General features: G+C 33.6%; 6 protein-coding genes, 2 long non-coding RNA genes and 3 pseudogenes across 17 annotated transcripts; 6 read left to right on the plus strand and 5 right to left on the minus strand.

Moving 5' to 3' along the window:
• Window positions 1-3,686: 3,686 nt before the first annotated feature.
• On the plus strand, window positions 3,687-5,135 carry LOC147907938 (uncharacterized). Its single transcript, XR_015546872.1, has 2 exons — window positions 3,687-4,139; window positions 4,984-5,135. It is a non-coding gene; the product is annotated as an uncharacterized LOC147907938 (long non-coding RNA).
• Window positions 5,136-17,385: 12,250 nt separating this feature from the next.
• LOC105143424 (SPRY domain-containing protein 7) lies at window positions 17,386-51,099 on the plus strand. Its single transcript, XM_011051750.2, has 4 exons — window positions 17,386-17,650; window positions 49,816-50,093; window positions 50,230-50,332; window positions 50,776-51,099. Exons 1-4 carry the CDS (start codon window positions 17,386-17,388, stop codon window positions 50,871-50,873), a joined length of 744 nt encoding a protein of 247 aa, XP_011050052.1. The 3' UTR covers window positions 50,874-51,099.
• On the minus strand, window positions 23,971-186,389 carry Hs6st (heparan sulfate 6-O-sulfotransferase). 10 transcript variants are annotated; one of them, XR_845733.2, is made up of 10 exons: window positions 185,494-186,389; window positions 145,321-145,724; window positions 133,213-133,392; window positions 121,176-121,496; window positions 89,298-89,477; window positions 71,888-71,993; window positions 54,905-55,091; window positions 54,491-54,573; window positions 27,264-27,344; window positions 23,971-24,388 (listed from the first exon to the last, which is right to left on the minus strand). XR_845733.2 is itself a non-coding variant. In XM_087411874.1 (5 exons), the coding sequence occupies exons 1-4, from the start codon at window positions 186,005-186,007 to the stop codon at window positions 121,179-121,181; spliced, it is 1,416 nt and encodes a 471-aa protein (XP_087268000.1). In that variant the 5' UTR covers window positions 186,008-186,389; the 3' UTR covers window positions 109,495-110,393; window positions 121,176-121,178. The 10 variants fall into 10 exon arrangements, 2 of the variants coding, with proteins under 2 accessions (XP_087268000.1, XP_011050051.1); XR_845732.2 differs by lacking the exon at window positions 27,264-27,344; XR_015546929.1 differs by lacking the exons at window positions 23,971-24,388; window positions 27,264-27,344; window positions 54,491-54,573 and adding exons at window positions 55,218-55,343; window positions 63,179-63,251 and having other exon boundaries at window positions 54,918-55,091.
• LOC147907939 (uncharacterized) lies at window positions 97,543-99,000 on the plus strand (annotated as a pseudogene).
• Window positions 103,498-108,582, plus strand: LOC147907940 (uncharacterized). Its single transcript, XM_087411875.1, has 3 exons — window positions 103,498-103,792; window positions 105,477-105,536; window positions 106,173-108,582. The coding sequence occupies exons 1-3, from the start codon at window positions 103,585-103,587 to the stop codon at window positions 106,316-106,318; spliced, it is 414 nt and encodes a 137-aa protein (XP_087268001.1). The 5' UTR covers window positions 103,498-103,584; the 3' UTR covers window positions 106,319-108,582.
• On the minus strand, window positions 109,495-111,423 carry LOC147907941 (uncharacterized; annotated as a pseudogene).
• On the plus strand, window positions 111,446-112,022 carry LOC147907942 (histone-lysine N-methyltransferase SETMAR-like). The gene is made up of 2 exons (XM_087411676.1): window positions 111,446-111,469; window positions 111,681-112,022. Exons 1-2 carry the CDS (start codon window positions 111,446-111,448, stop codon window positions 112,020-112,022), a joined length of 366 nt encoding a protein of 121 aa, XP_087267802.1.
• LOC147907943 (uncharacterized) lies at window positions 133,821-145,314 on the minus strand. Its single transcript, XR_015546933.1, has 2 exons — window positions 136,749-145,314; window positions 133,821-136,540 (listed from the first exon to the last, which is right to left on the minus strand). It is a non-coding gene; the product is annotated as an uncharacterized LOC147907943 (long non-coding RNA).
• Window positions 165,381-169,821, plus strand: LOC147907944 (uncharacterized; annotated as a pseudogene).
• On the minus strand, window positions 170,520-174,321 carry LOC105143422 (uncharacterized). Its single transcript, XM_011051746.2, is given in 2 exon segments — window positions 170,520-171,242; window positions 171,389-174,321. Coding segments are annotated over 2 exon segments (693 nt in total). The 5' UTR covers window positions 171,499-174,321; the 3' UTR covers window positions 170,520-170,659.
• Window positions 186,390-207,838: 21,449 nt separating the features above from the next.
• LOC147907945 (histone-lysine N-methyltransferase SETMAR-like) lies at window positions 207,839-211,666 on the minus strand. The gene is made up of 2 exons (XM_087411925.1): window positions 211,446-211,666; window positions 207,839-211,143 (listed from the first exon to the last, which is right to left on the minus strand). Exon 2 carries the CDS (start codon window positions 209,940-209,942, stop codon window positions 209,349-209,351), a length of 594 nt encoding a protein of 197 aa, XP_087268051.1. The 5' UTR covers window positions 209,943-211,143; window positions 211,446-211,666; the 3' UTR covers window positions 207,839-209,348.
• Between the last annotated feature and the right edge of the window lie 1,202 nt (window positions 211,667-212,868).

Genomic DNA, 212,868 nt, shown 5'->3' on the forward strand with positions numbered 1-212,868 from the left:
GACTTCCCATTTGAACGTTTTCAAGTATGTCTTGACCACTTTCGCAACATGAGGTCGAGTATTGTCATGCTGCAAAATCACTTTATCATGTCTCTCGTTGTATTGCGGCCGTTTGTCTTTTAATACTCGGCTCAAACGCATCAATTGCGTTCGATACTGATCGCCTGTGATTGTTTCAGTCGGTTTTCATAACAGCTCATAATACACTATCCTGAGCTAGTACGCTACGTCCCACCAAATACAGAGCATGACCTTGGAGCCGTGAATATTCGGTTTGGCCGTCGACGTGGAAGCATAGTCGGGAACTCCCCATGATTTTCTGCGTTTGGGTTATCGTAATGAACTCATTTTTCATCCCCAGTCACAATGCGATGCAGAAATCCTTTCCGTCTTTGCCTTTCAAGTAGCTATTCACAAGCAAACAAACGCCATTCAACATCTCTCGACTTCAACTCGTACGGCACCCAATTTCCTTGCTTCTGAATCATTCCCATGACTTTGAGGCGTTTTGAAATGGCTTGTTGAGTCACTCCCAATGATCGTGCCAATTCTTCTTGATTTTGACACGAGTCTTGATCAAGTAATGCCTCCAATTCTGCATTTTCGAAAACCTTCTCTCTTCCACCGCTATGCCGGTCTTCGACGTCAAAATCATTCTTGAAGCGTTGAAATCACTCACGACACATTCTTTCACTAATAGCGGTCTCACCATAAGTATTCGATGAGCCTCAGATTTCTTCATATTGAAGCAGAAAATCAAAACCTCCCGCAAATGACGAGAATTTGGCTCGTAAACTGACATTTTCAATCGAGAATAACTTTATGATGCAGACACAAATCGATTAATGTTTCTATGGGGTTATGTTGACAGATGCCCAAGTTTATTGTATGACGTCTATGATCTATTTATTTCAACCACCACTTACCGCTAAAGCCATCTATAGGAAAACGGCGGAAGCAAAGTTGTACACCTAATAAAATCGATGATTTAGGTCAGAAAATCTATCATAACAGTTCACTAGTGCTTTAAAAACATAAATTTTTTACTAAAATAGTGAATTTGTATTTTAAAAGCAGTGAATTTGTGTTTTTAATGCAGTGGACCACTGCTGTGACAAATTTCCTAACCCGAATAGTCATTGACTTTAAAGATTAATCTCGGTTTGCGGAGCAGAGCGACACTTTTTTTGTCAAATCTTTATTTTTACGCGAAAATGCATCAATTCAGTATTTCTATCAAAATTTGACCGGGCACATCTTAATTAATATTTATCTTTATCATTCATGGAGTAATAAGAAGATCGAACTCGAGATCTGAAAAGGAGCGGTTCACTTTCACACAATTGCCGACTGCCAATCATAGCGACTTCTGCGTAGAGAGTTTTTTTTATATTTTTTTGAGCGCTGTGATTGGCTTGTGTACAATTGGCTTTTGTGCAATTGCTATATACTCTGTCTGAAAGTTGAACTTTAAATTCCATAATAAATAACACAGTGGTTTAGTTTCCACCGAGGATTCAAACCAGATCAGAATGTAAGAACTAACCAACAACAGTCGAGTATTCCCCTGTTACAGTCCTGTTACGACAGGAGAATACTCGACTGTAGTTGATTGGTTCTGATCTGGTTTAAACTCTCAGTGGAAACTAGGCCAATGATACATGACAGAAATCTATTGTCTTCTCGTTATATCATCTAAAAAGTATCCGCGGTACTTTGTCACTAGATATATGACCATCAACACACATCTAGTGACAAAAAACCGCGGATACTTTTTAGATGACCCAATAGATTACAAAGATTAGATTCGATATTTCTTGACATTAGAAAACGAGCGTTGAAAAGGCATCTTTATCAAAGTAAGTTTACCGTCAAGAGGCACGCGCAGAGAAGCTTGCTCCGATATTTTACCTCTCGTATTATTCTGGCAAATCGACATATAAAGGGTGCTTTCCATTTCATGACACAAGTCGACATAAGAGTCATTCTATCTTTGTCACTCTCTGAATGTTAACAAGAGTAAAATGATGCTTGTGTCGACTTGTGTCGTCAAATGGAAAGCATCCATTATGGATCACCAATGGCAGTGACGGGGGTAGAAACATGAGTAGAGTGAGAGGTAGATATTGGGAATACAAATTAGTTTGGTCTGTTTTTTTGTGTTCAAAAATGCATTTATTTCAAAACAAAATGAATGAACAGATTAATTAAAGTATTGTCCATCGCTGGCTACTACTTTTTCCCATCTCTCAGGCAATTTTCGAATTCCATCTCGAAAAAATGACTCGTCTTTGGAGGCGATCCAATTTTGGAGCCAATTTTCGATTTCTGCGAAAGAAGTGAACCGGTGACTTGCCAAATCGTGCTGCATCCTTCGGAACAACCAGTAATCAGAAGGAGCAATGTCCGAAGAATACGGCAGGTGCGGTAAAACATCCCATTTGAGCGTTTCCAAATATTTTTTTACGACTTTTGCGACACGAGGCCGAGCGTTGTCATGAAGAAAAATAACTTTATCATGTCTTTGCTCGTATTCCGGCCGTTTTTCCCGCAATGCACGGCTCAAACGAATCAATTGTAACTGATACCGATCGCCCGTAATGGAATCGCCAGATTTCAGCAGTTCATAGTAAACAACACCTTTTTGGTCCCAGATACAGAGCATGATCTTCGAATCATGAATGTTCGGCTTTGGTGTTGATGTTGAGGTCGATGACAATGATTGACCGGGCTTAGCATAGTATTTTTTCTTCTTGGGGTTGTCGTAGAATATCCACTTCTCATCTCCAGTCACAATCCGATGCAAAAAACCTTTTCTTTGTTGTCTTTGAATCAGCTGTTCGAAAAATCGCCTTTCAACGTCTCTCGGTTTCAGTTCATAAGGCACCCAATTTCCTTGTTTTTTAATTATTCCCATAGCTCTCAATCGTGCAAAAACCGCTTGTTGAGTTACTCCCAATGATTCTGCAAGCTCCTCTTGCGTTCTCTGATCTTCTTCGAGTAATGCCTCTAATTCTTTGTCTTCGAATTTTTTTGGCTGTCCAGAGGCTTGTCTTCAATGCTAAAAATCTCCATCCTTGAAATGTCGAAACCATTCTCTACATGATTTATTAGTTGGAGCAGTGTCATCATAAACTTCGACAAGCATTCGATGGGCTTCAGCTGCACTTTTCTTCCAATTAAAGCAGAAAATTAGAACCTCCCGCAAATGCTGCTTGGTTAACACAAAATTCGACATTTCAAACACAGTAAAAGTCAAGGTTTTTGTATGAAACTCAAAGCGATATAAACTGAATATTATTAGCAGATGTCTAACCTCTCTGAAAACGCCGAAATCAGCTGTCACTATGAACCATTCACAACAGCCGGAACCATCTTTAGGAAAACGGACCGAACTAATTTGTACTCCCAAAATGGATGACTTTCTTTCTCTGTTTACCTGATTGATTGGAGCGTGCTGCTAGATCAACAATAACCAATCAGGCTTAATAAATAGAGAAAGAACGTTCATTCATTTATTTACCTCTCACTCTATTCGTGTTTCTACCCTCACCATCGTCATTGATAATCTATTCTATACATCAATGGACAAAAATAAAAATTGACCAATCACAGTCGTCAATTTTTATTGGGTCATCTAAAAAGTATCCGCGGTACTTTGTCACTAGATATATGACCATCAATACACATCTAGTGACAAAAAACCGCGGATACTTTTTAGATGACCCAATAGTTTCTGACTTCCGATTTATAACTAATGGCTTATTGTAGAAGTCCCATAAGCCTTAAGTCGTAAGAAATTAACCAACTACTCCGGATCTACAATAGATTTTTAAGCCTTAAGCAGTAAGGAATGGACGAATCACAATCAATTATTCTCCTTCCATTCAACTGTAGTTGGTCAATTTTATACGGCTTAAGGCTTAAAACATCTATTGTAGAACCCGACCTACAGTCGAATGCGAGGAGAATAAAGATACAATTTCATAGTGTCGCTTGTCGCAGCGATAAATGATCATGTGACTGAATTCTCTCTCAATTTGCCCACTTTTTTGTCGCCAATGACACCGTTGAAAAATTAGATTAAACTTTTAGTGACATCGCTCTTATGGAAAGATTTAAACATGGAACAGCAAGATGTAAGTATAATAAGGGTATTTACTTAAATTATATTTCTAAACATCCTTTCCGAGGAAAATTTTACTCGAAATATATATAAAACATGTATATTACAGTATTTCGAGTAAAATTTTCCTCTGAAAAGACGTTTCGGAATGTAGCCATAGAATATAGATGTCATCGCAAAACTTGATAAAAATATATTCATTTGATACGTTTCCATTCGAAATGAGAGAATGTAGTAGAATTAAGTAGAAAAATGTGACAGCTTTATGAAGAGATTATTCAGGTTACGAGAGATTGTTAGGAAAACGAATTTTCTTTATCTGAATAGTTATTAAAGCTGTGTAATGTAAACGTCATCCGAGTGTCCTCGTGTATTATCTTATTATCTAATGTTAAACACAAAGATAAAATGATGTGTGGGAGTATTTGGATAATATTTCCGAACGTAGCCCAACTCTAACATTTAATAATTCGCTTCGTGAAGCATACCATTATATTTTTCTGCCAGATTCTTTCATTTTGAGTGAAAACGTGTCGAATAAATACATTTTTATAAAATTTTGTAGTGATGCCCATATTCTAAATAATTATCACAATAAATAAATAAGTAAATACAAATTTCTTATCAATAAAAAATTTGTTCTATGCGATTTTACGTCATTTATTTTCTGATTATTTTTATTTTTATTTCCAATTTTATTTATGTCGACTTTTCTTTATGATCGCTCAATACATTATATCAATTTAATTATTGTATTATTAAATTATTATTATTTATTATTATTATTAAATTATTATATTATTATTTAATTATTGTATTATTTGTTATTATTTGCGATAATTTCATAAAATTTTCAGATGGCTTGTATATACTTATGGCATATATGAAATGATCATCGACGAAAAGAGCATTTTGACTCATGAGTATGCAAGCAACACTTTCTTCGTTGATAATTTTTTAATAATTTTGTTTTAATCCATGTTAACGTCATCTTTCAAGTAAAGATCAACTTAAAACCTCCTTTTTTATATTTCCTTTTTAAATTTATTCATTCTTTACATTTATTAATGCATACAGATGCTATTAGTCCATTTTGTAGTTTCGCTTTATTTTTGTTGTGCACAATTGCATTAACTTGACAGATAATCGTAATACTATTTTTGATATAACATTTTGGATTTGACAGCACTTTACAACACAATATAATTACCGTCAAAAATTTATCGCTGCTAGCTTATTTATATGAGTGATATTCGAGGTTAGCATATAAAATTACGTGATTCATTTATCGCTGAATATGTCGATGAGCGACACTATGAACATTTACCTTAATAAGTGATTTGTCCATTTCCTTATGGCTCCTGCCTTGTCATGTTGGAATCATGACGTCGGAAGCGAAAAATGATACGTTAATTTATGTTGCGTGCCATTTTTAAATAAATATGATTTGGATGAAACGAAATGATGAGATCATTTTAAAACATTTGTAAAAATCGATGAAAGTTATTTTTTCCTCCCTTGATAATCAGTAAATGGTCATAAAAGGCACGTAAAGTGAGCCTATATTTGGGCAAAAACACACGGTCCGACAGCTGTTGAAACGAGTAAAATATACGCTTTTACATATAAAATTCCAAGATGACTTTAGTTTTCATCGATAATTACAATTTTGATAAGTACGAGACAAGTCACATTTTCACAATTAAGCAAATAATGATGAAATGGCACTCAACATAAATTTCGTCGTCAAAACGTTACTTTTCCACACCTATAAAAGTTCGTCCATTTATTGCGGTGCGGCGCTGTAACACAACAAGCATCCATGTGCTCGTCTGCGGCGCGCCAAAAGTGAACGAGACAGCGAGCTCCTTCTCACACTAGTCACTTGTTTTAAGCGATCGAAAATGCTTTCTCGACAATCTCGGCCGCTCGACGGCTCTAGGCATCAATAAGAGGCAGGGGATATCATAAATAACATATAAGTTTTAATAAATTGTAGCAATAGTGTACCCTTCACATTAATCCAGAATGGTACAAAACATGTTAAAACGCAACCATTTAATTATTAGATATTTAATTAGAGATATTTAATTATTTACAATTTTTTATGCACGTTATATAGTGTATACCTCTCCTTCATAAACTCGAGTAGCAAGAATAGTTCAGCAAAAGTAGAATTTAAAAAAAAAATTATAAACCAGCATTTCTCTTCACGAAAGTCTCGGAAGGCCATCAAAAAAGAAATGCGTATGTTTGAGACTCGAGATTTGTGAAGAAAGTATGCGAAAAAATAATCGAATAGTTACAAAAAGCACGTTTTTCGCTTATAAAACGAAAGATATTTATTATATGGAAAAAAATTCGGTATAAAAAATGTAGGTATTCGAAATACCTACAAAATGAGATATGGAATATTAAAATCTATTAGTTCAGTAGAAAAAAATAAAAAACACCTTTTGATGAAAAAATCCTTTTTTTCACTCGCTCTCTATTCATTGAGATTTAAACGCAAAGCTTTGAAGAATTGCGTACATTTAATAATCACGTACACTTAATAACAAAACGATTTTTTGCAGTTAAACTATTATAAAACGACTTCAAAAAGTGGATATCTTCAAAAAAATGGAAATAATTTCGTTAATATACATCATATCAAAGCCATGTGAAATATTCGAAATCTGACATTTTTCTGACGAATTTAAAAAAAAAGATTACTCTCCGATTATTAGGAGTCGACATAACAATTTTTTTTCAAAAAATCATTGTGGCTCTAGTTTTTAAGATTGAGTTCCGTTTGACACCAATTTATCAAGGAAAAATAATTGAATTGTTAAAAAAATCTCGAATCTTAACCATGAAATTGTTAGTTTAGAAAATTTCTTTTTTCTTGAATATTTTCAGTTTATTACTAAAAAATCACGCTTGAGTATGGAACGCATGTCTGATTAACAAATTTAAGTCACATTAACTATGTTTCTTTATTTAATATGCTGTAAAAAGTATCTAATTAAACAATTAAATATATGGAATTATCAGTATAAAAAACTAAAAATTTCATGGTTACAATTATTTTGCGAAACATTTGATTAAGCTATTTGTTTATATCTCGCCGAACTACCCAGATTTAAAAAAAATCAGGTTTCCAAGTCAATTTATTGCTAAGAAAATGTAAATTTAGCAAATTTTAATGCACAAAATCAAATACGCGCGAATCGCCGAGCAGACCGATCTTCCCCACTCGACTGCGCGCTGAATTTCCTCCAATGTTGTTTTGTTTAAAATTTTTTTTTAAACAAATTTTTAAAACATGTTTTAAATATCAGATTAAATTAAACATGCTTTTTTTTAAACAATTTAAAACAAATGTTTTAAACATTATTTTTTAAAATTATTTATGTTTTTAATACTATTTAATAGAGAAGAAGATAATACTCCAGTTACATTTTACGATAACTTGGTTTACTTGATTAATAATAAATATTTAAGTAAAACTTGACAATTACATTCGTTAAAATATTGAATCGATTCTGGACTCAAAATTACGAAATATTTATTACTTAGGACATTATTAATAAAAATGTGGCAGCATTGCATAATAGCGAATCGAAGAGAAACATGGATGATAATGTAGCCTTCCGTAAAAAAAATAGTCTTAAAAAGTTTTGTTTAGAAAACAGTAGTTTGGTTATAAAATTAACAAAATAGTAGAGTGTATTGTAGAATATATGCATGTATACAAATGTATATACATACACATGAATACATATAATTTTATGTATACAGGATATTTGGGAAATAATGATAAATTTTTCGCATAGGGGCAGAATGGAGTAAATTGAAAAGAAAAGACCATCATTTTGTAATTTTCGCAGTAATTAATAAGATATTAGTTGCTAAAAATTGTTGAAAATTGGTCTTTAATAATTTTTTACTCGAATACTATCAACTTTACAAAAAAAAAACTGCAAGAGACAATTGTTAATTTTCTTTTCATAGAGCTCTAAGAATTTTTAAGAATTTTTAAGAATTTTTTAATACCGTATTTTCTTATATTGATAAAAATGAAATGATGCAGTACTAAAAAGTTGATAAAAAATTCTGAAAAAATTCGTAAAGTTCTATGAAAAGAAAATAAACAATTTTTGTCTTTTGCAGTTTTTCTGTAAAGTTGATAATATTCGAATACAACTAACTGAAAATCAATTTTCGTCAATTTTTAGTAATTAATATCTTGTTAACTATAATATTACGAAAATTGCAAAATAAAGTACTTTTCTTCTCAGTTTAATCCATTCTGCCTTTATGCGAAAGATTTATCATTATTTTCCAAACACCCTGTATATAAGCAGCTTAGCAGCCTACAAAAATCTATAGTAATGTAAATTATAGATTAATATTAGAACTACAATTAGTTCGTGGAATAATTATTTTGAAATAAAAATCTCAAAAAAGAAGCCGTGAGTAATTAATACGCATAAAGGACTACATTAGCAAAATGCCATATTATTGTTCAAATTTGCATAACTTAAGATATACAGTCCAATAAAATGTTAAATAACAAACAACACATTCAAATATACATATATTTATGTGATAATACGCTCAAATTTAAGAAAAATGAAATAAGTAGATGTAATTAAATGCTAAAATGTATCTCAGAAACGTTTCAAAATACTTGAAAAAAAAAATACGTTAATAAAAATACGTAATGAAATATAATAAATATAAGTTTAAAATGTGTTTTTTTTGTTTTAAACATGATTTTTTTCTAAAGCTGTTCGAAATATATATAAAACATGTTTTAAACAAAAAAGACTGAATGTTTTTTTTTCAAACAAGTATTTTATCAACCCTGCTTCCCTCACTTCGCCCGGCGTACCACCTCGCTCGCGTTCTTCAACTTTCCAATAGTTTTGAGCATTTTTTAGCATGAATTCAAAATTTAGAAAATAATGCGTTTAAAAAACTGAAGGGAATGGATATAAAACATAGCGGACCAATCACGAATGATACCCGTAAGGCGTCACTCTGATTATAGGCTCTCTACTTGTTAATGCCTTGGGTCGCCGAGCGGCCAAGATTATCGAGAAAGCATTTTCGGTCGCTTGAAATAAGTAATTAATGTGAGAAGGAGCTTGCTGTCTCGTCCACTCTCGGCGCGCCGCAGGCGAGCACACGGACATAAGCTCATGCTTAAGAGGATCCTAAAGCGAAGCTCGAACTTCGACGACGTTACCAGAGGTCGCGCCACGCGCCACACACACGTCAACATGTTTTTATATACTACCGCATCAATATCTCACGCAATCTATACGCAGTCGCACATTCGTGTCAATTTTCGTATAACAAATCATCGCGGTAAAGCGTCTAAGTCTAATTCTAAGAACTCGACTTATTTGTTCGTGTAAACTAGGGAACTACTATTTCGTATGTACAGGCTGAAGCATTCATTTCAAGCAAATGTCACAACTTGACAGCTGAGACTCTACATTTCACTAAGAAATGGTAAAATAATATTGGGTCATCTAAAAAGTATCCGTTTTTTGTCACTAGATATGTGTTGATGGTCATATATCTAGTGATAAAGTATCCGCGGTACTTTGTCACTAGATATATGACCATCAACACACATCTAGTGACAAAAAACCGCGGATACTTTTTAGATGACCCAATATATCAATTTTGAAATTTTTGATCATTCTAGGGATAGATTTCACTTCCCACACACATATTAATGCATATACTTTACTCTTGGAAAAAGATTTTCGAATCGGTAAATGAGAAAAAAAGCATTTGTTATATAAAAATTATATTTTTTAATCGGTAAAACAGGAGGCTTTAGGTGTGGCTACCGGTTTCGTCAGACCGTCGTCTGACGAAACCGGTAGCCACACAGTCTGATTCTGTGTCGCCACCGTCAACGCAGAGTTTTTTGGCTGAGTAGTCAGGAGCGAAATCACTTAGGATGAAATCACACGGTATGTGAATCAACTTGCGGGACAGAGGATGTGTGATTCGAATAGCCAATCGTGGGAAAGACATGGGATAGAAAAATGCGGAAGAACACTGATTGGCTGTTCGAATCACGCATCCTTTGTCCCGCATACTTATTCCCATATTGTGTGATTTCATCCTTAAGACTTAAAAATCTATTGTAGATCCAGGATTATTTGTCTATGGACTCAACAGTTCAGTAGATTCAAGTTGAGTGAGCGCTCGCTCTATTGATGTATTTTTCCAGATCTAAAATGCTGATTGGATGATCTAAAAGAATACACCAATAACAGCGAGCGCTCACTCAACTGTTGAGTCCGCTGAATGACACGACCGCTCACTAAGCGCTTAGTGAGCGATCGTGTTTTTGAATACACTTATTATTTAAGGCGATTTGAAATAAGGAATGTTTTCTATTTGATGACACAAGTTGACAAGGGTCATTCTATTCTTCTTGATATTCAGAGAATGACAAAGATAGAATGACACCTATGTCGACTTGTGGCATCAAATCATCAACATTTAGAATGGATTAGAAAGAATCAAGGGAGAGTGGAGTGGATAGTGTTCTCTTCTCAGATTGGTTCCGCCATTTATAGTGCAATTTCCGCAAATGTGTATGTGTGCATGCACGTATATGTACATATACACAAACTAATGCGGTACAATATTAGTATGTGCATCACCGTATGTTCTATTAGGCTGCTTTCACATGCAGTGTAACTTGCATAAGCGTAATTCAAGTCAATCAATCAAATCGTATTAAATTGTATCAACTATTACGTATTATTCTAATTGAGATGATTTGGTTGATACAAATTACGTTTACGCTTCTACCATATCTTCTACTCATTCTACTTACTCTAATCATTCCAATGAACGGCAGTTTTCACGGCTGAATCCTCTCCACTCTTCCTTGTGTAAGAAATTCATTAGATATATACACAACAGAGATACCAACAGCGTCAGGGCTGTGTGGTTCAGTGATAGAACGAAAATCTATCAACGGAGGAGAGAACAGGCCTGGGATCGAGATGAAGAACGCCCTGATATTTTTCTCTATGTCGTCAATTGTTTACACTTGATTCTTTCTGGAATGGACTATCGACGGCAGTGATAGGTAGATAAACGAGCAGTGTGAGAGGCAGATAAATGAATGAATATTCTTTTTCTATTTACTAAAGTCTGATTGGTTGCTGTTGACCCAGCTGTATCTACTAACCAAGGCTTCAGTAAACAGAGAAAGAAGTTCATTTATTCAGAAAGAATCAGGAGAGAGTGGAGTAAACTCATCCCAAAAATCGCCATATTTAGAGTGCCGTTGAAGTGAGTAGGAGATATGATAGGAGCGTGATGGAACTATTGTATCGCACTAGTATTGTGTGTATGACATATGTACAATGTAGTGCATTTAATTTACTGGGTCATAGTAGCGGCCTGACTTACCGAAAATAAGAAAATGCAATACTAAAAAGTTGATAAAAAATTCTGAAAAAATTCTTAGAATTCTATGAAAAGAAAATAAATGATTTTTGTCTCTTGCAGTTTTTCTGTAAAGTTGATAGTATTTGAGTAAAAAATAAACGTCGATAAGTCGGGCCGCTACTATGACTCAGTGAATTAATGCACTGCAGTTTACACGCATCGGCAGGAATGGTGTCCCTTGGCGCTTAGTGCGTGGCGCTACACATCGTATCGAAGCGCACACGTACGTGTTATTGGAAACGCGGTGACAGTGAGGAGCGAGAAAGTGGGGGGCGCTTCGATATTCTGTCCTTAACGCAAGGCGATAAGAGATTGAGAGAGAAAGCGTAATTGGACGTGATGTTGGCTCGCTATGTCCTTTCGCTGTTTCACACATATGTTACTAGTATGAGTGAGATACTCCTGTGTCTCTCGTTCGCCAATATTCATAATAATACTTTTATTATGCACAAAATGTTATATAATAATTATGTATAAAAATTTTTAATACAGTTTTTGTGCATAATTACAACATTACGTGTAATTTTAAGACTCCTTGTAATAGCTTTGCATGCATTTATAAATTTGCAGTGTGTAAATGAATATTTTATATCGCAAGATTGCAAAATTAAATTTACAGTTAAATATAAGGACATATAATAAAATAAATAAAAAAAATATGATATAATGTAATGCCGCGCGCCGAACGCTAAGGGACACCATTCTTGCCGGTGCCGTCCCATAGTGCGGAAATTGACAACGGAACGGATCTCGCAGAATCAACACGACGAATCACAGTTGTTCTGCTATTTTCGCTATAATTTCACCATTATAATTTGCGGAATGAACGAAGTTCATGAATGAATGAATGAAGAAAGTTGCTCATAACTTTAATATTATATGCCGATGTATATTACATATTCGGTCATTTAAAAAGTATCCGCGGTTTTTGTCACTAGATGGTGTTGATGGTCAACACCATCTAGTGACAAAAAACCGCGGATACTTTTTAGATGACCCAATACATTGGTTACATTCTATTTTTTGTTTTCTTCATTAATATGGACACAATAGCAGAATATTACTAATGATTCGATAATTACAGTAAATATGAATGTAAATATTAATCAGCAGTCTACGATTCCATTTATTTTCTTTTTCTTATGTCCCATTGAGCGGTAAATGGAATCAAATCAATCATGAGATAGTTAGTTTATGATTATGTTGATAATATTTTATTGCTAAAGAAGTTCTAGTGTTTATTAGTTTGTTATATACATTGTTATATTTACATTAAAATAATATTTTTATTATTACAAGTATTGTAAATAACATAAAAAATATATAATTTTATTGGGTCATCTAAAAAGTATCCGCGGTACTTTGTCACTAGATATATGACTATCAACACACATCTAGTGACAAAAAACCGCGGACACTTTTTAGATGACCCAATATATTATTCCGCGTGTTCCGTTTATTCCGCTTAATGGGACATAAAGGATTTAGGAAAAGCATTAAAGGATTAAGAAAAAAATAAGCTGTGATTTGTAGTGTTGATTTCGCGAGTTCCGTTTGGTTGCCAATTTCCGCTCTATGGGACGGCACCCTAATGGCTCCTGCACACAGAATGCGATAATGCTTGCTGCGTTGCGGAAATTGTTGCACTAGCCTATAATTCTATGTTGTCGGCCCCACTTTGCAAAACTTCTAGAAATGATGTAATATTGGGTCATCTAAAAAGTATCCGCGGTACTTTGTCACTATATGACCATCAACACACATCTAGTGACAAAAAACCGCGGATATTTTTTAGATGACCCAATACTTCGCCGCGCGGCAAAAGTTGGATTAAGTTCAACTTTTGTCGCGCGGTGGAAATTATATATCTATTACTTCCGAGTAAGCGAGATGTTGATTGGCAATTTCCGCTGCACTGCAAGCGTTGCCGCGTTCCGCGTGCAAAAGCCATAAATTATACAGAAAGCTATAATGGTAGGAAGAAGAGGGTAAAAGAGGATAAGATTAATGGCGGGAATCCATCCTCACGAACGTGCCGATATGGCGACGGGACGACAAAACCTGTGAGAGGGAACGGGAAGGGATCAAACACTCAAGGATATATTGTAGCATTTGTCAGAAACCGGATTAGGACGGATTACAGCATTGCACGAGATGCACAACAACAACACGAGCTTTAGAGAACACTACTGTATTCCCGTTATGCGTCTTCTTACTTGGGTGGCTCGGATAACAATAACAATTTTAGTGAGATACTCGTTTCCCCCTTCTCATGCTTAGACTAGGTGTCACAGACGAACAACCAATAGGACGCTGGCTATAGGAGAAAGCCAATAACGTATCACGGTGTAAGACCTGTTCTACAATACGTCATACAATATGTTGGCGTCGGATGTCGAACGCATGCGTATTCGATTGTCGGCTGTCGCATGGAAAGAAATAATCGACCATGGTTGATTAATTTCTTACGGCACGACATACAACAACGTCTCCCGACTGATTGTAGACTAAGCACATAAGAGGGTCACTCAAACAAGATAATTCATGGCTGCCAACTGAGCAATTACAGTATAACTAAAATTGCAAACGCGCATAAATGCTTATTTCTTACACTATAAATGGCGGAACCAATCAGAGGAGAGAAACACTATCCGCTGCACTCTCCCTTGATTCTCTCTACATCTATCTCTTCTCACTCTACTCGTCTTTCTACTTCCATCACTGCCATCGATAGTCCATTCTATATGTCAATGCATCTAATATCCCTAAAATACAAAGTCCGGCGATCTCGTAGACCTCTTTTTATTGAATCAGAAGTCAGATCATCTAAAAATGACGGAACCAATCACCACACAAGTCTTTCACAATTTTTGGGAAGATAATGCATTGTATTACCTGTCTTCCATGAATTGGAACATTTTATTACGCAACTGTATGGCATTGTATCCTGTAAATATAGAAAATAATTGTCATAGTACTTTAATTTATACTCATAAATACTACTATTTATGCTACTATTCTACTTCCTATATTTATAACACATTAATTTTTTTTTTAAATGTGAATACATATTTTATATTTTCCTCACCATATAATTTCGGTATTTATTACAATTTTGTATTTATTACAATACTATAGTACTTTGCTTTCTTTACTTTTGAGGGCAAGTCAATAAGTTTTTAGAAAAACATAGTAGAACACATTTTTTTTGATCGATTCATTTTTATTTCTCAATATAGTCTCCTTTCAGCTCGGTACACTTGATCGAACGATTCTTCAACTTTTTCAAGCCAAATAATATGATTTGTCCAACTCTTCAAAATCTGTTTCAGCGATTCTCCGAGCTGTTCTCTGGTGTTGAATTTCTTTCCTCCGAACTATTTTTTCAGGAAACAGGAAATAGTTGCAGGGGGCTAAATCTGGCGAATATGCTGGATGGGGAAGCAATTCGTAGCGGAATTCGTTGAATTTAGCCATCGGTGCCGGATACGTGTGAACCCATACATTGTCTTGATGGAAGAACATTTTCTTCTTCGTCAAGTGGAGGACGTTTTTTCTTTAAAATGTTGTTGAAACGATCTAATAAGGCTGCGATCTAATAATTGATCATTTGCTTCAACGGAAGGTAATCGATATGAATTATACCGCGTGCATCCCAAAAAACTGTGGCCATCTTCACCACCTTTCTGGCCGACTTCACGGTCTTCGCCTTCTTCGAAGCTGGTTCACTCGATGAAGTCCATTGTTTTGACTGTTTCTTCGTCTCGGGTGTGAAGTAATGGATCCATGATTCGTCCAGTAATGAATCGACGCAGAAATTCATCTGGATTACGTTGAAATATCTCCAAACATTGTTTTGAAATCGTCACACGATCGCGTTTATGGTCCATAGTGAGCAAACGCGGCATCCATCTTGCCGATAGCTTTTTCATACCCAATTGTTCGTACAAAATTGAAATTGATCACTGTGCCATGTGATATGCCTATAGCCTCAACAAGCTCGCGCATTTTCACTCGTCAAAACAATATCATGGACTTTATCGAAGATTTTTGGCGTAGCAGCCTCAATTGGATCTCCCGAACGAGGTGCATCATATGTGGATGTACGACCGTTTAAATTCATTCACCTAATTGTATACAGTCGCAAACGCTGGTGCAGATGTGCTATGAACATTATTCAACTCGGCTTTGATTTCTTTCGGCGTTAAACCTTTCATATGTAGATGTTTGATCACTGCACGAAACTCGTTTTTTTTCCATTTTACAAAAAATACAAAGGTTGTTCGCTTTAATAGTCTGCAGAAATGAAACCACGCGATGAATTTCGCTCAAAATTTGACAGTAATCAGCTGAATGATGCTATTGGGTCATCTAAAAAGTATCCGCGGTTTTTAGATGACCCAATATTTGTCAAAAAGTAATGTGACATGACACTGCGAGTACCTTCTGACAGATTTTCAGAGAACTTATTGACTTGCCCTCGTATTTATGCTTCTTATAACTATATATGCTTCTGTGCAAGACTTATTTTCTCTCTTTTTGTTGCAAAAATGCGGCAGAAACGCGCAAATGTGTCTATCATTTTTAGGGACTTGCCGAACTCTGTATTCTATGGATACTAGAAGCATCAAATGGAAAGCATCTAGTTTTTCGTATGCGATACTTCCCAACAATAGAGGCTCTGGTCTGGGTCTTAAGTCTTGAAAAATATCACATACATAAAATTTAAATACTATAGTATATGTTATGTACACTATAGCATTTCCCTAGTTTTTTGTACGCGATATTTTTCAAGAATAGGGCCGCTATAGCCGACATAACCAATTAGAAGCAATCTGTTGCTGTGGTTTCGGATTTTATTGATTGCTGATTGATTACACGGTTACGCAATGCGCGGCAATTAGTCCTTCATAGGACTCCAGCATAAAGGTGTCATTATATGCAAGCATCAAGCGTCGAGCATCTGCGCAAAACATTATTGCGCAGAAGTTTGAATCTCTAAACTCCTGCGCAATAATCTTCTGCATAGCTTCTTGATGTAAAGGCTGTAGTCAAAGTCTCGCTACAAATGCTTTGAAGCGTTTGATGGACCAATTAGAAGAAAGAATTTTACAAACTGATCAATTAAAAAACGCTTCAAAGTGTTTGCAACATTGTGTTGATCATACCCAAAATGGTAAATTATGAGAGGTTATGTTCTGATATACACTACTATCCTAACATATTGGGTCATCTAAAAAGTATCCGCGGTTTTTTGTCACTAGATGATGTTGATGGTCAACACCATCTAGTGACAAAAAACCGCGGATACTTTTTAGATGACCCAATATAATGCTGAAAATTTATATTTATTTACATTATACAGTGTAAACTATAAGATTCTATTAATGTATCTTGTACATTAAATTCAATTTTAAATTATTAAACATATTACTGCTCGTGCTCTGACGCTAGATGCTTGACGCTGCCATGTAAAAGCACCTTAAAAGTTAAATATTCTTACGCGTGCATTTTGGGCATTTATCGCCATGTATGTACGCAGCCTAATATATCTAACCTGATCTAACTTCAGAATGTGGATTTTATGTCAAGTTATGAAACTTACGAGCATTTTGAAAAACTATTTTTACCGTTAAACGTGAAGATGGTTAGAAGAACCGCAAAATAAATACCACACATTGAAGGCTGGTTGTGATCTTTCGAGTGGAAGCCATTTTAATGTAGCCTGTTTATACGTAGATTTGAATAGTGTTTCGCATTAATGCGCAGTGAGTTTACGAATGAATTCTGTGTATATATCATCAAATAATAGAAATATTGGATCGATCCAAATTGAAAGGAAAAAAAAGAGGAAAAGAAAAGCTTTTCTCTCGGCTTACGATGTCGTGTACGCCGCATTTTTAAGTGACTCTGTGAACGTGAAACTTCAACGATTGCGAACGATGTTCTGCTGTTTAAGAAACTGTTTCCACGGCCTTAGCTTTGCCACGACTCGGACACCGAAACGGGAACGAAACCCCATCGCCTTGGATACGACTCACATGGGTAACTGTTAGTGATAACAAAAGGTGCGTTTGGGGAGACGCTATTAGGCTATTTATGTCATTCTATTCTTGTTTTATCATAAAGATAAAATGACACAAATAGCACTCATAGACATAATAAGAATAGACAGAGCGTGAGATTCGAAACGTGAAGATCAGTAGGCCTATTCTCTAACTCTCAACGCAAATTTCGTTATCATTATAACGCTGCTACGCAGCTCTTTTCTTTGGTAAAAAAGCTGCGCAGGGGCGTTATAACGAAATTTGCGTTAAAAATTATAGAATAGGTCTTCAGAGCTCCTATTATCGAAAAGTATCGTATACGAAAAATTAGGAAAATACTATAGTATGCGTTATATATATTATAGCACTTTCAAAGTTTTCCATATGTGATACTTTTCGAAAATTGGACCCACATAGAAAGAAACGGACGATAGGTGCCGTATAGCTTTGTTTTTCTAGGAGAAAGTGCGATGTGAGAAAAAAATAGAGAAATAGTTGAGTGTGGCAGAGTCTGGTAAGCTTATAAGATTAATGGCTGAGTAAGATTATAAGAAAATTAGTATTTTAAAATAATGCATCACAAAATGTTGCATTTGCATTGTGGAGAATGTTTTAATCAAGAGGTTTGTCACTGAAGTAATTTTTGTACAAGGGCTTGATAATTTTTGATAAATTTAAATAATTTTTAGTGTTTTTAGGTAATCTTGCATAATCTAATAGAAAATCCTAAGTAATCTGAGGGTAATATCAAGTAATCTGTAGGTAATTGTAGATATTCTTAAAGCAATCTCAGATAATCATTTGATCTAAGGTAATCTTCGAGTTTTTGAAGTTAGTGAACATCAAATGACAAGCATTTTGTACTTTTTTATAATACTATACTAGTCAAATGTTTAAAATATAATAAAATTTCTGTTCCAACATTTAAAAGTTTTTAAGTGACTGCGAAAAGATGATATTCAAGAAATTGAGAATAGATATATATTTTATGGCTTTATTAATATGCAAGATGACTAATCCTTTAACTATTTCTCAATCTGATGGAAACTGATTATAAAACAATTTAAAAAATTAAAAAAAACATTTTTGTTATGTCAGGACTTTAATAATGTTAAAGTACATACATATAAGAATTTTCAGAGATTTATTTCACAAATGTCCCTTTTTATTTATATCTAACTTGATTAGTCACAAAATTTTTAAATTAACACTAAGTTGATGTTTGTATTGTTTAACAAAGAGTGTGTTATCATTGATGTTTTTTTAAAAATATTTATTATTTTATAAAATACTTTAATTAATATTTATATTCAATTGGATATTGTTTTGTTAATATTAATCTTTAGAGGGCCGGCATTGCTTTGAAATTTTGAAATTTTTTAAATGTAAAATTCATGTATATATTGAATGTTTATGTCACGAGGAATCCACGAGGCCAGTCTGGCCTTCTAAAGGTTAAAAAATCTTAAGTATGATCGAATTTGTTACTATCTATACATATAATACATATTCTATTTACGAAATTTTTATATTTTGTGTTTCTGTATATAATAAATATTTGTTTTGCAAAATTGCGTTTTTTTTAAGCAGTGAAAATCTAAAATCAATGTTCTCGAAGATACTAATCATAATGATCTATACAGATATTCTAGGGTAATCTGAAGAAATAATACTTTATGTACTTCGTATAAGGTAAATCTTAGTAAAGTAAAGGAAAAATCTTGAGTAATCTCAGAAAATATAACGTAATTTTAAATACTCTAACGATAAGATAATCTTGGATAATATGAGATAGTGTTCGACTAATTTGGAATAATTTGAAGTATTATTAGGTAAGCTTAATCCGAGGTAATTTAAAGATAATTCGTATCAAGGGTAATTTTTAATACTTCTTCTACTTTTTAGTACTTTTGCGATACTGACATAAGTCGATCGCGCTTCTCTTATAAATATAGGATTCTATCAAATGTATAAGACACTTTTAAGATTATAAGTCAATTTTTCTGCTAAGCCCGGATCTACAATAGGTTTTTAAGCCTTAAGCCATAAGAAATGAACAAATCATAATTAATTATTCATAGTTAATTATTTGAATAATTGGAGATTGAATATTTCAATTCTTATGGCAATTCTTACAGCTTAAGGCTTAAAACACCTATTGTAGATCCAGACTAAGATCCTTACTAAGATTTAAGACATAAGTCATAAAACATTGACTTATAGCCATTCTACAATAAGCCATTAGTAATAAATCATAAGTCAGAAGCTAAACATTGATCAATCACAATCGAATATAAGAAGAATAATTGACTATGATTGATCAATTTCTAGCTTTTGACTTCCGTTTTATTACTAATGGTTTATTGTAGAGTGCTAAGATTATAAATCAGCCTTTCTGTTGAGCCTTTTTGTCCTACCTTAGCAGAAAGCTGACTTATAATCTTATTAGACAATGTCTTATGTCTTAAAGGCATAGTAACACACAAGAACTATTTTATGACTTATGTCTTAAAGGCACTTCGTATTTATACACCTTTAAGACATAAGTCATAAGTTTTTGTATTGGGAATACAAATTAGTTCGGTCCGTTTTCCAAAAGATGGCTCCGGCTATTCATTGCTCCAGCATTGGGAATGGTTCATAGTGACAGCTGATTTTGGCGTTTTCAGAGAGGTTAGACATCTGCTAATAATATTCAGTTTATATCGCTTTGAGTTTCATACAAAAACCTTGATTTTTACTGTGTTTGAAATGTCGAATTTTGTGTTAACCAAGCAGCATTTGCGGGAGGTTCTAATTTTCTGCTTTAATTGGAAGAAAAGTGCAGCTGAAGCCCATCGAATGTCGAAGTTTATGATGACACTGCTCCAACTAATAAATCATGTATAAAATGGTTTCGACATTTCAAGGATGGAGATTTTTAGCATTGAAGACAAGCCTCACTCTGGACAGCCAAAAAAATTCGAAGATAAAGAATTAGAGACATTACTCGAAGAAGATCAGAGTCAAACGCAAGAGGATCTTGCAGAATCATTGGGAGTAACTCAACAAGCCGTTTCTGCACGATTGAGAGCCATGGGAATAATTAAAAAACAAGGAAATTGGATGCCTTATGAACTGAAACCGAGAAACGTTGAAAGGCGATTTTTCACTTGCGAACAGCTGATACAAAGACAAGATTTTTTGCATCGGATTGTGACTGGAGATGAGAAGTGGATATTCTACGACAATCCCAAGAAGAAAAAATACTACACTAAACCCGGTCAATCGTTGCCATCAACCTTAACATCAACACCAAAGCCGAACATCCATGGTTCGAAGATCATACTCTGTATCTGATGGGACCAAAAGGATGTTGTTTACTATGAGCTGCTGAAACCTGGCGATTCCATTACGGGCGATCGGTATCGGCTACAATTGATTCGTTTGAGCCATACATTGCGAAAAAAACGCTCGGTCTCATGTCACAAAAGTCGTAAAAAAATATTTAGAAACGCTCAAATGAGATGTTTTACCGCACCCGCCATATTCTCCGGACATTACTCCTTCTGATTACTGATTGTTCCGAAGGATGCAGCACGATTTGGCAAGTCACCGGTTCACTTCTCCAAAATTGGATCGCCTCCAAAGACGAGTCATTTTTTCGAGATGGAATTCGAAAATTGCCTGAGAGATGGGAAAAAGTAGTAGCCAGCGATGGACAATAATCTTTAATTAATCTGTTTATTCATTTTGTTTTGAAATAAATGCATTTTTGAACACAAAAAAACGGACCGAACTAATTTGTACTCCCAATACGTTAGAGCTATGGCAGAGAATGCGATGTAACGAGACGTAACGAGACATAGCGACGTAGGGTAAGATTTTAGAGCATGTACTAATGGAACAAGCATCGTCTATGTTTTACATAATGAACTGGCGAGTAAGTAAGCCGAGCCGGTAAGTAAGACAAAAAAGGAGATATTTAGTAATGATCTCTCTCTTTTCCTTAATTTGTTATTGTCTCGTCAGGTCCCATCCCTGTTCAGTGACAGTAGGAAAATACGATTCCTGCTGATCCCTGTCTGACATCATAAAGTATTACAAAATGTCAGCCTTTTGTTTGATTCCCACGTGTAAAGCGACAGACGATAATAAATTATATTGGGACATATCATTTCACAGGTAAATTAACGAAAAGTATAAAACAAATATTTACTCTAATTTGTTAATAACAAAATCCCTATTCGTTACGAACACTCCTGACAATGACAGAAAAAACACCACAATCAAATATTCCCCTTTCTGTCTTACTTGCTTGCATTACTATTCAGCATAGTTTGCTCGTTCCATTAGTGTATGCTCTAAGAGTAAGACACACAGACAAAAATGTGAAAGTCGCAGTTGTGACTAGTCGGGAAAGTGTTTTGGTCTCTGATTTTTGACAATTTTTTTGGAAAAAGTAATGAAATACAAGGGCAAGTCAATAAGTTTTTAGAAAAACGTAGTAAAACATTTTTTTTGATCGATTCATTTTTATTTTTCAACATAGTCTCCTTTCAGCTCGATACACTTGATCCAACGAAATTCTCCAACTTTTTCAAGCCGTCCGAATAATATGATTTGTCCAACCCTTTAAAATAAGCTACTATTTCGGCGATGAGCTGCTCTCTGGTGGTGAATTTCTTTCCTCTAAACCATTTCTTCAGGAAACAGGAAATAGTCGCAAGGGGCTAAATCTGGCGAATATGCTGGATGGGGAAGCATTTCGTAGCGGAATTCGTTGAATTTGGCTATTGGGCACGTGTGAACCCGTTGTCTTGATGGAAGAACACTTCTTCGCCTAATGGGGACGTTTTTTCTTTAAAATGTTATTGAAACGATCCAATAAGGTTGCATAATCGCCATTAATCATTTGCTTCGATGGAAGGTAATCGATATGAATTATACCGCGTGCATCTCAAAAAACTGTGGCCGTCACCTTTCCGGCCGATTTTACGGTCTTCGCCTTCTTCGGAGCTGATTTATTCGGTGTCCATTGTTTTGACTGTTCCTTCGTCTCGGATGTGAAGTAATAGTTCCATTTCATTCATCGTAATAAATCGACGCAGAAATTCATCTGGATTACATTAAAACATTGTTTTGAAATCGTCACACGGTCGCGCTTATGGTCCACAGTGAGCAAACGCGGCATTCATCTTGCCGATAGCTTTTTCGTATCTAATTGTTCGTGCAAAATTATAATCACTGTGCTATGTGATATGCCTGTGGCTTCAACAAGCTCGCACACTTTCACTCGTCGATCAGTCAAAACAATATCGTGAACCTTATCGATTTCTGACGTAGCCTCAATTGGATGTCCCGAACGAGGTGCATCACATGTGGATGTACGACCACGTTTAAATTCATTCACCCAATTATATACAGTCGCAACGCTGGTACAGATGTGCTATGAACATTATCCAATTCGGCTTTGATTTCTTTCGGTCTTCTTCTTTAAACCTTTCATATGTAGATGTTTGATCACTGCACGAAACTCGTGCAGTGATTTTTTTCTATTTTGCAAAAAATACAAAGGTTGTTCGCTTTAATCGTCTGAATATATGAATCATTATTATTACATTGAACATCTTGTGCAGGCTCACATTGGCAAATTTCCTTAAGTTTTTATTAGTTTTTATTATTACGGAAACTTGTTACTTTTTTTATTTGGTAACTTGTTACTTTTAAAAAATAACTTTTCACTTCTTGATAAATACGAGATGCCTTATACACGTCTTGCGGTGTAACATTTTAAATTATATATGAAAATTGAAATTATGTGATGTCTGCTGCGTCACTGCCGAGTAGAGAGCGGATAGATAAGCGGTACGGCACGACGCGTGGGTGTGATGGGGTTGGAAGAGTGGTGAATTGTTTATTAGAGGGAGAGGTACGATTAGAGTGGTGGCAAGTCTCAGGCCGAGCGGCAACCCGTGAGACTGCAAGTGCCGGTGTATGCTACAGGATTCTTAAAGATTATTTAATTGAGTAAAATTACTGAGAATTAATATTAATCATTTGAACCCTTTAATATTGAGATTTGATATCTTTGAGAATCAAGATGATGTCTTAACACAATTAGTTATTCTATTTTATCAGAATGTAGTGTTCGACTCGACTTTTAGCGTTCGTATTTCTGAGATAGGAAACATTCAATTGATTCAAGTAAATTACGTTCTTTGGACAAGAAAATTTATAATTGATCCGAATAATTCAAGCCCTTTCATCATTTCGTATATTTCAGTAGGGAAAGGACAGAGGAGCGGATTGAGAGAAAAAAATAAATAGAACGCTAAATATTTCTACACTTTTATTCACTACATATTTTGCTGGTACGTGGGTTACCGTCCAATTATTGACGGGGATATTAGACACGACTTGAGGGGGTCGTCGCGAGATTTTGAGGGCCTTCGGGACTTGACAAGAAACGGCCGTAGAGGCGCGTGGCTCGGCGGCAAGGACCGGAGAAGTTGGCCTTCGTGATGCTGTTTGGCGTTTAATTCCTTGCAGATCGCGGTTCTTCAGTAGTGATCTTAGAATCGTGAAGGGGCAAGAGATGCTCCAACGGAGGGAGCCGTGAGTTGCTGGGCCATGGCGTGATTCCGGAGGGATCCCGAGGAAAACGGAGGAGTCAAACTTCTCAGAAGCTATCAATCTTTTGTATAGCTTCGTTACCTGCATCCGCCTACCTGCGCGGTTACCTCTCTTTGTCATTCTATGGAAAAGCAAAATTTATTTACCGACACCGTTTGCAATTATTTTAATTACTCTTTAAATCTTATAGAGTGAAATTTTATTTGAAGAGACTGAAAATTTAACCTGTCTTGAAAAAAGAGTGAAAATATGATCACTCTTGTTCAGGAGTGGCAGTTTTCCCTCTTTTTAGAGTAATATTTACTCTTTTGAAATGAGATTCACTCCAAAAGAGTAAATCTCACTTTAAAAAGAGTGAAAATCTACCACTCTTGAAGAATAGCCATATTGTCACTCTTTTTTCAAAACTGGCTAAATTTTCAGTCTCTTCGAGTGAGATTTCATTTCGCGAGACTTAGAGAGTAGAAATCAATGTAAGTTAACTGGATAATGTGTGAAAGGAAGAATTGAGCAGCTTCTAAATACAAGCGCGTCAGCCCTTGAGAAGGGAAGAACTGAGCAGCTCTTACGAGCGCAGCCCTGGAGAAGAACGCGGTCATCCCCTTTAAGGTAGGAGAAAAAGCAGAGCGAAAGAGAACAGACGTGCATACTTTTTCAAAATTCTTATATTGTTTGTGATATTATAAGCTCTTTCTTGTTTCTGGCTCGACGTGTCCCGCTCCGTATATATAATAGATTAGGACTGAATCAATATAATCGATCTGCTCGATTTTTGTCGCTCATATATAGGCGCAAGTTGGTGGTACTCGCAAGTCGGGAGGAAAGGGGGGTTCGATTTTCTTCGAAGAAGAATTCGCAATACGTTGTCAAATTTGGATATTGAATTTCCCATAGAAATATCAGTCGTACCAAGCTGAAATTTGGCACGGAAGCAACTAATTTTATGCAAATTCGAAAAATTGAATCGATTTCTTGTTATTTTATAAAGTTTCAAGGTTATTAACTAGTTTATTTCTCTTGTTTTGGCCCGTTCTTTTTCAAGATCTTAACTGGTCGGCGCACGTCAGGCGCTTCGCGCGAAACACGATTAATTCGCATTTGCTTATCTCAGGCTTGTATAAAGTAATTATAATGATAAAAACAAAAACAATGAACTGAATAGAAACGTAAAAAATATGATACAGAACTACAAAATAATAAACGTTCTTAGCCTGTACAACTGAAATATCGTAAATATAGGAATTCGAGCGATGAGCGACACGCGCGTGGGCCGTGATTGGTGCGCGACAATCGACGCTTATTTCGAGTGATTACAAGGATTGAAATCAAATACCTGTAAATTCTTGCTGATTTTTATATAGAATAACAAATAAAGACCTTGGCTCATAGGAACAATTTCCTCATCTCCGGACGGAATTATCCCTTCCGGGAATTTCGTTGTTCGATATCGACACGCGGCACGCGCCTCGCGAGTAATTCGATTGTGTTAGCCAACGCACGCGTAATAGAGAGCAATACGACTTATTCGAATAAGTTTTCACATGGAATATTCACGTAAATGCTTGAACTACTAAAATATTTTATAGATGTAAACCAAGTAATCAAAGAAAATATAGCGAGAGGAAAAAAAGAAAATTCTGTTTATACAGATGACAGGACACCGATGTGAATCTGGCGCCCAACTTTATTAAAAATAAAAATTAATACCGCATAGCGCGTTTATTTTTTGTTTGTATCGATCATTATTTCGTTTGTACCTCAAACAGTTAAATATTATAAAAAGTGAAAAATAAAAAATGTCCAAGCGCAACTTCAAGATTTTCTGATTTCATTTATGCCATTCGAAAAAGAATCGTTTGTATCTGTTTGTATCTCTTTTATTTTTGTTTATATCTCAAAGGGCTCGGAGATACAGCACTTTTCAATTTTTGCGCAATCGCCACATTGGAAAATTAGCCTTTTTAGGCTGTGGTCAAAGTCTTGCTACAAATGCTTTGAAGCATTTATAGCATCACATTGACCATATCCTTTAAAGATATTGAGATGCGACCAGCGGAATTCGAAAGAGAATCGTTACGATTTGTACCCATTTGTACCTTTTATTTTCATTTGTACCTCAAAGAGCTCGGCGATACAGCGCTTTTCAATTTTTGCGCAACTATCACATTGGGAAATTAGCTATTTTAAAAGATATCAAAATGCGACAAAACGGCATTCGAAACAGAATTGTTTTTACCTCTTTTATTTTCGTTTGTACCTCAAAGGGCTTGGAGATACAACGTTCTAAAGTTTCGGAAATGCACCAAGAGATTAGGTCGGCCTATTTCCGAGTCCTGTGAGGTAAAAACGAAAATAAAAGAGGTACAAACGGGTATAAACAATTCTCTTTCGAATACCGTTGGTCTCATATCTTTTAAAATGACCGACTTCTTCTCTTAGCGCATTTCCGAAATTTTGAAAAACACTGTTTTCTGAATCGTTTGATGTACAAATGAAAAATAAAAAAGGTACAAAGGGGTACAAACGATTCCCTTTCGAATGCCATTGGTCTTGTTTTGATAGCTTTTAGAATGGCTGACTTCCTCTCTTGGCACATTTCCGAAATTTTGAAAAACGCTGTATCTCTGAATATTTCCTTTGAAGTACAAACGAAGTACAAACACGCTACGGTATTAATTTTTATTTTTGACAAAGCGCCAGGTTCACATTGGTTTTTTTTGGCAGGACGTAATACTACCTTTAAGAAATTAGTCGTAAGACAGTTCTTGTGTTACTAAAGACATAAGACTTAAGTCATAAGATACTGTTTTAAGATTATAAGTTAAGGTCCTATGTACGTGTATATATACGTGATTATATGTCATTGTGCACGCACAAACAGAGAGAGAGAATATTACACATCTATTTTCTGTTCTTTTCTACCTAATCTTCATGTCAAAGTAGAGAACATGCTCGGTCTATTCTTACTACGTTTAGATAATACTTAAAATTTTTACCTTTCTCAATTTTGATGAAATTAGGCTCGACGCGTTCTTGAATGAAATGAACGAATTTGGCAAAAAAAGTGTTGTTTTGCCCTGTGGATCGAGAGTAATATATTAACATATTAAAGCCCATAACAATTGAAGAGCTGGCTCTTTAATGCTTAAATAATTCAATGTGAATTATACATATATACTACACTGCTCAAAAAAATTGTGGCATACAGAAATTGTAAAAAATTGGGAAAAAAATTGGTCAACTTTGATTAACAATAATTTTGCGAAAAACTTGTAGGATAACATTTTTTTTTAAATTAAAGCTTGAAATCTCTACTTTAAAACGTTGCCAGATTTTAAGTTTGATGCATCCCTATCACTGTAACTCTGAAAATATGAAGATGTGTGTTTGTCATATTGTTTAAAAATTAAAAAGTTTCACTGAATATATAATTAAAATACACTTTGTAAAATTTTTTGGGGGAGTGCTATTTGCAATGGCGTAAAGTTCAAACTTTCTCTTTTAATTTAAAAAAAAGAATTGCTACGATTTTTTTTGCAAAGTTACAGCACTTTAAAATTATTCTTGAATTTCTTACATATATTACCGACATTATCTGCATTACTGGATATGTACCACGACGAGGATAGATTTTGCACATTGTTTCTGCGTGTAAATTTCAGTAACGCGTGTTGCTTCCGCGTTGCTCGATTACTGCTTGCAGTCGATTCCTCATATTAATGCAGGCCCTACTTTCTTCCTACAGAATATCATTCTAGATTTGTATTAGAGCTTGTGATAAGTCTCTGAGATTTACAGATTGTCTTGCCAAATCTCTTAATCTATGACCCATTACAATATCTAATACAAATCTGGAATGACATTCCGCAGGAAGAAATTAGAACCTGCATTAATATGAGGAATCGACTAGCAGTCGAGCGGAGGCAACATGCGTTACTGAAATTTACACGCAAAAACATGATGTGCAAAATCTACACACACGCAGAAATACGATGTACAAAATCCATTCAGCAATCTCATCGTGGAGCATATCCAGTAATGCAGAACCCCTATTAACTTGGATCACCCATCAGTGCAAAGTTGGGACAGTAAAACATTTAGTCAAAAATTTTGCTAATTTGTTGCTCCAGAGGATTTTGTTGCTTCAACTGTTTAACAGCAAAAAATGGGAGGGGGGGGGGGATTCAGGTTAATAGCAAGCTGACCTCCCTGTCCCTATAAAAAATATATGTAAAGCTGCGATATAAAAAAAAATACATCAGATTTTGTTGCTTTTTTGTTGCTCCAAGATAGTGCAAAAACATATCGAAAAAATTATATTATTAAACAAATATCTATAAGTAATTAGAATTGCACCGTTATGTGTCTCAGCGTTACGACAAAAAGTACATATACAAAATTTGTTGCTCGCATGTATTTGGTACCAAAATGTTCCTTGTAACATGTATTATCAAAATATACCCATTTCCAATTTTGTTGTTAATTCTGACACATAAAAAATAATTAGTTTATCCTGATCAGGGCTCGCGCTGAGTTCTAAGTTATCTTAAACATTGTTTAAAGAATTTGTTACTCGCACAATTTGTATTTGGAGTGTATTCCGATATGCACTGTCAATGCTGAAACTATACAGTATACATTACGTGCGCTATAGATTTTCAGTACTGACAGTGAATATCGGAAAAAATATATACTCTTGGTAGATATATTTCGATAGAATATGTTACAAAGAACATCTGATATCAAAAACATGCAGCAACAAATTCTTCGAGCAACAAATTCTTTAAATAATGTTTAAGGGAATTTTGAGTTCGGCGCAAGCGCTGATCCCGATAAATTAATTGTTTTTCATGTGTCAGAGTTAGCGACAAAATCGGAAATGGATATATTTTGATAATATGTTACAAGGAACATTTTGATACTAAAAACATGCGAGCAACAAATTTTGTACGTGTAACTTTTAGTCACGACATTGGAAATGTGCAACGATGCAGTTTTAATTATTTATAGATATCTGTTTAACAATGTAATGTCATTACCTCTCTCAGTGTTGATTCGTCATAGTGAATATACATTTTAGTTTATGATTAATTGACACATTTTCCATATTTGCGATTTATCAGAATGTATATATTATGGCTTAATTTTTTATATACGTCTGCTGGCCCCTCCACTTAACCAAATTTTAACGAAAAAATTATGAAATAATGCGCTATTTATGCGCTATTCATATCCACAAACAAAAAATTTTGTGGGGACTGAGTAGGCAGTCAGTCAGCCCCCCCCCCCCACCCGTTAAAAACAATCAATTTGAAAAATCAAATACACAAGATTTATGCGCTATTTATGTGCTATTACTTTAAAGTATTTTCGATTTTTGCGCTGCAACCCTTAAGGCACTTCCCTCTTGGAGCGAACAGTCATATTTATCCCTAAATCGTTTAAAATTGCAAAATTAAATATTTTAAATATTTTGTAATTATTATATACTGAAAATAGCCTAATGTAAGGCTGAAACGTTTATGTATTGAATTATGTGAAATTAGATTATAATGTTGTGTAATCAAATATAATTGTTAACGATTTCTGAAGTTTGTGATTTATGTTTTTATCTTTTCGTTTTTAAATTTCGACCACGTAATGACATTTATTGTTTAATAAAAATAATTCCATACTGAAAATTACATATTGAAAATTAGAACTTAATGTATGGCTATATAGTTTGCGAAACAAAATGCTTCACAGACATTGTAATAACTTTCATAAACTTATAATAGAACAAACATAAGGTGCATGAATAATTAAGGAATCATTTTTTTTTTATATGAAATTTACTAGACGCACACATGCAGTATTTTTTTTATTATTATAAGAAGTAATGAAAATAAGGCGTAATGTATGACTATATGTTTTGCAAAATGAAATGCTTAATAGAAATTGTAGTATTTTCATCAAGAAGAAAGCGCATAGATAATATTTAAGGAGAAATTTTTTTTTTATAAAACACTCAGAAGTTACGCATTTATTTTTTTTTATTCTTTTATTATAAAACGCACAGAAGCTAAATAAAATTATTTAGTGAGAATTAAACTTAATTTTAGTGTAATGTATATTTTTTTACGCGCAATAATGTTTTTAATATAATTATATTATATAAAACTATAAGAATATTTGAATTAAAGTAGTATATGTATTTAAAATAAAATATTTGCATGCTTTATATTTAATTCTATCTGACGATAATATTACGTGTGGCCTAATCTCTTCCAGACAGTTTGCTATTTCACGCTTTTTATTTAAATCGTTATATTTATACCATCGTGTTAACGCGAAGGCAATATAATACCCATTATTTCGATCTCCATATTGCGAATAATGAAAGATACCTGTTAAAATATATTTAATATTACCTAAAGTGATAGTTTTTGTGATTGCTATTTAGTGTATGCTTCAGATCTATACGTCGGTTACTGTAACGATAATCTGTAAAAATAGATGAATCAATTATTATATGATTTCCATAAATATTCCAATATGTTTTTGAAGTACCACATGTAGGATACATTGAATTTTTCACGTTTGTAACATCATTGATAGCACGTTGCATACAGTGCAAACTTTCCTGCAAAAAAATATCGACATTGACATTCAATGTTATTGTTCGACGTGATTCTTTAACGCCACAAGCACAAGTTATTGTACTTGTAGTTGTACAACTAGGCTCATTTTGAAAAAGATAATCTGCTAAGTGTGCAGCATTATATAAATTAGCATTAAGTCGCTTAATGCTTCGTATATAAAACTTAATCAAATTACGAAAAAGTGATAGGTTTTGCAAAATCGAAGCTCGTTCATAATATAATAATATTTTGAAAATATTTTATCATCCTTTGGAAGGGATTTTGCCAATCAAAATATATCATCTGATGATTGAATTAAATTTCTGTATGCTGCATGTATTGCGATTCCACTTGCAACAAGTTGCAAAAGAGAATCGAATGCGCACGTTTCTTGTATAGTCATCATTGATTATCCTTTTTTTATTGGTTTACATTTATTGCCATTCATGATAAGAGAGGCAAATTGAAAGGTTTTATATTTTTTAAATAATCCCATTCGAGGCATATCTAAATAAGACGGCTTAGCTCTTTTTTTAAATAGGAGTTTCTTGTTCGATGGTTGAACCTACCAAGCCATGTCAATTTTCAGAAACATTCCACAGGCAATCGATTTTATTAGTATCCCCTGTATCATTTGAATTTTCTTTGACAGAAGAATGTATCATTCGAATCGCATTCGATTATATTTTTGCTAGTATTATTCACGGCAGCATGAGAAACATTTTGGATATTATGAATAGTAGTTGCAGAAGAATTTATAGACATGGATATCTCATGATTTTCATTGGTCATAGACTTTTTATAAACTTTATATTTTACTTTTTTATAGAAATGTCTGAATTTGTGAGATTGTCTGAGGTATCGACTTTTATTGCGTTATCTTCATAAGGTGACATATTTTGTATAAGATCATTCCGTCACGATGGTATATTGTTGGTCTCAGTAATGTCATTTTCATTAGAAGCCAGCGTTATTTTAGTATTTAAGAAAAGTAAGTTTAAGTGCTGGATGACGAATTTATCTCTCATAGGAAGTTGATCTTTAAAGCAACGATTTTTTAAATCTTTGCTTCGGCGGAAGAAGATGCAACGATTTCATCAGATCTTTTAAAGAATGGATGCATTATACCCGTTCATATAGGTAAATAGTAAATGTTTTTTAATTTGTTCGGTAAAATCGGGATTGTAACAAGCGTTGATAATGTTACCATCTTTCGAATCTTACACAATTTTTTTGAACGAATTCAGAACAGAAATGCTCCATTTTACCCAATCGGTGTTATTGTCTGCTTCATATTTGGAAAAATCGTCAGAAAAAGTTTCACTCTCTGAATTTTCATTGTTATTTTCAATAGAGTCTAATATGTCTTTGTAATTTTTGCTATCTTTAATTATATTATTTAAATACTGCATGTGTATTTCGGACATTAACATATTACCGTTCGTTGTGCAACCAATACTCTTACTTAACGCTACACTCAATAACCCATTCCAAAATATTTTAATTCTTTGAAAGAATCCATGAGATAAACTTGACTAATACAACGAATATAAAATGCTCGTATTAAGATCTTATATTTCCCTTTTAAACATTTTCATTTGGACACCATAGAAGTAAGATGATAAATATCCAATCTGTAACAAAATGGAATCATATCAATATTTCCCAAAACGATTGCAGCAAAACATTTATTTAAGTAATCGTGAAAATTAATACATTTCGCGGAAACGACAATTAAAATAGCCCATCCAAAATCACTCACGATGTGAAATAGATACATCTGCAGGAGTAATATTCCGTAAAAAGAAAGCAATCATTAATGCCCTATGATCGGTTGAGATCATCTGAAATACAGGTGTATTGCCATCCTTACTAACAAGGACGTATTGGTACAAAAATATTGGTTTTTGCGACGATTCGCGCTTTATTATATCACCCGTGGCATCAATTGTTAAAAAAGCTTCATCACTCTTTTACATCTTTTTTCATACAACATTTTTTGCTCGGGAGTCCAATATGCAGTAAAATAATAATAAACCGATACTAATAATCTCGTATGATTACTGCATTTTGCGCTGTTTAATAAATTTTAAACTGGATTGCTAAATATTAATCCATGCTGTATGAATCCTTCTTCTTTTGTCTTGCGTAGGACTGCAGAGGAAGGAAACATCGGAGGAGCTTTGTCTCCAAATATTTTTAAGCGTTTTGATTCTTCTCGACGGAAAGTAACAGCATCTTTACGTTCTTGTATTATTTTATCTACTACTGTTACGACGAATACCTTTTAAATGTCTTTTTTTAGTAGTGTGTTTTGTATAACATATATCTCTAACTGTACATGTAAAAATGACGTCCGTATTCTCACTTGGTATTTTAAACAGCATGCATTTAATAATTGCAGCACATTTTACACAACTATCTCGAAAAAATATATAACAACGCGCTTTGTTGCTAAGATGGATACGATGCTTTTTAAATTTAAATATGCAATCAAGTTTTTGTTGTTGCTATATCTTTTCTGTTATAATATCGGTCCATCCAGGCAATATTCAATAAACTCGATTATATAATTTTTTTATAGGCTTCATCGTTAACCATTTATCCGCAGATACAATTAAATCAAATGTTTTAGAATGTAACGCAATGGATGCATCAGATGCATTAATACTTTCGAAATTGCAACTACTATCAAATTTTTCTTCCTCACGCGACTTGATTCCTAAATGTTTTAATAATATATCTTTATATCCATTGCGATTCTCGCGTATGATTACATAGACACGTTTCGGAGTGATTTTAGAATCACATTCCTGCATTTTTTAAGAGACAATGACATACTCTGGTGCAGTTGATGGATAAGGTTTGCCATCGTTATCAATAGTATGACATGTATCGTCTAATAGAATTTCTAAAAGATTCTTTTTGTCATACATTGTTACAAGAATCAGAGAAAATAGCAAAATTAGCGAATCTGTAACTTGTTCGAAGAGAACAGATTTTGTGCACTGCACAATCCCGTTTATAGCTGCGTGCTTTCGCTGGTCGACAATCTTATAGCAGTACAGCCACATGAAACATTCGCTTGCCGTACCGAAGGTGTTGGTTTCCGAGCGTGCTGGTTTCTGAGTGGAGATACTATCGTCATTCGTCTCAGCGCGCAGCAGCCTTTAGTGACAAGGAGGGGATACGGCTTGACGATTGAGCTAAATGGAGACAGGGAAGCGGAGGCCCAATGTTAAGACACGTGACACGGAGATCTCCTCTGCGCAGTTGACGAATGACGATATGTCTCCACTCAGAAACCAGCGCCGCTCAGAAACAAACACTTTCGGTACGGCAAGCGAATGTTTCATGTGGCTGTACTGTTATAAGAATGTCGACCAAGCCAGCGAAAGCACGCAGCTATAAGCGGGATTGTGCGGCGCACAAAATCTGTTTTCTTCGAACAAATTATAGATTCGCTAATTTTGCTATTTTCTCTGATTCTTGTAACAATTTAATATCAATAACATATCTAATTGTCGGTCATTTCTCGCTGGGCCTTCGTTCCAATTTAAACTAAGTATAACGAATGAAATCCAAACGCTACATTGCGAGATGTGGCTTTCAGTTAGAAGATGATGGAATGTTGTATCAATGAAAAATATTAATTTTTAAACTTACGTATTTTTTCTGAGAAATCGTGTGTAATTTTTGGAGAAACTTTTGGGAAGAATATGTTCTGTGTCTCACGAAACGTGAGTGCTGGATTGCATGAGGTTGCATTAGAGAACTGAACTGAGACTGAATGGCGTGAAACATTTCGTCGTATGGATAAATCTTGAAACATTTTTGAATACATATTCTCCATGTTTGTTTATAAAGAATTATCACGTTACGATTCCATAATAATCTAGAATTTTATTAATATTTATACACACCAAGATTGCATTCCTATATTCCTATATTGCCAGTACTGAAAATTTATGATACACGTAATGTGTACTATAGATTTGAAGTATTCACAATGAATATCGGAACGTAATCCAAACACATACATTAAGTTTAGCAGAGAATAAGAGACTAATGTGAAATATCTTACCGATCCATTGCATGAAAAATCATGTTATAAAAACTTACAATTAAAGAAAAGTAAATCAAACAAAAAAAAAACTAAAAAGAAAAAAAGGTACCCAAGAAATAAGTACATACTGTTAAAAAAGGAATATTAACCGCTATCAAGCAGCAAAGCTGTAAGCCTCTCTGAAGTTAAAATAATTTTTTTAACTCTATGCTGTAAGATAATATAATTTAGAAATTAATTAAAAAAATGAAATCAATTAATTTGACTATTGAGAGATTTAGTTACAAATCCGAGGACGTAAAGGGATATTCATCAGCACCAAACAAATGCAAAAAACATGTATTTTCTCTTGCGTTTGTTTTATACAAGTTCTCGAACATGAGAATTAAATGTTGAGCATCAATTTATTATGGTTCGAGCCGTTTCTCCTCTTGCCCTCAAAATTGATTTGAATACGCATAAAGATTAAACATTACTCGGAGGAAGTTTATTACGTTTCTTGGTTTTTATGGCTGTCAGCATGGAAAACATTCTTTCGGCATCAGCATTAGAATTTGGAAGAGATCGAATTGCATTAATTTATTTAAAACGGGATATCTAGTTGCCATTATTGTTTTCCATGCTTCATCAAAATGTAAATTAATTATTATCGCTTTCTGCTCTGATGTGAAATCCTTTTTTATACATTACCATTCTTTTTTTAAATCTCCTCATCAAATCTGCCGAATCGTTGGGCAACAAAAAAAACATCCTAAACGGAATTGTTCGGGCTGTTTTTTTCATCTTCTTGCTGCAGAGCAAATTTTGGTTCAAAGATCCTCAATTTATTAAGAAATTCGTCCTTGACAAAAACTTTGTTATGAATTTATTTCGCAGCGATGTCATAGAATGCCAAACAATTGTCGTATATTGATTTGACAATCTCACCCTGACGTTCTTGATTCAATCGATCAAGAAGATCTTGGCAAGCTTCTCCAATCATAATTTGATCAGGAGATAGACGATTACACGCAAGCAAAGGATTAATTATACTCATCGAAACGAAATTTAATAATAGTGCTTTTACATCATTTTTATGAACGGTTTTCAAAAGATTTTTCGCAGCTGACTGAAGTAAATGAACTTTTGTTTCTCCAATTTGAAAAGACGCATTAAACTTGTTAAATGCATGCAGAATATACTCAAGAAACAGAAGTACACTGTATTTCTTGATTTTGATTTCTCGCTCAATTGCTTTTCTTGCAAAAATTTTAACAGCCCATCCCAATTTTCATTCTTCAGTCTAGCCATGCATGACGTAAAAGCCGTTTCACAAGAGACCATCTCGGTTTGCACAACAAGTTAGTGAAAATCCTTGATATCAGTGAAAGTTGATAACATAAGATGTAAATTAAGAGAAATGGCGTAAATGATCGTAAAGATTTTTCAACAGCTAGTCAGAACAGAAATTATTAAAAAATATCAAGTTAAAAAAATATTCATATCCATATATATGGATATGAATATTTTTTGATAATTATTAAAAATTTTTTTAATGGACCATCTCTGAAAGTTTTATACCGATAGCACGAAAAGCTGGTAAAAAAAAACAGCATATTCCATTCTGTTAGAAAATACGAAAAGGAAAGAACTCGTAAACAGGCTTTACTTTATTTTGCTTTCTAAAACTCTGATATATGCTCGTTCCTCGATCGCGCTTAATACGTCATTTTACATCGTCACTCTCTCGTTGTTGACGCGCTTCCCCCACACATCGCGTAGTTCTGCGCGGTGACGCTCATCGTTGCAGGGCTCGTTTTCATGAGTTCGATTCTAATTGCTCTCTACATTCCTCACATTCCGCCATTCTAAAGTTCGTGTCTGTCCCCGGATACCTTGAGTCGTTTGACATTCGTCCCTCTGTCATCGGCGGCATTCTCTCTCTCTCTCTCTCTCTCTCTCTCTCTCTCTCTCTCAATTTTAATTTTATATATGTCGAATCAGGATCCACTTCAGTTGGGAACCTGTTAGTGACTTACATGTGACGGAAGGTTCAATGATTTAAGATTTGAGATTGCTGAAGAGGACAAAGAGAGCCGAAACGTTCAAAATAAAGAAGATTCCACATAATCGATTAATGGTATAGATTTTAATCGTTGGCACCTTCACCAGCCTGTAACTCTTATTGACCTTGTATAGATTGTTTATTTTTAATCTTAAACGTAATGGCATTCAATTTACGATAGTCTATATACAGTCGATAGTCATTACATTGTTTTTCTTTCTTACCAACAAGATCGGAGTCACGTATGGTGACTTCGACTCGCGGATAATATTGTTATCTAACAGTTCTTGGACCATTTTCCTTACAACAACATGCTTTTCAGATTCGCTAATTGGTAGAGATGGTACAATCGGTACCTCGATAGTGCAACGAATACTCAGTGACGTCAAGTCTTTCCTAAGCTATGTATCGATGACGAGATACAACCGCCGAATTCCGAAATAAGTTCGCTGCACGGCTGTTGCGCCTTTCCATCGATGTTTATCTTATTATTACCCACCGCGACTGCATGCAGAAACCCGATAACAACGCCGTCGTCGGTCACATCGTCGACAACGTTCTAAACGATAATACATTGTCTTTCTTGATTGTCACTATGTGTTCTTGCTCTAAAAAGTCTCGATCGATAATTACGTTATAAATAAGATAGCAATCCGATATGACTATTGCAGTCACCTGAGCCGATGTCTCCATAATTTGAATATCAATTAGCGCCAATCTCTCATTGGTTATACTCTGTCCTGCAAAACCCCTCAATATCACACTTGACGTCGATGTGGTTGCTGTGTTATACTTGTCTACAACCGATTCTCGCAGTAACATATAACCGTTGTGTCTATTAACCCTTTAATTTTATGCCAATTATCGTGCGCTCGTATAGGTTGATCTTGTCGCTTAACCTTTCTCTCACGTTGACATCTTTACGAAGAGGGCATTTCTCGTTGAGATATCCCAATCGGTTGCACCGATCGCACTCTACTCGCGGTTTTCGACACTTCCTCGCGATGTGGCCTGACTTATCGCAATTGAAATTCGATTTGCGGCTTGTTATTTTCCGAGTCGTCGTTAGTTTTTTCATCTGTCGACGTGCTCGGTTCTGCACGTGTTTCTTCTGCGACCCATCCGCGGATCCACCTTTGCGTTCATTTTTACAAGTAAATGCAAACGTCTTACCTCTCTCGCTTTTTAACGGCATATTTCCTAATGTCGTCATAAACGCGTACAATGAATTAGGATTCGTATGCCGTGCGGCCCGTACCGTCCTCGCGGCATGCGCATCCGTGATTCCACCAATCACCGCGTCAACAAGATATTTATCCGCAACACTAATATCTAACTTACGTAACTTGTTTAATTTTTGGAGTGATCTCCTAACGATTGTCCAGGCTTTCGTACAGCGCGGCCTCTCGAAATAACCTACTAAAAGGTATCTCCTTGCGGAACTATTTTCGCAATAGATCCTTTGTTTCGATCCATGTAACCGCCAATCGTTGTGTCGTACCATAGCCGCGCATATCCCTTCAAGCGCGATCAACCTCATGATGGCTTTACCCCAATCGTATTGTACAGCTAATTCATCTACGTGCTCGATCCACTTCTCTATAACTAAGTCATCCTTCGATGGATCGAACGGAGGTATTATAAGTTCGTCCTTTGTGGATGCATGAACTCCGTGTATGAGATCGTCTATCTAAGCTCCACGATGCGTTCTAGCCTATCGAAGCGTTCGTCCTAGCGTTCTTCTCTCCTGATGTCGAATGAGATGAACATCGTCTTTTCCATTTTGGGTCATCATATTCGGCATCATTCCGCGACCTACGATGAACGCCGTCTTTTCTGTTTCGGATTCGGCATCACGCCGTGACGTTCTATTCCGTCATTACTTCTCGTCGTATTATCAAGATCCGTGATTCTGTGTCACTAAACCCACTTCTGATATGTTAGAAAATACGAACAGAAAAAAACTCGTACCGTATTAAACTTTACTTTATTTACTTTATTTTGCCTTCTAAAAACTCTAATATATGCTCGCTTCTGGATTGTGCTTAATACGCCATTTTTACATCGTCACTCGCTTGTTGCTGCAGAGTTTTTATGAGTTCGATTCCGGCTGCCCTCTACATTCTTCACAATTCCACCTCAAAACACCTTAAAAAGATTTATAAAAAGAGGAAAAGATGAATTAGATTCAAAGATGTATCACAACGTAATTTATAAGATAACTTATCATGATTGTGATGCATCTTATATAAGTCAAACTAAAAGACAGTTTGATACTAGAGCAAAAGAACACATTTCGGACATCAATAAAATAGTGGATCTTCTGTCGTTTCTAGCCATAGAAATTACAGTACAACCATGAATTTAATTGGAATGACGTTAAAATATTATATAATGAAACATGGATTGGATAATGAAACATCATGTATAAAAAGATCAAAGAGAGAGTTTCAGAGATGATCTACATAAAAAAACAATATGGCTTAAATAAATAAAGCAATACCAAATTACTCTCAGATTCATATTTATCATTTTTTATTCATATCGATCCTTGATTTATTTTCCCCTTTCTGATTTTAATCCTTCCATTTTCTTTTTTTCCCTTTCAAACTAATCCATCCCCTCCCTCCTCTTGTGAGGATTCTCCTTATTGCCCTTAGCGATTCACATCAGTCATTTTCATTTGAAATGTATCTGTCAAAATGTCTACTTGTGATTTATTTCTTTGATTTATTTCAAGCGGTATGCTTGTTTCCTAGTCTCAGGTATGTACTTTATTGTTAATATTGTAAAATTATTGGTTTAAGAACTTTTATATTATTGCAATATCGATTTTTGTAATAGACATTAATTAACTGTTGAGTCAATTGGGGAGAGAATACAGCAAAATGGATACGTAGTTCGTTCACACTAGCCACGAAAATCTAAGATCATGATTTAATGCGTCTACACTGAAGATGACTCGATGTGAATCGAAACGTTCGTAATTTGAAGAATATTTTAGTTTTTTCGCAATGAATTTCTTATTTTCTTTCTTTCTTTCTAATTTAATTTAGGAGGGATTATTAGTGTTCGAAATGATTGTGTTGAAACTGAATGTTATTGGCTCGCAATTATATCTGGAATACATTGATTTAATAAAAAGAATATATAATGTGTTATTTGTAACAAAATTTGATCCATCTTGGGTTTCTTTATCATATTTGAATTCACATATACAGTCGTGCTTAAAATTCTTAATATATTTTAATGTTAAATTTATAACACGACAATCCTGCTTGGCTCGTAGTCCTTTTGAATTATTTCGTTTTTAAATTTTTGAGTCTATAATATATCTATTGATTTCTTTTAATTTTTTTTAGTGAAATTGTATTAATACTTTCATTTTCATCACACGAATCTACTTCTATGTAAACGATATAGGACGCCATTTCTATTTTACACTAGAACGTTTTTTATTTCTTGCCTATACGCTTACACTCGTCAGTTCTGGATTGCACTAGTTCAATTCAGTTCAGTTTTAGTGCAGGAACAGAAAACAAACCTATAGTCTATTGAATAAAGTTTTGTAAGAAATTTAGATTATTATCATAGCTAGATAGTCGTTAATATGACAGATCAGAGTGTCATGCGCAGCCGCGATCTGCCAAACATACGATGACGTGCACCAATCAGAGCTCATCAAAATGAAAGAGGGGCGAAGTTCGGAGTAAAGTCATTCGATTTATAAAGTACCGCAATCGTCCGCCATGTTAAGTCCAATATAGTGACAATTTCAAACTAATGTATTAGGATAGATTTATTGTGTGAATGACGAAAAGCATTGAAGTGTTAATCAGTTGTATTTATTTATAACGATAAACATTGCTTATAAATACAATTGATTAACATTTCAATTCCGTCATTCACACAATAAATTCATCAGTTTGAAATTGCCGCTGTATTGGACTCAATATGGCGGACGGTTGCGATACTTTATAAATCTAATGACATTGATGATTATTGATGATCAATTGACGTGGAAAAATTATTCTCGATTTACAATATTATTAAGCGAAATAGATAGGTTTATTTTATCATACTGAGGAAGAAACGTGAGTCAAAACGTCTATTCTTTTTAATGATATGTTAAATTATAATAATTTTAAGATTTTAATAAAACATCTTGTTGCTCGTATATTTGGTCGTTGATATTTAAATTGTTTTGTTATAAAATTCTTTAATATGATTGGTTTTGCTGTTAGTTTCACTGAATCTAAATGTATAAACCAATCATATTTAAGAATTTTTTTTAAGCAGTAAAGCTGCTTTTTCTGCTGAACACAGCCTTTAGTTTAGAGTACGAGCGAGCGACGAACTCCATTATCGAATTTCGATCAATCACCATATCATTTCATTTTGCGTTTTCGAACGACTAATTGCACTTTTCATGTCTATTGAAGTGAGACGAAGTGCGATGTAATCAGAATAACAGTAAGACATTGTTAATCTTCCTGATAAATTTATAAAGTCTTCTTTATGATATTTGAACAATATAAACATTTAATTTTATTTCTTTACACAATCCGTCCGATTCAACACAGTGCTCGAGCTTTGGGGTCCACGCGTTCAATACGTAGCAACTCTAATCGTTTTTATAAAATACCTTAGTTTTTTATAAAATACCAGTTCAGTATGAGGACATACCTTGCTACGCGAGTGACACGAATCGTGATTTCGATTGTCAATTATTGAAAGCTGAAACAATACGCTACGATCCGAATGCTTCTAGCAGTTTCAGTCTCGAGCCCGAATCAGATTACCGACAATAGATAATACTTTGCCAGCTTGCACAGTCGGTAATTTGATCAAGTTTCATTCTTTCAATATGGACTTAAGTAATTCGGAACATGATTTTTTAATTCTGGAGAAATAATAATTTTCCGAGAAATGCGAAATTTGAATTTATTGTTTTTTTTTCGTGATTTTCTTGAAAAAGAATTCTACATTAGTTATTAATAACATCACTGATAATATCGAAAATTATTTTTACCCATGAAATTATCATGTTACTTGATACATGACATCGCTAGTTTACGAATTATTATTGTACAAAACTGCAATATGTCTTATTCTTGTTCTCAAAGATATCTTAAAAAGATATGGTAGTATAAAAGAAAGGCAAAGAGCCAATAACGTATAAAAGAATTTTAATTTAAATAAGCAAAATTAATACAAAACAATTAAAATAAAATAAAACAAACGTTTCAACTCTAATCGAGTCATTTTCAATGCAATCTTACAATAATATAAACATCTAAATTAAACGTTCTAAATTAAAAATTCGTACATAATCTTACAATATTCTTACAATTCCTTAATACAAAATTTTTTCTTTCTGTGTAATACGTTGCGAGTCATTTTTATCAAGAATTAACAAAGTCATAAGAAAATTCTGGAAAAGTAACCGTAAACAAAAAGAATTAATATTAATCACATAAAAATTAGTAATATGATAATATACCTTAGTAAATCTGTTAAGAGTCCAATAATACACAACGAGAAAAAAAAATGTAAAATGTAATCCATTTCGTGATACAATAAAATAGTCTTTTTATTTTATAAGTTATTATAAGCAAATTCGCAAAGGTAACAAGCATCTGACTTACATGATGTCAAAAAACGAAATGTCAAGCAGAAAAACATTATCGAGAACGGAAAAATAGGGGGAAAAAGAAAGAAGACGTTAGAAAGGAGAAAGAGAATGTATAATGTCAAAATACACAAATCCGGCAAAGACTCCGTGTCATTTTGTCTATTAATCCCATACTTCTGTTTTTTAATATGGACCATTTCAGATATCAACCTTTTATTATATGAAGGCTCTACATCTAATATTTCCACTTTATTCCATTTAAAATTATGGTTCTATTGAGAACCATAACTTTAAATGATGGGATAAAGTGGAAATATTAGATGTAGAGCCTTCATATAATAAAAAGATTGATATCTGAAATGGTCCATATTAAAAAACAGAAGCATGGGATTAATAGACAAAATGACACGGAGTCTTTGCCGGATTTGTATTCTGACATTATACATTCTCTTTCTCCTTTCTAGCATCTTTTTTCTTTTTCCCCCTATTTTTCCATTTTCCATTCTCGATAATGTTTTTCTGCTTGACATTTCGTTTTTTGACATCGTGTAAGTCAGATGCTTGTTATTTTTGCGAATTTGCTTATAATAACTTATAAAATAAAAAGACTATTTTATTGTACCACGAAATGGACTACATTTTACATTTTTTTTTCTCGTTGTGTATTATTGGACTCTTAACAGATTTACTAAGGTACATTATCATATTATTAATTTTTATGTGATTAATATTAATTCTTTTTGTTTACGGTTACTTTTCCAGAATTTTCTTATGACTTGTTAATTCTTGATAAAAATGACTCGCAACGTATTACACAGAAAGAAAAAATTTTGTACTAAGGAATTGTAAGAATATTGTAAGATTATGTACGAATTTTTAATTTAGAACGATGTTTATATTATTGTAAGATTGCATTGAAAATGACTCGATTAGAGTTGAAACGTTTGTTTTATTTTATTTTAATTGTTTTGTATTAATTTTGCTTATTTAAATTAAAATTCTTTTATACGTTATTGGCTCTTTGCCCTTCTTTTATACTACCTTTTGTTTATAAGTACAGAGCCTTTTTACTATTTTTAATTAAAAAGATATGTCCAAAAGATGACTTTATAGGATATGATTAAAAAACGTCTTCAAGACGTCTATTAGACAAGTTTTAAAGACGTCTTAAAAATGACGTTTTTAAAACTTGCCTAAAAGTCATCTAAAAGACATTTTTTAGATAAGTCTTAAAGATATCTCTTTTGAGACGTCTTTCGGATTGTCTTTTAGACATGCCACCATTTATATGATAGACAGTATACATCATACTAAATAAAAAAAAACCTTAGTGAACATATAGATCGAAAATAATCATTTTTGAGAAAATAAACATTTTTATATATTAGCATCATGAATGACTTACTGGTTCTATTTACAGATGTTCCAGTGTCTTCCTTCCATTTCCGTACGTGCTCGGCATCTTCTTTTTACAGAGTTGTGAATTCTCTTGAAAATTCAAATCTCCGTCGAATTATTTGATATTATTTGATAAGTATTGTTGCATTTGGTAATTCTTCTATGCCATTGGCGAAGAATATATTCTGCTTTTCAAATATCCCCATAAAAAAAGTCCAAGGGATTTAAATCAGGAGATCGAAAGAGCCATGTAACATACAACATCCAATCTATTTTTGACCGAACAGTATTTACAGTGGGTAGCCGCTGTGAACTTTCTATTCTTGCTTGATGATGGAGTGAGTGTTTGCACTCGTTGGATATGATACTGTTAGACTGCTCATGAAAGGATCTCCAGATAATCTTAGTGCCGATTCCTACTATGATGTAAGAATACAAGTAGTCACAATATACAATATACAGTATACAGTAGCGTAACTCTCTGTCGGCATCTTTGATGTTAGCGTTGACCAAAATGGAGTGCACATGCGCGAAATAAGTAAGTTCCCTAGTAACGCTATCTAAATTTCTTTCTTAGTTGCACTTTATTTTTCCGCGCGCGCGCGCTCTCTCTCCCCCTCCCCCATCCCATCCCATCCCATCTCATCCCATCCCATCCCATCCTCTCCTCCTCTTCCTCGCCCCCTCCCCCCTCTCTCTAGGTCGTACGTACATCAAATTATATATAATTTAAATGTAATAAAACTAAAAGAAATATATTCATAATTGTAATGCCAAACAAAAAAATACAAAAATAAGGAAATATACAATTATATAAATGTTGTATAATACAAATATTATACTATAAAAATATTTTAATTAACGACTGCAACACGCGATGCTTGTTTTCCTGCTAGATCGCTTGCGTTTTGGTAAATTATTTTAGTAAATTATTAGAATTGCACTACATAGTACGCAGATTTTTTTAGCTAAAACGAAAGCAATCCAGCAATTATTTCCTTATCACTCACAATATTTAAACGAGACTGATGAAATTAGTGCCTTTGCAGAGGTGTGTGTGTGTGTGGGGGGGGGGGGCGGATGCGCGCGCGCATAAATGTATGTGTGTGATTTTAGTTAATGATAAATGGTTTACCTCTCATTGTATTGTTGTCTTTTCTAATTCTGTTGCTAGTGGGCTTTGTAACAACAATTTTGTTGACGCCTAACCATTTGCAAGCTACTATTATATTGTATTTTATTTTATGCATATTATAGTTTAGTACAGTGCTCGGAATTAGTTGCCCATTTTGAGCAGATTCCTGAGGCGATCCCCTCTACCACTCAAGACTCGGCGGCCGAGCCCAAGTGACGCTGTGCCCCAGGAGCGTCGCGATACAAAAAATATGCTGGGAGCATATCTTCCGGCAAATATTATTAAAATATTTTCTTTCCTACATGATTTTTATTTTAATATTAAAATTTTTTATTATTAATATATCATTAATATATAGTATTTATATATTCTACAATAATATAATAAGCAACAATATAGTAATTACGATGTAATTACAGTATTATAATAATTGCTTACTATATTATTGCTTATTATATTATTGTAGAATATATACATAATATGGTACTCCCCCCCAGTGTGACAACGAATCCGGCACTTAGGTCTACCTTATAAAATATATACAACGTGTCATACAAAATATCTTAAAAGTGTCTGACTAAAGTTAATTACATTTTGGGAAGATTTATTAAAATTATAAGGCGAAAGTCACCTTCCTCTTCGGGCGCGCATACGTTCTCAAAGTTGGTCGCTCGTTGCTAGACGAATTGGCTGCTTGCCCTGCTTTTAGAATCGCACTATACAAATCATCGCGTATTGTCATACGCTGGCTTCAAATTCTCGACTGATACACCATTAACTTCAATATCGAAAACTCGATCCGAAACACGATTTATAATCTTGTGAGGGCCGGTGAAGGGACGCTCTAATGCTCTCTTGGTACCGCCCACCCGTAGAAAAACATGGGAACATGAATATAAATTTTTAAATACGAATGCGCGTTTCTTATGCTCTATTGAGATTGGCTTAACTTTGCGCATATGCTCGCGGAATTCCTCTATGAAAATTTGCGGACTAGGAGTGAAGTCGTCCGGCAGTATAAATTCTCTGGGGACGCGCAGTGTCGTTCCATAGACAAATTCCGCAGGCGATGCGCCGGTGTCAAGGCGGACATGAGTACGCAGACCTAATAATACGGTCGAAAGTACTCGTGACCAACCTTCATTAGCATGATACATAATAGCAGCTTTTAAGCTTCTATGCCACTGCTCGATCATATCGTTCGAAGCGGGATGATACGCCGTAGTACGAATTCGTTGACAGCCGATCAGCTGAAGAAGTGTCGTAAAAAGTTGCGCTTCAAACTGGCTACCTTGATCAGTAGTTATCGTTTTGGGTGCTCCAAAATTTGCTACCCAGTTGTCGTAAAACGCGCGTGCCACTGTAATGGCTTCAATGTCTTTCACAGGTATTGCTATTGGCCAACGCGAAAATCTATCAATCATCGTCACACAATATCTGTACTCGTCCGACTCAGGCAAGGGATCTATTAGATCCATATGAACGTGCTCGAAATGCCCGTCGGGTGCGACAAATTTTTCAGGATGTAATTGAACGTGTCGGGTTATTTTTGACTGCTGACAGTCAAGACAATTCTTACGCCATTTTATAATATCATGCATGTTAGGTCACACATATCGTTGACGGATTACCCGATCAGTGACTTTAGGGCCCGGATGAGCCGCGTCATGGAACAAATGAAAAACGCGATCTCGTAAAGATGCCGGTATATAGGGACGGATTGCCTCACCGGTCATTTCGCAGTAAAGTGTAGTATGCGTCAGCCCCTATTGAATTCGCTTCATAGAAAACAGAAAATCAGGAGATTCGCGAATAGACCGTAGCTCCTCGTCTTGTTTCTGTGCAAGCTCATTAAGTTCGATCTCGGCAGGTAAACGAATGGCTTCGATACGGGAAAGGGAATCCGCCACAATATTATCTTTGCCCGATAGGTATTCGATACGCGTAGTGAACTGCGAGATGAACGAAAGTTGTGATGCTTTTTCGGAACGTTGCATAAACGCGTAAATAAGAGGCTTGATCGGTCACAATCTTGAAATTTCGCCCTTCGAGGAAATAACGAAAATATTTGATTGCCTCGGCGATCGCCGTAAGCTCCCGATCGTACGCGCTGTAGTCCTGTTGTGCCGAATTTAATTTGCGCGAAAAGAATGCGAGCGGTTTCCACGAGTCATCTAAACATTGTTCGAGGGCGGCCCCGACGGCGAAATCTGACGCGTCACAAACGAGGCGCGTCTCGGTTGCGTCGGAGGGGTGAGAGTATAATCGCGTTGGCCAGACTCTCCTTGCACTCATTGAACGCTTCTTCAGCCACCGGCGTCCATATGATTGGCCGTTTGTCATTTTTGCGTGAATCGCGAAGGTACTCATTTAATGGTGCCTGAACGATAGCTGCATTATGTAATAATTTACGATAAAAGTTGACAAGCCCAAGAAAACGACGCAATTCGACTATAGTGTTAGGTCTTGGAAACTCGCGAATAGCCTGAATTTTATTGAGTGTTGGTTTACACCCTTCGCTGTTAATCGTAAAGCCGAGGAATTCTAATTCCTGCTTGCCGAACTCGCATTTATTTACATTGAGTCGTAAATAAAATTTTTTTAATCGCTGTAACACTATGCGTAAGTGAGCTTCGTGCTCTTCAAGAGACGTCGACGCTATGAGTATGTCGTCGATGAATGCAAACACAAATTCCAGGTCGCCTAGAGCGCGGAAGATTTGACGCTGAAATGTTTGACTCGCGTTTCTAAGACCGAATGTCATGAATTTATATTCGAACAGTCCGAAGGGCGTAATGATAGCCATTTTCGGAATATCTTCCCGCCACTGGAATTTAATTGTATGCCTGATACAGATCTAGCTTAGAGAAAATGACTTTCCCACGCAGATTGGAGGAGCAATCGTGCAAATGTGGTACGGGAAATTTATCCGGCACGATAATTGCGTTAAGACGACGGTAATCGCCGCAGATCCTCCATGATCCGTCTTTTTTCGGTACCATGTGAATGGGACTTGACCATGGACTACTGGACGGACGGCAAATACCGGCTTTGACTAGCCGTTGAAATTCAGCCTTTGCCGCTTTTAATTTTTCCGGACTTAACCGCCTGGGGCGCTCAGCTACCGGCGGGCCCGTGGTAATGATATGATGACGAACATCGCTACTGCAATTCGGAGTTACCTGTTCTAAACCGGTGACCTCCGGAAATTCAGATAAGATACTCGCGAATTTCGTACTGGGTTTGACCGTGCTAATGGCAAGCTGTGGTACCGATTTGACAATGCCCGACACGTACACATTATTTTGTGAATCGATGAGTCTACGACCTTTAAGGTCCGCAAAGAGACCGTAATGTGCAATCAGGTCGGCCTTTCGTATCACGACGGCCTTTCGTATAACATCACGTCGGGGTCACCAATGTGGGAATAAGTGACTCAATGGATAAGTCAGATTCTCTAGACAAGCCCACGCTTGTCATGTGATGTGATATAGGAAATAATGATCGAGACTTTATTTATAACTGGTAATAATAATCTTTATTTCACGAGCACAATTTATGACCGTACAGGATGAACGCCTTTATTGATGTTGTTATAATTTTTCTTTTTTTATTATTTTTACGCTGCTAGGCAACTCGCTACCTACATAATCCTTAAGCTTTCTACACTCGCTGCGCTAGTGAGGTATTAAGAATTCCCCACATTACTTATTTCACGCATGCGCACTCCATTTTGGCCAACATAAAATTAGGAGAATTGCGCTACTGTATATACTGTTGTGTGGTGTAACATTGTGCATAATGACAATAGTAATACTATTTTATATTGGAAACAATCAATCAAATTTTACTTAATATGCGCTTCCCTGTGTATATAATAGCGCTGAAGTACTGGAACTGCTAATCAAAATTTGCCCAAAATTCACTCTTTTATTGCGCAATCACGGGAATGTTTCACTTGCATTCTTACATCATGATTTCTATGGTATTAGATATCCTTCTTACACTGATTTCGGAATTTTCTTCTATTATCCTTAAAAATGCAATTCTTCATATTTGACGTCGATACAGATCTAAGCCCATCAAAGTCTCGATGGCGAATTCTAGACGATCTGATTCACAAAGTGGGTGAAGATTTTAAAACAGTGTACAAGAGATTCTTCGATTAGAAAATTTTTCGGTGTAAAAACATCGTATAATAGAGACACTTCCATTAGCACGAACATTAAAAAATGCATATCTGCTATTTCTTTATTAGAGTAATACGCTGATATTTTTAGCACGACTTGTATAATCATCCGCAATCACCGATTGATGACGCTTGACTGATTGCCTGTAATTATCTTCTGTTATGAAGTATGTATGGAAATTGAATGAGGACATACAGAATGTGATTTATAAACATTGAGGTAAACATCGCATATGACATCAAAATCATTCATGATGCTACATACAAAAATATTTGTATCTCAGAAACGTTGAGTTTTCGATCTATATTTGCGAAGGTTTTTTTTTTATTCAATATAATGTATGCTATCTATCATATAAATGCTGAATGGTTTTTTGAAAATAGCCGTATATATACATATATATTCTATGTGTACAAAGATGATATGATGAAGATATAAATTGCCATGCTATTTTATACAGGAAACGAGGTAGTAATAGTAAAAAATGGTCTAAGAATATGCGGAAGTGGTGGTGCCTTAACGAATGCCCCTCTTCTTCAGAGTAAAAGTTATTTTGAAGTGAAGATACAGCAGGGTGGTATATGGGGCATTGGATTAGCTAGAAGAGATACGGATCTCAATATCGCTGTAGGAGGTAAAGACTCAGAAAGTTGGGCGCTTGATTCTGATGGTATCATAAGGCACAACGAACAAGAACTTCACAAGATTCAAAATCCTGTCCAGGAAGGAGATGTCATCGTATGTACTGCTATTTAGTTTGATATATTTTGAAGAAATAATTAATTAAACTTGAAAAATCGAAGAAATGCTTCTGATTTTTTAAAAGATTATTACAATCAATATTTTGTTTGAATAATTAAAAACTTTTTTTCAGGGAGTATCCTACGATCATGTAGAATTGAATTTTTATTTAAATGGAGAATCCATGAATGCTCCAGTTATAGGTGTAAAAGGACGGATTTATCCAGTATTATATGGTATTTATTTATTGTAATGAACAATTCACAACGAGAATTGATTAAAATGGATTTAAATTTTAATCATTTGAATTCACCTGAATACTTTAGTACAACATTCATGATCTTTACTCTTTTAGATACAATTGGATGAAAAAACTTCTTTTAGAAATTTAATTGGATTGAAAAATTGCATTTCCTATTCAGAATTTTGAACTGAAAAGTATTTACGATGCACTTAAAGAATTGAATTTTTTTTAGGTTGAGAGGCATAGAAATGTGCTTCATGTGCAATTCTTATAAATGAACAAAAATGCATTGAGATTAAAAAAGATTCATTTCAATGCGAATGTATACTTCTGAAAATCTGAATCCATTTCAATCCATTTTCGTTTACTGGGAATTAACATGTGTATGATGATTGATATATTTTTATATATAATTTATATTATTTTAACTTTCAGTGGATGATGGAGCCATTCTGGATCTATTTCTAGAAAATTTTAATTATACTCCACCAATGGGCTTTGAGAAAATAATGCTGGAACAATCGTTGCTCTAGCAGGATGATAAGAACAAAAATAACATGTATTGTTAAAATTGACATTCCTCGTTCGAGTTTCGTTAAACATTAAGAGTTGAAATTAAATGTTAAATTAAAATAAATTGTAAACAGGGAGTTACAACATAGTATAAAAATATAACATGGTATTAAAAAACAATGTAACAAATACAATTGCATGATAATATATTTTATTGAGGAGCTTGGAATAAACGATTTGCCTAAAGATGAGAATCTATTTTTTGATGTATTCTCTACGGAATGAAGATGCATAATAACTAGATTTTATATAACTAATTGAGAGAAAATTCTTGAGATTTATTAAAACAAAAAGAGATTTACAACGTTAAATGTTTGAATGAGTCAATTTAGTTCTATTTCAATCCGATGTTTATGTTACGATAATTACACATATCTTTGTATAATTGTATAATAATAGATATAATCATAAATATGTGTGTACAATTTGAGTATTATATAATATATATATATATATATATATATATATATATATATGCATATGTATGCATTGTATACATAATGATTCATTAAACCTTAAACGACTAATGGTATAGTATGTACATTGGCTTATATAAGGTACCGACGGCTTTAGGCCTATTGTTCGCTTTATTAGGCTTAGTGTCATGGCATCTTGTTAATTCTCTCTCTTTCTCTCTCGCTCTCTCTCCCCTCTACACACATGCGCGCGCATATTCTCTCTCTCTCTCGCTCCCTCCCCCCCCCCTCTCTCTCTCCATAGTTATTTTCCTTTTCACTAATATTGTATTAAATAGTAAAGCTAATTAAACAAGAAAAATCTTATATTTGGTCAAAGCGAATCTTGGTATTTAAATATTTCTAGGTGAATTTATGTATGTGTCTGATTTTGCAAATCGCGACCGAAATCTTTTTCGGTCTTGAAATGCAATCGTAAGCAGAATCAAAGTAGTAATGTCACTTATTAAATTGATAAGCAATTTAATAATTTTTGATGATAATAAGCAATTTTATAAGAGTATTCATAATCCAGATGTTAACGAAAATCGTAAATCTGTGAAAAATATAGCCTCAATCAGGATTCGAATCTGGAAAGATTTCGGTTTGCGATTTGGAGAATTAGATATGTACATAAATTCACACAAAAAATTACACAGAAGCATTAAAATCCGTTTTGATCGAATCTATCTTTTGTTTAATTAGATCTATTTTCATCGGTTCAAATTCATATCATAATTAAAGCTAATGTTTCAACCTTAACATATCGAAAACTTGCATTTTTATATTATCAGTCGTACAAATGTTAGAACAATTCAATTATTGTAAATAAATATATTTTTCAAATTCATACATACTGAGATCATGCATATATATTCGACTTATAAAATTTTATCGCATTTCAAAATAAACTGCACACTACCGCATATAATATAATTAAATACATATTCTCAATCGTTTCCTTTATCTGGTATAAAAATCGATCACAGTAAGACAAGCGCCTTTAATTATAATATACAAATAATAACTAAAAAAAACTTGAAGTAACTGCTGGCGCTTATCATCGACATTATGAACTTTTCATCTAACGACGTGTCTAAAAGTTTCTTACAATTGTTTGTGTTGCAAGCTTTCTCAATACTTGCTGAAACATATCAAATCTTTGGTCCTTAATATTAGTTCTATATAAACAATATCAATAGTGTCACACACGCTTAACATTACGCATTTATGTTATATAAATAGGTCATTCGATTGAAACAATGTAATTTTTAAATTACCTGATATTATTTGCCATAACAAAATCTTATTAAATGTAACATAACCGTCTATCTTTAGCGGTTAATATTTAAATATAAGAATTTCATGGCACTCTTTTTTCCTACATAACTTACTCTCTAAATACATATGATTTGTATTCATTCGAAAGACCTTTATTATATTTTCTAGAGAGTTTTTGTAATCTATTAAGTAATTATTAGCAACTCTAAACTACTACAACTTTTATATTTATTTTATGACTGGATGATATGAAATATTTATAATGGTAACCCATCGCAGTCGCCTTATTGCACTTTCATTGCATCTGAAATTTCAGTACTAATCCTGTTAAAGTAGCATGATTAATTTTAATATACAAATGATCATCATCCAATGCCTTATATACTATCGTTTAATTAAACTATATAGGCCTGTGATAAAATAATTTAAATAATTTTATGAAATATATAAGGGAGACTTTCGATATTATAATTATGGTGTAATTATTTGAATATTGAACTCTGCTTACAGCAAAATAATGTTATAAATAATGAACAGTATAGTTTTCAACATTATACAAATTAATTGAATGTAGGACCGTTAATGATCACTCACGAGCAATATGCAAAGCAACGATGAAAAATGGATATCATTTTCTTCCATTTTCAGATATTTCCATCGGAAACATACATCGGTTAATATATGGCTTACCATATTTGTTTCATCATTTGAACAATACAAAACACTTCCGTAAATGTAAATTTGTTTCAATTACACTGCAAATAATTTCTTTAAAAAATATATACTTTCAGATATATTTACAAAAGTATAATTCGATATCTACATATCTGTTAATTATAAAAAATGTGCTTATATAAAGAATTGTATACAAAGAATACATAAAATATATCAAATGTTGAAAAATTGTTATTGCCCGTGTTTTTTCTAAATAATAATAGTATCAATGACAACTTGAGATCTTGCGCATTCTTTTTATCTTTTAAGTAAAGCTTGACCTTTTTAATAACATAGCTAGAATATTTGTGCTTTAATTAGCAGTATTTGTTATATATATTTGTATTTGGATACACGCATTATAAATAAAATTTAACACATAAAAAAAATCATTAACATCATAATTATTCAATGTTTTTATATGTAAAAAATTTGATTCTCTTCATTTGTGTATTTTTTAAGAATGAGAAATCTGTTATTTATACTTAATATTTTATTTATAAAATTAAAATCAAGCTCATATATTCTAAAATAGGATTTCAAATAGGTCAAGTAATCGAGCAAAAAAAAGATGAACTAAATAATATTTGATTCGTAAATTTCAAATATGTAACGAACAGAACGTTTCAATCTCGTTTTAATTCCTCATCCGTACATGATCGCATTATAATTTAAGATGAATTTAAAAGAAAAAATTATAAATAAAATAAAGATAAAAATAAAAGCAACAAAAAGCGTTGAATAATTGAACAAGTAAAAAGCCACATCAATGATAACATGAATAACAGTATATTAGAAAATTAAGAGATATGGAAATAATAAAAACGCTTTCCTTATTACAGATCGAATCGCAAGCTAATGATGTTCAATAATAAGATGTGATATTCGTAACACCTCTTCGTTGAAAGGCGAGAAAGAGTTGAGTCCACACACAGCAAAGTAAAAATACGTAAAAGTCAAGGAGTATAATGTATAATGTACAGCTTTTCCATTTTGTTTAACAAACAAAATGAAAATGTTATAAATTATGAACAATGGAAAAGGGTAATATCAAATCATTTATTAAAAAAGAAAGAATTTATATAGTATATGAGTGTGAGAAATATTAAATATTGTGAGAAACTTACACAAGTTAGATGTCTGCATCACGAAGTTCTTCTTTACAGTAAGTGTACAGCAAATCAAAAGTAACATATCTTAAAAATTTGATCTAAAAAAAAAATCATTGATTAAAAGTTGATATTTATTCATGGGGAAGATAATCATTATTAAATTTTAGAAATTATTCGAAAAATGTATTTTTATAAAATATCAATTTTTATGTATTTTGATTACGAATAACATTATCGATATCAGAAATTGTTTTTGATTACGAATAATCATGGATGACGGATATTGTTTTTAGTAAAGAATAATAACCATTATCAATGACCAGAATATTATATTATGAATAACCATTACCGATGATAGTGTTCACAGTTTATAGAACTCATAAATGTATTTGAATAGTCATATGAATATTATTAAGCATTAAGACTCACTTTGACAATGATATTCTTCTCTTATTTGTATTTGAACATTTCTCGGTCAATTTTCACTTAAATTATTGATTAAATTTTTCCTGTAATCATAGATTGTTATGATGGATTTTGACTGCTGTTATTCTTATGTTTCTTGTTTGTAGTTGTCTGTTGTTTTATCTGCTCCACATATGAGGCATCGCAGTCTCTGCAATTAATTATAAATTACATTGTTATTCGAAAGAAATTCAGTTTTATTCTTATATATTTTGACTAAATGAATGAATTTATTTATCTAAATCCAACATTAATTTCGATCTATTTACACACTTACAACTGTTTTTAATATTTCATAAGAAAGTATCATATTTTTTTAATGTATCCCCGCCTCAATTTGTCCCATTATTAAACACAATCCACAATCCATCACTAAATATTTTTTTGATTCTCAAATTAACTCCTATAAAAATTAGATTAAGAATTGTCACTAACAATTGTAAGTATTTTTATACAGTACTTAAGATTCTTTTACTGAAAGTTAGGCTAAAATAATAATAATCCACGAGATTGTAAATCGCTTTTATTTTATGATATAGTAGATGGTTGGAAAGAAAAGAATAGAAAATATCCTTTTGGAATCAATAAAGATCTCCACCGTTTTTTATATTCAGCAAAAAATCACGAAAGTTTATATTTCGGTTTTCCTCATATTCAAAGGTAAACTATAAATGATAGTGGAAACTACTGAAAGTATTTAAGATATTTGCAATGTGATGTCTGAACCCTGCTAAAATTATGTTGTTTATTTCAATTATGTCGATATCTATAATAGAAAAATATAATAAAAAATAAGTCAATTGTATTTAAAACTCTTTTTTCCAAAGCTTGTAAAATAATGTCGACCACAATAGAAGATAGAGGTAATCCACAGGCGTACCAATTGACTGCATATAATATTATTGAAAGTAAAAAATAAGGAATAATGGAATTTAATACAAACTTAATAATTGCGATAAAATCCTCATACGAAATGGAATATTTTTCTTACAAGCTGGTAGAAAAAGCATATCGGAAATAATTTCATATAAAAACATGGTTAAAGGATACAGGACAATGTTAATGAATGATACTGAAAAGAATTCTAAAAAGAAAATTGATCTTAAGTAAAATTAAAATTATAAGAAAACAGCTCAAATGATTAAAATTCAATACATATAAGAAAGGAACTACGAGCCAATATAATGTATTTGTTACAATATTCAAGATAAAAATTATAAACAAACGTAGAAAAATTGCTGACAAAATTTAATTGCAAAAATATAACAAAAAAAGTTTCGACTTACCTACATGAGGTCACCTTCAAGTTAACAAAAATTAAAATATGCGCGAAATTATTTTAAAAACGCAAAGGCAGAAAGAAGTTGTTTGTAGTAATTACGATATGTAGATGTGATTCGGCGGCAACTCATTATATCGGCGTTGTAACGTAATGTTCCAAGAAAGTGATAGACGTTACTTTAATGTCATGTACTCGCATTTCGGAAGATACATCCAAGAATCGTTATAGTTTAACTGTTATAATTGATAGATAATATTATACAGAGAAGTTAAAAATTAAAATTAGATTCGCCAAGAAAAGAATACAAATAGTAATGTGTCTATGAATAGAATATAATAGAAAGAAAATAAGAAGTATCTTAGCTATATGTTAAAAATGTAAAAAATTAAGAATAGATAGGAATTAAAAAGATATAATATATATCTACCTTAATTCGAGTGCACACCATAATTGTTCCCTATAAAGAGCAGCGTATCTGAGCGCGCAGCTTCGTAAAAAATAGCTTTCATTTAGTAGAGCAGCTTAATGGAAGTAGTTTTGATTCGAATTTGCAACTAGCGTCTTTGGACGTTGTTTCTTTATTTACTAATGTTCCGACTGAATTGGCGATCAGTAGTATAAAAAAAAAAGATGAGTTTTTATATCTAAAAATATCAAGTTGATGAAAGATGCATTTCTGATCGCTATTCGTTTTGTTTTGGAATCTATCTACTTCATGTTTGATGTCTTCTATAAACAAGTTTTTGGAAAGCCAATGGGCTCTCCTCTTTCTCTCATTATCGCCAACATTGTTATGGAGAACTTAGAAGAATTGGCTTTACAACAATTCCATGCCAAATCCTTTTCTATTGTATTATATATATGAATGATATTTTATTAGCCGCGCCTCCTGAATTTCTGAATTCCATTACTAATTATTTTAATTTTACATGAATGATTAAAGTTTACCATGGAAGTTAGCAGCAAGATTTAACTTTCTAGACGTGACTATCATCGTTCATAATGATATTATTATTTTTGATAACTATAATAAATCCATATGTTCTGGTAGATTTGAATTTCCATTCACATCATCCGTGTCACGAAGAACGGCGTAGTAATTAATCTTGTTGATCGCATTCTAATTTATCTCATTTACAATTTCATTAAATAAATCTTACAGAGACATACGCATCTTAACAATTGTTATCCTCTCTCTCTCATTTTTTTAACAATTAATAACAGATTGAAATCATTCTCACAATTCGATACAACATAAATTTCCATCCCATATGTTAAATCGATATCAGAATCCTTTGTTCCTGTCGCTTCGTTTACATAAAACACTATTCCTAACATTCTTAATAAAATTATTGATCGCAGTAAAGACAAATTAAATCACATGTTACAATAAAGAGTAGTATATAAGATCTCTTGCCACGATTGTGTGAAGCTACGTAGGACAGACAAAAAGAAAATTACAAACTCGAGTTTTATAACACCATTCTGATATTAATAAAAAATCAGAATCACCTTCGGTCATCTCAAATCACCACATTACTCACAATCACGATTTTGATTAAAGTAATGTGAGAATTTTGGATTTTGGACATTCTTATAATAACAGGATGATATCTGAAATGGTGCATATAAAGAAACAGCAGAATTGATTAAATTTACAGAACGACACGGAAATTCTTTTCCTGATATTTATCTTCCCATATTAGAATTCTTCCCTCCTTCTAGAATCCTCACTTCTCCCCCCTCCTTTTATCATTCCTCCATCCATATTTTCCCCTCCCTATTTCTATTAAAGTACGTTTGAATTTGCCTATTTCAAATCAATGAACATTTTCGATCTATATGTAAAGGAATTCATTTTTTGAAATTTAATTACTCTCTAAGAACAATTATAATCAGAGTACTATTATAACGAACAATTATGATGTGCACTCGAACTAAGGTAGATATACATCTTTTTAATTCCTATTTATTCTTAATTTTTTGCATTTTTAACATATGACTAAGATACTTTCTTCTTTTTTTCTTTTCATTATATTCTATTCATAGACACATTACTATTTGTATTCTCTTCTTGACGAATCTAATTTTAATTTCTAACTTCTCTGTATAATATTATCTATCAATTATAACAGTTAAACTTCTTAGATATAACAGTATAACTTCTTAGATGTACCTTCCGAAATGTGAGTGCATTTCATTATAAGTAACATCTATCACTTTTTTTGGAACACTACGTTACAATGCCGACATGATGAGTTGCCGCCGAATTGCATCTACGTACCGTAATTACCATAAATAACTTCTTTCTGCATTTGCGTTTTTAAAATAATTTCATACATATTTTAATTTTTATGTTAACAGCTTGAATTTGACCTCATGGTAAGTCGAAATATTTTGTTATATTTTTTCATTCACATCATCCCCCGTATCATAAGAACGGCGTAGTAATTAATCTTGTTGATCGCATTCTAATTTTATCTCATTTACAATTTCATCAAATAAATCTTACAGAGGCAATACGAGGCACCTTAATTAAATTTTGTCAGCAATTTTTCTACGTTTTTTATAATTTTTATCTTGAATATTATAATAAATATGTTATATTGGCTCGTAGCTCCTTTTTTATATGTATTGAATTTTGATATTATGTATTTTTTCACATCTTTTGGTAAATCAGAGCCACTGAATATCAAAAAAATAAAAAACATTTGCTTAGTAATATTCTTTTAATATTCTTTTAATATTCTTTTTGATCATTTTTATATCAAATGTTTTTTCCGATATTGTTGATGAGATTTTTTTTCATCGTATTGTATTTCCATTCTGTAACAAATTTTTTATTTTTTTCTATGCACTTTTTTTCAAGAGCAATCGTAACATGTTGCCCTTATCTCGACACGAATAAAAATAATATTCGTTTATTTCTATGAAAGGGTTTGTTGCCCTATCCATCAACAAATCACTTTCTATTTTATTATGTGAACTCAACTTTTTCTATAAAAACTAATAAAAATAAAAGATAATTATTCCTAATTTTGACTAAATTTGTTACATCTATTTTGACTAAATTTGTTACGTCTATTATAAGTTAATTTTAAAGATCTTTTATAAATTTGTGGATAAAATACTTTTCATTTACGTCTATGGAAAAGCAAAAAATTATCTCTCATTTGTAAAGGTCAGAAATAATGGAGGAAATTAAAAAGTTAGATTAATAAACTATTAATCATTAGTATGAGATAAAGAATTATTGTCCTCAACAAGTTTTATGGGACTAATAGAAACGTCAACTATGGAGTCATTAATATTTTTAATGACTTTATTTTCGATATTATGCCTTCATCGAGTCCATGTTGTATGAAGATCAATAATTAATTTATCAATTTCGGAAATTCATTATTATTAATGTACTTGACTTCAATGGAAGTAAATTGTTTTCACGAATTTAAATTTGGTTGACAATTTATGACACAATTGCATGACATTACATTGACATTAGCATTAACATCTGCAGAGGAAAAGGGGATAAAATAACTTTAAGGTTTGTCGATCTTTTCTAATTTCTGTCATGAGGTAAGAAAATGATGTAATTTTTTTTAGATTTACTACAATCTTGGTTATCATTCGTAAAAATTCGTGAAAAGTTGTTAAATAAATTAGAATTTTTCAAAATTTATATTTTTTAAGAGCATATCAATTTCATCTTGCTCTCATATGCATATAAGATGATTTTCAATAGTGAGTAAGATTACAAAAAGACAAAAATGCACTTTTTATGAATAAAAAGATTTCTTTTATTGTAATAAATACTTCTTATATTATTTTTGTTATAATATGAAGAATGCAATTAAAGAAAAATGAAGAACAGAGAAATATAAGAAAAATTAATGAATTGCATATGATGAGATTTATTTACAGAATCGAACTAAGAGATAAATAAGGTAAATGTACTATTAGATAATCGATACTAAATAATAAATTTATAGTACTTAGTCATATTTATATAATGCATATTAATAAATATGATCTACATGTACGAATCTCATCTTATCTATTATTGAAAGTCATCTTACTCGCAATCATTGAGTTTACTTATTCAGTTAATAAAAAGTATTACAATATTAAAAATGAAGAATATTAGTACGTTATTTTATACGTTTTTAACTATACTATACTGTAGAGTCCGATCGAAATTTCGATTTTAGTCAGTTTCGGCAAAAAATCAAGATTTCGGTTTGATTTCGATTTCGGTTGAAATTAAGAGAAAATTTCAGGTAAACCAAAAAGTGTACAAGTTGCAACGTAAGCTGCCGGTGAGCGTTCAAAAAACAACTGTTCAATTTTAATTATTAACTCGTTGATTAAGCTTAAGACAAAATATAAATTAATTCCTAAAGACTCCTTAATGATACAAAATGGTTATAACAGGGCAATAGGAGTCAAGCACGATAATTCTTATGCAAATCAATACGGTTAACAAAACAACTTTATTAATCCGCTTACATGTTTTGTAACAGGAAGACAGCTGACGATGAGAATAGCTGAGCACAGGAATCATATTCGAAACACAATCACACATTCGGTCATAACAGATCACCGATGGATTGGAAGAGACCTACGAATTCGATTGGGGAAATATTGCAATTTTTGGGTGAGGAACTCCAGTATAGAAAGAGATTAGTATCAGAGATGCTACACATCAGAAGACAGACACGTGACCTCAACCTGCAGACAAATCTGCAGACAAAGTAGACCTTGGAGGGGCCTTTCCCAAGGCCTACTTTCCAATTATAGACGAACTATAAATATCGAAGCGTTGATATTGCCAGCTAATCAGTGTACATTCTTTGTTACATTAATATTAAATTATTAAAGATTCAGTTTTGGTTTTAATGTCCATCTGGATTATAATTAATATCAGAGTTTTTTCCTTTTTTTCCTTTTCTTTGCAATTAACGTTTTAGATGTATTCATTCGTTTTAAAAGTTATTCATTAATTTCAACATAATTGACGTTGAATGATCAAAGATTGTTTTTGACTAAACCAATAGAATTTAAGTATTTGCGATATGATAAATTTTTGTTTTAGTAAGCTACCTTCTATTATTTACAATACATCATTTTTGTTTTCAATAAATTTATCTTTTAATAATTTTAATACATTTTAGATTGTTATTAGAGTTCGATTTTATATTATAGTTTCCGTTAATAGGTGGAGGTGGCTCATTGAGATGAATTAGTTTGTAAAAAATTTTTTGTAATTACAACATCATATTGTCTCTGAAGATGGCTCAAAAGTGAGCCGAAATGGATTAATTGTAAGCGGATTAATTATTAATAAAGTTGTTTTGTTAACAGTATTGGTTTGCACAAAAATTACCGTGCTTGACTCCTAATTGTCCTGTTATATCCAACTATTTCGTAAGTTTAAGACAATTTGAGTACAAACTTTGATGTAATCCTAATAACAACTGTGATTTAATTTCTTTAAAAGTTGAGAATGCAATATTATATTATTATAGTTAGATGTTTTAATAAAATCTTGTTTTTTAAAAAGTGCATAAATTTGTCATGATTTCTAAAAATCATGTAGTCTCTGTAGAATTAATCCAAAAATGTCGATTTCGACTGACCAAAAAAAATGTGACTTCGTTAGCTTTTTTTACTGTGATCTTATAGAGAAAATGAAAGTATTTAACTATAATTATGTTATTTTTTTATAAATTAACATAAAATAATTACATATGAATGCATCTAAAACATATTTCTTCTTATATTATTCACTTTTATGGCCAACGAAATCAAATTACAAATGACGATTTGTTATTATCTAAAGCCTTTGTATGAATTTAATATCGGCTCGTCATCTGTTATTAATTTGGAAAAATTAACAATTCATTATTTTATCCGCTTCGTCATTTCTTATTCCGCTTTCCCCTATAATTCACAAAAACTATAAGAACTCTTTCTATAAGTGTTTGTTCTATAATAGTTATTTTTTTTTGTGTGTTCCAATGACAAATCTATAAATTCCTTTTTTTTTTGCTATGAATTAACTAAAATGTCAAATATTTATATTTTGGATGACTATAACTTAGTTTCTTTGAATGTAGTCTCCCTGTTCACAGATGTCACAGAATTTGATCGAATTATTAAAAGATAGTTGGCATTTTATTAAAAAATACACTATAATACCGGAAGAGGAAGAGAAATTTATGGATGCAGTCAGTTTTGAGTTCTACGTATTTTCTGTTCAATAATAATATTTATAAACAGACTTATGGAACATCCATGAGTTTCACCTATTGTGGCAGATTTAGTCTTACAAGTGTTGGAATTACAAGTTCTCAATAATTTATCTTTCAAACCATTTTTCTTTGTCCGATACGTATGTAGATGATATATAGCGTTAACTCTTAATATCTGTTTGGATGGCCCAAATAATAATTCGTAGGAGCTCATATTGCGTATCATATCGTGCACACAAAATGAATGTCACTCTGCACGACGTGATGGGGCATGCATGCGAGCGTATTATGCAATCACGCCGAGCGTATTAAAATATGTGTTCATCGCTCATATTCAGCGACAAATGAGTCACGTGATTTCATATGTCGCTCATATAAATGGGGAGCAGCGATTTTTGACGGTAATTATATTAATTGTGTTGTGTAAAGTGCTGTAAAATCTAAAATGTCATCAAAAACGATATTACGATTGGAGCTGTCAAGTTAATGCGATTGTGCACAACAAGAAGCGGAATTACGGAAAAATAGACTAATAGCAGTTGTACGCATTAATGAATGTACAAATTTAAAAAGAAAATATAAAAAAACAGATTTTGGATTTGGGTCCTTTATTTGAAAGGTAATCCTTTATTTGATGACGTAAACATGGATTTAAAAAAATTGTTATTAAAAAATTATCAATGAATAACTAGTATACTTCCATACATTCATGAGTCGAAAAGCTCTTTTCGTCTATGATCATTTCACTTAGCCACAAGTATATATGTACAACAGCCATCTGAAAATTTCATGAAATTATCGCAAATAATAACAAATAATACAATAATTAAATAATAATAAATAATAATAACAATTTAATATAATAATTAAATTATTATAATGTATTGAGCGATCATAAAGAAAAGTCGATATAAATAAAATTGGAAATAAAAATAAAAATAATCAGAGTTAAATGAGATAAAAAATTTTTTACGCACGCAACAAATTTTTTATTGCTAAGAAATTTATATTTATTTATTTATTTATTTATTTAGTATGAATAATTATTTAGAATACGGGTCACGAAACTTAATAAAAACATATTTATTCGATACGTTTTCATTCAAAATGAAAGAATCTGAAAAACGGTGATATGCTTCACGAAGCGAATTATTAATCCTCCGTTAGTGAGGTTGGAATAAATATGTTTGCTCCACGATTCGTTTATTTTATATTGCACTGTTTATTTTATGGTTATGTGGTCTTGGCTAACTTTACTAAAAGCTTTTTTCAACTCGTTCACTAAATTTCTTAGCGGTCGAAATCATTTAGATAAGTGACATATCCTTCTAATTTTCATTTATGAGTCAGAGCTTGCTTATGCTCACGCTGCTTTCATGATATAAATTTAGATAAATTTTATATTTTATAATATTTTATGATATTTACTATTTTGAGATTAAGACAATAAGCTAAAGACTTTTTTATGACCATATCGGCACGCAATTATAATTTCTGAAATTAATTCATTTAAATGAATATATATAATAGTTCAATATCTTAACATTTAGACCATAGTGGCGCTTCGTATTAAAGTAATGTATTTAACATAAATGGTCTTATTTCCAATCTTATTATTTTTTATGAGTGTTGTGCAATGTCTTTCTCTCTCTCTCTTTCTCTCTAGTTATTTTAATTATATATAAAATATTTCGAGACTGAAGCAATTTATTTATGTAATACTAATTAAAGCATTTTTGTTTAATTTAAAGTATAAATGAATAAAACTATATTTTTATCTATAAATAAATAGATAGTTTCATGTCATTATTTATTTCTTTCACTTATTTTGTATAATAATTAGATGAAAAATGAGCAAGAAGTCGGATCGACTCCATCTTACTAGACATATTCTGAAAGTCCTTACTAACGGAGGGCTAAATGTTAAGAATTGGGCTACGTTCGGAAACATTAGCCGAGTGCTCTCATATATTGTTTTATCCTTGTGTTTATCCAATGTTAAACAGTAATAAAATAAAATACGAGGACACTCGGGTGATATTTAGGTTACACAACTTTAATAACTATTCAGATAAAAAAAACTCATTCCTAACGATCACGAAGTAATAAGAAGGAGACTAAATTTAAATCCTGAAAATGGGTTTGAAACACGGTGTCGGAAAATCCATAGGGTCTGAGCACAAGAATTGTTATAACACTTACTTAAAGACTTAAATTATAAGTAATGCACAAGCTTTCGCGTATGACGTACGATTTATTGCCGTCTCTTGGAGACACGGCAATAAATTGTACGTCATACGTGAAAGCTTGTGCGTTACTTACGTCTACAATTTAAGTCTAAGGGGCTCCGCACAATAAAAGGAACAGGGAACAGAGAACAGAGAATAAGAATTTCAACCTATCAGAAATCATGTATTATACACAGTTTCTGATAGGTTGAAATTCTTATTCTCTGTTCCCTGTTCCTTTTATTGTGCGGAGCTCCTAAGTAAGTGTTACGACAATTCTTGTGCTCAGACCCATAGAAAGTCGGACCGATGTGATTTTAGTGCCATCACGCCTTATGGAAAAGTTGGAAGTATTAACTGTCACGTGGACGCAGGTCACACGTATGTAGAACAAAAATGAACTTGTACCTCTGTAATATATGCATACGTTGGCAGCGCGCTCATCTACACCAATGTATGTATGTATTGATTCTCGTGCGAGCTCTCGTATTGAACGGATGTTCCCTATCCTTCCGAGATTGCGCTTGTGTGTTGTGTGTTGCATCATATAGTGCTTCGCATATTCTTTTATGATTTTATAATTATGCTTTTTTCCGTCACTTCATTCTTTCCCCTACATATTTTGGTGGCTTTTGTTTCTGTGCATCGGGATTTGTATGCGTACGGACGAAAACCCCCATCCCTCCGATCCTGAGGGCACGGGGAATCCCCCTTGTCGTTCTTCAGTGTCGCTTTCTGATCTAACAGCGTTTTTTGATCGCATTCTAACGGACTCTAATACAGTGGACACTATTTCTAATGATGTCAGTGAAGGATCTGTGGATCAAATTGAGTATACTGTTACTGTCAGTGACATTGTTCCCGTCCTGGATTTAGGTATAGTTTAAGCAAGAATAAAGGTAAGAAGAACAAGTCTTCTCCTTATTTGTGTCACCGCTCGCTATTACATGCGAATACGTGTGTAAATAACGGCTCGGCCGCTTCGAATGCTTACAAAGACGTAGCTTTATTCCGATCGCGTTCCCTAGAATCTCTTTGCATGGAAGACAAACGCCTCGGGGCGCTCGTCGACAAAGCATCTCTCTGCATCCTCCGGCTATTACACCTACTAATCGCTTCACTGTGTTAGCCGATAAATCCTCTTTCGATCCGTCACGTCCTTCTCCTCATATGGAAATTATGGAAATCGATGTCCCATTCGACAAGATCAATATCTCGGATCCTAGCGGTTCCAAAAAATCTTTTAAGAGACGTGCTGATAAGGAAGCCCCTAATGCTTCCGCTAAGAAAATGCAGGCCCCCTCTCTTCCCTCTTACGGCACTTCGAGCAGCTTCCCTGTCAAATATCAACATATCGATTCATCTTACGTTGTTCATTTCTGCCGCGCTTCGGAGATCCCGAGCGAAAGAATCAATGCACTAAATGTTAGTCGCGTTTTACATAAAGCTTTCAACCATGAGATCTTAAAAATTAAGAGCCATGGGCGGCGCACTGTTGTAGCATCTTTTAAAAAAGCAGAATCAGCTAACGCGATTATCACCCATCCTATCTTGAAAGAAAATAATCTTACAGCATTTATTCCTGCATTCCGGGTCATGAGAACGGGCCTGATTAAGATTACGTCCTCGCGGATATTTCCGACGAAGAGATTCTGAATAACTTTGAATCGCCATATAAAATTATTTCTGCTAAACGATTTAATCGAAGAATCAAAGAGGGGACGAAACTAGGAATGTACCTTCTCGCACTATCCTGGTTAAATTCACTGGTCAAAGTTTACCTCACTCGGTATCATTTTTGCATGTCCGTTTCCCAGTCCTCCCCTATATTCCGCGAGTTCGACTTTGTTTTACTTGCCTTAGATACGGACATATTAGTGCGGATTGTAAGAGCGCCCCTCACTGCCCTCGTTGCGGAAACATACAGCATGAATCCTCTAAGGATTGCTCCTGTGCTAATCTACCTCCGATAGATTACCTGTTGTAACTGCCATCAGGAATACTTTCCCTCTTCTCCGTTCTGTCCCCTTTATTAAGCAAAAACAGATCTACGCTATGGCCGCAATCGAGAATATTTCTTACGCGGACGTCCGTTTTAAACTAGGCTACGCCGGGCCTTCGGATTCTTCATATCTTCCCTTAAACTCATCATCTCCCAATGCTTTTCCTTCCCTCTCTCATCGCTTCCGCCTTTCGGTTCAGACATTGACCCCAGAGCGGGGATCCATATGTACCCGTCCTTTTTCGATAACAATCCTTACTGCTCCTACGCTGCTCAGCCGATTACCGGATGACGAACCCACATCCTCTCCCTCTCTCCCCCCTAGCTCCTATTCAATAGTCGTACAGTCTTCCAACTGAGCTTCTGCGGTCTCTTCAATACCCATCCCAAAACGGGTAACAATTTACCTCGGCAGCGAACCGCCACTGACCGGATTACGCCCCCCCCCCTCTTGGAACGAAATTTGCATAACTCATTCCTCTTCGCCTCCAATGGAAGACCTGTTTCCATCTCGACTGATGAAAGTCCCCATGACCCTTTCACAACTTCTGATCTCTCCCCTCCCCCCAGACTCCCTTCACTTCTTCCTATTACCCACTCTATTCCCTATCTCCTCCCCCTATTCTTATAAACTAGTCTTCCCTTACATCTCACCCACCCCCAACCCCCACTACAATTCATTCCCCCCCTCTATTACTCTCTCTCAACCTCACTTAATTGACTCGCAATCGGACGAGACCACTTTTCTCAACGCACTAGCCTCTCCCATTAACCACCTTTCTGGCATAATTCCCCCATCGTAAGAGACATAAATTCAAGCAGGCATACACATCCTCCGAAGCGCTTCAGGATCTTCCAACCAATTTTAACCACAATGACCAACACAACCTCAATTAATAACACTGTCTCTAGAGGACTACGCGTCGTTCATTAGAATTGTAGAGGTGCTCTAAGTAATAAAGGAGATATTGAGAAATTAGGTACCAATTACCCAATTAATAAATTAGGCAGGAGCCATAAATAAAGAAAAAGAAGAAGTATGTATGTATTACACCAAAGTACAAGCTCATTTTTGCTCCTCATTGTACATACACATATGTAAATACTGGGTGTTTCAGAGCACCCGTACCACCCTTTTAAAAGGTAGGGATGTGTTTGTACAAAAAAATGGTTCAGACAAAATTTGCAGGATTTCGGGAGATCTATCTGATGGTGACCTTGAATTTGACCTTGAGGTCGACCTTGGGCATAACTCAAGGTCAAAGTACAAATGTAAACCCTTATTCATGACATCACAAATGAAAATAGCGGAAAATTTTACGTCCGAATACGTTATCAAGCCTAGGTCAAAATTACCCTTAGAGGTCATGTGGAGGTCAAGTTACTTTTAGAGCACCCGTACCAACCTTCTAAAAGATATGGATGTGTTTGTACAAAAAATAGTTCAAACAATACTAGGTATTTACATAGCTATGATGCATCCATCTGCTGGTGAATTTGAATTCTATCTTTAGATTCATTTGTAGTCGTGTACATCGATTTTTAAAGATTCCTAATTATTAAGATCTTGAACAGTCGATGCCGCCTGTGTCAGCGCCTGTGTTACCCAAGATGTACCACGTGGAGGTCACAAGGTCGGACTTACACCTCGTCGGGGTGCTTTTTTAAGGTGGTTCCCCTTGCCGTCACCTTTGTTCGTACGCATGTGTTCAGTCTAGATTTTCGAAGTGTCCTCCACGTGCATGTATGCAGGCTGTTATTCTTCGTTGAAAATCATCCGTCACCCGACGAATTTCGACAGGATCTAGAGACTGAATGGCTTCTCGAATTCTGTTCTTCATGTCTTCTGAAATCGTAGGTCGTTCGCGGTATACGAGGTCTTTTATTCTTTCCCACAAATAAAAATCCAAAATTGTAAGATCCGGTGATCGTGGTGGCCAGTTATGTGGACCATATTTACCTATCCATTGGCCGCGAAATATGCGGTTCAGTTGTTGACGAGCAATGCCAGACGCGTGGGCTGGACATCCATCCTGTTGAAACCACATATTTAGACGTAGTTGAAGTGGAATATCTTCAAGTAAACGTGGGAGTTCGTTTTCGAGTAAATCGACATACAGAAAACGGTTTAGATTCTCTTCAAAGAAAAATGGTCCGACGATATGCGTATCAACAATTCCGCACCAAACATTGACTTTCCAGATACGTTGATGATCGATTTCTCGATACTAATGTGGATTCTCTTGCACCCAATAACGGAGATTATGTGTGTTCACTTCGCCGTCACTTTTGAAGGTGCACTCATCAGAAAACAAGATACTTCTATGGAAAGTAGGTAATTGTTGAGTAATCCAATTACAGAATATCAGTCTTTGTCTATGATCGTCCAATGTCATGGTCTGGTGAAGTGACATTCGATATGGATGAAATGAATTTTCTCGCAAAATTCTACTGATAGTGCTTCTACTTATTCCACTATCTCTTTCTCGTCTTCTTAAAGAATCGGTAGGATTTACAAGAGCAGAAGCAATTATATCAGGTGCCCGTACTGCACGAAGCGGACGATGAATTTGCATTCCTTTATTATAATCCGATTGGACGATACCTTTTTGAATTATCCGCCGTTGCAAACGACTGAAAACATTGCGCGAATGCGGTGTACGATCGGGATATTCATTTCGCCACATTCTTTCAGCTTCGCGAAAACTTCCAGCCCTACTCAAAACCGACAACATTAACGCAGCTTCTTCGCTTGAGTAAGACATATCTACCTATAAATGAATAATAATCCCCGAATATTGAAGTACCTAAGTACCTACCTACCTAGGTATAAAACGCACCTAAAAAAAAAACCGACAGTTTATAAAACTCTTAAGCGAGCAAAGGGAGAAAAGCAAAACAAACAAGTAAGTTTAGTTCAGTTCAGTTTAGTTGAGTTCAGTTCAGTTCAGTTCAGTTCAGTTCAGTTTAGTTTAGTTTAGTGTAGTTTAATTCAGTTTAGTCGATTTACTCGAAAACGAACTCCCACGTTTACTTGAAGATATTCCACTTCAACTACGTCTAAATATGTGGTTTCAACAGGATGGATGTCCAGCCCACACGTCTGTCATTGCTCGTCAACAACTGAACCGCATATTTCGCGGCCAATGGATAGGTAAATATGGTCCACATAACTGGCCACCACGATCACCGGATCTTACAATTTTGGATTTTTATTTGTGGGAAAGAATAAAAGACCTCGTATACCGCGAACGACCTACGATTTCAGAAGACATGAAGAACAGAATTCGAGAAGCCATTCAGTCTCTAGATCCTGTCGAAATTCGTCGGGTGACGGATGATTTTCAACGAAGAATAACAGCCTGCATACATGCACGTGGAGGACACTTCGAAAATCTAGACTGAACACATGCGTACGAACAAAGGTGACGGCAAGGGGAACCACCTTAAAAAAGCACCCCGACGAGGTGTAAGTCCGACCTTGTGACCTCCACGTGGTACATCTTGGGTAACACAGGCGCTGACACAGGCGGCATCGACTGTTCAAGATCTTAATAATTAGGAATCTTTAAAAATCGATGTACACGACTACAAATGAATCTAAAGATAGAATTCAAATTCACCAGCAGATGGATGCATCATAGCTATGTAAATACCTAGTATTGTTTGAACTATTTTTTGTACAAACACATCCATATCTTTTAGAAGGTTGGTACGGGTGCTCTAAAAGTAACTTGACCTCCACATGACCTCTAAGGGTAATTTTGACCTAGGCTTGATAACGTATTCGGACGTAAAATTTTCCGCTATTTTCATTTGTGATGTCATGAATAAGGGTTTACATTTGTAAAACGGTACTTTGACCTTGAGTTATGCCAGTAGCAGTAACAGTAGCAGTAGCAGTAGCAGTAGCAGTAGCAGTAGCAGTAGTAGTAGTAGTAATAATAGTAACGTTAAATGCTCCTTCTTATCTCTCCCCCCTCCTCCTTCGCTTATGATGCAGATAATACATTGGGTGTATACTATAACCACTCACTGAGCGCTCTGTGAGCTCTTGTATCTGTTTGATCTATATTTTTAGATCTAACGGATTATGCCAATCAAATGTAAGAGCTCACTGAGCGCTCAGTGAGCAATTGTGGTACTGAATGCACTCATTGGCTACGGTTCACTTGATGCTACAAATACTTCGAAGCACTTTTTGATTGGTCAATTAGTAAAATTCTTTCTTTCGATTGGTCAATCAGAAACTTTGAAGCATTTGTAGCGCCAAACTGCATCCATAGCCGCTAAGTCGCTACCGCTACAATGCAGGTAAGTTTGTATCTGGTAAGTTTTGATAAAGTGCTCGTGAGCAGGTAGAGCGGACTGAAAGTTAAGTTCTGTACCATTTTGCAATTTTCGCACACGTGCGAGTAATATAAATCTCATATGAAACATATGTGTAATGACATGCCATGCGGATTATTCGCACAGCGTGTGCGGACCATGATATCACTATGCGAGCATTTTATTATTTGGGGAGCTAATTACTAAATTTAATAATTTACATTATACAGAGTGTCTCACCTCGAGCATTTGAAATATCTCGCTTAGTTTTTAAGATAGGAAAAAATGTTTCAAATGAAAGTGGAACGGTTTCAAAGGGAATATATTTCGGTCATGTTTTTCTTCTATATGGAAGCGCCAAAAAGATATAATTACCTTCACTTTTTTTAATGGATTTGTATTTTTTACACTATATGATTCCTCTGATTATTCTGTATAAAAAATATATAAAAGTATTCAAATAAAAATATCAAAAAACCAAAGTTTATGAAATATTTTATACTTTATTCTGGCACGCCTGAATACTTTTATATGTAGAATAATTAGAAGAACCTATTGTGTAAAAAAATCATATAATTTCATTTAAAAAAGTGATCTTCATATCTTTTTGACCTCCATCTAGAAGAAAAATAACATAACCGAAATATCTTCCCATTGAAACCGTTCCATTTTTTCATTTGAAATACTTTTTCCTATTATAAAAACCAAACGAGATATTTTAGATGCTCGAGTTAGATGGGACACCCTGTAGACTCAAATTTACTATGGAGATAGGGTTTAGAGATACATTAAATTTTTTAAAATTAATTTTGATTAAAAAAATGATTTTATTTTTGATTGATTCCATAAACCTACCTTTTCGAGCAGACTTCTTAATTTTCATTCACAATATCCGATTTCCCACAGGAACACAAAAGGAACTGTTATTGGATTAACTAACACAGTTTTATGTTTATCGCATCTGGAATTTCAGGAAAAAATTTACATCATTAATATTTTATTAGACAACAGGTACCCGTTGTATTTTATTTTTTTAATATTAAAAAACGTCTTTTCTCTCTAAATTTACAAAATAAAAAAGAATTCTTAATAAAAAAGAAAAACTTTCTTATAAGCCTGAAAAACATAAGAAAAATAATACGTACATAGCTATCATAGCTGAGAAATTTATCGAACATTTTAAATTCTTAATTTCATCTTAGCATTTTCAAGGTTAATAGACCAAGTTAATTTATTGAAGTTATAAAGATTCTTTATTGGTCTATCTTGTTCAAAGTTTATAAGATTAATAATCTAAATTGCGAAGCTATACATGTGAACTAGACACGTAGATTACTCAGGAGCAGGATTGAGGAGCCTAATAATATAAAAAAATGTGCACGGAAGTCTATTATTACAGAACACAGACTTGAATTCATGATTTGGATTGGGTCAATGTGGAGATATTGGATGAAATTTTTCTTAATAAGAGATTAATCTCTGAAATGATAGGTACATATATAAAGAAAGTAGAAAGTTTTAAATTCACAAAGACATAGATTTATTGGATTCCATCTATTTTGATTTGATTAGTTGTATATTATGTGTTCTCTAATTGTTTTTCTTTCTGGCACTTCCCTTTGCACTGTAAAGGACAAGAATATCATATTTCCTGTCGGTTGTTTTATTGTCACATGTCATATTCGAAGTTTTCGCAATAAAAATTAATTAATTAGATTTCGCTCGTTTTTTGCAATGCAAAGTAAAAAATGACAGTCTAAATTGAGCGATAATAAAGTTCTTTAATATAAATTGATTTAGTCGAATATAATGTTAGTATGACAATAGAATATAAGAATATAAAACAAAATATGGTAAATCGAACATTTCGGAACTCATACAATATGCGAAAAGCACATATGTTACATAGTTATTGTAACATTTGCGCTTAAACAAAGCCATTGTTACAAAGTGATTGTAACATTTGCGTTCAAACGTATCAGAAGGTTGTAAAGATGCTCCTGTTTTCGTACTACACAATTCACATAAAAACAGGAGAATCAATTCTTCAAAACAATTATAATATACTATGTCCCGTTGACCATAAGATCATTCATCTCTATGACTATGTAACATCCTTCAAGTATCGCTGAAGAAGGACCCGTGAGTTCCGAAATGTTCGATTTACCATATTTTGTTTTATATTCCTATATTGTCATACTAACATTATATTCAATTAAATCAATTTATATTAAAGAACTTTATTACCGCTTGACTTAAAAATTAATTATTTACAGATTTTAATATATTATTCAGCATTATTGAGATCATAACGATTAAAACGGACTATCTATATTTAAAGTAATAATAATAAATAAATTTCAAGGCTAACGAGAGTCAACGCGGAAGAGATTGCGCACAGTTATTGATAAGTAAAATTACTTCTTCACAACATTGATGTCTTCTTTATTTCAAAATATTGAACGTTTCGACTCGCTTTGTAATCATCCTCACCAATATAACAATTGAATTTCATTAAATTCAATCTAAAATGTTAAGCGGTTCGTCCAGAATGAGTCACTCTCAAATTCGAGAATGTCTCGATTGCGCACATTATCGGTCGGACACGGTAGTATTTCCCAATCGGACACAGATTCGATTGCACACGAATCCGATTGCATACAAATCCGATTACGCACCGACCCGATTGCGCACCGTCTCGATTACGCATGGATCCGATTGCGCACAACCCGATTGAACACAGACTGTCTTCATACTTCACTGTCTTTGGGTTATAAACTTTATGGGTTCCAAGCGGACACTGTCTACGCTGCATCTTCTAAGCGGTTAGGCCTCAAGTGGGTAGAATACATTATCCTTTTTTTGTTCATGGCGGCGTAGCTGCTCCGAATCAATAAGTACTAGTACACTCCAATGTCTACATGGCAGATTTTCTAATCTCACCAACAGTACAATTATAGAAATTGTGCGTCCCTTTGCAGGGTGGGGGAGGGGGGGGGAGAAGGTGAGAGCTCTGCGTGGATATATAAACACTTATTTATGTTTTTTCATCATCTAATATTTTCCCTGTTTTTTCAATCGTTATTGCATCTGATTAAATCTGTGTGTAATCGGATCGTGCGCAATCGGATCGGTGCGCAATTGGGTTGATGCGCAATCGGTCCGTGTCTTAATGCAAAGCTGTGTGTCCGATCGAGTCCGTGTGCGATCGGATCCGTGTCCAATCGAGTCTGTGTCCGATCGCGTCCGTGTCCAATCGGGTCCGTGTCCGATTTGGAAATACTGCCGTGTACGATCGATAATGTGCGCAATCGAGCTTCACTCTCAAATTCTCAAAACTGTAATAGATTCTCGAACAGAGCATTCAACACATTTAAATACGTCTTTAAGATGTATATGACACACGGAACCATGTATTGAAATTGTTTTCGTTATAGATGTTCGTGACACGTGTCATTATTTAATCAAAGTGAATTATCGCATAAGGAAATCCAAAATTTTTCAAAGCTTCTTACTTAATATGTTGAGTGTTCTGTTTGAGAATCCACTACAGTTTCGGGAATTTGAGAGTGACTTATTCTGGACGGACTGCTTAATGTTTTAGACCGAATTCAATGGAATTCAATTGTTATATTGCTGAAGATGACTACAAAGCGAGTCGAAACGTTCAAGATTTTAAAATAAAGAAGACATTAATATTATGAAGAAGTAATGTTACTTGTCAATAACTGTGCGCAACCCCTTCCGCGTTGATTCTCATAACTTTGAAATTTATTTATTATGATTTATGTTATTAAGATCGTTCTAAGACGCATAAGAACATCGAATTATTAAATTACTAGTCAATTTAACTCGTGATATTATTGCGGTAGTTCAGTGGAGTTTGCGTTTCAAGACTGAAAAATTCTTTCGGCGCGCAGTTAAGGGCTCCTACAGACGAGCGACGACTTAGTGCCACAATTGAAAGTGCCGACCCGTTCGTACAGAGCTATTCTGTGGCGCTATAGAATTTCGCGACATTTTTGTGTAGCCAAAATCGCTCGTCTTAGAATCCCTATATCAGAAGTCTGGTCACTGAGATCTAGTGAAGAATTAAATGGCGTCTACTGACTCGTGTGTCATATTATGTCATAAACGTATGATTAAAAATATTACGGTTAGTATTGTGACACTTTTATTTTATTAATTATAAGATACATTCTTGCGTAAGTGCAATTATTATATCGAGTCTTGCTTTAATTGGCAATATATAACTGTAAGAACAATTTCAGTAAATTAAGTTAAAAGTAATACAGTAATATGCAATTTATGTTTAGATTCTGTTGGATGTAAAAGTTATACACGTATAAAATATTCAAGATTGATTCAATGTTTAAAATATTTAAAAAAAAACCTTATTGTTTGTTAACGAACAAGTTTTTGAATATATTTGAAATATATTGGAAATGGAAATAATTATTCGCAATTATTCTCCCATATTTAAGAAATAGTAAATGTAACTTTAGTAATCTCTTTTTTAAAAAAATGCAAACCATTAATTGTGAAACAATAAAAGCGAATTGTGCGCAATACGAAGTACCCAGGGAAGTGAGTGATATGGATACCCGTTTCGATGTGAGTATCCACTATATGCTATAAATATTTGCGTGTAAGGAGGATGTTAAAGAAGTCCGATTTTTGAGTCTCCGGTGGAATCTTGATTAACCAAAAAAATGATTATTTGGGATCTATATGAAACAATAAAAATAGTTTTATTATATATCCCAGAAATGGGAAAAGTAGATTTTCTTAATGTTAGTATCTCCTTTTGTAAGTCGCGAATTTTCGTATACCACACTAGAACTTATTCACGATCACGAATCGGATATATTGCAAAAGTTTTTCATGATAATTAACACTTATGTTAGAGATATTAAGGGTCGCTTATCATTATTCTGTTTTTAAAAATAGCAAATTATGGATATAAGGAATCTAAAAGCGTCCTTGCCATTCAGTTTTATACATAGAGTTGCGGGTAAGCAAATTTTTTATCAAAATGGATCTAAGAGTGCTTTGTAAGATAAGTTAACTATGAATCTATTAATTAAATGAAAATATCAATGATAGCAAATTCAAAATGACCGATCTATTATAGTTTTCTTGGTTTTTCCTATTATTGGATACACTGAAGTTTCTTTTTTGAACTGCGTTCGGAAATATCACTCGAATGTCCGTGTATCGTTTTATTCTTGTTGTTTACCCAATGTTAAACAAGGATAAGATGATACACGGGAGCACCCAGATGATATTTCCGAACGCAGCTTATGTGGATTAAATATTTTATTGTTTTGTAGTATTGATGATCTTTAGTACCAATTATTATGAAAAACTGCAATATATCCAATTCATGATAGTTCTAGCGTGGTATTCGAAAATTTAACTTACAAAAGGAGATATAATATGTAAGTTAAATTTTCGAATACCACATATAATATCAAAAAAATCTATTTTCCCCGCATGTCTGGGATATAAAACTATTTTTACTATCTCATGTGATCCCAAACAATTTTTTGTGATTAACTAAGATTTTGCAAGGGCCCAAAAATTGAACTTTTTTAACATCCTCCTTTGTTAATTTTAAAGGTATGTGTTATAAAATCATTTGTGATGATTCTCATTCAATTTGCAATTAAATATTGTAAATAAACACATTTCCAAATTTAATTTGCTTTGTAGGGACTGTACGATCAGTACATCCTTAATTCAAACTATTTAACTATAAACAAAATGGAAATTAGTATAAACAATTCTAAAACGCTTTTAAAACTGACAAAATTACACGTAGATATCTGTAACATATAGCGGATATCCACACTGAAACGGATACCCGCATCGCAGACGGTTCAATGGGTACTCGCATCATACACATACGATTTTGCGGGTATCTGAATTAGTGAGTACCAGAACTCCAGAGTCGTATGCACGGGTAACGGATCTCGGGCGGATACCCGAATTTTATGTTATCCAGTTCCCTTTCCGAGCTCTATTTTTTATTTGTCGCTCGTTATTCGTTAAAAAGTTATTAACCAAAAAAGAAATAACATCCTATTTCTGTTATATACAATATTAATCTCCATATTCCCTCTACTAAGAGGCACTGGATTTTCTCCGCGAAGCGAGTTGCATCCCACTTCCCCCGCTGCCAAGGGGCGCACGACTTCCCACGCGAAGAAAGGTCTATTTCATCCCCTCCCTGTCTAGGGACCCATGACTTTCTACGTGAAGGGAGGTCCATTCCACTTCCTTTTTGCTTAGGGGTATACGTCTTTTCACGCGAAGGAAAGTTCATTCCACCTCTTTCCGCCCTTTCATTCTCTCTTTTATTTGGTTTCTAACTCCGTAAACGGAGCCATTCTGGCTAATAATGATAGAAATAAAGTCTGAATCGAAAGTTTCAATCAAAGATGATGCAATGCACGTGAAAATGGCGCAGTCCGAACACCGAGTGCCTGCGTGTACGGCGTCGTCATACCACTCAAACGCGCGTTAGGACGGACGATCGGATCGTCCAGATCTAGTATGTCCGATGAATACACCTAATATTCAAGTAAATGAATAAAAAATAAATGAAAATACTCATTCGAATACATCCCTTTTTTATTTGTTAAGAAATGAATGAATATTTTTTTATTCCATTTGAATGAATATTTTTTTAATATGATTACGAATATTCATTTCATATTCACTTTTACTTTGTATTATCTGCACATAGCTTGCAAATCTACAAGAGAAAACAGAAATCTATAAAAACAATGGCTACGCGATTATACGCTTAGTCCACGACTTATATGGGCATTCTTGTTTAACCTATAGATTTCTATAGACAGACATTTATTAGAATAAATAATAAATAATATATCTCGAAATTTAATATTCACAGACCATAATGAACGTCGCGTCCAAGATATCCTATAAAATATAATATTACTATTATAATCGAAATTATATCGAAATATATATGGAGCTCTATCAAATAGACAGATTGATAAATAAAAAATATATATCTTTCTAAAATATTTTTCAAAATTTCTAAGTTTTCTTTATAAAATTTGAATATTATAATGACAAAAATAAATAAAATTCATTTTTTTTACTTAAAGTCATCAAAGTACCGGTTATAATTAAGAGATAACAATTGCTTATTGCTTTCTTTTTCAGTTTATATTTTGAATATGAATATTCGTTAAATATTCATAGTTTTTTGTGAATAAATATTTTTTGAAAACTCAAAATTTTGAATGAATATATGATTACATTTTTTTTATGTGAAAATTTTGAATAAATACAATTTGAAGTTCAATTATAAATTTTTATATTCATCGGACATACTAGATCCACAAACAAAGCTATGAGTCTCTTTCACCAACTTCTGGTTAAATTAATCGATGATTAACTCGCAGAAATAATAACAATTGTTTAATGTATCAGAACGTTTCCTCTCTCTTCCTCTTCTGAGAAAACTATGTTTAGTTCTCACATTGATAGTTTAATTTTCATCATAATGATTGAATTATTGATTGGAATTAATTGAGGTTAGTGAAAGAGACCCTTAGTCAAACAAAACATGGTCAAATCTGGAATATAAAAAAATTTCTTTTAAACTGCGAAAGTTTAAACTCGGGCCGAAACATGTCCATCGCGGCTGAGCTCCGAGATTTGTCCCCTTTCCCTCCCTGCCTAGAGGCGCACTATGTACTTCCACGCGAAGCGAGGTCTACCCCACAGTGGAAAGATAAATTTGTGCATAATGATGGCAAAGGATGAGACACGATTTGCCAACCACTCATGGGGGATATTTTATATGAACAAATTTCAAGCATTCACAGATGATTGCTAATAGAGAGCCTCTGAAGAAGAAAGTAGCAAACTGCTCCTTCTCTGATTGAACGCGGTCATCAAAACTCCATAAGCATGGAAGAGATTGGAGAAACTGTCACGTGATGTTCCCGTCTTGATTGGACGCGGTTATTGAAATTCTTTTCATGTGACTAATTTACCACTCTCTCCCTCTGAGGCTCTCTAATTACTAATAAAAGCACAGTATTGGAAGTTAAAATAACAATATATTAATAAAAACTGTTAAAATATAAAAATATTATAAACTTCAACATTATTATTAAACAGAAATGAAATCGCATATTTTTTTCTTTTTGACACGAATGTATAAAAAGCTGCCGTTAAAGAGCAATCAACAATACATTGGATTTTCATAAAATCCTTCCCATGATTGGCTGTCCGTTCTCTGCTACTTTTAGGCTACTGTGCATCCACAGGAATGGCTCACCTTGCTTCTTTTCACCCCATTTCCCACTCTGTCTAGACAAAGAAGGAGGTGAGGTGGAAAGTCTGATACTCCTAGACCGAGTGCAGAGTGGTTCTTAATAGAATTTTTCTAACAAGAGGTAAGTCATCGAGTCATGATTTTTGATTGGTTCTGCTATTCAGGGAATGAAAGCGATAGTAAGACAAAGAAAATAGCTCGTTGCTTTCTCACATTGTCTTATACCCATGTTCCCTGTTAATGGCGTGCACGTGTGCGAAACAGGTTTCGTAACTCTTACTAAAGGAATTCTAGTTCTTAATATTGTATAACAAAACAGAAATAAAATATCCTTAAAATTAAAAAAAATTTTTTTGTTAATAACTTTTTAACGGATAACGAGCGACGGCTCTTGGAGTTCACTCAGGTTCATGACGTTGACAACATATACAGTAGTGTAGCAAGAGGGTTGCGATCTGCCCCGGATGCCGTCTGACAAGGGTGTCAATCAGTATTACAAATTCAGAGCTGGTGGCAGCACACGATTAACAGGCCGCTCGCCAGGCCGCTGACTGGTGGCGCTGATCGCGTGCTATCCATAGACTAACAACAGAGAGGCTAGTATTACATTTGTCGTATGATAAAGCCTATTGATTGGCTGCAGGAAAGAGAAGTTGTCGGATCTCTCTATCCCATGGTCAATCAATGAATTTAAATTGGTCGCGTTCAGCAGATCTTAACTATTGCGGAGCGGATCAGTGAGCGCTCGCTGCTATTGGATGATCTAAAAAAATACACCAATAGCAGCAAGTGTTCACGTATCCGCAACAGTTGAGTTCATGGTGGAAGGGATAACATGGTGTGGACAGTGGCATAGTTTCCACCGAGGGTTTAATTATATTCTGGATCAGAATATAAGAATCAACCAATTACAATCGAATATTCCCTGTTACAGTCGAACGACATCTGGGAAATGCTCGACTGTAGTTTGTTAGTTCTTACATTCTGATTCGGATTAAACCAATGGAAACTAGGCCAGTGTCTCTTCCTAAGTCTCTGCCCTCTCTTTATGGATTGTTCGTAAGAAGGAAGCTACCAATTGTGAAACATGGGACGGTATTCACACCACATAATACTTACACAAAGAAAGATTCACCTATTTCATGACGCGAATCAGTATTCATAATCGATTCTTGCATTTAAGACTGTCTTAAGTACAGTCTTAAAATGTCATAAGTCAAGTCCGAGGACTATATTAGCATCTTAAGACATTATATTTAAGACAATTTTCAAATAAAAAACGGACTATGAATACCATCCCATGTTTTTCGCGTTTCATAGTTGATAGTCCCTTCACACTATAGACACGGAGCAAAAGTAGGTGTGGTTTGGCCGAATTGCACACACCATGTAATAATACTTCCACCATGATTGAGTCTGCTGAACGCGATCAATAGTCTATGATATACTGCCAGCGGTTCCGAATTTGCAACACTGGCGTCAATTCAATAGTAATATAAGCAAAAATTTGGAATAGAAGATTTTTTGTTACGAAAGACAAAAGAGACAACAAACTATCTCGAATGAAAGATAAAAGAAAGGAAATTAAATTTAAATCGTTTATCAAATTGAAATCGTTAGCCGTTTAGTACTTAGCGTTTAACGTTTTCTTGTCATTAAAAAGTTAAGATAAGTATTTAAAACATTGTAAAAGTATTAATTTAAAACATTGTAAAAAATAAAGAAAGAATTTATAAAAGATAAATATTTATTTTATAAAAAAACAAAATATATAATAAATCATTAAGAATATAATGTTTCAAACGTTATAGTACGAACGTACAAGTATCGGCATAAATGCCCTCACAATGCCTAAAGTTGTATCATTATTTCCTCAATAATACTATTATATAACAATAAAGATGCAACTTTATATGTAAAAATATTTTTGCATAAATACTGTTCAGTTATTTTGTAATAAGTAGTTTGAATTAATGAAAATTAACAAAATTTTCTCGAAATTATCTTTTGTCCGATTTCTTCAAAATAAATATATAAATTACAATTAAAAGCAAGAAACCTTCAGGCGCTGAATATAGAAAACGAAAATCAGATAGGGATAAAGAAAATCAAAAGCAGGCTGGCTCTTTTTTAAAGTACTTAAAACAAGAGCAAAAGCTCTTTGAATGAATATATAAACAATAGAGATAAATGATATTTATACAATGAGATTGAACAGTTTGAACGTAATGAAAATTTGAATACAACAATAATTCAAATAAAGAAAACCAAGATCGATCAAAGTTGGATGTTGGATAGATTTCAATTAATACATTATATATTCTTTTATTAAATCAATTTATTCCAGATTGTGAGTAACTAAATTATGTCGATAACTAAATTAGATTGCAACTCTTATAACTCGAAAAGTACTTGATGAAAATGAACTTAATGAATATTAATTATAGTGTTTTAGCAAACTCTCGAAATAAGCACAAAAATATGTAATGAAAAATGGGGAGTTTAAAAAACCATTTAAAAAAAAGTGACCTTAACAACGCCACCTAAGATCAAATGGTACCATCTTATGTCTTCTCAAAGTCCCAAAACTATTGTCTGAAACATTTTTCTCTAAAATGCACTGTTCAAGAGATATTTGATATGATCGATTAAAATGGGATACTCTGTATGTCAAGGTCAAAGTCATCGAAGTGGTTTTCCCTAATCGGCATGTTTATCTTTGCAATAAATTTATTTACAGATTTCCAGCACATTTGCTCTAATAGGATGCCTGATTGAGCATCAAATTATTATTTGGAGTACAAATTAGTTCGGTCCGTTTTCCAAAAGATAGCTCCGGCTGTTGTGAACAGTTCATAATGACAGCTGATTTTGGTTTTCAGACAGGTTAGACATCTGCTGATAATATTCAGTTTATATCGCTTTGAGTTTCATACAAAAACCTTGATTTTTACTGTGTTTGAAATGTCGAATTTTGTGTTAACCAAGCAGCATTTGCGGGAAAGCTTAATTTTCTGCTTTAATTGGAAGAAAAGTGCAGCTGAAGCTTGTCCATCGAATGCTTGTTGAAGTTTATGGTTACACTGCTCCAACTGATAAATCATGTAGGAAATGGTTTCAACGTTTCAAGGATGGAGATTTCAGCGTTGAAGACAAGCCTCGCTCTGCACAGCCAAAAAAATTCGAAGACAAAGAATTAGACAGAGAAGCATTACTCGAAGAAGAGCAGAGTCAAACGCAAGAAGAGGCTTGCAGAATCATTGGGAGTAACTCAACAAGCGGTTTTTGCACGATTGAGAACCATGGGAATAATTCAAAACAAGGAAATTGGGTGCCTTATGAATTGAAACCGAGAGACGTTGAAAGGCGATTTTTCACTTGCGAACAGCTGATTCAAAGACAACAAAGAAAAGGTTTTTTGCATCGGATTGACTGGAGATGAGAAGTGGATATTCTACGACAACCCCAAGAAGAAAAAATACTATGCTAAAGTACTATGCCGGTCAATCGTTGCCATCGACCTCAACATCAACACCAAAGCCGAACATTCATGGTTCGAAGATCATGCTCTGTATCTGGGACCAAAAGGTTGTTGTTTACTATGAGCTGCTGAAACCTGGCGATTCCATTACGGGCGATCGGTATCAATTGATTCGTTTCAGCCGTGCATTGCGAGAAAAACGGCCGGAATACAACCAAAAACATGATAAAGTTATTTTTCTTCATGACAACGCTCGGCCTCATGTCGCAAAAGTCATAAAAAAATATTTGGAAACGCTCAAATGGGATGTTTTACCGCACCCGCCGTATTCTCCGGACATTGCTCCTTCTGTTTACTGATTGTTCCGAAGCACGATTTGGCAAGTTACCGGTTCACTTCTTTCGCAGAAATCGAAAATTGGCTCCAAAATTGGATCGCCTCCAAAGACGAGTCAGTTTTTCGAGATGGAATTCGAAAATTGCCTGAGAGATGGGAAAAAGTAGTAACCAGCGATGGACAAGACTTTAATTAATCTGTTCATTCATTTTGTTTTGAAATGAAATGCATTTTTTGAACACAAAAAAACGGACCGAACTAATTTGTACTCCCAATAAATTGCTTGTCAATTTAATTTGTAATATACTACACTCAAATAACAAAACGTTCCTTGGCATAAGAAAAGAAATAGTTGCTTAGCACAAGTTTCTCTTCAATTATCATCATGTTGCAGAGTAATACGAGGGCAAGTCAATAAGTTCTTAGAAAATCTGTCAGAAGGCACTCGCAATATCATATCAATTACTTTTTGACAAGTAGCATCTTTCAGCCGATTACTGTCAAATTTAAAAAAATGAGTGGAGTTCATTGTATGGTTTTATTTCTGTAGACTAGATTAAAGCGAACAACCTTTGTATTTTTTGCAAAATGGAAAAAAAACCGAGTTTCGTGCAGTGATCAAACATCTACATAAGAAACATTTAATGCCGAAAGAAATCAAAGTTGGATAATATTCATAGCACATTTGCACCAGCGTTTGCGACTGTATACAATTGGGTGAATGAATTTAAACGTGGTCGTACATCCACATGTCATGCATCCTCGTTCGGGACGTCCAATTGAGGCTGCTACGCAAAATTATCGATAAAGTCCACGATATTGTTTTGACTGATCGACGAGTGAAAGTGCGCGAGTTTGTTGAGGCCATAGGCATATCACAGTGATTTCAATTTTGCACGAATTGGGTATGAAAAAATTATCGGCAAGAGAGGTGCTGCGTTTGTTCACTGTGAACTATAGGCGCGACGATTTCAAAACAATGTTTGGAGATGTTTCAACGTAATCCAAATGAATTTCTGCGTCGATTCATTACTGTGGACGAAACATGGATCCATTACTTCACACCTAAGACGAAGGAACAGTCAAAACAATGGACTTCACCGAGTGAATCAGCTCTAAAGAAGGCGAAGAAGTCGGTCGGAAAGATGATAGCCACAGTTTTTTGGGATGCACGCGGTATAATTCATATTGATTACCTTTCATCGAAGCAAACGATCAATTACTACGCAGCCTTATTGGATCGTTTCAACAACATTTTAAAGAAAAAACGTCCTCACTTGGCGAAGAAGAAAGTGCTCTTCCATCAAGACAATGCACGGGTTCACACGTACCCGGCATCGATGGCCAAATTCAACGAATTCCGCTATGAATTGCTTCCCCATCCAGCATATTCGCCAGATTTAGCCCCCTGCAACTATTTCCTATTTCCAAACCTGAAGAAATGATTCGGAGGAAAGAGATTAATCAGAGAACAGCTCATCGCCGAAACAGAGGCTTATTTTGAAGGGTTAGACAATCATATTATTCGGATGGCTTGAAAAAGTTGAAAAATCATTGGATCAAGTGTATCGAGCTGAAAGGAGACTACGTTGAGAAATAAAAATGAATCGATAAAAAAAATGTGTTTTACTATGTTTTTCTAAAAACTTATTGACTTGCCTTCGTAATAATTACATTTAAGATAACCTAGAGACATGATGCGGAGAACAGTTGTTGGCGCAAACGAGCGGAAATACTATAGCAAACTTATTACCATAAATATTGCTACAATCTTTTAGAAATCGTTTTCGTAAGATATTTAGTCCACATTTCTGTCAATTGAATGGAATTGGAGTGTCGTTGAGCAGTATGCGGCATCTCTATCAGAGGAATGCATCGAGTTAAATTTCTTGATTTAAACAAATGATATAGAATAGAATAAAAGACGCAGCATTAAAAGATTTTTCAGCTGTGTTTTAATAAAATAATTTTTTGAAGTGAGTCCCAAGGGCTCTAAAACGAAAGCATAATATATTTTTTTAATGTTTATCAATTAAATGAAATCTCCTGATATTTTAAAATATTATTACGCTTGTTATGCTTACCGAGGACTTCGATAACAATTCATTCACGTTTGGACAGCTCGACAACGCTCGTTCAGTTAAAATACCGCCAGATTACTGGCAACTTATGGGAGTAAGATTTTAGGAAAATGTTTCCGTCATGTTGCCTTATGATTTCTAACAACTTATTATCGATTTATAAGAGGGCAACTGTTGCCATCGAATTGCTCATAAGAATTAATGACAATAAAATTAGTGGCAATCTAATAGGCAAAATCGGAAGCTGTTTTTCTTAAATATTGAAGGCAACTTAAGCAAAGCACTTTCAAACAAATTGACAGCAATCTATAGGCAATTTGCTATGTGCATAGTATAAATACACAAGTTGAAGCATCACGGATAATGGCAATAGCATACTAGAAACGACCAATCAAATTTGTGCTCAAATTCATTCTCCTACTGCGCATCCATGGGAATGCTTCACCTTATATATATATATATATATATATATATATATATATATATTGCACCATGACTATATAGACAGTAGTTCAGTTTTTGGCTGTGTTCTAAAATTCACTGCCAGTGCTAAAAATGTACAGGGTCCATTATGAAAGTAATGCGCATGATTTTATTGTGACGCGAATATCCATCGCAGCGGGGTAAAATGGGTCGGGAAATGTGGTGGGGGGTCTGCCCTTTCAAGACAGCCGGTCGCCAGTTTGCTCCGAGCAGTCTGAGTAGAAAGACGTGCGTGAAGTGTTTTTCGACTTTGTAACACGGCGTGATGGAGCGTTCGCTTGAATAGCGATACGCCATCAAGTTTTGCGTGCGACTTGGAAAGAATACAACCGAAACATTCCAGATGCTTCAAGAGGCCTTCAAGGACGACTGCATTTCAAGGTCACAGTCCGAGAGGTGGCACAAGGCGTTCAAGGAGGGAAGAGGTCGCCGACGAACCCCGTTCTGGACGCCCAACAACAGCCAGAACCGACGAAAACGTGAATCGTATGTGCGAAGTTTTGCGTTCCGATCGTTGATTGAGCATCCAGTACATCGCTGACACCCTAAACATGTCCACATTTGCGGTACATGGGATAGTGACGGAGAATCTGCAAATGCGCCAGGTCTGCGCGAAGCTTGTGCCGAAAGTGTTGACGGAAGATCAGAAAGAACTTCGAGTTTCGCGCTGTCAAGAATTGTTGGATTTGATTCAAAATGAGCCGGACTTTCTTAACTCTGTCGTAACCGGAGACGAATCTTGGATGTTCGAGTACGACCCAGAATCGAAAAGGCAGAGCAGCGAGTGGCACTCAAAATCATCCCTCCGCCCCAAGAAAGCGCGAATGAGCAAGTCTCGCATCAAAACGATGCTCATTGTCTTTTTTGACGTCCGAGGAATCGTCCATTTTGAGTTTGTACCGCAGGGAGAAACTGTCAACTCAGCCTTCTACCTGGAGGTGCTCAAGAGATTGAAACGCCGGGTCGCGCGCGTGAGGGCTGACATAAAGACGCAATCAAGCTCCACCATAACAATGCCCCCAGCCACACGGCCTTCATCGTTGCCAACTACCTGGCCCGGAGCAACACCCCAGTGGTCCCCTAGCCCCCTTACAGTCCCGACTTGGCTCCGTGCGACTTTTTTTTGTTTCCCCGTCTGAAGAGAGAGCTGAAAGGAAAGCATTGGGAGTCCGTGGAAAATATCCAAAAGCATGTTACAACGTTCCTAAGAGACATTCCCGTCGAGGAGTTTCAGCGTGCCTTCCAGGCGTGGCAGACACGTCTCCGCAAGTATATTGATTCAGGGAGAGAGTATTTTGAAGAATTTTGAGCATTTGTACCGCTACGATCAATAAATCTATTTTTCCCAGAAAATGCGCATTACTTTTATAATGGACCCTGTATACATGTAACATAGACTGTAGATTTTTAGCGCTGGCAGTGAATTGCGAAACACGATCTAAGTCCGAAAAAAATATTCGGCGCGTGTTTCAAATAACATATATATGTATGTATATAAATTGAAATTTAAACGTTTTGTTGTTCAAAGCAAACTTTCGAAAGAAACTTTCGATTGAATCACGTTTCTCTATAAAAATTTTATTACAAACGGCGCTAATAAAAGTGAACCTAAAATTCAAACATAAACTTCAATTTTGATGATGTACACGGGGCAAATTTTTTTTGCAAGTTTCTTTAATTATATCGTAAGGCTTAAACATTTTATATTTAAAATTATTTTTTAATCATTACACTACAGTTTTTTTTACAGTAGAAGTGTAACGATTTAAAATGAGCAATGAATTTTCAGGAGCACTTCAAATTGTTATTTCAACAAAAATAATCGTACTTACGACACAATTGAAGAAACTTGCAGAAAAAAATTTTTGTTTACCTCGTACATACCATCAAAGTTGAAGTTCATTTTTTAATTTTACAAGATTTACTTTAGATAAGCGCTATTTGTATTAAAATTTTTACAGAGAAATGTGATTCAAAGGTTTCGAAAGTTATGCTTTGAATAACAAAACAGCTTTTTCAAACATTGCTTCATGATTATTTTTCAAAGAGATACGAATGACTTTTGAATTTAGTTCTTTTTAGAATGTTGTATACAAATTTTCAAAATGATAAAAATTATGAAAAAAATACAGATTATTCTAAATCACATTTAAAAATAACACGCAAATTTGGTGATGATTTACTATCTGGATCATAAGTTATTTTAATATACGTAAATAGTAATATTTTTTTAATCTGTGCTCTAATAACAATGTATGGAAATGTATTAATAAATGATAAAAATCTCAATTTTTAATGTAAGTACATAATGTATTCAAGATTATTCATGTATAGTTACATTGCAATGCATAAACTAATTGCCCAGTAAATAAACAAAATATTTATTTATTTTATATCTTTATAACTAATCAGTGAATCGTTATGAAACTTTGCACAAATTACATTGAATATTTAAAAAACTTTTACAAAAAAAATTTAGATTTTTGTTATCATTAAAAAAATTTTAATTTTTAACAATAAGAATAATAACAAATAAAATAAATAAATGACAAAAATGAGTTATTAAATTAAAATGTAATCTTATTCACACAACTTTCATATGTATTGTATATTTCGTTTGAAGTGTAAGTATTTACACATTTCCAAATTAATTTTCTTTGCAGAAACTGTACGTGTGATACATCTATAATTTTTAAATGATTTTAAATAATTTTTGTTGAGAAATAAATAAAAAAAATTTCAAGATAGAGGAACTTCGTTAAAAATAGTCTTAGCGAGATCTTTTAAAAAACATTTTAAAGCTTAAAGTTTTTACTTTTGAAATCAGTAATTGAGAATAACCCAACTTTCTTTTACGGAGATATAGATATATAAATGGAAATCCGTCAAATCTAAAAATTTACAAAGTTCCATGACCTGAATTAAAAATCGTAAGCACATTCTGTTTATAGCTTTTAAAAGAATAAATCTTTACCTTTAATTTGTTTTTTTGTTAAGAGTTGTATGATTTTTTTTACAAAGTTATTCAAGTTGAAGTAAGAAGGATCGTTTTTGCTTCAGTGTTGATTAAGTCCGCGAAAAAATCGTACGTCATCAAAACAACAAAAAATGGATAAAAATTCGCTCTTTCTGTAATCAGAATTTTGCAAAATTTGTTTGTTTTTAGTTCAGACCATGGAACTTCGTAAAGTTCGTATAAAATTTTTAGATTTAATGGATGTCCATTTATATCCCTATAACTTTATAAAAAATCAGATCGAAATATCAATTACTGATATTGAAAGTAGAGACTTCAAGGTTTAAAATGCTTTATTAAAAATTTTGTTCAATAATTTTTGACGAAGTTACACTCACTTGAATGTTATCTATTTTTGGAGGCCAGATTAACAATTTGTAAGTAATCTTGTATTTTTTTGCATAGTGTGTGTGTGTGTATATATATATGTATATATATATACATATATATATATATATATACATACATATACGTATATATATATATATGTATTCCGTATTTCTCACACTCACATAAATTCCTTATTTTTAAATAAATGATAGTATTACCTTTTCATTGTTCCTAATTTGTATCTTTTCCATGTTGATTGTTAGACATGTTAACCAATGACGTTATATTCTTTGTATTTTTACTTTGCTGTGTGTGGACTCAATTCTTTCTCGTCTTTCAATGAAGGGATGTTACGACATCACATCTTATTACTGAATATTATTATCTTGTAATATAATCTGTAACGGAAAAAGCGTTTTATTATTTTCATATTTCTTAATTCCTTAATACATATCTTTCTTTATTCGTGTTGTTTGATTATTTATATCACTTCATTATAAAATATATTTTCCTGGGATTTTTTAATTATAATATAACTTTACCCTTAGAATATCCACGATGAGTCATTCGTATCTTGTTTCTTTTTTTTTCGAAATACTGCATCTGCCTAAACAATTCTTTCTATCCTTTCCTTCTTTTTAAATGTATAACTTCATAGATTTTTTAAAGATGTTAAAATATATATGAGATTTCATAATTTTTCTATATTTGCAAAAATTATGGAAATTAACCCACACACAAACGACCCATCATGTATGTAGTAAAAGAAAATTGTATATGTATTAAGAGTTAAATGTATAATTTTAAGATTATAAAAAGATCTTATTAAAAGTAATACGAAAAATAAATTTATTTAAGTATAAAAAATACAGTATATACAATATTATGTGATATGACAGCATCTATTGTATTTCATTCATGAAAATAACGCACAATGTTTACTTATTGGCATATCTTTTGAGCTCTATTCCTCTAATAAGAAATAGAATTTTGACATCTTTTTTATATTTATCGCAAAAATCTGCATATAATATTCTATTAGTATCAAGAAAAAAAAGTAACGACTCGTTATATTTTGAGTAACAATAACGATAACGGGTTACTTTTGCAAATCAATAATGAGTAACGAGAACAAGTTATTTTTTAGGAAAAAGAACAGTAATGGTAACGAGTTATTTTTATAAAGTAACGTAACCAATCTTGAATATAACAAAATACGATTATCATTTTTGTTTAAACGTAAACCAATAAGGAGGCATACGAATGATGCAAACTCTGTGTCCGTTTTTAAATTAAGTCCATTCTTCTATATACAAATGAGACATTTCGAAATTTAATTGTTTATTGAGAAATCTTTCTTTGTCAAGAATCTGGACATTCTCGCAATCGAAATCATGGGTACAAGTCTTATATTTTTTTATACTATGATTATATTCAGACTATCCATAGGCGGTCTGAAATAAAATCGTCGTTAGTGCGGTAACAAATCGGACCGATCATTAACATCGTGAGAAGTGTGAGCGCTGTGGGCGTGAATAGGACCGCAACTTTAGATTGCTGATGTCTTTCCCCACTACTATATTCTTGTCATGCCGCACCATGTTTGCGGTGAGTTTCCACGCATGTGCATTTAACCTTTCCGTGAATTGCCACATAAAGAGTCATAGTTACAGACAGTTAGAGGTTAGATTTTAGAGAGGCGTGCACAAATAAAATTCTTTATTTACAAAAAAATGTTTTTTATATTTTTTACTCAATTAAAAGTGATGGTTCCATCATGTTTCGGCGTAATAACAAAATATTGGGTCATCTAAAAAGTATCCGCGGATACTTTTTAGATAATCCAATAACATAAAACGCATAAAGTAACTAGGCAGAAACTGTTGATGTTCAAATGAAATAATATGATTGGTCGGTGCAAGTTACGCTTACGCAAGTTATGCCGCATATGACGCACCCTTAGAGTAATGAACTGATAATATTAGTACTAATCTTATAGTTTATTAGTTTCATAAACATATACATATTTAAAAATAAATAATATTCGGTTTCTATTTAAAATTATGATTTTAATGTTATCGAGTTTGATTATCAGTAGAGATGATAACTGTAGAGAAAAAAATTGTAATTTTACAATATATAAAATATTACAGCATTATTTGTATGTATATTTATTTATAAAACATTTATATAATAAAAAATCATTAATTTAATGATTTTTTTATATTATCCAAATAGTTATGTTAATAATCGCAAATTTATATCAATTGTCGATAATGTTCTTTCACTTTCGTGTCCTCGAAGCTCTTTTATATGGACGAAAATTTGCCCAGGGTTGACGGTCTTTAATAGTATCTCGTCGATGTCCGGCCCTAGGAGCGCCTAAAGTCCCTAGAAAAACAAAGTCTAACCATCGACTCATATTTTCGATTGGCTCACTATGACTGTTAACTTGCCCTTACTATGGCAGCACGAATCACAATGTAAGGAAATGGCGCGCTTATTGAAAAACTTGTAGACATGAAATAATGCAAAACATCTTTATGTATTTGATTTTATAATCGTAAAGAAATGTTATAATTATAAAGAAATATAGTTATGAAGAAATACAATCTGTTTAATAAAAATATAAAATTTCAACATAATTTCAAACAACGAAACGACCAGTATCAAATGTGTTCCGCGCACACACTTTCACAAAGGTTGCTGGTGAGAGAGAGTAAAAACGAAATGTAAAATCAAAACAAAACAGCTTGGCAGAATTAACAAAAATTAGGGATGACCCGAGACAAGACAAATACCGTCCCGATTCCACGCTCATTATGAAACTTCTAAGTACGAAAGTGTAAAGTGCAATCACTAATGCCTAGTTCAGATTGGACGCAGCCAGCGTTAAGCAGCGGAGCAGCAATCAATCAACAAGGCAATATTTATAGTAGCGTAAAAAATATCGCCTTGCTGGTTGGTTGCTATGATAATGATTTATGATATATTATGATATAATGATTTAAAATATAAAATAAATCACTTTTCCTGGGGTTTTTTGTGGTGCTGATCAGGAATTTAAGGTCAGGGTATCAATCATGAAACTTTATCCCTAGGATGGAAAGTAAAAAATGAAAAATTTCTCCATTAATTTCAATGGTAAAAATTTTCACTTTTCATTTTTCATCCTAAGGATAAAATTTCATGATTAATACCCAGAATTCCAAAATTCAAAATGGACCCAATATGACGGACTAAATATTCGAAAATTTTAACCTTTTTCGCTATCTATGCATGAACTTTTTTATGTGACAAATTCCTTAAAAAACTTTGGAATTTTTGAGGTCGCTGGACTTGATGTTAAATTTTGAAAATTGAAGATGGACGTATCCTATATGATGTATAATAGTTAAAAATTATCAAAATCCCATAAAATATAGTTTCTAATCTAAATAAGTGAATCCAACATAAAAGATTCAAAATTTCGATTCGAAATTTCCATTTCGGATATCAATTTTTACGAAAATTTTTTAAAATTATTATCTGTCATATTGGATCAACAATCTTCAATTTTTTAAATCTGATATTAAATTTATAATCAGCGACCTCAAAAACTCTTAATTACAAAATTTTTATGGAATTCATCAAATAAAAAAGTTCATAGAAGTCGAAAATGATCAAAAAATTCAAACATACGGTCCGCCATATTGGGTCAACCATTTTGAATTTTGGAATTTTTACTTCAAATTAATATTCAGTGACCTCAAAAACATTAAAGTATGCATTATCAATTTAATTGCTGCACTGCAAAAATGATTTATTGGCGTTATGAAATATGCGGATTTTTCCGTCATGAAGCAGTTAAGGCTTCTGACTAATCGCGGCGGTTATGTTGGAATCGTGATGTCAGAAGCGAGGAATGACACGTTAATTTATAACGTTACATGCCATTTATAAGTAAAGACAATTTGGATAAATCTAATCGACGAAATCGATTTAAAATACTTGTAAAAATCAGGATTGACGAAAACTGTTTTTGCCTCCCTTGACAGTAAATAATCGTAAAAGGCACGTAAAGTAAGCCTATATTTGGGCAGAAACATATGGTCTGGCAGCCGTTGAAACGAGTAAAATACATTTTTACATATAAAATTTTAGGATAACTTTAATTTTCATCGATAATTACGACTTTGATAAGTACGAGACAAGTCACATTTTCATAATTAAGCAAATAATAACGAAATGGCAACATAAATTTCGTCGTCAAAACGTCATATTTTCACGCCTATAAGTTCAGCCATTTATCGTGATGCGGCGCTATAACACACACACAAGTCCATGTACAGCCGGTCACAGAAAGGTTGCAACACTCTTTTCTAGATAGGTTTTTAAATGCAGCTTACTCACTGAGCGATTGGTTCTTATTCATAGATTCTCAAATAAGAATCAATCGCTCAGTAAGTAGGTTGCACTCCGAGACCTATCGAAAAAAATGTTGTTTGTGTACATGTGCTGTCGGTGCGCCGAGAGTGAACGGAACAGCGAGCTCCTTCTCACACTAATCGTTTATTTCAAGCAACCGAAAATGCTTTTTCAGCAATCTCGGCCGCTTGACGACCCTCGGCATCAATAAAGAGCGAGGGGCATTCTAAATAATATATAAGTTTTAATAAATCGTAGTAATAGTGTCCTTCCCATTAATCCAGAATAGTATAAATCGCAGAATAGTATGTTAAAACGCAACAGTTTACGAGATATTTAATTGTTTACGATTTTTCATGCGAGTTATATACTTGCTTCGAAAATTCGAGTAGCAAGACTAGTTCAATAGAAGTAGAATTTTACCGGAAAAAAATTATAAACCAGCATTTCTCTTCATGAAAATCTTCGAAAGGCCATCAGAAAAAAATGCGTATGTTTGAGACTCGAGACTTGTAAAGAAAATTAAACAATGTCATGGCTTATTTCGAACTTATAATTAGAATAATTTTAAATTAATATAATTAACATAAGAATATAAATACTAAATAATATTCTAAATAAACATTTTGGCTTACAAAGCTTTCTTCAGTGTTAAAACACAGTAATACAATATTAAATTAACAAATCAAATAAATACCAAATACAATGAAAATAAAAAAAAAAACCGTCAGTGATGAAGTGTCAGTATATAAAGAATTCAAACATCAAAAAGTATTATGATAGATTACAATAAGATAAGAAGATTAAATACTTTAGTCAACAGTAGATTACATTATGTCCCTTGATAAAATAATTTTGACAAATTCCTCGGTTGAAATCGAGAATCCAATTTGTCACAAACTTGTATCAAACGATTTAAGAATTCATTAGTTACAAGTATTTTATGATATTCTGTAGAACAAGTAGATACATTAAAATAATATATTATTAGTATGAATAAGAGGTACAGAAACAAATAACTTACATTAATTTATATAAAATACTGTAATTAAAACTCTCTATCAGAAAACTCTCTATCTTCTGGTCAAGTATATTAAAATTAGATGCTAACTATTACTCGTTTGAAAATTGACTGATATAAGGGACTGATATATAGGTTAAATAAAAATAAAAACAAGTCTGTTCACAACTATGACAATTTATGTTCACGTATATCATCAAGTAGGTTAAAATAAGAATTATCCAAATAATTCAGTATCTTTCATTAAATTTAAACCGTTTTTTTTTGTTTTTTAATATGTATCATTTCTGAAATATTTCTTTTACGATAATTTTTTTCAAAATCAAGAATATTAACTTTTTCCCAATTAAAGTTATAATTAATTTCCGTGATATGTTTCGAGATTACTGAGTATTTGAATTGGTCTAATTTTATATTATTTCGATATTCTTTAATTCTTGTCTGTAATTGTCTCTTCTTTCAACCGATGTACGAGACATCACAGTTATTACAATTTACTTTATACGTTATTTTTATCATGTTGATTTTTGTCTTTACAAGTTTTCTGTTTGAACTTTGATAAAATTATTAAGCTTGTTTAAGCACCTGTAGCCAATTATATTTGTGGATTTATTAATAGACTTCGTAATTTTATTGAAAATAGATCTTATATATGGGAAAACCATTAATTCTCTTAAAACTCCATCAGTGTCAACGTAATCCGAGCTAGTGTTATTTACCATTGTAGATTTTTTACAAGTCAAGTTTTTAATTCTTTTATTATCTATTTATATAATTAAAAATCATTCCTAAAGGATAACCATTCCTTTAAATCTCAATTATAAATTCTATATTCTTATTATATAAAATGTAGGCTTTGACTTTGATTGAAGAAAGATAGTTGCAAAATATAATATATTTTTCGTATAACATTAATTTACTTTTATATTTGCGAAAGTTAATATTATTGTCTTCAACAGTTACGCTAACATTTGGTCAATTACTTATTATTTGTTTACATATGTCATATGTGCATCTGGAATTAAATTCATAAAAACAATTTTGCACTAATAATTCCATACATTAAATTTCCATTTAATTGTCCAGTTGGACTCTTTTTATAGCATATTAAATAAAGAAATATAGCTTATGTGACTTAAATTTGTTAATGAGACATACACTCCATACTCAAACGTTTTTTAAATAGTAATAAACTGAAAAAATAAAAATTCAAGAAAAGAACTAAAAATTTCATGGTTACAATTACTTTGCGAAACATTTGATTAAGCTATTTGTTTATATCTCGTTGAACTATCCCAGATTAAAAAAAAATCATGTTTCTACGTCAATTTATTGCTGAGAAAATGAAAATTTAGCAAATTTTGACGAACGAAATCAAATACGCGCGAGTTGCTGAGCGGCCCGATCTTTCCCACTCGACCGGCTCCCCCATTCCGCTGCCTCGCTCGCGTTCCTCAACTTTCCAACGGTTTTAAACAATTTTTTCGACATCAAAAGATTCGAGAATTTTTTAACAACAAATTCAATTCTTCCTTAACAAATGTCACGAACATTGTGTGCCTGGGTATGGGCAGAGAAGTAAAAAGGACATTTCATTTCATAGATAAGAATTTTTATATTACATGTATCAATTCTTGCACATGTGTTAACGATGTAGAATATGAAAAATGTCACGAATGTTATTTTATTGAATGTACTAATAAAATTGACATTTTTGTTTACATACCATTCATGTCCATATAGATTTCTATACATCGATAGTACATTGATCGATACATTGATCACAGCGCGCGCGTGAATGGTTCTGATTCGTTCAAATATTACTTGTTTCAAGTAAATAATAAGAGTATTTTAAAATTATTATCAAGAAACTATTCTTTGTAATGATAATCGTTACTCAAAAGAAGAAGAAAAATTGCGTTCTCTCTTAGCACTAGAATGATATTTTTTTGCATTTTTCTACCGCTCATGAAAGTTCGGATATCCGCATAAATTTCATCGAATGATCGTGTAAAAAATTAAAACAGCAATTTTTGAAATATATTTTAGATCACTTGTACGCATACTAGCAATTGCAAAAGTTTTATAAATTATTTTTAATTTTATGAAAATTGAATTAAAAATATTTTATAAAGCTTTTGTTAGTCTATCCTCCACTTAGGGGGAGAGGGGATATTTTTCTGCATTTTTCTACACTACCGCTCATGGAAGTTCAGACACTCGCATAAATTTTATCGAATGATCATTTAAAAAATTTAGACTTTATAAAACAGCAATTGTATTAGGTGTAGTAAAAAGAAATCCATTATTTTTCCAATAGATGGCTTTAGTAATCTGTATCACGCGTAGACGAGATACAGATTACTAAAGCCATCTATTGGAAATATAATGGATTTCTTTTTACTACATCTAATATTATTTTTGAAATATATTTTGAATCGCTTGTATATGCAATACATACTAACAATTGTAAAAACTTTATAAATTATTATAGTTTTAATTTTGTATATCAAAAAGTATTGTCTTTACTTCGTACAACATTGATATTATAATTAATACATTTCAAAAATTCGACCAGAGAATACAAATATGGGCTCATGCTATGATGTATGTTGCCAACCTATCCCCATAAATGGGACTAGCAAAAGTTTTATAAAATATTTTTAATTTTCAATTTTGACACATAAAATTAAAAATAATTTATAAAACTTTTGCAATTGCTAGTGTTACGTCCTACAGACTCCACGATTCTTTTCTTCAGCTCGCGACTGGTTGGCGTCTGCGAGACTCGAGCGGGGCCTTCTGATAACGATCTGACAGAACTGAAAAGAGGGACCGGACAGGCTCCGTGAAAACTCATAAATGCCAATCAACCCGGAAGGAATAACAACTAATAATGCAGGCCAAAAGAGATAAGATTGCAAAAAACATTATAAATGCACCGAAGTCACGCAATAGTAAAAATCTAAGCTTTGTCGTCCCAGACCAACAATTTCATCCTAGGAAAACAGGCGCCACGTCGCGCTTAAAATATATTTACTATTCTAAGATTTCCTTTGATAGCAACACCTAAATATAAAATACAATATTAAATATAGTGCCACTCCTCGCACGGGATCATAAAAATATATTCATATCCATAGAAATACGCAATCCATTAATAGTAATTAATACAGAAGGGCACACACGTATATAATACTCGCACAGAGAGAATTACAAAAATGTACAACAATCGGAATAGAATATTTATGTCCACAAAATCTTCTGGTATAATATCGCGTAAATACTGATCCAGTTTGCGAAATCGAAATTTATTTAGACGCGAAACAAAATTGTAATATAATAGGCACGACAGCGAATCGTACGTGGATAGTATTAAATAATTCTTGGCTATATTCAGCACCAACAAAACAAAATATTGTAATTTACTGTAAAGACTACGATAAAATAAAGGAAATGATTGAAAGTACAGGTAAAATTACATTAGAAAATGATTGCAAAATAGTAACGCCAGATACTATTATAAAGTCACAAAAAATACTGCACAGAGCGACACTAGATGCGTACCTGCCAGAATATAATATTTCTTCATCATACAATTTAGAAGTCAATACACACAGAATAACAAATAAAAATAAATAATATTGTACAAAACCCGTCAGAACTAAAAATATAAAAGAAATACTAAAACCAGAAACGATCTTAAGAAAAACACAAGCCTATCCTTTCATTCAAAAAACTTTATTTATCCAATGGCAAGAAACGAATCAACTATGTTAATAGTAATATTAGTAATAATAAGTACAATAACAATATATGTATATAAAAGAAAAAAACAAAACAAATCTAAGAAATGTGTAACAATAGAAGCAGACTTACAAAACGAATTCCACATTCTTAGATCTATCCTAAAACGAACTCAGAGTACACGTTTCTAATAAAATAAGAACGAAAAACTCCTCCGTTTCTCTTTCCTCGTTTTTCTTTTCCAACGGGGGAGGAGTGTTGTAGTTCAAAAGTTACCATGAGCCTTGCATTTCGGTGTAGCAATTAGCTAGCGGAAATGCAAGACAACAATTTCTGAGTCTTGTATTTCGGCATGGCATCAAGCCGCGGAAATGCAAGACTGATTTAGCGATCGACGCGCGAACGACGTCCGTCGCCGGGCATGACCAAATATGATCATATCGACCACTAAAAGACGCGGTAATAAGACATCGCGAACTTCTTTATATTCGGCCTAATCATCGATCGGAGAGTCTCGCACAACATCTAACAGGCACGTTATGCGCGTCGCGAGCGGCAAGTGTCTAATTACCATACGCGATATCGACCGCTTCAAAAGTATTATTGCGAGCGCGAACGAATTATACCATGAGTAACTACGATTGCTAAAGCAAAGTTCAAATAGTATTGTTACACCGAGTCTGATGTATTAATATTAAACAAGATAATTAACAAAGGAAATTATTCTAAATAAAATCAATGAAAAGTGGTTAAGTGTATTTCTCTTCCTACGTGTACCTTGCGATTCTACCTTCCTACTCAGCGATTCTCATGGGTCCTAACCCTCTAGGCGAACCGAATTCCAAAATTACTTGTTGCACCAAAAGGCACATCAGAAATTGGTGACAGCGGTGAGTTATCACTGAACGGCACAACACACTAGTGTGCTCTGATACATATTAAATCCGTTGTACACTAATTAAATTTGAGTATAAAAATAAAATGCAAATATTTCGAATTATAAAATACATATTACCTAATAACACAATAAAATGTATTTCACGATTTTATCAATTTCTATGTTTATTTATAAATACATCTTTACGTTATTTGGTGTATGATGACTTTAGTGTGCATTGAGTGCGTCCAATCGAATTCACTATTAGGAAGTCTTAGGATAAACATTTGACTGTTTGTTCTGATTTAGTCTGCCGACCATTATGCACAATGAAATACCTTGTATTCTTATACCATGGATCACGAGGCCCATAACCTGTATATCATACTTGTCAATCATGGATGTATTTACCATTCCGAAAAGAATTGATAAAAAAGCTCGATGTTGTGTATAAATTTTTGTTGCTAAATCAATTCAGTGATATGAGTTTAGCGATAGATGAATTCAACGATGTTATAACCTCAATCTAATAAATCATATTTAATTATTAAAACAATTAATATTAATGCTGTGCTGCGGTCTTAAATAGTTAAATATATCTCTAATAAATATGAATATATCTCTAATGTATATGAATATCTCTAATAAAAACATTCGTGTAAGTAATCATTATTAATTTTTAAAAAGAATTTTAAAAATATTTTTTAAACACTTTTTATAGTGATTCTACAATGTGTTTTTTGTTTTCTGTTTCTTGTTTTTTACCTTTTGCTTTTTTCCTCTTTGTCGTTGATCGTTTTATCAACAATTATATTTCTTGATGTGTTTTCTTTTCTTCTGAAGTTCGTTAACGTTTATCTCGAGCAACAGAAAACGAAAAACGGGATAAGAAGCAAAAAGGCAAGATACAATAAATAGCAAAAAGCAAGGTACAGGAAACAAAAAGCACATTGTAGAATAAGTATCTTGTCTTTTTGCTTTTGATCCGATTTTTGTTTTATGTCGCCCAAGATAAAAATTAATGAACTTCGAAAGAAACAGGAAACATGTGGCAAGAAGAAAAAGCAGGAAACAAAGAGCACATTGTAGAACAGGCTTTACATATGAAGCAATAAGCAACTGTTTTCCCTTCTTTTTCAATTCGCATGAATTTTCATTTTTCCAAAAATTATGGTGAGCCCATCAAATTTTCATTTTAGGTGTTCCAAAATTTATTGCCGGTGTTGAAAAAGTATACGTAAACTGTAGATTTTCAATATTATAAATTTCGCAATAAATTTCGGTTTTTAATATGGATAATATAGAGATTGATCTTAAGAATTAAATTATACATATGATGTAGTGGTGGCGCCACATGGAGTATAATATTATACGTACAAAACTAAGTGGTATACTGTATAATAACAAAAAATAATTTAAATCGGACTCTCAAATTTTAAAATAATAAATAACAAAGATTAAAGCTAATGAGAATCAGCATGGGAATAGGTGCGCATATTAATTCAAATAAAATATTTCAAATTAATAAATAATGTGCAACTTTATTCCAAAATCTTGAACGTTTCCACTCTCTTTGGAGTCATCATCAGCAAGTTATACGCTTCAGTCTTGAGAACCTGATAGTGACTCATCATGGACAGATCGTTTAACCAACATTGATCATTGATTATGTATAAATCAATTTGAAGTATCTTATAAGAATTAATACTTATGCGCACCTATTCCCGCGCTGACTCTCATTAGCCTTAATCTTATTGTTATTTATTATTGTACTGTAATATCATGTGTTCTCTTTTTTCACTGACAGTGCAACCATCATGACATAACAGTGTATTGCTGCAGCCGTTCAAAAATTACTGTGGTACTGCCAGCACTACTGTAACGTTGTATTTCGGAATAGCCTTGCAGTAGACTGGTAGTAGTGTAAACAGACGCTATGGACAAACGTACTAAATTATCAATAAATTTTGAATGAAAACAACAGTGACAGTTCTTCTGAAGAAGATGAACTAATTATAGAATCCCCAATTCAAGCAGTTTGACGTCGTGTTAAAAATTATATGAACCCAGTGAAAATAAATAAAAAGAACAAAGGCCTACAAGCCTAAAACAATCATCATAAAATAACAAATTTGTATTAAATAGTTAAAAAATGAAATAAAACATGTCATGAAATTAAAAAACATGAAATTTAATTTGACTGTCAGCAAGTGAACAAACACAAACATTTCGATCTCTGTTGGATCATTTTCAATGTGACGCAAAGATAACAATAGAAATGTTATGTAGATAAAATATATAAAAATTAAATAAAAAATTCGCTCTCGGGCGCAGTATCAATTATAAAACTCGCTCCAAAATAAAAAGAAAACTATACAAAAGATTGTAGTTGACAACAATGTGTTCCTCTGGATTGTGTATGTAGAATAAGGACGAACATGTTTCTGTTAGCAAGTACAAAATGTAATAATAAATTACGACAGGAATAAAAATAAAAATAATAAGAAAAGTACAAATCGAGTCGCAAATAATAAAAAGAAAGGTACAAAATAAGTTGCAAGTAATAAATTTAAATTAAAAGAAAGAGGCAAAAATTATTTTTGATATTATGAATATCAGTTAATAAATATTTACATGTGGAATTTAAGAGACATTTTTGATAAAATGAATAGGATCGGATATTATAAGTACTGCAGGTAATATGAGCACCCTTTATATTTCTGTAACAGTTGATACTAGTAGTGCCAACTGTTGTAAAGGATGCATCTGTCTTCGCGACATTCCAATATATTGCGAAATTTGATCTAAATTTATGTACTTCATATATTGATATTTATCATATTAAATAAGTAGGTACGTTATTTTTTTATTTCTTTCATTTTTTCCTCTAACTTGCCAAAGCAAAATGTTAGCAGAATGTCGACAGACTGATAGCAGATTTGATCAGAAGATATTAGTAGACTGATCATAACTAATGTCGCATTCTATTCCTATTTTGTCAACAGAACCTGTTAACATTCTATGCAAACTGGCAGAAGAAATCAAACAGAACTTGCTGACAGAATCTGATAGCAGATTGCGAGCAGAAACTGAGCAGAGTCTGCTGACATAATTTGACAATAGATTGAACAGCAAAAATTAAGCAGAATTTGTCATTTTCATTTAAATCGACCTAGTTTCTTATAAGAAATTTTGTGTACATATACACAGTTAATATAAACGGAATATATAATATATAATTATATGAATATATAATTATACATAATTATATATTCATATATACGTACTGATATGAAAACTGGAAACAATCTGTTAGATATAAGATATACATATATTGGGTCATCTAAAAATCGGATACTTTTTAGATGACCCAATATTATTTATCTGAAACTCATTTTATTACTTTGAATTAATCACATTAGTACCGTTATGTTTCTTTTGTACATGGATGCTTTCCAGCTACGACACAAGTAGATACTGTGTAACACAGTGTAAAACACGGTGCTTTCCACTACAACACAAGTCGACACAATCGTACACAGCTGGATGCTGAGTTCGATTGTGTCATCTCTCCATGGCTACCAACATAACCAACATTTTTACATTTGATACTACTTATTTTTCTAGGAGTGATATTCCGATAGAAGATTATAATGATTTTAAAGTTATATTCGGACATATTCGCATAAGTGTATACGAAACAAATAAGATGACAAAAATATTTTTTTGTATATAATTTAGACTATCGTTTTCTGAACTATGAAAGATAGATTTAGTACAAATTTTTTTATTTTATTAAAGATAAATGTGTGTATTGTGTGCGATATAATAATTAATTTACTGATGTTAATTCTTGTCATGTGGCTTATACATACAGTATATTCTTAAAATTTAAGTCTATAACATGTAAATAGTATATTTTATTTTGCAATTACAAGTTAACATAATTTTAATAATTAATGATTAATAATCATATATTAATTTCTTAATTACAGTAACAAAAGCAAATGGATTCACTTGCAAACACTGCAATGCATGTATCCTTTCATTAGACATAGCATCCGTACATGAATGTTAAGAGACAAAGATACAGGGTGCGTCAGGTATTTGAGGACACTCACATATGTGCTTGTCACTTCGCAGCAATATATTTTTCTTTCTTTTTTCCTTTCAGATCATAAATGGATGGCAATAAGCTAACTCATGAAATAAAAAGAGACGCTGTTATCGTCGCTACACACGCGAATCACAGCGATCTTGAAATCTCCGAATTTTTGAATCTCGCCCGATCGTTTGTTCACAAAGTTCGTCGAGAGTTAGAAGTATCTAATGGCAATGTTCAAAGTGTTGCCAAGCGCAAAACACATAAAGCACGTTCAGACACAGTTAGAACATCACAGTTTGTGCAGCAAGTCCAGGGCATTATTGCCCCCCAAATCACATAACCCCAAACATGTGGCCACCTAGCTCCCCTGATCTTAATCCTTTAGATTATTATGTATGGGGCGTTGTAGAACGGGAGACCAATAAATATCCCCATAACACGCTTGGTTCCCTCCGAGCAGCTATTGCCAGAGTAATGACACATATGGACAAGGCTCCTTTGATTCGAGCATGCAAACGTTTTCGGCAGAGAATTGAAGCTGTTATTGCTGCTGAAGGTGATTTTATCGAATAATTGTATTGCCTACGAGTTACTTACTTTGCTAAAAAAATCAATAAAATACATACAATAAGTTTTCTAAGAAATATACGCATTTTAGTTTTATAGTCAATATGTCCTCAAATACCTGACGCATCCTGTATATATATAATGAATAACAACAACGCTTTATTTATAAACGACATTTTAGAGATCAATGATGAATGTAATGTTTATTTACTACATGGGCTGAAAAGTCCCGGGATTTTTAATGAAAACAAAATATCACTTTTTTTGGGCAAAGTTATATTTATTCCTCAATATAGTTGCCTTCGAGGGCGATACACTTGGTATAGCGATTTTCCAACATTTCGATGTCTTTTCTGTAGTACGAAATGTCCAAGCCTTCGAAATACGCCTCGATTTCCGCGATGACTTCCTCATTCGATGTGAATCTCTTTCCCTGGAGCCACCGCTTGAGCTTTGGGAACAGATAATAGTCGCTGGGGGCCAAGTCTGGAGAATACGGTGGGTGAGCAACCAATTCGAATCGTAATTGGTCCAATTTGACCATCGCTTTCAAGGACGTGTGTGACGGTGCGTTATTGTGATAGTACAGAACTTTTTTCTTCGCCATATGGGGCCGTTTTTTCTTTATTTCGTCGTTCAGTTTTTCCAATAACGCTGCATAATACTCTCCCGTAACTGTTCTTCCCTTCTGCAGGTAATCGATGAAGATTATGCCATGCGCATTCCAAAAAACGGAGGCCATAACCTTCCCGGCCGAGCGTTGGTCTTTTGGCCGCTTTGGTCGGCTTTCGTGGCTTTTCAGCCACTCTGCAGACTGCCTATTGGACTCAGGCGTATGGTAATGGACCCACGTTTCATTCATCGTCACAAAACGTCGAAAAAAGTCTGCTCGATTACGCTGCAACAACGTCAAACCGGCCGTTGAATCATTAACGCGCTGCTGTTTTTGGTCGATGGTCAGCAAACGCGGCACCCATCGTGCCAATAGCTTTTTCATCTCTAAAACATCGTGCAAAATGTATCCCGCCCGTTCTTTTGAGGCCCACGGCCTCAGTTAACTCGCGCAACTTCACTTTACGATCACTCAAAACGATTCGATGCACTTGCTTTACGATTTCCGCATTCGTAGCCTCTTTTGGCCTTCCAGAGCGAGGTGCGTCTTCGGTGCTTGTACGACCCATTTTAAATTCACTAAACCACCGATAAACTGTTGTTCTCGAAGGAGCAGATATGGGATAACATTTCTGCAACCATTTCAATGATTGTTCAGAAGTTTTTCCCATCAAAAAACAATGTTTGATCAAGATGCGATATTTCTATTTTTCCATTTTTTTTACGAAGGCGAAAGTAACGCCACTTAAACGACGTAGCTTGTAAACGAATGAACGAAATGTCATGAAACTTCATACATAAATTAGTGACAGATGAACCTCTCGAAAGGAATCATGTTCATTTTTTAGTGGCGCCACCTATTGAAAAATCCCGGGACTTTTCAGCCCATGTAGTATTATATTGTGACAGTATAACTTATTAAATATAAAAGTTATTTATCTAATTTTAAAGTAAATATTAAATTAAACTAAAAATATAAAATCTTATATAAAGTATCCGATACATGCATGATTTAACTTATATATAATAAAATTCTTATCTCTTATTATTTATTCTTACAGCATATAGTAACTGTCAGAAAACGGTACAGACCATCGCAGTAGTGAACAATCTACTACAAAGTAAGTTATATATATATATATATATATATATATATATATATATATATGTATGTATGTATATATATATTTGAATATACAGGATGTCTGGAAATAATCGCCAAATATTTCATGGACAAGTTTTTCGCAATAGTTAACAAGATATTAATTACTAAAAATTACCAAATATTGTCTTGAATAATTTTTTACTCAAATGCTATCAACTTTACAGAAAAACTGCAAGAGACAAAAATCATTAATTTTCTTCTTATAAAGTTATGAGAATTTTTTCAGAATTTTTTAATACTGTATTTTCTCATGTTGGTAAAAAAAAAAAGAAAATGCAGTACTAAAAAGTTGATAAAAAATTCTGAAAAAATTTTTAGAATTTTATTTTATTTTTGAGAAGAAAATAAATGATTTTTGTCTCTTGTAGCTTTTCTATAAAATTGATAGTATTTGAGTAAAAAATTATTCAATATTTGGCAATTTTTAGTAATTAATATCTTGTTAACTATTGCAAAATGGTAGAGGACTTTTCGACTTTAGTCCTCTCTACCTGCACATGAAATATTTGGCGATTATTTCCAGACACCCTGTATATTCGGAATAAAATTATTTTTTCATATTGTTTTTAAATATGCTATTCATACTTTATAGGCGCTATTTGGACTGATAATGCAACAATGGCTCTTTTCAGCCTTTATGAAGCTAATAAGCATATGTTGGATCATCCTAAAAAGAAATCCAAAATTTGGACAGCAATATCAGATGGCCTAAAGAATTTCGAAATCCAGATATCATAAAGGGACGATTTTTTCTAAACAAAATAAAATAATTTTACATGCTGTCTTAAAAAGAACAATTCTAAATTTTGAGTATTTAAAATAATACTCCAACTTTATGTATATACATTATATGTATACATACATATAATGTATATACATACATATAATATATGATGGTTCCACACGCACGCACACACACACACACACGCGCACACACACACGCCGCCCGCCCATGCGCATGCACCATATCACTATGTCACAACAATGCTTTTGATTTAAAAAATGTTTTTTTCTGCAGATGTCCAGTGATCGGGTTAGATGGAAACTGAATATATTATAAAAGAAATACAAAGATTGTGATAATAGCAATAAGTCGGGCAGAGGTAGAATTGAATTTAAATGGTACAATCAATTGGATGAAATATTCGGAAAAAATAAACATGCTGTTGCCGGCCACACTGTATCGAGTAAAATAATATATAATAATAGGAACAAAAATCGACAAATTTGCATTGTCAAAGGGACATTATAAATTATAAACTTCCAAATTATCATCATCAGATATGATATGTGATCTTACAAGTACCATCGCCTCTACTGCTACAATTTCAATTGCCTCGCCATTGAATAATAAAAATACAGAAGCAAGAATTTGTTCCCATCATGGAACAGGATCGAACTTAGCAAATCAAAAAATAAACATTGAACAACAGTAGTTAAAATTTCTAGAAACTAAAGAAGTAAGAAATATGAACGTCATAAAAGACATAACAGCTGTGAATAGAACAATTGAAAGCTTTGTGTTAAAGAAACAAATGGCTTTAAAAAAAAAACAGAAAAAGGAATTACTTAAAAAATTGAAGGACAAAAAATAGGCACGCTGAAATAAATAGAAAGAGAATAGAAAAAAGAAAATGCAAGTTATTAAACAAATTATTAAATAAAGTAAATGTAAAGGACATCTCCAATAATTCTGATAAATAGTAGATAATTGTTTTAAACTATATATGCACTTACAATATTTAGTCTTTCATAGTTAACAATAAGATGGGAAACAAGATCGTTTATTAAATACATTACTTTAAATATGAAGCGCCATTACGGTTTGAATGTTAAGATATTGAACTATTACGAGAGCAAGTTAATAAATTTTTAGAAAATTTGGAGGGCACTCGCAGTGTCATGTCACATTACTTTTTGACAAGTAGCATCTTTCAGCTGATTACTGTCAAATTTTGAACGGAATTCATCGCGTAGTTTCATTTCTGTAGACGATTAAAGCGAATAACCTTTGTATTTTTTGCAAAATGGAAAAAAACGAGTTTCGTGCAGTGATCAAATATTTACATATGAAAGGTTTAACGCCGAAAGAAATCAAAGCCGAGTTGCATAATATTCATAGCACATCTGCACCAACGTTTGCGACTGTATACAATTGGGTGAATGAATTTAAACGTGATCGTACATCCACATGTGATGCATCTCGTTCGGGACGTCCAATTGAGGCTGCTACGCAAATCATCGATAAAGTCCACGATATTGTTTTGACTGATCGATGAGTGAAAGTGCGCAAGCTTGTTGAGGCCACAGGCATATCACAGGCACAGTGATTTCAATTTTGCACGAACAATTGGGTATGAAAAAGCTCTCGATAAGATGAGTGCCGCGTTTGCTCACTGTGGATCATAAGCCGTGTGACGATTTCAAATGTTTGGAGATGTTTTAATGTAATCCAGATGAATTTCTGCGTCGATTCATTATTGTGGATAAAATATGGATCCATTACTTCACACCCGAGACGAAGGAACAGTCAAAACAATGGACTTCACTGAGTGAACCAGTTCCGAAGAAGGCGAAGATCGTGAAGTCGGCCGGAAAGATGATGGTTATAGTTTTTTGGGATGCACGCGGTATAATTCATATCGATTACCTTCCATCGAAGCAAACGATCAATGACGAAGAAGAAAGTGCTCTTCCATCAAGACAATGCACGGGTTCACACCCGGCACCTATGGCCAAATTCAACGAATTCCGCTACGAATTGCTTCCCCATCCAGTATATTCGCCAGATTTAGGCCTCTGCGACTATTTCTTGTTTCCAAACCTGAAGAAATGATGGAAAGAGATTCACCACTAGAGAGCAGCTCATCGCCGAAACAGAGGTTTATTTTGAAGGGTCGGACAAATAATATTATTTGGACGGCTTGAAGAATCGTTGAATCAAGTGTATAGAGCTGAAAGGAGACTAAGTTGAGAAATAAAAATGAATCGATCAAAAAAAATGTGTTTTACTATGTTTTTTTAAAAACTTATTGACTTGCCCTCGTGTATATTGTATATTCATATAAATGAATTAATTTCAGAAATGATAATTGCGTGCCGATATAGTTGTCGGACTTTCAACGCAATCTGAAATATTAATAATCCCCCAAATTTTCCAAATTAATCTTAAAAAATTATAATAAACTTATTGCGAAAAATATTGCCTCGAACCCGGATCTCTTGCGTTCCGTACGAGCGTCCTAAGCCTTTAGACTACCGAGACTATTTTCATGTTAATTTACATACATGACTCTGCTTTGACACTGTGAATATGTCGCTAAAGATGCTTGGCGTTGTGATATTCTTTTTGCCGATCGTGATTTAATTTATAGTATTTCATTGTGCAGTTATGGAGTGCAGTAAATTGCCATAATAAATTAGTGATCTTTTTTTTATGGTAACTGTCCTTCTTACATAATTTTTTTTTTTAGCTCGCACTTAGTCTAACAGCTAAATGACGGTTACATGCTTCAGATTTGGTAATCTGGGAGACTCTCTTACTGCATTTGATTACTTCGATTTGCGACTACTTGAATTGTATTAAGGAAGTTGTATTATATGAGACTATAAGATGTTTGGAATTATTCATCAAGAGATTTTATTATATAATACTAGACTGCTGAAGATGGCTTGAATTAAGCCAAAACATTCGGTATTTGTTATTAATATATATATATATATATATATATATATATATAGATAGTATGAGAAATATATGTTGATATAATCGCCAATTACTTGCGAATTTAGGTTCTTAATTGTCTGTGTTTTCATTTATTGTTTAATTTTTATTTCAAGAGCCCCACTTTAATTATTCTTTGATTGTTTTAAATTTTAGACAGGCCTTTTCTAAAGCATATTATTCAGTAAAATTGTTTTGCTCTCATTTTATGTTTTTACTTGTTTTTCAAATTTTATAAAAACATTTCAGATTTTAGTTGAAATTGGAATTTACCATTAACATCAGAAGTTTGCAACATAATGTATTTAAATATAATTATTAAAAGATTATTTTTATGGAAGAAAATAAATAGGAAAATTATCTCTGATAGCTATAACGGGTAGATGACTATGTACTACCAATTACTTTTTTTATAATTTATTTTTATTGAAAAACAGTGTTCTATAAGTCTGTTTAGCTATAATAAAAATGTAATATTCAATCTAATTCTGTCTTTCGCTTTTTTTTTAATTAAGACTACTATTGTACTTGTCGTAGAATTAATACTATTGTATAGTTTTTAAATAAAATTTATTTTCCAATTATGTGTCATGGTCAAATATTTTTATTTGCAACTTTTTCATAATCATATACATAAATTTATATTCATATACATAAATTGTCATTATCAGTTATATACATATTTATTCCTGATCAAATATTTCTCTGAATACTTGCATTCCCCTTCGATCTAACTGAAGTCCGCAATTAATATTTTCATCCAAATCATCTATATTAACATTATTATTCAGTTCCTCAAATTCCATATTATCATTGACATTTTCAGCATTACAATCTAAACAGAAATTATGTAATATATGCAGTTACAATTGTATTTGTAATGAACGGCAAATCGCGATATTCTCAAAAAAATTTAATTCGTCGAAAACTTTCAGATATCCAAATGCTCTTTCTACAACCATACGCGTTGAAGAATGCATGAAATAAAATTCAGTTTAAAGAGAAGTAAGGTGACCATTATCATCTTAGAAAGGAGGAACGCGCCATTGTAATGATGATATGCAGAATCCTCAAGTATAAATTTTCCATCTGAAAAAATTACTTTTCTATACTCATTAGTATCTATACTCATTGAATTGTATAAAGGAGATTTTTTTAGAATTCGTGCATCATGAAGAGAACCCGGCTGACCACAATATATGTTGAATTTCACATTCGAATCTACAACAGCTTGTAAGTTTACAGAGAAGTATTTTTTCCGAATACAATAATCTTTTACATTTTCCACATTAGGTTTCTCTATCCTAATATGAGTAAAGTCAATAGCCTCTATTACATTTGGAATACCTCTCTTAGCATAAAACTATTGACAAACATATGCGACGTGTTGTTCTTTAAGCCACTTGATAATATCATCTAATTTTATTAAAATCCAAGCTATTACTCGAATTACTCGATAAACAGATGAAATAGAAACGTCAAATCTATCTGATATTGTTCGTAGAGGTTCTGTGTTCGCCAAGTGCCACAAAAATATAAGAAAACTGAGTTTTGCTTCAATTGATTTTACTCCAAATGAATGTGAAGGAATATATCCACTTTCATGCAATTGATCTAGAATATAAAGAATTATAAGTCTCAAATATTGTAAACTCATGTTTAAAAATAAAAAAGATGATTATATACATTAACGGACATCGTGCACATATGTTGTCATGGCCCTGAGTGACCTCCAACAGGTTTCAAGTGGCGATCCTTCGTTAAAAAGTTATTAACAAAAAAAATTCAACTATATAACACGAGAATTCCCTGCTTTAAAATATGTTTGATAGTCGTGCATTGTAGGGGACGCTGTGCCGATGATCGCGACTTTGACATATGTTGTCAAACAGTACAATTATGGAAGTTCGGCGCCCCTTTGCAGGGGGCAGGGAGGTGAGAGTCGAAGGTGAAAGTCGTGCGCTCTTTTGCAGAGGGGAAGGGGGGTAAGAGTTGAAGATGAAAATTGTGCCTCTTTGCAGAGAAGGAAGGAGGTGAGAGTCGCTTCGTGTGGAAAGTCGAAAGTAAAATTGCTGAAATAAAATAGTAGCTATATGAAGTATTGGGTCTGGGAAAAAGTTTGTAGCGTTTTTCCCCACTAGATGGCATTAAATGCTCAGCAGTCAGTAACTACTAATCGCATCGACAACACTAGACATGCGTTTAAAAAGTGACATTTCAATCTTTGTTTTGAGTTGAAAAAGATTGAAATCGGTGAAGTGGATCAAAAGTTACTTTATTTTGAAAATGGAAATAAATAAATAAAAATTATTATTATAAATATTATTATTATAAATAAATAAATAAAAATCGAAAAAAATTCGCTACATTTTGCAGTATTACTACGATAAAGGCAAGAACGCTACACAGGCTTATGAAAAAATTTGTGCTATTTACGGTGAAGATACTCTATCAAAATCAGCAGCACGGAAATGGTTCGCTCGTTTTCGTACTAGAAATTTCGATGTAAAAGATGAACCTCGCTCCGGTCGACCAATCACTGAAAAGTCCGATGAAATCATGAAAAAAGTCGAGCGTGATAAGCATGTGAGCACTGTGGAAATTGCCAGGGAACTAGGCATCGAACACAAAACAGTTTTAAATCATTTACACAAAGCTGGATACAAAAAGAAGCTCGATGTTTGGGTTCCTCACGAGTTGAGTGTTAGAAGAACATAATGGACTGAATTAACATTTGCGCTACGCTACGGAATGAAATTGAACCATTTTTTAAGAAAATGATAACAGGTGATGAAAAATAGATCACATACGGCAATCGAACTCTCAAAAGATCATGGATAAAGGAAGGAGAGAAGGCACAAGCAATCGCAAAACCTGGATTAACGACGAAGAAGGTGATGTGTGTGTGTGGTGGGATTGGAAGGGAATCGTTCACTATAAGCTGTTTTCGCCCGATCAAACAATTAATTCCGACTTAACTCTACTGTGAACTGGAGAAACAACAAGCAACTGAGATGAAGCGGCCAAAATTAAACAATAGGAGGAGTATCGTCTTCCATAACGACAACGCCCGACCACACACATCTTTGATAATTCAGCAAAAATTGCGAGAGCTTGGCTGGGAAGTTTTAATGCATCCACCGTATAGTCCTGACATACCTCAGACTATCATTTATTTAGGTTTCTGTAGAACTCTCTTAATGGTGTAAAGCTGCCTTCAAAAGAGGTCTGTAAAAATCACTTGAAGCAGTTTTTCGACCAGAAACCACAGAAGTTCTATCGCGATAGGATTATGGCTCTGCCCCAAAAATGGCAAAGTATTATTGAAAATAATGGAGCATATTTAGTTTAAATAAATTGATTTTATTGGGAGTACAAATTAGTTCGGTCCGTTTTTTTGTGTTCAAAAATGCATTTATTTCAAAACAAAATGAATGAACAGATTAATTAAAGTATTGTCCATCGCTGGCTACTACTTTTCCCCATCTCTCAGGCAATTTTCGAATTCCATCTCGAAAAAATGACTCGTCTTTAGAGGCGATCCAATTTTGGAGCCAATTTTCGATTTCTGCAAAAGAAGTGAACCGGTGACTTGCCAAATCATGCTGCATCCTTCGAAATAACCAGTAATCAGAAGGAACAATGTCCGAAGAATACGGCGGATGCGGTAAAATATCCCATTTGAGCGTTTCCAAATATTTTTTTACGACTTTTGCGACATGAGGCCGAGCATTATCATGAAGAAAAATAACTTTATCATGTCTTTGCTCGTATTCCGGCCGTTTTTCTCGCAATGAGCACGGCTCAAACGAATCAATTATAGCCGATATCGATCGCCCGTAATGGAATCGCCAGGTTTCAGCAGCTCATAGTAAACAACACCCTTTCGGTCCCACCAGATACAGAGCATGATCTTCGAACCATGAATGTTCGGCTTTGGTGTTGAGATAGCAACGATTGACCGGACTTAGCATAGTATTTTTTCTTCTTGGGGTTGTCGTAGAATATCCACTTCTCATCTCCAGTCACAATTCGATGCAAAAAACCTTTTTTTTGTTGTCTTTGAATCAGCTGTTCGCAAGTGAAAAATCACCTTTCGTCTCTCGGTTTCAGTTCATAAGGCACCCAATTTCCTTGTTTTTGAATTATTCCCAATCGTGTAGAAACGGCTTGTTGAGTTACTTCCAATGATTCTGCAAGCTCCTCTTGCGTTTGACTCTGATCTTCTTCGAGTAATGCCTCTAATTTTTTGTCTTCGAATTTTTTTGGCTGTCCAGAGCGAGGCTTGTCTTCAACGCTGAAATCTTCATCCTTGAAACGTCGAAACCATTCCCTACATGATTTATCAGTTGGAGCAGTATCACCATAAACTTCGACAAGCATTTGATGGGCTTCAACTGCACTTTTCTTTCAATTAAAGCAAAAAATTAGAACCTCCCGCTTGGGAAGCAAATGCTGCTTGGTTAATACAAAATTCGACATTTCAAACACAGTAAAAATCAAAGTTTTTGTATGAAACTCAAAGCGATATAAACTGAATATTATTAGCAGATGGCTAACCTCTCTGAAAACGTCAAAATCGGCTGTCACTATGAACCATTCACAACAGGAGCCATCTTTAGGAAAACGGACCGAACTAATTTGTACTCCCAATATAATACAAAATACATATGAAAGTTGTATGAATAAGATTATATTTTTGTTTAATAATACATTTTTGCAGTTTATTTATTTTATTTGTTATTATTTTTATTGTTAAAAATGAAAATTTAAAAAATTATAAAAAAATTTATATTTTCCTTTTATAAGTACTTTAAATATTCAAAAGAATTTATGCAAAGTTTCATTGCGATTTACTGATTAGTTACAAAAATATAGAACAAATAAACATTTGTTTATTTACTTGGGCAACTAAATGCAATGTAACTCTATGTAAATAATCTTGAATACATAATGTACTTATATTAAAAAATTGAAATTTTTATCATGTATTTTATAATATATTTTTATTGGAGCACTGGAGATTTAAAAAATATTACTATTCATTAAAATAACTTATGATTCAAATAGTCAACCGTCACTAAATTTGTCGTATTATTTTTAAATGTGGTTTAGAATAATCTGTATTTTTTTCATCATTTTGAAAATATATATAAAATATCCTGAATTGCAAAAAACTTTTGTATAATGTTGAATAATGATATTATGTAGAAACTGCAGAAGATTTTTTTAATAGTGATTATGTATATACAGGATGCGTCACCAAAATCCAGACAAATTTTAGATTAAATTTTTCGCCATATTGTGCCTCCGCCAGAGGTTGTTGTTGGCATCCGAGAAAGCTTGATGCTTCTAGTAAACAGTTATATTCTCAAAATGGCCGCGATGTTGAAACCAAGTACGGAGTATAATCGAAGAATTGCGATGATCGAAGGCCTTCGCGCTGGGTGCTCAGTAACGGAAATAATTCGGTTCTTTGGATACCCGAGATCAACCGTTTATGACGTTGTGGCAAAATATACGGCTTTAGAATAGTTCAACGAAGGTTCCAGTATGCCAGCGAGGAAGAGTCACTTAAAAGAACGCACCGCGAGGACTCTCGCAGTCGTTCAAAGGGCTCAAGCGCTACTTTCAGATGACCCAAGGCAATCGTCGCGCGTTCTGATGGATGTAGTGAAGCCGTGGATGAAAACTGTGGCGTCCGAAAGGCCATATGTTTTTCAGCAGGACGGTGCATCGACTCATACGAGTCATTTGATTTAAAATTGGTTCTCAGACAACATCGATATGTTTTGGTTCAAGAAATTCTGGCCTCCCAATAGCTCAGATTTAAATCCCATTATTACGTATGGAGCGTAGTTGAAAAGATTACAAACAAATCTCGGCATTCCAATGTGACGTCATTAAGGACCGCTATTGAGGCAGCATTGGTTGGCATGGACAGCGCTACATTACAGCGTGCGTGCGAACGCTTCAGACCGAGAATAGAGGCCGTCATTCAAACTAATGGGGGGATATATCGAATAATTGTGCTCTACAGAGATCCTCCAAGTGTTATGTAAAAGGATTTTATGTAATTAAAAGTATTAAAAAGGCTCTGTATTTATAACAAAAGGTAGTATACAAGAAGGGCAAAGAGCCAATAACGTATAAAAGAATATTAATTTAAATATTAATAAAAATTAATACAAAACAATTAAAATAAACAAACGTTTCAACTCCAATCGAGTCATTTTCAATGCAATCTTACAATAATATAAACATCGTTCTAAATTAAAAATCTGTACATGGTCTTACAATATTCTTATAATTTCTTAATATAAAATTTTTTCTTTCTGTGTAATACGTTGCGAGTCATTTTTATCAAGAATTAACAAAGTCATAAGAAAATTCTGGAAAAGTAACCGTGAACAAAAAAAATTAATATTAATTACATAAAAATTAGTAATATGATAATGTACCTTAGTAAATATGTTAAGAGTCCAATAATACACAACAAGAAAAAAATATAGACTGTAGTTCATTTCGTGTACAATATAATAGTCTTTTTATTTTATAAGTTATTATAAGCAAATTTGCAAAGGAAACAAGCATCTGACTTGCACGATGTCAAATAACGAAATGTCAAGCAGAAAAACATTATCGAGAACGAAAAACGGAAAAATAGGGGAAAAAAAGGAGAGAAAATATTAGGAAGAAGAAAGAGAATGTATTGGGTCATCTAAAAAGTATCCGCGGTACTTTGTCACTAGATATATGACCATCAACATACATCTAGTGACAAAAAACCGCGGATACTTTTTAGATGACCCAATATAATGTCAGAATACAATTCCGGCAAAGACTCCGTGTCATTTTGTCTATTTTGTTTATTTCATGTTTCTGTTTTTTAATATGGATCATTTCAGATATCAATCTTTTATTATATGAAGGCTCTATATATATCCACTTTATCCCATTTAAAGTTATGATTCTCCTCAATACGATGGTTGGAAATCACTAATGGAGATTTTGAAATTATATTGATATCAGAAACATGTTCGTGCAATCTGGTCTTTAATTGTCTTTTAGTTTGGCCAACATAACTGACATCACAATCCTCGCAAGATATTCTGTAAACCACATTTTGATTCTGAACGTGTTCTAAATCATCCTTTCCTCTCTTTATAAAACTTCTTAATGTATTAGGAATGATAAAAGTCAATTTACAATTAAACATGTTACAATAGATATAAATCTTTCGGATATCGTATATGGAATCGTAAAAAATCTCTCAGTGTCTCCTTATTCTTATTCAAATTATTAATCTTATTATATTAATGTGATATTTAATTCTATTATGAATAGTCGAAAAAATAAAACGTAACGGATACCTATTCTGTAAAAATATCTTAATAGCGTCAATCAAATTATTTCGTTGGAATTTCGGATTACACAAACAAAAAATCTTATCCACAACTCCATAAATTACACCTCTTTTATGACAAAGTGGATGATGTGAATGGAAATTAAGAAATCTACCGGAAAAGGTTAGGTTAGGTTGCTTTACGGTATATATCAAAAATAAGATTCCGTTCTTCAATAATCAACATCGTATCTAAAAAACTTATTTTTCCATCAAGGCCAATCTCCATGGTGAACTGCAATCTAGTGTGCAACAAATAAAAAATATCCAAAATATCACAAACACTCTCAGACAAAGCAGCTAAGATAATATCATCAATGTAAATCGATAATAAAATAGCAATCGACAAGGCAGCATTCCGATAGTCCTTTTTTCAAAGTTCTGCATAACCATATTTGCAACAACAGATGACAAGGGTGAACTCATGGGGGTCCCAAATATTTGCTTGTATATTTTTTTATTAAAGATAAAAACTGTAGAATTTAAAACCATCCGAAGGCAATCAAAAATTCGTCCAAAGGAATTTTAGTCTTCTTGGATATAGCATCCCATCTTACAACCACACTATCAGATGGTATATTAGTAAATAGATTTTATGTAATATTTAATTTTTCATTAAAAACATTTTGTTTAAAGAAATTGTTCGATTTATCCGGATTTTGGTGACCCTGTATATGCTTGTACATAAAATATGATTAATTAATCAAAATAGTTAGCGATAATTATTTCTGAGAAATATTTTTATTTCAAAAGTTTTGTAATCTGTAAAAAAATCAAAAAGTCTTAATAAATTTTAAGTACTTTAAAAATGATGTTGAAATATATGTTTAATACTTAAAATAATATTTAAATTTATTGTCGACATAATAAATATTATTTAAGCATCAATCAAGTATATTTAAATATCATTTTGGTAATACTAGAAGCAGCTGAAATTTTTTTGGTAATATTTCAAAAAGATTGAAGATTCTTTCTGTAACATTTCATCAACTTTTCAATAAGATTTCATGCGCAAGTATCGCAGACATTTTGCTATTCCAGAGCTGTCTCAGAAATGGACATATTTCGCAATTTTTATGAAATGTTTCACTTTTCAGTTGAAATATTTCTGAAAACTTTTGGTGCTGTATGGAAAGTTTTATGCACAAAGTGGGATTTTGCTACACCATCTCAAAAAAGTGATAAAATCAGTGTGACATTTAAAATTTGAAAATGGAAGTTAACTGGTAGCAGGATTTTAATGCGATAATGAAGTAGTATATACCATAGTAAGCACTCCAGCACTCCAGTATAGTGCAGCGCTTACACGCTGCTGGTGAGGCAAACACGAAGTAAGAGATAAGGAGATTCAACTTGATAGTGTGCGAGAAAAAGTGAAATCAGTTTGTGCGCTGAATTGAGAAAAAGTTCGCTGAGAAGAATAACCTAATTTGGATTCCATGTTTCAAAAAGCAGTCAGCTGTACCAGTTGTACACAAAATAACCTCTTACTTCGTAACAGGAGACATCAGCAAGTCTATTCTGTAACTCTTAATTGCTCTTAAGTTTCGTTATTGTTATAATGCTTGGGCAGCTTTTTTACCATAGTAAAAGAGCTATGTAGCGGCGTTATAATGATACCGATATTTGCATTAAGAATTACAGAATAGGTTCACAGGTACTGATAAAACGTAATATAAAGCCAGCAAATAAATGATCTGTTTCTGTTTTTGCACTAGACTGCTCTAGAATTCTTTTTCTCGCTTTCGACAAATATCAAATGTATATCTAAGTGTCTCACTTTAAATTCCAAAAGTGTACACTAGTTCAGCCACAGAAAACAGACCTAAAATGAGGTAAGATTGATATTGCAAATATCAAATCACGGCATCCAAATTAATAGGTTATTCTACCGGTTATCCGGTAACGGATTCCCTCCCAATTCGGCTTACGAAACGGTTCCACTTTTTTTCAGGAGTTGAGTCTCTTTACTTCGTGGGCGCAAGGCTTCACCCATGGAGGATAGAGACTAAGGAGACCGAACTTATATGGATAAGGCCATCAAAAAGCGTTCAAAAGTAATCATCTGAATTAATTCGATCGAGATGTCGCTTTCGTTCCACGACACTGTTCTCATAGTTTGCATGGTCATATCAATTTTACATAAAGAATGCTCCATTCTTCATACAGTTTTAATGACAATTTATGTGAATTTACATCTTCCTGTTATTGTCAGAGCATGATGTCAAAGAATAATATCTTCTTAGGTTATGTGTGTTCAGTTGTGTGTTTAAGCGTATATGAAAGTTTTATGATTCGAACGCCGCCTACTGAGCACCACCAATACCAATTCAGAATTTGATTTTGACCACACTTTTCAAACTCTAATCTCTATCCTCCATGGCTTCACCCAATGTATCTCAAGGGAAAACGCTATATATTCGCCATTTTTTCCATGGTTGCGCCGATGTCTCTCGCTGCTTGTTAAAGTGACCGCGTTAAAGTGATGCAGTCGATATATCCTGAAAACGAGAGGATCCTCTCCCTAGCGATGGTTTCACCATGGTTGTAATTCTGATTCAGAGCTTTGACATTTTAGGTTAGGTTTATCCGCATTACATGCTTCAACATGGTCTAATATGCTCTAACAATGGCCTAGTTTATACTTAACGACCTGATTTGTATCCTAACCTATATCCTAACCTAAAGGAGCGTTTATCCCATCTAAATCTATAATATTTTCGGGCTTAATATAGTAGCAATTAGTCTCACGTGAGTACCATCTGCCAGTATTTCTTTATACTTTACGCCTTTAATCATCTACATGTGTTTACATGCGTTAAAGATGGTTGTGTCATGCAGCCTAAGTGAGGTTAGGGATCTTGAAAAAGATCCCTCACCTAAGCGAGGTTACAGCTATTTACACCATTGCGACCTGTCGTGTTTAGATTAGATTTAGAGTATGGGTAGCGGCCTAAACATAGGGTATAAACTAGGCCAATAACTCTTATGCCTACTGCACATTGAACGCGATGAACAATGAGTAACGAGCGATATCTAATGAAAGCTCTGCTTTTTTGTGACGATGCAAAGGAGAGTTCTCATTGGATATCGCCCGTCGCTCATCTCTTATCCAGTGTGCAATAGGCATTATTCACTCGTGTTTGTTAGAGTAGGAACTAATGATAGGAGCATGCGAATAAACTTTTTGACATGTTCCATAATAAAGATTCTCGTTTTTGTTCAAAAATATCTCTTTTATTTCCGCATACAAGTTTGCTGCACGCGTATAAAATAAACGGGAATGCCACGAGTGTAATAATATTATTTTTTTCATCTTTTTTTAGTTTTCTTAATTACTAGGCCCATTTGTTTTAAATCCCATTCAATATATTAAGAAATTTTACTTATTATCTTCGGTGATTTAGATTGTACGAAAAGTGTATTCCACAAGTTTTTATGAAAATATAATAGTAGAATAGAAACTTTGTATTGAAAATATATATCTTTGGAAATTCAGAGACAAGATTTCATAGGTAATAGTGTAAAATAAAATATATAAATAAAAAGTAACAAAAATTAATGATGTTTTCATTTAGTTTTTAAAAGAATTTTTAATTTTTTTAAATGTAAAAAATTATCTTGTATATAATACTTGTATATAATATAGTGAATAATATGCAATATATATAAGTTTAAATTGTATTAACGTTATATTGTAATAGCATGTCATAAACACCGTTTGTATAAAAATTCGTAGATGAAATGAAAAAAACAAATATTTGTATAGAGCTTATACAAAAAATATACAAATTAATAAATTGGCATAAAAATATATGTACACATTAAGAATAAACTTTACTTTGCGCATAAGGCCTTAATTTAATAAGTTATAAATGTAAAAAATTAGCAATTTTATTATCTGTATAACTATAAGCAAAAACATATTACTATGGAAGAACTTTTATAAAATTTACAAATATTTCATAAACAATTTTTGCGAATATGAGTGATTCCTTTATTTTAGATTTTCTTTTATTCCAAGCAAACTTGTCCTATTAGCCTGTGCTTCTCTTTTGTTGCTCTCTTAATATTCATACTTTCCATGTGACTAAAAATGGCTAATTAGAATTAGAAAATGAGTAAGAGAAAATGCATGACAATATTCTCATTTCGCGCACCTGCTATTAGAATAAAAGTAATGAGTATTGGAAAAAGGAAATTATTGAATAGAGAAAATGCTCGATCCTATTAATCTTGGAATCAACCATATTACTTAATAAATTCATCACATTAAGGTTCTCGAACTTTTCTTTGATCTTAGTCCAAGTATATTTCTATGCTTTTAATAAATTTTATGCAAATAAGTATGCAATGATTTATACATAAAGTATTCTGTTCCAAGGGCATTTCCTCAGACTCTTAAATACATAATAATGATTGATGTCGAATGCAAAGCATCCAGAATTGTTTAATAATATACTCACACATCATTCGTTATCCGTGGTATCTTCAATGACAGAATCCCAATTAAATTCTGTGGCACTTTGCCTCGATGGCAATTCACCAAGGTGTTGGAATCGTTGTACGAAATGTGGATCACGATCTCTAAGCCGTTTAAATCTTTGAAAAGCAAGATTCTTTGCAAATTCGTAGAGTTCTAGGTCCAGACTGTTGAGTTTACGTACGGCGTCTAATTGTTCTATACTGAGGGTTGCCATAGTGGCTGCACTAAGTGTGGCATTATGCTGCTCAAATGCAACCGCAAATCGCATTTTAAATGTTTCTTCAAAGGTGTACTGCCCCACCTGACACATAAATAAAGTTTATCGTTAGTACATATGAAGTAAAATATGAAAGATATAATTAGCAATTTTGATAATTATAAAATAATTATAAGATGTAAATATAATATAAATGTTCGCACGCACGCACGCACGCACGCACGCACGCACGCACGCACGCACGCACGCACGCACGCACGCACGCACATATATACGTATATACATAATTTGAATTTACATAATCCAAATGGTACAGGGTGGGCCATCTATTGGTACGTTTTTGAATTTCGTCGTATGGCAACACCGAACGAGCTACAGACCCGAAATTTTGACAGTTTATTAGTCATACCGTCCGCGGCACGAAACAACATGTTTTCTCTTGAAGAGCGTTTTGAAATTTTAAAAACTTATTTTCAAAGTCAGTGCTGTGTCGCCGAAACTGTACGAATTTTGAAAAGAAATATGGGTCGTGATAGAGCACCCACTGAAGGAGCTATACGCAAATTGGTGAGGAAAGTTTGTGAGAAAGGGATGTTAGTGGATGACATTATATTACGACTGTTTTGAGTGAAATTGGCGCCGAGGTAGTCCAAAATGTCATTAATAATTGGGGTGACCGAATGGCATACTGTAAGGCCAGTAGAGGGAGCCACATGAACGAAATCGTTTTTCATTCTTGACGCGGATACTTTTAGCTTCACAACAAAAAAAAAATTAATAAAAAATATCAATGTATGCTCATTTGATCGCATTTTTAAAAACGTACCAATAGATGGCCCACCCTGTACTATCTTTAATTTTTATACAATGAAACCTAAGTACACATATATCTGATTGAAGGATCTTCTTATTTCAATCCAAATAATGGTTTAAATTCCTCTTAAATGAGATTATTATATCACAATTCATTCAAAGACATTTTCTCTTCCAACTAAAGTAGTGGTTATTTAATTCTCTTTTAAAACATTATCACAAAATTCGGCCGATTTTCAGCTTGATTCTTGCTCCTTACTTCACCAACCTGCGCGCAGCCTAAATGTCGATTTACACGCCCGCCACGGCCACAGCAAAGTGTCACTCTGTATTGTTGCATCACATTTTTGTATCGCATCTTAGTGTCGAGATTTTGTTAGTTTCGTATAATATAATATTCTCGCATGTTCTAGATTTTTATAATTTTCCGTTGTAATAGCTCTCGTTATTTTCGCGGTCAAGTTTGAGGTCGAATTTTGATAAAGCGTTGAGTACATTGAGAAACATTTAGTTGAATCAATTAATTTCTTGTTTGGATATGGGCAAACAAATCCTTGATTCAACTAAATGGGTTTCTCAGTGTACAATCGAATATTACTGTGATTAGCTTGTTGCGATTAACTTCTTTAATTATTATACCAACCGCTCACAGAATTATTTGCTATCTTGCATGACTTCTCGTGCCGCCGAAAGGAATCTCTATTCAATACTGCATTGTCGAGAACGTAGTTTGAAAGAGTACCTCCTTAGTAACGCTCTGTACGTATGACATAATATATGATATATTTTATATATATATATATATATATATATATATATATATATATATACAGGGCATGAATATACAGTCCCACTCGGGGCCGAGCAGGTAGAGTGGACTAAACTGAGTAGAAAAGTTCTCTACCATTTTTAATGCTCGCAACAATTAACGAGATATTAACGTTTAAAGATAGCCGAATATGCACGTCCTCCCGACCCATTTTATATATATATATATATATAGAGTGAGAGAGAGAGAGAGAGAGGAAGAGAGAAGGGGAAAAGGAGGGAGGGGGGGAGAGAGGAGAGAGAGAGAGAGAGAGAGAGAGAGCAGATACTAAGTATATAACGTTAATCCTGATCTAAAATTGAATCGAAATGTCCTGAGCCATTTTTTCTATAGTCAAGCAGTTATTATGGATTAAAGCTAATCCAATGAACACCGTCTTTTAAACTGACGTACGTCCGTAAGTATCCTGCGCGCCTAGTAGTATGGTATGCGTGAGCGCTAGTAATGCCAATTCTTGGATTGATGCATCGAGAATTGACTTTTTTTGAAAAATCGATTTTAAATCGAGTGATTGGACACTGCCAATTACAGAACCTAGAGTTTTTGCCACTGCTCTAGCGCTGTGAGTGGCTCATGTCCTGTGTCGTATATCTATATAGATACGGTAAACTAGAGTCTCTATATAAGAGTCACGATCTTGCAAAAATTTTCATTGGAAGTAAAATAACGGAACCGATCATCAATGCTATTATATCCCCATTTTGAGTATCATAAACGTGATGATTGGCGATAATCTGCGTAGAATAAATCAGAATGATTACTCTACGTAATAAAGAGTCTAAGAAGAAGAGAATCTAGAGGCGAATCCAACAGACGTTGATTCGAGATGATCTTAAGCTAGCGCTTGAGACATTGATTAGTTCATGAGTCATGAACCAATCAGAGAGCCGTATTATATATAGCATCTTAAGATATTGCTTAAGATTGTCTTGAGATTAAAGATTTGTTCATGTCGCATATTTCAACATGCTCCAACATGCTCCTACCATATGTAGTTCTAATAAGCGCATTGGAGTGAGTAAGAACTATGATAAGAGCATATTGGAGCATGTTGGAGCATGTGATGCGAACAAATATTAAGAATGGATTCCGGCCTAAAGTCCTTCTTAGAATAGAGTCCCTGTTAGACGTCATTTTATTTTAGATTGTTGTGACTTTTATATAGACTCTACAGTAAAGTCACGTTATTTAATAATATAATAGAGAAACAAAACTGCTCATTCGCATCAATGATGTGCAGTTTCGTCTTTTTACTAGGGTTGTGATCAAAGGGTGCAAAAAGGTTCACCAAATGTTAAACAAAGATAAATGATGCATTATGCATATCATGCATGAAATGGAATGCACCCAAAATCTCACTACAAATGCTTTGAAGCATTTGGTTGACCAATTAGACCAATTAGAAAAAAAAATTTTACAAATTGACCAATCAAAAATTGCTTTAAAGCATTTGTCGCGTTGATCCTAGATAACATGACTTTAGCGTTCACCATATCTAGTTACAGAATTCTCTCATTCTTGGCATTCTCTTATTGGATATGTCCTACCATCGTACATCGTATGTCCGGACATCGGAAATCGTGAACAATGTGAATCCAGCAGTGATCCTAGATTGCGGATTTCTGACGCATATTCAGTTAGTCTTTCTCAAGCATGATTACATCATCTAAATTTCCGATTTCTTCAAAAATTCTCTATCTTAAGCCAATCAATGCGCTTGAGATAGACTATTACTTCTAGGCCCTTATTCTTGAAAAGAAACATACATATGTACACGTTTCTTTTTAAGAGTAGGGAGGGCCTGGAGCATGCGTCAAAAATCCTGGCATCACTGAAGCACTGGTCATGGTGAAAATAACATCACTGATCCAGCAGGCTAATGACACTAATGATAGAAAACAAAAGTTACATCTGCAGTTGTCGAATATGAAAAGACAGAGATAAACGTAAGTAATTGTAAAAAAAATTATTGACTGCAAATACTGAAAATCTATAGTTTACGTTATGTATACTATAGATTTTCAATATTCGCAGTGAATTACGAAACACCATTGCGTGCGAATGCAGTTACGTCATATTACATATACGGTACAAGTTTAACTCATTTTAAATATTAAATTTTTAGAAATTCTTGATCTATTATCTTTGTAAACTGTGGGAAATAAAAAGCATCAATTGGCACTGTTCCAACAACAACATTGCCAATAAAGTAGCATCTAAATCCGATAAGGATTTGATTAATCAATATTTCGTTTCCTATGATGTAATATCAAAGCGTTGTACGTTATGCATAATATTTACAAGCACCACAACAGTATAACAAATCTAAAAGAATCACCTGAAGTGAATGCATAAACCTGTAATAGTTCAACAAATTTTTCCAAAAGAAATTACATCTAAAAATGATCATGTTATTGATAATCCTGATTCTAAATCTTCGTCTGCAGATTGTTGAAAGTGATATGTGATATAACTAACATGAAAAAACAGACTTTAACACAAAAGCAAGTTCCGACTAGAAAGGCTTTTTCGAAGATAAGTGAATATAATGGTAACTTGTTTAATGTATTTTTGTACTAAACAAATTTCTAATTAAAAGATAAAAACTCTTTCTCTTTATGTCAGAATAAATATTTTAATTACTAACATATATACGAATTTAACGTCTACACTTAATTTTTCTTGTTTGTTACTAATATCAAAAAGAAAAGTAATTTGAGTGATCATTGAGATTGAGAGTAGAAATCTTATATTATCATACTATATTATACTAAAAATGAACACAAGATTAAAATATGCTCGAATTAACACTAATCTATTTTTAATAGAACAAATTTTCCAGTGACTAGCTTTACTTACAATAATTTTTTCTAAAAGAAAGCTTAAATTCACTATTTTTAAATTTCTTTTCATACTATTTTTGGCAAATTAAAGGGTAAATAACTCTCAGTATTGGTGTATAACTAAATTCGATATTGCACTTAATACATTTTAATTCGATTTGATAAATTTAAATCAAATTAAAACATTTTAATTCAGTTTAATGTAATAAACCAAAAATCAAATCTATGTTACAGATGATGGTAGTAAATCAGAACAAATCACAAACACAATCACATTTATAATTTAAGGACTTACAGTTACTGTCCATCATAGAAGGTTTTCAACGGTACTCAAAGTTGTTGCACCGTTATACTACTATTCCAAGTAGGATGTCGATTACAAGTCGCATTGACGAGAAATTTGTAGCGCTAAGTTCGATTGTAACAGAAAATCTGACAGGGATTGATAACATTGTGCTGACGTCGGATATTTGGACGGACAAGTATAATAGCAAAAGCTACTTGTGCCTTACTGCACATTTTATCGATGGTACAGAAATTAAACCCATTGATCTTGGAAAATTTTCTAAAAGAAGCTCACAATGTCAGTGTATAGTAATGGTAATGATTAGATAGCTGTTAATAATCGAAAGCTGCACGCGATATATTTGGATAAATTAAAGTATTATATTATTAGTTTTATTTTTTTATTTTTCAAATTTAATATACATACATTTGCCATGCTTTGCACATTAACTCTTAATCTAGTAGTCGGAAATGCAATTAACATCTGAATTAAAAAATATTATGGCAAAAATAAAAGAAAATGTAACTTTTCTTAAACGATCGGTAAAAGCAGCCGATGAATTAAGAGCGCTTCAGATGAAAACGAATTCCAACGGTGAACATTTTAAAGTGATTCAAGAGTCTGAAACTCGGTGATATTTAACGTTTTATATGTTAGAAGAGTTTTGCCAACTATTCAAATATATTAGTACTGTCTTATTCAAATATTCAAACTTGCAAATATTATTTCACTCTAATGTAACATGTATCAAAGAATCGCTTAAAATTCTCTCCCTTATAGAATTCGTAAGTAGAAATGTCAGATGAAAAATATATAACCGGAAGTAAAGTCCGATTGTTCATTGTTTAAACAATGTAACATTCTAGATCAGATAAATACGTGATTCTATGGGAAAGAGAATTCCAATCAAGCATCCATAGAAAAAAAATTATTTTTTTAGTATCGCAACTTTATTAGGTGCGCGTTTTAAAAAATTACATTTTACGAGTATCGTGGATCAAGGTGATCACAAGAATGTCAAATTTAATGAACCGAAGAGCTAATGTTGAAGATAAAGAAAATCAAGTAGATTTAGAACCCCTCACCTCCCCAAATGATATTTTGTCTGTGTGAAATTTTCATCATAAATTAGCATGTAATAACAATACTAAAAACTGTGGAGATAGTTTAGCGAGTATTCCCATTGAACTTCGACAATTTTTAAATACTCCCGTGTCCTTTCGAGAAATGGACCCTGTACAAGAATGGGAAAAATTAAAGTACCCAAATCTGTATGAAATTACAAGAAAATTCCTATTAGTTTTAGGAATATCGATCTCATCTGAAAGATTGTACAGCACCGCCGGAAATATTATTTTCAAAAAGCGTAGTAGGTTATCTAGCAATCGAGTCTCAACGCTGATTTTTCTCAATTCTTTAAAGAATAAATATTGGGAACTGTGATGTAGAATAAATAAACTTCAAACAAACTTTACAATAATATATGTAAATTTTCACTGCTTCTATTACATATTATTGTAAATAAGATTTCTCTGTGAGGATTAAAAACGTTATTTTAAATTAATTATTCTCAGATAATAATTTCAATATAAGGCAATAATTTAAATGTGATCACCGCGCTCATAAAGAGCACAATGCAATAATATTTAGTAAAAGGTTATGAAACAATCCGTTTAAGTTCTAAATAATATGATTAAAAAATAATTGATTATGATTCAAGTTGATACATAAAAAAAACTTAAGGCAGTAAGCAAATCGGTCAATCACAATAGAGTTTACTTTAATTCTCTATTGTGATTAGCTGATGCAATTACTGCTACATCTTACTGCTTTATGTTTTTGTGTACGCCATGGGCTTTATACTTAAGTCCACTAAAAATATATTTAAGTCGATGTTAATATGTATATATAATACACGATCAAAGAGTACAATGTAATTGTAAGAAATTTCGTCTATGTAGGTAATATAAATATTGTTATTTATAATATAAACCTTATTATTTTGTTAATTAATTCATTAATCCATTTTAAGTTTATTTATGAAGTGCTAAAAAAAATATTTGAAAAAGTCAAACTTATTCTTTTTTTTTTAGAAATTGACTGGCTGCTGGGAAAAGAATCAAAAGATTATTCGGAATCGATCCTTTTTTATCCGATTAATCGATTGTAAATCGATGTTAAGAATCGAACTTAAAAGAATGGATCGATTCCGAAAATCAATCTTTTTTTTTTTAAGAATCGGCATCACTAGTAACACACATTAGTTGAACCTCCATGCGGGAAAGAGTGGGCAACACCATTGGTGGCTGACGCAGAGGGGACCGAGTGTGTGTCGGGATAAGCACACTTAGCCAAGAGTTGAGTAGGGGCCTTGTTGCCTCGGGGAGAAGAAATCATCCCAAAAAGCGGATAACCATTATTAGGTCAACGGCAGAATTAGGAAGGCAACAGGAAACCACCCGATTATTTTCCCATGAGCACACCTCTATGTTGGAATGAAAGATAAGGATTACCGGGTGAACCGGGTAGTGACCGGCGCTCGGATGGATCTGGTGTGAAGCGTGCGACCGGATATGCTAGGATAGATGACAAGCAGGTTCCGCATGCAAAATTGGAAGAGAGATATCAGCTGAGGGAATCAATTGATTTGACTACCTGGAACGTGCGTGGTCTGTTACAAGTAGGGAAATTTCGAAAAAGAGAACTGGACGAAAAACTCATGGACATATGTGGAATAGCTGAGAATCACTGGAAAGGAAAAGGACACTTTCAAACATCGAACTACGCAATATACATCTCGGGAACCGAAGAAACAGAAAGAAATGGGATGGCGTTTATCACCAGCAAGAAGTTGATATCATATATGTACGAATATCGCCCCATCAGAGATCGACTCATCATGATAACCCTGGACGCGAAACTAACACGACTGCACAAGTATATATGCCGACCTCAGCAGAAGGTCGCAGGAAGCGAAGGAGGAGGATGTGGAAAGAAACTCTGCCATAGAACAGCTAGCAGTCAAAATACCGGCCAAAGAGCCTCTAATAATTATGGGAGATTTTAATGCGAAAGTCAGAAAAACCGTAGAGGAAAAAATGTCAATTGTGGGGAAATATGGCCTTGGAAAGAGAAACGATAAGGGGGAGCAATAGGGGGGAACGACTGTTAAATTTCGCTATTGAGAATAAATTGACTATTGTGTGTATGTCAACACCATCTTTAAACATCATCCTAGATGCCTATCAACATGGAGAAGCCCCGATGACTACACAAAAAATCAAATTGATTATTTTCTAATTAGATCTAGATGGAAGTCCTCAATAGTTAATGCGAAGACGAAGCCTGGCGCGAATGCTCAGATCACAATCTGCTATAGGCTAAGTTTAGAATTAAATTGAAAAAACAACCTTCAGTTCAGCAAACGACAGTTGGTGGTGACAAACTCGGAACAATTCCGAATCGCTTTGGAACATAAGGGGATATCAGAAATGGAGGTCAGATACAGCATGGCAGGAGACAAAGGATTATGAACGCCATGAATCAATGTTCTAAATCAAGAATTATTAAAAAGAAGCATTGGACTGATGATACATTACAACTTGTTGAACAGAAAAAAGCCATAAAGCGAAGCAGGGACGACGATAGTAAACATACACGGCTTGAACAAATAAACCAGGATATAAAAACAGCTAGCAGATGAGACAAAAATGAATATATCTCATCAATATGTGTGGAACTTGAATGGTATTCTAACCGCCATGAATTGTTCAACAAAGTCAGATATCTGTCTTTATAGCGTGAATGCAAACAATCAGAAGAACGAACAAGGAGTGGAGGTTAATAATTTGATGGGCATTGCGGAGGTGTAGGAGAGATACTGTTAGGAACTGTATGAAGATGACTACGACCCGATGGATAGTAAATGCATACCCACTAGGGGAGCCCAGCATAATGCGAAGAGGTCGAAAGAGCAATAAAACTCTTAAAACAAAGAAAATCTCCGGGAGTAGATGGGATAACAGCTGAGATCTTGAAAGCCATGGAAGAAAAAGGAGTGGATACATATTCACAGAATACGTAACATTATATGGGAGACCGTGGATTGATGGGAGTCAACGTTTGTTCCCATCTTTAAAAAGAGCTCACCTTTGAAATGTATGAACTATAGAACGGTAGCACTGATATCGCACGCTAGTAAGATCCTTCTGCACATTATACACGGACGATTGAACCGTTCCTTTTGTCACAGACATCGGATGAACGGGCCGGTTTGTCCCAGAAGTACGAGAGTGCAAATTCTAAATATCAGACAACTTATAGAGAAGACAAGAGAATTCAATCGTTCGGTGTTTCTTTGTTTTGTTGCTATATACTATATTAAGGCGTTTGATGAAGGTGAGATGGAACTTTTGGAAAATTTTGGAAGAGATAAGAATACCGAAACATCTGATCCAAATGATTCGCAGCTTATTAATATAGCAAAGATTCGAATAAACCAGATATATTCAAATAACTTTCAAGTATATGGGTGAGACAGGGCTGCATTCTGTCCCCTTCACTGTTTAATCTACAGCGAATGTGTCAGATTTATAGAGAAATGAAAGGAAGCATATCGATTGGGGGAAGGAAGATTAGTAATTTACGATATGCGGTTGATATTCTCATAGTCGCGATGAGTGCAGAGAAAATGGAGGACATTGTGGATAAATTACGTTTAATAAGCGGTACACGACCTAACATTAAACCAAGGGAAAACCAATGTGATGATAATTGACGGAGCACAGAACAACTTGTCGCACATTCGAAAGGTAGCCGGATACGAGGTTGTCAATCAATTTGTCTACTTGGAAATTGAATACTTGGATTGCTCATCAAACGATGGAGGATGCGAGAAAGAAATACGCCAAAGACTTAGTATGGCGAGGTCTGCCACTGCTAAGCTGGAAAGAATATGGAAGAACACTTCGATTATACGAAGTTGAAACTGATGAATGCTCTCATTTTTCCATAGCCACTTACATAGTGGAGACTTGAATCATGAAGAAGGCTGATAGAAGAAGAATCGAGGCCTTTGAGTTATGGGTGTACAGACAATTCTGAGAATTTCGTGGACTAAACATCGCACTAATCAGTCGGTGTTAGACGAGCTCAGGGTCGGCTTCAAACTGATACAAAAAATTAATCATCTTTATCTCCAGTATTTTGGCCATGTGGCGAGAGATATAAGGATAATGGAGAGGATGATTGTTGAAAGAAAGATGGAAGGGAAACGTCCTAGAGGCAGATCGTTAACCAGGTGGGCAGATCAGATCAATCGAATTATAAACAAGAGTTTTCATAAAACTGAACAACTAATTCAGGAGAAAGAAGTCTGGCAGGAACTTATTTGAGTATGAGGTGCCATCACATGCTTTCGAAGGATCACTAGTAAGCGCTCCATGAGCGGTACTAGTGTCTCTACTATGTCCTACTCGCGCTACTATGTTGCTACTTTGCCACTATCCCGCAATATTCTCACGTAACATAATAACGCGAAAAAATTTTTTGCATTAAAAATCATATTTCTTCTGTCAGAAGAATTTTCTGTTAGGAAAATTTCAACAAGGAATACGAGAACTCTCAAAACATAGCAGATTAAAGCTTACATAAAAAATATAATCTTTTTACTTATAAATTGTTTATAAATGTTATTAATTTCGATGATAAATGTAAACATATTTATGATATAAATATTTAATTAATCATTTGTACATATTGTATCAATTTAGTATATTATTTTTTAAATACATTATTCTAATTTATACCGAGTGTTCGAGATACGGCCAACATGTACATAATTTCCATATTTGGCGTTCGTGCGACATACGGATCGAAAGCTTCTAGAAGGATCTCAAGCGTCCTTAGAAGTTTCCAAAACATAAACTCGGCTATCACCTCGTCGATAAAGTCAAAAAATAACAAGCTAAACCGCACGTCGCACGTACGCAAATTTCAACCGCTATAACGGCTAACCAATTCGGATCGGTCGTAGCGCACGCGCGATCGCGTGACGCAAAATGCGTAATATGCGTTCATCCCAATCAAGAATCCCGATTTAACGGGCGCGCATGGCAATAGCGTGCTGCTTGGCCGTCGCGCGCGAAATCGCCAATCGCCACCCGACACAGAGAATCATCTCAAAATTTTCAATGTGTAAAAATCTCATAGGCGAATGCAAAGGGCCTTTGTTCTCAAAAGAGCATAAAAGGCAAAACCGAGAAGCAATACCGCTCTTAACGCTCTTAGTTCTCCGCAACTCCTTGTTCTCCGCAACTCCTAGTTCTCCGCAACTCCTAGTTCTCCGCAACTCTTAGTTCTCCGCAACTCTTAGTTTTCCGCCGCTCTCAGTTTTTCCGCCGTTCTGAGTCAACGTATCACTTTAAAATTTCACGTCAGCGCTCTCGCTCTGAATCGCTCTCGAACACTGAGCATTTGATATGCATAACTAGTAAGTTTCTATTAAATTATCTTAATTTCGACAATATATTTAAAAAATGGTATACTAAGCGAGCTGGTATAACATGCACCAAGATTAATTAAAGACGCTTGTATTGACAAAATTAAGATAATTTAACAGAAAGTTATCAGTCAGTACACATAGTTAGTGTAAAGGGGATTTCATTTGTACATTTTTGTCGTATGAGAAATTTTTTAAGCTTGTTAATTGGTTATAGGATAGAGAGATCCGAGGACCTCTCTATCCTGCACATATTTGTTGTATGACAAAAACGCACAAGTGAAATCTCACTCTAAAAGGGATTACAATCTTTTTTTCCACATGAAATGTTCTCTCGTCTCCAGAATATCAAATAGTATCAACTGTTGAATGCTGATACACAATAAAAAAAGTTTTATATGATAAATACCATGAGCATTGTAACAAAAAGTTATAGTAGACAATAAATATATTTATCTAGAAATAGTAATAATAAAAACAATAACGATAACAATAAAAATAAATTGCGTATATTTTAACATATTACATACCTTCTGGTATTCAGTCAGCATGAAGAAAGGCATAAATTGTAAGTTGTGTTTAGCACTAGCTAATATTAGACGTTCTTTATCAGTTTTGCTAAGAGTGGAGTTATAACAGCCAACTATCGATAGATCTGCCAGCATTCTCGTTTGACGATTTCTTGCCAAATTGTAGGGGCATTCCATAAACTAGACAAATATAAAGAATCTCATTATTAAATCAAAAAATTAATCTCATTATTAAACAAAATCTCCTAAACTGTATCTCCTAAATAGTTCTGTTCCTCATTTCTTATCTAGCATTAAAATCTTAAAAGCATAAAATTAATTTGCTTTCTTATATTAACAAGTCACAAGTACAATTTGTTTACTATAGAAGAGGTCACGACAGAAAGTTATATATTGACAGGAAACAGCTGTATACAAAATGCGAAAGAGTGCTGTAAGAAATTTAGAGGAAGTAAGTACAACAAAGAAACTATCACAGATGTGTGACTCGGTGGCAGGACAGAAGTCTATCAATATGAAGGAGACCAGGTTGGAACCATCCAAAGCGATTCAATGTTGAAGAGACGTTGCAAAAACGTTGAATTGCAACACCCGTAAGACGTAAAACATTTTTCGCACATTAATTAATTCAGTTTTATTACTAAAATACTTAAATATTATTATGTGTGTGATTAATATCATATTCCGGAACACACACGATAAAATTATAATTGAAAAAAAAAATGCTTTCCCTCATTTGGGAATTAGTTTCCTTATTTTTCTAAGCAGAAACTCATCCAATCTTGTATCCCATCCAATGGCCGAACCTCTGCAATCTGCTGCAGAAATTGCTGCTTCAATGATCCACGAACACTGTTAGTGAATATATAACTGTGACATATAGATATGTAGAAAGATCACGAGTCGACGTCGTACATCGGACTGGTCAGCACAAACAATATCACATTCTGCAAGCGCGGCTTGCCGATTCTCACATAAACATATGTCGCTTAGAAATGAGTTTCGTTAAAAGATCAATTTAAATGATTTAAATTTTCTATTTACATGACATGTAAATAGCTATATAAATTCTATTTACATGACATTTTACTTTTGTTTATTTTTTACAAAATAAAATAGATTTCAATATATAATTTATTCAATGTCGTTCCAACGTTACAGCAACATCAACAATCAATGTGGAAAAATCAATAAAAATTCAACTTGTGGTTCAATTTGTTCAATACTGTTCAACATTGCAACAACATTAATAATCAATAAAAAAAAAATCAATATAAATACAACATTGATAAAACATTGACACATCAACATTCAACATTGCAACATCTCAGTAGCATTCTTTCAACGTTCTGTGTTTTACAGGGGCAGATCTCTACCTACCTAGATAGCCAAAACTGCCAAGATTATGTATTACTATTTGTGTACTACATACTATTGGCAGAACTCGAATAGTAACCGAACATGATTTGCCATCTCAGTTAGTGTCGGTAAAAATGTAGCAGAGAATGAGCAGTTTCAATATCAAGATAAATTAATTAAAAAATTTGCAAAAATTAAGAATAGAAGTTCTTGGCATAAAAACAGTACAATTTGAACATTTCATACTGAGATAATATATAATACATATCACCAGAAACTAAACCAAAATTGAATATAATGTGATATCATTATATGTGATACTGGCAAATGTCAGAAATCGAATTTATATGCTTGCACGGCATGATGGTAAAAACATGGCAAGCATGTGGTACGATCTTAAAAAGTAACAGCAAAAACACAGCAAAAACACAATACGGCAATATTATATCAGACCATAATTCTTCCGTTTACCGCTATGCAACGTATATCTACGAATATTTATCTCATATTTAAATTTCTGTTACGGAAAAATATAAAGGCAACATAACGTGGCTAATGAAAATAAAAATGTGTAGTATTTTCCTATTAGGTTAATTTCTGATACAATTCCTACAGAGAATTCAGAATATTAAACTTCAGAATATTAATTTTTGGAAAACCGGACAGCAATTCTCTCAATGTGAAGAATTGTTTATTTATTAAGGTATTTCTCAAGCTACGATCACGCTAGAAAATTAATCGTGTACAACCTATGAATATGCCTCTCCGCACGCGTGCTCTTTGGAGAGAAATACTTTTGAAGCGAGCGACGCACGCACGCACGCACGCGCGCACGCACGCACGCATAAATGTCGCACTGAAGACATGTGGCAACAGCATGTTCTTGTCTCGTCGCTCGGCGTGCGAGAAGGAGAATTCCATCAAATTGCAAATTTAAACTACTCTAATTCAGAAATGGCATTGCTCTAGGCCTCCCCATTTTTTGAATAAGGTTAATATTTCTATATTATATACTTATTTAAAGAAAAATCTGTAGAAGATTTTTGCCACAAAGTATTAAAACATTACTTTGGCAATACTTGATTTAAGAGTTTACGTGTTAAATGCTGAAATTTTGAAGGCGAACATTTTCGGCATTGATAAAGTTTAGGGACTCGAAATTAAATCTTTAAAATTTTAACCATATATAGATAAAATTATTTTAAACATATCCAAATTTTAAAAAAATCTGTAGAAACTCGGAATTTCTCGGAATAATACCTTAACACTTAAGATACAAAACATTAAAAATACAATTTCTATTTACAAAATTTTATTCTGATTAAATTTATTTCTTTAATAAAAATGCATTTATTTACCAAAAGTTAAATGTGTGATAAAATATATTTATTTATTATGCGTGATTACTGATGCGCCCTCTGCAGCTGATAACACAGATTGCGTTCTATATCCGCGTATACGCCAATATGAATAGATTGTAGCGCGATAAATATTCGAGTATTCCAAAACCGCAGATCTGTGAAGCGATATTCGGCGGCCGAGAACACTCGGTAGAGGCAGAAAAATCTCCACCCAGTGTTATGGTCGAGATTGAATAGATACTTGCAGTAACTAGTTTGCTATCCGATGTTAATGATACTTGCCAGTAGCCATTCTTGAGATCGAGCGTGGTGAAATATCGTGCTTCGCGCAGTTTATCTAGTGTCGCGGTTACGGGAGCGGATAGGCGTTCGGTTCGGTCACTTAATTCACGCGGTAGAAATCAATACAAAATCTATTTTGTTTTCTTTCTTGACGGTGATCATCGGAGAGCTCCACGGACTTGCTGCCGATTCTATGATAACATCCTATATCATTTGTTCGACTTCAATTATGGACTGCATGGCAGAGTTTCATGAGCAGTATTTTGGTTTAATCGGGCGGATCCCCGATTTGATGCGTATTTGATGTTGCGTGCAACGGATGGAGCCTTGCACGATATCAAATATCGGCAGCTCTATGTCGAGAAATTTTTGTAGCTACAGATCGGAATCGACTGATCGAAACTTAATTTATAAATCGACACCGATTAATACCGCGCTCTTGAGCGTCCATAATTATAAAAATTTCTCGACGTAGAGCCGATATTTGATATTATGCAAGGCTCCATCCGTTGCACACAATCAAATACGTGGAACATGTGCCTGATGTGCCCGGTTGCCGATCATTAGAAGTATATAACGTGACCGGGCAATGTGATCGTTTGGCCATCGACGAGTTGAACTTCCTCTGCTTCCCTCTCTATACTGAAATGTAGTTCCTCTAAGTTGCGCATGGTATCGTTGTTAATAAATGATATTTCCGAGTCGATAACTAATGAAAAAATTCTAGCTTTATATTTTCGACGTGCATATTGACCCGGAACGAATTTTACGCTGATAACTGGCGAACGGTCGGGACTCCTGGTCGGTGGCCTGTTTCCTAGCGGTGAGTGATAGTTCTTTATTAGTATCCTATTCTTGCCGCACTACGAATTTTTTCGGAGGGTGCTTATATTCGAATCGAGAGTGCTTCCTCTGCTTGCAGCGCCGGCAGCACTCGTGGTTATAACGGAGGCTGCAACGGAGATTTTGCGAGATTCTTTCCTCCACCTTTTCGAAGATTGTTCGCAGGTTGCGGTTTTGCGGCTTAAATCTTGTATTGACGTTGGATAAGCCACTGATAGAAGAAATACATATTCGATAAAGAAACTGCAATTTTCACTGTTCCATCATTATTCTGACGCGGTTCATCAGGGTTATTAATGCCATGAAATATTTGAAAAAAAAGTTTCTCTGGCTTCTGTTTACGTGCGTGAATATCTTTTAATAACTGTCCAAATTTGTTCAAATGTGATAAAAACGCGACTTTAAAACTAGTGTCATTCAGTTTTCCCATCGCTTATGGTTTCCTCGGCACCGCGTCTGCGCGTCTCTTTAGAAGTACTGATAGCCCTTGTGACGTTGCAGTTTCGCTGCAGTGTCGCGCAGCGACCCTCCGCAGCGACCTCACAAATCGCGGATCTGTGCCTGGCTCGAACAGAGAGTAGCGGGCGAGCGAAATCTTCAGGAGGCTGTCGATTGAAGTTACGATTTATTTTACTAATCCCCAGCCTTTATTTTATTTTATGTGGAATAAACGGGAGCCTCGCCGAGCGAAGAATCGGCGAGGAAGGAGATAATCATTGGCGAAAAGAAGATCAGAATTCTATAAGGAACTATCGCGGGCCGGAGACGGAGAGCGCGGAGTTAGCGAGATAGAAGGAAGCGACGTCCATTGCCACTAAAGGACTTAGCGATGTCCCAAGCGCGAGGGATGCATGGCGAGCAGGAGAGGATCCCGGACATTAAAGTAAGCTAATCGGCAACAAGCAGGAACCGCAGGAGTCGACATAAGGATCGCTAAGCTCAGCCTCAATATCGGAACGCGACCGAAGACACGCCAGCGGAGAAAAAAAATCCATGAGACCGCGAGGCGCCCCACAGAACTCCGCCACATACGACCTTACACGCAAAGGGCCGCGAGCCCGCTAATTAGTCGCGACAATGCGCGACGTGATTGCACACTCCCAGGGGAGGGGGGAGGAGGGGAGGGGGGAGGAGGGGAGGGCTAGCGAATTGATTGCGCATCGATCGGGATCTTGCTCGTTCTCTTCCGTTTCGAGCCGCCTATCGACGTAGATGTCTTGGACCGGCAAAGGTTTCTGATGAGCGAGAACTCCCAGAGTTCATTCCATGCAACAAGGGAAATTATCGGTGAGATTGCCCTTTTGCATTACACTTGTATAAAGTAACATGTAACGTGGCATAGCTACGAGCTATCTTCGCATTTTGCTGTCAGTACGTCAATTTTGCGTTAGTGTAAAGTGCGCCATAAGCAGCATGTTTTGGTGTTCGGCGTGACCGGCGCCAAGCGTGGGAATCTCCCACGCTTGCAAGAGGCTATCGGGGATAGATTCGAGCTACGGGTACGAGCTGGAAGAGACATCGTTTCGTATATTCCGACCGCGGCATGGGAACAAGCACCGAGGGCTAAGATTTTCGTGACTCCGCATGAAATTTCGCGTGTACGCGTCGCGGGGCGGCTGTGTTGCGCTGATCGTTAATTTAGAATATCGCAACGAATGGGGTCCGCCTGCAATTTGGATGTCTTGCTCTCGTAAGCTCGATGTGTCGTGATAACTCTTGGCGTGTATTACCATCGTTGTATGTTCGCTCTTGATGCACGAAAAGTGTAGTATGTTCGTTCTCGGTGCATAATATTGTGTCTTGTGTTTGTCCTCGATGCGAGAAATTAGTATGTCGCATTTGCGTTTGGAAATCTTTGAATGGAAACGCTTTCGCGTTTTATTATTCTGTGTGAATGAGATAGTATTTGCCGGCGCATGCGTGCGCTGTCAGAAAAAGAGTGTCACGCTGTGGAATTCTCTGTTCAAAGCCTCGCGATAGAATTTTGATTGACGGCGTGAATGCACATGAATATTGATTTTTGAATTGACTTCATGTTTTCGTGTATTTGCCAAAATAATGTTTTCTTCATTTGGTCTTGCGATTCCGCGTTCCGCGGATTTTTTCCTGTCTTCCCTTTTTTTTTTAGAGCGCAGTCATCATTTTGTTATTCTTTGGTATTATTATTACTTCTTCTATTTTTTTTCTTTTTAATAAACGCATTCGTAATTATAATATTTGTGACTGTATTCTTCCGCCTCTTGTCCTAAATTATTCCGTCCCGCTGCAGACACACGGCCCTAACCACCTCACGTGAACGAGTCTTTATTGGTTTTTTCTTTTATCGTCACATTATCGGATTTGATGCTCTTGTTGTTCGTTTTTGTGAAATTGACGTCGTCTCAGACGTGCGTCTGGCGCCCAACATTGTTGTGATTCACGATTTTCGCTCGATCACATAAGATATGTGTGAGGGCCTCCATCTATCCTCCGTTCCGATTGATCCGTCGCTTCCCGAGTGCGCTCCCGCGTGCATTCCAACAAAATTGAGAAAAGGACACCCTTTAAAGAATTTATAATCGATGAGTTCGTAATCTTCTTTGAGCTCTTCGAGTTCTAAAAAAGCCCATGGTCTTTCCCTTCAAACTAAAAATCTGATTTATGTATTTGATTTATTATTTTTGCAGGTCGGTCCTCGGGGCTGAAGGAAGCGGATGTATTCGCGAATGGATTAATGCTTTCGTTAGTTGGTACCGCGACTATCTTCTGGTCAGGTCTCTGTATTCGAGTAAAAAACCGACAAGTTTTATCCGCACGAAAGTTAGTTACAGTTTGTTCGGCGTCCGAACAAAAACTTGATCAGAAGAGAGAAATGCATTCCATACCGAAATTTTGGATTTATATATACTTAGCAAAAGCGACATTATTAGCGAGATGGAAATTCGAATTGAATACCGAGAGCATTTTGAACGATCCGCGACATCATCTAAATGCATTCGTGGATGAGAATCCAGAGAGTTTCCAAAAGCGCCGCCACTATCCCCGCAAAAGATAGAATGCGTATCCGAGAAATCCGTCACGTCAAACGAAAGCATTAATCCATTTGTGAATATATCCGTTTCACTCAGTCCCGAGGATCGGCTTGCGAAAATAATAAATCAAATGCGTAAATGGAATTTTCAGTTTGAAGGAAAAGACCCGTGGGTGTACTTAGAATGCGTAGAAGAGCTCAAAGAGGATTATGAGTTACTGATCATTAATTCTTCAAAGAACTATCGGTACTTCTAAAGATACACACAAATGTGAAGCCAAGGAAATCGTAAGCGATGGAAAAGCTAGAACGTATGGAGAAGCTTTGTCACTAGTTTTAAAGCCGCGTTTTTACATGCAGATGAATTCTAGTTATTAGAAGACGTTTACGCGTGCGTGCAAACAGAAGTCGAGGGAACTTTTTTTTATCCCACAGCATTAATAAGCCCGCGCCGGAATAACGACAGAACAGACACAATTGGAATATCTTTACTTTTTTTTTCAAATTTGTACTTTCCTTCAAAGTTTAAGTATCGCCGGCGCGTTATCTAAGGTGTACCGCGTGGAGGTGGCACGGTCGGATATCCATCTTTTCGAGATGCTTGATTAAAGTGAGTCCTTGTGTGCGTGCGTGAATCGTTATTTAACCGGACTCGTCACAGGAATATGTATTATACTTCTATCAGTGGCGTATCCGACATACCGATATGCGATCAATACAAGATTTAAGCCGTGAAGCCGCAACCTGCGAACACCTTACAGTTCTCGAAAAGGCGCAGAAAAAATCGAAAGAATCCGCTCATAAAACCCCCGTTGCAGCCGCAGTGTATGACTGCGATGAGTGTTGCTGGCGCTGCAAGCAGAGAAGGCACACTCGATTTGTATGTAGGCGCCGTCTGAAAAAATTCTGCTCGTGCGGCAAGGATGAGGTACTAACAAAGAACTGTCGCCGCCGGGAAACAAGCCACCGACCAGGAGGAGGCCCTGTTCCAGTTATCAGCGTAAAATTCGCCCCGATTGCAGGTCGACATGTACGTCGAAAATATAAAGCTAGAAGCATTAGTAGATACCGATTCGGAAATATCATTTATTAACAACAATACCGTGCGCAACTTAAAGGAATTGCATTTCAGTATAGAGAGGGAAGCAGAGGAAATTCAACTCGCCGAACGATCATGCTGCTCGGCATATACCTATCATGATTGGCAACCAGCACATTTGGCACACGTTTTGTATAATGCCGATACTCAAGAGCGCGGCATTAATCGGCGTCGATTTATGGATGAAATTAAGCTTCGCGATCTGCCATTCCACGGACTGTTAGCTATCCGGTCAGTTACTGCCGCCTCAACGGAGGAACACACCCGGAGAACCAAAAGCGAAGACCGGCAGCTACAAAAATTTCTCGACGTAAAACTGTCGAAGTTTGATATCGTACAAGGCTTCACCCGCGCAACACCAAATACGCATCAAATCGCGGATCTGCCCGATTAAACAAAAATGCCGCCCTCGAAACCACGCCATAATCGACGCCGAAGTCGAACAAAGTGCAGGACGGTCATAGAACCGACTCGTGGAGTCGGTAGTCGTCGAAGAAGAAAAATAGATTTTGTATTGATTTCCGCTGTGAGAACGAGGTGACCGAACCAGACGCCTGTCTGCTTCCGCAAATAACCGCGACATTAGATAAATTGCGCAGAGTACGATATCTTACGATGCTGGATCCCAAGAATGGCTACTGGCTATTAACACTGGATAGCAAATCAGTTATTGCATCAGTTATTATTATACAGGATAAAAAAGTATCAGTTATGCCGAACTACATTCAGCACCGGCCACATTCCAGCGTTTACTATTATAAATACCGTCCTGGATTCCGAGTTAGAGCCGCACATTTTCGTTTATTTGGACGACATAATTATTATAAATCGCAAATGCAAATAAATAAACGAAGACAATGGACTAATGGAAATTGGCGCTATTATTTTATAAATCCAATATTATAAACATATACATATACACTACCCGCGGAAATTAAAGCATCACCTCTCACGCTTTCGAAAAATTGATAAACTTTGAATGAGTATAACTTCTACAAAAATGGCCAAAATGAGATTTTAAAAGCATTTTGTAACTTAAAATCTCTACTTTTCAAATTTGTATTTTCCTTCAAAGTTTAAGTATCGCCGGCGCGTTATCTAAGGTATACCGCGTGGAGGTGGCACGGTCGGATATCCATCTCTTCGAGATGCTTGATTAAAGTGAGTCCTTGTGTGCGTGCGTGCGTGCGTGAGTCGTTATTTAACCGGACTCACAGACTAATTTTTGCCGATATGCAGCGTGGGGCGCGCGCGGAACGCGTGTATACGTCAACATGAACGCGATTGCGACGCGATGAATTTCTAAGCGACTTCCCGACTGCAATGGGATCAACGCAATTCAGTGAGACAATACTTGACGACTGAGAACACTCAGTCGAAGAAGCAGAGAAATCTCGTGCTATTGTCGAAACCGATTAAAAGTGCACTTGCAGCAATCAACGATCGAGAAAACTCGACAGAGATAATATCCCCTGGCTATTGCTGGTGCGGCAGAAGCGGTAGGTGGTAAATAGCTAGCGGCCGAGAAAGCTCGGCGGGACAGAGTACGCTCTGACTCCGGAGAAATCCCGTGCAGCAGTGCAAGGATTGCAGCTGGTCGATAGCCAAGAACATTCGACAGGATAGAGTACTCTCTACTCTAGAGTTTTCTCGGCGATTCAGTGGTTTTTAGGCAGGAAAGCCGGTGGGTTACTATCGAGAACGCTCGATAATGACAGAGTAATCTCTCTACCATCTTTTTTCGCTACTAGAGCAGCTGGTCAGAATCGGAGAATATTGAAACATGATCAAGAACGGAAAGGAATAGACATTGTTGTTAGCGATTTATCATTTAATTCAAATTGTTGCTTCTGCTTGTATTGTTCCAGAGTCGTTCGACGATTTCAGCCGATTCGCAATACGAGTAGGGGATGTCGGCCGGCGGTAATAGGACGATTTCGATAATCTCTGACACGGAATGGCACTGCTATACTTGTTAATACGATTGCGGGCGCACCGCGCCCTTATGTGACCAAAGACCATTACAGCGGCATTCGGATAGTAATGATTCGGATGCGTATTCTCGAAGCATCGTTACAATCTGCCGCGTTTTTGTACGGCAGGCCGTGCTCAGTTTTTATTGTTACATTATGTTTATGTTTACTATTTGATACATATAAGTTGTAGCTTTTCCGCGATTTCGCTGTCACAATGTGACATCAGATCATTCTTGATTTCTGCTATTTTTTTGTTAATATTTGATGTGGCAAACTTTGTCCGATATCTGACGTATTTGCTGTCATGATATTTGTAGCAAAGAATTTTATTGCATTTCTACCGTTGTTCTATGTTATATTGTTAGAAACTAAACTTAATAAGGAAATAACAGCTTGATATTTGCTATAACATTATGATCAAATTGGCTACTGTTACCATTTTGCTATCTGGGTACAGGATCTTTAGAAAATAGGACTTACAATCAGAATTTATAAATTAGCTCAAGAGAACCAATAGATGCCTTAATAATAGGATCGCATTCAGCAGACTCAATTATTGCGGAGCGCTCGCTACTATTTAATGATCTAAAAGAATACACCAGCAGCAGCGAGCGCTCACGGATCCGCTCCGCAACAGTTGAGTCTGATAAATGCGACCAAGAACACGAATCAAAGATAATCGCCTAATAGATGGTATATATGCCATGGGGACACCCGATGACTCTGGCAGACTGCAGAAGTTTGTCACCCGGATGTGGCTAGAAAATGCCATGAGGACATTCCAGGTTATATGTCAGACTGATTGAACTTATAGACTTTGTCCAATATTGCGATCAGAATTGCACGTTCAGGATGAATGTAATTTCAGGTTGATCGAACTGTAAGAAGTTTAGAGGAAATAGACACAATAGAGAAGTTATCAGAAGATTTGTTCGCGTACTCCAAAGAAATCCAGAGAACACTTGGGTAAAATGGCAATTGGAACAATTAAATTCATATGTCCCAACGCTCAATGATACGAACGAATTTAGAACAATCATTTTGTGTGCATGTCATCTAATTTAATCCATTTTGAGATCGGTGGAAATAATATTTAATTCGCATCAATTTGATACATGTACTAATCGATTTAACGATATATAAAGGGGTTATTAGTACATTAGATCAAGATGGATCTCAGAGTAGAATTTTCTTGCCGGTTGACATCATTAATTAATGATGACTTATTGGCAGAAAATGTATTTTCTTGTATTTTTTGCAGCTATCCATGATCTGTCATAGCCGTGAAATACTTTTTCCGATACACATTCTCAATTATTACGCATGCGTAATATATCCCAATTGTACTTCGGAGGAGAGGCAAGAGAGTGGAGCGTGCTCTTAATACTCTTCAAAATATGCTCTAACACGACGCGAATATCTAGTATTTCTTTTATTTTTACGTAAAAATGAATTTTTAGTGCAAAAATGAAAATAAAAATAATAATCTCCAATGGCTTTGATCTTGACGAATATTATCCAGGACATAATCCTGAACAACATTCAAGAGATTTTATTCATCGGTTGGACACATTGCGATAATGCTAATATCAGTGCTGTAACTTTCAAATATCATAACTCAAAAAGTAATAAAAAAAAATATTTCCTTATAGCGTTTTGGAAAGTTCTCAACACCAGCTATTAGATTCTGGAATCAAAAGTAGTGTTTCATTTAAAAAAAATCGATGTGATTTTAACCTGAGCGACACCGCCCAAGGTCAAAACTAATAAGATCTTTTTGAATTCTACAACTTTTATCTGAAACACTTTTCTGTAAAGATCATATTTTTCAAGATATTCAGGTGTTCCGACCTTTTTGGGATACCTGTGTAACATAGAGCACGTTGAAATGAGTAGGAGCATGTTGGAGCCTGCGACACGAACAAACCTAGAGTTTGGGCTGTGTGGTTCGGAGGCAGGATAGAAATGTACCAATATAAAGCAAGTCTTTGGTTCAAATCTCTGATATTTTTCTTGTATTATCGCTTATTTCTTACAATGCTTTTAATTCAAATTTTAAGATAAAACAAAAGTTTTTACCTTAAAGTATATATAGATGAAACGCTTATATATAAACTACTATAATTTATATTATAACAATAAAAGCCAATATAAAATAAAAAAATCAGGAGATATTACCTCTTCCAGGGTAACACCTTTCCAATTGGGACCATCGTAACACTGAGGTATATTTGCTTGAGTACCTCCGCACCAATGACGAGCACCTCTCCATGTAGCACCTCTCTGCACGTGCCTAAACTCAGAGAGATATCTTGCAACGGGATCCCTTATGATAGTTATGTAAAAGTAACGGCGCTTAATTCCATCTCCTTCAATTTTATTAAGTTCCGTATCAACACAATTTGTCAATTCGGTCCAATCCGCATGTAATCCACACTTCCAGCCGGTAGAGTATCGTGAGAATAACCAATTTTCGTTATGATTTGGACGGAAACAGAAGCAACGCTTGCGTCGTCGTTGACATGAGCATGGTCTTTGTAATTCTAAATCTCGCACCAGATGTTTGCCAAATAGTGTGCCACCTTTGAACAAAACAAGAATGATAATATCTTGAATGCAACAAATACTTATTTTATATAACTAATCTGTGCTTCGCGGGTTTTCTCCATGTCTTGGTCCATTCTTGATGTGCCAACGTTTCGTGGGCCTTGCAGTCCACTTCATCAGGGCGAGGAGCAGCCTGATACTGAGCTGTTCCTCCAGGTCCTTCCTTTTTATGTTACGCTACTTGTTGAGATGGGAGTTTTTTGATGGTGGAGGGGGGGGGGTTAGAGTGATGGGGGAAAAACAGATGGTGGAATCTTGGTCGGTCTTTGCTGGTCGGGAGGATGGTCTTCCATATCTTACTTATGTTATAGCCATTATCCCTGTTTAGATTGTTAGGGTGTTTTTGTATTTCTATGGCTTCTCTGTATTTTCTTGGGAAGTATGATGTGGTTATCGTGGTTGCTTGGTCAAACAGTATTTGATGTCCTGTTTCGACGTTATGTTCTGATAGTGCCGACTGTATGACGTGTTTCAGTCTGACGTCTCGTTGATGTTCTTTTATCCGTAGGTTTACCGTTCTCCCGGTTTCCCCGATGTATATTTGTCCGCAGGAACACGGTATTCTGTATACTCCTGCGGAACTGAGTGGCGGTCTTGGATCTTTGGGGTTTCTTAAGATTTGTCCTATCTTCTTGGGTGGTTTGTAGACAGTTCAGATATTGTGTTTGTTCAATATCCTGCCGATCCGGTTTGTAGTTCCTTTGACGTAAGGGAAAATGGTTAGGATCCTGTCGTCTGTTTGTGTGTTCGGAGCCGTTGTCTTGTTTGTGTGTTTGTTGATTATTTTGGTTATGTCTTTTTTGTCGTGTCCGTTATTTTGTAGGGCCTGTTTTAGGTGGTTTATTTCTGTCCGTAGATGTCCTCTGTCGGAGATGGCGAAGGCTCTGTGTACCAGAGAGTTTATTACTGATTGTTTTTGTGCTGGGTGGTGGTGTGACTCAGCATATAAGTATCTGTCCATGTGTGTTGTTTTTCTGTACACTTGATGCCCTAGGGTGCCGTTGGCCTCCTTTGACACCAGCACATCTAGGAATGGGAGTTTCCCGTTTTCCTCTATGTCTATGGTGAAACGGATATTGGGGTGTTGTTTGTTGAGGTGGATGATTTTCGGTGGAGGAATTTTCGGAGTTCAGATCTGCCGTGTCTCCATATCATAAATGTGTCGTCTACGTACCGGAACCAGACTTCTGGTTTCTTTGGTGCTTTTTTGAGAGCCTCTTTCTCGAAGTGTTCTATGAAGATGTTAGCGATTACAGGAGAAATCGGAGAGCTCATCGCTGCTCCTGACGTTTGTTCGTAGAAAATCATTTCTACATAGAAAACCATTTCTAACGACAAAAAAGACATAACCAAAATAATCAACAAACACACAAACAAGACAACGGCTCCGAACACACAAACAGACGACAGGACCCTAACCATTTTCCCTTACGTCAAAGGAACTACAAACCGGATCGGCAGGATATTGAACAAACACAATATCCGAACTGTCTACAAACCACCCAAGAAGATAGGACAAATCTTAAGAAACCCCAAAGATCCAAGACCGCCACTCAGTTCCGCAGGAGTATACAGAATACCGTGTTCCTGCGGACAAATATACATCGGGGAAACCGGGAGAACGGTAAACCTACGGATAAAAGAACATCAACGAGACGTCAGACTGAAACAGTCGGCACTATCAGAACATAACGTCGAAACAGGACATCAAATACTGTTTGACCAAGCAACCACGATAACCAACACCACATCATACTTCCCAAGAAAATACAGAGAAGCCATAGAAATACAAAAACACCCTAACAATCTAAACAGAGATAATGGCTATAACAAGTAAGATATGGAAGACCATCCTCCCGACCAACAAAGACCGACCAAGATTCCACCATCTGTTTTTCCCCCATCACTCTAACCCCCCCCCCCTCCCTCCACCACCAAAAAACTCCCATCTTAACAAGTAGCGTAACATAAAAAGGAAGGACCTGGAGGAACAGCTCAGTATCAGGCTGCTCCTCGCCCTGATGAAGTGGACTGCAAGGCCCACGAAATGTTGGCACATCAAGAATGGACCAAGACATGGAGAAAACCCGCGAAGCACAGATTAGTTATATAGAAAGCACCCATGGAAGCATCAAGAAGATTGTCAAATACTTATTTTTTTATATTATTAAATCTTAAATCTTATAAGTTCTTTACAGTTTTTCTAATTTTAGAAGAGAGAGGATTAGTAGCGTTTCAAATTGATTATATTAAAAGTCTGAAAGTTATCGGCGCTCAATCTTATCTGAAATAAAATTCATTTAAAATGAATATATATTGTATTATTTGAAACATCTAACTTTGATCGTGATAGGTTCGTGTTCTTCGAATTTGATGTATATTATTAAAATATATTAAGAATAAGTACGACCGTATAAATAATATACATAAATATGTACGAAAATGTCAATAATCAGTCAAAAATAGATGTTATAAATACAATATATATTAATAAATTAAAATAAAAGTAAACAATAATATACTAAGGACCTTTTTCACCAACTTTTAGTTAAATTAATCGACGATCAACTCGCAGAAGTGCCAACAGTTTAATGTATCAGTACATCTGCTCTCTCTTCCTCTTCTGAGACAAACTGTGTTTAGTTCTTACGTTAGCAGTCGTGATGATTGAATTAATTATTGATTAGCATTAATCAGAATTGGTGAAAAAAAACCCATTTCTATCAACGCAGTTTAAATAGTTAATCCCTAGTGACATTTGATTAACCAAAGTTTAGCAAGATATTGGGTCATCTAAAAAGTATTCGCGGTACTTTGTCACTATGATATATGACCATCAACACCATCTAGTGACAAAAAACCGCGGATACTTTTTAGATGACCCAATATTAGTTTCTATCAACTTTTTTCTGTGTCTTTAAACGTAAGTAATAATAAACTAAGTTTAAATTAAACGGCCAGTTTTGGCCGTTTAGAAGTAGTTGAACTGCGAAATTAAGAAATATTATTAGTATCAAACATGGTATATAACCTTGTACTGTTACCTTCCGATGACGAGGATATTACTGAACAATTTAATAGAAGAGAGAGAAGATTTAAACAACATATTATTTTGAGAAATTAAATAATATCGAGTTTGAAATGCGATTTCAATTGTAGTAAGTAAAGCATCAATGTTGGAAGTTTTAGAAAGTATTAGAGATGAATTAGAATTCGAGACTAAAAAATAAAATTTTTTCTGAAATTATTTTACAAATATTTACAATTACAAATATAAATTAAAAATTTTTAATTGATAAAAATAATTTGTTTTAAGAAATAAGGCAGTATCTCCTATAGAGCAATTATTATTAGCTCTCCGTATTTACGCTACGAAATCATTTCTTATAACAATTGGAGACTTTTCTGGAGTGAATATAATTTCGGCACATTGCACATAGAGTCAGTGAAGGGGAGAGGGAGAGCGAGGAAGAGGGGGAGAGGAGGGGGTGAAGGAGGGAGGAGGAGCATGAATCATTTTTCAATATTAGAAAATTCAATTAATAGCAAGCAGATGTATATAAAAGTATGCTATTAATTGAATTTTCCAATATTGAAAAATGATTCATGTTTTCATTTTAATTTTGTATACTATTAAAGTAATATTTAAGTAATAATTTTAATAATCGTTTTGACAATTATTTTTTAGATGTCAAAAGTTTTATATCAAATTTTTATATCAAATTTTAATTTTATGCATTATGAAAATGTAAAATATAATATTAATGTTGTAGATGGAGGATCTTATGAATCTCGATCAGATACTATGGAACGTGAAATATTATAAAGCCTTCAATTGATGGTTTAACAAATACTTTTGATAGTGATACTGTGACAGATAAGAAATGTTTTTTTAAATTTATATCTTTATATATGATGATTATTATTATACGTGTTTGAAAGAAGAACTTGGAAATAATAATACACAATGTCACGACGAATTTCCATCTGCTTGAGAGAAGTTTTTAAGCATTAACTTTTAAAAAAAGCATTTTTCGATGTTTTCGATATTTTTGTTCAGAATTAAATTTCCTTTAAAACCATGAAATCTAGCAGAAACACATTCATCCATCCTCCCTCCCTCCTTCTCTCCCTTCGCCCCCCCTCTCTATGTATGTGTGTGTGTGTGTGTATTTATGTTTAAAATAAAAATAATATACATTGTTGCAGTCTGTGAATAATATTGAAAAGTAATATTCTAAAGAAAAAGCTGACACACAAATTACAAGGACAAGAAATAAACTGACATAAACCAAAAATAACTGCAATAGAGATATTAAAGAAGAAAATAAGTATGCCACTTTAACTTAAACAAGAAGTAAGTTTTCAAATAATCAATACGATTTGGAAAATATACCAAATATATATGGAAATACTAATTATAATAATGAAAATGGTAATAATGAAGATCAAAATATAAATGAAATATGTGTCAATGTTATACACATATAGATATCACAGAAGGTACATCATATACATAAATTATATATATTGTTGTAGCTGGTGAATGATATTGAAAACTATTGTAAAGAGAAAGCTCTGCTGCACAAAAATCACAAGAACAAGGTATAAATTGGAAATAGTTTCAGTAGAGAAGAGAAAAAGAGTATGAGTGTGATGCTTCAAAGGAGACGAAAGTTTTCAAACAATCAATACGATTCGGAAAATGTTAATGATCATTACACATTATGTAAGAAAAGGAAAAACAATATAAGTTCAAGATTTAATGTTCTGGCAAAATCGAAGGCTGAGCTCGTAGAATTTATGACATAAGATTTAAAAATAAAAAGTAAAGTTGAAGTACAAATTTTGAATATTGAAGATAAAAGAATTAGAAGTACAATTATTGGAAAAAGAATTGTTATTAAAAAATCACATACTACAAAGAGAATTGCAAAAATAAACAATTCAGTATTAAAATTTTTTTTAACACATGAAGTTAAAGTAATATTAATAACAAAAAAACTGTGATGATAATTATGTTTTCGTTTAAAATCTATATATTTCTACAATAATATAACAAACATTTTTGTTTTCTGCAATAATAACTGTGATGACAGCTATGTTTCAATGTGATAACAACTATTCAACTATGATAACAGCTATGTTTCAATTTATGAAGTACAAATGTTTATACAGTAGTGTAAGAAATATTTTAGTTTCTGTTGAAATGTTTTATTTTTTACAGTTAATATAAATAATGACACGCATTTCATATAATTTACATATTATACATTTAATACATTTTATTATAAGTTTGTAGGTTTTAATATTTTATATAAGATAATGATATTTTTTGTAAATTCAAATAAAAAGTTGACATAAACACGAATATTTTTCATTGTCTTTTTACATCCTGTCTTTTCTGTATGTCTTATATTTTATCTTGGTTAGTAATAGAGCAACAGCTTATTAAATTTTTTATTAATATTTATAAAAGGTTCAAAACAATATTTTTAACTATAGTAGATAATTGTGAATAATTATATATTAATATTTAATAATGATATGATTAATATAGTTAAAATTACATACAGGTGTTCCATGGAAAAGTATTGAAACTAATCAGCTGTTATTTTCGAATGTATTCCGTTATTGAGAACAAAAATTGCGTTGAAAAGAAAAGTCTGCAATTTTTAATTGATATAAAATATCAAATTTTACAAAAAAATATTCCAGGTCACTTTATTAAAAAATATGTTAATAATCAAGTAAGCTAACGATTAATATTTAAAATCGTAGACAAAATCCAAAAATCAGGGCGAATGAAAGTCAGCGTAGTAATTAATACGCAATCTTAAATCTTTATTCCAGAAAATATCTTTATTCCAAAAAATAATACGTTTCAGTTCACTTTGGAACCATTCTCAGAAATACAATTTCAAAATATCAATTCCTTCCAAGAATAAATTACTATCAGACTAACAGATTTAATGTTGCAATCTATTCGAAACATTGAAACAATTATCTTATAAATATTTCGAAATCATTCTATCCAAGTTACAAATTAACATTAAAAAACTGGTGACTCCCCCAAGATATAGAAAGAATTTCTATATCTCGACATTGAATCAAAATTAATTAAAATTATCACTAAAAAGTATCAAGTTAAAAAACGCATATTGATCGCAGCTTGAACGAAACATGACTAATACATTTAATATATAATAATAAGAAAAACATGTTAACAAGGAAAATAAAAAGAAAAGAGAACAATGTCAATACATAAACAATAATTTGTATAAACCGATAAAATGTAACTATTTAATATCTTTTAATAATTGTACATAAGTTTGATGACACCCTCTGCTGTATTTGAGCGTAAATTGAGACTATTTTGTTGCATGAGTATTGAACGCACTCAGATATTAAACGTTTATTAAGAAAACGCTCTTCATTTAGTATCACGATATTTTCTCAATCGAAGTCATGTTCAAATTCAATCCAATGTTCTGTGATCACCGATTTGTTGTGTAATCGGTTGTTAGTATTCTGGTTAATATGATTACGATGCTTAGCCAATCTATTAGGTGTTGGAATTAATTCGTAGCGTTTTACAAGTGATGGGAAGTACTTTCATTAATGTATTTTTTAATGCTCATGTGAAATAAATAACATTCTTTCATTAAAAACGCTACGAATTAATTCCAACACCTAATAATTTTAAGTTTTTTTTCTGTCTATCCAACATAAGAGATCGCAGGATTTACGTAAGATTTTATACACAATATTTTTTCTCTTTTCTCTTGGAATGATGTTTTTATGTCCCTCGATCAAACTATTTAATTTATTTAAGCTAGTAAAAGCTAATTTAGTATTAAACGTTTTATTAATTCTTTTGAATTCGTCTAAATTTTTGGAATATAAGGTAGTACAAACCAAGAAATACAATCCCTCTTGATTTCTTCACTTGAATCTTTCTTTTGTATCGCACCTTTATAAATGAGAATTTTTAAACGTGCGTAATTGTTATTAAAAATTAAATTAATCGGATAATCATTTTTTGGTAATGTACTGATAATGTGTTCAAATTTTTTGGAGATATTTAGGATCCGATAATAAAAATATTCTATATCTGTCATACCTATTATTATGCCTCTTTTTTATAAGTGAATAAAAAATTGAAATATCTTCCCGAATACGTAGGTTTATGGTACCAGTCAAATTCAATTAGATTGTTGTTATTAATAATAGTAATATTCAAAAAATTTATTTTGTTGTCGCTAAATTCTAAGGTAAATTTTAATCTGTCATATAACAAATTAAAGGTCTCAAGTGTAACATGTCAACTAGATTTTTTAGAACTACCATAATATCTACATAGATCTACATAACGAAAATAAAACAAGGATTGAAAACCCAAAGTGTCTAATGCTCTTGCTTCCAAATCCCTCATTACTAAATCGGCTACAACTGTGTTTTGTAGAACAACAACACAGTCAAAGTTGATTGCAGACAAGTAATGATTGCACTGTCGTTTCGTGTGGTTATCACTGGGTGGTTATCACTTAATTGTCACTGAATCACAATTACTTTTCTAAAGTCAATGTATTTTAAATCAATAGCATAAATCTTACACAATTGTATCTCACGCAATGCGCGCTACAGCCACACGCGATAACTGATCTTAGGTACGCGTAACGGACCTCGTCGATGGCGACGCCTAGGGGGCGAGACCCTGAGCCGACGATGGTGCGTATAAAAACGATAGTCTGAGTCACTCGCTGAATCAACGCTTAGGGGTTGTCGCCTTTGTCGATTCTCGAAAGATCGGTACACTTACGCTTCGCGAGCCTCGATATCATTCATGACACTTACTTCTCATATCTAAGTACTGGACGAGCTAAAGTTCATGCGCAATGCGTTCGGGACCGTGGTCATCGCTGGATTGATTTGGCGGACGATTTCTCGATCCACGATTTTTCGTGACTTCGTCCCTTTCCGTTCGCGGTGGAAATTGCCCGAAATCGATTTCGCCCGGTGATCCTTTGATCGCGGGCACCGCCGATCTCCGCGGTGAGGATAAAGGAGTGAACACGTGTGTCGCGGAATCTTTGGTGACACGATAGACAAATTTACGCGGCTCGAGATCAAAAACACCCTTGATTTCCGCTGCTGTCTCTTGCCTTTGCGATTCTGAAGCGTGTGTGTGTACGTAAACCGATCTTTACATTTTTATAATTTCTATTATCTTTCGCCTATATGTCGTGCATCTTTTTTTGAGCTCAAACGCGTAACAACTGGAAAGAGAAGCGACCCCATAGGGATACCAAAATTCTGTTTATAAAATTGCCTTTTAGTGGCCTTCAACAATTGTAATCCTAGTATTAATCTCATTTAGTAACAAAAAAAGATGGTAGATAGTATCCAATAAAATTAAAACATGTTCAATTTCAAAACGTGTCCTTTTAAGTCTTTTTTACTAATTGAAAACTATTATCAATATTGTAAACCGATTTAGATACATTCTTTGAGATGACATCATGTATGAAAGTTGCCAAGGCATACTATCTGTACATGATATTAATCTAAATGGGCAAAAAATTCAATTTATGTATTTTCGGAAAAGCACACGCTTTCGGGAGAATACCTTCGCTACAAGATAATTTTTTGTACATTGAATCATTAATAAAATATTTCTTTTTCCATCATAAGGCTCTTGATTACTCAGCCAAGAATTTTGCGGTAGCGACACAAAATCAGACGACGGTCTGGCGAAACTGGTAGCCACATACTTAAGCCCACCATGTCAATGTGCTCGCCTGCGGCGCGCCGAGAGTGAACGAGACAGCGAGCTCCTTCTCACACTAATCACTTGTTTTAAGCGACCGAAAATGCTTTCTCGGTAATCTCGGTCGCTCGGTGGCTCTATACATCAATAAGGGGCGGGAGGCATTCTAAATAACACACACACATATATATATATGTTTTAATAAATTGTAGTAATAGTGTATCCCACCGATTAATCCAGAATAAATCATGTTAAAACGCAACAGTTTACAAGATATTTAGTTGTTTACTATTTTTCATTCGCGTTATATAGTATACCTCTCCTTCATAAATTCGAGTAGCAAGAATAGTTCAGTAGAATTTTACCGGAAAACAATTATAAATCAGTATTTCTCTTCACGAAAGTCTCGAAAGGACATCAGAAAAGAAATGCGTTGAATGTTTGAGACTCGAGACTTGTGAAGAAAATATTGCGAAAAAAAATTGAATAGTTTCAAAAAGCACATTTTTCGCTTATAAAACAAAAGATATTGATTGTATGAAAAAAAATTAGGTATTCGAAATACCTACAAAATGAGACATAGAACATTAAAATCGATCTATTAGTTCAGTAGAAAAAAAATAAAAAACACCGAAAAAGGCCTTTTTTTCACTCGCTCTCTGTTCATTGAGATTTAAATGCAAAGCTTTGAAATTCTCGTAAAATGTAGCTCTTGTGATGATGAACAAATCTAGCTCTGAACAAGCCTGAAAATGTTCATTAATTTTTGCAAAAAGCCATTTGTTTACTAAAAATCTGTCTGCGGAAAACTTAATTTCTTCATATATTGTTTCTGAGCATCTTATTGTTAGAGTAATAACTATATTTCAATCTCATCGCATTGCCTAAGAATAAACGATGTTTATATTATATTGACACGCAATAGAAGAAACAAGTTGTTTGTCTATAGTCTACATACACAATCAAGAGGAATACATGGTTTTCGATTACAACATTTCTGTAACATTTATTCTATATTGAGTGAGTTTGATTATTAATAATGCGATCGAGAGCGAACTTTAATTTTTGTATGCTTAACTATGTAATATTTCCATTTCATTTTTGTTTACATTGATAATGATCCAACAGGGATCAAAATGTTTGTTTTTGTTTTGTTTGTTACCGACAAATTAAAGTTTATATTTTAACTAGATGACATGTTTTATTTATTAACGGTTTAACAATTTTTATTTTATAACGACTATTTTAGGCACGTAGCCCTTTGTCTTTCTGTTTTTTAATTTTTTTATCTTTGAGCAATTGCACAGCAATTTACAGGGATTTTGTTTCTTCAAGAGTTGCATTATCACATACATTTAATAACAAAACGATTTTTTTGCAGTTAAACTATTATAAAACAATTTTAAAAAGTGGGTATCTTTTTCCGTATAAAAAAAAATGAAAATAATTTCGTTAATATACATCATATCAAATAGCCGTGTGAAGCATTCGAAATCTTTTTCTACGAATTTACAAAAAAAAGATTACCCTCCGATTATTAGGAGCCGAGATAACAATTTTTTTTCAAAAAATCACTGTGGTTCTAGTTTTTAAGATTAAGAGTTCCGTCTGGCACCAATTTATTAAGGGAGAATTGAATTTGCTGTTAAAAAAATCTCGAATTGTAACCATGAAATTTTTAATTTAGAAAATTTTTTCTTTCTTGAATTTTTATTTTTTCGGTTTATTATTAAAAAATCACGTTTGAGTATGGAATGAATGTCTGATTAACAAATTTAAGTCACATTAGCTATATGACTTAATAAAACAAAAAGACTAAATAAACCGAAAAAATAAAAATTCAAGAAACAAAAAACTAAAAATTTCATGATTACAATTACTTTGCGAAACATTTGGTTAAGTTATTTGTTTATATCTCTTCGAGCTACCTCAGATTAAAAAAAATCAGGTTTCCATGTCAATTTATTGCTCAGAAAATGTAAATTTAGCAAATTTTAACACATGAAATCAAATACGCGCGAAGGACTGATGTTCCCCACTCGACTGCGCGCCGGCTTCCTTCCAAGGTTGTTTTGTTTAAAACGTTTTTTTTAAACATGCTTTTTTTTTAAATAATTTAAAACAAATGTTTAAAACTGTTATTTTTTATGTTAAATGTTTAAAAATGTTATTTTTTAAAAATGTATTTTTAATACTATTAAATATTAAATATAATTAAGTATTAAATACTATATATTAAGAGAAGGTGATACTCCAATTACATTTTACACGATAATTTGGTTTACTTGATTAATAATGAATATTTAAGTATGAATATTTAAAACTAGACAATTACATTCATTAAAATGTTGAATCGATTTTGAACTCAAAATTACGAAATATTTATTACTTAGGATACTATTAATAAAAATGTGACAACATTGCATAATGGCGAATCGAAGAGAAACATGGATGATAATGTGGCCTTCCATAAAAATAGTCTTAAAAAGTTAGTTTTGTTAGAAAACAGTGGTTTAGTTATAAAATTAACAAAAAAGTAGAGTGTATTGCAGAATATATGCAAATGTATATACATACATATAAATTTATGTATACAGAGTATTTAGAAAATAATGATAAATCTTTGCATAGGGGCAGAATGGACTAAACTAAGAAGAAAAGTCCTCTATTTTCTAGCAATTTTCGCAATAGTTAACAAGATGATAAAACAAGATGATAAAAAATTGCCGAAAATTGGTCTTTAATAATTTTTTACTCGAATACAGAAAAACTGCAAGAGACAATTGTTAATTTTCTTTTCATAGGGCTCTAAGAATTTTTTAAGAATTTTTTAAGAATTTTTTAATACCGTATTTTCTTATATTGATAAAAATGAGAAAATGTAGTACTAAAAAGTTGATAAAAAATTCTGAAAAAATTCGTAGAGTTCTATGAGAAGAACAATTTTTGCAATTTTTTTGTAAAGTTGATAGTATTTGAGTAAAAATTATTGAAGGGCAATTTTCGTCAATTTTTATCAATTAATATCTTGTTAACTATTATGAAAATTGCAAAATGCTAGAGTACTTTTCTTTTCAATTTAATCCATTCTGCCCCTATGCGAAAGATTTATCATTATTTTCCAAACACTCTATATATAAGCAGCTTGGCAGTTTATAAAAATCTATAGCAACGTAAATTATATAATAGCTTAATAGAACTACAATTAATTCAAGGAATAATTAATTTGAAATAAAAATCTCAAAAAAGAAGCCGTGAGTAATCAATACGCATAAAGGACCACATTAACAAAATGCCATGCTATTGTTTAAATTTGCATAACTTAAAATATATACAGTCAAATAAAATGTTAAATAGCAAACAACACATTTAAATATACAATATTTATGTGATAATATGCTCAAATTTAATAAAAATGAGGAAGTAGGTGTAATTAAATAATAAAATGTATCTCAGAAACATTTCAAAATACTTAAAAATGCGTTATAATAAAATATAATAAATATATATTTAAAATATAATAAATATATTTTTTTTGTTTTAAATATGATTTTTTTCTAAAGCTGTTTAAAACATATATAAAACATTAAAAACATGTTTTAAACAAAAAAAATTGAATGTTTTTTTTAAACACATTTTTTATCAACTCTGCTTCCCTCACTCCGCCTGGCACACTGTCTCGCTCGCGTTCTTCAAATTTCCAATGGTTTTAAACAACTTTTTCGGCAGCTAAAAATTCGAAAATTTTCAACAGTAAATTCAATTTTTCCTTGATAAATTGGTACCAGACGGAATTCTTAATCTTAAAAAACTAGAATCACAGTGACTTTAAAAAAAGTCTATTAAAAAAAGTTTATTTTGGCTCCTAATAATCGGAGGGTAATCTTTTTTTTTTTAATTCGTAGAAAAATGTCAGATTTCGAATTCACACGGCTATTTGATATGATGCATATTAATGAAATTATTTCCATTTATTTATACGGAAAAAGACTTTTTAAAGTCTTTTTATAATAGTTTAACTGCAAAGAATCGTGTTGCTATTAAGCGTACGTGATAGTGCAATTCTTGAAGAAGCAAAATCCCTGCAAATTGCTATGTGACTGCTCAAAGATGAAGAAATTAAGTTTTCCGCAAACAGGTTTTTAGTGAACAAATGGCTTTTTGCAAAAATTAATGAACATTTTAGGCTTGTTCAGGGCTAAATTTATTCGTCTTTATAAGGATTACATTTTATGAGAATTTCAAAGCTTTGCGTTTAAATCTCAATGAACAGAGAGCGAGTGAAAAAAAAGGCCTTTTTCGGTGTTTTTTTATTTTTTTCTACTCAATTAATAGATTGATTTTAATATTCCATGTCTCATTTTGTAAGTATTTTGAATACCTACATTTTTAAATCGATTTTTTTTCCATACAATCAATATATCTTTCATTTTATAAGTGAAAAAAGTGTTTTTTACACTATTTATAACTATTCAATTTTTTTTCGCATATTTTCTTCACAAGTCTCGAGTCTCGAACATACGCATTTCTTTTCTGATAGCCTTTTGAGACTTTCGTGAAAAGAAATGTTTATAATTTTTTTCCGGTAAAATTCCACTTCTATTGAACTACTCTTATTCGAGTTTATGAAGGGGAGATATATGTATTAGGTGTTGGAATTAATTCGTAGCGTTTTACAAGTGATGGGAAGTACTTTCATTAATGTATTTTTTAATGCTCATGTGAAATAAATAACATTCTTTCATTAAAAAACGCTACGAATTAATTCCAACACCTAATATTATATAAGATATATATACTATATAATGCGCATCGTATAACGCGAAAAATCGTAAACAATTAAATATATTGTAAACTGTTACGTTTTAACATAATTTATATTATTCTGGGTTAAGGAGAGGGATACACTATTACTACAATTTATTAAAATTTATATTAAACTTATGTTATTTAGAATGTCCCTTCCCCTCCCCTCGCTCCTTATTTATGCCTAGGATGGCCGAGTGGCCGAGATTGCCGAGAAAGCATTTTCGGTCGCTTGAAACAAGTGTGAGGAGCTTATTGTTTCGTTCATTCTCGGCGCGCACACGGACATGGGTTCATGCTTGTGTGTGTTACAGCGCCACAATAAATGGCTGAACTTATAGGTATGAAAAAGTGACGTTTTGACGACGAAATTTATGTTGCATGCCTTTTTGTTATCATTAGCTTAATTGTGAAAATGTGACTTGTCTCGTACTTATTTAAAGTCGTAATAATCGATAAAAATTAAAGTTATCTTGGAATTTTATATGTAAAAACGTATATTTTACTCGTTTCAAAAGCTGTCGGACCATGTGTTTCTGCTCGAATATAGACTCACTTTACGTGCTTTTTACGACCATTTAACTGACTTGACTGTCAAGGAAAGAAAGAACAGTTTTCATCGATTTTTACTAGTGTTTTAAAGTGATCTCGTCACTTTGTTTCATCCAAATTGTCTTTATTTAAAAATGGCACGCAACATAAATTAACATGTCATTCCTCGCTTCTGACATCACGATTCCAACATGGCCTCGACTAGTCAGAAGTCTTAATAACAGATCTCGGACATCATTAGTTAATTTAATAATCGGATCTTTCTTTACTTTCATGTAAGTTTCTTTATCTTCAAGCACCTGCAAAACTTTAGATTTGTAATTATGATTATTTATTGCAACTGTGATATTTTCCTTATCAACCTTTGTTAAGACATTAGGATTTCGCCTTAGTAAATCTTTAGTAGCCTTCAACAATTGTGCAATCCTAGTATTAACCTCATTTTTAGCAACAGAAAAAAATAGCAGTTTCTTAAGAATCGGTAATGTAATCATAGCCATCAGTTCAATGCTATACTTTTTAAAATTATTTTCTATGTCTTTAATGCACTCAAACAATGAAAACTTGTTATTACTAAAGGGCAAGGAAAAATTACCCCTCAACTGTAACAAGCATTGTGCTTCTTTAAGAAAAAAAATTGAAGATAAATTAACAAACCTCCTTTAATATTATTCAAAGAAGAATTGTTGGAACAAATTTATTAGCTTCAATATCTCAATTTTAATTAAATTATTATGATTAGTCATATTATTAAAATTGTGGAAAGAAAAGTGAAAGTCAATTTTTTCAATTTCTTCATTAATATTCCTTGAATCATTGTTTGAATATCGTCCAGTATTACAATGATATTTAATTGGAACGATATTGTTAAGAAACGTCTTATTCTGTTTTTTATTCAACTTTTCTTCCATAATTACAAACCTCTCTTTCAAATTAACTTTAAGTAACTTCTTACCTTTCAAAAAAAAAAAAAAAAAAAAAAAAATTGCAAATGCTTAAAGGGATGTGAGAATCTGTCTATGAATATGAGAAATCTAACACTGAGCAGAATTGATAGACCTATACGCATCATCTAATTCTATCTTTCTACGTGTAAATTGTTGTTTAAAGTAATTGAATTTATGAATCGACTTATTAATCGACTTCGATTAATTATATAATATAAATTTTGTGATTCTAAATTATTATTAATATAATGAACTTAATTCTTATTTTATTTTTTATGACATTTTTTGTGGTGTTTGAGCCAATGTTTCATCAATAAACAGCAATAATACCAAATATAAGTCGTATAAAATCAAAAAACGATAAAAAAATGATGATCTTGACATATTCTTGCAGCCACCGTAAAAATAGTAATAATGTAATCATGTTTCGGATTTTCCCAAATTTAACAACAAAAAATCTTAAAAAATTAGGGCGAATGAGAGTCAGCGTGGTAGTTAATACGCAATCTTAAATCTTTATTCCAGAAAATAGAATCTTTATTCTAAAAAAATAGTATGTTTCAGTTCACTTTGGAACCATTCTCAGCAATTTCACACGATTTCAAAATATCAATCTCTTCAAGAAAAACCTTCGACGTGAATTTCTTTCCACCGAGCCATTTTTTCAAGTTTGGAAACAAGAAGAAGTCACAAGGGGCTAAATCTGGAGAGTACGGTGGATGCGGCAGCAATTCGTAGCGCAATTCGACCAATTTGGCTGTGGTGACTGCGGAGGAATGAGCCGGTGCATTGTGAGCAATCGCGGCTTTTTCATTTCCAAGTTATCATGCAAAATATTGAATGAATCATTCTGAAATTTTGTATGGCGTTGTTTGAAAGATGGTAATACACGATGGTAATGCCAACTTGCATCAACAACGTCGCCTGTCTTGAAACACGGATACTTATTGATTTGCCTATGTATGTATTATACCATTTAAAATCATGGAGACAGATAAATTAATTATTGCGTGTACTGTAGTAGTAATACAAATATGTTTATTGATGAAAATTCGAAGAAAACGACACCGAAGATGGGCTCGCAATATTTCAATGGATTCCAATCTAGTCTTATTTCGTGAATTAAAAAACATTGATTATGAAGAGTTTTATGTTTATATGCGAATGTCTCCACAAAGTTTTAATCGTCTATTGAATTTGGTACGTTCCATTTTATTAAAAAGAGTCCGTCGAAATAGACGGATGCTTCTAGATCATAGGTTCCTAACGTGGGCGTTCATCATCTTCCAGTGGGCGCTGAAGAGATCTAAGGGGGGCGTTGCTAGTCTTAAAGGCAGTAGGGGGGCGTTGAAGAACAAGTGAGCAAAAAAATACGTCAGAAAAATTTAATCCCCTAAATATTTTTTAAATAAATACTTAAACATTCACTTAATTATACAAATATTACAGTTGTGCATTTTTATAAGAATCAAATATGTCAATCAATCCTTCATACATATTTAAGTTGTATGATATGTAAAGTTTGTTTTTTTTTATATATAATTTTGTTCGGTTAATGTTTTCTTGTACAGAGTGATCGAAGTAAATGCATCTGTGCATATTTTGTCAGGTTCATAAATAGAGCGCGGATATTCGTGCTTAATTTCGTATCGCGCGCGAAGCACCACTGTGTAATATTTTTTATAATATATATTATAAAATCGTATATACAAATTAATAACACAAATTATAGAAATCAAAACCTTAAACGGTCTAGTTAGATCTTAAATGCTTGTATGATTCTTGTGTGAATTTATATACTATGTATGTAGTCCTTAGAAACTCACGCCGAAATGATTTTTCAGTCTTGAAACGCTAACTCTACGAAACCGCAGTAATATCACGAGTTAAATTGACGAGTTAAATTCATAAAGTTATAAATGATACGTGCCGTGTCCTTGTGACAGTATAATAAAGATGACTGCGAAAACATAAATGTATACCTATGTAAGTAAAAATTAACTTCAAATATATATATATATATATATATATATATATATATATATATATATATTGTATATAGTACAAATTTCTCCGTACGTTTTATTCATTTGCCATAAAACTCGATACAATAAAAAACCGCTATCTATTACGTAGATTTCATGAGATCCAAGAAAATTTTGTCGATGGATTGAAACAAATCATAAGCCGTAGATTTTTTGTCTTCCTCATCCCATTCGTTTCATTAAAAAGGGAAAGCAAATACGGCGCGAGTTCAAAATATTCGAAAAGATTATTATGGTGTTTTTTGGCTATCAGCATTCTTTGGAAAAGAATTAATCAGGTCGATCGGACTACTTTACCGTGAACTTTTATTGCTGAATTGATTGTTGCTAAAGACGAAACTGTGTTAGAATGTTTTAGTTTAATATTTTTAAATCAGTGTTCGCAAAAATTTGCACATTTCGGGCCGATTCCGGTGCTATCCCTACTACCATTCGAGGCTCGGCGACCAAGCTGCTGGGCGCTCACGTGACGCTCTGGAGCGTCTCTGAAGCTTAAACGAGTGGAGGTCATACTTTACTTATTAAAGAATATTTTTCTTGCAAAATAATTTTTTATTTCCTTAAAAAATCAAATACTAAATTTTCTAAAACATTTTGTCATAATAATTCTTTCCTATCAGAAATTATTTAATAATTGTTATAAATTTATATCGAGAAGTTTCTATAACAGACTTGCTAAGATTGAAGTCAGAAAATATGTGAATTTGGAAATTCCGTATTTTCCATTCCGAAAATTGAAATCTTATAAAGTAACGAGGATTCTATATCGCAATAACTATTTTCTTCTGTAAGCGAATATAATTATCATTTTAATTAAAATGATAAAATTATATTCGCTTATAGAAGAAAATAGTTATTGCGATATAGAATCTTTATTACTTGATGAGACTTTGTAAGACTTCGTATGAAAAACATGGAATTTCCAGATTCACGTATTCCCTGACTTCAATCTTCGCAAGTCTGTTATAGAAACTTCTCGATGTAAATTTATAACAATTATTGAATGGTTTCTGATAGGCAAGAATTATTATAACAAAATGTGTTAGTTAGTATTCTAAAAACTTCTCGGTGTAAATTTATAACAATTATTGAATAGTTTCTTGTCCGAAATGTGCAAATCTTTGCGAGCACTGCTTTAAATGATTTCCCAATAACTTATCCCATACACTGTTCGCCAATTGTGTTTGCTTTATGACAATTTATGTGTTCATCACCTACTATACCAGAACTCAGAAACATTCCATCTGTCGAAATAAAAGGGCTGCGTATACTTAGCCAGTTATCAAGTTTCTTCATCTGCACCATTTCTTTTAATGCGAGTCTCTCTTAACTCTACATTTTGAGAGTTGCCACAAAATTTTTCAAGTGCTTCGCAAATAAAGTGTTATTACCGCCTTATTGTAAAGTAGCAATTTTTAACCAAATTGCCATATTCAATTTTTTCTTCCAGTGTCGACATATTCTGCAAATAAATTTGGCAAGACTTTGCGTAAGGGAAATGCCCACTGGCGTGGAAGTAAGGAATCATTAATTTTATGATGAGCAATGTTTTTTCCAATTTCCTTTCAGCTTTACTAAAGTTCTTTATCAGAGTGATCATATTAAAATATTGCACTCACAAGTTTGCTGTAGGTTCGATTTTCTTCACTTCTTGTAAGTGCTGTTCTAATTTTTTCGACATGTTCCTGAATATATATTTGTTTTCAATCGTCTCTTGTGATTGAGGGTTGTCTCAAAACTCTCGAAAAAATTTCTTCAATAACACTTATCTCTTCGTCGTTAAAATTGATATAATTTAATATAACTTCGGCAAGAGCTAATTGCATTAGTAAGTATCTACAAATAACTCGAGAATATGCGTGTCCGGTTTGCATTTTATCAACCGAGTTTGGTGCATAGATAGTTCTTAGCAATTCCTTCAACCCTTTATTATAAAGCCGATGTTAAAAAGGACATCAGTAAGTGAAATCCAGGTCTGACTATAATATTATTTAATTCCAAATCTGGCCCACCAGAATGTACAATGTCAACGGCGGTCATGTATAGGGATCGAACGTTACAAACGTAGTTTGTACGTTTTCATGTTTAATTCCTTAGATTTTTCAATAGCTATCATTAGCGATGTGTACACAGTATTACAGTCACTCGGTAAAACCATTTTAAAGAGCAATAACAGCATTTTCGTTTGATCAAAAGGTTCTGCAACTGTTATGTTTTTCATATACTCTTATCATCCATTTTTCAAATCCTTTCCACTTTCCGCACATCCACAATACATTGCAACTAGATGGTACTTCATACTATATTCTTTCGAAGGAAAAAGATCGTCTAAATTTTCGAAAACGAGATTTTGCAGTTCCGCTTCTTTCTTTTTTTTTAAATGGTACGATGTTAGCAATTCCTTTTTTCTCGACAATTACAGACTTTTTCAATTTCTTGCATTTGTTCAATTACATCTGAACGGTATGTGATTGAGATGGCTGGAGTAATACATTTAATATCAGCCATGTTATGAAAGGTATTATAGCCATCAATTATACGAAATCGCAGTTGTCGAAGACAAATTGGCAAAATGCTCTAGGCTCGATGACTTCTGGTGGAGCCATTATCGATGTAAAGTTTGCACGTTGGTATAATTGGAACAAATACCGAGTTTGGATATTATATAATATTTGTACCAAATTTTTCGAACCCACCCTTTTATAGATAAATGAAGCAATACTGAATTGCAAGGGAGAGTTGAAAAAGCGAGACTTAATTCGGATATTATGGAATGACCAATTGTGATATATTTCTTTTTAAGCGATTGCAAATTGATTTTTCGTTTCTTCATTATTTTTTTCAAAAAAAAAACCGTTAAGGATTTCGGAATGTCGTCTTTGATACTATTTAAAAACTCATTACTTTGTGGGTACGACGCATTTTCGTAAACCATGTCTGCAATATCTCATTTTATTATTTCAGTTACTTTTCGTATAATTCTCAATTTTTCTTCTTTCTCATCGAGTTTTCTTGAAGTGTACCAGTTATCACTTAAAATTGCGTATCCAATATTTCTGAAGCAAACTGTCGGGAGACTCTTTTTTGGTTCACAATAATAATATAAGGCGTATGACTTTGCTCATGCAGTTTTTTTCCGAAATTCGAGGCTTTATTGTAAAAAACTGGTTATACATTTATGATTCAAAGTATTGTCCATCGCTAGCCACTACTTTTTCCCATCTTTCGGGCAGCATACGAATCCCGCGTCGAAAAAACTGGTCATCTTTTGAGGCGATTCACGAATCGATTCAATTTTTGACTTCTTCATAAAACCGGAAGTGCTGGTCAGCCAGGTCGTGTGCCATTGATCGAAACAAGTGATAGTCAGAGGGAGCAACGTCTGGAGAATACGGCGGGTGGGGTAGGACTTCCCATTTCAACGTTTCCAAGTATGTCTTGACCACTTTCGCAACATGGGGTCGAGCATTGTCATGCTGCAAAATCACTTTATCGTGTCTCTCGTTGTATTGCGGCCGTTTGTCTTTCAATGCTCGGCTCAAACGTATCAATTGCGTTCGATACTGATCGCCTGTGATTGTTTCAGTCGGTTTTAACAGCTCATAATATACTACGCCGAGCTGGTCCACCAAATACAGAGCATGATCTTGGAGCCGTGAATATTCGGTTTGGCCGTCGACGTGGAAGCATGACCGGGAACTCCCCATGATTTTCTGCGCTTGGGATTATCGTAATGAACCCATTTTTCGTCCCCAGTCACAATGCGATGCAGAAAGCCCTTCCGTCTTTGTCTTTCAAGCAGCTGTTCATAAGCAAACAAACGTCGTTCAACATCTCTCGGCTTCAACTCGTATGGCACCCAATTTCCTTGCTTCTGAATCATTCCCATGGCTTTGAGACGTTTTGAAATGGCTGATTGAGTCACTCCTAATGATCGTGCCAATTCTTTTTGATTTTGACAAGAGTCTTGATCAAGTAATGCCTTCAATTCTGCATCTTCGAAAACCTTCTCTCTTCCACCGCTATGCTGGTCTTCGACGTGAAAATCACCGTTCTTGAAGTGTTGAAACCACTTATGACACGTTCTTTCACTAATAGCGGCTTCACCATAAATATTTGAAAGCATTCGATGAGCCTCAGCCACAGATTTCTTCATATTGAAGCAGAAAATTAAAACCTCCCGCAAATGACAAGAATTTGGCTCGTAAACTGACATTTTCAATCAAGAATAACTTTATGATGCAGACACAAATCGACTAATGTTTCTTTTTGGATTATGTTGACAGATTCCCAAGTTTATTGTGTGACGTCTATGATCTATTTATTTCGATCACCACTTACCGCTAAAGCCATCTAAACGAAAACCGAATGAGCAAAGTCATACACCTAATAATTTCGTCCTTGTATTTTTCTTTTAATTTTTGTTTAACGGTACTTTCATATAGAACATATCTCTCGATTTAATCTATTAATTCTTGTAATGAGAATTGACGGTCTTCGTTATTGTCTAAGTAATTATATATTATTTGCATTGAAAATGATATATCAGTTGATTGAGGATGTTCAGACGTGCTTTGTTTCTTTACTTGGATTTTTCTTGAGAATTTTCTATAACATGGTTTATGGTAGATGGTCTTCGCAGTAACCAAATTCATTACATTACTTACACGACCCTTAACGTCTTTACCCCACTTGTCATTTCTTTCGTCGGCATATTTAAGAACATTAGGTAGAACATTCCAATTTTCGACTTTACGAATTTCAGTTCTTCTATGTAATTTTTTTGTTTCTTCTCAAAATCATCATCTATCTCTTTCGCGTAAAAGAAACATAAATTTTTGAAATCAAATGTAAATTCAGCTGATCTTAATTTCTTTTTAACTGATGACATTTTTGAGGAGGAAGCTTGGTCTTCATTTTTTTTTGCTTCTTTGATGTTACTTAGTCTTGTATAATTCTTTCTGCAATTTCTATGAATAACTATATTTCGTCCTATTAGTAATTCGTGTTTCCCATCTTCTCTTTCCTTACTACAATTTCTCAAAGTTTCTATGGCTTCTAGTCTAACTGTTAATGTCTAGTCTAGTCGTCCACAATTGTTTCTTCACATATGAAATATGTATTGTTTTCAGTCATTTTGAGAATTATTTTTAGATATTCTCACATTGACATTAAAAAGTTTCTATACTGGCAATACAGCATATACACTGAGAAAAAAAATTACTAGTATCAATAAAATATTTGATTGAATATTTTTTTTTTTTAGTTAAATTAATTTTTTTTACTCAAATAATATTGAGTTGTTACAAAAAATTATTTTTTTCAAGTAAATAAATTATTTTTGCACAATTGTATAATATATTTATTTGAAATTAACAAATAAATTTTTATTATAATTAAATATTATTTGTACGAAAAAAATTATTTTATCGCCGTACTATTCAATTAAATATTTTATTGATATCAGTAATTTTTTTCACAGTGTACAAATTATTTTATCACTATTTTTTTGGGGATCCATTATATATAACAACTTATTTTCCATTTTTAATACTTTAAGAATAACTGAACACACAAAATATAAAACATGCGACCTTAAGCCCAAGACACAATGTGAGGCAATAGTGATAGCGATAGGAATAGAGGAATCCAACATACTATAATATTAAAGCTAATTAGGACTTAGTTTTTTTAATTTCAAAATTATTGTAATTGGGTCTTTATTCTTATTTTAATATATTTATTTACTATCTTATTTAACAATTTCTTTTCTATAAACTTCTAAACATACAATTTAATGCTAAACATAGCGTTTATGTTTGTGTTATATTAAAAATATATGTTTATGATGTAAGTATTAGATTGTCAAACCCAATGGACATAGCTTCGATAACGTTTCAGCAAAGAATGGCAGAACAGGAAAGAATGCAGGAACAGGAAACCAGGAATAGTGCTGGGAAATGAGACAGAAATCGTACCTTTATGAAAGTCTCAACTTTCTAGAAAAGCATATGGCTCATAGAAAGTTAATATTCATTTTGTTACAATTATTGCAGATTTGTATGTGATTATATATATATTTTCATAAGTGTTTATCGTATTTCAGAACTTTATCAAATGTAAGTACATCCAATTCAATGATCAAACTGATCAAATAATAAATGAGAAGACAAATCAAGATAAGAACTGCATGGTACAAAGTTATTTTTTCTGAAATGTTTTGGTATTATTTGATTGAATGTATGTGTTTTTATTTTTCAGAGTACAGCTACTTTGTTATTACAGCAGTCACCAGCTTCATCATCACAGCAATCATATTCAGCGTTAGAACGATCCTCTGTTACACCATTGCAACGATCGACTGCTTCATCTGCACAGTTATCTCTATCATTATAGGAATTAACTTCAGCGTTAAAATGACCCACTATTTCACCATTACAACAATCAGTTGCATCGTCACAGCAATCGATTTTGCTATTACAACGATCACAATATCCTCAGATTCAGAGACATCAGAAAGAACGGATCTTCCAACTGCGTGTTTTGTAAAAAGTCAGAAGCGAATCGAAAAGAGTCGAAAAAATAATCCGATAGAAACTGCTTTTTGCAAACTTAATACTACATTGAGTATGATGGTAACTCAGGTGTTTTCTAGAAGGGATGAGGGTTTGTTGGAAAAGAACGATCCTGATATTCTTATAGGAAATCTAATCACTGCAGAACTCAAAAAAACAACGGAACCAAAGAAAAGTATATTAAAAAGGAAATTTATGGAAATTATATATTTCTGATAACTAATAATATAAAATACAAGTATATGTTCACAATGTGACACAACATAAACACAATGCGAAGGAATAACGATAGCGATAGGAATAACACGATTTCAATCTATCAGAAATCAGATACACTGGAATATACACTTTCTGATAGATTGAAATCGCATTATTCCTATCGCTATCGCTATTCCTTCGCATTGTATTTAAAGCTTATAGTATAATAAATGTTTTTTTTTAAAGTATAATAATGTTTTTTGAAGTACAAGAAATGTTTTTTAAAATGCATATATTATATGTAGTATAATAAATGTTTTTTAAGTGTAATAAATGTTTTTTAAGTATAAGAAATGTTTTTTAAAAACAGTCAAGGTCATTTATTTAATTACAAAAAATGATTATATCGTTACAGCAAGAGAGAATAATACTGATATTTCATTTAAAAAATCTGTTTTTTTTATATCTCAAGTTCGGAACTGGTGCAATAAGTTAGAGTAAAACAAATATAATGTCTCACTTTAACTTATTACACTAGTTCAAAACTTTTCAAGAAGAACAGACCTAAAACTCATTTGAAAAGAATATAAATGTCAAAATTTATTTTATAATCATTAATAATGAATATGTTTATGTATTTTATATTAATAATTAAAATTTTCAATTTTATTTTTCGTCATATCACGATGTAATCCCTGATATATATTCGAACTGCCATGGAACTTGGCCAGCAGGTGTCATGAAGAGACAGAGTATCTCGCATTATATAAGCATCTTTCGTAGCTCGATGTGCTCCGCATTTTCCGATGTGTCTTATATGATCACTTTGCGATTGTTATCGCCATTCTCCTTCGATTATTTTTCCTTTTTCAATATCTTTTTCTCTATCTGTGAATTGACAATATTTTTAATGCTTGCTGATCGTTTTTTGTTATTAGAAAATCGTGCAAGCACATTGCTGCTAGTACATATTTGCCAACAACATGGGCTAGCATAAATTCATCTTAGAAATATCCTCTATCTAGCTAAAAGAATTCCAAAGATATTTTCTATCGTTCTTCTGGCCTGTGATAAGTGATAGTTGAAAATTCTTTTTTGATCATTTAAAAATCTGCCTGGATAAGGTCGCATTATGTTGATAGACGTTTGAAAGGCTTCGTAGGCAACAAAATGTAGCAAGATGTTTCTTGATTCCTTCCTGGAAGATGAGCTGTTCCTTTTTCAAGTTCAATGTTTATATAATGCTTTTCCAAAGGTCGATCTTGATAGAATTCCCCCCTCGCTATCGCTGCCATAAGCATCTACATCAAAAAGCATAAATCTATATCTGGCATTACAAGCGGCCATCAATACGAGACTAAGTGTCTTCTTATAATTAAAGTACATAGATCCAGAGTTTGGAAGTGCCTGAATCATTATGTGCTTGCCATCTATTGCTTCAACACAATTTGGTAAATTCCACAAATTTAAAAAATCTGTACAGATCTCTTTCCATTCGACTTCTGTCGGAGGTTTCAAATAGATCAGCATTAAAACTTTTGCTATAACGGAGCATGTTTCTTTCACAATCATATGAGCAGTAGATCTCCGACTCTGTAAACTAAAGCCATGGATAGTATTTGGTCTCCGGTTGCCAAATATCTAATGTAACAAATTATTAATAATTATACTAGTTATTACCTTATTGTGAGATAAAATACAATTAATAAATCAAATATAATTATAATAATTGAAATGAAAATATACCTCAATGTTATAGCAAAACGCTGTTCTGGACATATTGATGGTCTTATACTGTTTTTTCTCAAATGTGGTCCTACCAGTCGAAGAAATTCATAAAATGTAGGCACATCCATTCTTGTATACGAAAAAAGAGATTTGGGTCTTCTTTTAATTTCAAAAACAGAGTGGAAAAGTCATTATACTATGAATGCCTCTGATTTATAGGGCGTACACACCACATCGTCGATTTCTCTTGTTTTTTCCACTTTCCATGCAATATATAATGCTAGCACAATATTTGCATTGCAATGATAAATATCAATTCATCTTCCATCTTACCTAAATATTTGCATGAAAATATAATAAATAGAAAATTGTATGTTTTGTATGTACGAGGGCGGTCCGATAAGTACTCAACGCCCGATGGAGCCACTATCGCAAGAGAAATTTACTAACGTGTAGTACATTCTCGTAGACGGCTACTGTCAAAATTTCAGCCGAATCGGACTCGTAGTTTTGTTTTGACCGCGTGTGGAAGCGGGCGTGTCCGCGGATTTTAGAAAAATGGAAAAAGAGCAATATCGGTCGGTGATTCGACAAATTGGTCGAATTGGGCTACGAGCTGCTGCCCCATCCACCGTATTCTCCAGATTTGGCGTGCGACTTCTTTTTGTTTCCAAACTTGAAAAAGTCACTCGCCGGGCAGAAATTTCAGTCGAACGAGGAGGTCATCGCTGCCACGGAGGCCTACTTTGCAGACCTCGAGAAAACGTACTTTTTAGACGAGTTAAAGAAGTTGGAGCATCGCTGGGTCAAGTGTATTGAGCTAAAAGGAGACTATGTTGAGAAATAAATCGCCACTTTTCCAAAATTTTCGTTTTTCTTTTGTAGGCTAAGTACTTATCGGACCGCCCTCGTACGTATATATATGAATGTTTCAAAAATACTTTCTATGTAATATATTTTTAATTCAAACATTATAAAATATATTTACCATTATAAAATTTTCTGATGAAAATCTGCTTAAAAAATACCTCATTGAAGGCAATTTTTGTTCTGTAATGATTTAATGTGACTTAACGGTTTTAGGTTACATCTACTAAAGCAGAAGAGCATACTATATGTACGCGATCTGATTGGTTGGCCGTTATTTCTTTCGCCACATTGTGCAACGATGGAGAGGCGATAATTTATATATTTCTTATTTCTACATTATTCCTATCGCTATACTATTGTTATTGCCTCGCATTGTGTTTAGGTCTTTACACGTGTAATGTTTACAGCAAAATTGGCCCGAAGTTGATGTTGTTAGATGCATTCTGTTATCCCGGTGGGAAGCGTGGAGGGAGGTTTCTACTTGAGCTGGAGGGTCAAGCACACCATTTCGGGACTCTTTGGAATCTTCAATAGTGTATTTCTCTACAAGTTAGTGAAGTTTTCACGAACTTCGAAATTTTTTTGTTTATTTGTCGATTTATTATCTAATTTTCTTGAACTAATTTAAATCCTAACAAAATTGAAGAAATTAAAGAATCTCAAGTAAACAAGTTAATTATTCAAGATTTTAATAATTCAATTAAATCCAATAAAGCTAGTAAAATTAATTTAAATGAACTACAAAAAATATTGTAAAAGGAAAACCAGCAAGTCGTTTTTGCAGCAAAGAAACTGATGCGTTTTCTTCCAATATACAAATTGAGGAATCTATTGCGATTCAAACTACTGAAAAAAGATTAGAAATATATTTTATATATATATGAATATATACATGTATACGTATGTAAAATATATTAAAATTTTCAATATTTTCAATCCTAAACGACTAATGATCTCCTATTTAGACCGATTTTTACTAGTTAGACCGATACATTACTGAAGCTACATTGGACGCGAATGTGTCTGAAATCCGGCCCGTCTAACAACACTGGTAGATAGTCAGTCGATCACGGAGCCTAAGAGAACACACATCGAATAAACGATTGCGAGTTAAGGCATCGTCGTCAGGCGTTCTCGCGTGTGTCCGGACCGAACGTGAATCAAGGCATCTGCCTCTAAGCGTGTCATGCGTCTGCATCCGTGATTCAGGGTAACAGCCTCAAAGCGTTCTCCGTATTTCGACTCAGGACATCAGCCTTAGGCGTCGTCGAAGGATATCAGTACAAACCAAAGAGTATACAGTACATCGTAAATATACGAATGTTATAAATGCGTCGTTATTATACAAACATTTCAAAGTGCGTTATTGTTAGCAAACTATAGATTGTGTTAACATTATGACATTTACAAACTGCGAGTCCCAGACGAAAATTTACTGTACAGTGAACAATAAACTATACGAAAAGACAGTGTAAATTATAGTTATTATTATTATTTTATTTGCACTGAACTACGGAACATTAAAAGACAAATATTAGATCTCGTCTACGCGTGATACAGATTACTAAAGCCATCTATTGGAAAAATAATGGATTTCTTTTTACTACACCTAATATATACTGAACAAATTGGAATCATACAAAAAATCATATAAAAAAATTAGTAGGATATGTGGAAAATGAATTGCCTCATGAGGATAAACGTTTACCTGTAGCTAAGCATTAGTATATTTATTAAACGGTGTAAATGAAAGGTGGAAATTGCCAATTGCATACTTCTTCGTCAACGGTCTTATTAAAGAAGAATTGGGTGAAATTACAAAGACAATTCTCTTTTGACGGATTTGCATCAAATATTAACATGTTTAAATATTTAAATGGCAATGATAATTTTAATAGCATTTTACATTCAACTTATGATTATAAGATTCCAATTATTCTGAATGTGTCATATGGTTAAATTAGTTAGAAATACCTCGGTTTCTAAAGAAATATTATGTTCTGGTGATAATATTAGGTGTTGGAATTAATTCGTAGCGTTTTACAAGTGATGGGAAGTACTTTCATTAATGTATTTTTTAATGCTCATGTGAAATAAATAACATTCTTTCATTAAAAAACGCTACGAATTAATTCCAACACCTAATACAATTAAATGAGAATTTATAGTAAAATTTGTTCATCTTCAAAACAATGGTTGCTTTCATTTAGCTAACAAGTTAACTTCTAAACACATACAAGGGGAGAAAAATAAAATAAACGTAAAATTAGCGTATAAACTTTAAGCGATAATTGTGCCACAGCCTTAGAGGTATTACATGATGATGGTCATCCAGATTGTATTGTCACAGTTTTATAGAATAATTTTATAGAATATATTTATAGAATAATAAACAATACTTTTGATTGTCTTAATTCCAGAAATTTTTTTACAGCACTTTTAAGGGGATGCTAGATCGACGGCTGAACTTGATCAATGTCGATAGTACAGATTTTTTTTTAATTTCAAATTCGATAATAGTGATATCTTTCATTCATTTTTTATACTTATTATATTGGGTCATCTAAAAAGTATCCGCAGTTTTTAGATGACCCAATATATCGTTGCGTCTCGCTCAAACGTATTCATCTGTCCTTATCTAACTTATTACAACGCCATCTCTTAGAAAATCGAACACTTACTGCTAGACACAATTATTGCTTTGTTTACCATTTCGAGTCTTCGCTCAGAGTTTGTATACACGTCATTTGCAGATCGATATAAATCTTTCTTTTGAAGCTTTTAATGTTAGTTTCATAAACTCAGTATTATTTGTGCATTAATGCGCTGAGTGCTGCACTATCGTTTGGTCCAGACGAATTATAAAACTTTTGTATTAAAGAAACATCTACGTCAGATAACAGTTCTACAAGTTGAAAAAAATGTAAGTTTTTAACTTTTTTTCCAATTTTATAAAGTCTATTGCAGCACTTCTTGCGTCTACTTTAATCTAGTAAAAGGATTTTTTATTTCGTTCAATAAATTCGAAGATTTATATCGATCTGCAAAATATCGACAATTTGGCCACTCCAACATCCCTTTAAGAAGCCATTGTCTAAAGATAACAAAAAAAATTTTTTTTTCTTAGATACATCTATAAAATATTTGTTATCTATTATAATTGAACTCAAAGGCAAATTAGTGATTGAAATTTAAAAACAGGTTTCCTGGATTTAATTACAGATATGAAAAATCTAATTTTTGTTTTACGAATATGTAGAAAGGATATTTACAATATATACTTACTTATAAGTTATCATAATATCATTTGGAAATATTCTTTTCATATATTGACAATTATAGCTTCATAAACGCCTTTTGTATCATAACAAAACCCTCTATACAAGGAAAGTGTGTTTCATTAGATAATATTCTTATCCTAAATATTTCATCATCGCCCAAAACATCAAGTTTAAATATTGAAAATAAAGATAAAAATAACAATCATATTTTAATTAATGATATACCATTGCTGCATATCAATGCTGCTAATTACACGATTACGTACATAGTAGGATGTGTCAAAAAAAATTTTTAATTTGATTTAATGTCATATATGTTATCAACTGCGGAACAAATGTGAAGAAGTAAGATCTACACTTATTGATAGAAAAAATTGTGGATTTTTAAATGTCTGTTAAGCTAGCACCTCCCCCCCCCACAAAAAATCAAAATAGCACCTATGCCAGAATTAAATGCTTTTTATGTGCTAATTATGTACTCTAATGCCAATTTATGCTCGAACGGTTACAAACATGTGCTCGAACACAATGTGCTCGAACAGATATAAACGAAGTACAAAAGCGCTACGTTAATTTTTATTTTTATTTGATAAAATTGGACGCCAAGTTCACATCGGTAAAAAAAGTATCATTTTTTTGGCTATTTTTGCTTATATATTAGGTGTTGGAATTAATTCGTAGCGTTTTACAAGTGATGGGAAGTACTTTCATTAATGTATTTTTTAATGCTCATGTGAAATAAATAACATTCTTTCATTAAAAACGCTACGAATTAATTCCAACACCTAATATATCATAGGTATACCTTAGAATCATCGTAATTTTTTTTTTAATTTTGTAGAACATTCTTATATTAATTACTGAAATATAGAACATCATGGCGTACAATTTGCGTATATTATAATAAAACAAAAAGAGGCACGGATTCGATCAACTTAACCATGCTTTCACTACCAGTACAGCAACAATGAGGTGGCCAATGCGCTATTTCTTTAGAATATTTGATCAAGCACACATCAATTTAAGAATCTTACTTGCAAATGGATGATAATAGTGAAAATCAATCCAAAGTATTGACATGTCATCAGTTTATAAAAACGTTTATAAAATCGTTATGTGAGCCATTTTTGAAAGAACTATGCTATTTCATCGCTATGTGCTGACGTCAAAATGGGCATAAAAAATATTTTACAAATAGCTTCAGATTCGTTAAATGTAGACAATGAAAGATGCTAATTTGATAAGCAACAGCGATATAATATTTGCAACTATAAAAAAACTCGCAAGGGTTTGAAAAAACCCGGACCTAGATGAGTTTTTTTAAAAAAAACTCAGGTTTTTTGGGGTTTTCCGAGTTTTATGCATTTTTATTCTTTATATTGGGTCATTTAAAAAGTATCCGCGGTTTTTTCATTCAAAAATTGAACAAACCGCGGATACTTTTTAAATGACCTAATAGTCCAATACTAATGGTTTGCAAGATTTGCTATTCAATATGATATAATAGATAATTTCATTATGAATTAATTTCAATTTAATTATTTTATTAGGTGTACAAAAAAGTTCTGAGCTTTTTTTTGTAAAATTCAATCAAAACATCGTATGTAATCGTACGGAAATGGCTTGCTGCGTAACGCCAAGCTGTTCTGCAAGCTCCTTTTCAGTTTGCGCAGAGTTTATATCCAGCAGTGCTTGCAATTCGTCCGTTTCAATCTTTTCAGGGCGTCCAGCACGCGATTCATCTTTAAGACTGAAATCTCCTTGGCGAAACTTTTGATACCGTCTTTTACATGTAGCATGACTTACAGCGTTCTCTCCATATGCAGCACAAATCATTGCAGTGGCTTCAGCAGCATTTTTCTTCAGATGAAACGCGAAGTGGATGGAAAATCGAATATGCTCTTTTGTTATTGCCATCGTGAACACTACTGATTTTTGAGATTATGTGCATCAAACGCCAAACCGTATGGCATTTTAGAAGGCCAAATGTTAACGCTTTAAAACCGCAAAAGGGCGGGAAGATATATAAAATTTAAATTATTTCGGTTGTATCAAATCTAAAGCTCAGAACTTTTTTGTACACCTAATAATTTAATTTATTAATTAAAATGTAATATACATGCATATTTGTATAAGAAACATTCTATTTCTATGCCAAATCGACCCGATCAGTCTTGAGTCAATCATTTTTTTTTCAATTCATTTTTTGACAAAAAATAATTCCATCAAGTGGTGAGATTTTTACGTATAGTTTTTTTTATAAATTTGCTCAAAAAAAAAAAAATAAACATATTAGGTGTTGGAATTAATTCGTAGCGTTTTACAAGTGATGGGAAGTACTTTCATTAATGTATTTTTTAATGCTCATGTGAAATAAATAACATTCTTTCATTAAAAACGCTACGAATTAATTCCAACACCTAATACAATTTTTAATACAATTTACTACAATTAATATTTGAAGGATGAAAATTAAAACTAAAAATAAATTAAATTAAACAATTTTTTTTTAAGTTTCTAAAAACCGGAAAAAAATTTTATCAAAATCTCAAAATATTTATTATTTATAATATATTTTTTGTGAATTTTTTAAGAAAATAGCATTTTTAAAAAATCATAAATTTTATATATTATAATTTAATAAATAAAGGAAAAGTTGTATATAATTTTTAATAATTTCATGTAAATGTTTCAAGGCAAAAATTTCAGTTTTTATTTATTTACTCTAATTTATAAAACTCTGATTTATAGAATAAAAACTATGATAGCCAGTTTGAAATATTTTAGTTTAAAAAAATCGAAATTTTTGAAAATTTCTCTATAAAAAAACTGGATCTTCGACTTTGTATGTCGAAAACTATTATTTTGAACGTTCTATCAGTAATCGTGCTTCGTGACAGTGATGCAATTTCGACTCCAAGCACATTGACATTTTCATCAAAACACTGTCGACCTGTCCGTATGGCCGCGCACCTATGGCAGCGTCTTTTGCGCGACTTCGCGATCGTCGCTAAACAAATGAATAAAGTACAAACGAACTCTTTTGCCGATGCTGAAAATCATCTCAGATTTGTCTCAGTCCAGCAGTGCAACAGTAAACATTGTCGTTTTTAGCCGTTAAAAATATTCATAAACTGTATTTAGCCGCATCTTTCGATACAAATAATTATTTTTCATTTAAATTTTGCGTATCATTATGTCAAAAAAATTGAAAGGATGTGGTAAGAAAAGTGTTAATGAATGATCCAAAGTTTTGAAAATAGACGGCGATTCAAAGTGCAAATGCAAATATTGTTATGAAGCAGTTCTAAAATTGAAAGTATTCGAACTCATTTATAAAAATGTAAAGCTCGAAATTCCGAAGAAGATGAAATCGATGAAATCTCAATATTGGAAAAATCCCAAGCACAGATGACATCTGGAGAAATTGGTAAAGTTTTTTAAAAATTATCATCGCTATAATTAATTTATCTCATGCTTGCATGTGTTTGAAGTGTTTAAATTTTCTTGCAGAACGATTAGCATTATAGGGCTTTTAACTTTTAATAAAAAATTCTTAATCTAAATTCAAAAGAAAGCTGTTACGAAAAAGCTTTTTGCCCTGCTCGGGACAAGTAAAAGAAATTTCTTATAATTTTTGAAGCGAAAAATTTGACATTGATTAACATTATACACAGCAGAAACACATAGAAAATTAAGTTTAAATGGAGAAAATGCGTGGCATCGCAATCATTCGCAAGACAAAAAAGTTTGTGTGCTTTCACAAACATGTCACGCGTCCGCGATCTGCCGGGCGGGGGGAGCAACGTGTTAACATTTTCATGCAAGCAACTCCGTTGTGTCTATTATCTTTGCTATTAAATTTAAATATAGCAATTTTATGAAATATTCTGTATTTTTCATATTAAAACATGATGTATCACAGTATGTACTATATATGTAGTGTAACGTCCTGTCTAATTGTAATGCCATGTGTTTTCCTGATTTAAACTCAATTTTCTATGTGTTCCCGTCACGTAACGTAATTTTAATAACACTATCGGAATCTTCGATTCAAAAAACTATAAGAAATGAGGTTTATTTTTTCCAGGGCAAAAACAGGTCTTTTTATAATACCCTTCTTTTACTCTTTTAGACTCAAATTTTTCTTTAGCTAACTATAAATTCTAAAACAGTTTATGTAGGAACCACGATTTAAAAAAAAATATTGTAGTAATAAGTAATATTTTAATTTAATTAATTAAAATATATTCATTTTAAATAAATTTGAAATTTATATTTTAATTAATCAGTTAATTTTATTAATAACGTTTTATGTTAGTTAAATATATTGTTTTAATTATTTATAAACGTACAGTTTCAGCTTTTAAGTTTGGTAATACTGTATAAACATAAAACATTCGCCATTAAATGATAAAATCGAATAGTTACAATCGAAGTTGTAATTATTATTTATATCAGTAATGTATTAAACAAAAAAACATAATAACAAATACTTTATATTCATTTTTAGAGGAAAACCAAAAGCAAACAAATGCGCATGATTCATCTCAAATTAAAAAGAGGAAAGTTCAGAATGTAATTACTGATTATTAAAATTACAAGTAACCAACAAGCGCAAATCGATCAGAGTTTTTTCGCAGCAAATCTTCGGTTTAATGCTGCGTAACTAAAAAGTTTTGAAAAAATGATTCAAAATTTACGGCTAGGTTATAAATCTCCTTCATCAAAAATGATCGGATGACACTACATATCTTCTTGATCTTTTGGACATTACATATGAAAAAAACGAAATTGATCTTAGAGAAAAGCTACAATCAAAAAGCGTAAAAAAGCGTACTTATAATAGATGGTTGATCAAATGTCCGTAATGATCCCATCCAGGCAATAAGTTTATATACGGGTATTGAAAGTTTTCTTTTTGATGCTTACGATTCTGGATCAGAAAAGAAAATTTCAAAAAGATGCGCTGAGGTTGTGGAAGCTGCTATAAAAGAGTGTAAAGAAAAGTACAATGCAAAGGTTTTCGCCGTGATCACGAATAATGAGAATAAAATGTCCAAAATGTGGCAGATTTTAAGAGAAAAAAACCAGTTGATTGCGTACGGATGCTCGACACATCTTTTAAATTTAGTGGAGAAAGATGTAACGCCTCAGACTATACTGAAGCAAGTTATTAAGATTCAAAAATATTTTCGTAATGTACATGGATGGTTCAAGGAAAAAAATGGTCTTATACCACAAATTCTTAACGAAACTAGGTGGAATTCGCATCCAGAATGCGTCAAGACCTTCCCCGCAAATCATCATAAATATAGAGAAATTGCTCTGGAATAAGACAATGAATTTGATGATTCGATTGCAAATATTTTAAATAACATGGGAATTTACAACAAATCGATATATTTAGGAAAACAACTATCGATAGTTGCCTCAGCATTAAATGTACTGCAGCAAGAGTCAACATCTATATCGAAGGCAATCGAAGTGTGGTCTAACTTACTAAACGAAGAAGATTTGAAATTATATAAAAGTTTTTTTCAGAAACGATTTGATCAAGCGATCACAACATTGATTCATCTATTAGCACACATGATGGATCCGGAATTTAACGGACAACATTTAAGTATTGAATAAGAGAATATCGCCGAAGAATGGATATCTAACAATTATCCTGAATATCTTCCAGGCGTAATGACTTTTAAAATTAAAGATGAATTAACGATGAATTTTTTCCGAAGGCGATGTGGCAAGAAAATGTCATTGACAGGTTTTCATCTTCGAAATGGTGAAAAATCATGGAGAAAAAAACCGAGAAATCCATTAACTACCAAGTGGATTTTGCGATTTCTTTTCAAATTTGCTATCTTGTCCTGCATCTTCGGCATCGATTGAATGATTTTTTTCAATCTTTGGACTTGTATGGTCGAAATTACGAAATCGACTTGGAGTAGAAAAAGCTACGAAGCTAGTAAAAGTTTACCGTTTTTTGCGATCTAATGATGATATAAATCTTGATTGGAATTAAAATACAAAATACATTTTTATTCAAAACAAATTTAAATTTAGTTTTTATTATGTGTCCTTTTTTTATTTTATTTATAATTCATTTCTAATATTAAATTATTTTTATTTATATTAATTTATATTAAATGATTTATTTACATTATTATTAAATTTTAATTAGACTTTCTGGTGGATTTTTTAGGTGGGTTTTTTAAGTGGGTTTTTTTTAGTAGATCAACCCTGCCGCAAAACAAAAATGCAATGCATCGTGCAGACGGACTATGTGTGATCGTCATCGCATGTATTTGTACACTGAATGTAGATTGCAGTAAAATTTATAAATTTTTAATAATTCCTCGGAAAAAAAAACAATATAAAACGATTTTCTTTCATTTTGTAGAATAAAAATAGAATGTTTAAATATGAAAACCTCTATTTTTTCAATTCCCAAAATAACCTACATTCAATATACAAAATAAATACCATTTATCTGAAACCAACTTACAAACTAATTTTTTTTTCAAAGTATCATATCTGAACAACAATTCTGTAAATTTTTAACTTTTAACATTGAATTTTTTAAAAATTATAATTTTTCAAAGATTTTACTCGTTTTTTCTCTATTCATTGAACTCAAGAAATTTTTTCACAAAAACAGTAATAAAAAACTATTTAATCAAAAACTGTTTGAATGTAGGCATTCTACAGATCTTGAAATTGACCTATAATTTTTTTCATATTGATTGGATTTTTTAAATGAGAATGACAGTCGTTTAAAAATTGCTCTGTGTGAGCCACCCAAACGTATCAAAAATGATCGAAAAAAGAGGTCAACGAAGAGTTAATTCAAATTTAAAATGTAAATTTAACTTATGAAATAAAACTTATGAAAATATCATTATATCTATACACATTTAATGTAATGTAAATCTAGTATTTTTTTCTTTTTACGCAATCAACACTCGCATTAACTCTTACACTTTCTCTTTTAAATCATATAAAATTATTTATTAGGTGTTGGAATTAATTCGTAGCGTTTTACAAGTGATGGGAAGTACTTTCATTAATGTATTTTTTAATGCTCATGTGAAATAAATAACATTCTTTCATTAAAAAACGCTACGAATTAATTCCAACACCTAATAATTTGAACGAGATAACGAAGAAGCGGCTTCCTTATACACATATGTACATAATGAAAATGTCGAGATTTAGTCAAATATTTCATCAATCAGTAATCGGATAGTTATTAAGTAATAAGGTTGCTATGTTGAAAAGTAACAATTAAATTTTTTATGTGTATATGACTTTGTCGTTGATCAATTTCCGAATTTGTCTTAATACTGTCTTTCGAAAAAACATTTAAAATTTCTACCACGTCAGTTATAACAGACTGAGTTATTTTCGCAATACATTATTTTTATTTTCTATAATAATATCCTCAGCCTTATTAAAGACGCTCATAAAATATTAGTATTTGAAATAGGACCGCTTACATTAATTAATATATCAAAATATATATATATATATATATATATATATATATATATATATATTATTAACATAACACATTTAATAACGCGATGTAATTGCCATTAACAAATCCATATATACTAATTCCATTATTTAATAATTGCTTGATTACTGATATAATATTCATCCATCTGAACATTCTCATCATACATGTAAAAAAGTCACTTCTTTGTTATCTCTACTAAATAATTTTATATGATTTGAATAAGAAAGAATACTTTTAGAAGTATGCAAACGTATGAAAACATTAGTAGAGGAAAATAGTTTGAAGTATCTTTGGCAGACAATGTATGTTGGATTGGATTCGACGTCTTCTTATAAAAACATAAATTATTTTCTATATAATTTTTACAATAGAAAATTTGTTTTCAAAGCAGAGAATTTGTATTTTAAAGCAAAGAATGTGTGTTTTTAAAGCAAACAAATGATGACCAAAACAAGTTCTCTGCTGTAAAAACAAAAATTATATAGAAAATAATTTGTATTTTTGAAGCAATACCCGCGGAAATAATGAAGTCACAACAATTTTGATTCAGCGTGATAAAATAAGTTACATAATTAAACGCAGATCATAAAATAACAGATTTTTAGCCCAATGTCGATCCTTGATTACGTAGCTAATCCTCGTATCTTTGGTCTAAAGAAACTTATTTTCGCACGTCTTTGTCTGATATCATAGAACTTGGAAATTTTGTGATACACTGCAATCTTAATTAGACCAAATACATGAAGATTAACTTGACGAATTAATTGATCGACATTGGCTCAACTTTTGCTAGAAAATCGATTATTTTATGTTCTGCGTTTATTTATGTAACTAATTTTGTTGTAACTTCATTATTTTACTTATTTAATTATTTTACATACTGGCCATATCTTGGCCGAAACGTTTATGTTTATTTATATCAATTTGAGGAATTTTTAAATATGTGACTTTCGCTAACGATTCAGCGTGTGGCTTTTTTGCTCTTTTATTTATATGTATATTGTATATTTAAGCCACGTTTGATAAATTTAAAAGTTATATGGTTTGGAGGAGGACATAAAATGATGCTATTAGTTCGACTTTGAAAAATTGTTTAAAGGTCAATTTCTTAAATAGAATTTCATATATTTTATTGCATATTCTTGTAGTCTATCTCAAAAGCTTTCCAAAACATTATAATTAAGTTCATTTTCATTAATGTTCTTCTTGAGTTATAAGGTTTGCAAGTTGCAGCACCGATAGTTAAAATTTCTTGAATGTTATTCAAGACCATGACTTGGATAACATTTGTCAAGATTAAGGTTTGAAGGTTGTTCCTCTAATTTTCGCACTAAAAATTACATTTCTATGTAAAAATGAAAATAAGAGATACAACCTCCAATAGCCTTGATTTTGACAAATGTTACCTAGTCATGATTACCTAAATCCTGAATAACATTCAAAAGGTTTTAACCATCAATAGAACATCTTGGATAATACTAATGCTGGCGGTACTGTATCTTTGAAATCTTATAATTTAAAAAATACTTAATTAAAAATAATTTCATTATAGTGTTTTGGAAAGCTCTCGAGGCAAGCTATAAGAATATGCAATGAAATATTAATGGGATTTCATTTAAGAAATCGATGACCTCTACGTGACCTTCAAACAACTTTCCAAGGTCAAACCAATAGCACCATCTTATGTCCCTTTCCAAACCATATAACTTTTTTTTCTGACACATTTTTCTCCAAAATGTACTGTTCAAGAGATATTTTAGTGCGTCAATTAAAATAATACATCTGTATATAGAATTTACACTGAATTATTTAAGTATTAAAGATTTAACCGTTATAGACATTTAATTTCTACTTATTGGTTGTGTTCTTACATATACGTACAGTCTAAACATAAAATTCTTATTATTTATAAGTTATATTAGGTCTGTTTACATTATTGCACTTTTTATACTCAGCATCTTTTCTTTCTTTCTTTCTTTTCAAAGCCCAAATATGTGTCTTTCTCATTTTAAAAAAATTATTGAAGATTTCAAGCAGTACAAACAGACTTGTTATCTGACTTTTGACATAGCCTTTGTTGTTACTCTGTATTTACATTACTTCGACACATATTTTACTTGCTCTATTCGTACAATTTGCTCTATTTTTTTTCATTTGAACATTAAAGTCTCTTCAATATAACTTTATAGTGTCAACATCTTTATTTTAATTACTTATTTGATTATTGTTTATCATGATAAAGATTAAATACAAAGCTTTCTTGTCCTTCTAAATTATTAGAGAATAAATTATTTATTATATTACTTAAATTTATTATCTTTATCTTTCCTCTTTGATTATTGTCCTTCGAATATTGCTGTGCAACTAATGAGTTATATTTCATTATTTGTAACACTTTTAAAATTTGTTTTCAATAGACATGGCAATTTGGAACTTTCTTGACGTACCTGTTTTTTGTATGTGAAGGAAGACCATAACATCGTGAGCGTTGATATCAAATTGAAAGGTGTCATTGGCAAAGATGTCATCATAGCCTAGACTACCCTGGATGCTCTGTAGCTTGAAGGCGGGATGCACTGAGAGCAAACCATTTCTATCAAGCTCGATGGAAACTGAAGAGAGCGCAGCGGAACCAGCGACAGGTGACCCAGGGATGGACAGGCTCTCTGACAATCCAATAGACTCCCTAATCTCGCGGTTTGTCAAAGCGCACACGTGATCAGGGCAGAAGTAGCCCAGGTAAATGATCCCGGTCAGCGCAAGGAACAGGCATATCCCGACGATGCTACGTAGACGATTCTTGCGTGGGTGCCGCGATTCCATTCTCGTCGCAGACCTTCCGTCGTATATATTCTCCTTCCCCTCCCCCTCGTCTTCCCTTTCAACCTCCGACGCGACGAGCACTTCCAGCTCGCTAATAGTAGCGTCTATCTCCGCATCGACACCCGTTCGTCTGCCCATTATTATCGTCACCCATGTTTCACGTTGCTTGACACTAGCAACTTCACCAGCTCTTAACGAATTGTTGAGTACAATTGACGTTTACCATCGCACACTGACACGATCCGGCTGTAAATACACTCGAGTATATCGGCCATGACAAAAAAAAATAAAAGTTCGCTTAAAACACTCGACTAGGATTGACAAAAATTTATCCAAGGAATACGACTAGGAACACACTATATTTCAATAGCATAGGTGTAGAGGAATAATTAGAAAATATATTCTACTTTGATAACGATTATCAAACTTATTTAACAAAATTTGTCGCACTTACAGCGCACAGGCAGTCACGGATTACATTTATACAATCAAGAGAGAAACTGAGATGGCTGAAATAGGCCCAGGGGTTCCAAACTTCTAGTACGTTAAACAGGGAACACAGACTCTTAGGGTGAAATCACACAGTGCGGAAAACGACTGCGGAATAGAGAATGCGTCATAGAAGCAACCAATCAGCGTTATTCAGTGTTATTCTGAATAGCGCTAATTGATTGATTCAATGACGCATTCTCTATTCCGCAGTCCTTTTCCACACTATGTGATTTCACCCTTAGGCCGGATTCACACCTTGACGGATAAACGGAAAGCGGAAGCCAATCAGAACTCATAGAAAGACAGAGCAGACAAGCGAAATGTATAGCCTACTGCGAGTTCCGATTGGCTTTCGCTTTTCCGTTTTCCGCTTTTCCGTCAAGGTGTGAACCCGGCCTTAAGCCGGTTCTACATTAGTTGCAAGCTGATCGCAAGTTTGTTGCGACAGCTAATATGAAGAGTTGATTTCAAAATGCAAGTTTCAGATATACATATATCTACTATATTATACATCATGCAAGAGTCTGTCTTTAGTGGCGTCGCCGCTGTATAACAACTAGAGATTCTATAAATCCATGACTGCGTTCTGTTTCAGAGTATTGGGTCATCTAAAAAGTATCCGCGGTTTTTTGTCACTAGATGTGTGTTGATGGTCATATATAAAAACATAACCGCATAAACGTATGCATAACGAAAATTATCCAATCACATTTTACGTGCGTCTTTATAATGGCTTTGGCACATCAGCGCGATATCCAATAAGAGTATATCTTTAGAATGAAAACATCGGTAAAGCTCATTGAATATCGTGTCGCGCGCGACAAACATCATGCTAGTATGCCGGAAGCATAAGAGAAATGCGATTGGAAAATTTTATGCTGCATCGTTTATCTTTGTTGTTCACCAAATATTAAACAAGAATAAATGATGCATTATGTACATTATGCGTGAAATGGAATGCACTCCATATATATTGGGTCATTTAAAAAGTATCCGCAATACTTTGTCACTAGATATATGACCATCAATACCATCTAGTGACAAAAAACCGCGGATACTTTTTAGATGACCCAATATATATGTAGGCTGCATTCTACTTAAAGATTCCGCACAATAAAAAGAACAGAGAACAGAGAACAGAGAATAAGAATGTCAATCTATCAGAAACTATGTATTCCACAATACATGATTTCTGATAAATTGAAATTCTTATTCTCTGTTCTCTGTTCTCTGTTCCTTTTATTGTGCAGAACCTCTTAAGAATGCCGTCACATGCGGCGTAATTTGCGCAAGCGTAACTTTCGTTGACCAATCATATCGTTTCACTTGAACATCAGTTTCCGCCTAGTTACTTTATGCTTTTTATTATAGAGGGACGCGTTCAAATTCCCACCCGAATACATTTCAGGTATCATGTAATCTTTATTCTACATTTGGTGAGCAACAAGGATAAAAAGACACCTGAGCAGAGTTGGTTTCATACACATTCTGAAAATTTGATACGTATGATATGTATGAATGCGTATCATACATAGAATACGTATCAAACTTGTACGATACCTTTAACATAACCCTAATCTTTAATTTATTAATCTTATTGACTAAAAAATAATGTTTTTAGTTTTTTGAAATTTTGAAGTATTGAGTCATCTAAAAAGTATCCGCGGTACTTTGTCACTAGATATATGACCATCAACACACATCTAGTGTTTAGATGACCCAATATATTGCTGATTGAGATAACTCCAAAAACTTTTCAGTTTTATTAAAAATGTAATTTGCAAATAAAAAAAGGAAGTAATATTGAAAATGTAAGTGCAGTATATATTGGGTCATCTAAAAAGTATCCGCAGTTTTTTGTCACTAGATATATCTAGTGACAAAGTACCGCGGATACTTTTTAGATGACCCAATACATGAATTTGGTATAATAATATTGGTACAATAATATTAATAATTCGTTATAATTTTTACTCTTATTAGTGTGAATTTAATTTGAAAGTAAATATTGAGAAATCGTTTTAACGATACGCTATCGCTGACCACAGATAGCGCTTCTACCACCGGGATGTTCATCTTTTGTATGCATGATAAAAACAATAACAGTTCGAGCCTTCCCTGCGTCGCGATCCCTCCTCAACAGGTTATGGGCCCAGGCAACGATTCGCAATAAGTGTTCATATTAAAGTGAAAAAGTGAGTGAGATTCTCAGTGATCAAGTGCATCAAAAAAAACGACACTCACAATGAATGTGTCCGCTGTGAGCCGTATTGAAACGCTCAATAAAGACAATTACGACACCTGGAAAATGCAGATGCAAGCAATATTGGTGAAGACCAACGCATGGAAATACGTGAATGGAACCGACGTGAAAACGGAACTAGTTGCCGACGACGATGGGATATCTGCCCAAGCTCGTGCGGAATGGGACGACAACGATAGTAAGGCAATGTCAGATCTCATCCTTTCAATTCACCCGAGCGAATTGAAGCAGATCAAAGGCTGCACATCATCTCGAGAAATTTGGCTGAGATTGGAAGGGATATATCAATCCAAGGGTCCTGCCCGAAAAGCAACGCTGCTGAAACGTCTCGCATTACAAAAAATGGCGGACGGGGAAGACGTGCGCGAACATATTCGTACATTCTTCGACGCAGTGGATAAACTGACCGAAATGGAAGTGATCATAAATCCCGATCTGCTCGCGATTTTATTATTATACAGTCTACCGTCACAATATGAAAACTTCCGATGTGCCATCGAGTCGCGCGATGAATTACCTACACCGGAAGCATTACGAATTAAAATAATTGAAAAGAGCGACGTCCGAAAAAAGGACAACATTCTTGTGCAAAATGCTATGGCGATCAAGCCTTACGCAAATAAAAATTGGAAGAACAAAAAGAAGGCGACATCGAAAAACGAGGACAAAGAAAAATCTAAGCTTAAATGCCACAGTTGCGGAAAAATTGGGCACAAGGCGGCCGACTGCTGGTATCGAGACAAACAATTAGCCAAAACGGCCGAAGATATAGGATTCTTTACGACACTCGCGACGAAGCCGCTCGAAACGGACGAAGCGCACGAGGCGCGCCGAAGACTCGCGAAGATAACCGAAGGCGAAGTTTCCCGAGCGATCGCCGAAGACGGAGAGTGCAGATCGCAGCGAGCGGGGCCACTCGACGACAGTATCCGAAGTTTCCCGAAGGACGCCGAAGGCGCGACTGTAGCGAACCGCAGCGAGAATAATAAGTCGACGCACGCGTTAACCGCAACTCGCAATGAACTATGGTGCCTCGACAGCGGCTGCACGTCGCACATATGCAAAGACGCCCATGAATTCACTGAGATGAGGGCGTGCGAAATCGGACAACTCAACTTAGCGAGCAATGTCTCTACAAAAATCAATGCGAAAGGAGTCGTGAATATTGTAGCGAATTCAGACGGACGTGAAACAAACGTGATGCTAAGCGACACACTCCACGTCCCCGACTTGCGCACAAATTTGCTTTCAGTCGGTAAAATAACCGAAAAGGGATATAGTGTAACATTTAACAGAAACTCCGCATCTATAATAGACGAAGACGGAAATACGAAATTCGTCGCAAAACGTATCGACGGACTTTATTATCTCGAGGGAAATGCGCGATCGGAGTGTAGACTGACTTTACACCGCAAGATTCAAAACGGAATATCAACGGATTCTGAGATTGTGAAATGGCATCGGCGCCTAGGACATCTGAATCTGAAAGACTTAGTGAAGTGCGATCGCGAGAATAGAGTGCGAGGACTGCGCTTGGATAAATTCCATGGACCGCTCGAATGTGAAATCAGCACCTGAGCAAAAATGACTAGGATTCCTTTCCCGAAGAACTCAAATAGAAGAACGGAATTGTTGGAGCTCATTTATTCAGACGTTTGCGGACCCATGCGCGTGGAAACGAACGGCGGGGCCCGGTATTTCGTGACCTTCATAGACGACAATTCGAAGTGGTGTCACGTGAGGATGATCAAAAGGAAGAGCGACGTATTCAATTGCTTCGTAGAATTCAAGGCCTTCGCAGAAAATTCTACCGGAAAGAAGATAAAATATCTTCAAACGGATAACGGTCTGGAATACGTGAATACGGAGTTCAATGAATTTCTGAAAGCGAACGGAATTCAGCGGCGACTCACTGCACCCTACAACCCGGAACAGAATGGAACGGCGGAAAGGAAAAATCGCACATTAGTGGAGATGGCGAGGTGCCTTCTGACGCAATCTGGATTAGCCACATCATTTTGGGGCGAGGCCATCGCCACAGCAAACTATTGCGAAATCGGTGCCCCACAAGTAGTCTGAAGGGGAGGACACCGTACGAAAAATGGAGAGGACGCACACCGAACGTCAGCCATCTCAGAGACTTCGGATGCGAAGTCTATGTCCTGGATAGGACCTGGCAAGGGGAAGCTCGAACCTCGATCTACGAGAGGAGTATTCATCGGCTACTCTGATACGTCAAGAGCCTACAGAGTCTGGCTACCGGAAGAAAAGAAAGTCGTGATATCAAGAGATGTCAAATTCATGGAGAATAACGCAAAAAATTCTACCTACATTGAATCTATGCCGGAAACGTTCAGTGAGAAGCAGGCCGACGATCCAATAGACGGATCACATGAAATGGACATCGAGCTAACGCCCCCACCAATAGTTAACGAAACCGTACCAGAAGATGAGACAGAGAAAAACTTTGAGGACAGGCAATCGACGGCGAATGAGCGGGACGTCGTTGCACAGAGAGACTCGCAGGCAAAAAGGGGCCGAGGCAGGCCTACCATAGTACGCACTGGACTGAGGGGAAGACCACTCAAAAGATATCATGAAGCTCGCACCGCCAGCGAAGAAATGGAACACGCCTTCTCCGTGGAGATCCCCATACGTCAGGCCATGGATTGTTCTGATGCGGATGAATGGATCCGCGCCATGGCAGAAGAAGTGATCTCTATCGTCAAAAATGACACGTGGGAACTTGAACAAAGGCCGACAAACCGCGACGTGATTGGAAGCAGATTCGTCTTAAGAAATAAGTACGACGCGAACGGAGTCGTTGAACGCCGCAAAGCTCGGTTGGTCGCAAAAGGTTTCTCCCAAAAGCCAGGAGTGGACTTTCACGAAACGTTTGCACCAGTAGCGCGTTTGAATTCGATTCGTGCTCTAACCGCAGTGGCGGCGAAACATCAGATGTCGATGCATCAGATAGATGTGACGACAGCCTATTTGAATGGAGACCTTGACGAAGAAATCTTCATGGAGCTACCGGAATTTCTTGAAGAAATCATGCAGCAAGTGATTCAATCTGGCATGACATCAAGAAGAATCAAAGATAAGGTCAAGAAGATGCTAGACCAGATCAGGACTGGCGACATGGTATGCCGCCTAAAAAAATCCCTTTACGGACTGCGCCAAGCTGCACGAAGCTGGAACAATAAAATTAGTAAAGCCATCAAGGAATACGGAGGCATTCCTGCCGACGCCGATCCTTGTATATTCCGAGTAAATCGAGGAGGAATCACACTTTTAATTGCGTATATGTCGACGACATCATGATCGTCTCCGACAGCATCAAGGAGATCCGTAACTTCAAACAATTTTTGGCTCAGAAGTTCGACATCAAGGATCAAGGTGAGATTGGATACTGCATAGGACTGGAGTTCAATCGAGACAACGGAGATATATCGATTCGCCAAAAAGGTTACATCTTAGACATCCTGAAAAAATTCGGAATGGCCGACTCGAAATCTGTGTCAACGCCTATGGACATTGGAGTTAAACTGACTCACCCTGAGGGCGCTATGGAGAAGAAATATGCCGAGTTGCCCTACCGTGAACTGATGGGTGCTTTGATGTATTTGGCCACTGCAACGAGGCCCGATATTGCACATGCCGTGAGTTTCCTGAGCCAGTTCCTAACCAACTACAGACAAGAACACTGGACCGCTGCAAAACGTGTTTTACGTTACTTGAGAGGGACACCGGACATCGGGATTACCTACGGATGTGGCGAAAGCTCAATCATCGGTTTCTCAGATTCTGACTGAGGAAACTGCCTCACAGACAGACGGTCGTACACCGGATATATATTCATGTACAACGGAGGTGCTGTATCCTGGGAGTCGAGGAAGCAAAGGACAGTGGCTTTATCTTCGACAGAAGCCGAATATATGGCTCTCACCGAAGCCTCTAAAGAAGCCATTCATCTAAAAGGACTGCTGAAATTTCTCAATTCAGAGGACACGCCAGAGGTCATCGTTTTCAGTGACAATCAAGGAACGCTGAAACTAGCCGAGAATCCGGTCTTCCACGCTAGGACAAAGCATATCGACATACGACACCATTTTGTTCGTGAAGCTATAAATAACGGATCCTTTCAGCTGCGTCACGTCTCAACGGAAGAAATGGCTGCAGACGTCCTAACGAAAGGATTATCGAGACCTAAGCACGATAAGTGCCGGAGTTTGATTGGTCTCGGAGAAGCATGAGTAATGGTTCTCCTTTAGTTCGATCGCGTATCGAGGGGAAGTATTGAGAAATCGTTTTAACGATACGCTATCGCTGACCACAGATGGCGCTTCTACCACCGGGATGTTCATCTTTTGTATGCATGATAAAAACAATAACAGTTCGAGTCTTCCCTGCGTCGTGATCCCTCCTCAACAGTAAATATTGTATAATCTGATTTTGATCATAATTTTTAATTAGTTTTCAATATAATTTTATATTGTGTTTCAAATTGTTGATATCGCAGTAAAATGTAAATTTGTTTTGCCAGTCCAAAACATTTAAATAAGATCATCGGATTAAAAAATGAGATTATGTGACGTACAATACATAAACGCATGGACGTATGAATATCTGAACGAAGCCAGCTTATGGGCTAGGGGATCGAGATCCACGCGGTGGGGAGGGTTAGCCATCTTATCTAGCGACATTTTAGCGCTGTATTTAAAACTCGATGTATTACGATATTATTTGTATTTCTAGTGCATAAAATTAGGATTTTATGTGAGTCAAAGTTAATAATGGTGCAATTCAAAGTAATTTTCTGTTTATATTAAAAGAAATAATAAATATCAATATATATATATATATATATATATATATACAATGTACCCATTACTTCTTTTAATATAAAACCGAAAATTATTTTCAATTGTACATAGCCGTTAAATGTTTACAAATCAAGTAATTAAAAAAAGGGAGTTATTTATGAGTTATTTTAATGCTAAGCCAAAGAGAGAGAGAGAGAGAGAGAGAGAGAGAGAGAGAGAGAGAAATAATATAAAACTATATTAAATTTCATATAATTGAACGAATATTTCAATCTGTATACAAGATCAATTAACAATTACAAAGAACCGGCAATTGCAAGTAGTTAAGGTCGCATAAAAAATCCTAATAAAATCCAAAATAATGTTAAATATTATTAATATAAAATATATACTGCCTCGAATTTTATATTAATGATATTTTAACATAGCTTTAGATATTATTAAAATTTTTATTTTCATACGACTTTAATTGTATTCGTAATTATCGATACGTTGTGATAATGTAGTCGAAACGTTTATTCAATTATATAAAATTTAGTTTTATTATTTCCGGATTAGCATTAAAGTGACTTATTGGCTCGTAGCCTCTTTTTTATTATTTATTTTATATTGAACCTTTATTTGTATTATATTGGTTGTAAATATGTACTAATGAACACTTATTTCAACATTTTACTCTTGATTAATTTGTTCCTTAGTTTTTCTTGCTACAGCCGATTGCAACATAATGTGGCACTGTTGTTTTATTTTTAAAAAATATAAAATTTCGCGCAATATTAGTTGCTTTCCATTTGCACACAAGTGAAACTGAGTCTGAAGTGAGCTGAATATTTCATACTTAGATTAATAACGTAATTATTTGTTTGGTAAAATGTTATCACAGAGAACACAGGTTCGAACATGACCCTCCTTTAAAAAAGTTTACGAGACTCACTAAAGCACACTGTCTCGATCTTGTGCAGATTATAGGCAAAAACTCAATTAAATCTCAGAATGTAAAAGCGCATTCAACTGAGTTGTGGGGATCGATTCTGTATCTTGAAATGAGGTGAAAATTATAAAAGTGAGCGAATTTACTAGAATACTAATTATTTCATTGGTCAACGCCTAGTAAATTTGCTCGCTTTTATAATTTTCACCTTGTTTGAATCACAAGTGAGAATTACCTGAGAATTGATATAAATGGAAAGCAATTATTGTTCTCATCACGGTCCAGCAGCAATATTACACATAGGTACATTCCGTTCCACGCATGAAGCGGATGATGCATCATTTATTCTTGTTTAACTTTCGGTAAATAACAAGGATAAATAATGCAGCATAAGTGAAACAGAACGCAGCCACAATTACTTTATTATTTTACCACTAGAAAGCAGCATCAGTGTTGTCAAACCATATGGCCCTCTCCCCCCCTAAACTCTTCACCCCCCGCACCAGAAGGCTCCGACCAGATATTCATATGTCCATCAGAGAGATACCTAAGAGAGGCTATAGCGGCCTTTTTCGTGTGACAGACAGCGGCACCAACATCAATTGATGTGAACTACATATCACATTTTCGCCACTGTCGATAAAATCGTAGTGTCGATAGAGTTGGTGCTACATTCACAAATTGTGAATAATATTAATTTACAAAAAAATGTTTCTTTTAATTAGATAAGGTGTTTTTTTATAGATTTTTGGATGCTAAAAACGATGAAGTTAAATTTCACTAGCACGTCAGGTTTTCGAAGAAAAGTCATTTTTTATCAAATGATATTATTGTTTATTTATTTCATTATTCTGTGCATAAAAATATTAATTAGATACAATTATCATATAGTGAATAGTTTACGATATTATAGATATGCAAATCTCTCAACATCTTGGAGTTTTCAGTCTTGCTAAGAAACGGAGATAGAAATTGACAGCAAAAAAGAATTTAATTTATAATATGACAACACGTTTCGAAATGTCAACATTTTTTTTTTTTTTTTACAAAAATTATGCTCTACAAACATTTGCGAACAATACATACTCTCGTCTTCTGTTTATTTAAATTTAAACTCTATTTAAATAATATTTTATATTTTACGTCAAAATGTGTTACAGTGAAAGTATTAGGTTGGTGCATATGAAATGTCGGATTTTCTCTACATATGAACGTTTGTCTTCCTGTTTTCGTTATGCTTTCGTTTTTGGCATAATCTCGTATTATCCATTGCCAGAGTCACATTTTAACAAAGAAGATTTTCTCAAAATGTGTTCCATTTTGTTGTTTTGAATTTCGTAAGGATATGAATTCAACCGATATTCATGTAATTTTTTTATATGAGTATAAACTTGGTAATAATGCTGCAAAAGCTGCACGCAATATAAATCAGGCATTTGGGGAGAATACTGTTAACGATCGAAAAGTGCAGCGTTGGTTTGAAAAATTTCGGTTTGGTGATTTTTTCCTACAAAATGAACCGCGTGGAAGACCCAAAACGTCTGTGAAAAATGATGCTCTGAAAGCATTGGTGGAAACGAATCTAACTGTATCTACAAGGGAACTTGCTACCAGAATGAAAGTTGATCATACAACGATATTGCGACACCTTTCTGAAATTGGCAAAGTGAAAAAAATGGATAAATGGGTACCGCACGAACTAACCGAGCGAAATAAGCTGGATCGATTGAACGTATATCATCATTATTAACCCGATTTCATCGAGAGCCATTTTTCGATCGGATTATTACTTGTGATGAAAAATGGGTTCTTTATGACAATAAGAAAAGGTGTGCTCGGTGGCTTGATAGGAATGAGGCTTGTGCTCATACTCCAAGGTCATCACTTCATCCACGGAAAATTTTAATAACAGTTTGGTGGAATATGACTGGAGTAATTCATTACTCATTCCTTCGAATTGGGGAGACAATTACAGGCGAAAAGTACTGCCAGTACATTGATAAAATGCATGAAAAATTGAAAATTATACGCCCATCACTTGTTAATCGGCATGGCCCAATACTTCTCCACGACAACGCTCGGTCGTATACGTCGTACAAAACAATTGCGAAATTAAATGAATTAAAATATGAAATTTTGCAGCACCCAGCTTATTCGGATTTTTCGTCAATCGACTTTCATTTTTTTAAACATTTAGAACAGTTTTTACGGGCTAAACAGTATGAAAATGAAGACAGAAAATGAAGATTGAAAAATTCCATATCAGAGTTTATTGATTCTAAAGATGAAAATTTCTTTAAGACAGGCATCTATGCATTAAAATCTCGTTGGAAAAAGTGTATTGAAACAAATGGAGCATATTTTGATTAAATAAACAGCTTTTGAAAAAAAATATGCAGTTTTATATATTCACTTAAAAATTCGACATTTCATATGCACCAACCTAATATATAATATGTCATTAAATGTTGATTTTTTGATTATTTGATACTATAATACGTTTATGCATGGGCAGCGACTCCAGTATGGTTGGTGTATGAAGTACTCCATATACTGAATGATTCAATGTATGGAATTCCATACACTGAACTTCATTTGTATAACATTTGGTCGGGGAGAAATTTAGAAATTAGAAATTATAATTTAGAACATACAATAAATGTCACTGCATTGCTTGAAGGATGTAATGCAATTTTTATGTGACAATCCCGAGATCAGAGATCTTGTACCAAAATATGTAAAATTTCGCATTCTTTTAACGATTCCTACATCAACTTATTCGAATGAAAGATCATTTTCTTAATTAAGACATTTAAAAAGTTATCTTCGATCGACAATGAAACAAAAACGTAAATCATATTGCATTATACATTTATCGAGAAATGGTCGATAAGTTAAATGTGGAGGAGGATCATTAATAATTTTATTTAAAAAAAATAAAATTAGAGCGGCTACTTTTACCATATAGAAAAGATATGTATGAGGAAATATATTTATCCCCCCACTCTCCTCTTTTCTCCCTCAATCTATCTTCGGGAACTCCATACACTGAAAAATTTTACTTCGCCGCTCCTGCGTTTATATATAGAATAATATGCGTTTATATATAGATTATATAAAAGATTATACAATTTTGTTTTAAAAAGTTGACTTGAAATCTTCAAAAAAATCTTCAAAATATACACTACATTAAGTTTCCTTTGACGTCATATATCTTTTGTATAACATTACTTCTTCGAAGTGCAAACATTTTTTAAAGGCCTTGATTTTTATATAATAATAAAAAAAAAGTTAATTCTACTATTATTTATGGCTCGTCAAGCTGTACAACTTTTTGTCTAGGGCATTATTTTTTATAATCCAAAATAAAAGAGTTTTAGGAGGTAAATTAAAATAGGACACCTTACATCTTATATATTTTATATTTATATCGCAATCGTTAATGAGTTTTATATATATATATATATATATATATATATATATATATGGTTAATGAGTTTTATTTATATATATATATATAATTTTATATATATATATATAATTTTATATATATATATATATATATAACTTATACATAGTCAAATTCGCCCAGTCTACCGGCAAAGCGGTAAGCGCGCGACAGGATAATACCCCGCGCGAGTATTTTATGATATTTAAATTATTAAAACTTTGTTCGCGCATATTTTTTTTAATTCGTTTAAACTAAAAAATTCGCGGCCACTAAACGAAACCAATATTTTTGTTAAGAAAAAATATTTTGAAATCGAAGAAAATTAATAAAAATAGCGCACAAATGAAAATGATAAATAAAAGTAATAGCAACAAACCTATGATTTAGCAATGTATTCGCTGACAATTCAATGAGACTTGGTATCACATTATATTCATCTACAGTGTAATGAAGATCGGTGAATAAAAATGGATTCATTGAAATATCTAAGGTACGTAGGCATCGATTTACAAGAAACAAGGTTGATGGTAAACATCATTAACTGTGTTTTCATGATATTTACAAAGACAATAGTTGGTTTCACCAATTTTATTGTTGGAGCATCTTCGTCTTCATCTTTGATATTCATGATGTTCAATATATTTTTCATTTGCTGTAGCATCTTCCATGAGTGTTTTCATCATCTCGTTGCGACAATTCTCACAATTAGTTTTTGTAATACTTTGACGTGCCACAAATCCAGCGAAATATGTGATAGCATTTTCATCATAAAATCCAAGTATACTGTATATTTTTTGCAACATTTTTTTCAACGTAGTCGTCAAGAAGTTGTGCATCTTCCATAAATTCGGCTTCATAATCTGTAGGAAAAGTGTACATATATTTTTCTACTCTTTTAATGAGCTGGCTCGGTTCATTTATAAGTCTTACTTTCTGGACATTGAAATATTACCTTTATCGCTTGTTTGAATATATCCAGTAGAAAGTGTCTAAGAGATAATCGGATCATTCTTGCACTTGGATTACGATTAAATCCTCCGCGTTGTCTAAGTTTAGAAAATAAATGCCCCACCTTGATTACACAAACCTGTTGCAAGTTCGAATCCTTCATATTGATGTGCAAGAGTTTTAAATATTAAGAATAACTTGTAAAGTTATAACGAAGCCTTTGAAACAAGGAACTTGCGTTATTTTTTCTGCTGATTTTGAGCATCTTGTGCACCAATAAAGTCTGTTAATAAAACAATTAAGTCAGAATTTTGAAATGATAATGGTCGTTTTCCGCCAAATTGAATTTTAGGACTGTAACTATTGCAAGTGTCAATTAAAACATTATTCATAAGTTCTACAAAATAAGCAGTTTTTCCCATGTATCAGTATATAATTCTTTTCCAGCTGTTTTTATTGCAGCTGCAAAAATATGGCTAAATAACTGGAAAGTTCTTTTCATTGCTTCGAAGTTATTCGGATACAAGTGCGATTTTGTTACGTGAGATAATAAATTTAAGCCTTCTTTTGTGGCATTGTCGACTAACAAGACCATATTTTTTCGAAATCTGAATATGATGCAATATTTGTCTATCACAATAAAAGTTTCTATGTGTTCTGAAGAAACTCATCAATCTTTTTATTAGATGTGGAAAATCAAATGAAGCATTATATTTTTTCTCGTTATATATGAAAAATTGATTTTCTGAATCGACACCAAGTTGACTATAAGTACTTTGATTATGTATGCCTTGATCATATGTTATAAGTTGCACATCAGCACTTGTTTCACTCAATCTATCTAGACATTCTTTCAATAATGTTACTATGTCATCTGCTTTCATACACTTTTCCGGTAGGAAATGTGCTAAGGGTTGACGCCATTTAAACTGCCAAAATATGAATACACATTTAGTTTTTTCTAATTTTCTTTCTAAAGATCCAAGATCAACAAGAACTTTTATTTCATTTAATTTTATTGAATATTCCTCATAACTTTTTATGATCATTTCGTCCCATTTTAAAGCACATACTTTTTCAATGGTAAATGAGACATTTTTTCTTTTAATTTCCTAAATATAAAATCATTAAATTCAACTTTTATATCACATTCTTCTATCCATCTCTTCATAGTTCGTGGTCCAGGAAAATTACAACATTTTTCTTAAGTGACAAAATGCACTAGGCGAGTAAAAATAAAATTGTTTCGACAAATTTTTTTCTTCTTTTGTATATGATGCATATAATGTATGCAGTTGCAAATTAATCATTGCTTTTACAAAAGAGATATATCTTGCTCATTTACTAATTTTTAAAAAATCTGTTTCCTTTGTTTTCGTTCTTTTGGGAATTCTTTTTTTCTAGCTAAGTGATATTTTAAACTACTTATTATATATCACAATCAAAAATTTTGCGATTTCAGTGGAGGCTGTTATAATGATTGCTCTTCTTCTATTATCACATTGTCGGAAACAGACGTAAATGTTATAGCTTTCTTCTCAACAGATCGGGATTGTCCCATAATATTCTTCTATTTACGAAGCGCTTCTTTATTAGAATTTTTTCTTTTTCTATCCATATTTTTGGAAATATATCCATTTGACATATATTCTAGCTTTTTTCACTGAAGAATATAAATTTCTTGTAAACTGTACGGTCAGTTTAAATGAAACTTTACGAGAACAAACTTAAGTGTTTCCTTTATAATTATAATTTTTAAATTACTATCTTATACGCACATGTGTCTTAATAATTTAAAAAAGAATAATTACAGAATAAGATTATACCTTCAATTTGTAATGTATAATAAAATTCTATAAATTTAGAATTAAATATCATCAAAATGGTATGGTAAAAGTCAATGAAATTTTTTCTAGATATTATTGATAATATTAACTTTTGTTAGGAAACAAGACCGTTTATATTAAATAACATTACAATCCGAAGCGCCACTACGGTCTAAGTATTAAGATGTTGAATAATATATATATTATTCAAACGAATTAATTTCAGAAATAATAATTACGTGTCGATATGGTTGTCGACATTAACGCAATTAATCTGAAATGTAATAATCCCTCCAAAATTCCCCAAATTAATCTTAAAAAACTGTAATAAACTTATTGCGAAAAAATATTGCCTCGGCCGCATATATATATATATATATATTATTTATATATATCCGGGTTCGACTCCCGGCCGAGGCAATATTTTTTCGCAATAAGTTTATTACAGTTTTTTAAGATTAATTTGGGGAATTTTGGGGGGATTATTACATTTCAGATTAATTGCGTTAATGTCGACAACCATATCGACACGTAATTATTATTTCTGAAATTAATTCATTCGTTTGAATAATATATATATTAGTTCAACATCTTAATACTTAGACCGTAGTGGCGCTTCGGATTGTAATGTTAATTAACTTTTGTATTACATGTATATAGACTTGTCTTATATTTCATCAAACACAAGAATCTCCTTAATTATCGTGCTGTATCATTGCTTTGATTGTCTTTTAATTATTGTTTTTGACTGAATCTCGAATTTAAAAAATTTTTTATATTTTTATAGATTGTAATGTTTTTATTTTATTGTATTAGTATGATAGGAAATACTAATCTACAAAAATGATCCTCTTCTACCCTTCGTAGGATTGTGCGAAGACCATTTTATTCCAGACTCATTTAATCCTAAAAGTATAAATAAAAGATTAAAACGGAATGCAGTACCAATTCATATGATTTCAGGGCTGATAAAAAAATTTTTGCATGTACATTAAATGATCATCTTACAACTTTTATTTTGTCATTTTAAAAATATTTAGTAACATATAAAATTAACAATAAGTATGTATAATGATATAAGATATTGTTAGTAATCTTTTTATTCCATTATTTTAATTGGTTTACATATTATTATGAATAAACTGTCTATTGACTAGGAAGCAGCGCGAGAATCTCCTTAATGTGCATTTAATACATTAGAGTAAACAAATTATATTACAATATGCTACAGAAAAATAAATAAGATTCAATATTAAAAATTAAAAGTATGTAAAAAGGCTGTGGGAATCGACGCTGTTAACAGTGTAATTATCATGTATTTTATGTAGTTATTATATAAAATTGGCTCTCGCAAAGTCTATTAAGCATAGTATTAACATTTAAGTAAACGTTTCAACTTAACTTTGAGTCATCTTGAACTGTTTTGAGTTGAGAGTAATCCATCCACAAGCTCTGACCTGTGATTATACGCGCGCTCACACACATAATCTAATATGATTTTCACGATTAATGTTTATTGATTTTTATTGCACAGATTGTTATGTTAATAGCATAAATAATTATTAATAAAATTTTTAGAATTATTAGGTCTAACAGTTTCATACTTGAGAAACAAAGTATTTTGTGTTTTTTTACAATAAAAAAAATTATAATATTTAATTAATTTTTTTATTCTCATATTTTAATATTTTTAGATGAGTAAAATCATTATTATAAATTACGGAAATAAGAGATTTGTCCTTTTTAGCTCAATCTGGAGACACGGTAGTGTCTCTCGGCGCAGGAACAGCGACATTGTCATCTACTTTACGTGAGTCTATTAAGAGAAGGTGATACTCCAGTTACATTTTACACGATAATTTGATTTACTTGATTAATAATGAATATTTAAGTTTAAAACTTGACAATTACATTTAATAAAATGTTGTTGAATCGATTCTGGACTCAAAATTACGAAATATTTATTACTTAGGACACTATAAAATATATTAATAAAAATGTGACATCGTATAATGGTGAATCGAAGAGAATGGATGATAATGTGGCCTTTCATAAAAAAAAACTAATCTTAAAAAGTTAGTTTTGTTTAGAAAACAGTAGTTTGGTTACAAAATTAACAAAAAAGTAGAGTGTATTGCAGAATATATGCATGTATACAAAATTATATACATACATATAACTTTATGTATATATAAGGTATTTAGAAAATAATGATAAATCTTTTGCATAGGACTAAACTAAGAAGAAAAGTCCTCTATTATTTAGCAATTTTCACAATAGTTAACAAGATATTAATTAATAAAAATTGATAAAAATTGTCGAAAATTGGTCTTTAATAAATTTTTACTTGAGTACTTTACAGAAAAACTGCAAGAGACAATTGTTAATTTTCTTTTCATAGAACTCTAAGAATTTTTTCAGAATTTTTTCAGAATTTTTTAATATCGTATTTTCTTATATTGATAAAAATGAAAAAATGTAGTACTAAAAAGTTGATAAAAAATTCTGAAAAAATTAGTAGAGTTCTATGAGAAAAACAATTTTTGTCTTTTGCAGTTTTTCTGTAAAGTTGATAGTATTTGAGTAAAAATTATTGAAGGGCAATTTTCGTCAATTTTTATCAATTAATATCTTGTTATTAGGTGTTGGAATTAATTCGTAGCGTTTTTTAATGAAAGAATGTTATTTATTTCACATGAGCATTAAAAAATACATTAATGAAAGTACTTCCCATCACTTCCCATCTCTTGTAAAACGCTACGAATTAATTCCAACACCTAATAACTATTATGAAAATTGCAAAATGCTAGAGTACTTTTCTTTTCAATTTAATCCATTCTGCCCCTATGCGAAAGATTTATCATTATTTTCCAAACACTCTATATATAAGCAGCTTGGCAGTTTATAAAAATCTATAGCAACGTAAATTATAGCTTAATAGAACTACAATTAATTCAAGGAATAATTAATTTGAAATAAAAATCTCAAAAAAGAAGCCGTGAGTAATCAATACGCATAAAGGACCACATTAACAAAATGCCATGCTATTGTTTAAATTTGCATAACTTAAAATATATACAGTCAAATAAAATGTTAAATAGCAAACAATACATTCAAATATACATATATTTATGTGATAATATGCTCAAATTTAAGAAAAATGAGGAAGTAAGTGTAATTAAATGCTAAAATGTACCTCAGAAACGTTTTAAAATACTTGAAAGTGAAAATGAGTTTTAATAAAATATAATAAATATACGTATAAAAGATGTTTTTTTTGTTTTAAACGCGATTTTTTTTAAAGCTATTTTTAAAACATATATAAAATATTAAAAACATGTTTAAAAAAAAACTGAATGTCTATTTTTTTTTTAAACACGTTTTTTATCCCTGCTTCCCTCACTCCGTCTGGCGCATTATCTCGCTCGCGTTCTTCATCTTTCCAATGGTTTTAAACAAATTTCTTTGACAGCAAAAAATTCGAGAATTTTTCAAAAGCGAATTCAATTCTTCTTTGACAAATTGATGCCAGACAGAACTTTTAATCTTTAAAATTAGAGCCAGTGATTTAAAAAGAAAAATTGTTATCTCGACTCCTAATAATTGGAGAGAATAATCTTTTTTTTTAAATTCGTAGAAGAATGTCAGATTTCGAATGCTTCACACGGCTATTTGATATGATGCATATTAATGAAATTATTTTTATTTTTTTATATGGAAATAGATACCCACTATTTAAAATCATTTTGTAATAGTTTAACTGCAAAAAAATTGTTTTATTAAACGTACATGATAGTGCAACTCTTGAAGAAGCAAAATCCCTATAAATTGCTATACGACTGCTCAAAGATGAAGAAATTAAGTTTTCCGCAGACAAGTTTAGTAAACAAATGGCTTTTTGCAAAAATTAATGAACATTTTCAGGCTTGTTCAGGGCTAGATTTGTTCGCCACGAGGGGTACATTTTACGAGAATTTCAAAGCTTTGCGTTTAAATCTCAATGAATACAGAGCGAGCGAAAAAAGTTGTCGATGTTTTTTAATTTTTTTCTACTGAACTAATAGATCGATTTTAATATGCTGTGTCTTATTTTGTAGGTATTTCGAATATCTACATTTTTTATACTAAATTTTTTTCCATACAATCAATATCTTTCGTTTTATAAGCAAAAAACATGCTTTTTGCAACTATTCGATTTTTTATCGCATACCTTCTTCACAAATTTCGAGTCTTGAATATACGCGTTTCTTTTCTGATGGTCTTTCGAGACTTTCTTTTTTGAAAAGGGATACTGGTTTATAATTTTTTTCTGGTAACATTCTACTTCTATTGAATTATTCTTGCTACTCAAATTTATGAAGGAGAGATACATAACGCGCATGAAAAATCGTAACAATTAAATATCTCGTAAACTGTTGCATTTTAACATGATTTATACTATTTTGGATTAAGGGCAGGGATACACTATTACTACACTTTAGAACTTATATGCTATTTAGGATGCCCGCCGCCCCTTATTGATGTCTAGGGCCGCCGAGCGGCTGAGATTACCGAGAAAGCATTTTCGGTCGCTTGAAACAAGCTACTAGTGGGAGAAGAAGTGTGCTCGCTGTATCGACGCGCCGCAGGCGAGCATACGGACATGGCCTTGTGCTTGTTTGTGTGTTACAACGCCATTGTTACATCATGCTAAATGGCCCAACTTATAGGCGTGGAAAAATGACGTTTTGTCGACGAAATTTATGTTGCGTACCATTTCGTTATTATTTGCCTAATTGTGAAAATGTGTCTCATACTTATCAAAGTCGTAATTATCGATGAAAATTAAAGTTAGACTAGTAGTAGTCTTGGAATTTTATATCTAAAAGCGTATATTTTACTCGTTTCAACAGCTATTGGATCATGTGTTTCTGTCCGAATATATAAACTAACTTTACATGCCTTTTACGACAGTTACTGACTGTCAAGGGAGGAAAGGACAGTTTTTATCAATTTTTACAAGTGTTTTAAAGTGATCTCGTCATTTCGTTTCATCCAAATTGTCTTTATTTAAAAATGGACGCAACATAAATTAACTTGTCATTCCTCACTTCTGACGTCACGATTCCAACATGGCCGCCGCGACTAGCAGGAGCCTTAATATTAGAAAAACATTCATATTTAAGAATTACAATTGTCGAAGCCCAATGGAACGAAATCTCTCCACCTATTCTTATACCAATGTGTAATTGTTCCGTAAGATAAACATGGTATCCCAGTTTTCCAAATGATCTCCACGAAACAAGATGCAGCGCTTTTAACATATTTTTTATTAGAAATTCGAAGAGCGGGTACTACAGTGCCACCCGTAGTAATCACGGATTTTAGTCGAGCGATATATAGTCGCTTTAGTGCATGCATTTGCTGATTGTGCAGATCTAAAACATTATTTATAACATTGTTATCACGTTGTATAGAGAATAATGAAGCAGCTCTGCCAGGCTTATACTTAAGACTGGACATAAATCACTTAATAAAAATTGTAAGCAATTGAGAGTGTTTGCGAAAATTACCAAACAATTTTATTTGAGATGTCTTACTCAAGCATATAAAATGCAATCAATGACAGAATTAAATTCTTTTTTGTCGTCTGTATTAGTCGTAACTTTAAGCGAAAACATTGACTATGTCGATGGTACTTCTGAAACTTGTTTACAATTAGCTAACAATTGTATTAAAGGTGTGCATGTTGAAGATATTAACATCACAAATTTCAATACCACAGAACCATGTGATGATTTCTCGAATTCCGAACATACTTCTTTATCTTAGCAGAAATGAAGTAACAGTTTATATGGCAAAGCAAATGCTTTAGCATTACAATCCCAAAATGAGAGCATAGTTAATGCATTTTATATTCCTACATCTAAAAAAGGTAAAAACGTTAATAGAATATTTACTGCTGTGGACAGGTGTAATGCGTCCTTATTTTAAAACTGGAATAGAAGTATCAACATCTTCTTCAGTCGAATCACTTTTCGCTGAATATAAAACACGACTTTTCAAAGACTTATTCCGATGAGAGTTGATAAATTTAGTAGCAAGTCATCTCGATTATCTGGATGGAAGATTGCGTTTAGATTATACCGCAAACGCTTCTTTGACTGGATCAGAATTCAAAACATCTCCGAAACAGAATCAGATATATGTGCACGAATCCGATGAACATTCCGATATTTCAAATAATTCTGTTACATCCAATTCCTATAATAGTAACAAATAAATCTGTTACGAAGTAACAAATAAATCTGTTACGTTCATTTCTGATACTAACGAAATAACAGATAATTCTGTAACAAATAATTTGAACAGTACAGACTCCATTAATGACGACTCTCAACATTCAAGCCTATTCCAGAGAATCGAACTCATTAGTCTCTATTTCTAATGATACATCAAACTCTATTTCTAATGATCCTTTGAATTATCAAAAAAATTGGATGGATTTGATAAACAAAGATAAAAAGTCTGGTAATGTTAAAAAGAAATTTTACTTGAACAAGTGTCCCAAATGGGAAAGCGAATCAATAGATACGATTTTTATTCCAATAATGAAAAAACAGTAATTTGTGTCAATCTGTAAAATTACGAGGCGAAACCGTAATGGTACGAAATACCTGTGCTTTCGATGCTCTTCTCTATATTACTGCACACATGATAGGTATGGATGAAAGAATATAAATACCATATTCAAGACATAGATGATTGTTTCTTACAGTTAGCAAAAAAGATCTTGTTAGGAAAGATAACAAGAAACGAATATATAGCAAGAGCATCTTTTCTGATAAATTTGTCACTATTCGTGCAATATAAATATATTAGATGCTTCCAATCATTGGACGTCATGTGTAATCTAGCCGAGTACACTTTTCTCTCGTTACCAAGCGTACATAGGATAAAAAAATGTAAAACGTGTGATTATTCGAATGAGAGAAACTTCGTAACACTAAGCATAAATGTAAATGTGATATTACAGAAAGGACTTGAATACATACAAGAGGCTGTCAACGATGCAATTACACCGAAACAGTTGCGTAAAATGCAATAATTTGTGCAATATAACAGAAAAATATGGCCTACAAATTATAATAGATACAAGTAATCCTAACAGATACTAAACTATCCTAACAGTTACCTAAAAAATATAGGATCGAAAGCTACGACATATAATTTGGATAACATTTCAAAAAATATTTCAGTAGGTAACAACGAATATATTCTTAGAGATGTTGTACACTATATAGATCGAGCGAGACATTATACGGCAATAATATTTACGAATATGTCGTGGTATGAATACGACGATTTACAATCAAAACGAATACAAATATTACCGAAAAAATATACAGTAATACCACATGTGTTACTATGCGAAAATAAAACAAAAAAAGGATAACCAACTTAAGAGTACAGAATAAGCTATACTTATATTAACATATTATTATATCATATTATTATTTCATAACATATTATTATTTCAGTTTCAGGTAACAATATTTTCGATTTGATTAAAACATATAACAGTTAAAATATTCGTGTACAGATAAGTATTGTACACGTTAACTTTCTACACGATAACTCTGCGAGTTAAAGGGAAGACATTATAGAGATAACAAATTACAAAAAAAAAATTACAAATAAAAAAAAAATAAAAAAACCAAAAACAAAAAAATTAAAAAATAAAAATAAAAAAAAAGGAACCATAATCTCGTCACGTCCACGTCGTGGTTCCGGGTTACGCTAAGTACGAGATGAATATAACTAAACTATTATACAGGAGAAAGTGGTGCTATAGTCAGTGTATGAAAGGTGATCCTTTTTAACATTTCCGCTATTAGATGGTAAAATTTAGTAACTACTTAGGGAAATAATTTCTCAGTAGATCGCCATTATACCATGACGATAATATACACATACACAATAATCAGAATTAATTACATACAGAATTAATTACATATTAAAGCGTGTAAATTGTAAAGAATTTCGAAACGTTTCATTAGATACATTTTAGAACTAAATTGCACATACTTCCTCACCTATCTTAATCTTAAACGTATTATAAATATATGTATATTAGAGCGTATAGTTTGTTATTAAAAACAACAGGAAACATTCAAAGCCATACGATAAGCATCATACATGTTGCCCAAATAGAACCTTTCTCGGGGTTTAAAAAGTGTTTAAAAAAATCAATAAATTATTTCTGTCACTAGAACTCCTCGGAACTAATTAGTATACATTTAGAATTATACGATAAACACCATATATCACAGAATTGTAATCGCTCAGCGTATCATCTTTTTTCTCGTAATGGCCATTTTTAGGCAATAAAATTGTTTAAAAATTAAATTAACAATGTTAATCGCCAGAACTCTTCACAGAACTATGTAACTTTTCAATTCTACAAGAAAATGTGGTTTTGAATCTTTTTTGGCAAAATAAATGATGTGTGAACCTGGCATATCATTTTGTAGTTTGGGTTTCTCGTCTTTAATGACCGGAACTATTTGTTTAACTTATATAGAATTATAGAACTATCGAAAATAAGCTCAGAACTCTTTATGTTTAGTGAGTTTTCACCAAGTGATACGCCAACTTCACAGACACACAAATTGTTGTATAACAATCAGTATTTATTTACAATCCTTCGATCCTCTAAAGCCACGGTTGTCACATGTCCGATATAACTGAAGAAACAAGCAATCATTTGCTTGGCAGCACTGCGTGCAGCATAACTTTTGTTGGTTTCGGTTCATTTTGAAATACCCAAACAGCGGATTGTTGTTTACTTTCGGGTTCATACGAATAGATCCATATTTCGTCCCCAGTAATGATGTTGTAGACCAAATTTGACTGATCTTGGTTGAATTTCTTGAGCATTTCTTTGCTCCATTTAACACAAGCCTGTTTTTGAGCTTCGGTCAAATTGTGTGGAATCCAATGACTGTAAAGTTTCCGAACGCTCAAGTGATCATGCAAAATCGTATGTATTGCTTTCATGTCAATGCCTAAGGATGCCTGAATCTCGCGGTATGTGATATGCCGATCTCGCTCAATCATTTCACGCACAGCATCAACATTAGTGGCAACAACAGACGTGGATGGACGAACTTCACGGAATTCGTCACAAAGAAAGGTACGTCCACGCCATTCGGCAAACCAATTATAAACAGTCCTATAGGATGGTGCTTCATCCCCAAAAGCCAAATGAAGTCGATCGATGCATTGTTTTGGAATTAGATTACATTTGTAATCGTAAAAAATCATTGCCCGAAAATGTTCACACGAAATTTCCATTTTCTCATAAAATAACTTCTTTTATACTAAAATACTATACAAACAAAACTAGTTGGCTTGGGTACAAACTGTCAACTGAATTATATAAGGTTATAGGTTAAAAACGTCTAATTTTATGGATATGATAGTAGCAGAACGTTGGCGCAACTGGAAGTATTAAATTGCAGAAACTTTTCCAGCAGTCTACGTATCTTTTTAATTCAGAATTATATAATAATATATGTTAACGAACTCATTATATAAAAATAATATTTACATTAATAATAATAATAATAATAATATTAAACAATAATAAGTAAATTAAAAACAATAATTGATTAAATACTGTGTGAAAATTGTAATTAAATAATTGCATGAAAAAATATTATATTTCATAACAATTGTAATTAAATGTGAAGTTGTAATTTAATAATATACACGCACGCATGCACGCACATACGCGCGCGCACACACATACACACACACACACACACACACACGCGCGCGCGCGCGCGCGCGCGCACACACGCGCATGCATTTATTACGAGCATATTTTATCGTATATAAATATAACAATCTTACACATAATTTTATTAACCTTTTGCTATACTTTTTTCTTACAAATTAAAAAAAAATTAAACTTTGTACGAAGGACGTATCACGACTCTCACTCGTGATACTCATGTTTGGCCTGATTTCCTTATCACGATTTCTCATACAATATTGTAGGCGAAAGAGTTAATTATATTTTATGGATAGGAGATCCAGCTAACCTGCAATTTCAATTTGCTAAAGGCGGCCACATTTCTGATTCGAAATCGACGCATGCGCACTAAAAATTGGGGATTACATAAAAAGTTCAGTGTCCATATTGTATGTACTTATACTGTACTTAAACAGTAAGGGTCTTCGCACAATAAAAGAAATAGGGAACAGAGAACAGAGAATAAGAATTTCAACCTATTAAAATCTGTGTATTCCACAATGGTTTCTGACTTAGGTTGAAATTCTTATTCTCTGTTTTCTGTTGCCTGTTTTTTTTATTGTGCGGAACTCCTAAGTGTTGATACGCTGTACTATAAATCATGTACACTAATATATCATGTACACTTTTTATTACTGCTTTATGTATGTGGCGTTGCGAGCGTTAGTTGGTTCTTCTTTCGGGTTTTCTTTCCTTTCCCTCTCTCTGGTGTTCTGCGTACGGACCTCGTGTAAGCCTCTGCGATAGATAATAGGTTAAAGCTCAGTAAGATTAAGAATCACCTTGTGTTCACTGCGAGATCGATTACTGCTCATGTCATGTTCGGTAATTGTTAGCGTCGTCAGATAAATACTCATAGTGTATATTTTCTTAGTTTCCCGTATTCTAACCTAGCAACGCGATACCGATATCCGAGCTGTCTTACACATGTAATCACGTCTCTATTTTTGTAATCTATACTTTCTAAATAATCATTCAAGTTTATATTAAACTGGCATTTGAGTCAGAATCAACGAGTAACATTCATTCGCTAACTTAACGATTTTCCGCCAATTATTCTTCGCCATTAGTTAGTCATCGCCGGCGTCACATTAGGCACAGCAGCCACAATGTAGCCACACGTATGTGGGGAACTACGTTCTCAATACCTCACTAGCGCAGCGCGCGGAGAAAGCCTAGGGATTTAGTAGATAGCGAGTTGCCTACAAGCAGCGCCAGAGAAAAAAGGGAGATAAGATATGGCGCTCGTCCTGTACGGATGTATTCACATGTACTCCAATAAAATTCACTGTTACAAGTTACAAGAAGAGTGGTCGATTTTTATGCCTTCCATCACGTTATACAACGAGCGTGGACTCGTTTTGAGATTCCGACTTGTCCATCGAGTCGTTCAATCCCCACATTGGTGACCCCGACGTAATCGAGAGGAAGAAGCGATTGACCGATAACCGTCGTTCGAGCAATTTCGAAACGAACTTGGTTGCGGACCGAGCAGGAGGCTCATCGCCGACGCCGTGGCCGATAAGGAGGCCCATTGCCGATGTCGTGGGCAGCGGGAAGCCCATCACGATATCATGATCGGGCGCAAGGTCACTGAGGCCGGGGCCGGCAGAAAGATCTCGCCGTCGGAAGCATCGCAGGAGTATACAGCGACAGGCGCGCAGCGTGCCGCCTCCGTGGGAATCGGACGGGCTAGCCCAGGCGTTCGGCACACCATCGTCCTCGCCGTCGCCGCCATTGGGTCCAGTGAGGTGCGTCATCGCCGCCATTGTAGTCGGGCGAGTTGCGTGCGCAGTGCATCAGCTTCGGCGCGTGTGATCCTACATAACCTTAGAGTAAATTCTCCACGTTTGCTTCGCGAGGTCAATGCATGAATGAGAATTAACGATTCCTCCATCTCTCACAATTGGCATTAAGCGATCATTTTATATAGCGTGCGCATTAGCGGTTAGTACTTAAGGCCGTTAGGGAATACTGATTGTTCATGAACCTCGATACGGTGGACGTGTAGTCATGGCTCCTCCCACCGTTGAGGAATTGCAGGAGCAGTTGATGCAGCTGCAAGCGACGCTTCGGCAGGTGCAGGGCAACGTGGTCGGCCATGTCGCGCACGTGGATTCATATAGGATTCCGAAAATTCTGCCGTTCTTAATCAAAGGTGTTGTGGTTCCTTTAAGTCGAGGCCACGTTCAAGGCCGCCCGAATCACAGGTCAAGAAACTAAGGCGCATTACGTGATTATGTCTTTGGACGCCGAGGCTGCCGCGTGCTGTAGAGATGTCATCGCGAAGCCCGACGAGAACGAACCATACACCAAATTAAAACAGCGGGTCATTGAAAGTTTTTCGGTGTTAGTAGAGAGCCAATTGCGGCAACTAATAAAAGGCCAAGTGCTTACGTCAGGGAAACCGTCGCAGATCCTCAGTCGGCTCCGCAACTTGAACTCTGACAAGCAATGTGACGA

This window comes from Acromyrmex echinatior, chromosome 12, assembly GCF_024713525.1.
Source record: "Acromyrmex echinatior isolate Ae372 chromosome 12, ASM2471352v2, whole genome shotgun sequence".
Classification (NCBI taxonomy): domain Eukaryota; kingdom Metazoa; phylum Arthropoda; class Insecta; order Hymenoptera; family Formicidae; genus Acromyrmex; species Acromyrmex echinatior.

What these genes read in the sequence shown, in the direction of transcription:
- LOC105143424 (XM_011051750.2), top strand. Translation starts at nt 17,386, where the DNA reads ATGAATTCTGTGTATATATCATCAAATAATAGAAATATTGGATCGATC. An exon ending in CTTGGATACGACTCACATGG is followed by an intron (nt 17,651 to 49,815) that starts GTAACTGTTAGT and finishes TATTTTATACAG; the next exon opens with GAAACGAGGTAGTAATAGTA. An exon ending in GATTTATCCAGTATTATATG is followed by an intron (nt 50,333 to 50,775) that starts GTATTTATTTAT and finishes TTTAACTTTCAG; the next exon opens with TGGATGATGGAGCCATTCTG.
- LOC147907940 (XM_087411875.1), top strand. Translation starts at nt 103,585, where the DNA reads ATGTGGCCACCTAGCTCCCCTGATCTTAATCCTTTAGATTATTATGTA. An exon ending in AGCTGTTATTGCTGCTGAAG is followed by an intron (nt 103,793 to 105,476) that starts GTGATTTTATCG and finishes TTATTCTTACAG; the next exon opens with CATATAGTAACTGTCAGAAA. An exon ending in AGTGAACAATCTACTACAAA is followed by an intron (nt 105,537 to 106,172) that starts GTAAGTTATATA and finishes CATACTTTATAG; the next exon opens with GCGCTATTTGGACTGATAAT.
- LOC147907942 (XM_087411676.1), top strand. Translation starts at nt 111,446, where the DNA reads ATGGCATTAAATGCTCAGCAGTCA. An exon ending in CATTAAATGCTCAGCAGTCA is followed by an intron (nt 111,470 to 111,680) that starts GTAACTACTAAT and finishes TACATTTTGCAG; the next exon opens with TATTACTACGATAAAGGCAA.
- Hs6st (XM_087411874.1), bottom strand. Translation starts at nt 186,007, where the DNA reads ATGGGCAGACGAACGGGTGTCGATGCGGAGATAGACGCTACTATTAGC. An exon ending in AAGGTGTTACCCTGGAAGAG is followed by an intron (nt 133,393 to 145,320) that starts GTAATATCTCCT and finishes ATATTTGTCTAG; the next exon opens with TTTATGGAATGCCCCTACAA. An exon ending in TGCTGACTGAATACCAGAAG is followed by an intron (nt 121,497 to 133,212) that starts GTATGTAATATG and finishes TTTATGTGTCAG; the next exon opens with GTGGGGCAGTACACCTTTGA.
- LOC147907945 (XM_087411925.1), bottom strand. Translation starts at nt 209,942, where the DNA reads ATGGAAATTTCGTGTGAACATTTTCGGGCAATGATTTTTTACGATTAC.